The following is a 218959-nucleotide window of genomic DNA, read 5'->3' as shown; positions in this document are numbered from 1 at the left end:
AAAAGACTTGGTGAAGAATTGCGCAGTCACATCCTTTGGACTGACGAATCTATTATTGAACTAGGGTCAGTGCGGGTTAGTGTGGACACTTTTCAGCGAAGTAATATGGACTTCCAAATTAAAAATAGTTATATGTTAAAATTAATTATTTTGAAAAAACTGTATAATGGATTAACCATCACACCATATTTTACGAAAAGAAAATTATGAAAAATGTAATTAGAATGAATAGCTATTAATTTTTGAAAATAAAAAACAGGTGTCCACACTAACCCCACCGAATGGGGTTAGTGTGGACACTCTAACCTAATAACATGGAGAATCAACTGTCCACACTAACCCCATTTGAGAAAAAACTTTTTAAATTACTTTTTTTTAATTTATAAAATATGAGATGAAGGCGATTTTTGGATTTCTTCAAACTTATAACTTAGAAGCAGTATGGCTTGTAGTATGAGGTGATATTTTAATTTTTGGAAATATATGATGTTTACACATAAAAATATCCAGTGTCCACAATTGCCTCGTGTCCACACTAACCCCACCCTACCCTATATCCAAAATTGAACCAACAAAATGTTCGTTACAGGACAGAAAACAAATCGGATGTACCATCAAGAGCGATCCCAAAATTCGGGCTTAAAGTTATGGTAGCGGGTGGATTTTGTGCACGTTGCGTGACCCCTCTACATATCATACCAAAAGGCAAATCAGTCAATGCAAAGCATTATATGGAAAAAATATTACCTATCTATTTCGATAGCATGGGGAACAAGGAAATATTTCCGAATGAAAGAAAAATAGTTTTCATGCAGGATGGTGCTATAGCCCATACAGCAAAAGCGAGTTTGAGTCTCATCAAGACGCAAGTTTCAACGGTCTGGAGCAAGGGGGTGTGGGCCGCTAACGGCCCAGATTTGAATCCCCTGAAGAACCAGTGGTCCATACTTAAGGAAAATGTATACAAAGAGCCACAACCCCGGACGAGGGAAGAGCTAGTAAAAAAAAGTTCAAGATGTATGGAATTCGATTTCCAGAGGCACATTGGAAAAATTAGCACAGAGCCTTAAACAAAGAGTTGAGGGCATGGTTAAAGTAAATGGTAACAAGACCAAATACTAAGGTAAATATGTCGAACATTTTTTGTAAGTATCACGGGTAGTTTTTTTTTATACTAGCCTTCACTTTTTTACAGGAAAAATGGGATCGGACTTTATTAACACCCTGTATAATTACCATTAATGCGAATTGCGCCGCCAACTGGCACCAAGACCTTTTAGGTTTTTTATAAAAACTTATTATCTTTATCTCCCTGTATTAGACAAATGTATTGGTTATTTGCATATTTGTAATTTGGGAATGATCGCGTGCACTTAGAGCTTCGAAACTCTGCAAGCAGTTGTATAAACTAATTGGCGAATAGCCGCTCGTCGCCGATTTTTAAGGTCGCCCACAGGTCAAAGGTAAGAATTTTTTTTAGCATTTCAAAATGAGACCCCAAAAAACAAAAGTCAATGGATAATTTTTTTGACTTTTTTATATTTTTTATTGTAAACTGCAAGGTCTTACGAAGAAAATGAGCTATCGTACGACCTTGTACAATTTTTTTTGACGCCCACAGGAATTTTTCGCCAAAAAAGTTTTTGAGGCCTAAAATCGCGACCGCGGCGAAATTAAAAGAATTGAAATACACAAAAGCATATATGAACTTTCTATATGCTTTTGTATATTTCAATTCTTTTAATTTCGCTGCGGTCGCGATTTTAGGCCTCAAAAACTTTTTTGGCGAAAAATTCCTGTGGGCGTCAAAAAAATTGTACAAGGTCGTACGATAGCTCATTTTCTTCGTAAGACCTTGCAGTTTCCAATAAAAAATATAAAAAAGTAAAACAAATTATCCATGGACTTTTGTTTTTTGGGGTCTCATTTTGAAGTGCTAAAAAAATTCTGACCTTTGACCTGGGTGCGACGTTAAAAATCGGCGACGAGGGATTATTCGCCAATTAGTTTATACAACTGCGTGCAGAGTTTCGAAGCTCTAAGTGCACGCGATCATTCCCAAATTATAAATATGCAAATAACCAATACTTTTGTATACCGGGTGTATTTATCCATTTTATTATATTTTAGGAGAAGGAAGCCCACACAGTTGCAATGGGGGTCAAAAAACTTACAAGGCTAGCAGTGAAGAAAGCAACAAAGTTTTAGGGGGGTCATCTAGTAGCAGTAAGAGTGAATTCATCACGGATTCGAAACATGTCGCCAAAGGTACAGGAAGTACTAGTGCATCCGAGGCCCAAGTGTCAGGACGAGAGGAGGAATTAGACAGCGACGCCGACGACAATGACGACCATGCTGCAATGATGTTACAGCAATCTGGGGGAAGTGACTCTATGCATCAATCTGGAGGTAATCTCGGCGAATCTGCAGGCGGATCAGTTATTATGCAACAGCATGTTGGGGACGGTACCCTCTCTTCGTCCACCTCATCACAAGACGGTGGCAGTGAAACTATCGTTATGCAACAAGTAGTCATACAACCAGGGCAGAAGTACATTGTTCATAAAGAAACACGAGAAATCGAAATCGTTTCGCAGCAACCGAGACAAGGTGACGTCGACCAGGCTGGATCTGGGGTATCCTCGTCCCTAAATCAGGCAGGATCCACTGAAGGAGGATCAACGGCTGAGAAATCTGGCATGACGCAGGGGCAATATCAAAGCCGCTCCAACAATGGTGGAAAAGTAACTGGACGATCCAAACAAATTAATAAAAAATCGTCACGATTCAATGCAAGACATGGAGTGAGGTCAGAAGGTAAAGATAGCGGTGGGGTCAACGTTCCAAATAAACAAGGACCAGAAGTTAATATGGGACAACAACCCCAACAATCAAAAGTCATTACTTATCAAGGGAATAACTACGTGGCAGGGTACCCAGCCACTAATGAGCATACCATAATTATACCACCAGGATGGACGGTTGTGCAGCAATCTAGACCACAGGTTGCAACAGACCAACGCCAAGATCAAGGCCAGTCGGGTAGAGAAAGTTCGGTGACGTATGAACGGCACGGTGGAGGACAAGAAGGTGGAAATCAAGTACCTCAGGCACAACAATCATTAGTTACAGATATGCAACCCGGTCAGAAAATTACTATGCAACGGACCGACGCCATCGTGTTACAAGAAACCAAACAAGTTGTTCTACCACCAGGACAACGTGTCGAATTAAAACCTAGTGAAGAATTAGTCCAAGTTGTTCAAACCGGTGGAGAAGGTACAACACCATCATCACAATAATCGATTAGATAAAACTGGACACAAGTTTAATGCCAAACAATTAATTAGCTATTAATAAATATTTACTTAATCTCCCTGTTGAATATTTCCAATCCCAATTTTGACACATATCTATGTACATATTAAAAATACATATTACTGATGCTGACATCTGAGCAAAAATACATGACACAAAACCAACAAAATCTAATAATTCGCACCATGCATCGTAATCATAACATCATAATAATCATTAATTATGTCAGAAATAAAATCCCATGTAATCACATTTGCAGGAATCAGCATATCACATATACGTATGAAATGCTCCATCCAAATAATCCAAATTTAGGCATCCAAATAATTCTGCTCATTCTGCCCATGTTTTATTATTCAACTTCAGTTAAGAAACAATACAAAATGTTGATAATAGTATTACAGGCATGATATTAATCAATTTTTAGTTAACTACCTATGTAGCAGCACATTTTATTATCCTTCACTTCTTGATACAGTCACAATAAATATTTAAATGCATACACGCAGCCAACTTTCTCCTCACCTCTCCTCTTTCCCCCACTGACCCACCCACCAATTAATGGGATCTGCTACATACGTCCTAAGTTCATTACATCATTATACAATACAAAATGCACCTGGTTTAATTTCTGTCTGTTTGCGGTTAATTTACTGATCATGCTCTAATCTAAATAAGTGAGTCTAAATTAAATAACTATCCAACTATAATAATTTAATTATAATGACATGCACATAGTATCGTATAAAATTATTTAATAGCAAACAACTACTTATCGCCGAAATAGGTAGTTACTAGACGTTATGTTTTATATTAATTTATACTTAATATGCCACTGTCTGACTACTCTTGGTTTGGTTGAGGTGTGATGTGATGTATTAAATATTTATTACATTGCGGTGTGTGATTCTTAAAAATAACAAGACTAATAAAACAATTCACATGCAAATATGTAATTAATCATTCAATTTGTTACCAACTAAAATAATAATAATGCATTGCTGACTTTGGCCTGAGAGTGGTTTATGTGATGATGTGAGGTATTACGATTTAAAATTATTCAACAAATATCAATCAATCAATACTGCTGCGACAAGTAGTAATAAGGTATGTGTGGTGGTGTGTTCAGTATTCCTATTGTTTAAAAGTATGTATGTATGTAAGTAGTATATAATAATAAGATAAGGCCGGTGTACATAATTAATACAACGCTGATGATGATAATACTTGAACAAACAGGTCGATGAATAGCAAAAATCCAATAATATGTAAATTATTGATTCACGCCTAGTGTTATGCCTTGGTGGTATTTTGTTGTATACAAAAAACAATCTCCTTGTTTTGCTACTACTGCTACTAGATTTCATCATATCCGTCGAGGAAGAACTATTGTATTTAGTCTACCTTTACATTTGGTATTTGCTGGTTAATACTTGCATGAACGACTCCCTTCTTTTCGTGATGTATTTATGTACTTGTGTAACTTGTTCATGTTCATTCATTGTTGTCAGCCTGACTCTCATAACTGGAAGATCCACCCATTCCGCCGTGAATGCCTCCTGGAGATGGGGGACTACTAAGGTTGGAACTGTTGTTGGAAGTCAGACTATGTCGTGGGGATGCATCACCTACCAGTTCCTAAAATTAAGACAAATAAATGTTACTAGTTGCATAAATCACAATGATATTGCATGATCACAATAACTAACCTCTAATCCATCATGACCACTTCCTCTGCTATTATTTCCTCCTCCATGTGGAGGGTGAGGTCGTAACGGGGGTGGGACTGTAGGTCGTCGTGGTGGAAGACCTGGGGGACTGATATGAGCCCCATTATTATAATGTCCTTGAACGACCCCACTGGGGATTGGTATACCAGAACCGGAACCATGGCTCAATGAGCGTCTCGGTGGTTCTGGGCCCGAAATGGACCCAATTGACGATCTTGGGGAAGACTGCATTTGTGTTGGATTTGGAGAGAATCGATGAGAACTTTGCAGCATGGAGCGGACACGTTGCATTCCTGTAACAAGAGTAACAAGAAGAATGCGTATAAATATAGTGGGATATTCCTCGGTATGTAACAAACATTTATCAAGGACTCGATTATACACCTTGCTGTTGTTGTGGAGTGACAGGTGTGCTATCGGCCGTTTCAAGTGTGGTTGGCAAATCCATTAGACGCTGAATCTGAATACCATCGCCAGGACCCTGAAAATAAAATATAAATTTAAGCATTATAATATTAAAGCAGGAAAATATAGATAGAGTGCTTACCATATGTGAGATGTGATTGAAATTCGATGGAGCTGAGATCATCCTCGAGCGACGATCCGTGTTCCTGCGTCCAAAATCCAAATTTATATAATTAATAATCAATAAATATGGTATCATTTCTCACACAGTTGATAGATAGAGAATGCAAGAAAACCAAGCCAATCATCATTTCTAAATAATTATAACTAAAAAATCAAATAAAGATTTAAAACTAACTTCCGTAAAATAGAAAACTAAAAAAATACCACAAAACCACAAATACATTTTGTACTCTATAAAATGCTAACCGAATAATTTGTTGATTTTCCAACAACAGCTTCAGCTTCCTGCTTTCACCACCACCATAGCAAGAGAAAAATGCAGTATAGAAAGACAATCACCACAAACTGTACATACTGACATCATAATACAATTAGACGCCTATTAATTTTTCACTTACGTCCTCGCAGCTTTTGCGTTTTCTCTGACACTAAACTTCCTTCTTGTCCGATGTCTCGCCAATTCTGGGACACGTACTCTATCTCCCCACATCACATTCGACAAATATACAATGTGTGAGAGTTCATTAGCAAACGTAATGTTGATGGCACCACTGCGACAAAGTGGCCTCGCTTTCATCAACCTGCAAGTGTAAAGTTTTAGGTCACTTAATAGTGTCTTTCCCAGGTTGGTATATAGCCGGGAACAATGAATGTGAGCCAGAAATTTGCACATCTTCATCAGGTTATCATCAATTCCGCACCCTACAAACATTCTACACTGCTAGCATTTTTTTTCGTATTCATACCTAATCGTCTGCATCCACTCCCCACTACAACAGTCAAATACGTCGAGATGTGTCTCTGAATAGAGGAGCAAATTTCCGTCCGAATATGCCACAGCCAACGGAATAGCAGGATACATAATCTCCTTGTCACGACTTTTTCTTCCCATGGAATCCACAAATACGGATAGTGTGTTGAAGACGAGAAGAAATTCTTCCTTTGGGAGTTCAATTGCAGCCAGAGCATCAACTGGGTTATACGCAAGGAAACCGAGCATTTGGTTATCAGGATGAACAAGAGCTACAAGAATAATAATAAACAGTAATATTAAATCTATCAGTTAATAATTAACTAATTAACAACCCACATTGCGGATGTTGATCTCCCATCAATGAATAGATCGTGAAACCTGACTGATACCCAATGCATAAGCGTCCTTCTGAAAAAATGTCTAGGCATTGTGCTTGCGCAGGTAAAAGGACTTCTCGTAATCGTTTATGTCGCGCTTTCATCCTCGTAATTTCATAAATGATGACCTAGAGAAACAAAAATAATAATTACATTATTTATCTGAAAAGCTTCAAATATAGGTATTCAGATTTTGATATAAATAGGATAGTGCATGAGACATTGATAAATCACATTGAGAACTGCGACTGAAATACTAAATTGGTATTCCTACCTGGCTTGTATTTTGTCTCTTGACGGCGACACAGAGACAAAATACGGTTGGTGGGCCGTGTCGCATTACTCCAGTTTCCTGAATTGCATATGTAATTATTTAGTTGCTTAAGTACAGTGAAGAGGGATTGCGCACTTACCAGAGTTATGCATCCTTTTGTCTCAGATACTTTAATCCATTCACACTCATCCCCGTCGAGTGCTCGGACGGGTATTAGACGAACGTGGCGTTGTTTTCCGGATATGACGACTATAATATAGCACATAAAGTGTAAATAAAACTATAAATATAAATAATATAAATTTAAATAATTTCTTTGCAATTCCCTCACCTAGAAGTTGTTCTTCACTGATGTATACAATTTCGTGTATCTTTTTCCCTTCTCCAACCCTCGCAATTTCTACAATAAAAAGAAACGCATGAATTAATGTATTTACTTACATGTTCATAAAAAATCAGACATTGATCACATCGTAACAGTAAGCGTACCATCTCTATCCAAGTCAACACAAAATAGTCCCTCATCTGTCCCAATGACTAGTCGGTCGGCATCAATGATAGCGCCACAGCTTGCTGTCCTGGTCTGTAAAGAATATTTCGTAAAGATAAGTATTAATGAATTATTTTACACTCTATTGATTTATCTTACCATGCTTGTGACGGTATTATCAACCAATTCTTTCGCTCTGTATACCGTTCTACACGGAAGATTGTTGCGTTTCAGGATGCGATGTAACTCATTCAGAGCTACCACCCATTTTGTCTTTTCGCTTTCCGTTTCCGCCAACATGAGGGTGTGATTTTTCAGCCCAGGTGGATTCATAAAAGAAGTAGATATCTAATAAACAAATAAATTAGCAATTGATAAATACTACTGATAATTTGAAGTTCATTTTCATGTTTGTGACTATATTTCATACCCGAAATATGCATGGAATATCCTTCTTATTGGCGTGTATAACATCACTCTCCCTGACGGATGAAACTTCAAACTCCTCATCCCTCATGTCCAACAACGCACTAACAAAGACGGCCGGACTCTGTAAAGAATTGCAGGCCTCATTATCTATGATTTATTGTATGATAATTTGTGTGTCGATTTTTGCTTTGTAACTCAAAGAACTGATCAGTCTGGAGAAGACGAAATGGATTTCCAGAAAAAAGTAGATTTATGCGGATGCTATAAATTAAATAGAGAGACAAACCGTTGTCAATTTCCCAGTAGTCCGGTCCGGTGAAATGTCATAGAGGAACAATTTAAAATCGCAGACAACGACATACTGTCGGATCCAACCCTTTTTCACTCCGCCTAAAAATTTTAAAATTAAATTACTTATACAGCCCCACATTGTAATAAAAAGACGTATAAACTCACCAGGTTTAGGAACACGAACATACCCCTCGTATGCTGTTCCAATACCACGAGTAGGGTCGATACCGAGGGGTCGTTTAGCTACAGTAATTGGTTGAAAAATATTCAGTTAGCCATTTAGCATAAGCATAAGTATATAAATTTATTTGGTATTTGACTCACTCTGCTCTGGTGGTACAGGACAAATAGGAACGACCTTGAAAACAACAAATAAATATGCCATTAATGCATTCAATATGAAATAATTAAGAAATAATTAAGAAATAAAATAGTTTGAGCATTTGAGTAATTGAGCTCACCTTGTCCCGACATCCCATATGACATGCGAAACCACATACTTCACATACGACCCCCTGCCTGGTTAACCCAACCCTGAAACACATAGACATTGTATTACCTGAAGCATTTTTACAGCACTGTAAAAATTATCACTTGATATTTAGTATATTTTTTGATAAACACTTATTTGACAAAGTCATATATAACCTGCTGAAATTATTCTTTATTTTTGACTGTAATATTAGTTGGTCCCTGACTGACATTACTCTCGTGTAATAAACTTGAGTGCTAAATTCTCATAAAACTTACATGAGCGAGGTACAATGGGCACACTTCAATGGAGACGAGAAAGTGCGGACTAGAAATTGGTGGTGGGATTTAGGAAGTTTGTTTGACGAAAGAGATGCCGAAGTCATTGGAGGCATAGACGCAAGGCCCGGGTGGTGTTGTTGCTGCATTTGCATCTGATGGTGATCACGTTCACGGTCACCACTTAGTTCGGACAAATTAGATTTAGATGAATTGTCTTCCACGTCGCCTTCTTCTGATTCGATGGAGCCACCGCCGCCACGCGCCACGAAGGACGACTCTTTGAGAAATTGTTCCAAAAAGGACATTTGGGATGGAGGGCGATCTAAAACTAGCAATGAAAATGTGCAAACCATTAGTACCTGGATAAGCCTTATCCGTAATTCATCTCTAGAGTTAAGTGAATCAAGACAAATTTTGGTAGTCACATCCTTAGTCAACGTCTACTGATACTGAATACCTTACCTACTCAACTTTTTAGTAGTCTAGTTAGGTTTCAAGCAAGTACACCGCAACCAAAAAAACAAATAAAGGTAGAAAGAGAAAGTTACCTATTTCATTTTTATCACAATATATATCCACTCCTACCCCCACATCTCAACCTCACCCTCATCCCACTACTACATATTTATTTTTTAAAAACTTTCGCTACACAAGATAATAAGAAGAACACAATAGTTTGAAAGGGCAGAACAGGCGCAAGGTTTAGAGAACAGAGATCAGATCACAGATAGCTTTTGATGAGAAGGAGAAAAAGACCCCACACGGCAGAGGTCACACCAATAAATACTGGAATCTTATCTGCATAATAGTAGAAATAAATGAATATAAGCAAAACTATAAAGTACGAAAAAAGCATCCCTTAAATAATTTCCTCAGTAAAAAAATAAACATTTTTTGAAGAGCTATTTGAAACTCATCGTTTCTCCAAATAATTTAGCTCATCGTCCCATACTTACATCCATCTGAAGATTCTATTCGTTGTTGGAGGTCTTTAATTTGTGCCTCTTTCTTAAAAGTTTCTCTCGACAGCAATTCCAGTCTTTGGCGATATTCTCGCAGTTCCCTGTAACAACACAACGGAGATTAATACAAAATATTCCTCCCACATCAAACGATAATGATACTCACTTTTGAGATGCCACCTGAACCAATTTAACAGCACATGAAATTTAAATGCCAGAACACATTAATAATTAGATTCTTGGAACAACTGCTGACTACCCAGTCCAATTAAATTTCTGACGTACCAAATCTGATCTAGTTTTTGTAAGTTCTTCGCTAATGGCTTGTTTTGCTTGGATTTCGGATTGAAGAGAGCTCTGAAGATTGAGTAACTCCATCTTATCCAACTTCTGGGACCGACGGTTCCGCCAGTTCTTTTCCTAAAGTGCAAGAGCATGTGTTTATATATGTGTTCTGGAAACGTTGGGAAAATGCTGTTATAATTTTGAAAACTTACAACAGTTGTGGTTGGCGGAAGTCCAGCATGCTTCAAGAATTCTAACTCTTCATTCATCTTGCTAGCCAGAGCTTGGAGGTAACTTCGAGCATCCTTTTCATCGCTTACCCTAAGAATAAATGTAAAGCTCTTATTTCGGAAACAACAATTCCTAAAGACAGAAGAACAGATAGAATAGGGACGTAAATCCTTATGCAGGTTCCATTCATTGTTTAAAGCCATTGTTTTTAATGAATATAGCTTTTAAACTGATCAATGGAGATTTCATAAATAATATTCATTGCAGTTTTGGAAAATATATTTTATATGATACTGTTCGAAATTGGTGCTCAAAAAATTAAGTCGTATTAGAGCAAATTAGAGTATTCTATTCTAGTAGATCTGTACCATTGAATAAGTTCTGTTATTTGGTTCTCCCAAAGTGAAATTGACTCCTTTTTGGCACGAATTTCATCATACTCGTCTTCAATTCCTCGACGCTCATTCTGCAATCTAGCAACCGTGTCGGAGATCTAGATATATGGAACATCTCATTAAATTACAAACCCTCCATACACATAAATGTAATGATGCACTTTAAAAATTCAATACCTTATCCAGCTCCACAATAAGCCTTTTATTTTCGTCTAGTAAATGCATCTTTTCTCTGTCGTGAAGTCGTTTAATTTCTCCTAGAGTTTCTTCACTCTCTGTCAAATTCTCGAGACGTAGGTGATCCATTTTCTCCCTCAGAAGAGACGCTTCTTTAACAACGGAATCTCGTGCAATTTCAGCTTCGGTAACGGCTTCTTTGAGGGAAGATATCTCATTCGTGAAACGCGATTGGGTTTGCATGAGGCTTTCTTTGTACTCCAATTCACACTTTTCCATCTCTGCCTTTAATCTGCGAGATCAAAAATAATTTGAATGTTTATACTTACATATTCAGGGGATGGATTGAGTTTAAATATGAAGCCAACCTCAGTAGTTCATTCGAAGCTTCAGTCTCTTGGAAATTCTGTGCATCAGAAACAAGTAATGGTCTCTGTTTGATGCGTTCCATCTCTTCCTCCATAGCCTTACAATATTCTTCTGACCGTTCCCTTAATTTACGCTCTTTTGATGCTTCTGCTTCCGCTTCGTCAATTCGTGTCTCCATTTCTCGCCTATGTTTAAATAAAAATTGTGTTTACGTGCACATACTGCATAAAATGATTAGATTAGTTTTATATTCTCTGCATACCTCAATTTCTCTGCGCGACGAATATCTTGTCTTAAAGCGTCAATTTTGCCCATCTGGAAAAATGAACCAAAACAGACATGTAGATAGAGAGGTATTTAGATCTTGTTATTTAGTTTATACACTTGTATTTATATATATATATTTATATACCGCTACTTCCAACTCTTCTTCCTTGTCGCGCACTTGACGACTTAATTTTTGTTTTTGTTGGCGAAGGTCAGATAATTTTTCACTGACTTCAGTATATTCAGACATTGCAACTTCTCTTTGACTCAAAGCGTCACGAAGTTCTTTTTCCTGTGCGGTTAATTTTTCACATGCATCACGGACTTCCTTTTGTAGCTCGTCCTTTTCCATACGTGCTTGACGCAATTTGTTACTGTCCACGCTAACTCCGTCGACAATATCTTTGGCAGATTTGGAGTCCTGTGGAAGAAATATAGACATATTGAAAGTCAGTCAAAATTGAAATGCTTTTAAAAAATGTACGCTTGTAGCAGTCACCTTATTTCGAATAAGCATTGCTTCTAGTTCCCCATTTTTCTTTGTAAGGGTGTTAACCTCATCTTGTAATTGTTGTAATCGGCGTATGTCACTCTTGTCTCCAACTACGACACCATTGTTGGTTGATATCAACTCGGGAGAGCGAGAGAATTCTAAAGAAAAAATGTGACAAAATTAATAGTGTAGACTTTTGACTTGTGGTAATTGTTTTCTTCAAACGCACCCGTCAATTTTCGAATCAGTTCTTGGTTCTCCATTTCTAATGTATGCATTCTGTTTTCATACGTGGCTAAATCGTCATAAAGTCCATTCGTTTCGTTAGCCCCAGAAAGGCAACCTAGTTCAAAATATTTTAGTATTTCAGTAATAGTTCTAATTACAATACTCTAATTTACAACACTTTTTATACTCAAACAAACTTGTATTCTTTCTTAGGTTTATTTTTAAACTACATGATAATGATTCACTGTGTATAAAAAATTCTCACCTAAGTCGGATATTTTGCTAGAAATAACAACAACAATTATCATTAGAATTTTAATTCCTAAAGTACCATTTATGAATAGAAATTTCTTAATTGAATACCTAAACTGCGTGAATGTGAACCCCACAAATGGCAAATGTAACGCAGAAAAGATGGCATTCGATGCCGGGGGAATCTAAAACCAAACAGGAATGTACATAATTTGATTTCTGGAATTATAATTTGTACCACCTTTCCTAACTTACTGCATCTGATTCGCGAATGTCGTTATCATCCACGTCAAAATTTGAGGTGTCAGTTGGGCTAGAGACTAATAATAAAGAGACCATGTAAACCTTATGACCTTTACTGTTAGATAGTCAAGTGTACTCACCTTCTGGAATGTATGGAGGAATTCCATTTCGTATATGCTCCCAATCGATCCCAGCAAACCACGCGTGTCGCTATATAAAACAGCACATTTTATTTTTAATACGATTGTCTAGTTGGGTGTAACCATTATAGGCATCTGTTTATGTCATTGCACGTATGCATCATATATATTGATCGCCCACCTTGAAATCATCCAACCCGTTCTGACCCAGTCTAAAATCTGCATCACAGATTAGCTTTCGTATCAAGTCCTTTGCATCGTCCGACACTTCTATCCCATTAGATTCTGGAGGAAAGACGAAGCAATTCTGAAGAAAAAGAGAGAACACAAACATAATCATTGCTTTTTATCCAGTTTGTCCTCAAACAAACAAACTGCATTTTCCCGTGCCAAAATTGGAGAGCATCGTTATTCATGCATCTCATCATCCTTAATTAGCAAAGATTCTTTTTCTGCTCTGCAGATTCCAAGACTGTACGTAAATACTTTTCTTGCTCTCCAAATCCGTCATTGCACTTTACGCTATAGGGTCACTTCATTCTCCTGCTCATTGTTATTCTTATGCAATCTGTACTCAAATGGATGGATTAACAAGGACATGGTGATGCCGTTCATTTCGAACACATTCTTAAGAAAATGCTCCGCTAAACACAAATACTAGACATGTCGGAGGATGCCGTAGCTGGTTGCATGCAAAAAATGGGATCATCTTCATGTTCATTTCATTTCTGCATCCGAGAAGAAGAGGAAACAAGCACAAGCTAAGTAAATGACGACGACCAAACCCACAAAATCCTCATCATCGCTTGTTCTTCTTGAATCTCTCTCGGTCTTCACTCTTTGCTCATTCACAACTTTGTACTTGTACGTATGTGTCTGCAACTATCTAAATAAACTGAAATCCGCAATATTCTCATGTATTTGTGCATACACGGTCCTCATCTATTTTTACTTTGGAAAAAGGACAATCTTATGAGAACAAGAGTAGTAAGAGAGACAGAAGGTGAAGATTCAACATGATTTTACTGCTCTCGTGTTGTAATAAACTCAGGTTTTTCAACATATTCATTTCACAATAAATGCTAGGAGGAAGGAGAGCACTATTTATGCATCTGCTTACAAGTAGAAATATGCAATGTCGGAACCATTAAACATGTGCAATTTTTTCGGATAAGATAAGAAAATGCAGTAACATCGCTAAATTATCACTCATCCCTAACTGCACAATATGCAATGTTCCTAACATATATATATGCACCTCATTGCATGCGCAATACTGAAACTACATACTTATCTGTACATGTGTGCGATAAGGTAAGACAAATAGTGTTGGCTAAAGCTAAAAAAACGAAATGCACATAAACTGGGGAAAGTGCGGAAGTACATCTTCTTTATAGGTCCTCATTAAGGATAAGTTAAACTCTATCTAAATTCTTGTTATTTTGTATACTAATTCACCTTTAAAGACAGTAGTAAAAACTGAACTCCATAATACTTGTGTACGCATTCTCATCATACACGACTAAAACCACAAATGTATACATGTAGGCTATTTGGGTTTAGGTTGAATATGTAATTTTTTTCCACCCACCCAGTGAGGCTAGAAAATGATGATGACCAACTAAAGGGTTTAATTGTTCACGTTTCTTTTGATGTTTTAGTACCGGATCAATTAACACAACCAACTACTAGCTAAATTAAGTAATCAAGAGCCTATTAATTATAAATAATGGGGACATCCTTCTTAATTGAGTGCAGCTGCATTTGATTAAAACAGAGGAAAGGAATTACTATTTTCAGATTAAAAAGACTACGCAGCAGCGACAGGAATGCATACAAATATGAGTACATGTGACAGTAAAAATAGGTCGTGGGTTCGTACCTCACTGCGGAGACCAAATTTTTAACCTATTAACGATTCCCTATTTAATTCAAAAACTAATACTTAAAACTTAAAAATTTCTATTTAATAAAAATGCATTCTCTGACCATGTCACTAGCAAACCTGAAGAATATGTATCGATCAATCACCTAAATACTACTATTCATCTTCGTGACTTGAACAAATCTCGCCACACCACACACTTCCACCCCTACCACAAGAAAAGAAACAGCAGCCATTATGCGGTTACGATTGTCATATTAATGCATAATTCGTCCCATTATGTATATCAATCATGTGGCATGTATATGATGATTTCACTTTTCTGTGGTTTTACCTTGTGGCTCAGGTTTTACCTTGTGGTTCATGGATAGAATAATGACTTTGAGTGGGAGGTTTACCACGATGGCTTAACATGACTGAAGAACAACATTTTTAAATTACGGGGAAATTTGCCGGTAGGAATTAATTTAAATATGTACATTAACATTAGTAAAATCAAATTGAAATAAATTTATTGACTTGCCGTTGATTTGCCGAATTCTAAAATTTTGCCGTACGTTTCCAGCAATGATTCTGCATAAAATGGCGTCTCTCCGTATAACATTTCGTACCTGTAATGAAAACGGTTATGTTATAGAAAAATAGAAAAAATTTGCTCAAGCGCTATAACACAAACTCGTACATGCAAACACCCAAAGACCACCAATCGCATTCCGGACCGTACCGACCCTGTCCGTCCTCCATTGCCTGCAAATCATAACATATTAAACATCGCATTAAAATGTCATCTAAATTCTGGTTTCTTCTTCACATTCTCCCATTAAAAAGCGATCATCTCTCTCCCTCCTTCCCACTTACTACTCACCCTTAATATTTCCGGTGAGATATAATCTGGCGTACCCACAGCCACGTTACTCTGCACAGTCCCATCTTCTTGAAGTCGGAGACAGGAGCCAAAATCGGCTAGTCTAATATGACCATTGGCATCCAACAAGACATTGTCGGGTTTAATGTCACGGTGTACATATTTCAATTTATGAATAGAATCGATAGCCAGCACCATTTCGGAAATATAGAAACGTGCCATGTCTTCGGGTAAACGGTCTTCAAATTTGGATAGTAGTGTGAGCAAATCGCCGCCACAGTAGTAATCCATGACGAGATACTACAATTAATTGGTTAACCAAATTTTAATCACTCAATTAATTAGTAATTGCGAAATTGAAAACATCAAATCAATTAATTCATACCAAATTGGTGTCATCTTGGAACGCGTAATGGAGATTTGTTATCCAGCGTCTGTCCCCGTACACCAAGACATCGCGTTCCTCCTTAAAACAAAATGAAACAAAAATGTTTAAATTTATGTAAAACTGGTCATAATGTCTGGATTTTTATAATTTAGTGATTATTTACTTATAGGGATATGTAATATTATGACGTTTTGATAATAATTGTTGAAGTAAGAATTCTTGACATACCTTAAAACATGCTGTTTCTGCACGCTTAAGCATTTCCCATTTGTTCAAAATTTTCATGGCAAAGACACGCTCGTTGGTTTTCATCTTGACAACCGCAACCTCACCAAATGCTCCACGACCAATGACTTTTAAGATTTCAAAATCTTCTGCCGTCAAACGAAACAATTTTACGCCTGTGACAACTGGTTTTACTGGAAAAGAAAACAATACCAACTTGTTACCATTATTTTTTCTTTGGTATATTGTCTAACATACGTACATAGATATAAAGCATCATAATGTCAACCTTAACCTTGACATTCAAAAATTGCACATTTAATGCGCATCTTGGAATTTGATCAAATTACTCATTTTCATGTTGCTCAATTTAAAAATTATCATTGAAAATTGTCACCCCGGTACCGTCCTAAAAATATGATTGCTCTCATAATAAACTAATCGAAAGCGTGCTTTTAGTTGTAAGCAAAGTTAATGCGATATGTCAATTCGAGGTACTATATCATTCCTTCCTGTTATTGTTATTTCTCATTTGACTCCACTCAGCCGGAATGAGTTATATTGCGATAAATCAACTTATCCGGTTAAATTATCAAATTAAATACGCAAATACACACCTCTGTCATAGAACGTGCACGAGACCACCTACATATGTATCGTTCCACTAATCTACCGTCTCACGCATTTTATGAGTCATGATGGCATAAAATGTCCTTTGGAGGATTTTCAATTTGTCGTCGCGTCGCCTGATGTGCGAGCAAATATAATTTAGCTCTGACTCCATTGTTTGTTGGCTAAAAAAGAGTTCGCCGTCGAAATGCAATGCGTTGTCCATATGTGCATAACATAGAATAAATTGTACGTATGATATGCTTCTCTATTTTCCTTCGACGGGATCAATTTACTGTACATTTGGGATGCCGATGTGTTAACTTTAACGTGCTTTAACAAACATGTGCAAGTCAAATCCATCCAAGTCGCAAAATTTCGCACATGCAAAACAAACATTGTTATCTATCTGTTTATATCGCCTTTTTAGAGTGTGTGCAATGTCTTAAACCTTAAACATTTACAACTAACTACAAACAGAATGAATGGGTCCAGAGATAGAGACTTTGTTTAACTTTTTTTCTTGTGCAAAAATACGGACAGGAAGTACAAGTGCGGCTTGGTTATTTTAGCTCAATTGTGTACATAATATTAGGCATAGTGTATATGGGGTCGTGATTAAAGTGAGGTTTCCTCCACCTCCTGGACTCTGGGGGTGTGGTAAATCGTCAAATATTCAATTTAACCTCTCAGTATCGAGTGGCATTTGAGCTATTCCATTAATTTGATGAATTTATTTAATAGATCTGCTGTGTGCAAATTAAGGTTTAATTCTCCTGTTGAATGACAAGCTTCTCTACTAGTTCTTATCCCAAAATGAAATTATGCAAACGAATGTATCATGATTTGGACCACTTCTCTTATTACATGTCAAAATCTTGAAAAGTACTTGTACGACATGATATGAAGTGAAATGAAACAGAACTACGAATGATATTAACATTAACTTCCACCTGGTACATACATACTTATGTACGTACATATCGATTCTTTAATCAGGGTTTCAAACATACACATATACCATTTTTATGCGTATGCCAATCTCCTCGTTACTTGGTGTTACAGAATTACACAATAAAGATGAGTCATGGACTTTATATGATATGTATCACTTTACGGAGATATACGATGCATTCCCTGTAGAATAAAATGACAATACAGGTAGGGTAGACTTGGAAAGAGCGCATTAGGAAGAAAATGGAGTGTTTGCTAAATAAAGTAAAATCCATACGACGAATGGAGGAAGTCATGCTTATAAATATGTTGTTATGGAGAAATAAACCATGCCAAAATATTTGCATTTTGATGTTACCCTCCTGTTCTACTGTTTGAGATTGAACAAATTGTGAATATTATATGTTGTACTATTATGCTCCTCTTCCGCTCCTAAAACAAACAATGCGAATTATATCATCTACATACAGCACATACGCCCTATGATCTGAACTACTGCACAAACTAGGAAAAATCGAGGCTTATTAGAATGCATCCCCCACAACACCTGGTCATAAAACCAAAATATTATAGTTTATAGTGCAAAGTCTGCAATGCAGCCATAGCCTTAACGACTCTTATGGACGCCAGGCAGTGTCATACATACGACCTCCAGGCAGTGTCATACATACGACCTCCAGGCAGTGTCATACATACTTTCATACGCCTTGCTTATAAGTCCTGCATGCAATGCATCAACTTTCTACGATTATCCGCAAAATGATCCACCCCCATGGACCATTCTGCACTGGACCACGGTCAAAACATAGAAACCCGTTCCTTAAAGGACGATGTGTACCAAACTTAAAACTATCAAATGCTATAAGTCTAATGAGAGTTATCTGACACATACACAAAAAGCTCAAAGGGGTTAAAAATGGTGTGTATACAATATGAAAAATTTTATCCTTTTACATAACATGATATGTATACTCACGTAATATTTAATTTAATGACATACTTATTCCGGGAACTCCACATTTTTGTAATTAAATATGAGCTCTATATCAGCAGGTACGCGTTTGGAATACTAATTCCCCTTAAATGAAACAAATGTGGTGACTAATTGTACGCACTTAAATGCTCCTGTATCATTTACATTCTGATCTTTAATGAAACCTTCAATTAAATTATACACATAAATCATATCTACATATGCATATATGCCATGATTCATGTCCTTTTAAACTTTAAGGGTGACAATTTTTTTTATTTTCTCATCCGTCTACAAAATCCACAAATTTCATTCAAACTACTCTCTCCAAAATGCAAATAAGTCCTCTCTTTGTGCTTACCGAAAGCTAGAAAGTCGTTGACAGTTTTCTCCCTTCTTAACGAAGAGTTGCAGCACTCGTCATAGAGGAGGAGCAGGACGTCAAGGAGTGTTTCGATGGAAAAGGCGCAGGGTCCATCGCCATCGACGAGCATGGGAGCCGCCGCCCTGGTAAGGGGCCCACTAAGAAAGAGGGACTCCAACTCCTTCACCCTGATGGAGGGGTCACGCTCCTCCCTCGTCACCATGCTCACCTCCATGTCTAAATCGACCCCACCACCACGACCACCACCTTTGACCCTCGTCGTCTCACCACCAAGTTCCTTATCCACTTTATAACCTTATTTTCCAACTTGCTTAATTATTCACAACAAAATATCACGACCACAACCACACGCACACTATTGACGACGACCACCCCTCGACACTCTCATAATGTCGACGAGAACAAGATGATGAGCATGAAGAAAACAAGGCATCCTCCTCCTCCATTATCTTGGTAAAAATTAGTGTGTCAAACGTATTATGACCACTTATTTCTATAAAATGGCAACTTATGTCGACAAGATTTCTTCTTTGGTCACATATTTGTTATGTTATCTGGTCGGAGTAGTGTATGCAGTTAAAAACGGTCCTTGAATTTGACCCTTCAAGGTAAGGTAACAAGTACAGAAGAAGTAGAAATGATTAAGTAGTTTAAAAAAAGTTCCTATTCTTGATAATGAAGAGTTTAATTTTGATTCAGAGACCAGACCAGTTCTGCTTGTGTATTAGAGCTGCTCCTGCTACTGCTGTTGAAATGAGATGAGAGTGAGTAAAGTAAAAAGTAAGTTGTAAAAGTTGAATATAGTAGTTTAGTACAATTCAGTCAGTTGTGTGCTCTTCTCTGTGCATTCATTTGGTGAAGATTGAAGGGAAAGTTGGAGATGTGTGTGTGTGTGTAGTGTGTATTGTGTATCCACCCGGCCAAAGCAAAGGCTTCCGCAAAGGACCGAGTCTCAATTGAGTTTTGAGATGAGCAAGAGCAACGCGACACGGTGGCATGGTCATGAATAATATTGCCAAATTCGCATCTTTTAAATATTTTACTCGTAAAATTTAAGGTAATAAACTGCCTAGTTATTTTATGTATGTCGTCTTACACCCCTTCGATGATCTCTCATCATTCTAAGAAAGTTAGTAGCACTGACAAAATTATTCATAAAACAGAAATACTTGGAAATAGTAATAGAGCATATGATTAGATTTAATTTGTAAATTTTGCAGGAAATCTGCCCGAAATTAGGAAGGACAAGGTGATAATATTCTATCTGCTAGGACATTCCTACTTTAATAGTTCAATTTCTATCTAAAATTCTGCATTTGAAAAGTTATCTGTCAAATCAAGACTGCGTTGCAAGCGTGCTCACTGGTCTTTTTGCTCAGCGTTCACCCTATTCTCATATTGTTTTGGTTTCTCCCTGGCCACCACCGTTATAAATTTCACACATGGCACGAGAATCAACTCCACAAAAACACAAATAAACCCATTTTTCACAATCATGGAGAAACATTGGAGAAATCAGCAACCAATTTGTTATAGTAATTACTTACTCTATACTAAATGGTGGTGGTGGTGGATGATGTGATGTTACGTACTCTGGACTGGACTACTTTACAGCCAGTCATCTGTTTGCCGTCATCAATTCATCATTCATGACCCAATCTTATCATATTAATTAATTATGAGCTCATCTCATAATCTCATCGTCCAACTTGAATTACAAGGTTCAACCAGCCAAGTAAAGGTACGCATTATTATGCAATTTCCAAGTCACTTGCAAGTGACCTGACTTGTCCATTTTTAGTACTGATTTCTGCTATTTTTTTACTACACTTTTAGAGGCCGTCCCAAATTCCAAAGTTGAAAATGCACTGATTCTAAACTATCTATCGTACTATAATTCCGATAGTGTGATTGTTGAAGTACCATTTTTTATATCGAAACCGCGCACGGTATGTCCATTTCTTAATTTATAATTCATATCATAACACTTCAATTTAATTGCAATAGTTTATCAAATTTAATTTCAGAAAATTCAATCCCATCCTACCTAACCATGGCAGGTTACATTTTAGGTCGGATGTTTGGAGTAGAATCATACAAAGACAAGACCACGGCGCTTGTCCTGACAGCACAAGAATCCGCCTACAAAGCCCTACTTGTGGTCACCACGTTCACGGCAGTGTTATGGATGAGCATATTTCTCTATGCTAGTTTCTATTATAGTTATATGCCAGCAATCTCACATATTAGACCAGTTCATCTCCAATATCAGTAAGCTAAAAATATATCCGTTCGTCTATCATTAATTTCTAAATAAAAAGAGCATCTTCTTAATCTTCTACATAGATCTTGCGGACGATCCCCCGGCCTGTGCTCATTCCCATCAGCCAATGTCACACTTACTCAGCGCCAACAATTACTCATGATTGGTCAACCCTATAAAGTTGTCGTGGAACTAGAACTTCCAGAATCACCTCATAATCAGGCGACTGGAATGTTTCTCGTGTGTGGTAAACTTAAAGGAGCCGATGGTTACGTCGTGGAAGAGTCGTGTCGTTCTGCAATTCTTCATTATAAAAGTTTTCTCCACAATATTATCGCGACCATGCTGTATACTCCATTTCTACTGGCTGGGTCGGCCGAAGAGAAGCAGTTGGTGGGAGTAGAATTATTTTCCGGATTTACAGAACATCCAGTACGTAAACAATTTCACTACCATGATTGTCTGATTCAATTCATAATTATTGGTTTGTGTTCATTAATAGGACAACCCAGTCATTGAAACTTATATTGAAATACAATCCCAACATGTTCACATTTACCAGACATATCTCAAAATTCATGCTCATTTTACGGGACTTCGCTACTTTATGTACCACTGGCCATTCTTAGCCGCTTCTTTAGGAGTCTCGATTAATTTCTTCTTTCTTACTATGATTGCTTTCTTGTCGTGGTAAATTAATAGCATTTTTTAAGATTTTATTATTATTCGTGTATGAGCTAATTGTTTGCTTTTACTTTTAGGTACAAATTATTCGTCCCCAAACAAACCATTCTGCATGTCGGGTATGATGCAAATGCTGCCCGATCTGTGGAAGAAAAGCGACGTATTCTTGCCAGAGAAAAGTCCATAAAAGAGCGTAAGCGAGGAACAACTTCATTTTCATGGAATGCATAATATTGATTCATTGATTAATTATCGTATTATTTATTACAAAATGACAGGTGACGAATTATTTGCCATGCAAAAAATGGAACAAGAAGAAGAGGATCAAGAACAATTTATTCCACAACCTAAAAAGCACCAAAAGAAAGTGAAAGACAACTCAGACGCCAGGTCAAAAATGGAGGAAGACGAACTACCAACGTTTCCCTCAAGCAAACCTGGATATGAGTCGTCAGAATTTTCCAAGAAAAAGGGTGATATTCCTACTAGAAAGAAAAGAGAAAGGTCCTCAGATGAATTTGAGGTTTTAGAGGATGCTAAAGGCGTCGAGGACTATTCTGAAGAAGAAGTTGAAGCAGAAGATGACAAGGAGAATAGAGGAGAAGGGCATTCTAAAGAACAGAAAAAGAAGCCCCTAAAATCGGACGAGTCGTCATCTGGCAGTGGGGGTGTGAGAAAAAGAAAAAACTAAATTATTCTTTTTGGGAATGGTTCAATTTTCCATTTCATCATCGAGAAAACATTGTGATGTATATTGTAGACTTCTTGCCAAAAATAGTGTTAATGACAACATATCCGACCAAAGTGTACTTAATTTAGTTATATATAAATGACGATACAATGTGACAAGTTACCAACCAGGAATTTATGGATTTACGTATGCATTTATAGTTGTAGTTATTACGATGCTCACAAGCTACTTAGCAAATATTACAATTTACTGTTCCTATCATATATGTACTCTAATATTGGAGTTCCATAAATCATTCTGTCAATTAACTATTCCACAACGAGTTGCATTTAATGTAATTGATATTATTAATTATTAACTTCAACTGAAATTAATTCAAATACATATTTAGATAATCAAAACCAGACTGATTAAGTAGTTTACGTATACTCATTTAAAAAGTTCACATGCAAGAGATTTTACTAATGTGAGTTTTGCCAAGCTTTCATTTCGCCTGTCTCGTCTACATATAATGTGTATTGTATCCTCATCATCGTCAGACTTTGACTACATCTGCAGGTTCTTTCGTCTCGTCTCTTTAAATTTCCAGATATGAATCAAGATCAAGATTTACTCATCTCCAATTCCTAGCATCATATGTATATCAAACAACTCCGTCATTCACTCCCCAGTTGACGATTCATAGATAACGGGTCAACTTTTTCGTAAAATAACTGTTTAATATCTGCACAAATAAAACGACAAACCGGTTTTTACTATGATGCAAGTTGAATAAACCCAGCAAGAGAAGAATGCGGATGGATATGTATTCGGGATTAGTTTCTCGTCAACTTTGCCAAGATGCAGTTGTCCCTGTCCTTCCTCGTCTTGACCGCCGTCGTCGTCCTTGGCGTGACCATTAGTGGGGGTCAGGGCGCCTCGATCTCCAAAAAGGCGAGACAAGAGGTTCCAGGTGGGAACTTAGCGAGCAAGTGTATTTCATAACCTATTTACAAATACCATATTTTTTCAGCCGTGGCGAGCTCACCAACCGTGGTCACCATTGCGAAAGAGTCCACACCCTCTGTAATTACCAATGTCCCGGAACTCGTCCCAGCCGTAGTGGATCCAAATCCTACCACAGTTGCACCACTAGTTGTAGCTAACGTGACAACAACGCCAAAACCTGACGATGAAGATGATTCAAGCGAAGGTAAAAATGGAAGCTATGCATTTAGATAAAAAATCGATATGAAAATAATTCCTAATTTTGCATAGAAGAAGAGGAAGACGCCGACGAAGATGACCAAGATCAGGATGACGATGCTGAAGAAGAGGAAGAACATGACGAGGAAGGAGCGCCGGGTGCCAAACAGATTTACCTTCCTGGTTACCTGACTGCCCATGGTGAACTATTGGTCCCGATTGATGCCGTTCAACGCTCAACAGGGGATAGGGTGCCCTACGAAGTCATTGAAGGTGTGATGATGATGATGACTTTAAAAGACTTAGAAAAAAATAAACCGGTTGTGTAAACATAAATCTTTTCAGATCCTACATATCCTGCCTACGCCCAATTCGCCAACGCTGCAAACAATGAGGATTCTTCCGTATCCGTTGGTGTGAGTGGGGGAAGCAGTGCGGGTGGAATTAGTGGTGGTGATGGTGAAACCGTATTGGGTAGGATACTTTACTATGCATAAGTATTTAGGATAATTAACTATATATATACAATCCTTGCTTATGTATGCCATTAAAAAATGCATAAACTTCAGAAATTCTTCAACAACCCGGCGTCGGTGGTCCACCATCTGTCGCTGTGGCCGTTCCATCGCACGAAAGCTCGGAACCTTCGGAAGAGGATCAACAGGGTCAAGAACCAGCCGCTCCGGAACAAGTCAATGTAGTTCAAGAACAGCAAAGACATCTTTGGTTGGGTGGAAGCAACCCGACTGATTTTGGATTTCATTTTTAATTTCAATTCCAAATTTTTCGACGAGGTTGTTGCCAAAGTATAATAAAATATTTATTGCTGATCATCACAAGTATTATTTTTTGCTGTAACCACTTTTACCGTAATTAAAAATGATTGAGTATAAATTTGTAATTCATTTCGTACTTCATCACTGTGAAGCTTTGTGGGCTTCTTTCTCTGTGAACAAAAAATCCAAGTATTTACACAAATATATAACATGCAAGATTCAATTTATGGAATGGCAATAATAGCCTTAAATAGATACCGTCTAAAAGTCGCGTGCGGTCAGGAAGTGTATTCCTTGGTATTCGAACGGGTAAAAAGGCGTCGGCAATGGAGGCTTCGACGCATCGTTCAATGTTTAGCAAATGAGTGTCATAATGATCCCCGAGTAACCGCACCCAGAACGGATGCCCAGCGTGTTGGTTGCTCCTAATAAGACATCATATTTCAATATGGTAAATTTGTATTATCGTAATTTGTGTTTTCATAATTTACGTACCACCGAACTCTAATTTCTGAACTCCACAAATCAATGATTGCCCTGCCATATTGGTGGTACATACGGTAGCTTTCTATCCAAAAAATTCAAAATATTTAGGTGATGGCGTGAGAACCATAAAATAATTTATCATAGTGTTGAGCAAACAAAAATTGTGTGTGCCTCGCCTTCGAAAAAAGGAAAACAGTGAGTGTGAGCCATCTCAAAAGATTTCCAAATGATATCCACCAACGGGTCCGTCCGACTAATCTTGGTCTCCGAATTCGGATTTGTACAAATATACTCGGTGCAATTGTCGACTGCGATCATCTGTAAGCCAAAGTTTCTGTAGACACTTATTCATACATGTAAAGTATCTATTTCTTATTTATTGTACCTTGTCGCCACAATTGTCTGTAAGAACGGGAAATGGTTTCACGCTGTTTGCACATTTCTCCAGTAATTTTAGAATCCATTTATAGTCGGACATTTTTAACACTTCCGTTCGACCTTGAGACGTCATCCAATGGACTTCATGAAATAGTTGATACGCAGATTGAATTAATTCTGGGGGTATAATTGGACACATTTTTGTCAAAATGTCCGTAGATATTTCCAACAATTTGAATCCATAATTTGGTGAGTGGTCCGGAACCTTATACCCGAGGACGCCATTTTTAATCGCGATATCGAGGATCCTTTTATTTTGTGAATTTATTTTGTATTTAATGTCATATGTTGAATTTGTCGTCGTTATATTCTGTCTAAGATCTGAACCCCTAAAAGCTGAACCCTCACACGAGGCGTTATACTCTGCCTCAAAATCAGGAATGATGGGACATCGATCTCGATTTAAATTGACAAAGTTATGTAATAGTTCTTCCTCAGTTGGGAAAGATAAGCTTTTGTTGTAAAGTTCTATGTCATCCACAGGTAGTTGAATACGTGCTCCAGGTTTTTTCGGAGAAATATTCTTTTTTGAACAAATCACATAGTTTTTGTTCAAGCAATTGGCCGTGTGAACAAAGAATCCTTTTGGTGGAATGTACCCCAGCTGACCACAGACTGGATGGATGTTGTCATGAATTTTTATTGGATTCATGACCTCACTTTTGACTGTTTTATCATCCGACCATTTCAATTCTGAGTGAGCAGGTCCATTTAGATTAGACGCAGACACCCAGTAAATTTTTCTAGGGTCCCACCCTCGATCCCCGGCTGTGGCATCCTCTTTATTAAATATTATTTCAATAAGTACAAACTTTCAATGTGCACATATCACAAAAATAGGGTCTTCCTTACCAAACATTATTCGATCCATTGCAGACTTCATGTCACGGTTCTTAAGCGATAGCCCCTCCATTCCATGGTCTTAAAATAAATAAGTTGCAATAAAATTTGGAGTATAAAATACTTGGCGTTATTTATGTATGCACCTTTACAACATTTCATTGATGCAGCCCAAGACATCTGTGGAACAGTATTATGTAGTTGAATTATTTTTTGAAAAAATTGTACCAATAAATTATGCTGCTCAAAAAATTACTTTCTGATCTCCAGCATGAATTGTGTGGTCCAAGTTGTTGAGGTTTTTGTTACCTTCCTTAACCTTCATGAGCTTAAAATTTGCAGACTTGCAGCTTGCCAAATCTAGATATATTTAAGTATTCTTAAACATAAAAAAAATGAATCACACAATTAGTAAGAGATTAATAAATAGCATACCCTCTTGAAAAGTATCCAACATATCGTAGGTCCTAGGTTCTAATGTGCAAATAGAACTTGTGTGAAATATTCTATAATCTAATTTCAATATTTGCACCTTTAGTTCCCATTGAATATTGCTCTTCGACTGGACACTTCGGGAATGTGTCACACATTATCGACCCCGTTTTAAAGTCACAGTCGTAATCTTCCCCACTGAATCCTTTTTCAGAATTTTTATCCGTATAAACCAAACAGTTTTCGTTTCCCATCTTATTATCCGGGCTGGTAACATTGGTTGACTCGTCCATGTACCAATCTAGATCTTCGGCTTGGTCGCCACACCCCCATTTCCAGTTTCGAAATTCTTGAAAATCATTACCGCTTGTCCAATAAAAGAGCTCTTTTGTTAAACCAGGTCCCCATGGATGATTGGCTGGAATAACGTGATTTTTAAGACTCATCCCAATATGCACATCATGTGTATGCATACAATAAAACCACATATGTATTATCAGATTATGTACATATATACATACAACGTATACAATGTTTTCAAAATATACCAATTGTCTCATAAAACTTTTTTCCTTTGTTTGCAATGTTATCTACTAGACTCCATCCTTTTGCCTGGCAGCACATACTCGCAGTTCTCCAAGTCCCCTAAATTTTAACAAAATGCAAAAATATCATATTACTCGATGCAAATAAACATTTCATGTATCAATAATAATGAATTACAAGGGATTCGAATATTTTTAAGGAAGGATATCCCGGGACATCTGTAAAGTTCGATCCCATGCAGTTCATCAGTTCTATATGAATCACGAAAAAGTTTTTAAATCTTTCAAACATTGGTTCATATTGTTAAATTTTTGTACCGGTAACAGTGAGATCTTTTCCACCAACTTTCGCCTCCACTAGAAAAATACATTGGTTACAATTATCATGCACACTCATTAATTTATTATCATCATTCAAGAATTTACATATGTAGATTACTTTCACATATGAAGGGATGCGTTTCTTTGTCACATCGTGCACTTTTCATAAGAATTCGTTCATCCTCAGCCTTAATCACGACACATCGTCCTTTGCCAGGCTCTCCTTCTGACCACGAGTGATTGTCCCATTTATACGATCGCAAATCTCCCTCGTCCACCCCCTTCCCACCCTCCCACACGAATTTGCCTTTCTCGACGAAACTGTTGGCGGACACCCAGTACAGCAAGCCTGCAGAGTAATTTTATGCATAAAATAATGCAATCTTGAAATTGTAGTAAAGCAAGTGGACGCAATACTTTCATCAAGTTTTTCTTGCATCTGTTTAGAAAAAGTTTGAGGTTCGTCCATCTTTTCTGCCGTGTAGAGGGTCATGCCTCGTATTCTGCAGCAAGAGTCCGCAGACCTTCTTGTCATCTTGAGTAATACACAAAATCATGCAAAAACATGCAAGGATACGTGCATATACAATGTATGGTTTACAGAATTCTAACTTTTTCAGTCGACGCTCGACGATTGGTTGACACCTTGGTGAACTTCATCCTCTTGCATATTTCCCTATCTTTTATAAGACAAGGTTAAACTAGAAATTTACTGCTGAACAATGACAATTTCATACATACCCTTCAGATCGGTAAAGTGGTAAATTTCGGCATTTATTGTGAGACCTAAAACAGAAATTATCTCTATATGTAGATATTTACATATACAAACCTTTTTGATTAGTCTTACTTTGATATAGTCCAAAAATTCCAAGAAATATATACTTTATCAACATTTTTGGCAGTTGGATAAATTATTCGATTGAGAAAATGTCAATTAAATTTGTTCGCCAGGTTTTGTATACAATTGAAAAATACTTTCTCCTTTGTAAACACTCCGTTGCAATAATAACAAGTCATTTCAAATTGTCTGACTTCTTTTTGCACTAATTGTTTATATTAAATTTATAATACCAATTGATTCATTCATCGTGGAATATAAATATGGATATGAAATACATAAGTACGCATACATTTATAGGTAATATGTGTACATCTTACTAATATATTGAGATCCGAAGATGGGAAGTATGCAATAGGACCTTCATTATTAGCGATATTCATGTATTTTATTTATTACATATTTAATAGACAAGTTAAAACTCAATATTTTTTATATACATACATAAGCCATAAAGTTACATACATGCGGAGCGTCAATTTTTTCAGCTAGCACTAATTACGCTCGACTTCACGTCGCCGTCAGATTTCTTCATCGGCTCGAATCTTCTGCACGGCTATAATATTCTAAAATTCATAACACCCGTCACACAATAGGTTCCATGTTTTTGTACCATTATAGTTTGCAAGTCGCATCACGTCTGTCCATCGGAATAATTAAGTAGTTAAAAAATACACAACAATTAGCACTATTTTTTAGTTGACGTATTTCCAGCATAGAAATCACCTTAATATACGAATTATGTATTTGTTTGGCTTCACATTCTACATGAAAAATACTCCATTTCACTGAACGTCCAATATGACTTCTAAGAATTGTGTAATTACATTATTCCAAATGGTTTCCATTGTACCCCATAACCATAACCCTTCTCTTATAAATGTTGAAACCTTGCACTTGAAACCACATTATATTATTCCATTTCAAACCTTCTCCCGAAATCATGTCGAAACCAGCTCATATTTTAATTATTTTTGCATTCTTGCCCTTCTTCACATTTTCGCAATCATCACTCCTTCCGAAACCTACGACTGAAACTTTTTACAAATATATTTTAGCAAATTCGCTGAAATATAATGATCCTTGCACCTGGGAGAATGAACAGTTCCGTCAAGAAGGTTCGAAAGAATTGAAGAAATACCCGAAAGACAGTACACAACAAGACCAAGTATTTTACAAAATTGTAACAAGCTCAGTCAATGGAGGGAGGACCTTTTGTAATGCTGCGGACATGTTAATGTGCAGTAAGAGTGCTGGCAAATGCGTCTGCGGAGAACCTTCAGCGCAAGTAAATATTTAAAAAAAAATAAGAATTTATCGTTTGAGTTTATCTCAAAGTATTTTTACATGTTTATACAATTAAATACAACAACATCCCAAATTTGCATCAAATTTGTAAATTATTTGGATTATTTTATTTGCATTTAGATCAGCCTCGGAGACAGGTACAAGTCTTCTAGTTATGACATGGAGCAGGATCCCACGACACATAAATCGATCTGTCGGTGGGCTCGTGGTGCAGCCTGCTCACCTCCTCCAACGACGCCACAGTCGTCAAGCTTGGCCACGCAGGTGGCACAATGCGCCAAAGGATCGGAGTGCGTCTCCACCACGGACGGAACCACGTGCACGGGGACAACGGTATCGAAATTTTTAACAGCCTCCATAATGAGGCAAGAAACATTTGATACCTTCATGGATGGCATGCTCATGGGCAAAACGTGCGTCTGCTCGGATGGGAAGAAATCTGCGAAGAGGACGAAACGCAGCAGTTTGGAAATACATGAAGAAGACGCGAGAAGAATTTCAGCTTTGTTGTAAACGGTTTTAAGTTAACAAGATTACTAAAAAAAAAAAAATAATAATAATAATAATAATAATAATATATACTTAATGATAATAATAATAATAATAATAATAATAATAATAATAATAATAATATATACTTAATGATAATAATAATAATAATAATAATAATAATAATAATAATATATACTTAATGATAATAATAATAATAATAATAATAATAATAATAATAATAATAATAATATATACTTAATGATAATAATAATAATAATAATAATAATAATAATAATATATACTTAAGGGCCCGGGGGAAGATTTACTTTCGAAAATTGATTTTATGTTAGCAACAATAATTGCTAGGAATCTAAGATTATTTATCACTCCATAAAGTTACGACCACGATTAATTGACACGGTTTCTATGGTACACTCACGTCCAAAAGCTTTTGTTTGATCACTTTTCCCTCAAGTTTTTGAAAAAAGTTGTTTTCTTTTGTTCCATGGATACTCAAAATGCAATTCATGCCATCAGTTTTGCAATTCTAAGCCAATTTGTGCTTACTTTATGACCAGATATCTCCACTGCGCAAGAGGGCACATTGTCAAAAAAAAAGTTAGTAAAACCTAAAGATATAACTAACAAATTAAACATAATTTGAAAAATGTGCCCTCTTGCGCATTGCTGAATTTTATGATCAAAGTTGACATGATTTCTAAGCAACTTCCCCCGGGCCCTTAATGATAATACATGCATTTACATATAAACCCATCAAATGGTACATGGATAAAAGATGTTCTACGAAACTCAAATAGTGACAAGTGGTACCCGATAAGGCTAAATACATACTTACAGACGGATCATAAATAATGCTCAAATTTATTCCTTGATTAACAGTGAATGTAATGTAAATATGTAAATAGATACCCACGTAAGCATGATAACCATAGTTGCATTTTAAAATTCGGTTATTTTTACACCGTATCTATTGGAAAGTTGCTTTATGTTTCTTATGAAGTGAACCAACTACATAAGAACAGTAATATCAATGTTAAACCGCAAATCATTGATGAATGACGTAAATTCCGATGTAAGTATGTATACATACATATGCATGTACATAAATACATCTTACACATGTACGAGTATGAGTAAAATTATAAAGACTAAATTGGCGGACCGGACGCCCACATCCTTTTCTCTACATATCTCTGTTGCTTTTTCGCTGAAAATGACCTCAAATTTACGCATTATCTAATTCAATGCCATGTTCAAGTAAGATAAGTGCATTGAATTTATTAATACAATACTAAATAAAATTTAAACGTTGATCAAAACAGTAGAATTTAAAGTGTTGTCGGTGTATTTTCATAGCTCCACACATTTTACACTCGTTGCATAAATAAGTATTTGCAATGTTTATAAAATACTTGACATTTGCGACACTTTCTTTTGTAGTTGTGTCCCCCAGCCCAGAGACAATGTACGTAAATAAATCATCCATCAAGCTGGTTGACGTCGGTCCGTGGAATTGCAGCACGGTCTGTCCATCTCAAACGTGTTGTATAATCGAAGAATCTTTAGATGACATCACTATTGGCTGCTGCGGCGAAATCAATGCTGTCTGTTGTTCTTGTGGGATGGCATGTTGTCCTGGAGGATTTACGTGTGGCCTTGGACATTTATGTGTCCCTGCAGAACGATCTCTTGGGACATCTCTTTCAAGACGGGAGAAAATCACCTTTCATCTCTATCTCCTAATTTCCGTGTTTGTAAATCTGGATAGTTTGAAGTACTAACTCTAAAAAATACAGCCCACTGTTAAAGAACTTTTTTTATTTAATGCGTGTAAAACAAATCTTTGCTAAAATAAACATGTACTGATTTTATTATTCACCTAACTTGTACACGGTTTGGCTATTTCATGGCAACGTTAATTAACAAATTTTGACAATTTAATTAACAAGCAAATTACTAGAATGATGTCATCGTGTTCCACATCATCTGTCTAACAATAAGAGCATATAGTGCCTGCATTTTTAAACGGAGAAGTGAATATTTTTTTAAGCTCATTTCACCTTACTTGTTAGATAAGTGAGGTACATATATTTATGTTTAGTATGTATATGCATGTGGTGATTAATTTTTACACATTGCTCATATTGGTTCAAATATTTTTACAGTAAAAAATTGTATACAAATAGACTCTTTCTTATTCCGGACAACTACACATGCAGAAAATGTATGATATCAAGACAGAAATTTATATATTGAATTTCTGCTTCGTTATTTTCTGGAAACCTCTACAAATATTTTTTATATTTGCATTATTTACATTAATTTAAAACAATAATTTCTTGCAACAGGTCATTTATAAAAAATATGCAGTTTATTGAATCAAATTATTCGAATAAAATACAACATACATATGAATTGATTGTCCAATGTCTGTCCACCACATAAAAACTCATTGAACGAATTGGATTTATCTAAATTTTTCGTAAATGTGTCACAATTTTAGTGCTTATAATGGCACTTACATATTTATGTACCCGTCTCAAGTCTTACACCATAATATTGTATCTTACATAATTCACCAAGCTGTAGTAAATTTAAGTCATCTACAGCTATGTCCAATTTCTGCGTCAAACCTCGGATAGTCCACATTAGGAAATATTTTCGAGATCCTTTTAACAAGAGAATCAAACTGACCTCTGCTCCCCCAATTTGGCAATTCCATGAAAAACATTTCAATCTGCGGAATCTCCACATTTTTGCGAATATTTGAAAAGAAAATGTCATGAAACCGATTATAACCACCACACAATTTCAATTCCAGATGCGTCAGACTTGGAAACTTCTTCGAAAAGGCGACTTGACCTCCCTTAAAAAAGGAATCTTGTTTAGCACCCATCCTATAATAAAATTGACTAGTAACGGTAAAAAGTATATTATAAGTACCTCAATTATCTGCGAAATATTCATATAATCCAAAAACGACAAGTCTTCTAGTATGGCCAAAGCCTCGTAATGCTTCGTCATCCCAGATCCACACCACCGCGATCCACTCAATAAATGAACAGGCACTGCAAAAAACATTTTTTAGATAATTATATAGATACCCAACCAGTTTCCAAATTTCTAAACTATTTAAATATGTATATTTCCATATAAATTGGTTCAAATAAAAATTTTTGTCTCACATTTCCCAACAGCATACACCAATTTCCTCAGGCGAGGAAGAGTCGGTATATCAAACGTGGAGGGTTTCGTACAACGCGTATTTGGCGACAGGGTGGTTTTTGTGCTAACTTCGACTTCAAGAACGCTTAAAGTCCCGGAATGCTTTGCCAGAGCGGTTCGTAACAGGGCCAAATCCGACCAAGAAACGACCCCTACTTTTAAAATTGTGAGTGAACTATGGCTCAAGGTTAACTGTTTTAGGGAACTTGTTCCGCTGTACATGAGCTGGACGTTGGTTAGCGTTTTCACCTTCCATCGATTAATTCTATTCATAACGTTCCCCCCAATCACCGAATTTTTTGATTTGTCGAGTATCTCAACTTTCTCAAGTTTCCAGGGGGTCGAATCGTTCGGAAAAAATGTGTCAAACACGGGGCCAATTACTTGTTCTGCTTGTTTATTTGCAACATTTGCAAACATGAAGGCAATCGTTTTTAACGACGAGGTTTTAAGTTTCGTTAGGTCGCTGTCACAATTTTTTATTTCCTCATCACCATTTTCTTCTACTTTTGCATTTGAACCCACAATTATCTCCAAAGTGTTCAAGTGTGGCATCAAGCATAGCACACGGCGAAGAAATGCCAGGTCTGAGTTGCCCATAATTATACGCAGGAATCGTACATTACCTAAACGTCGTTCGTTAAGTATTTTAAACAATCTTAAAATCGTCTCTTTTCGTTGAGCTGAATCAGCATAATTTGTATCGTGACAAATAGTGAAGTTTGAGTGTACAAATATTTCATTGTCTGCTTCCATTAATTTCATATAAGGGATAAGCGTCACCAAATTTGTTTTCATAAATGACACTTTTCGCAAAGATGGGAGCCCTTGATGCGACCATGATTTCGACACGAGGCGGAAATTTTTTATGTCCGATAATGAAAGAAAAGACAAAATTTTAGTGGTGATCTGAAAAAAATATATGCAAACTGCATTATCATTAACCATTCTTAAATTTAAATTGTGTATGTAACACGTACCAATGAATTGCCAAAAATAGATTGAGAATACAAGTTCGGGGCAATATTTCCATCCATGTTATTAGAACTTTTTCAGCGTATGTATGATTTTACGAATATGTATGAAAACCTGGTACACAAGTACTGATCCGAAGAGTGGAGGTAACAACAACACTCTTCTCCTTTTACGGCAGTGTGATAAAGCTTATCTTGACTTATGAAACGCGTGCTTAACTATATTGGCAGTTTATGTATACAATCATCTATTGACAGTTTTATGCAATTAATTATACATAATCAAGCAGGTTAAAGTACGAGGCTATTATTCGCTGACAGTTATAATTGGCCATTAACAAATCAACTGTCAACGTTGAACAAAATATAGTACAATGCGCATATATGGAAATTGAGTAATTGAAAATCCAATTATTTGATAAGAGTGTTTAATCAGCCACATTTAAGACGGTAGTGAACGATGTGTGACATTTGTTATCGAAATTTTCAATGCTTTCTCCAGTAAGCAGTGTGACATGGTACACAAGTGCTTACTAAGCACTTGTGTACCATGTCACATGTACTTACTGGAGATATGTATGTGTGTGCGTACATTTGTAAATATGCATGTGGAGTTTGCATGGTGCTTCGTGCTAAAATCTATGTTGATGCTGCTGGTTGGATTGACCTTCTTCATGTGGCATGGCTTTCCCTTTCCCATGGCTTTCCCTTCCGGTTAAGTTAAGTGAATGCAACGGTTCAGTCCAAAATAAGAATATACGCGAATTAATTCAGGGGATATTTTTTGCTCTAGGCGTACGTATTTAAGCGACACTGTAATAAAATGAAGCATAAAGAATAATAGCATTTAATTACAGGTTCATTTGCAAAATAAATAGATAAGATAATAAAGATATGGCCAGATGCGTCATGAGAGCAGATGCGTGTACATGCATGTGTACGTATATAAGCTATAGATATGTACATACATAGATTTAATTTAAATTGTTTAGTGCCTTCTCTCCTCCAACCGATGTATTCAAGACATCTCCGTAAAATTCCTAGCTGACACAGAATCATTTTAAACTAAATCATAATTCCATAATTTGGGAACAGTGAAAAACAAAATTAAAGTACGAACAAAAAGAAGTATGCTGTTGTTACCCAGAACTATTCTTCTTTTGGTTGTGAGCATATTCGTATCAGGTAAAAACGAGTCAAATATATTTACAAACGTATGGTTTCGAAATATGAAACTCAATTAATTCTTACATGCGTACATCTTTTAATACTAATCGTAAGTTGGAGCACAATCACCTCAACCGTCCATTCCAGTTTTACCTTATGGGGAAGACCCTGAACAAATCATGGACATTTACCTTCCATCTTCTGAGACTGAAAGGGTCACTAAAATAGCTATTCTTGTACACGGGGGTGCATGGGGACGTGGGAATAGGACGGAAATGGAGGAATTTATCCCATTCCTTCAAAGAGACTTTCCGAACATTTGTATCGCGAACATGGAGTACAGATTAGGTACAGGAAACTGAATACTCTTTATATGGACTGGTCACTGATTGAAAGTGTCAACCTATTTTGACCTGCAGAAAATGAATGCATGAATCAAATGTTATGAAACTTTTGTGCAATACTAACGGTGACCAGACCGAAGTTTTCTTATCCTTCAATGGTCAAAATATCCCTTCCCTGCCGGTGGAGAGAAGGCTTTGTCGCATGCCTCTCATGAGCGGTTTGCCACTCATTTTACCAACTTCTACCCAGTACCCGCAAAAGAACTGTTATAAGAAAAACGCATTGTAGCATTGCCCAGTTTATTGAATTTCGAAAAAATAAGTACATAAGTGAAAAGCCAATGAAATTTCGTATAAGAAACACTATTCACTTTTCAAAATGTCAATCTTTTAAGGCGACATGAGCGAGGAGTCTTGGTATCCACCACTCGATCGGAGTACGCAGGCGTTCCAGGGGAGATTGGGCTCATTTTTAGACCGTTGAATTTTTTATGGATTCCAAACTTGTGTGGGGTTTAGCACACATATCTAGCTCCAGTTTGGAAAATATTTCATAGTTCAGAAGCCCAAGCTTCTGCGACAGTGAATTTTTTCTTGATCCGAAATGGAGTCAGGAATTTGGGATTTCAACTACCCAATTACCATCTTGACCACTTGAGCAGGACCTAAGCCCTGCTTGAATGTCACTTCGCTCTTTTTTAACAGGTTATGGTTCACGGGTGTCACAATTCACTTGAAAACGGAGAAAAATTATTTTTGATACCAAATTTCACCCCCAGAGTAAGAAAATTCACTTTTTCGACCCAGTCCAACTTATGTCCAATAAAAAAATCGTAAAACCGGAATGGTAAGTACGATGAACATTTTTGAAATTTTTACGAATAGTCTAGACTGGTGGGGTGTAAAAACGGTATTTTTGCTATTTTATTTGGCATCACCCATAAAGTTTGGCTCATTTGTTGTTCCATTTTTCAAACGCGTACAGCATGATCAGCGCCCGGGTTCTGTCGGGCCTGTTTTTCCTTGTCGTGTAGTTAGGGAGTATTTCTCCTCATGTCTTGATGGGATAAGTCCAAGGTCCAGTTTATGGGCCCGGGAAATGGTTTTACTTGATCCATTCATTTGCGAGGGAAATTTTCCTAGGGCTCGGCATTGATTTTGGCGAATCCAGTTTTTTCGCGCCTTGATGAATTTTGGTGACCTTTTTGGCTATTCCACTCCTTTTGCGGTCGTCGACGCTGCCAGTGTCACTGCATCATTTTATGGTACGGTCGACCATCTTGCAATCAATTCCGATTTTTATTGAACAATTTAAAATTGTCAATTTTTTATGTTCACTAAAATGTTGCTGAAAAATTGAAACAGGTCATGTTCGCTGCTCTATCATTTTGGCACCTTAGATCACAAAAATTTTTGAAACATGGTGTCTGGCGGACAATTGCATGGAGATTTCAATAAAAAATAGTACAACTTTCTAAAAAATTGGTCTACCTGCTTAATTTACCCGGGAAATCTTATAACAGAACTTTAGCGGGTACTAGGTATAACCACTTTCTTCATAACCCGTAGAAATTTTTTGAAATTTGTTGGTGTCCTTTTTTTCTAAGCATATTGTTTCTCTGTGAGTGACCAGAATCATGCAATTGACCGACACTGAGGTACGTTTGGAGCAATGTCTTTTTTCTCGACGAAATCAGTTTTTTTCACTCGATGGTACCCTGTCACTATTTTGGCATTTTAGCACGTACCCATGTCAGACCAAAATAGAACGCGTGTGATATTGATAGAGGGGGTCACTCTTTTGATGATACACTCTTTAAAATAAAGTTCAAAGTTCACATTCTTCGTGGAAACGAATGAATTTGAGACGTTCCCATTTTCGTCCTTCGCCAGCCATTTTATTTATTTCATTGGAAATTTTGCTTGGCTTTGAGTTTACAAATCAAACGAACGTCATTTTTACTTCAACATGAGCAGAACATTACCCGATTGACGCCTCGAGGTCAACGGGGCAGTAGTTTTCATCATCCACGACGAGAAACTTATGGGAGTCAATTTTGACATTTTCTCAACAAGTTGTTCACAAATTCTTTTGGCTCCTCATTTTTTGTCTTCATTGTATTTTGGCGCGGTTTTTGGTTTGTAAGTTTTGAAGCCCATCTTATTGGCTTTGATCTTGCGAAGATAGGTTTTTGAAATTTTTAGTTGTCTGGGTGCAACCCTCACGGATATATTGGGGTTGCCTCCAAAAGATTTTTTTACGTTTCGCGTGAGTATATTGGTCTCCTGGCGGACAGGTTGACAAGGCCAAATTTTATATTTTACATTTTCACGATCCTTAGATATGTCTAGTGTATGACTAATTTTGTCCGGGCCATCCTTTGAAGAATGAAGTGGTCACGAGCCCTTTTCCGATTCCAGAAAAATACTTTTTTGACCGAGTGGCAAACTAACTTTTCCACTTCCTCTAAACTTTGTGCTGTCATTTATTAACGAAAAGAGATAATCAAATTCTGTTTTCAGTTTCAGAAAGCTTATCAAATTTGCCACTTTTTATGCTTTTTCACATGTCCGAAATTAATTTTTAAGTGGTCGAAATAATAGGGGGAACCTTGACACTTTCAATCAGTGACCAGTCCATAATGTACACAAATTCATGTAGTTTTAATTATTTTCAGGAACCCATGACAATCCTGGATTTCCAAAACAATTGGATGACATTGGGCTGGCAATTTCCTATTTGATAGGAACATTCACACAAAATGTTACATTTGTTTTAATGGGAGGCAGTGCTGGGGCACATCTTTCAATGCTGTACGGATATGGGTGGGATCGTATAGAAGAAAATATCAAAGCCATTGTCAACATAGTGGGTCCCGTTGACCTCAATGATCCATCCTATTCTCAAAATCCACTCTATTCTGAGCTATTTTACGACCTTGTTGGTCCCTGTGCCTATTCAGAATGCCCTGACCTACACAATGCTTCAAGCCCAGTTATCTATGTCACACAAAATTCTACAAAGACAATCGGGTTTTATGGAAGCCTGGACTTTCTCGTTCCGAGTACTCAGATGCCGATAATTAGGGATAAACTTGACGAATTTGGTGTCACGAATAAATTTTTTGTCTATGAAGGGGGACATCATTGGAATTGGTCGGATGAAGATAGGGAGGATATGCGGGTACAGATTACGGAATTTTTAAATGCTCATTGGTGAATTCGTGAATTATTCAGAAGGACCACGCGTGATTTCGGGTGCTGTCGGGCCACGGGTGTTTATTTTTTTAAGATTATTATAGAGTAATAATAAATAAATAAGGATTTCATTAATTGATTATATACATACACAAGTTAAGCTCGAGCAATTATGTAATTGGTTAATAAATATATGTTCAAATTTTCATAACATGTACATTCTCCATAATTTGACAAATTCCATATAGGTAGTACATGTTTATAAATTCTTGTAACTCTCTCAAATTATTTAGTCCACTTAAATAGTACTTACAACTTACCTATATTTAGTGCACCATGTACATCTATGTATAAAATTTCTATTCAAACCTGACATTAATTTTGTTACTTCCTATACTGTTTATATGTATTCTTTGTCATAGTTGCCTATTCTAATTAATTGGTTAATAATCAAATACTACACGCACAACAATGACTTTTAGAATTATGAATTTCGCACAACCCGTACATATAGATTTATTAGTACATATCGTATGTGCATATGTATATGTATGTAATTCATGAGCCCAATTCCATAATATAGGTTTGCATGACATTGCGAGTAGTTGAGTTACATACGACAAAATATGTCTTGGAACATGGAAAATATGTCTAACAAAGCTACATTTCTTATCGTGTGGTTGAGTTAGATGTTCATATAGGTAAACTAGGTATGCATATTACATAATACCAATGAAAGCACTTCTACCCGACGAACTTTGTGTCCAGCAATCGTATCCAGTATTACGTGTTTCCAGTAACAATAGTCATATGTGATGCATAACACAAACTTTTTCTTCGGAGCTCAAAGTTAACTAGATAAATATTATCTCTTCCACGGTCATTTTTTACAACACATCCATTAAAGGTTGGTCAAAACACACACTCGTGAATACTCGTGATCATCATCATCGTTTTCAGAGTTGCTTAAATATCCATTCATTTGACATAAGTGGATTTATAATCGTTTTCACTCTACGACTGTCCATAGTTAGCCAGCAAGACTGTGAATTTGCCCTTCACAATCGGTTTCTGATTGTATTGAGTCCTCCTAGAATTTATTATTTAGGAAAATTTTGAAATTTCCGACAATGGTTTGTTCTTCGTGCACAGCGGTTTGGTTAGGAGCGCTAGCAGTTGCGGTTTACTTCATTTATAAATTCATCCAGGGTCGGCTCGCACAAAATAAATTGTAATTTTTTTTTACACATTGTCAATTATCAAAATTTCGATCATAAAAATCATAACGTATTTAATTACAGGGATCGATGGAACAACACACCAAAAGATTTAGTTATTCTGCATGGATTTGAAGCAGCAAAAACAATGCCAAATGCATCTCCATTTGTTTTAAAAGTTCAAACATATCTTCGCATGGCAAACATTCCACACAAGGTTATTTATTTTTCCTGACATCATTGAAACATGTTATAAATGCGGTATACAGGTAATTCAATAATTTAGATGGACTACGCCGATGCAATGGGGCCTAAAGGGAAGGCCCCCTGGATATCAATCAATTCGCAACACATTGCAGATTCTGAACTGATAATCGATTTCTTACGAAAGTAATTTGTGATTCACTATTTCAAATCCTAAGAGATTTTTCATTTATTTACAAATACTAACACTTGTAGGAAATTTGAGAAAAATCTTAATGGAAAATACACAGAGAAGGAAATTGCTATCGCATCCACGGTTAATGTCATGCTAAACGAACACTTCCTTTGGTACGTGAATTATTCACAGCGGAATTTTTTAAAGATATTTGTCCCTACTTGTTTCTCCATTGGCAGGGGAGTCGCATTGGAACGATGGGTTTATGGTCCTTCCAGTCGACTCGCCAAAGTTTTCGACATTCCATTTCCAATCCGAGTCATGATCGGACGCACGGTGAACAAGAGGGCAAAGGGACAAGGAATGGGTCTTCACACGGAATCCGAAGCCGTCCACTTGGCATCAAAGGATTTACGATACGTCTCCACCATTCTGGGAAGTAACAAATTTATTTGTGGTGACGAACCTTGCGAGTTGGATGCTGGAATTTTCTCACAACTTGCCATGGCTTTGTGGGGCGTGCCAGACTCTCCTTATGAGAAACTGATGAATGGTACATATTTATTTATCATTCAAGTTATACGATTTTTCTGATTGTTTGATCAATAAATTTTAAAATAATTTGAATTAGGGGAACTGAAAAATTTGAAGGAATATTGTCTCCGAATGAAGGAACGCTACTGGTCAGACTGGGATCAGATTTTGGCCAAAAAATAAAATAATTCAGATTTTTAATTGCAATGTTTGAAGATTTAAGACAAGTATGAGCTAAAAAATGATTGACATTTAGAATATAGATGGAAAATAAATAACAACTAAATTTCCTGTCAATGTTAATTAGATATCTAATGCATATGTCATATATATGTGTACACATACACACTTAGGATTAGTAAATATCTGTCAGTAAATATTTGTCACCAAATGACTTGAGAAAAAATATTCCATAATAATAATAGGAACATAAATGATATACCCGTATTTCTCTCAGAAGTTCAAAACCTATTTTCCATACATACTTATATCCACGTTTTCCAGACTTTCAGTTCAGATTCAGAATTGATGCATGATTTGTAAAATATCAGACTGACAATTTTTGCAAGAAATATGAAATTGTTAAAAATAAAAATTTTCATATATACATATGCCATAATCACCTTTACTACAAACATATAATAGTGCAAATAAGAACAAAATTAACGTCAAATCAGCAAATAATTTTTAATATGCAATAAATTCATCAGGTAGTTCGTTATTCTAATATGTAGCACATATATTTGTGCAATCAAATTAGAGAAGACAAGAGTAAATATAATCGGAATGTAGATTGTAGTTCTTCAGAATGAAAGACATTTTAGTTTCCTCAACCAAAGGGCAGACCTCCCTTCGAAATGAAGTTTCGTCATATGAGTCCGTATACTCGACAGCGAATACCGGTTTGCCACTGGATATAAACCCGTCAAAGTAGAAGCACTCATCATATGCCGCACATTGCTGTAAATATTACGATACGACATAAATTAATGGTTCACAATTTTCTATTAATCGAATGGCAAAATTTTTTATGCAAACCTCCAACACAGCGAAATCCACCGCGTCAATGAGATCCGATGCCTGCTCGTTGTCATTCTTCAGCCCAGCCAACATTCCCAAAACTCTGGCTTCCGCAGAGACGTATCGATTATACACGAGCTGATTTTCATACGAAATAGGAAATCCGGTATCAACCGACCAGCCGTTCATGTTATCGGGATCAATTCCTTGACATCCTTTCGCTGCCGCAATTCTGTATCGGTTTCTCATGAGGGGAAGAATCACGTCGGTGTTTCGAATGTCCAACCACCTCTCGCCTGGCCAACCATCGTAATCATTTCCGAGCACAGACTCTGGAAATAATTCCGCATCTGATCGCCAATCTTCCCATGCACCCTAATAAATACATATTTAGATCCGGATTATACCATCTTAACATTTGTAGGAGTTCATCGGGTGTATGTAAAGCTTACCACATTTACATAACAAATTACGACTTTTCCTGCACCTAGGAATCTGCGGATGTCACTTTCTTCCATGTCATAGTCAACAAAGACAACATCGGCTGCTGTATTGTAAAAGCTGTTGGCTCCGAGTACGTAGTCGAATGAGTGAGGTCCGGGACCTGTCCATGACTGGCGTTTGCCCAGCAAGGTTCGGTTAACGTGTTGAGCCGTCGAGGGTACAGATTTCCTTGCTCGATGGCCTTTTTTCAACCCATCACAACTCGGGAGCAGTACATTCGCTTCACAAATAGTTTGAGCACTTAAAATTACTAAAAATAATATCTTTATTACGTAATTATAATTGGTCAGTACCTCCTACGAGGATGCAACACGTAATCGTTAGTAGACTCGCGGGATGTCGACTTACTAACATCATCTTTATTTATTTTATTAAAGCTATGCCTGAACTAAATGCAACTATTGAAAAAATAACTAAATTTAAGTTGAAGGTTTTATTTCTCGCCAATAAATATGTACCGATCAGAATGACAAGTGTTTTTATTGCAGAACTTTTTTTTACCACAAAATTTGGAATTCTGTGAGGATTCGACATAATCGGATCAATATATATGCAACTTATGAATAATAAACTTTACGACCCGTGCCAGCCACAAAAGACATAAATCATTGATGAAAGGTATCAATTGATCTGTTTTAAATAACAAAGATCTCAACATATTGATATTGGTGTGTTGCAACTGTTCAAATAAAGTTCACCAGGTACATACATATGTATCCACTACATCAATTTAAATCTGCGATTTAATGTATTCTCCCACTGAATAATTGTCAACTATTTATCGTAGTAGATAAATGTATCACTACTTATCAATGTCATTTTTAATTCCCTAATAATATTTATGCTAACTATTATTACCTGAATTACACGGAAGTTTTGGTTTAAAACGAGGAAAATTTTTATTTTATTTGACAATATTTCGAATGCTATCTGCCATTTATTATCAAGACAAACGTAGAAAAATAATATGAAATATGAAATATTCTTTCACAAGACCCGACCCTTCATTTCTGTATTGCATGTACACCTATTGTATGGAAATAGCTTTACTACAGATATATCCTGGTTAAAATTTGTGTTTACAATAAACATGGACATTCAAGTCTATGCACATATGCATAAATAAATATAGTATTTTATTCAATGGAATATATGTAAATTATATTCGCAGAGTAAGCATTATTATCATTTTACATCATCATTCAGAAAAAGCTAAGCGACCAGCGCCGAGGGAATAGATTAATATGTATGTACATATGTCGTACATAATACATTGTCAACTGTTCATGCATTTATTTTCTCAAATGATGTGACCACTCTCAACACCAGTAATGTCCTTGCGTTTCTATGCATCATAATTCCCCATAAAAAAGTTATTAATGGATATTCCAACTATTCCAAATTAATATATTAGCTTATTTAATGGCGAGGTCGGAGGTAAGGATACAGAGAAGCTCTTCAATTATATAGGCTGGAAAAACGAAGATTCGAAGTCTACCTCGCATGTTTGGATAATAGTTTATGTTTAAGTTTTAAATTAGACTATTATAACATTTAATTTAGTTGGAAATGTATGATTTTTGTAAAATTCTGGACTGTTTGAGTTCAGAAGAATTAAGTTTATGCGTTAAGTCAAATATCATTCACACTCTTGAGTTTCTGTGTTCCGACGTGAAGTATTTCCAACAAGCTTCTTCTTATTCGGTGTTCGTCATCGTTGTCCCAATAAATAATTCTAACAATCCTCCAGTTGTCCCTTCATCCGTCGTAACTTCAACCTGGGCAAAAATCCGATAAAAATATTGGGCATTGCACATCGTAATATATTTTGATTTTCCTCACCTTAATATTATGGATGATCAGCAACCCACCGATTGTCAAATCTTTGTACGATGGGTGATCCCTTTTACTTGTAAATACTCCTTTTACACAAACGTTATTGTTTCCCTCATTGAAATAATCTTTATTAGTAATGAAACTGTCCAACTCTTCCACTTCTGTCGAGTAATTTGCAATTACTGTCTTTAACAGAGACACTTTGACGCATTTAGCCAGAACCTGGGAGACATTTGTGCCGTCTTTCTCAATTTGAACATGAAATGCAATTTCTTCCTGTTTCAAGTAATTAGTTTTTGGAATTTGTAATGCACCCGATATCCCACATCCGGAGAAAGGTTGAACAACTGGATTTTCCCATAACATCGAGGATAATGGTTGTACTGTTTGAAGTGGATTGAAACCGTGGAAATTGATCAACTTTTTAAACCTATCGCCCATAGGTTTGTAACCGTTCTCTTGGGTTCTCTTGTACAAAATAATGTTGTAAGTCACCTCCACATATTTTCCACTCATGGAAGGTGGTAAAGGACGATTTTTAGGGAGAATTAACTGAAATTCGATAATATGAGATCCGGGGAGGACAACGCTCTTCAATTTTGAGGGTAGTGTTCCTTTCTCAAGTGCTGGATAAAATATTATTAACCAAATGGATATATAAATAACATTGTACAAATAATTGAAAGCATGACCTTGGTTAAATAGCAAATTACCTTCGGCACATCCAAGAATCTGACAGTAAACTTGAGATTTTAACACTGTACTTGAATTCTTGTCAACTCCAAAGATATGTTCAATGTTCCTCGGTCCAGTGGTGAATTTTACTAAACCACACAATTCGATAACTAATCCTAAATTAAAATATATGCATTTATTTTTCTTATCGTACTTCAAGTAAACTAGTAAATGACATAATAAATTTAAAAGCGTCGTTACCATAATAATTTTCAATCGGGTAGGTATTTTGAATTTGAACTTTTCCTCGTATTTGATTAGGTTCCTGAGTTGATGCCAAATGTATGAAGGACGATGTTTCAGGAACAGAAAGGTTCACTTCCCGAACATAACGGTAATGTAGAACGGATGTCATCTTAAAAAGAAGATTTAGTGAATTATGTGAATTTAAGTTTCATAACGTCGAGAGACATATGGTGGGTAGGCACCGAATGAAGGAAAGTAAGTCCATAGTGTTTTGTAAAATAAATCGGTGAAAGCTAAATACTTGTTCCCTATGCCAAACTCCGGGAAAGTATTGCTACATATGTACATCGGTTGGAGAAAGCCAGCGCCGCCGATTGAGCCAGATAGCACCTCTAGAGATACATAAATACATAAATATGCGTATACGCATTTATGTAACGCTTTTTATTTTTATTTTTTCATTTCTATCTCGATTGTGTATTTATGTACATACATATAAATATACAACTTCTAAGACGTGTATGTATAATTCTTTTGCATGTTTTACAAAAGAATTTATGTATTTTCCTGCGCGTATGACGTATAAAGAGGCTGGAAATTGGTATATGCACGCTTAATTTTGAGACATATGTAAGCAGAATTACGATCGAAAAACATAAATCTATGCATAAATGTGTACTTATAAATAGTAGTGTGTACGTGCCAGCATTACACTGTACAATTTTTAAATGACCCCAAATTGGCAAGGTTGAATTGGCAACGAGTTCATGATAGCATCCATGAACGTGCTCATTGACACGAGTAATGTGCCTGCGTACTATTTTGCTCAGATGTAGCGGCACATGCTTTTTTAAACGATTAAATAAGTATATGTGCTTATTCGCACATTGTTCAAATTCTTTTAATTGTATTTAGAATTGAGTGTACACTGGTACACGCTCAATTCAATTAGAACAATAAGAATGAACGCTCATTATAATTGTTCTCCAATTCTTGATAAGTAAAACTACCATATAAGCAATAAAAAATTATCGCCCATATCACTGCAGCAAGTCCCAATACTGATATCGTAAAAACTCTTTCTTCCAAACCGTTTATCGATCACTCGTCATCTACTCGAATCATGTCATTTCTAATAAATCATAATGGAACGTAGTACATACCATGAAGAAATGCACTAAATTTTAAGAACATATCTATATGAATAAATGTAATTTTCATGTCACAAAATTTAAGCACAGCGATTACGTCTTTTCGAACGACATCCAAAACCTATAGATGCGTGATGTAAACCCAAACGTTTGGTTTGCAAACCAAAAAGTTACGTAGGGTCCAATAACTTGGAATTATTTAATTAAGCATTATATTTACGAGTTTCTCGTAAATCAAGGTCTATTTTCCAGAGACACGTTTCCTGCGTATACATTCTTCCAAGCCCTTTATAACCTCCCATTGTTTTTAATTTATGACGTTTTCAATTATTCAAAGTGTTTCGTTATTTGCAAAATATGTATATATGTACATAGGCTCTGATTGATTGCCTTGTCACTTCTTACACTCGTATTGGACCTGAAACAACTTTTCCAGCAACATGTTGTCCATGAGGAGAGTTTCCATTTTTTTCTTTGTGGTGCTATCCATTGTTCAAAATTCCGTAAATATCTACAATCTCAATACTATCATTTTATCCTATTCGCCAATATAGAGCACTAATAAAATTATTTTTTGTTAATTATTACTTAGGAATGTGGCAAGAAGAAGAAGAAGTTCGATGTCAACAAATTTATTGAAGAACACTCGACCTGCAATGGAGAAACCCCTGCCCTCCCCATTGACTGGATTCCCAACGCCATTGCTGCTGCCACAAAATGCTTGGATATCACCGATGAATATGTACGAGCAGATATAACTTTCTGGTTTTAAGTAATTTCAATATGAGGTCTGCTCATCTTATATGTATTTTCTATCCCATGCAGTGTGCCAAACTTTGTTTGGCCTACAATTATGACGGATTTATTGTGAACAATAAACTTGACACGAAATGGCTGAAGGGTAAAGCCAAAGAGTTAAGCGTTAGTAAAGCCAATGAAAACGCAAAGCAATCCATCGTTGTAGCTGTAGACGGTTGTGCGAAGCCTAGTAAGTTATGTTTCGCAAGCCATCAACCTGAAAATTGATTGCAAATTTCTCACTTTTTCTCATTTAGATCCTGCATATACAAGGCCAACAGAAAATACTGAGGAATGCCCAGAATGGCAAAAATTTGATGATTGCATGGACGACGCGTTCAAAGTTGCTTGCAAAGGGAAAAAACCAAAAGTCAGCGATGATTTCTTGGACTAGAGTACACACCTAATAATAAATATATCCACAAAATTAGTTATATCTTTATAGTGCAATTCATATACGGGTTTCCACTTATTTGACTTGATTAACCTTTAGAAATTAATAGTGGCATTACACTTATGTAACTAGACAGCCGTATTTGTTTGTGAACTAATTTGAATAAAGGAAGAGAGCATTGGTTATTTTCTGGTGAAGATTCATAGTTTTTAGCATTTTATAAGAGGAACCACGGCTTACTAATTAAGCACTTCCAAACATATTTATCAACATAACATGTAATTCCCAGCTTAATTTCAAACTAATAAAGCTAAGCAGTGACGAAACCTGAAATTGTTATATGTAAGTACCTCTTGTTAATCAATATGTATATTCCAATCAATTCTCCACATCGTCCAACCCTGTTTTAAAACATCCTGATAACGTGGCCGCAATCGTTTGCGTTGCCGGTTGGCACTTATTTTGTTTTAAGAGGTGATTTAACAATTTGAACTTCAGCTTTTAGTTTCCAGTTTACGATATGCAATCGTCTGTATTTATGACTCTGTCGAATCCTTATCTCTACCCATGACATTCATATATCTACATAAGTAAATATGTACATGCGTGTTAATTTTTGCGTTAAATTTAGTGTCATCTTAGCTTACACAAACCCAATCCAATTTTTAGGATGATACAATTCGACTTCCATTCACACGCCCAATTGCCAGGTAAATTAAGTCTACTACTAACGATGGAAGTGTTTGAGGTTATTTGTATTATATTTGGCATTATTACACTTTTCCTAGTTGGCTACAATGTGAGTTCATCAAATCAGATCTAACTCGTAATAACTTGTGTCTATCATTAATTATGTTCAATTTTTTCAGTTCTTTGTCTGGATTAGACACACAATTTCAAAATGCAGGCAAACCGATCCGCCACCACCACCCCCACCAGATGAGGATCCAAACAATATCAGAACATGTAGAACATCCAGCCAGACCTCGATTCGAACCGACCATTCCATTTGGATGGTCCCCGATTACGAATCTGTCGTCAGCGATAACTACTCAACTAATGTCAGCCTGGATTTCGACGACAGCGATTTCAGCGACACACCTCCCCCTTCTTATGCAGAATCTTTAATATTAGAAGGGACGGATGACGTCTGGAATTAGTTTGTGCATATTTTATTTTTGGTCAGGAACAAGATTCCTGACCATGATTCCTTCTTTTTTAGTAAAGGATCTAGGAATCTTGGGTCAGGAATCATTCATTCATTTGAATCTCACTTCGATTTCAAGAAATTTTTGCACTGAACTTGATTTAAATGCAAAATTGATAACAACGCAGTAATTAGCCGAAGTGTATTTAACCTTTTAAAAACGGATTCCACCAATAAGGTGGAGGGCGATTTCGATCTCTTGGCGACGGACTACACCAATAAGGTGTAGGCCAACTTTTTCTCGTTGGCGACGGATTCCACCAATAAGGTGTATGGTTACAGAATTCCGTTGAGACCGGGCTACATCAATAAGGTGTAGGAAAAAATAAAAATAAAATGACCGAGAAAATTTTCTCAGTTCCATTCTTTCCTCCTTATTTGTCGTTGGTTTTTCTTCAAGCCTGAACTAATTTTTTTAGAGTTTAGAGTTGTAGTTGTAGTGGGGGGAGGAACTCGGAGGAAGTGCATCAGAGGTCACGCCGCGCCCCCGAAAAATTATCCAACATTGGCGCCGCTAATAAATTGGTCGGCGTTGACCTCTGACCTGTATCATGTTGTAAATATGATACAGTTCATATTTTTTTAAAATTATCACAACGTTCTCTTTAGCTAATATATTCGCAATAGTGTCACCACCGATCGGAACAAGTCACAGAACACTGAAGGACAAAATTATAGCTAATAACTTGTTTAAAATATAAAATGCATCCCAAAATCAGTGTCATCAAATTGATGACATGAATGATGACGATTTATTCGTTTAGTTTATTTTTGTAGTACTATCAAAATCAAATCCGATCTTTTTATCAAAATTAATATCGTGTGTTCATTTGGTTCAGTTGCAATTTCATGTTAAAAATGTATTATGTTCTAATTTTTGTTGTCGAATCAGTTCCAGGTCTCTAATAAATCATAACTGCATCAGTAGAATATTCAAAATCGGTTTGCATTAATTCAGTCCCCAACTGATTTTATCACCGCCCCACAAGTCGGTCTCAATGGTATTCTGCCCCCCAGTAAATCCGCCCCCAAATGCAATAGAAACTATTTTTAACCATTTAAAGAGGACAAGTAAAAGTCAAGATGTCCATAATTCGTGTCACCAGGCGACAGTAGAGTTACCTTAATTCGTGAGGGAGCTTTATTTCTAAGGGATCATTATTCGTAACCAAAAATGCCAGTCAAATATGTTACTCCGTGACAACATTTTCATAAAAAATTTTAATTTTTAGCCCGACCCAAGGCTTATGTACCCGTGTTGTCCATCTGTACAATGATAACTCTTTTTAAAATTATCCGATCGACTTGATATTTTCCACACATATAGACCATCCAAATACACAACTCGAGTTCGAAGACTGGTTCGATCGGTCAAGTGGTTGGCCGGTAGGGGTCATATGGGTGTTGGGGGTCAAGGGTAACGAAAATTAAAAATTTGCGTGAAAGTTTATAATGACTAGCAATGGAGGAATATAACGTAGAATTAAATAGATTTTTATCTTGAGGTACTCTATAGGGTAAATGTTAATCCTAAGTTATTTCTCGACTCCATACTAAATTATTTCAGCTGATTATATCAATTTTAAGAAATCGGTGTGGACCACCCCCTAGTGTCCCTCTGCAAATTTGTGTTCATATTTAACTTCCTATTATTTCATGAGAAGGCAGTAAAGATCTCTGGTCCTAATTTCAGCTTTCCATGTTAATCCCTGAAAATTGGTGGGGGTCACCCCATAGGGTCCTTCCAGATGAAAATTTTCCAGATTCCAATGTATATTCTTCCATGAAGAGCGATAAGAAAACTAAATGCCAAATTTCAGAACGATATGACGATTTTGAAAAATCAGTATGGGTTAGTGGGTCACCCACCCTTCCAGATGAAAATTCTACCAATTTCATTTCATATTCTTCCTTTAGGCCCCATAAGCAACCTATCCACCAAATTTAAGTTAGATATGACGACTTTGAAAAATCGGTAGGGGTCACCCCATAGGGTCCCTCAAGATAAATTTTTCGAATTTGAGTTCATATCCTTCCTTTAGGACCCATTTACTCCTCTGCACCAAATTTGAGCTTTCTACGACAATTTCGAAATTTTGGTGCATAATTCCCAACCACCCAGATGACCCCTACGGGTCAACCAGTGGACCGATTTTGCCCATCTTCGAACTCGGTTCCTAACTTTGTCCAATATGCATCTGGTAAAAATTTCAAGTCAATCGGCCAACTCGTTCCAGAGTTGTCGAAAGAAAGACAGACGGACGGACGGACATGACAATTACATAAGCCCTGGTTCGGGCTAAAAACAAATGTCAACGTCACGAATTATGGCGAATTTGCCAGGGAACGACAAACGTCTACGTCACGAATTAAGGTAAGGTTTTCTGTGGCAACATATGTCGTCGTCACGGGTTATGGAGCGGATTTTGACGATGACATATGCCTTTGTCACGAATTATGGACAAGTCGCCAAAGCGACATATGCCACTTTCACAGATTAAATGGTTAATTCCGTTTTTAAATGGTATCCAGGTCAAAATTAATTAGTTTTTATAAGGTTAATTAAAAAGTATTCATGAAATACGTACGCAATAAATATCTTGGCAACCCATGTTTGCATCTTGTTGTCAACTTTTATTTGACTTTCTATGAAAAAGAAAACACAGTTGACTGTGACAAAAACAAAGTTTCTCAATTTGTCCGGGAAGTGAAGTGCGGCTGGAGAAGTCGAGCGATTTTCGTTGCATTGCAATAATTGACAATCCACACGATCAGTCGTGGAAAACTTGTAAATTGTTTTATACTACGTTGTCTGAGATAGTTTTATGAATTGACAAGACAATCTGATAGGACTCATCTTCTTTTCCAGTCATCCTCTCGGCCATCAACAAAGCGACGGCATTCATACAGGTTGCATCAGTTTAATGGACGAAGATACAAATTGCATATTAATTTATTTCGGTGTTTTGTTAATTTAGTGTGGCGCATTGCGCATATATTGAAGATATTCATTTGCGCCACGTTTGGATTGATCCATCACCACGATGGACGCCGTGCTTCAGCCTGGGACATCGGCGAACAAGAATCTGGAGACTGATGGGCGAAGTAGATTAAAAGTAGGGGATGAAGTTTGTCGTTTAGTTGAAGACGAACTAGTATTCGGTACTATTCAATATAAAAAGGACAAACAATCTGCTTCCGAGGATAAGTCCTCAAACAAGGATGATGAAACGTGGGTAGTTAAATGGATTCATGATCCAAGCATGTCTGTCGATGCAGAGGCGAGTGGCAGGGACGTAAGTCTTTGTATAGTTCTATTTAAATATATGCACACTATTTAATTTTAGTGTGACGAATATTTAAAGCCAAGATAAGATTTCATTTCTACTCTGCTTTTTCAGTTGATTCCAACTGACCGTGCAATTTACAAAGGGTCTCGAGTACGAATGGGGGAAAAGCGTGGAATGTGTCGCGCTGTCTTGCATAAGGCAGATGTGCGCATTCTTGGAACAAATTCGGTCCTACAGGCTGTAAATATTGAAGAATTTTCACACTTGAAAGTAAGGGTTGGCAGAAGTGATACAATAAGTTCATCAAAGCTTGACTACTTTCATTTTCATAAGTATTTTTTATTTATTTATTTTTTATTTTATTTTTAATTTAGGAGTTTACACAAAAGTCTGTGGTCCACTATAATGGATGGCTTGGAATCGTCCAATTATGCGAGAGGAAAGTTTCTATTCGTCTTAGTGATGGCTCTCTTTCATTGTATGATCTCAACACTGTCCTTCCAACTGGTCAGTTCCGTCTCGAGACACACTGGATAAATGAAACAGTAGCCAACTTTTGTTTGAATGGAGGAATACTTATTAAACGTAAACCACAAGAAGCTTCAGACTCGCTTTCAGTGATCTCCCCCCCACAAGAAACAGACACCGAGGGAGAACCATTTGCCAAGAAGGCAAAAGGAATAGGGTTTATCCGAGATCTTCAAGTGGAAAGCGTCAAAGTTCAATGGCTTCATCAAATCGATCCAAGTTTTCCCGATAAGCCAAGACAAGAATTCAAAGAAGGGCGTCAGTTACAACTTGTTAAAGAAAATGTTTCAGTTGATGATGCATCCTTTTCATTTGAAGTTGGAAACTTGGGTCGGATTCGAGCAAGAAAGTTTTCAGACGAATATCTCCGATGGGACGCTTGGCAGAAGAAGTTTGCAGCACAGAACATTTCTACCAAGATGGCGACGCAGCTAAGGTCTGGATTGGAGTATGAGAAATCTGTGCGTAGCAAATATTGGAGAGCATATAATAGGAATGCTGGGGATGAACTAATCGGCGTTGGTGCTTCTGGTGGTGGGGACGATAATAAAGAGAACGTACAAGGATGCATTGACAATGAAAGAAAAGAGGGAGGCAGTGGTGACGAGGTTGAGCAGTTTGTTTTAGTTGAGATTGCACATATTTCAACAATTCCAGATATTGTGTGGGAGGTTAGCCAACCTTTGCAGGACATTGAAATTAAATTAATTAGTAATTTATTATTATTATTATTATTATTCGTCGCAGGACAATACATCAGAGCTTCCATCTTCCTCCCTCGATCTTGAAATAACTGACGACACAATATTCAATGATGCCGAGCCATGTCCTGGCGATTTTATAACTTCTCGACACCTACCGTATCCAGTCGACAAGACTTATTGCGTGGTCCTCCGCCAAGAATTTACAAGTACTGGGGTGAAAAGCTTGGTCGTCAGAGTTCTCGATACTGAGGTACGCTAAGACGCCAAATGCCAGAAATAAATTATTTGAATTTTTTTATCGCTTTAACTGACGAATACTCCAACACCTTGTGATTAAAATAACATTTTGTAGTTGCATTATTTTAATATTAATAGGTAATATTATTAACAGATTCCAGGAAAAGTTGTAGCGGACCAGGCCTCCATCGTTGCAGCGGATCTCCGTCTTTCAGCTTCAGTAAAATTTGTGGAACGGCACCCTGTTTTTCAGTATTTCAACGAAAGCAACACTATTGTTGTCGTAAATGAGGAAAGCCCTGGTGGTAATAAGATACGAATTGGGAATGTTATGAGGACAAACCTCTTGGGTAAAGTTAACGTGAGGTGGGTAACGAGTATTTACATACAACATACTTAATTAACAGAGTCCCAATACCCTTTATTAATTAATTTTTATTGATTTTTACTTTAGGTTCTTGGAAGGAGGTTCTAATTACAAGGAGGAGTGGATATGGCCTCAAATTTGTGCTATCTACTCGGCAAAAGGATTTGACCTGGAGTGTGTCAAAAGTCACGGTGAGGTTTTTACTTATTGCATTTAATAATATTGAAGATTTCAGTTTTTAAATGTTTTTCAAGTGACGCTCATATTTTGGTGTGTTCTGTTTGATTTTAGTGGTGGACAGTGATTCAAGTATCGAGTTTGAAATGAAGGTTCGTAGCGTGTTGGAAATGCTGGATAACAAAGTGGATCTAGTCTGGAAAAATGCGTCAAAGTCAGAAAAAGATTTTGCAGTTTCGTTGAAAGAATTCGATTTTATTTTCAACCAATACAAGTGAGTGAAGTAAAAATATTGCAATTCAACTCATCGGTTAAATACCCAAGTCCACTCGTTGCACAATTACAGGGCTATCTGCGTCCGCGCATCTCAACCCTTCACTCACACTGCTTATAACGCGCTCACTGCGCACCTTTCCCACCCGATTGGTGTTGATGGCCGTCTATCCTATCTGAAAGGCAACGATGTTCTAATTCAGCTTGTCAGTTCTGCCGTCAAAGAAATCGTTGCAAACGCACATGCTGTACTCGGAATTAATAATGACGCTCAATCTTCCGAGGTGGAAATGATTGATTTAACTAAAACTGAGGGTAATATTGGTGTCACCGACCCATTAGAGAAAATTTTTGCCGAGACCATTGCCCTCCTCGAACATCATCCCGTTTCTCATCATTATTCCCGATCGACTGAATTTAAACCGGATCACGGGGCAAGTTTCAAAAAATCCGTAGCGGAAGAATTTGACCGGCTCAAGAGAATTTGCTCCACTGAGACAAAAGCGGAAATGGGCATATTGTCAAGATGTTTTGAAGACAGAATGGACCTACTTTCCTTTGTTATTCGTGGTCCAGAGGAGACGCCCTATGAAAATAGCCTGTATCTTTTTGACGCTTATCTGCCGTCCAATTATCCAAATGTTCCGCCAAAGTTTCACTTTCATGCTTTCAGAGCAGGTAGACTTAATCCGAACCTTTATGCCGAAGGAAAGGTTTGTGTATCTTTACTTGGGACATGGGAAGGAAGAGATGAGCGTGAAAAGTGGACAAAGGATTCTAACATTGTTCAAATCTTGATATCAATTCAGGGTAAGCACTAAATTATCTTATTATAACAATATGCTTTGTTTCTGCTATTTACGATTAATTTTTTGCAAATGATATCCAGGACTTATACTGGTTAAGGAACCTTTCCATAATGAACCAGGATATGAGGTCAACCAGTTCAATGCCGACAGCTCAAACGTACAACGTCGGAACTATAACACTGTGCTGATGCCACTGATCGTTAAAATGATGATAAATCAGATTACCTTCGGAATGGAGCCATTTACTGAACAGATCAATGATTTCTATCGTCTGCAAGTGCCCATGTAAGTTTGACATTTAAGAATACCACCTTGTTAAAAAAACTATAACAAAATCTAGACTTGTGACCAATTTTATCCACAGTTTCCTTGCTCGCTGGCGCAGATGGTTAAAAGTTACTAAGAAATCTGAGTTGGAGAATGGGAGTAAACCACCTGCTTTTGAATTGTATCCTATCGATTCCAACTTCAAACGTGTTATGACAGAAGAGCTGGATAGTTTGGAGAAACTATGGAAAGACAAATTGTCCAAGTCAAGCACGTGAAGATAATCAATCAGTCTAATTCTATTCCATTGATTGGACGCTCAAATTCTTATATTTTGTAATATTTGAAGTAGGAAAGTTTAGCCTGAATCTGAAATATTTTTTTCATATTCATATTTAAATTCACAGTGACCAATGAAATTGTATGCATTCAAGTTTTGTACCTTAAAGTATAATCATAAAAACTGAAAAATGAGACTTTAGTACATATGCAATTAGACAATATATATACTTAGAATAAATAGCTTTGCAACAAATTTGATAGAAGAAAGCTGTGTTATGTATGTACCCTTGATTATGAAAAGCGCCAGTAAATTTTATGAGGCCTTTATTCATATTGCAAGATTGAATTATCACTTTGCAGGTTTCAAAGTCCTGTACATAATTAATTTATAGTAACAAAATATATGAACCAGATAAATCTAAGCTCATTCGTTAGATTTGATACATTTTAGCACCGACTACTGTGATAGCTTTGGAATTAAACTCATCGTTAGTACAAAATTTGTGAAAAATACTTTTTACATAAATTAGTTTTAACGATTTCATGAAAAACTAGTTGTCTTATTTAAATAATTTACGTCTTAGGCAATCTTGTTGCATACAGTATTTCAGACTTTTAGTTACTACTAATGATAATCAGTCTTAATTGACCATGAATTAATTGGATGTAATAATACAAAAATAATACTCAATATTGAGATTGACAAAAAATATAATTTGTAATGACTTAACCGGCAGTTGAGGAACGCCTAATAATAATCGAACACACATATTTACTGACTTGAATAAAGAAATGTGACAATAATTATAATAATAGTTAAATAACAATAATTGAAAGCTCTTGAAAGTTTGGTTTAGCACAGCTAAGTATGTTTGACCAGATTGATTATCAATCTTTTTTGCTATTTGGACGGGTTTCCTATATACGAGATAAGACTTATTGCTTACAATATTTGGATTGTAGTTTTCACTAGTTTTCAGTACATTTCAGTCAGGATATAAATATTATTTCGTTCGACTTGGCCCCTGACCAAGACCTTTCGTTTCAATTTAAATTTCCATAACTTAATGTTCCTTTGGTTTTTCTTCAGTATTAATCTTTTTGGACTTTCCTACTCCACTTGTAATAGTGGTGATAGTGGTGGTTGTAGAAGTAATAGCTTCATTTTTTTCGGTTTGTGGTTGAGACTCTCCTTGATGCTCTTTTTCTGCTGGAACAAAAGTACTACTACTAGGTTTTGTAGCAGTAGGATCCACAAATGGCTTTCCTGCATTGATGACGACGGCGTCAGGAGGGAGAGGATAGAAGACAGTGTCCCCTTCATCGGATGGATAGTATGTGCCAGTCAATCCGAAAAGACGACCATTGTACATTTCATCATCAATCATATTTTCAAAGTACATCTGTAATGTGCAGATAGTTCTAATAAGTGAATATTTAATCTTCAAATACAATATATCGGACCTTACTCGAAATATGTATATGTACATACCTCACGCATTTTGAAATAAGCCAGACCAGTCAAGAGCGAGTCACTGCCAGCTTGGTGGGACGGACCAAGACGAGTCACTCCAAGCTCATCGGCCAATTCTTGCAATCCACCTTTCAAGGATCGACAGCTTTTCATGAGGTACTGTTAAAAAAATAACATATTTCAAACTTCTGTCATCATCTCAGTATTAATGGTATTTACAACAAAGTCTCGCCTTAACGTCGTAAAGAAATGGGAAGAACAATTTTAAAATGTCGAAAAAATCGCCCACTTCAGGTGGAACTGGCTGATCTCTTAAAAGACGATACATGTATCCAAAATCGTATCCACTGCAATACGAGTATGTTAATTTTAATTTTGACATGATAATATTAATATGTAACAAAACACCAGGTTTTGGGATAGCTCAATAATATCCATCCACACGCGTACCTATGAAAGGATATCCATCGTACACCGTCATTCAACACTAGATCAGAACTGTATAACAATTCTGAAAACGTGAAAGGATCGATTCCGTCAGATTCCATCCGATGAAACTGAATCCCAGATGACTGCAAGAGTTCAATACTGTCATTCGCATACATGTCGTCACTACGTATAGGTTGGTAAAATTAAATTTAAGAATAGTTTGGTCATCTATTCAAAATTCATTACATCATAATTCCATACTCACGACAAACTAAATTTAAAGTTGAACTGCCAAGTGCAAACGCCTGGTGGAAGATTGCCACACTCGTCGAGCAGAGTGAAGCCAAGCTGAATTAGTCGTAGAGAGTTGCAATTTACACGAATAGTTTGATATTGGTATTCTGAGGGCGACTCGAATGTCCCAACTGGTCGAACAGGAGCTCCTGGAAACTCCGTATCCTAATTCAACACGAGAACCTTGTTAGTATGAATAAAATATGCAATCTGACAAAAATTATAAATACTCACGACCGCTACATAGTTGTAACCATTCCTTGAAAGTGAACGAATTTGGCGAAATTCTTCCCTTAAATTGAAACTCCACACGTCTCTAATTCCTGTACTTGACTACAGTAGAATAATAAACAAAATAGTTTTTCCTTCCATTTTTTTTCTTACGTTAATTATCCATGCAAATTTTTCTAACCTCAGTAGAAATCTGAATGCAATTATTGCTCACGTTCACATTTTGTACTGACTGAACTCCATTGAGCAACATTTGTGCCGCTGATAAGACTCCCGAGGAACCGCTCATCCTCTCACCCCCAGCACCGAGAAGTCCATTATCTCCAGAACCAAGCAGACCAGACCCAGACCCACGCATCGCCGCAAATCGTCCCCCTGGAGCATTACTGCTACTGCTGGTGGTTGGATTGTTGTTAAATGTATTCGAATTATTGCTGTTGGCATACTGTTGCTGGTATGGGGCATATGCTGCCGCGACGACGGAATGTTGTTGTTGCTGCTGATGAAGAAAAGTTGCATTTCCAATAGAATTATTAAGCTGTTGTTGTTGTTGTGCTAAAGAAAGCAAAAAGATCAATATGGCATCGACAACAAGAGAAGTAATTTCAATTTCGAAACTTACAATGCTGCTGCTGATTATACAGCATGCCAGGAGTTAAACAAATGCCAGGCTGTCCAGGACTATGCGTGGGATGTATGGGCCGAAGAAAATTTCTATTTCCGCCACTACCAGTGTAGACTTGCTCAATATCTACAAGACAATTAAATATTTAATTTATATTAGTTAACTGAAATACTATTGCAATACTAACCACCAGTGCCACTGGGAATATGTGAATTGTTAGAAGTCATCTCGTCGATGACCCACTAGAAAATTAGCACCAAAAACCGCAGTACCACCTAAAAAATAAACACCTCCTCAAACAAGCCTACATCTACCTACTCTACTAATTAAATGCTACGGAAGATGGAAAAGAAGAAAGACAGAACTAAAATATGCATACAAACCTAAACCGAATGAAAACTAAGAAGGCAGGAAGCATGGACAGATCAGAGCAGACAACAGACTATGAATTTGGCAGAGTTGAGAAATCTCATGTTCTTCATTCTCAATAATAACGAACTTTCTATTGTACTTACTTAAATTTTATTTCCACATATACCATACCCCAATATTTTATAATTTACAATAGTAGTGTGAGAAAAATAACTAGTATTATTACTTTTATTATTGTTAAAGTCTTAAATTATAATGACCAACGTCGTCCAACAATGTCCAAGAAAAAAATAACAAGGACTAATGTAATGTATTGAACGGTCATTTATACTGGAATTATCAAAAATTAATATTAAATGGAGAAATTGAGACCAATCAAGTTTCCTATAGTCAGTTCAAGAAGTGCTTCCTCCTCCTGTGGTCGCACCAACAGCCACAGTAGCTCCACCACCAACTCCCCCCACTTGTGGTTGACTTTGACTGGCCAGCGTCTTGGCTGCCTCAAGTCTCGCTTGTCGCTCGGCTGTGGCTGAGAAATGCAATAAGATTATCAGATAAGCACTTGGATAGAAGTAAATGATAATCAAGTTGACTATATAGATACCCTTTTCTCTAGCCTTTCGCTTCTTCTTGCGTTCCTTTCTCTCCCTCACTTGAATCCTTCCCTTCACTTTCATCCACTCTTCACGAATGTCTTGCATAGATTTTACAACCAAAGCGATCCGGTCTTCGGGATCAGTGACACCATCTTTATAAGCATACGAAACCGAAAAAAACGTTAATGGTACATGTAATATGCGTAACAGCACAATAAGCAATGCCGACTCACCAAAATTTGCATACAAGTGATTAAATTTCTCTGAATGTGGTTTCTTTGCCAAATTCACAGGAGGTGGAGGAGGACCACGAATGGCTTCATGGACATCAATTGCTGCACAAGAGGACAAAAGGACAGTCACATTAAAAAATCAAACACAATATTACCCGTTGCTGGCTTACAAGACTGAATTTTTCTCCCACTACTCGATCGTATTCCTCTGTATCCAAATTGTCTGGCGTAATCATCTGTAGGACTCTTTTTCCTTATCATTCTCCTTTTCTTTCCAAGCGGACTGGACATTGGGAGATGTGGCCGACTATTTCGAGAAGACATTTTAGATGACGTGGGTGTATCTGTTTTACTCGTTTTGCGCGATGGGACACCTGGACCTAGAAAGAATAAAAACGTCATGATTGGATGAGTTGCGTTGGATCAAGATTTTTGTAAGGGGGTTAATTTGGAGATGATCATTAATCATTCCCCAAAGCAACACCCAATTACAAAAACCTCGTCGTTGTTGGATAAATGATAGATATAGATAGATTAGTTCATACTTCCACTGTAATAACTTTTGGAATTGACACTATCATTATCGCTGCTTTCTTTTGACTTGTCTTCCTCTTCCATTTCGCCGAGCGGCCTTAAGAACAGATCATAATTAGTTAATTAGTTAGATGCGTGGGTTTTTGTGTCATAATAAATTTGCAATTTTGTCATGTCTAATGTTCATTTTTTAATTACACATGTGGGGATCCCGTCTCTGTTGAGAACGAAGCCGAATCGGGCGATGATGGGGGCGAATCATGCATTACGACCAAACTCTCACTTCGTTCCACAACCAGTCTTGGCTTATTATTATTGTCCATTTGTGATCCTTTCTTTGGAAGCAGAGTTGGTCTAGATGAAGCGACACGTTTCTTTTTCTTATCTTGCTCTTCGTCCTCTTCTTCGTCTTCATCCTCCTCGTCCTCCTCGTCATCTTCATCATCTTCGTCATCATCATCGTCACGCTTGCCAAGTCCACGAGAAAAGTCAAACTTGCTACTAGCGTCGCGATCAGGGGCTGGACTGGTGACAAGGAAAATACAAAGTATTAATTATACATACCATACGCAAGACTCTATATTGTGAGACTTATTCAATCAATTGAAATAACAGGAAAGTTTAAGTAGATAGTACGATCATAATTATTTTGCAATGTAGCGTATACACTATATATGTACCAACCTTCCTGGAATTTCCTCCTCACACAAGAGTGAACTGCACGATTCTTCCGCAGAATCTTTAATGCTGACCGGAAGCAGGACTGCTTTGGCGGAGAGGGTGTATGAAATCTGCGAACTGTTCCTACTTATGTTTCCACCACCGCCCGTGGTGGTAACTTTCTCTGATTCATCGTCCTCTTCTGGTTCAAGTACTTCTTGTGATTGGAGAAACGATGGGGTGAGTGGTCGAGAAGATTGCTGGTGAGTGTCAACCACGTCTTTCACCAACTTGGAACCAACCTTTCGTTCTGGTTTGATTGGTTTCTCTTTAGCTTTCTCTGGTGCTGGTGCTAGTGGTGGCGGTGGTGGTTGTTGTAGAGCGACAGTTATTGTAGGTTTGGTCACGTCATGAATTTGCCTAGGCTGGGGAGATGGTTTAATTTTACCGTGTTCGACAGGAAGGTGTTGCTGTTGCGTCACGGTGGAAGGAATAGTTGGTATGCTAACAGAAGGGACGGCTGCAGGCTTTTGTGATGGAATAACGGCCGCAACATGTGGTTGAGAAGAAGATAGTGGTGGTTTTTGATCACCTTTCTGCACTGGACCCGTTGCTCCAGCTCCTTTTACACCACTAGATGAAATTTTGTCCTGCTGAGTTGTTGACGGAATGACCAGTTCAACGTGTTGAGGTTTTCCTTTGATCTGTGGTGCTGGTGGCAGAACAGCTTCTTTCTTGTGTGCGGTAGGAATTGAAATCACAGGGGGCATAACAGAGGAAGTAGGAGCTGGCGCAACTGTTGAACCTGTTGATACTGGTACTTGAATTGGACCAGTTTTATGCATTAGAGTAGAAATGGTTTCGTTGATTTTTGTGATGGCAACGTGACCGGGGGCTGGTAGAATTGTTTGTGCTTGTTGTGGTTTGGGAATTGTTTCCTTGTTTATTCTAGGAGTAGTGCTACTGCTACGTTCCAATATTTGAGTAGTAGTAGTAGTAATGGTAGTAATAGGAGTAGCAGTAGTAGTAGCTTGGTGGTATTGGTTGTGTTGTTGCTGCTGCTGTGGACCAGGAGTAGAGGCAATTTTTTGCATCTTTGATGGTGGTGGGCCAGTTATGCTTGGAATAGTTCGAGGTGGACCTTTCGGAGGAGATTCTCCACGTCTCTTTTTTGGTTTTGGTGGCGTAGCTTCCTTCTCTTTCGGCGTAGCAGCAGGTTTCCGTTTTTGCTCTGGTGAGTCAACAGAAGGCGGTTGTCTCGGTTTCGACGGGGTGCGTGGTTGCGGTCGCTTTTTCTTAGCATCAGGGGTTGCAGGAATGGGATGTTGTTGAGATGTCACTGCGATTGTTGGAGTTGAGTGGTGTGGATCACCTAAAAGGATTAAAATTAATAATCTCATGCGCCACTAATCCTCAGTTCAACAAGGTAAGTTTAATAAGATACCGTGCATGTCCCGTGCTACGACCGGTTTCTGTTGCTGTCCCATTTGGGAGAACCCTTCCTGCTTAAGAGGATACTGTCCTGGTTGGCTTGGATGTATTACTGGCTTTGACGTCGTCAGTGTCGAAGTAATAGGCGTCATTCCTCCGGGAGTTAAAGAGGAACTTGATACAGTTGGGGCTACTACAACAGATGACTGTCGCGTACCTGACGACGTGACCGGAGTTCTCGTCATGCTTACATATGGCGATAGTAACGTTCCAACTCCCGGGCGTGGAACCACAATGGGTGAGTGCTAAAGAATACCACATGATTAATTAGCACGAATTTAGCAAAACTTGTGGATAGTTCGTTATAAACTCTTACTATCGGAACTGAACCGGATCCACTGGTCACTGTAAGGGCAGAATAAATCGGTGCCACATGTGGTGTCGTGGTCGAGGTTGGGGGCCCAACTAATCTTGGCATTGGCCCAACGCCCATCACCACTGGTGGGGCTGGTCCTCTTCGCCTGTGTTGTTGTTGTTGCTGAGGAGTAGGATGAGGTGGTGTTTGTACAGCCCTCCCACCACTCGCTCTGGGTGGACTCCTCCCAACCGTCAAGGGTGGTGGGTGCGACGTAATAATGGGAATGTGGAGAGGTTGTGGAGGGACGACTCCAGAAACGGTAGGTTGCTTCGAAATTGCAATCTGAGAAGGAATAGCTGCTCCAACCGAACTGGTTGTTGTAATTGTCTGCGGTGTTGTTGATGCAGTAGTGGCAATAAGATTAAGAGCCGCCTTCCCTTTTGATGCACCGGTAACTGGAGTAAGCATGACACCAACTGATGATGTTGGTGGTGTAGTCGTAACGACCGCCTTCTCCTTTTCTTTCTCGTCCTTATTGTCATCCTTTTTGTCTGGACTGCGTGGTGAAAACATTTTCAGTTTTGGTGCTGTTTCACTTGTATCTTCCTCAAATTCGTAAATATCCAATTTTTGTTCTCCACTCGTAGTACCCCCTCCCGTAACCAGATTCGGTGGAGATATAGAAACTTTGGGAGCCGTATTTCCTGTTGTTCCTGGAGTGGACGACGATAATGTTTTTGCTTGAGTAGCCACCCCAGTCTTCAAAAGCTTATCAGAGCTCTTTGACTCTGGCCTGGTGGATGAGGAAGTATCTGGTGTGGTGGCGTGTTGCTCCTTTCTTGGAGCACCTCGTGCAGGAACATCACCCGAGGGTTTGATATTCTCTGGTGTTGGTGGAAGGAGAGTCGGTGGTAAGGGTGCCTGTTTCTTATCCTTATTCGCCTTTGACCGGGTCGGAGTTGGGGTTCGTATTGGGGGTGGTGGAGGTGGAGGGACGGCAACTTTCTCTTGTTCTGACTCCGAATCGGATGTAGCATCTGTAACAAAAACATAATATTGACATACCAAAAATACTCTTGACTACTTAAATTTTGTAAACTTACCAGATTTCTCGCCCTTTTTATAACTTCGTTTAGTCTTCTTTTTTCCAACAGCAGTAGCTGTGACCGGTTCATCACTCGCAGTACTTCTTTCTGAAGTGGAGAGGCGTTTCCTTTTAACACTGCTACTATTCGATGGAGTAGGACTTGGTGCATTGGCTGCTGCGGATGCAGTCTTACTTCGCGTCCCTGTTGATGACGAAGTAGGAGGTGGAGTTGGTGCGGATGGGGTCACACTTCGTCCGCGTTTCTTGCCTTTTCCTCCTTTATCCTCATCTCCCATGTGAGAAGACGGTGGTGCACCAGGACCTTTTCCTTGAGCTTTGCTTTGATAGTTTTCCCTCAAACTCAGATTTTCAGCAATTCTTTCACGTGAAATCCATTCTAAATAGTTATATAGTAGATTATCAAACGACTTATGGGCAATGTTAAGATAACGATTTACATCAGTTAGAAGAGAACTCAACTCATGAAATGGGTTCAGAGCGTGAGCGTGGCTTTGGGACGCCACAAACAAATATAAGTAAGGATCGCATTTTGTTCATCGCAACCAGTTCGCATTTGGAGTTTGGGGAGAACGTTACTACACTTGCTTAGCACGTTCATCCATCATCATGTCGGAAAATTTAAGCGAACCAAATGCACAGCCTCCTGTCACAGTAACACGACGGAAAAGTGGACGACAATCGACATTGCTGGCAAAAACTCCAAATTTGTCACACGATCAGATAGCAGTCAAGTTTAACAACCAACAACTTATTTTTATTGCCCCTGACGATTTGAAAACGAAGGATCCATCAGAATACGAATTCCAACTTTTTCTTAGTGAGGCAAATACCTAACAACGAAAAAAATTTACTAAGTATGCATTTACCCCACCCAAAAAAGTGAAATAATTCTATTTCTCGGCCATTTCTGAACCGATTTCGATGAAATTTGGGGCCAGATCATTGTTACGGAATTTAGAAACGATGTGCAAGTCGACTTAGCGATTTTTTGATTTTGACCCGAGTTATGCCCCAAAATGTGCAAAAATTTTCACTCGTAGGCACGTTTCTATCCATTATTCCATTTTGGAGCATAATATAATCCTAAGCAATTGCAAAAAGGTTACACCAACTCGTTCTGAACATTTTAAGACCAAGTTGACCGAAATCGGTTAAAAAATGACCACGATATTCAATTTTGAAAACTAAAAATTTACTAAAATTACTCTGATGTAAATGTAATGGCGGTGGTGTAGTGCAAAAATGTCGTTGACAACCAATTACAAGTTCTAAATAAACAAGGTCCCAAAAAATGGGAAATCTTAGTGAGGCAGTGCAATCACAACTAAAATTAGATTGAAGAATTTTTGCATCACCGCTCTCGGTACCATTTTTGCTGGAATAATTGTGAATTTTCTTTGCATCCGCATGAATTCTTAAATCTTAACTGGAGAATTCAGGGCAGTTTCATACTACACATGACGTACATAGACATATTTAATGGACGAGAAGTGTGCTAAATTAACTGAGATCAAATATAGGTATAATGGATTAACAATTGTGACCTATAAAATTGCTTAAAAAATTGCAAATCTATAATTTCATATATATGTATATTCTGTATTTCTCAAATCACCTTTGAGGGGGACGAAGTATTCTAACAATGGAGGTCTCCCAACGTATGCGCACAGATTTGGACCAAACTGGCGTCAATCTATCACAAATATAATTAGGATGAAATTTTCAAATAGAACTATCTGCCAATGCGCAGGTTTGGCGGAGATATTTGCATAAAAAGAGGAGAAAACCACGAAAAAGCCCTGCAAATTTTTAATTTTCCAAATTTGCTGCACATTTTTCCCGCTTTGGATGCAAATATCTCTGCCAAACCTGCGTATTGGCAGATAGTTCTATTTGCGAATTTCATACTAATTATATTTGTGATCGATTTACGCTAGTTTGGTCCAAATCTGTGAGCATACGTTGGGAGACCTCCATTGTAAGTGATTAATGCTTCCAGTATAAAATGTTACCAAGAGCGGTGATGCAAAAATTCTGCAAATCTAATTTTTGTTGTGATTGCACTGCCTCACTAAGATTTCCCATTTTTTGGGACCTTGTTTATTTACAAAGCAAAGGACAGTGATGACGTCATTCGGTTGGAACAGCAACAAGGTAAACATTTCAAATATTATGATAAAATTGTTTTCGTTTAGCAAAGTACATACTTGTAAGAATGTTTTGTTTATAATTTGACCATTTATTGCTAATTTCTCAAAAGTTTCACCAGAGTGGAAAGAACGACCGGAAGGAGTTCCGAAGTCAATCTTTGACGCTATAAAAGCACATTTACGGTGGGGTCAAAATCCAGGAGAGACCGACGAGACGATGGATTCAAGTCCGCAATTTTTATCGTTGATGGAGGAAGTCGGAGACAGATTGACTCCGCTATTTTGCAGCTTCACTCACCAAGACGGGACAATTACGCCTATTCAACACAACGGGAAAGACGTCTGCATTAGATGGTACAAGGAAAGAAACATCCTCTACAAAGTTAAAGACGACCGGAATTTTGGATGGAGGGGAGGATCAAATCAAATTTGTTGTATTAGTTCGTGCTGGACAATTTCAAAGGTAATCAAAGCATAGTTAAAAAAATCATCTATTGAATTTATTAGAGAGTTGGAGATTTTTTGTACTTTTACTTGTACTGTACTGTGACTACAGTACAATACAAAAATTAGTACAAAAATCAAAAGACCTGGAGAATTTCATTATTTTGTACTCTGAAAAAATTGTATTGTAAAACTCCGCGAAATAGATGAGTCAAAAATTGAGACAAATCAACTCATGATATACAAAATGAGAATCCCTCCAACATGTGCGTTTAAAACGATCAAACCAAAAAGTCGAAATTTTTTACCCTTGACCTCGATTAAAACGGTCACCAGGCTGATATAAGCCGAAATGATAGTAATTTCTGAAATCCTCGCTTCAAAGTGAACTACGTCTGCAACGGTTGAAATAAAATATTAACATTTTTGACCTTTGACCTCGTGAACATGGTCACGGGGTCTTCATACGTTAAAGCTATGCAGATTTCTTAAATTCTCGCCTTAATACACGTCTAAAACAGTCGACACTTAAATTGTGACCTTTGACCTCGTCCTTTCGGTCATTGGTTGGTCGTAGGTCAAAAGTATTGACGACTATAAATTCTTGGTGAAATTTCCTTTAAAATGATACCGCATATGAAAATTAAGGTACAATTTTGCGTTTACTTCACGCCAGGGTGACCTTGACCTTGACCACAGGGAGCCCATCTTCGAACTCGACCTAGGGTCAAAAATTAGAAGCAAAATGGCGAAAACGGCGTCTGATTACATTGAGGCGTTCTAGAGATATCCTAGTTGCCAACCCTTGATTTTTCCACAGTAGTACAAATTGAGCCCGTGTTTCAATTTGTCTACTGTAGACTGTAGAATTAGTACAAAAAGCTGATGACGTCATCATCTAGAGTCCACAGTACAGTCTACAGTCAGAGTACAAGGAATCTCCAACTCTCTATTATTAATCTATAAATTATTTATACAGGACCGAACAGTGGGCAAATGCAGACTCCATTCGGAAAAGTCACAAGAAGTGATGCTATTGCGGGACGCAAATAATTACGATAACCCCACCATTATTATTAGTTGCCCACAATTAAAAATGACCCCATATTCAGAGGATGACATAAATAACATTGTATCAGCATCCTGGTTTCGAGAAGTGTACTCTACTATCGACCGTTATATGACACAGCGAGGAGGTTTATCAGCCCTCCTTGTTGCCCCTTGTGAGCCGCCCTTGTTCGTGATTGATCGGTCAATTCCTGTTCCAACAACTTTATCAACACGTCAATACAATATTATAGGGGTAAGTCATAAATATTTATAGTACAAAAAAAGCTTTTTATACACATATTGTAATTATTAAGGGAAAATAATTTTTGTGCATTTCTTTATAATGTAGGTTGGTACATCTCTTCTGGTTTTCTTCCACAATTACGTATACAAAGACTACAACGACCCGATAGTCCTACTTATGGAGCAAGTTAGTTTCATGGGAACAGATCTTGATTTTTGGGATGAAGTTCACACTTTCCTCAACAACAATGGACTTGATTTCAAAACTTCACCCGTTTCATCATCACATGAAATTCAACCAGCTAAATTTTTCCCCCCACATATTGACATGAATAAGCCATACAGCTATATTGGACACAATCGTCAAGGAGGTTTATACGACGGTGCGTCTACATCTCTAAAAATCAGAAGTATTTGTTCCGGAAGCAGCACTCACTCCACAATGGAAACATCAATGACCCCATACCAGGACACAATTATTCCCTTGTTCCAACAAATTTTGCAAGATGAGACGGAGATGACCAAGTTGGCGTTGCAAGCAGAGTATTTGGGGACCTGTGCCACAATCATTGCGACTCTTTTGCATTTGGAAACTAATGGAAGAAGGATCTATCCATTCACCCAACAAATCGATCATCATTTCGACAGTGTAGTACATCCGGAGCTACATTTCTCACTGTTTTCAATTAAGACAGGTTTACAATTAGAGGTAGACATGAGTCAACTAAATTTTGACAATGGAAAGCCCGAAATTCTATTCTAAACTAGTTTTTCTGAATTAATTTGATTTTGTATGGGCACTTTTTTATGTTCAAACTACGCTATAAACGACGATGAATTGTAATAATTGCTCCCGTTAGTTAAAATATGTATTGACTGATTTATGAATTACTGACTACCTACTAAATATAATTATTTCTTGATACATACTTCTCGTGTTTGGAGATTCTCTTGATTTATAATACTTAAGTTTAATAGCAGTTGCACTATCATAATGCATTTATAGAATAAACTTACCATCGTAGCGAGTATTCCAGCCCAAATAGTGGACAAAATAGGTACCTGTAACCTCCTTGACGTCGACGACCTGAAGTAAAGTATATGTATAGTAATTAGTACACTATTAATTTCAGTTACACATTTACACTCTCAATTTCACCTTTGCATCGTATGTCACATTATGATCTCCCTTGGGATAAATAACAGAAAGTTTGTCGCCCGTCTGAATATTGACCTCGTTCCCAATCAAACCTGGCAGAACTTGTTCGTCCACTTTGTGCTCGACTGTAGATGATTTAACGACAGGGACTTCAACACTAGCTGCTTCTTTACTTGATGCAGCAGCGGCAGCAATTTCTTTTTTGCTCTTTCGCTGACTTGGTCCCCGCCCTCCAGTACTTGGAGTCGGTTGCTGTTGCTTGCTTTTAGAGGAACCTTGAGAAGAAGGTGCTGGTGAAGGGGGTCCGTCTTCTGGTTCAATAGGAGCACGGTCACGTTGCTGTTTAATTGAAACAGATGACGTTAATTCTTTCTCTTTGGTATCCTTGTCTCGTGCGGATGATTTGCCACGTTTCTTTAGCTCTGAAAGAAAATAGTAGATAATGTCAATACAAAATGATTTGAGTGATCAGCCTGACTCTAAATAAAGTTTATTTGTTCACCTTTCTCTTCCTCGACTTCCTTCTCTGTATTTTTGGTTGTAGCTGGCTCCTTTCTCGAACGCGAAGAATCTTGACGACTTCGAGACCTTCTCGGTTCAATGTCGTCTCTCTTCTGAGGAGGTTCGTTGTCAACAACTTTTTCAGCAGATCTCTTCTCTTCCTGAGCAGCTGTATCTACTTGAGCATCTTTCGACGCAGCCGCCGCCGCCGTTGCTGCTGCTTCTTGTTGGTCTTTCTCCTTTTTGGTAAGAGAAGAACTGCTCCCTGCAGCTGATGACGAGCCTGAAGGTGGGACAGGAGTACCCGTTTGTCGGTAAACCGTTCGAGAATTTCGTGGTTTCGAGACAGCCGCAGTGTGAATGTTGTATCCTAATTTTTTATTAATTTCTTCAAAGTGTAGGAGATATCTAAACCACGAATATAATAATTCATCAATGTAGAGAACATTCAACAATTTAAAACAAAACAATCTCACTTACTTTTTATACGCTTGTTTAACCAAATTGATGGTACTAGTGGATGGAATCGCACCAAAGCCCAATCTTCCCGTGATATTCTTCCACTGCCCACCATTTGTCACTTTGGAGTAGCCACCTTGATCGACAACGACAGAGTATAGTTTATGCAGGTCTAGATCTTTGTTACAAACGGTAGGTGCCTTGTTAATTGGGGTTGCGCGTTCTTCCATAAATTTATATAATTGTGCAACAAAATTGTCCTTCTTTTCTCGGACGGCTTCGCCGGGTCCCTAAAAACATTTTTCACCATCATAATTTAAATAATGAAGAAAGCTGGTTGATTCATTGGTTATTAATTTTTTCTTCGTACCTCAGAATCGGAATCGTCGTCATCGTCATCACCCATCCCATTAGATCCGAATAATGCATCTCTATCCCAATGTGGGGGAAGTTCATCCTTCTCCAAATACGACACAGCTTTGTCAACCGCTAATCGTATCAGTATCAAAATAATCAAAAACATTACGTCGCGATTCGATAAATTATATAAATAAAAAAGAAAAACTTTAGATTTTTACCAGATTTCAACCCTGACGAACTAGGCTCCCCTTTTCCATGTTGTTGATCCTTGGTAAATTCAGTAATTTCCTTTTTGGGTACCGTGTAGCTGTGAGATTAATTAGAATAGTAAAGTTACTGATGCTACACTGGTTATTATTTAGAATCACGTACTATCTCCCATCCTTAAAAGATCTCACAAGACATTCATCTTTTACTCTTATTTTGACCGTTTCCTGCGCCGCTGGTGAAACTACAAGTGCCGGGAACCAAGAATCTCTGGAGCCCTTCTTTTTATCAGAGATTTCTACCGTGACAACTCTTCCAAAATCTATTTCGTGGGGTTCTATTTTTTTCCTTCCTCCGCGACTAGGAGATGTGGATACTACTTCTTCGTCAGAAGAGTCATCCTTATCATCCGCACTGCAACAACAAGAAAACGAAATGTCAATATCACATTGCCATCGAAGCAACATTAAACCCCATTAATAATTTTAGATCTTACTTTGCCACCCTCCTCCTCACCCCTCTTCTTCCTCCCACAACTGGATTAGAGAAATGCTCGGGATGTGTTAGTGGAAGTTGGTCCAAGGTCTCACTCTCGTTAAAATGACGACCTGACTTGAGACAAAGTGCGGACCGGCGCAAGGTCGTGATATCACCGTCATCAAAGACGACTGTGTATTGAGAACAGTCTTGAATTTTAGAGATTGTTGCTTCACTATAAGATCCACGATCAGGGTGCTTTGCCTCCACCGTAGCGCCGACTCGTAGCGTTCCTTTCATAAGGTCGTCAGAGATAAGGAACGAACCTAGGCCGGATTTAAAAAGGACCTGATCCCGAAAGATTCCAACAATTAAAGTAAACCAAAATTCACTATAATAATTAATTAAGGTAGTTATTATAGTAAGTACCCTGCATTTCACTACTCGAACAACCTTCCTTATCTTTGCCTCACAAAATGCCCCCTTATATTTGGCAGAGACCTCCGTCCCCACGGTGAGGTAGGGTGGGTCATCCTATAAGCAAAGAGTGTCACAATTTAGTTAATGATTAAATAATTATTTAATTGAGCTCACCATTGTCGTGTGTTGTGTTGGGTTTGTTGTTTACGAAATACCGATGCACCGTTGTAGAGGGGAAATGTTTTTGTGTAAACCGGTGATTGTGGCGGAAGTCTAATTTCGCCCCTTTCAGAAATGAACTCATTTTTCATAATTATTTTGTATCATTTTCTATGCATTTTGAAAATTAATTTGAAGTCTATTTAAAGCTATATGCTATATATAATTTTCATGAAATGCTGGGCATTTAAAAACATAAACAAAATGAGATTTTTATTTAGGTTTCAAAAGCTTTTATTTATTTATTAGTATATTTGCTTTATTATCGTCCTGTCACCCTTGCCCAAAATTCTTTCGGTGCCACTGTGAACCCTTCGACCGGTGTCAAATCAGGCTTTTCTCTACCGGAGTCCAATTCCAACCTAAAGTTTTGAAGGATTACCGTGAAAAAGTCGAATGAGCTCATTCTCGCGAGAAGTTCCCCAAGACAAACACGTTTGCCTAATCAATTGCAAAGAATGTTTTTAAAAGTATAAAGTACAGGGTGGTTAAAATGTCACGCTACAATGGGAAATTTTTTGATGGGAAAAACCCCTAAATCTCCATTAGTTACAAGATTTTAGATTGAGATTTTAATAATTATTATCAAAACTGATGGAGCATTGATGACGAAATTCTTAAAATGTTGAATTTTAGCGATAAAATTTCGGTAACTAATGGAAATTTACGAATTTTCCCCATCGAAAAATTTTCCATTGTAGCGTGACATTTTAACCACCCTGTACAAAAACTGTGTGCATATTTCCAACCATGTCCAAAACCCATCAGTCTCTCTGTCTTGATAACTTTCCCATCATCTCCAAGGAATCTCTCCGGTCGAAAAACTTCAGGATCTCTCCAGTAATCCTTGTCCATGTGGACTGAGGCGAGTGAAATGAGACAGAATGTGTCCTATGAATTGCAAATTATTAGCCCCAAAAAGAATAAATGTATGTATGGACATGAATTTAAATAACCTTGGGCACCGTCCATCCCCTAATCTCTACATCCTGCAACGTAGAATGTGGTACAGTTATTGGAGCAATGCTTGAAATCCGCATCAATTCGCATAGCACTGCTTCACAATATGGCAAGTGGATGCGATCTTCGTACACTGGGAGTCTTGCTTTCCCGACGACTTTATCCAACTCTGCTTGAACCTTACATTGGACTTCGGGGTATATAATCATGTATAAGAGGGAAAAAGCGATTGTATTTGTCGTAGATTCTGCACCCGCTGCGAAAAGGTCGTGCAAGATGACGAGGAGTTGCTCTTCTAAAATATGATATTACATGTTAATAAGCATCAATTTCCAACCTCAGAGACAACAATAAGTCACACCAGTGAAATCGCTGTCCAAATTGCCTGCCAACTTGATTGCATTAATCTCTTTAAGGTATAAATCTATAAAGTCTCTTGGTTGGTCGTCCTCGTTATCATTTAATGCAGTCGAGTGGGCACGTACTTCTCCCTTCAAAAATTAGTTAATCAAGTGCTTAACTGACGTGCCTAATATGTTTACAATAGCATTGCTTATATTGAGTAATTACACACCGCTAACATTCCCATCAATGCATCCCTTCCATCCTTCATCTTCTTAAACTGCTTTGACCAAGGTGGGAAAAACCTTAGAAAAGGCCAATCTTGCAACGCACCCCCATCCGCATTCCCACTCCGAAAGACTTCGTACAGAAGGTGCAGAAGACGCAGGAAATCTGGGTCATCGTGGGGCGATCTACAGATATTTGCATATAATGAGAATGACTACGTATGTATTTTTTACTTGTACCAAATCTAAATAAATGTTGCATATGAATATTTATAGCACATTAATTAGTAGTAGTTAGTATTTTAGCTAACCTCTTTCCCGATAAAATAACCCACAGCACATTGATAACTGGAGGTCCGAAAGCATTGTCCAAACGTACAGGATTGGGGCCAGATTTTAATCGCATAATAAGTTCAGATATCTCCTCATGAATCACAGTTTCCATCGAACTTTTTCCAAACCCAAAGCCACGAAGGTGTCGCAGTGTGAAGCGACGTTGATTTTTCCAGCTCTCCCCCTCACCAAATATTAGCCCTAAAAAATTGTTGAATGAATGCTTTATATACGTATTACTGAACAATTTACCAAGCAAATAGGTTATTAAAAACTTAGCATACCCAGCTTTCTCCCTTCGCCATAAGTCAATTTATTCAGAAAAATCTCGGGTCGTCCTTGAAATTCGTCCCGGGACAAAACCTCCTTCACCGCGTCATAACCTGTGACCACAATCGAACGCATTTGACCCAGGTGTATTCCTGTAATGGGGCCATATTTGTGACCTAGTTCTATTAATGCACGCGTAAAATTGGAGTTCAAACGGGAGAAGATATATGCACCACCAGCCAGAGGGTAGTTTGCAGGACCTACATACATACGTATGATTAGAATCAGCGACTCATCAAGTTATTTATATATATACGCGTATTATATTAGTTCCTTACCTGGTGGGAAGTTTGGTGGGGTAATGGGTGTGGTGAGCCGGTAGATTAGATATATAAGTAGGGGGAGAAGGAGAGGAAGAAGGATGAACATTTTTGCGTTTACCTATTAGTTTATGTCCATCAATTAAATATACTTTATGTTTGGTGGGATGAACAATCATATGAAATGAGTGGCCTCGAAAAGAGTCATTTCAGCAGCGAGTGGTTAATTATGTTTGTGTTATATAAGTGTTAGGTAAAAAAATCTGAGAATGATGTAATATTTGCCTACAATTCTGAATCATGACTGGATGTTATTCAATGCAACGTCAATTTAACATCAAACGACTTAACATTATTAAGTAACAAAATACTTTGTTCATTTCTATACTGTCCCTGATGATAACGGTGAAAAGGAAAATAATTTCAAACTTGCAATGAACTACAGTAGTAATTATACACTATGTAAAATGTTGATTGTGAAGAAAAATTGAATTGTGTGAAATTTTTATCAAGCAGAGTTGGTGAAACTATGAAATATCGCTTTCTAATAAAATAAATCAGTCGAGGTAACTGTATGCATGCATTTGAAAAAAACCATACACTGTACAAGGTTACGACTTGTATGAAAAGTTGGTACAAAATTTCATGAATACTTATTTGTATAACATCCTGTACATAAATGTAAATTATTTTTTATTCGTAAATATATCCAAATGTAACAGAATTAAAAAAATCATGAACCTAATCCTTAGTCTAAGGAGGCTATCCACAAATACTTTATATGACTCCATTCTGCTCCTTTTTTATCCCGTAGAATAGCAAATCCTCTTGAGAAAGATCGCAACATTGAACTCGTATGTTATTGAGGGAGGTGTCATCAACAGCTACAAGAAGGTCACAAATTCAGCTATTTTCAAAATGGCTAATATATTTACTTGACTGTCTTACTTATTCCTTGTCCATCTTGCACTTGTGTCTGCAACCCGCAGATGTACTCGTGACTATCGCAAATCCTAGGATTCGTCCATTCTCCCCAACGCTCACCTTCCAATTCAATAAATCCATTGGGACTGCCAGAACATAAAATGCGCAGATTATTCGTAGCCGTTTCATCAATTATTGCACCTCCTTCTTCCTCGACTCTGAGCATAAATCCGGTCATGAATCCATTTCCGTTACAGGAGTGGACTGTAGGTTTGTAAGATCCGAACTGGCCAACTTTGGAAGTAATGTTTCTCGTGACACCCCCACCAACCTGCCCACAAATGAGTTTTATCCCATTGAGACAAGTATCATCAATCAATCCACCACTCCATAGTTCTACTTTGATTTGGGCTGCAATCACTGCATTTTAGACATCAAATTTAGCGAATTAATGCGTTCTAGTAAATATTTATGTATATTTACATACCTATATTGACAAAAATTTATACTTACCTTTTGACCCTTCTGGGCAATACTCAAATTCGCCCCAGGTTCCCCAATTAGTTAGCTGTGGAGAAAGCAGGACTTGAGCAGCCCATGATTCTCGCAAGTAACATAGTAAAATTGTGTACAATAAAATTTTCATGACTTTTTGTAACACGTTGAAATTTATGATCAAATGTTCAATTTTCAATCTCTTGCTAGAATGGGATTCGCACAGCATGTGTAGTTTCACCTTTCATTCACCCTGATTTTATTTACATATGTAAATATATATCTGGAAATTCCATCCGTTGATAATTGTTTTGATAACCTGAGATTAAATCATTTATTAATTTGTGGCCATATTTTGATGAGTTGTCAACTTGAGGTGTGTCAGGCCATGATGGGTTTTAATAGTTATTGCGTAATTCGTATTATTATTCATTTATGTATGTAAATAATTAAATATGTATGTATATGAACGTATGTATGTATGTATGCATGTACTATACATATGTATTTATCATCGGCAAGACATTTATACATACAGCTAAAATTGAGATTACAATTAAAACTTGAAATATACTTTGGCTTGCTTTAAACCTACAATTCACTCTAAAGAGTCTACGAAAGTAGGAATCTTGCCTCCATCCTCACGCCAAGTTTGAGGTTTCTACGCCAATTTATAAAATTACTCATCCTTGCTTATTTATAAACATCGTTACATAATGTAGATGCATGAATGGAATCAGAGTACTTCTGCACACATATGTATGTGTAACAACAAAAGTATCGTAGAACTGTAATGCGATTTAACTCTAGCTTCTGCTACCTTACCAAAGAAAATCTATTGAGCAGAAATTTATTTCCTAAACTTTGACAACCTGATTATTTATTAAGATTTACAATCCATTGCATATAAACTGAAGTACATACATATATAATTCTATAGTGTACATTCCTAAATGTTTCATACATATGAAAATTTATAGGAAATTTAGTGTTAGCCAACAACCATTCGTGCATTTAATAAACGATAAAAGAAAATGATACGCACGGAACTCCCTCATTAATTTGTAACAAAGTAAAAGTTCTCAATGAATATCTGGTGTCCATGAATATTGATTTTTCTGCAGTTTTACATATAAGTGATTATTTATGTAATGTCCAACTTATTTTCTCCAGCATAAGACCAAATTCCATTTCTGCCCTTCTTAACCAATGTCGTCCAAGAATAGCTTGGGATTTCCAATAGTTTCCAAATTGAATCCAACATCGGTTTATGAACTTCCTTATTAAACCCTGGATTGGTCCATGGTCCAACGAAAATTGCATTTAAGCTGTTGTGGCGCAACAAAATGTCAAAATCTTTACCATGAATCCCTTTCACAGGTCCAAAAACACACCCAGATATTTCAAGATACTCAATGTTTTCGAAATATCTCTGAAACTCTGCAATAAAATCCTCTTCCACTTGACACATCCATATTTTTAATACTTTAACGGTTTTAAACGCGCTTGGAATTCTCCCGTCTAGGAAAATATTGACATATTTGAACGTAATGCTTTGAAGGGAGGAATCTTGTGGCAAATCCAAATCTATAATGCTGAATCCGGCCTTTGGCATTTCAGCAAGAAATTTAAAAACTTGCAGGCCATGAATGTTTCTTAGTAATTTTCGAAGGGTAGTTTGTTCAATGTTGACAGAGTACAATATCAGCTCACGGACCCATGTGCAATCACTGAAAGGATTTTCTACAATTTTCTGGTCGTGCAGGATGATTTGCTTATTGTAAACTGAGGCAGCGTTGGAAGTGGAATCCTCAACATTATGGATTTGATTATCACCCCGCTATAAACTTAGGAATAAATATTCGATTAAAGTTTTTGTAGAAATTTTTGTAATCAGGTTCATATTTTTTTACCAGTTTAATCAAATTCTTCTTTAATTCATCTATAAGTGGAAGGATTCCTGACAAGTTCATAACTTGAGTTTGTCCCCGAACATCTTGTATTTGAATATTTTCAATAGTCTCCGTAACTGCAGTCAGATCAGACTTAATAATTTCGAGAACAGAGATTTTGGAACTCGTGTCAGCTCTTGCTTCAAATTTAGGATAACTTAACGAAATACTGTTGGCAGGAGGGTCCACATCCGGAGCATTAAAGTCTCGGTTGATTAATTTTATAGCTGTTTCTGCATCTATTCTCTCATTTGCATCAAAAGCTATCATTTGTGCCACAATTTCTCTCTCTTCGATAAATGGGAGGAGTTGTAAATGCTTAATATCCCCTTGCTGAATATGCATCTCAAAAATGTCAAGTTTTTCCATATCATTTCTAAACGGGTGTAATAGTTCCAAGTAAATTAAGCCGACTGAGAAAATATCCGTTTTTGAAGTGTACGTTTCTATCGCATCTTCGTCTGAATTCCGCTTCATCATTTCTGGGCTCCTGTAGTACAAGCACCCTACTGGAACAGAAGTCAGAGACACGGGGTCGTCAATTGACGCTTTATTGAAGAGATGCTGACGTGATAGCCCGAAATCTCCAATCTTAACTTGTAGTTCTGTCCCGGTAGATAGAAAAATATTGCTCGGTTTTAAATCTCGGTGAATTATATTTTGTGCATGGATAAAGGCAAGCCCGCTTAAAATTTGTAATATTATTCGGTTTGCATCAATTACAGAAACTTGGTGGAGGTCACCGTAACCTTTATGATTGCGATTTTTAATCCATTCGCTTAATGTTGTATCACAGTATCCCATTTTTACGTACAGGTGTGTGTTCATTTCAGCCGAAGTGATTTCTGGATTTCCAGACGAGTCCATGGAGTACAAAATTTGCCTGCTAACGGTTGGATTTTCTTCATCTTTATTGTTGGAAAGTAACAAGGTTTCAAAGTAGTTTTTGAGAGGTCCCTCAATCCAGAAATCGTAGTATCGGACGACATATGGACTATCTCCAAGTTTGATTAGGATTTGAACTTCTCTAAGGATTTTTCTTATCGCTTCTTCCGCTGATTTAGGAGTTGGACGAGTTTTGGAAATGAAGCTACCAATGGAAATTCGTTTAATGGCGTAGCGAACTTTGTCGTATTTTCCTTGTGCTAAATAAACCTCACCAAACGAACCTTTATTTATAAATTCAATGCAACTTAAGTCCGTCCTGATGGACCAAGGTGATTCCATTATAAATGTACGTTAATTTTTGAAACAATTATTTAAGAATTACATATATGTATACTTGCAATTCTAAAATATTCCTGGTGGTGATCAGGCTTGACTTGTTTTTGTATTATTAATTGGCATACCCACTACTTATAATATTGCTAGTGCATATGTACATCGTGCATAGCCAGATCGTATGAATATGCATGGGTTGGACTTATACATACACATACGGGTTTTAATCTCACCTTATCTGGGAATAATTATCACTCGATATTTTGCTCAAGTTTTTGAGTAACAAGGCGCTTAGTGATGTTCACATGAATTAATTGAACAGAGGGTTAACTGCTACATAAATATTATATGTCAGATATAATTACAGGATTGTGTGTGTATAAAATCTATGCAATGTGTTTGGTTATATGTCCATTAATGAAATACATGTTCAAGAATTTTTAAGCTGCATTCAAAGCCCCCCAAAGCCTATTTAATTTGGTAGCACGTGTTGGTAGCATTTTCTTAGGTTAAGGTACCACAAGAGGTTGAATATTTCAATTTTTTATGGACTTAGCAACATGATTTTTTAGAGAACTTGAGTCAAGACATGAAGTACAGCTCCGCATAGAAACAAGGGCATTGGGGTATTTTTAAGAGCTCCCCGAGATGGAGGGGGAGGACTTTGAGGTCATAATGGTTGTTATTTGGAGTCGTTATATATTTCTGCAGGGTGTATAATCGGTTTGTGGGCTCATTTGTGTCGGGTAATGAGATGTGAACCATTTTTGTCCTCAGAAACATAAAATAATAGGGAGGGGCAAGTGTAGAAATACTATTTCGAAAAGTATGGAGGACAATATGGAAATGAGACCCATTATGCTCCCCATATACAACTATTTCGCACGATATGGGAATCGTCGCACATTTGTGCTCCGGATGGTTTTGACGCTAGGACGTTTTAAAAAAAATCATCACGTTCGACTATTTTGGCTATAAATACTTAAGTATAAGCAACAGCAGAAGGGGACATTTACCAAAATTTAGAGCAGTATATTTTTTACAAAATTTGTATTTGAACCAAATTTCTACCTACTATAATTTCTGAGAAAATTACAATCAAAGTGAGTGGTATAATTCCTTGCCAACTCTCTTGTGGTACCTTAAGGCCAAAGAAAATTGGTAGGAAATTTCGTGTTAGCTAACAGCCGTGTGGGCATTATTAGCTAGTAAACAATAAAAAAATAACACGCATGGAACTTGCTCGTTAATTTGTAACAAAGTAAAAGTTCTCCATGAATATCTAGTTTTGCACACTCTGCTTGGACAAGCGATCAATTTAAAAAAAGTTGTAAGTACATTCTGCATTGTTCGAAGAGTATTATGTACATAGTTTGAACTGCATTCATGTTTTATTCCGCATTTTATGAAAGATTTCAAAAATCGGATAAATGCATATATAGTGTGCTCGTCTCACGGAATTCATGGGTCACGTAGTCCACAATCTGGCGTAACTTCAGAATGCGCATCGAAACATCATCATTATTCGTCTTCATATTCTTATGTTTCAGGCCAATTTTTGTGTATTGTTACATCTTAAAATTGTATTCTAGCCTGTTTGAAGGATGTGTCCTTAATATTTTAAGCAACTTTGAAAACAAATATATTAATAATTTGCATGTTGTGAGTGCATCACTTTTACTTATTTCGATAAATTCTTCCACGTTTATTACTAAATTTCCTCTAAGTGGTTCACCGAAGAGGAAGAAAATCACGACCAAAATTGGGTGTCCGTGTTCCGTCGTGTTCATCGACACGTTCGTCCTTCCTGGATATTCTGACTTGGACATTTTACTGGACGGCATTACCTACAATAATTTGGACCCAAGCTTCGTAATTTTATTGACAAAATCTGATGTGACAAAGTTTCAAACGCTGTATAATCGCCACTCGTATTGCTTGACATCAAAATTCTTGTTGTTACACCCTGTCACAGGATTCTACCACCTTTGCAGACACTGTTCTCTTCAAGTCCCACTAATTTCTAGAACCGAAATAACGATACTAAAATTCTACGAAACTCAAAAAAGGGTCGAGTCAAAGCTGAAACAAAGCGCAAGCTGGATTTATCACACTTTTTCGCACATAGTACCCAAAAATCCAAAATATTTGTCGTGCTCTTACTATTACTACGGCTTAGATACCTCAGTATTCGAGTGCGTCGCCTACGTCCTCAGTTCTCATCTCAACTACTCACTCGCACCAAGATATCCAGGACATCGCCCCCTTTCCCAAGTCGTTTTTGGAGAGCCTTCAGGCAAATCATTCAATCGAGCTAGGTTTCTAGATCCTTCAGTCCAGAAACATGTGTGGTTCAACTACGCCTGTTCATATAATCAATATGTCCTCGTCATGTATTCGGCGAAAGGTCAATTTAACTTTTTAAAGTTATTTCAACCCATGGATTCCTGGCTGTGGATCGGACTGGTTGTTTCGTACCCTTTGGTGGGGGTATTAATATGGGCTGTCGGATGCAACACGTGTGACATAAAATATACCACTACCTCCATATTCAACTCGTTATTCCTCACATTCGCCATCCTTATGGAACAGTCCCTTATTTTCAGCAAAACGTTACGAAACAACAAAACCACGATGGTTCTTTTATCCTCGTGGATTTTATCCTCCTTCATAATTTCCACTTGCTACAAAGGCGACCTTTTCTCACACCTCACGATGGAAACACCACCCCCAACTCCGAACAGTTTTGAAGCAGTTGCCAACAGCAGTATCATGATTGCGACAAGCACAAAGCATTTCTACATGGGACAACCTTACTCAACTTTAAAAGATTATGTGCTTGCTGATTTAACCTATGGAGAAAGTTACTCTCAGTTTTATGCAAAATTTCGGCATTACGCGAAATTATTGAAGGGAAAAATCCATACAGTTGTGCAAAATATGAGCACCAATAAACCAGTGGACACGGATTGGGGGTTGATTCATATGCCTCAAGTTTTTGCAACGGCGAGCACAAAGAGAGATTCGGACTTGATGAAAGTGCTGGTTAGTAGACATACAGATTATTTCATTCAGGAGAAAAAAATTGGGCCGAATCCTTACTTGAGTAGGATGCCGTGGTATGGGATTAAGAATGAGTATACGGAAATGTTGGTGACAACATTGGGACAACTTTACGAGTCTGGCATTTACTCGAGATGGCTTGCAAATTATGATAAGAAAATGATGATTGATGCACTGCGGAAGGGGGACAAAGTTATGAACGTAAGCAGTCTGAATTACTATTTGTTGCTTGTGATGAAAGGAGAGGGTGTTATTAAGCAAGCTGATGGTGCAGGATTTGTGAAAGTGGAAAGCGTGCAGATTTGTTTTGCATTGTATGCAGTGGGTGTTGTTGTGGGGGTTGTTTTCATCCTAGTGGAAGCACTACGTGGCTATAAACGTTCGTCGGATGAGGTGTCAATATGGGAAATTTAAATTTGACAAAGGCAACGGAATAAATAAATGCACAATTAAAATCCTTCACTGGTACATTTTTGACTTTCTTAAGCATCAATAAATTTGGCAATGTTTTGATTAATACACAATTGCTGTAACTAAGTATGTTTAAGGCTTTCTGATGGAATTGTATGTTCGGTTTATAAATAAAATTACAAGTGAATATCGACTGAAAATATTTTTTATATAAGATATTTTAATTAATACTTAATAAAACTTCACACGAACGTCATGCATATACTAAATAATAAGTAATAGTTTTGGGTTTATACTGTATGCTTTAATGGAAAAGGGTCAACCCTGTGAGCAATTACCTGCATAATTACCATGTATTACTTATATCATACTTTATCATAGAAATTCGGAATTAAAAATTTCACTGCATAATCTTAGAATCATGTCTTTCATTAATCCACTGGCAACTTTCCTTCGTGTAGATTTCAGTTATGATTTCTCGGATTGAATCTCAACTCCAAATCGGCAATCGGCCGATTTAATCCCACTTTGGTATCAATTTGGACTGGGATCGGTGTTTTTTCAGTAGGCTCAATTTGGAAATAGTATGCAAAATAGGCGATTGCGACCTTTGCTTCAATTAGGGCGAATCTCATTCCTAAAGGAACATTTAGGTACATATAAATAAATTTCCTTTATTCACAATTTTTATTTATTTTACCAATGCAATTTCGTGGCCCCATCCCAAACGGCAGATAAGAATAAGGGTGCCGTTTCGCCTTATTCTCTGGAGTGAACCGTTCCGGGTCAAATTTCTCTGGCTCTGGGTAGATCCTTGGATCCATATGAATCCCTTGGACAGAGACGGAAACGATCATATCTTGCGGGACGATAACATCAGATCCTGGTATTTTATACTCTTTCACACATCTCCGTTCCAATCGGTTGGCTGGTGGATATCGACGTAAGATTTCTAAATGTTCCAAAGACAAGATTTGTATAAAAAAGTTGAAAGGATCTGGGCATACGAATTCTGAATAACTACCTGAAATGAACATGTCCATGTACTCCAATCTGCTCACCGTCTCATAGTCAATTTCCCCGTCACTTTCCTCCATCGAAGCTTTCACTTCATTGTAAAGCTTCTCCTGAACATCTGGATGGGCAGCCATGAGATATGCGGCGAAATTAAGGAGAGCTCCCACGGTGTCGAAACCAGCAACGAAAAAGATAAAACTTTGCGCGAGGGTGAGATTGTCAGTAAAAATTTGTTTGCTGTTGACCGTTTTTCTGGAACCATCGTCCTTGAGGATGGCTTCTTTCTCAAACGTGTCCAACTCTTCGTCCCCTGTCTCCGATTTCAATTCTCCTGCTCTGGCTTCGACCATGAGTTGGAGAAAGTCGTTGCGTTTCTCTCCAGTCGTTTCTCTGTGCAGCATTTAAACAATGACAGTCATGGAATTAATTACATGCATATACGAATACATATATCTTAAATTCTCACCTGTTCTTTAAAGCACCGTGCAAAATACTGGAAAAGAAATCCGTCACGTCCTTATCGAAAATTCTCAGCCCAATTACATTGCAAATTTTGGGGACAACTATGAATGCCATATTTTTAACAAATCTCCACACCGTAATGTTCGAGATACGATTTGCCATTTTGAGGAAGTCAGAGTTACTATCTTTAAGCGCATTCGTATCCATTCCGAAGGCCGTGGCTCCTATGACATCGACCGTGAAGCGGTTAACGACCTCTTGAATATTAACGCGATGACCATTACTCGCGTCTAGTGGGTAATCTTGAACACATTTCACAAAACCTTGCCCACATTTGTTAAATTGTTCAAACATTCGCTTCATCTTTCCCGTGGTGAAACTAGGACTTAACACGGATCGGACATCTTTCCATTTTTGACCTTCGAGAATGACCAACATTTCTGTGAAGATGGGCTCATTGCCAAACTTTACTCTGCGACGGTCCACAAAATAATCGAAATCTTTGACGAGGATTTGTTTAATGAGGTCCAGATCTACGATCATTAAGGATGGCGTACGAAATTCCATAAGGCCTCCATATCTGCAGTTTGGATCGGCTGAGATTTTTTCATGGTAGGCTTGGTCCATGCCAAATACTGTTTTCTTTTTGGTGATAAGATCCCATAACGAGCCCACTTCGGAAGGAAGGACAACTTTGACGCCACGCTTCGGCCAGTATGAGTTGTTCCCTTGGGGATAAATTTTGAAAAGATAGTAGAGCAAGGCGACGGTCGCTATGATCAGACCGAGAATGTCCCACATTTTGAAATATTAATTAGTGACAATTTTATACTATGTCTATTTTTAGTTTACATTGAAAGTGTATTATTTCATAAAACTGAAAACTATTCACGGTCTCAACAGACTGATATGGACTATGGAGTTAGAACTACAAAACATTGCTTTTATTTATTTTAGAGGGATGTATGTATAACAAGTTGAGTATGTAGATTACTGCACAAATAGCATGTTATGCATATGTGCATATTACAGAATGATGAGGTTATTTGGCACATCTCGCATCTCTAGCCAGGGATTGGATGAATGCAACGTTTTATAAAGTGTTTTTTGTTCAAAATTTATTAGTGAAGGTTACGTGTACTATACAATAAGGCAGAATGCCATGACATTGGCTGTTGACCATACGTATTTGTACGTATTTGCGTACATTAATACTTTGGCCATGAAACGATGAAGGACTGGACAACTCCAATGCAATGCATGTATTATCTATTTTAACTTTAACATAAGTATTCAACAATATGTTTATGTAGCTTACCAAGCGTAAACGCAGATTTATCCTGTCTATATGTGCATATAAACCGAAGTTACGAAAGAAATCGTTAGCAATCGTTATTTTGTACACATTTTATGTACACAAAACTAATTTAATTCCCCTTCACACATATGTATGTTGTATGTATGTATCTGACATATCTATGAAACTCTGAAATTTGCAAGTAAACCATTGATACTGTTGAATAAAACTTTGCCTAAATTTATTAACCGATTTATAGAAATTATGAATTTAATTATCATTATGAAAGCAATACCATATGTATATGATGACATTATTACATTTATTCAACAACCTTGTTTTACATATTTACAATAGCTAACCATTCATTTAAGCAATAATGCACTAAAAGCAAATGTTACTTAATAGTTAATACCATCAATTACCACTACATTAAAAAATTATTTTGTTCGTCAAGATTTCATGCCTCACTCTGTCTTCCGCTTTAAAAATTGATTGTACAACATTACTTCCGCGCACGCCAAAGTCGCCAGCCCAATCCCGACACTGGCTGCGGGTAAAACTCCACCAAACGGTTTCCTGAGCAAAAATCCTGCAAGCAGTGCGCCTACACAATACAAAAATTACAGTTAATCATCATTATCTTAATTTGCATATGCATTAAAATAAATGTAAGTATCCCACCATCCAATGCAATATAGTCCCACTTGGTTTGTCCCCAATTATAGGAAATTCTGTACGCTCTGTCCTCAATCCCCACCTTCTCCAAGGAGTAATGCCTCTCCGCGGCTGTCAACCCCATCAAAACCCCACCCACAGCGGCGCCACGAAATGCAATTTTGCCCACGGATGCCAAAATTCGCCCCCTCCTTCTCGCTATGGCGAATGGAACCGCGCCCACGAGGGCGAGCGTCGCACCGGCGAAGACACCGCGGAGCGTGATGTGTTGGGCTAATCGCCATGGGTGCGATTCTGGATAAAGCCAAAATGACTCGTATTTCTGTTGGAGCTACAAAAATTAATAATGGGGACCGAGTTAAGTAATTTTAAATCATGAGAAATAGTGAACCATATTTCAATTAAATTAACAAAACAATTATGTATATTTTACAAAAGACTTATTCTTATCCACGAATGGCTTTTCTTCTGCTGACTCTGGTACAGTTTGAGTCTCCTTTGATGATGGTGAGAGTGCCATGTTATTATTATGTGTTTTAATTTTTTAATAAGGTTGATTTTAAGTTATAAATGTGAAATGTAAGCTCGAAACAATGGACAAAAACTGGTGATTGTGATGCTTTTTATTGCATCTTTTATTCACATATGTAGTATCGTAACAAGAGGTTTACTGGTGCATATGTTTGCTTTACTTAATTATATATTTCAGGACAAATATTATACGAATTGACTGCCCAATATCTTGCTAAGTTTCATCATATATCCTCCACTTCATGTCATGTGGCATTTGAAGGACAACACACATTTACCTTGTTTCACTATATGTAGCTAACCCGGGTTTTTGCCCAACTTTTGTTGTGTTTGTGTGTCATGTTGAATGTAATGTTGAATGATCATAAAAAACTGATATGATCTCTGGCAGAGATTCTTTGCTCAATTCTCAAAAAAACATTTTTCATATCTAAAGCTGCGTTTATACTTCATGATTGAACGATAACTTTCTTATTTTTCAATGTTATAGAAATAAGAAAATTATCTTGAAATCATGAAGTATAAATAATTCATGAAAAATATTGTCAAACAACAGTCGAAATAAATTTGAGTGCATTTTCATGAAAACTTATTGACGTCCTCGATATCTTGGAAATCGAAATACTCGATTCTCCGCACTTAAAATGACCATGAATGTATGTACATATATGTTCCGTTTCATCATTTAATGAATTTGTCGGTATCGAAATAATGATTTATTCAAAATCAATTTATAAATATTACACTGTCAAATTAAGGTTTCCACCATTACTTACTGCTATCAAATGCTGTATGAAATATCCAATCTGATTCATGCGTCAGGCTCATAAGTTTAAGATGAAGAGCAATAGAGCGAACATTCTCCTTAGCAGCCGAGCTTATCAAATATAGTCCCCTCCTTAACATTTCTTTTACCAGAAATTGGGCGCATTTGGTTCCGTACCCTTTCCTTCGGTGTGGCAGTGATGTGACTAAGGGTCCCAACATACCATGACTTGAAAGCATCCCAGCAGTTACAAGCTCTCCTTGGTGATAAACGCCGGCAGAAATATTGTTTGAAATCATTTTCCTTAATCCAGCCTCACTCCGGGCGTAGGTCCAATTCTTCATCATGAATGAGGTGCCCTGGTCAATGTCAAGATTTCTTACGCATATACCGTCTTCCTCCCCATCGGCATCCTCTTGATTTCTGAGTGAAAGTTACAAAACTTAGAAATATGGATACCAAATATTTTATCAGGATATTTTTAATCGTATTTTCAAGTATTTACAGTAGTTCCTTAAATTCGAGGCTAGCTACTATCTTCGGATCCACCCAGTAAGAATTGGTTGGCGCTAATTGTACTGTGTTCCCAAAGGTGAAAGATCCGATGTCCAAAATGGTGCTGGATAATGATCGTTCAATACCCACGAACATGTAGGATCCCTTCCAATTTATTATTTTCGTAGATCTCAACGCCTCTTTTATTTTTGAGTCAGCTACAAATCCGTCCGGTATCGACGTACTAATATTCTGACCGAAATCCTGTAGTAGATTTATTTGGATATATGCAATTACTTATTAATTTATAATGCGTATCATAATGCGTGTTCATAATTTTGAAATTATTACCAATGTCTCAATTATAATTAAAAGTAATGCATTTGAAGTCAAGTCCCCGTTCAATGTGAAACATTTCGTACTTTGTTCTGCTTCAAGGTTGTCTAGTGTGCGAACTATGTTATACATCTGTAAAAATGAGGTCAAAATGTGCTGATTTACTTTCTTGTTTCATATAAAACTAATTGATCTTATGCCTTATTTACATATTTGCTACACTTACACCTCCAGATTGGGGAATTCTGTGTTTCAAAATGTCAGTCAAAATGGAATAATCTTGTGGCATAACTAGTTTAAATGGTTCTGATAATTCTTCGGCAGTGTCCATTCTTCCGATCAATTAATATAAATGAAGAATATCTTGCTTTATTCTGAAATGTTATCTTAATGTACTTATGTAATTATGATGGAATGAATTTCCAGACTCCTGACTGTTTTACTCGTATGAATTATTTGATCCAATTTCGGCAACTGAATTATCATTGTCTTATTTACAAGACATATATAGATAACTTATCCTCAGGCATGAAATGAGCAGCAGATCAAAATTTATCAGTTTCAGCTACAAACATTAAAGGTTGTTGACACACATTGTGTGTGGGAACGAAGCTTGTGTAGATAATTTTCAAGAGAAAATATTTAAACAAAAAACTGCAACCTGCATCGAAATTTGCATAACAAATTGAACGTTACATGCTACATTTGCCGTATCTTTAATTAATCAAATAAATATTCCACATATGCATTTTTACCAATAATCGATGTACAGAATAAATTACTGACGCCATCATACACATTCATCATAATTATTTTATAAGCGTTATAAATTGTAAATACAATGATTCAACCTTTGTTATGTATACATAGGTAAATATGTAAATTCATGTATACACCAAACTATTTACATACTTGTTCTATCCGGATCTCAATTATTATTAACCAAGGTATCTAAGGGGTTCATCAAAAGTTGCGGCATTCTTCGCATAAAGGCTTTTTCGACGCCGATATGCGGTCCAGATGAAAAGTACTTTGGTTTAATTATGGTTTCACCAGTAATATTGGCAAACGACCGGATCAGTTGAAAAATGGAAGAACTTTCTGCCTCTTCCGGACTTGGAGTCCCTTCATCAAAATACGATTTTCTCTCAGGTGGGGATTTGATGGCTGGGTTTGTAGCTGGTGGAATTGGTGTTGGTGAGGTGTCTGAATTCTGCTTTCTCCTTTCAGAAGATGAAATGACATCCTCATTTTTAGACTGATTTGACTTTGTTGTATTTTGCAATTTCCAAAGATGTTGATGCATTTTATCGACTTGAGCCTCGGTCAGATTCAATGGAAGTCCTTGATGGAGCTGCCCCACAAGGCAAAGTTCTGCGAGCTGAGAGATGAGCTGGACGAAAGTCAATAAATTAGGTTAATGTTGCATTGCTCACAAATTTTGTGTTTATTTATAAAATTCTCACCCTCGGAAAAATTTGTCTCCCCCTTGCTATACCATACTTTGATATTAAATATTTTTGCAACAATTCTGCATATACTTCTTGAGCAGAGTTAATTTTTTGTCGATCATCAAACACTGACTCCTCAGATCCACCAGAGTCTGAAAATATGACTAGTGGAATAAGTAGCATTATACTATTCTCGTCAGGAGCTATGTTTTTAATTCTCGAGTAAAGTTGTATGTGCATTTCAAACAAGTCTGATGGGAAGAGATGTGCTACTTCGTCCAACTGGAAATGTCACAAAATAATAATTTATTCAATTTATGCAAATAAATACACAAATTATATACAAATTTCCACATTATAAATAATTTGTGACATACCCCTAGTTCTGGGTAATTTTCTGGGTAATTTTCATCCAAACGAAATAGTGTATTACTTTCTATATGATATGTGGCCGCACTTCTTAAAAGTATTATTTGAAGGACTGAATTCTTCAACAAATTTGTTTGATCGATTAATGAAAGATTATTAAATTCAGAAATCATCCTCGCAAAGTAGACGAATCTATGTCAATATTTTTAAAATATTGCAATAGTGTCACCAAACAAGTATTTAAAATAAAATGGATTTAATTAAATGACCTCACCTCCTAATTGCCGTCGATAATATTCCAATAATTAAAATCCTAGATTTTGTATTGGTTAAAACCTCGTTTTGACCACGACATGGAAAATTGTAGGGAATTGCTTCACACGATTTTTCATAAATCCTTGAAAGATTTTCAATTTTCATCAAATCTTCATCAGATATTCTAAACTGAGGGGAAATTGCTTTTTCTGTCCGTGGCTCAGGAGTACATGAACGGGTCAATTTGTCATCTTTTTTGTCTGGTTTATTGGTTTTCTTGGCATGATCTGACACCACCCACCGGACATCCATCCCAATTTGTAGACATTTGTAGAATCGACAGGTTTTGCATTTCTTTCTCGAAACTTTGTCGATTGAACAGTTTCCTTTGTATTTACACGAGCTGATTTTTGAGTTGGGCTTTAACCTTTGAAGTACGAAATGCCTGCAGATTGATATTAATTAATTTTAATTTAATCATTAATGAAATTAATGAAATCTTGAAATGCCTGAAAAAAGATTTGCAACAATGACAAGACATTCCACCGTAGTTACAGGATTTTGCTTGCTCTCCACAAACATGACAAGACTGCAAAATTGTAAATAATCCTCGTGAATAATCAAATTTCTAAGTCAAAATTCGAAATCAAAATACCTTTTGTCCTCCAACTGCTCTTCTTCCATATTTTGGTTTATTTTCAGGCACAGAATATCGATTTTCTGGTGTCACCATCATTTCTATTCGTGTCGCCATTATTTCCTAGCTTTTTTGCAGCATGCAGCCTAGGAACTTGCACAAGTTTGTTTTCTCTTGTCAATTTGTAATATTAACGACAAAATTAAGCAGAAAGAATAAAATCTAAACCAGATTTTGTTAAATCTTCATAATAACCTTAGAAATGTAATGCGAAAAGAATAAGACTATCCCATATGAAATGAAAGCCATGACCAAGGTCTGCAAGAAGAAAACTTATGGTAACAAAAAGCTGGTTGACCTTCTCATACATAATTTGCAACTAACTTTGTTAAAGAAGCCAAAAAACTACAGACTCGTGTAACTACATACGTACGTATACGCATATACATAACAATGTTTTGCTGGTTTATCGCATAAGTAATATTTTGTGGTCACTGAAGCAAACCTCAAAAATGGGAAATGATTTAAATACGCATAATGCCAAATTTTAGACTTTCGTTTCAAATTTTTTACAATATTACCTAGTAATTAATCCAATCGTTTAAATGATTAATTACTTAACACCTTTGATAACATTAAAATTTGACTAACGCTGATTATGCTAATTTATAAATATGTAAATAATGGAGAAAATGTGCTGCATATCTTTAAAAAATGTGTGAAATACCACTTTCTTGCAAAACATGCAAATAATTCATAGTCGAAAATAGCTGACCCCTCTGCCCAATCTTCACAATAACCTCACGCTGTAGAGTGGGTGAGATCAGTCTGACTTTTACGTAAGGTGAGAAAAGCAACTCAACAAAAATTGAGGAGAACCGGTTTTATTTTTTTGGTTGAAGTGACCAAAGAAGCATCGCATAAATGACGTACGTGTACATATATTTGTTATTAATAACATCATATTGAGCAGACAAACACAAGTACAAAGTCAAACCTATGCATTTTTCTGTGTGTCATGCATGCTTGAAACCTATTGGTACTTTCCTCCTCTTTTGCATGCAATCTGATCTAAACCAGGTAAAATCATATCTGACTCATCTTCCTGCAAAACCTATATAATGTGCAATCTCTTCAAGCAAATCACTCATTGCTTCACAAGCACCAGTCCGACAGAATTATCAAAATCTTCCTGTAACTAAACTCACTCAAAATGACAAGTTGTCTCAAGTTTTCTCTGCTCTTGGTCTTTGCAACTGTTGCAATTTCGGTAATTATTTTCACTATCTGTTACTAATAAAGAATATATTTATACGTGTTTAAACCGTCCAATCAGAATATACTAAATAATTACAAATTTTCATAGATTGTCTACACTGCGCCACCTCCGGAACGAAAATGCCGCACAGTTTGGACCGATCTGAATAAAGAGGAGTTGAAAAAAATTGGAATTTGTACAAAGGAACTAGGATGGAAAAGTGGGAGAGAAAAGTCTCAAAAGTCAACCGTGAGTAAAATTATCTTTGTCTCAAAATTCGTTCCCTTCAATTTAATTCAAGCAGCTATATAAATAAAACGAAAATCTGTATTATTCCAGTGCACAATGAAATGTGTTTTGATCAAGGAAGGTTTGGTAAGCTTTTTCATTTTTGAAGAGAATTTAGTACGATTATGTGTACAGAAAAGAATTATGCAATTATTTTTATCAATAGATCCAGGAAGATGGTCTAATTTCAATTGCGAACTACAACACTTACATCGTTGATCACTTTCCACCATCCCTCCTTGAGCGGTCAAATTCGACGTTTTATCCATGCTTTAAACTCTTTGAAGGTAGATGCTCGTCTTAAATATATATTTATTAAGTGATTATGTAGTAATTTGGTCTAAATTAAATGTTCATTTATTTTCAGGAACAAATATTGAAGTAGATCCAGACTGCAAGGAATACGAGCCCTTTACTAAATGTCTTACTAAACGATTTGCTGATTTATGCAAAGGCCTTCCATGAGCGATTTGGACTGTTGGATACATTTATTCCTACATTTCATATCTTATATAAACAATTATATTATAAATACGTACTGATACACAATTTTATTAAATAATTACTATAGATTAATGAAATAAAATTCTTGTAAACTGCAATTCCTTTCATGGCATTCAAATACTTTTCTTATTTTCCAACAAAATTCAACACAATCTTGCACATCTTCATACATACAGACATGCATACATGGATGCGATGGTATACACACAATCATAGACGGCGGATAATTGCATATAAGATGCACATTTGTTAAATTAATTTAATCCGATTTATTAAAGAAATCAACACTTATTTTCCCATAAAACAATAATTTAAAAATAAAATGTTAGTAATTCAGGAATCTTTCAAAGCATCGAATGGTTTTCTTTTCATCATTCATCCATCTACGTCAATTTATGTACATATCTGGAGACTGATGGATTACATAATTTGAATGATCAGTATTACAGCATCATAATCCAGATTATATTATTTTCCTATGTAATTCATTGATTTGAAAGCATACGAGTTATGTAAACGTATGCACACCGAATAACGCAAAGATTACTCATTCATCTATAAAAAGACCGAACGTGTTGGATTTCATGACCTATAAATTTGCAGGAAAGGGTTAAATTTGATATGTACATATGTATGTATCTATGTATATAAATAAATTTGCATTTTTCTTAAGGCGGAATAGCATGCTGGCTGATGCGGGGTTTTTTGTTTGAATTGTTGTGTCTCAACTTTCCCTTCCTCCATGTATTCAAATGGCGATTTTGAAAAATGTTCACCGCCTTTCGTTTTTAACAATATGAAGATATAAATGCACCTAAAAATCGGTAATTTTTAGGCTTACATAGTTAGGAGATAAAAATTTTGATTTTTTTCTTCAACAAGAAGATAAATATAAAATAGATGAAAAATAATCAATAAAATTTAAATATTTCCTCATTGAAGAAAAAAATCAAAGTTTTTATCTCCTAACTATGTAAGCCTAAAAATTACCGATTTTTAGGTGCATTAATATCTTCATATTGTTAAAAACGAAAGGCGATGAACATTTTTCAAAATCGCCATTTGAATACATGGAGGAAGGGAAAGTTGAGACACAACAATTCAAACAAAAAACACGTGATACAATGCCACGTTAATACATCAAACGCCTGTAGTTTTTATTATTAGACCATCAATTCAGGAACTGAATTCATTTATTTGGAAATAAAATAAATTAATCCAGGAAATATGTACTTATTGTTATGTCAAGCTATAAAAATTATTAAGAACTGAAAACCATAGGCATCAAACCACACTAAATTTTGTAGAAATATCCGCAAAAAATATCTATTATTATTTTTTTATTATTTTGTCTCATGTAAAAATTTCTTCGCAATAACCCCAAAAATCGCGTCATAATGGAAGAAGAGGACAACTACTTTCCACAAATCTTCATGTTAACCTTAACCAAGCCTAAATTGTCTGCCAAGTGTTGCTTTATAACCGGTATTTCAACCAACTACATAACTTCTTGTGTAAAATGGGTAAAGAAAACAAATATATCAGACGCATGCAACATTTTTTCAACTCATTTTTAACATGGTCAGAAGCAGACTCAATGTTTTCCTCGTTGTTCTCCCTTTACTACTTTTCTACGATTCCATAAATTGCTCAACTTTCGCATGCAACACGGCTCATAATAATGAGCTAAATATGCACTAACTCCAGTCCATAGTTCAAGTTCATGGATCTATATAAATCCAAACTTTGCTAGCGTTCTGGTCATTCTTGTCGTGAAAGTAAATCTGACACAATCACAGGTGACACTCATCCTCAGTACATAAATCCAAGGAAAGTAATTAAATTAAGTCGACACAAATAGTAAGAGGAAAAACATGGACAATAAAATTGTGTAAGTAAAAATCTGATTTTTTTAAAAAGTGGCACATGATACTAAACTTATACAGAACGATGTTTCTGTTGGAGAGGAATTTTTTTAAGATTAAATTTATTTCGTGGGTTAAAAATAGTAATTATTTATATGTAACACTTTTCAGCACTCCATGGAAAAATCATGGAAGTTACAACATCCCTGCGGCTCATGACAACCCGGGCTATGAAATGGACACAAATTCATACTCTGCAAGCCACAATGGGAACGGAAATAGTGAAAGAAGAAAGAGCAGCAGCGTCTCTGCCGCCGTGAGAATTCAGCATGCCTCCAAAAGTTATGGATCTGGCCCGAAAGTCCTCAACGATTTAAACATGACCATTGAAAAGGGAACAATGTAAGTTGTTTTTACTGTTTATGAGATTCATGCACTGATTTGTATGTCAAAGGGTCTTTATTACAATGGAATGTTCCATTATGCTTATTCCAGTTATTCTCTTCTGGGCTCATCCGGCTGTGGGAAGACGACCCTGTTGTCGTGTATTGTAGGAATTCGCAACTTAAATTCGGGAGAAATTTTCGTCTTTGGTGGAAAACCGGGTTCTCGCGAAAGTGGAATTCCAGGCAAGCGTGTAGGATACATGCCCCAAGATCTTGCATTGTACAATGACTTCTCGATTAATGAATCAATGCAATACTTTGCTGCTCTGTATGACATGAGTGGTCGGGACTTGAGAGAAAGTCGCGATTTTCTTATCAAATTCTTAGACTTGCCTGACGCTGATAGACGCATAGGAACGTTGAGGTTTGTATATTTGCATGATACGAATGTAAAATTTGCATCCATGAATTAAAGTAAGGTTTCATTTCGTATTTTAGTGGTGGTCAAAAAAGAAGAGTTTCTCTAGCACTTTCTGTAAGTAGAAATATTTCAGAACCAGCTTTTATTAGTACTAATAATTTTTTTATTGCACAGTTGATTCATTCTCCTGAATTGCTTATCTTGGAGTAAGTTTCTAATTTTTATGTTTAATTTAAATTTTCAAGTCAAATTTAATTTATGTGTTTTCGTTTATTTCAGTGAACCGACCGTAGGGGTCGACCCGTTACTCAGGGAAAAGTGAGACTAATTTTATTTTAATTCGAAACGTTTGGTTTAGTTATACCATACGCCTTTATTACTTTGTCATAGCATTTGGAACCATCTCTTAAGTCTCGTTGCAACAAAGAACACGACTGTTATCATTACCACTCATTATACGGAGGAAGCACGTCCATCAAATAAGGTACGTATGTAACATTGCAACGCATAAGTTAAAAAATTATCTAATACAAAAATTTGCTTCTCCACGTAGATCGGACTAATGCGAGGTGGACGCCTCATCACAGAGTCCAGTCCGCAAGAATTGCTGGACAAACATGAAACCAACTCATTGGAAGATATTGTGTTAAAATTGTGTCGAAACGATGATATGAACATGAACACTCCAAATTTCCAGGATAGAGGAAGCTGTACGTTTAAAATATCTCGACTTAATTTATTAATTTAATTCACTTTCCTTGTATTACAGCCATTCGCTCTTCACTTAAATCTGTCTCAAACATGTTTGATTATCGCAAATCTTCCTCCATCGCGTCAATCCAGGACCAACCAAGTTCTCCGTACGAATCAACTACGTCTTTCCAACGGATTAAGGCTTTAGTGGCCAAAAACTACGTGGTCATGACGAGGAATATAATCCTCCTCTTGTTCATGATGATCGTCCCTGCAACACAAGTTCTCGTCATTTGTCTGGCCATAGGAAATGATCCAAAGTATGTGGTTTGGTTCTCAACTCAATGGATTTAAATTAAATATGTATGTACATCAAATTCAACTAAACTTTACACCTCTAATTTCAGACCGATGTGGATGGGGGTTGTGAACCATGAAATGAATCACACGGCTTGTCCGCCAGTATCATTAATGGATCGTGTTACGAAAGAAGGATGCGACGTGGAGAACTTGAGTTGCAAATTTCTTGCGGAAATACCATCGGATACGATTTACCTGGTGTGCATATAACGTTAAAAATGTAGCATTCAGACAACAAATCAAATTCCTAATTCGTGTTTCTGCTCTTAATTCCAGAGAGATTACGCAACGGACGAGTTAGCCAGAGATGCAGTGAAAGCTGGAAAAGTGTGGGGATTCTTTTCATTCCCAGAAAAATTCTCGGATAACGTGTACGAACGCGCTGCAGGGGCCAATACGATTGAAAATGAAACCTTGCAAGGATCCTATGTCAATGTGGAGATGGACTACTCAAGTACTTAATTCTGAACTTTTTCAAATTATGCAGCATTAAAAATATCCGCTAAGCAAACTCATGTTTCTCATGTTTAGATAAGCAAATCGCTTCTGCCATCAAAAAAGAAGTATACGACGCGTTTGAAATATTTCTGAAGGATATGTTAGTCAACTGTGGATTTTACAAGGAATTGGCAGAGTCACCGATTCGGGTGCGTATTAAATCTCAATGTTATCATTTTTATCCTATGGATCCTTACAAGTTTTGCTTCATACTGCAGTACTTGGACCCCGTATATGGCACAGATGACACAGATTTTAAGGAATTTATCGCACCAGGCGTGCTATTGGCGTGAGTTGGAAATTGAATTTTGTCAAAAAATATTGATAGTTTGTTTACAAAATTTCATTTACAACTTTTCAGTATGGTTTTCTTCTTTCCCTTGTGCTCAAGTGGAGTGTCATACATCTGGGACAAAAAGCAGGGAACGTATGTGCACAAAATTGCTGAATGTTGTACAGCATTTTAGTATAAAATCATTTTATTAAAATGTATTTATTTTAGGCTGGAGAGGAGTATGGTCGCCGGAGTGTAAGTAAAATTCACTAAACATTCATTACAAACTCACTTTATATTCTAAGATTTGAGCAAACATTAAGAGCTATTTCTTACTTGATACAGGCAAAGTTGGGAAGTCATGGCATCATTTTTTGTAACCGAAGGAATCGTCCTCGTGATCCAGTGCATTTTCTCCTTTTCCATAATTATCTATTTGTTCAATATCGAGATCTTGGGAAGTACGAGTTTAGCCATTGGAATCACGTTTATGATGGGATTGGGTGGAGTCTCAATGGGTAAGTTTAATTATTATCAAGATTTTAAAGTAGTTTTGGCAGATTGCTTAACTAAAGTTAAATATTTTACAGGGTTTTTAATTGCTTCGTTCTGCGATGAGGAAATTGAGGCAGTGATGATTGCGATAGCCTCATTTTTCCCAAATATCATTCTGTCAGGTTGGAATTACTACTAAATCCGCACAATTAAAAGTAAGCAATTGAGGTCTAATTTTAACTCGAAATTTTAAATTTCCAGGAATTATCTGGCCCACTGAAGGAATGCCGATTGTCATGCAATACATTACTTATCTACTCCCATGTAAACTGGCGTCTGAATCGATCCGTTCAATTGTTAGTAGAGGCTGGGAATTCACCCATATTGGAGTTTGGCCTGGATTTGCTACAACGGCGGCGTGGATTGCCTTGTATTGGTTGTTGACTTTGTTGATTCACAGATATAGGTTTTCAAAGAGGTAGTTCTTAGCCCTAACAATTTTCTGAGCTTAATAATAAATATATGTACATACAGAAGTAGTCAATATAAATCAAATTATCTTTGTAAATAAATATTGAAAGAATAAATAAACCAAGTGCTTTATAACTTTTGCACACATAAAATTCCACTCATTTGCAAATGCAGTTATTTCAAGTTCATAATAACGACATAAATTTATTTAGTATTTTAAAATTTACAATGGAAAGGATCAAATGTTGCATAAAAAACCCAAAATATTTTAGACGACGACATTTCCAAACGGTACTGAGGAAAATTAAACAAGGTCAAGTTACTTGTACAGATTCACAAATTCACGTACTTACTTAGCCCCCGAATTGTTGCAAGTATGGACTAGAATCCTCCCGTCGGTGATGGAGCTGTAGCCATCGACATGAATTGGTCCACCCAGCACCACGGCGTGTTGCATCCTGACGAGTCCCCAAAAAAGTTCATCATCGACATCGGTGGCATCATCATGTTGTTGGGCGTGGCTCCATTGTACATGTCGGTGAATCCATACACCGGTTTACCGTTTACTACAGCACCTCCAGTCGATATCCCAGAAAATACTCCATTACCAAAGTATGGGTACGGCGGATACATCATTTGTCCTGTAAGACGCTCAAAATTGAGTTTTTGAACCGTTTGAATTGTTTACCTATTAAATTTGCGTCGAAAGCTTACCGTTAATCACGCCGAGTTTAATGAAACACATTAAGAAAATTAAGAACTTCATTTTTTTAATTTTCAAATTTCTCGCGATACACTTTTGCATGAAGTAAGCTTTAGCTTTCGTCTGTTGGTTGAAGTTTGACTAAGAAAAGGAACTGGAAATTGTGTGCTAATAACATTTTACAAAAAAGTAGTTAAAGATATTATTTACGACGCATTCAAGGCATTATGCGAATAAATCAAATTGATACTTGTCATTGTTGTGCATATATGTGTTAATACATAAATGTGTAAATGATTGCATAACACATTTTTACCAATTACAAATATTCTTGAATGCTTCAAGAAGTTTCTTATTAGGTCATTATTTTCCATTCGTTTTTATTATTTTCAATTATTAGTACGTACATAGCTTGCCAATTGAATATACACATGTACATATGCAAGCCACCAAAAGTAAATGCATATGTAAATAAATATGTTCAAGTATAGATTTTGTCGCATGAAATGAAAACATGAACCATAGTATAAAATCATTTTATGCTAAATAAATTCTATCAAATGTGGGGAAGAAGACATACATATACACGTATGCTTATTTATTGTACTTATCTGACTAATCCTAAATGACTGACTGTACTAAGGATAAGTACATATCTACATACATTCCTATCATGTTAAACTATGGAGTTTTCTTTTCCTATTTCGTCAAATTGATTCGCCTTGGCAAGCCTAAAATTCAACCAATGAATTGTACAGACGTATTTTGTTCGAAGTTTGTAACGTCATAGAAAGGAACAAATTATTCATGCTTATCATACCCATTATCAGAATCAGCATTACAAGAGATTGGACTACACTCTTCATTTGCACTTCTTAATCTCGAGTGCCTGGTCGGAAAAGTAATGCCGTCTCCTAGACTAGAAAATATGGGGAAAGCCCACTTTCTTTTATCACGCCCAAAAACTTCCTCTATGTTGTCAAAGATGCCAAGATAAAATCCCTTCTTGTCCGGACCATGGGTAAATATTGCAGGGTGAAAGAACTCGACAGTGCTCCGGTTCATGGGAAGAAGGTACAAATGCGTGGAAAATAACGGGGTCACTAGGATCTAGAATTTCAAAAATAGTATTTACTACAATTTGCAATGCATGTACTTACTCATGTAGACTAGATTTCTAACCAGCCACATAAATACGACAGCGAAACCAGACATGATGTTATAATGACCAAGAGTGCGGATCTCTTCATTCCATGCCTGAATAAAGTACGGTAGTGCTAAACATGTGACCAGGAAACAGTAGGTGAAAGCATAGTTGACAAACAAGACGAAAAATTTGTAATTGTCAAAGGCTATGCAGTTGTTCACCCAGGCTGGAAAATTAAACAATTATCTATAACTTTACCATTTTTTAATGCAAATAAAGCGTTACATATACACATGTTCTTACGGCAATGATGATCACTTTTCAGAAAGCAACGCCCACAAACGTTGCAATGATGACATCGATCGGGTTTAATAATCCAACATATTTCACAATAACGTATTTGATTTTTAATAGATCTCGTTTCTAATGTCAACTCCTTAATGCGCAATATTCAGTTAGTTTTCGTCTGTATTTTGGACAAATTCGATGTTTTTTAAAACATTTACCCGGCTTTGTGTAAATTTTTGTAGAATCTCTGAAATCTCTTCGTCACTTTCTATAGTTTTGATCTTATGCACTACATCTATTCGCACAAAACAAGGTTATCAGATCACATGGAACTTGATGGATCCCATTTTGGCTTTTGTAACGAATAGATTTGCTGACCTTGAGGAATTTTGAATTGGGGAGGAACAGGTTTGGAGCACGTTATCATAGTTTTAAAGTAGGCCCAGAAGAAAAATATAAATGACAAGTGATAGACGATCAGTGTGAAGCTCTTTAATAATCATACATATTAAATTAGCAATCAAATTAGTAAAATATTTTTATATCGTCAATGATTTTGATTAAAAATACCTTTTCCCAAATGCTATCCATTTCAAATAAACAAATTTCAACTACAAACACATAGTAGCCCCATGACATCACCACGACAATAAATATCACTGGAACCCATCTTAACACACGAAATAAGGGAGTCCCCCAAATTCCGTTGTTCCTCTCCTCTCCCATTGTCTCTAGTGGCCTGAAACATATGCACACATGGATATCGATAAGATTACTTGTAACTTACAATGATGGGTTGGCTGAAATAATTCGAAACGATTATTACGTTTGGATACTATGCAAATATCCGACGTAATTTTTGTATTAAATTCTTAGCACAGGTATTGAAAATTTGAGTGTTATACTCAAAAATAATAATATTTTCTAAATGTGTGAAATTCAAAACACAAACACTCCAGCATCTAAAGTTGTTTAGTCTGTAGTAAATTAAACTCCAACATTATTCTCATATACAGAATTTTACATACATATGGAAGTATAAGAGTGCGAATTACACAACACAGACTTTGCGTATGACATATGCAAATATGTCTTGCTTAGGCTCAAAAACCGGTTTAGATTTCCTTATTTCGCTGAATGTATCATGGCGTATTTCCACGTGCTAATCTTAACAAAAGTACGTAAACAATGAATAAATGGCTATGGCTTCACAAAGATTCCTGGCTGTGTAACTAGCCAATTTTATTGCTCTTGTTCCTAAATTTCTGGTTAATAAAATGTGAAGAACAATCTGCTAATGGCATTTATTTTTTCAATTGATACTTCCAATTTATTTAATCTGGTTAATGGTACGTCATACCTATGTATTTACTTGTGCACATCATTAAATTGTCTGAATCAGGAATACTTGAGCAGGTGCATATATGTACTAAATTTAGATATTTGAAGCGGTCATAAGTACATAAATAATTTTTATAAGAGGAATCAAATATAACGAGGGCGGCATTAATGCAACTAATTGCAATTCCTGATCGATGCAAATTGAAGTAGTTTTTCTCAGTTCCTTATCAATTTCAACCGTTCCCTTGAAACTGGATAAGTACAATTATGTACGTTGTGACAGTTCCAACAATCTGTAAAGAAAGAAAATGCATACAAGGTTTATAAAAGTGTAAATTGAACAATTCACGTCAATGCTTTCACTTGATTGATAAAGAAGTCTCACCGGTGTTACAAGCCTGAGATTTAGTTTAAAGAAATCAGTCTGTACATATAAAGGGCAAGGTTTCTTAAACACTGGTACTTTCTAAAATTAGCAACAGTGGAATGAATCATAATATAATAAATACACTATATGTTGCACATATTTATTTATACAAATATTACTCACCTTAATATTCATTAGCATTTTTAAATCCCGGACAATACCTTTACTTTCACTTTCTAACTCTGATCCCCTCTTACAAACCAAATATATAATGTAAAAGTAGAGTCCAATCGTCATTAAGTCATGCATAACAGCCACACGGCTTGGAGAATTGGCACTAGAAGTAGAAACGAAATAGGCCGAAAAAACAACTCGCGAAAGACTATGAATCATATCAAGGGTGATCCAAAATTTAAAAACTCGATTAAAATTTTGAACCTGAGACTCCAATGAGGCATATATATTTAATATTAATTCAGGATTTTCATCATTTTCATGCCCTTCAACCTTCCCGACACTTGGGAAATTCCTGTATTTTTCCGTAACAGCGAACTTTAATTGCAGTAGCAACTCCAAATACCAGTTAAGATAGTAAACCACGACAAAACTAAATATAGAATGCAAGTACCCCAGAGCGACAGGTGTGCAATAGATATAAATAAATCCAATGCTGGCTGCAGGGTCGAGAATCAGGTTATAATGGACTTCTATGATTCCGAGCGCAATTAAAATCATGAATATGGCAACTTCAAAGACAAACGATTTACTATGACGGTTCGTCATCGGTGCTCTGATACCGTCGTCACCACCAACGACATCATTCCGAATGAAATTCCATAATGAAACGGACAGCGCGTGAATGTCGGAGTGCAATTGTGCCAAAGACTTTCTTTCAAGAAACATTCCAACTTTGATAACGACAGCACATACGAGATGAAGACTGGACTTGAGTAGGACTGACATGTACAATGTGTTGGATTGGCTTTGTCTCTTACGAACATGCAAAGGTTGGGATTTTACTTCGCCGAGGAAGAAAACTGCAATTACGGACACGGCCACAGATGAATAAAATACAACGGGAAAAATGGAAGCCCAGAAGGAAGATTGAGATGGCTTCTCGTGTAAATCGGGCAAAGGTATAATAGCTGAAACTGAATTTCTTGGTTTGGTGTTTATGTGAATTGGAATTGGAAAGTATCCTAAAAATTTAAAAACCATCTTTGGAAATGTGTCCATGATTTTGATTTATTATAAATATCTGAAATGCGTGTATTTTTTAAGCCTGTTAGTCCTTCTATTCGCTTCTGAAATAGTTGGTGCAGTATTAATATAGAGTCAAGTTTCTTTCTGATGACCAAATGAAAAATAGGAGTAGATTAACTAGTAATCAATTTAATGGGAATGGGACAAGTTATGTATTAGTGGGTAACCATATTTTATAGAACCAATTTCATTTCATGTGTCAACAATATCAGTGATCAAATTAATTTAGGTAATACATAACTCCATTTATGTACTTGGTATACTACCAATGAAAATAGAACGGAAAATCGTTAATTTCTAAATCATGTTCAACCAGGAGTGCATCCGAATTTAAATATATATCCTGTATTTTTTTCAAAGTACTTAACTCAATATAATTCATAACTTTACACTTTGCATGTTAATGAGAATGTGTATTAATAAACATCAGAGGAACTGACAATGAGAATAATATTCTGTTCCTTCAATATATGTGTGTATGCATATTTATTTATGTAGTACGTCCTTATTTATGGACCCTTTATTACATAAGTTCAAAATAGTGTACAAAGTTGATTTACATCTGTGTGTACATAAGTTTTAGTACAAATGACTCATTTTGTTTGTGCATCAACCTCCCGTACTCATACGAAACATGTATAACTTCTAACGGTCTGAAATTGAATGCAATCTCAAATAATTATTTACACTTACAAAATATGGATTGACGAGAATACTGGCTGCTTTAACTTAATCTACATACATATAGTTTGCTTAGTGTAATCTCGTAATACATAAATAAGTTTATTATCTTGGTACGTATTTTTTACTGTAACCATTAGCCTCCACTTACATACATCCATGCATACATTTATCTATACTGCCAATGCAAAATTGTTGTTTGCTTACTTCCACACATGGTAAATTGCTTAAATGAACACATCCAAGCATCATTACATAACGACAGTATTACCACCGTCGCCTTCCTCAACATTTCAGCAAAATAATGTCGCATCCAATGCAACCCCCATCCCCTTCCGGAAACAGTGCTTTTCCATATTTCCCCCCAATTCAGCCAGGCCGTGATCCCATTTCCGAACTTAAGGAACTTGTTGAGCGAGAAAATAAGGAGCGTCCACTTGATAAACGCATCGTCTTTACAACTCCCGATGCCGACTTCATCAATAACGAGTGGGTGTCGGTGTTAGAGTACACGAGCTCGAAAACTGGGAAAACTTATCGTGGTAAGAAATTCATTAAAAAATTACGATAATTCACTACCAGACACGAAATACAGTTTAAACATTTTACAATCGAAATGACAGAGATTGGTCGATCAATTGGGAAAAAGAAATTGGCAGCCAGTGAAGCATGTCGACTAGTCCTCTCAAAATATCAGGAAGACACCCAACTGAATCCATCATTTTCCAGGATGGCAATTTTGGAAACGCGAACTCCAGTCACAACAACCCCAAGTCCCACATTAGTGTCTAGTAATTCTGCACCAGAAGTATCCCAAGCACTTGACACATCCTTATATTCGCCAGTATCGTCATCAAGGTCCCTTCCTTTAAGTAACCAGTTGGTCTCGTCAATTAGTCCAGACTTCAATAGGAGTAATTCCTCTCGTAATTCCACAATTGTACACATCTCCATAAAATTCATCGCTATCCTTAACTAATTTAAGTCTTTGCATGCCTATACATAGTAGATGAACAACAACACTCAACCCCACAATTGTCTAACCATAAAGGAAATGCGACACAAGTAGGACATTCAATATGGATATACCCAGACATTATCCTTGGTAAAGGAGGAATGGGCCGTGTATACGAGGGTTATCATGAGGACCCCTCTAAACGGGCTGCCGTGAAGAAGGTGAATCTGTCCCAAAGCAGCAAAAGCAATCTTGAAATTATTATACATAGAGGTTTAGATCATGCCAATATTGTCCGCTATTTCGCATCCAATCCAACTCAACTAAATGGAGACACATTTATCGCAATGGAACTTGGAGACGATACTTTACAAGATGTAATTCGCTACGAGAAATACAAATCTCGCTATGACTTGCGAAAATACATGACACAAGTTGCACAAGGACTTTCCTTCCTTCACGAAGCAAAAATTATTCATCGGGATTTGAAACCAAGGAATATTTTAATTTTCAAGGGAACGATTGCGAAGATTGCTGATTTCGGGATTAGTCGAGAAGTAGAGAGTATTGATGAAGGAGGGGTGACAATGCACGTTGCTGGATCACATGGGTGGATGGCACCTGAAACTTCCAATAAGTATTCTGGACACGGGGACATATTTTCATTCGGGTTGATAATTTTTTACACAATGAGCTACAACCATCGACACGCTTTCGAGGAAAAGGGGTACAAAAGTGAGACTGCTTGGACGAGTAGCTTAAACCAAAAGATATCCACAAATGACAGTCCGCACTGGCACTATTTGGAGGAAATTGAGGACGCCGTCTCCCTTCGTAACTTGCTCACCCCGTTGTTATCTAAAGAACCAAACTCCAGGCCAAAAATTGACCTGGTTCTCGAACATCCATTCTTCTGGGATGGTTTGAAATTCATCAAATTCATCACGGACACCGCGAATGAACTGAAAAAAGTTAAGAAAGAACTCCGCAGTGAGCTTGATGAAAAGTATGACGCTTTTTGCATGACCCTGTTCAAGACGCATGTAAATTGGAAGATGCGACTCTGTGATCTCGTGAGGTTGAATCTGCTGGTTAAATCCAATCATAGCAAGACTTACGATGCTGGGTCGGTATTATCGCTCATTGAATTTATTCGAGATAAGGAGCAGCACGCTGTAGAGTGGAGGCAAAGTCAAGATTTGGTCGAGTTAAGGGATGTTCTGGGAACAACGGATGAAGCTTATGGAGAATATTTCACTCAACATTTTCCTGAATTGGCCACTTTTCTTTATACGCACATGCAAGAGATAGAGTTTCAAAATGTGTTTGTTAAAGTGAAGCAAGAATTTTATAAGCTGAATTGCAAATCTATATTTGATAAGTTGTAATATCTTGAGTAAGGGTTTTTACGCATTTACATAATTATCTACACATTTAACAATATTACAATTCATGACTTTGGGAGGACTTAGTTGTTAAAATTCATAAGATAATCACATATAATGCACGTTTTGCCACATGTTTTTATTGATGTATGAAATAAATATACGAAATGCATAAATGTAGGTCATAAAACATATTTATCTATGTACATACATGCAGCTACATATTTTAATCTTTATGCAAATTCACCGAAAGACTCTAAATGTATTGGTAGATGTTGGCTGTTTCCTTTCAGTAGAGTTATTTCACAGAATTTGTTAAAATAAATTCACAATACTTCTCTTATCAGAAATTAATTAAATGATAATCGATTACGTGCATCAATACATTTTTGGTGATAACTTATTGGCCGATAAATAGGCCAGTCTTTTCACTCATGCAAATACATAAAATATGTGGACTTAATTTTCCTTGTTCATTACTCAGCATATATTTGATGAATGTAGTCTGGACTTTAAATAAAACGTCGTGCACTCTTGACTAAAGCCATTGATCAATAAATTCATTATTGACGTAAAACTATTCTGGGCGACATGGATCCTAAGATATTAGTGTCTGCGATATTGCTACTTTTAGCAACGCCGTCTTTGACAAGAAGGGCGCAGGTATGAATACATTTTAAATATTGCAACAATTTACAAAATATTGATCCGATATAATTATTTTTGACATGACGTTTTTTGTAATTATGCAGAGTGGTCGCGGTCAGGAGATAATTGGACCGATCGATTTCGATTGCCCACAAAACGGCGTCTACCCCAATCCAGACGACTGTTCTCAATATATCGAGTGCTGGATGCAAGATGCTAATCTTTGGCAGTGCACAGATCTTATGCTCTTTGACTTAACTTACAATGGATGCAACTACGCTCAGTATGTCCACTGCCAAGGTAAATTTATTTCAAGGGAGTTTACCTAAAGATAGTTCAGAACAGTTAGTAAAGTATTTCATAAGCTCAATATTTTTATTTCAAGAACGACCTAGGCCAACAAATGTACCGTCCCCAAACACCACACCCTCCACAATCCCAACGACAACATCCAACGTCACAACAACTACTACGCCAAGGCCACCAGAAGATTTCGATTGTCCGTCGGACGGCACTTTTGCACATGAGGAACGCTGCGAATATTATTGGACTTGCTGGGCCGGTGTGGCAGAATTGATCCACTGTCAGTTAGACTACTTGTTCGATAGGGTTTACATGGGCTGCAATTTTCCAGAATTAACAGGTAATCAAGCTCTTTATTGAATCTGCATGCTAAATATAAGTATAAGAAAATGCACTAGAATTTACGCATCTCACTTAAAATTGTGTAGATTGTGACCACCGGTTGAGACCAAATGGGAGTGCTACAACTACGGCAAGAACGACGACGACACGTGTCACGACAGTGCCAACGACACGCGAGACGACGCCATTTGATCCGACCGCAACGACGGTTCCTACGACGACCAGGACTCCCGGTGGCGAATTCGAGTGTCCCCCAGGAGTAGAGGGAGATTTTCCTGATCCGGAAGATTGTGGGGCATTTTATACTTGCGTGGGTGGAATTCCGTATCACAATTTTTGTCCCGACGGACTTCATTTTAATCCGATTACAGACTCGTGTGACTATCCGGACAATGTGGATTGTATGGATAGACCGTCAAAGTAATATTTAGGATGCCGATGTATCAAGTGCATTTATCATACATAAAAATTTTGCAAATTTAATATAAACACATCTGAATCTGTGGTTCTGTATAATGTTATTAAAACTTAGAAATAATAATTTGGTAATGCTCTGGTCAGCAATCAACCAGAAAATTGACATGTGTAAAGGTTTATGTCATTTGAAGAGAAGAAATGAGAACGTGACGTGTTTTTCATACTTGAATTGCGAATATTTGCACTGATTACATATGCACAAATCAAGTGGGTTCAAAAATTTGTCGTTGTCCACATGCATGTGGAATTATTATGACGCATTCATAATATGTAACGCATTGTTAAAATATGATAAGATTGCAATATCAACAAATTAACTTGATTGACATTATTCTCGATACACGAGTTGCTCGTCATTTCCAAAAACTGGAAAGGGTTTGTATGTACATAACGTTCATTCGTCTATGCATGCATCTATTCGCCTACGTATCCATGAGATAATCAATATTTTTATCGTATGCACAATTAATGTAATTTGCTCAATTATCAGGAAATAACTTCGATACCAATTTGGTCAAAATTGTCAACCCATAGACGAATTTTCATTAATTTGTCACAAAATTCGACAACCTACATAAATGTAAATCGAGTTTGACATTCTTGAATTGTAAATATTTATATGCATCGGTAAATTACTTGAGGTATGTAATGCCGCAATAATTATTGGTGTAATAATGGATAACCTAAAATATTCTATCGTCCAATTTAAGTAATATGTTACTCGTATTTATCTAGCTGCAAAGTTATTGCTGAGATAAATACGGTGATGTGTAACTCCATAATTGAAGGGTAGCTAAATCAGGAAATTGGAAATATGACACGGTGATGACAATTTAATAGATCTATTTGAACAACGGACTTTCAGGCGAATCTAATACATACCTAGTAAATACAGATACTTACTCAATATTAGCTACAATTACTACTGATATATACATAGTTCGTACACCATGGTATTTATTTCGTGTGTACAAATTTTCGTCAACGACTAAATAATTTCTTTGAATGGATGATGACAATATTATACATTTATTTTATTTAGTAACTACAACCTTGGACAAAATGTTCATGCTGTGAATTCAAAATTACGATTAAAATGATTTTGTCCCCGCGTGCATTGAAAAATTTTCAAAATTCAGTAACTTTCCTAAATTTTGGCTTCGTTCCATTTCATTATAATGTGAAAACCAATAAATTCGTGTCCATCAGATCAATAGCTTTTAGAACTGCAAATTTGTTAAATATATTTTTACACTTCGGCAAAGTCTTCTACCTTATTTTTCATCTTCACCATTCGCATAATCAGAAAAACGTTGATTGTGTTGAGAAGTTTTGGTTATTCATTTTTCTTATCGCTACACTTTGGACTTTAGGTGAGACTTTTAGCAAATGGTTTTATCAAGAAGAAGTGTTATCTTCCTGGAACAAAATTCTTTACCTTGATGCTCAATCTATGCAAGGTGAATACATCAATTTTTTGATAGCGTCGTTGTCAGTGCAGAGCAGACGTTGTCGGATAAGAAATCAGTTGGACATCAAAGTTGTCGAATGTTATTTTTGGAGATGTAATATACCAGCCATTACTACCTTTATGTATAACACGTATTTGTAGTCACGTCCCCTACAGTTTCATCCGACAAGTTCTTTCTCCAAATGATTTCTTATCCTACAGCTACACGAAATCGAATTTGATATGAAACCTTTGAAAATTTAATTGCAGATTTCCCACGCACACTTAGCGAAAAAAATGCAATCGACATATTTTATTGGGACATTCTCTTCTTCAGACTTGTCACATATTCTACAGCAATTTTAATATCACTATTTTATTTGGCCAAACCTGCTTATAAACAATTTTTATGCAGCGTTCTGATTGTAGAACGACCTCCGCAAATATTTTCTGTCATTAAATGTTATCCCTTCGAATTATACTGTCAGCTCGCCCTCACATTTCCGTTAGGTGTTGGACAAATCCTACATTTCTCGGTCCTACTTGGATTCATACTGAAGGTGCTTTCAATACTGCGGTAATTTAAAATAATAGGTCAAGTTAAATTGTTGATTTATTTGCTAACTAATATTGCAAAAATGTAGGAAATGCAAACCTGGAACTAAAATACACGTGAAATACATTAATCTACTTCACATTCTGATAAAGGATTACACGAATTGTGGTTATATGGATGTGCCTTTGGTTCTCTGGAGCATGGGGCTAATTTTAATGTTCGGTGTAACGGCTTCTATCAGGTTCTACGGAAGAATTTATCTCATCGATTATCTTGTAATTTGTAAGGCATATCATACCTCGTACATGTCATTTGGGTATCTTCATTTTATTGGGAAAGTGGCGAAACGGAGTGAAGATATATTATCTGCAGTTAAAAGTGATGAAAGGAGAAAGTTCTGGAGGAAGAAGCTCAAGAGCATGAAAATCTTAGGCCTTCGGAATGGCCCTATTTCAATTTTGAGGTACAATGCTATCCACTATTTTTATTCGGTATTGATCAATGGAATCGTTACCATCTTGTCAGTGGTTCATCATTCTTAGAAACAACTAGTGCTTAATTGTCGACGACAATTTGTCGTTTCATGGTAAAAAGATCTTAAGAAACTGAAATGACTAAATGTAATTACCTAAATCGGAAGACATTTATCGTAATTATTAGGTATCTAAATAAAAATTTTATAAATGAGTAAGGTGATCAAGTCATGTGCATATTCATGCACTTATAAAATCAGATATATAAATAAATCCTGGTTACGTACACAATTATTATATTGCAACTGCACTTTTGTCTTACAACTAAATAATAAACCATTACAATAAATACATATAATCATAGGATGTGAGTGAGTCGTACATACGTCACAATGGATACCATATTGCTGTTGTCCGTTGAAAATGTTAAAATTTACCACATGCTTCAACCATGTCAAACTTTGTGTAATTTCTTTGTAATGAAGAGTACAGTAAATTGAATCACAGTTTAAAGCTGAATCCATACTTCATTGTCTTGTGCTGCTCCTAACCCGCTTTTTTGTTTGATGTTTTACTCAAAAATATCACAACGACAATTACAAATTTTGACCAATAAAAAGTCGGATTAGGAGCAGCATATGATAATAACGGAAGAATGTATGAAGCTTAAAGCTGGACTTCCGGTTTCTGTTTTATTAACGCAAACATAACTTTAAATTATGAAATTTTATTCAGAATATATTATATACAATCATAAGATTTTATTATTCAATTAAAGAGTCCCAGGTTCCGACATTTCCACAACGAATCCCAGCGACAATTTGACATATTCGTTAACCTGGGTGAATCCCACGGATGCAAAGTTATCACCAACCTGATAATAAATTAATTTCAGCACCATGAGTAAAGTAATGTGTTCATCTTAATCATACAAACATAGTAATATGAGAAAAGGGTAAACGACCAGCGCCGTAAAACCCACCGAATGCATCCTGGGGTGGAAGACGACCTCTGCAGGGAACCCTGCTGGGAATCCGTAACTGGTCCATGACGCGTGATCCGAGCACCCATATCCGCAAGTCTTATTGACCCAGGTGTAAGTGCAGTAGCCATCAACTAAAAGTCGGAGGAATGCAGTCACTTGAGCGTTGACGTTGTCAGTGTAGATTCCAATTTCGTCCCTCCCTGAGACATAGTATCCCGGGACGTCAAAGTTCACCATCCCCACGACGTTGACCCTGTTGGTGCTGTAACTCGAGGCAATAGCTGCAGATCCACGGAGACCAACCTCTTCCGCGGCATACCAATGAAACTCAATCGTCCTCTTTGGAATATATCCGCTTTCAACAAGAACGCGAAGGGTTTCCAGCACGACAACAGAACCACTCGCGTTATCATCGGCACCTAAGTACATTCGGAATGCAATTAGGACCTCGTGACAAATTCCACGTACAAACCTCTATTTTTTAAGGCCTACCTGGGGCACCGAGCGAGGAACCAGCAATATTTATTGAGTCTTGATGAGCTCCAATGATGACAATTTCGCTCCTAAGAGTGGGGTCGGAGCCAGTAAGCCGGGCAACGATACTGCTTTGGGGTCCGAATGTGTGCGTCACCTCATTGACGGTGGCAGATCCCGCGTAGTTTGCAATGCTTTCCTGAACTTGGGCGAAAAGCCATCGCTGGGAATCAATTCCGGTTTGGGCTTGGTAGTACCTGTTATGGTAGCTGCTGAAGGTCCTGATAAAATCTTGCATCCGGGTAATGCTAGTTCTTCCAAGAAGGCCGTTTACGGTAGATTGGAATCGAAGAGTGGTTGGAATTGCTGTGGAGAAATTTCCAAATCATATTTACACACATACAGATATAAATTGAGTTCGTATTTATACTAATCTGCATTTCTATAAATCTTACCTTGGACATTGACATCTCCCTCTTTAATATCTGGGAAATTGTGGTCCGTGATATCCATAAAGTTTTGATGCTTCGAAATCAACCCCCAAATTTCGTCCTCGTCCATCCACTGACCGGGACCTTCGAAGGTCGTTTTAATGAGACGCTTCCCAGCTTTGGCTTCTTCATCTCCGTGTGGGCATGAAGCTACCAAAGCAACGCCCAAGGCTACAACTAGCACGAACTTCATGTTAATGAAATTGCAGTGAAATTTGTCAATCGATGAGGAAAAAGTGACCAAGTAAAGTTTTGAGCTTTGTTTTATAGTGCATGAAATATCTGGGGAAATAATGACGATACAAATGTCAAGTACTTGAAATTGTTGATAAGATTTGTGCATATGGATTCCCCATCAATGAAATACATACTGGTAATAACTGATCATGGTACTTTCTAATTTATGGATGTAGATATGTAGGATTAAGAACTAATGCAAAATATGTAAACGCAATGTTTCATTGCGTTAAAGGATGCCGTAATTTCAAAAATTTGGGATGCCTATGCAATGGGAACAAAGCTGAGATAAGCTTCGAAAGTTCGCACATAAAGTTCCGTATTTTGATTGGAATTTCCTATACATAGAAAATTCCCATTTCCAGGTTTAAAGATGTTCCAATACGTGGTTGTCGCATTAGGCAATTTGTAATTCGTTAAGTCCAATTAAGAAATTTGACAGCTCGGATAATTGATTAAGTGACTGGACAATACATTATAATATCTGAGGATTGATCGATCTGTTGTTGGGTTGATGACATTGCAATATTGACAATTTTGCACACGGAACTAACAACAAGTAACTGGAATTACAGATATTCGCGTTTCGCATCACCTGATGTAAATCATATAAAATAAAGACACAAACTTTCCATATTGCATAAATCCGTACGTTCGGTTAATCACTTCAAAGTCATTGCCAATGTCACATAAGGCCATATTATGCAGCTTATATACGTGCAATCGGTACATTAATCCTGATTGATTTGTTACAATAAGCAGAAAATAATTAATGACCCCAAAACAACGTACAATACGTGGTTTTCCTTATTAGCCGAGTAAGGGCAATAACATCAACGGAGTGTCGGATCGCCAAAATTGTTTTTTTTTCAAGCACCAACAACCTTCAATAATTTTTGTAAATTTCATATCTTATTTATTATTACTTAACTAAATTCATTTACATATGCATAAAATTGTGAATAAGCATATTCCTTAAAACAACCAATATTTTTAATGCTCAATAAATAAACTATGTGGATTAATGTGTAATTCCTAATTCCATAAATAATACATATAAGTATGTGCATATAGGTACAAATACATGAGTTCATTCATGAGTCATGACATGAGTTCATTCAGCATATCGCCCTGTTTTCCCTGCAAACTTGCCATCGATAAAGTAGTTGTGCTCCATGGCGCAGTTGACCAGCAGTCCCCTCGGTGGTCTATATTCTTCTAAACGCTCAGATCTCAGGAAACTCGCCTCCATGCACCGCTCCGCCCAAGGCTCCGCTTCCCCATTGTAAAATTCGCCAATAATCCATTGAAATATCAAGTTATCCTTTGGATTGATCCTAATTTAATTAGTCAACAGTCAAGAATCGCATATAAGCGTATGATCCAAACGAAACGATCCTCTCCACCCATTTTTCTTCTCTAGCTCTCAAAAAATGTCAACATTTTCTGACAACACTTTCTGGGGAATTTAATAAGATGTGTGAATTTAAAAATCTAATTGACATTTCTCTAGATACATATTCGTTCCAAAATAAGAAGACAAAAGCAGATAAGTTATGAATCGGGTTCATCGGGCTTAGAAATCATTTGGATCACACGCATGCGTACATATATGCATTCATAATCCCGATCTACTTATAGAATTATGCATACCAAGTTTCTCTCAAAGGGATGAGAAAGTCTTCAGTGAACAGTGAATGGAATTTTGATGCGACGTGCGGGATCCGATCTTCCCTGTCGACAACGCAAATTCCAAGAACTGTGGCGAAAATGCGCCATGACATGTCAACCACCCAGTTGAAGACAAATTCATTGTCGGCCTAATTAATAAATTATTTATTGATTCGCTTTGTATAATTTTTAGTTCAATATCTTTGCACTTGGCGGTTGCTCTGGGGATGAATTTGATGTCGTAGCATCGAATTCATCTCCAAAGCATCCCCCAAAGACCTTTTAGTCACATGATCATCATCATCCGAACTCACCTGCTCCTTGTGTGGTTTGATCAAAATCTCAGTCAAGGTTCCATTCTTTTCCTTTTTCACCCAGACCCATTCCCCCCGCTTCTTGTTCTTCATTTTGGCCGTGAGGTCTCTGAATACGAGGCTGTTTCCCTTCCCAAGCCGACACTCTTTCAGAATTTCCATAATCTGATCCCAAAACTGTCTTCGCTCTGTGCCCTGTTCGGGAGAAGGTTTCGGATTTGGAGGATTAGGGGGCGGTGGCAATTCTGCGTACTGAACGCACGTTAAAGATGTTGTCCCAGGTGCTGCAAGTCCAATTCCGAAAAATAATTTATGTAAGTAAATAGCTCATATGTAATTCACTTTAATCTATGAATAGGTATTTGGGTATGCCCTAAATTGGTTACCTGGCTGCCTTAAATTGTAATACTCGTCCGATGTCAAGTAAAAGCTCAAAATCCTGTGGACCATAGTTACGAATCGAATCCTGTCTGGCAAGTAGGGACATGCTTGGCTAAAAATTGCTCCGATTTCATGTAACACGTCCCCCTTCCAGGAAGCGTCTGCATCGGTCTGCCACGTAATCTGGTCTATACCGAGGCTCGTCTTGAAGAGAGTGCAGGCGTGGTCGTACGTCGGTTTGCCCTCAGCACAGACCACGCTTCTGAGTGGAAGAGCATCACACTCAGAAATCTCGTACGTTTGAGGGGAGCTCATCCTCTTTTTGGGGTAGGTAACTCCCTTCTTGCGTTTTGCTTTCTTCTTCCTCCCCAATTTAGTTGGGGTGTAGGAAGTAAACTTATCCTGCAACTCTGCCACTATGACAGAGGCGACGGAAACAGCGTGTCTCCAAGTGGAAAGTGATTTCCATGCGGTAACCGTAGATGCAACAGCAGTCTGTTTCACCTTGGCCAATTCTTCCTGTCAAACGCAGACATCATATTATTTTCCTACTCTCAAATGGAATTAGGTGCGTATCACTACTAAATTCTACCTTTGCCTTCTTGACGTCACCTTCTAAACTCAAACTATCCCACGCTTCTAAATCTTCCAGCTCCTTTTTTGCCTTTACAACAGCTTCGACATCGCTTTTGGCTTGCGTCTCGAACCCATCTGATGGTTTGACCACGGACGACATCGCAGTCCCCGCGGCTGCCCACAACTTGCCAAAGGCTGCATCTTTCTCTCCCTCCGTCTTGATAGCGGCCGTCAACTGGGTCTCTTGCTCCAACAGCTTTTTTAGCACGGCCGGCTTTGGTGGGGGTGTGGCTGCTATTTTTCCCTGCACAGACTTCAGTTCAGCATCAAACCCGTCCGTGGTTGCCTTAACTTTCGCAGAATAAGCTGTGTTCCATGCATCTTTCGTTGCCTCTTGGAAAATGGTGTCCGCGTCTTTGAAAATTTCTTCAGTTGCAGTTATGTTATCTTGCAGGGTGGCATCGTCGAGGAGTTCAGCCCCACAAGTTCCCTTCTCCCTACATAATTAGGAATTCAGATGAGGCTGATTACATATTTCTGTCATAACTTAGCTTAGTTTTTTCTGAATACCAACCCAATCGGTTCATCCCTCACCAAACCCCGCATTCTCCCATTCTCCACCGTCCCATCAGGGTCTGTATTACCCACTGATGCTGCGACTGCCGCCCTGAGCACGTTAGAAAATGGCTGCTTGCAAACGTAGCCTAGTGTCTCTCCTGGAGTAGGATTTGAACCGTTTCTTTGAATGTTAGGCTTAAAGGTCAAGTCCATCTTGACCTCTCCATCTGACCCGTTCCCCTTCTCCACGACGCACTCAGTCTCTCCAATCAGGGCGATGGACGTTGCATTTTGGAAATGCGCTGGGAATCCCATCATATATTCGTCTTGACCAAAAAAGTATGGAGCGGAGAAGGGTTGGACGAACGGGCGGCGATAATCCGTGGGGTCGCCGTATAGCAAAATACCCATCAGCTGAAAACAGCAGAATAAGCTTCTACGAAATTGGACAAAATTTTAAAAAAAATTGAAACGCTCGGATGTAAAACAGCCTTCGCGACAATTAAAAAAAATTCAACCTAGTTACATTTAAATACCGTTTTGTAAAAATAACTAAAAATAATTTAATTTCAATTTTAGCCCGAGTCAGGCTTATTTTGAAAAATCAGTAATAATCACTTTGATTGCACTTTGCTCACTTTTAACTTCATATTCTTTAATGAGAAGCCATTAAGTATCATTGTGCCGGATTTCATCTTTTTAAACAATTTCTAAAAATCGGTATGGGTCACCCCATCGGGTCACTCCAGATAAAAATTTAGACCCCCACTGGTCAACCACTTGACCGATTTCGCCCATATTCGAATTCGTTTCCGAACTTTTCCCATTATGCATATGGTAAAAATTTCAAGTCAATCGGTTCAGCCGTTTTGGCTCTATCGTGCCGGACAGACAGACGGACGGACGGACGGACGGACGGACATGACGGTTCCATAAGCCTTGACTCGGGCTAAATAATTTTCAAAAACGGTATTTAAATGTAACTAGGTTGAATTTTACAAAAAATTGTCGCGAAGGCTGTTTTACATCCGAGAGTTTCAATTATCAAATCAATTTGTCAATTAGGTACGTGGAAAACGAGAGTATTATACGACGCTCCTTTGCGTGGAATGACGTTGTGTGTTTCGCAAGTGTGCACAAAAATCTGCGACGAGGGTGACTCGTACACTGTGCCGAGACTCGTGTTCTTCGAGTAGTAAAGGTAAACCCTGCCAAAATATTTTAAACAATTCCCGGAAATAATGACCAATAAACAATATCCAATATTACACGGAAGACTCACGGTCCATTAATACACACCCACAAGTTTGACATGGAACCCGTGGGATAAAATCCTGGACCCCACTCCTGGAGCAAGGCGCCTTTCCTCCCTTCATAAATTCTTATGTACGGTTTGTAAAGTTCGACGTCTTCGCAAATGTACTCAAATATGCAGGACGCTGGAATGATGCTCAATGCAAGGATATAAAGTCGGAGTAAAAATTGCAATCTCGAACTTTGTTTTTGGAGGAATTGAAAAGGGCGAGAATTCTGCGGCATAGTGGTAAAACAACGAGTCAAAATTGGTCAGCATGTTGCAACAAAAACAAAATCTTAATGGCGATACGTATGTATTTATGTAGCTACATACAACATATGGATGGTACAAGATGAAAATGAGGTATGCCAATATTTATAAACATACAGAAACAATACAAGTAGTCGGACAATTACAACGTGCATCTAGATAATTTACATACATATATGCAAAGTGTGGGTGGACGCATGATTAAGTAATTATTATAACAATTCAAGCTGCTATAAATTCAGAGTGATGACTATTTACAAATTTTGAAAAATTTACAAATCAATGAATAATTTTTCATAGGATTTATTTTAGATTTGCAATAGTTTCAATCAGATAAATTATTAATAAATTATTAACATGTAACGCTAATTTAGATCAATAATGTGTTTTTTCTAAGGTGAGGTAAAAAACTATGGTTACATTTACACCTTAGTATGCATTCACCCCCCCTTCGAAAACCTTGACCGCCGCCTACAGCCAAGGGGGTGCGTTTTAGAGAAAAAAATAAAGAGACCGAAAAATCAATTACGGACATAATCTAGTGCTATTGAAAGGGATTTTTCGATATGACCTCCCAGAAAAAAGTTTTGATGGTGGTGAATGGTTGCGTTTCTCAATTTAAGTATGAAGGAGACTACCTACATAGCTGGGTATCTAAATTTATGAAAGATCGCCCCCACTTTACTATAAGGGGAAACAAGAATTGGGTCAATTGGTTGAGAAACCAGCGACTTTTCCTTATAACGAAAATTTCCGAGTGGTTGCTATATAGTAACTATATAGTTACACCCTCGCTATGGAGTAATTTATACTCTTAGCCCGTGTCCGGGCTTATGGGACCGTCATGTCTGTCCGTGAATACGATTGCCTTGCAATTTTGCCATATTCATATTGGACAAAGTTAGGAAACGAGTTCGAAGGTGGGCGAAATTGGTCAAATGGTTGACCCGTGGGGGTGCTAAGTGGGTGGGGTGCTATGCACCAGATTTCAAAATTGTAATAGAAAGCTGAAATTTGGCAAACAGATTGTTAGTGGCTCCTAATGGAAGAATATGAATTCAGATTGGAAAAATTTTAATCTGGAGGGACCCTATGGGGTCCCCCATACTGATTTCTCAAAATCATCAAATCGAGCTGTAATTTGGTAGAGCGTTTTCTACTCGCACCTAATGGAAGAATATGAACTGGAATTGGGAAAATTATTATGTGGAGGGCGAGGGACCCTTTGAAGTCACCCAAACCTTCTTAGAAATTATCAATAATGGTCTTATATATAGCTTTATACATATGTCGAAGCGCAAATTTGACTGCGTTAGGCATATCGGAACTTGACACCTTCAACTGGCACTTTTACAACGTGAATTTCAACTAACTAAATAAATTGGCTCCGATATTCGCAAGACTAACAGTGTAAATGTTTCTTTGCAAATAGTGTGTAATAGTGGTTACGTTCTATATTTGCTTTTAAAATTCAAACCTTAAAAGAATTAAATAAAATATAGCTTGAAAAAGTAAAAAGTTCTAAGGTGAGGAAGTGCACTTAAAAGTATTAAACAAGCTCCCTCCGCCACCCAGATAATTTTACTTCGCCTGGGCTGTCTATTCCATGCAAAATATCGACAATAATGTTTCGGCGTCATGTAAGAAAAGAAGGATTAGAATTAATTTCTTGATCCAAAGTTAACTTTTGAATTGGTTAATATCCAGCCAGATTAACATTGCTGTATGTATGTATGTATGTACTTTGATGGATTAGGTATAAAACCCAGCAGGTCAGACCAGAGATCTATTTAACATTGCTGAGTTGTAAGGGTATTAGCAATTATCATCATTTGGTGGTAATTATTACATATTGTTCACCCGTCCTAAAGATTTATTAATTATTCGTATAACTAGTTCGACATCGTGCTCGTTGTGCATTCAAGTCAGAATGCATGTACTGATAAACCGATATATTTTAAACCTATAGGATTGTTCTTAGATTTGTTGGGTGACTCTTTGAGCGACTTATTTACAACCTATTTTTATTTTGCATGGAATAGACAGCCCAGGCGAAGTAAAATTATCTGGGTGGCGGAGGGAGCTTGTTTAATACTTTTAAGTGCACTTCCTCACCTTAGAACTTTTTACTTTTTCAAGCTATATTTTATCTAAATACATGTTATAATGATATGTATAATAATGTACATATGTACATACATCCATTGTTAGGTTACCTACGGTAATATTCAATTTTATTAGAAACACGGAATTTTGTTAATAACTCGTCACCTTGTTAGATTCCTACCGTTGCAATTTGTGAGATCACAACCGCATAAGTTAGCACTACCCCAAGAAACTATATAAAAAATGTATTAGCAGAAATCAGAGATCAGCGACTTTTGATCACATACCGGAATGGCATATTCTAAATACACATTTTAGATTTACCGTTCCCAGAAAACCAAAGTCGACACGAAAAAGACCAAATGGTTGGAGTGAAATTTTTGAATTTGTCAAGTCATACAACAAAATCTGCAGGTTCGCTGAATTCAATTTGAGATGTGATTCATTCTTACGAACCCACTTTTCCAAGTCTTGCTGTATCTATGCACATAAAAAATCTTAATTTGTAATGTTTCAAAATTATTAATTTATTAATTCTTACTTTACTCGTGGCAAACCCAGCGACACAAATGGCCATAAATTTTACCCCGATATGCAAAACAAGAGACAGAGTATGGATTCGTGAAACATTTGCAGGCTGCTTGCTACTGAACATTGCAGAAACGGTCCAACTAATTATTGGAATCGATCCCATCGTGCTCTGAAACGAGATTGCACTTGTGGCTTGATTAATAGCTTCTGTAATTTCCTTAAGCCATTTGAACTGCTCAAGTATCTGAATCACAACACAAATTTAAGGAATTTTAATTACATACAAACATGCTTAAATATTTTGGGAAATTTGACGTATAAATTTCTAACCTCGTCTGGCCTTGCACGTGTATTGAGTAAAATGAGACAGAATTTTAAGACGAGATCATACAAAAGCGTCGCACTGAGGAGAAAGTATAAATCTATAAAATGGTAAATATACCACGAATAAAGGAAAACCGGAAGTAGAATAATGTTCAAGAAGTAAAACATAAACCCAGAAATATTATTCGTGTCAGGTATCAAATAACACGATGAATTGTCATTTTCTCCACAAAACGAATCTCGGACCGCCGTGATAATATTCCAATTATAGAATTTTAGCCCCCTCATAATTTTTATGGACAAGGATGTGAAAACCATTCCAGTTCCAATGATACAAATCGCAATGGCCTACACAAATGCATTTATTTAAAACGTCTTACCGGTATTCGTTACATACGCACAAACCTTTCTGCTGGATTTTTGGCTTCGACCGAATTTCCTAAAATACAGTAAGTCATGAATGTCAAAAAATGATTTCTGCTCTCCCCAACAATTCCAAAGTATGGCGAAAAGAAGTGACAGGTTGAGTGACATTTTTAAAACCATGTTCACACTTGGGGGTTTGTCATTTAAAACAATTGCATATATTTCTGGAATCGCGATGTATGGAACGAGAATGAACTGCATCATAATGACAGCACTCTATCAAAAAAGGGAATATATTGTGAAGGTTTTGATTTAGCACAAAAAATGAGATCAGCTCAAAATTATGTAAAATGGATGACATTATGTACAAAATACATATCGAATACCTTTTGAAAACTTGATGACTTCCACGCATATGAATTTGTCACAGTTTCTCTCACAGAATGAAATGGTATCATCAAAGTGTAGTAAGACAGTGAGAGAAATAAACTCCAAAAGTGTAATGGTACTGAGTAATTAGTCATTTGGATATTTGGCGACGTGACTACCTTGAAGATATCACTGTTGGAACCCATGTTTTCAAATACTCTGAAAAATTTCAGGTCTGACTAAATAGGTAAAACCTGTTTAAAATTAATAGGTGAAATAAGTTTGTTTTAAATAAATACACATCGAAGTAGCTGTCAAATGCGAAATTTTCTGAAGCAATGATCAACAAAAACACATTACAGATATGCTAATATTTGATCCGTGCAAACAGTTCCTGAATACCTCAATAATTAATTTAGGCATGCTTTTAGTAGAATTAGCTCAATTTATACGTATCATCATAATAGTTATATATGCCTAGGTAGTACCTACCTATTATACATTTGTATGTACATAATGCCAATATAGGCATATTGCTACATATATGCGTATATATATGTTTATATTAGTGTGTAGATTAACATGGACAAATTAAGTACGCCAACAGTATTTGGAATATGAATAAATGCACATGCATAGTATATACATGAATAATCCAAACATACTTATTCCCAAAAATGTTACAGCTTTTGAATTGGACGTAATTCGACACTTCAGATCGAAAATTCGGTGCACTCATAATTATGCACATGATACACATGATATCTATGCACATGATATCTCGACAATCAGCTATGATAAATACGATACGTACATACATACGATTATACAGTTCTATGCAAAAATATATGTAAGTACATATCTTTACTTTGATTTATGTTTTAATAAAGATGGATCAACTTAATTTCATTCTTTGCTTCTTGTTGTGCAATAATTTACTTAGAGCATACAATATTTTGAGAAAGTTCTGACATTTTTATTCAGCCATTGCATTATGCAAAAGTTTCAAATTTTCAACAGACACCAACCAATATTTACAAGGTTCCAGGTTCCGAAAGTTCCACTGCGAATCCCAGCGATAATTTGACAAATTCATTAACCTGGGTCCAACTAACCAAGTCAATTGTGTCACCAACTCTATGCATTTGCGGATTGTCGACCAGCTATTTAAATATTTTTTAAAGTATTAAAATTAAAATTGAAATTTAATTTAAATGTAACTTAAAATGTTCTCTATTTCCCAACCTCAGCAGGAAAACTGGATGGAAATCCATAATTTGTCCAACTAGCGTGATCCGAACATCCATACCCACAGACTCTGTTCCTCCAGGTAAAAGTGCAATAGTTGTCGATTAAAAGTCGGAGGAATGTATTCACTTCCGCGCTCACGTAATCAGTATAAATTGCAATCTCATCCCTTCCTTGTGTATAATAACCAGGAATGTCAAAGTTCACCATTCCCACGACGTTGACCCTGTTGGTGTTGTAAGTCGAGGCAATATCTGCAGACCCGCGGAGTCCAACCTCTTCCGCAGCATACCAATGGAACTCAATCGTCCTCTTTGGAATGTATCCACCCTCAATAAGAACGCGAAGGGTTTCCAGTACGACCACAGAACCACTTGCGTTATCATCGGCACCTATTTATAAAGCATACAAAATATCTGGGATGATGCTTTGAGGCACGCTGCGACGCATGACTAACCTGGAGCAGTGCGCGTTGAACCAGCCATATTGATGGAGTCAAGATGAGCTCCAATAATGACTATTTCACTTCGGAGAGTGGGATCAGAACCAACAATTCTGGCGATGACGCTACTTTGTGGCGAGAATGAATGGGCAACTTCGGAAACAGTGATTTCTCCGACGTAATCTACAGCAGTCTGTTGGACTTGACTGAGCAGCCACTTCTGAGAATCTATACCTGTCTGCGATTGATGGTATCGATTAAAGAAATTACTAAAGGTCTGGACAAAGTCTAGCATTCTGGGGATGCTTGTCCTCTCAAGGAGTGCATTGACGACCGATGGGAATCTAATTCCGGTTGGGATAGCTGGAAAACAAATTAAAATCATATTGCATATTCTTTATATATAAAATATCTAAGGGACATGCCTTTAACGTTGACATCTCCTTCCTTGACATCGGGAAAGTTGTGATCCGTGATATCGATAAAGTTTGCATGTTTTGCAATCAGGCCCCAAATTTCGTCCTCGTCCATCCACTGACCGGCTCCCTCTTGACTCGTTTTAATAAGACGTTTTCCCGATGTAAATTCATTTCTTTCAAATGGCGACGAGGACACGAGGGCAACACTGAGGGCAAAGAGAATTAAAAGCTTCATTTTAAGGGCATTCTCTTGAACAATGACCGAAACAAAAATAACGCCATGCAAATTAAACTGAAGCATTTTATTCTACGTGAGTGTGGAATGCTCTTGGGCAATCGTCAACTATCTACTTGAGTTGGAGATTAGATTTATTCACTGAAGCATCGCAATACTAATTATATGCCTTTATACACAAAAAATACGTGCACATTGATCATTGTTACTCTTCAAAATGTCAATCCTAACTTTGACAAAGTTACAAGCTTTTTTTATTCTAGTGAAAACTGGATTTCAAAATATATATGTATATGTATATATGTATATGTATCTGTATATGTACATTATTCAATATATACCTATTAACTTTCATATAAAGCATAACATCAAGACATTGGATTATTTATGGATACGTCGATTAAGAAATGTATATAAAGGTGCAAATTTTTTTTAAATTCCACAAGATATCCAACATTACATTAAAAGATTATGCCAAATAATCGAATCATGATGGAATTTCCAATCAGTAAACTTTAATCAATCGTTATTTAGTGTTGGAACATTCTACACTCATCCAGGTTATTATCGTGACTGTTTGATCATAAGTTTTAAATAGGAAAAGTCTGACACGATGAATATTTATATAATTGATGGATTACTTAAACTCGGGATCGATGACTGTGCGGACATATTTATGTGCACGGACTCTGTACAATAAGAAAATTTCGGTGAATATAGGTTGAATATAAATACTTATTAAAATACCTACATGTTTAATAAAAAAATATAGAAATCTCGTAAAATTTTATAGTATAAAACAAGTATGTACAAATGCAAGTGTGCCTGTCTACGTAAGCAATTGCATACATATGTAGCTCAGAACAGTTTCAAAATAATCAGAAGTATCAAACAAAAAATACGAAAAATAAATGCACGGTTATGTTTATGCATGTACTGGATATATGTACATGCATACAGGAGAAAGTCAACATTTTCTTTTTCCACTTTACATTTTGGGTACGCAGATCAAGTACAAACATTATTATCCGGTTCTTCAAGTAACTGATTCATAAGCTTGCCATAAATGTTCATAAAACCATTTGACAATTTACACAAGTTAGACACATACTCGGAGTAGCGTGTTGAACATAATTATTGCAAATGTTCCGTGTTATCAAAGTACTTAGAAACAAATGCAAATTTACAATTGTTTCTATTTATACATACATGGTCTTGTCAAGATACTATAAGGTAAGTATCTAACTAATGCAAAATTATAATCCAAGTCCTGTCCGCATTTTTCCTTACTGTAATCAACAAAGTATGGCTTCCAGAATTTTTGTAATATGCAGAATTGCTTATATCTTTTGTATTTATTTATACATATAGATTCCTCCTATTTAGTCATCTAGCAGGTCGTAAAACATAAGCTTAACATGTTTACATAACACTTTTCTTTCCCCGTTCGCTGAAATTCGTACACTATGATTGTGCAGACATATTGTCCGAAAGTTTACATGATAAATATACCGTTTTACGGTTACCCAGAACTTTGTTAAAAGATTATTATATCTTTGTCATGCTATACATACATATGTCGGACTTGAGTATGTTTTACATTATTAATGCATACACTGGCTATTCATTCGGGTTCCATCTTACACAATATACAGATAGTTAACTCACCTCAAAATCCGGACTCCTGGCTAAAAAAATTATTCTGATTTTCGGTCTAGCTACATACGTATGTGTGTAGTTGTTGTATACATTGTCCCGATTGTACTAAAATATCATCTTTGCCAATTTATAATAGCAACTATTTAGTTTGCATTTTCGTGTAGAAGAAATCATGAATTGTTGCGGACAAGACTTACAAACTATAGTGAAAACTATGCAAATCCTCCAAATGGTGAGTTACTTGAAATATTTAGGGAATTATCTGTAATACGTATTACAGGTTTTTATATAATAATCTTTGCTTGGTACACTTATTTAGCTTGGCTATTTCGTCGCAGCTTCATTTTGTTTTGACGTTGGAGTCAATTTTGGTCTCGAACATAGAAGTAATGATCGTATGAACTTGAATTTATAAAAAATAAGATACAAAAATGCCAATTTTAAACGTTACTATTATCTTTGTTTTCAATTTTTCACAGTTATCTTGAATACGGTTGTACTGCTTATGGCGATAAGTTCTACAGTGGGACTCATCACCGCAATTATTTTGTTTATAGGCATGAATCTGGTATGACATTAATCTTTTATGTAGAAATACCATCTCTTGATCAATTTATTTATTTTATAGGAAAAACCTTCCAAATGGAAAACACGGCTAATTTACAATTCAGTCTGGATGGCGTTAATAATTCCCAGTAATGTATTTATTTTAATTGGTAATCCAGATCCATTGGTGCGACTCTACGCGAGTTTGGATTTGGGAATTTTCACGTATTGCATATGCCTTCTTTACGCTTATGCCAAAGAAGTAAGAAAATTGAAAGCAAAAGGAGTGGATATATGTACTGTTCTCGATAAGGCTTAAATAAACAAGGTTGATGCAGATATTTCTTGTCAAGAAAATAAAGTATTAGTTGCAAGATAGTCATGCAACATATACATACATATTTAGCGAACAGTTAGTAGCAAATATAATTCACCAAAAATATTTTTCATATAAATTCTATATTTTGCTAAGAAAATAATTCAAATTTGATTTAGATAAAATTAATTATATACAGAATTTGAAGAGACTAGATATGCTCAAAAACAAGCACAAATTACGCTATTATTTACAATTTATGTAGTTGTTTTTAATATTTATTGAGCATATAATTTTTAGTAGCACACAGATTTTACACAGATTTCTAAATACTTTCTATTTATGTATGTATGAAATTGTGAATGTACAGAACGTATAATTATTACAGTCTAGAGAAGCGTCGTATGCACTTGCATGATCTTAAATTCTAAAAAGTTGAATTATAAGCTACAGGACATATTGCAATCAAACTAAACACCATATTTCCATATCGGGTTTCTCATGTATTTGCATGTGTCTATCATGGACTTATTTCGATGATCAAAATTCTATTTGATGCTCTATAAAATATATCTCCTACTTTTTTTAATTCAAAAATTACTCCATGCTAAGTATTTCAAAAATGTCGCATAATTTTCGTTTTTTAATTATAAGTCTTCGGCATGATAGTATTTCTATTATGGATGAAATGATTAGTTCATTGGTAGGTTTTTGTACACTTCATTTATTTTTAGTATTTCAGTTACTTATTCCCAACTCCCAGAGGAACAAGGAACACAAGGGTTTACTGGCGTTGGAGCTGTTGGACAAAAACATAATTTTTTAAAACTTTTTAAATGAAATTATGACATTTTATTAAATATGTTTGCATTGTTCTATAATTTTACCAGTCCATCCAGCTCTGCTATAATTTCTACCCAATCTTTGATCCCCTCCAGCGTTTGTTCAGTCTGCTCCTTTCGTAATAACGTCAATGATCTTTCAGCGCACGCTTTCAACGCCACAATTCTAAATCTTTCCACCCCTTCGACATTCACTTTCACCCAATTCAGCAAAATTCCACGTACATTTTTATAATCGTCAATAAAATTTGGCCAGTCTGACGTATTGTTTAATCGTTGAGCCATCGAGATTCCGGTAGAATTAATCAAAATCGAGAAATCTTCATCGCTCGTCCGATTATCGCTGACGCAATCGAGCAGCAAATGAATAAAGTTTATCTCTTCACGTGGTTTGTTGTCCTCTAAATTAATTGCTATGAAACCGGGGATGTCTTTTGTGGCGGAGGTGATAAGCGTGGCAGACCCGGCGATTAAAAACTTATTTTTGAGAGGGATGGAAAAACTCTTGACTTTGAAAATGCTCTTCCCCCTCCATAACCCAAAAGGCTTATAAAATATGGCAAATAGTGTATTAAATTTGAATCTTTGTTGCGACTGGCTGAACTGATTATAAAATTTTCCAAAAATTGGAAAGGTTTTGAAAATGTGTGAACCCATTTCGTCTTAAATATTTCTAAGGATTTAGTTGAGAATATAAATTTCACTGTAATTGTCGAGATTAATGCAGAGATTTTCAATACAATGAAGTGAAGTTACATAAACTCTTGTAACGATAACGCTGCTGATAACGTAAAATAATTTACACAAGGTGATGGCATAGAAGACTGTCCACATTAAAGTGATAAACCAGTAGTGAGTACAACATACATAGAAATACATTGGTCTGATCTGCAAAAATCCTGTAATGCATTATTTAAATGTCAACTTCAATAAGTGTGTATCTATCTATTACCAAGGAAAACGTTGAAGCTAATGAAGGTGAATGGGTTATTGGCTTCACGGCAAAAGTTGTCAATATGCAGGGGAGTAATTTGATGCCGCTAAATGTAGCTATTTGGCCATAACTTCATTACATAAACTATTGGTTAAAATTACTGTTATATAATGTATTGGTCTACCTAAATCCACAGATGGAGAGATTTTGTAGTCTTACAAATACATATGCAAAATAAACGGATGAGTACTTAATTTAGTAATCTGGTAGCATTTGATGACTTTATTAATAGTAATACAAATATCATACTCGGATTTTACAAGTATCTACATATGACTTCTTAAATACACTTATGCACATGCTTTATCTAATCACTTTCAGTCAGACTAGAGTTGATCAAAACCATTATTAGCAAGCTAAAGTCTTGTGAATATCACAATTTCTATTTCTCAAATACTTTTTCATCTTGTAAAAAGACGTCTAAAAAATCTTTGTATAAAAATCCCACATCATATGCAAGATGACACAAAGTACTAGAATAAACACAACAATTGTTTTAATACTGCTTTCACTATTACCGACTAATTCATAGTATATTCATTTCGACTCCTTCCTAGCTTCATTTAACCAAGGCTCATGCACATTCGGAAACATCTTCCCCACTTTTTCTCCCTTAATATGGGGGATGTGCAAATATCTTAGCGATTTACACACGGTTTCCCTTCCCTGCAACGCTCCTGGTGTGTCCAACGGTACAAAAGACTGAAAGAACCACTTGTCTTCCTCCCAATCTTGCACTTCTTTTCCCCCACGTAAATTTTGAGTCCAGACCGTTAGCGATACCAATGAGGGAAAGTGGGTCTCGTAATTAATTCCATTTTCAATCCCATTCTCGCTGTGAAATACGAAAGTGAAAGTGGGCATTGGTTCCCGGTTCTGTTGATCGGCTAGGCCTCCTCCAATCCCAATTCTCGACACGGCCACTAAATTGCCAATGCTTCCCCTCCGATAAGCCATGTACTCCCCGACGAGACCAATGCTCAGCTTTTTCAAGCGTGGAAGAGGTGGAAGTCTTATCCGGGCGTGTTTCTTGGGTCGATGCAATCTCAACACGAGAACTTCCAACCGTGTCAAGTGTTTCTTTAATAGTTCATCAATCCCATTGTTTAACACGATCTCCTGCTCGATCGAGGTATTGGTGTGGAGTTCTAATTTCCTCAATTTAAACCCCAACGGCATTGAGAGGACGAGGCAGTAGCAAGGAAGCGATGGATGGTGAAGAGTGAGCGAGTCCAACTTGGATAAATTGAGCCATTCATTTTTCACCTCTTCCATAAATAACTGATCCACTCTTTGTCCCCCGTTCAGATTGAGGCATTTCAGATTTTTCATCCCAAGAACAAATGGTGGGATCCATTCCCTCATGAAAGTTGACGTCGCTTGTTCCGTGTCCTTTTCGTAGTTTATTGTCACCGTAAGCGTGTGCAGGGCAGGGAATGACATCTTCATGTCTGGCGGTGTTGATATGTTTCCCCTCGGTTGGAATTTGCGGATAAAATCGGAACCCAGACTGATTTTTATTTCAAGTTCCTCCAGCCCGGGTTGAGAGGTGGACACTTTGATTAAGACGTTCATGAAGAGGGCGAATGTTGAGGAATAATTGAATGGTCCGAACAAGGTTAGTTTCTTGAGATGGTTGTCGTACTGGGGACACAGGAAGAGATTAATGTCGTGCCAAATGAAAGCGATTCTTGATCCGGTCTGAATAGGAAATAATTCCGGAGCTGCTGGTTTACATGGAAGATTTGCATCCTGGCCAAACATTGATTTCATTTCTTCCTCCACATCGAAAATTGATTCTCCGTCGGAAGTAATAATATCATCTAACCGTTCAAGATTTGGAATGTAGCGATCATGAAACCGAAGCAGTTTAATTTCAACGTTGGGATGGAAGAAATTTTTAAATGAGTTGATTTTTGAAATGGAAGTCAGGCGTGAATTTTTTCTGCAGATCGAATAGTCTGTAAAGTCCAGTTTTAACTTGGATTTCTTCAAAAGGAGGGGAATAGCTTCATAGTTCCAAAATTTGGAGACGAGTCGAACATTCTTTAAATCAGAGGATGGCGACAAGTAATCGAATATCTTGGACAGGATGAGTGGAATTTGGAGTGGAAGGTTAGACGAGATAGACTCGTTGAGAGAAAGTTTGTCCATAATCTGTCAGACAAGTGAAATAAATAACATGTTAGTCATGTATATATGTACATATGTATATAAATCAAGTTGTTGTCAAATGAATGCTTAATGTACATAATCGGACAATCGTATCAATTTTTTTTTACAAATATTACATTTACATAAATATATATTTACGTAAATGTAACATTCTAATTTTAGAATTCCGAGAGCAAGAAGAAACTGTCTCAATTTTTGATACAATGTTTAATTCAATAATACTTGATTTCTTACTTGAATATCTTCACAGTTAGGAGCAGTTTTGTGTAACTGAATGTTTCTCAGAATGGCTACTTATGTATGTAAAAGTTTAATACTTGTTGGGTTAAACTCGAATTTGGTTTTACTACAAGTGACCTTATAATAAATAAATATTGTGTAATTTGACCCGATCTTGACGAACCAGCAATTCACATTTCTTTAATAAATACTTCAAGGGTGGTATTTATATAGTTCAAATTACTCGTTGAATTGTATTGGTGTTAATGTGCTTATGTACATATCAGCTTTTAATTTAAAATATATGAACATAAAATGTGTAGTATATTTAATGCTTCTATTGTTAAAGTTTTATTGATTGATTTTATTTTAACATGTGGCAGTGAATCCTGCTTATAGCCTAGCCTAAAAAGGACTTGAAGTGACTCGGATTTCGCTTGATTTAGATGTGTGTAGGAACCATGTAGGTACAGTATCTAGGAAGGAAGGAAGTATCGTACAAGGTAGGCGGTAGAAAGCACATCAGTACATATTAGTTCACACACCACTGTTTTTTACTTTCTCCATGATATAGGCTTTCTTAGGATTAGTACTATTGCATAATCTTTTCTTCACTTAAAAGCAAAAGCTAAATAAGATATAAATGATATGAATAACAGGGGTTTTCGTAGCCAAACAAGTTAATTGTGATTCCGAGCGGATAAATCTGCATTTACATTCATATGTACATAATTCTTCTATGCTAGCTAAAACGATGAACACGTATTTTTTACCCTGTGGCATGAAAAACATGATATCATCATTTATTGCATGACATGGCATACGAAGGCATCTTTTTAGGAAGATTACTTTTAGTTTGGTACAATTCGATTTTATTTCTCCTTAGATTAGACCCTTTTATTTCTAGATTAAATATCCATATATCAAAATATATACATTGAAAAGGAGATTATTTACAAATCATGCGATAATTTATGTATAGAAGAGCGTGGTTGACATTTCCAAGTAAATGAAAACACTGGAACCATTAAATAATTCGTGTGATTTTTATTAGACGTAAATTTCTTGATAAAGAGATAATCTCGTCGGTACAATCGTTAATAAATACTTCGCTTTTCTAATAATTTGATTGTGACGGAATAAAGCAGTTGATTGATGCATGAATTGCATTAGTTAGGATAAAATTATGTAAAAAAAACACTAAAGAAGCTGGAATAAATACAGTACTTTGCTTTCATTCTCGAGATAAAATTAAACTGCCGTTATTTATTGACCTTGTATAGGCCTTGACACTATTGATACGTTTATGCTCCATTGTAAATAAATATTTTTTACATCAATTAAGTATGTAATCAGGAAAATTAAATCCTCCGCAAATTTTCAGAAACATAAAAACATAGTGATTAGGTACACTACAAATTCAAAAAGGGGTTTGGAAGATTTTATGATATGTCATCAACAGAAGGTCATATAAATATTAGTAGACCACAGGCACCAAATTAGATAAATTTACATCATATTTAAGGATTATGCCAAGCTAACCCATGTACATATATGTATGCATATACAAATATTAAGTCATTTGTCGATACGATATCATATCTTACTTTCCGGTAATATATATCTTATTGGATTAATGCCTTCAAATTTGCGGACTATAAATTGAAATTTCCGAGGACGCAGAATCACTTGATCAGAATACTGAGCTAATTGACAAGTACTAAAGGCCAGCGTTTATGATAAATTCAAAATGAGGAAACTTTTATCATTTTCCCTATGTTTCCTAATTCCGTTTCAATTCCTCGCAGCCAAAAAGACAGTGGCCGCTCCTTCCCTTCTGATATTGATACGTCTTCTAATCTGGAAGTCAAGGTTACTGAAAATAGTTGTATATGGTAACAAATCTCTCATATCTGTATCTTAAATTTTAGCCACTTTCATCAGCCTCGTATGAAGGAGGCGTTAACAGAAGGCGTCCGCACTGGAATTCTGGTATTCTGCGTAAACACATTGTTAATGAAACTAATTATTAAGAACATTTTTGTTTCAGTGATTACACGAAATTGTGCCGAAGTTCTTGTGTATTTTCCTCAAGCTCCCAGTGGAATTTACACAATTCATCCAATTCCAGGAACGCCAGTCGAAGTAATAAATTTAAATAAAATAAGAAGGATGTGATCTACTAAAATTTAGTAGATTAGTAAATTTAGTAAAATTGGTGCAATTTTGTGGGAACATAATATTACTTGCATATGCACATACATATATAATTCTAGTATTTAAATGAGCCGTTGTCGTGAAGGTTTATTGCGACATGGATTATGATGGAGGTGGGTGGACAGTTATTCAGAGGCGTGGTGCACCTTTGGAACGTGGAGTCGTACGACAAGATTTTGCTCAAGGCTGGTCGGCATACGAGAAAGGGTTCGGAAGTGCAGAACAAGATTACTGGATTGGTAAATGGTCCTATTTCTTAGATGGGACAGTTGCACGAAAAAAAACGGTCTTTTGGTGCAATATTATACATTGCAGGCTTAACAAATATTGCTGCTATGACTCGGATGGAAGACTCTGAATTGGTATTCGATTTGGTTGACTGGGACGATGAGGTTAGATTTGCCAGCTACAAAGTGTTCCAGGTATCAAACAGTGCAGATGACTATAGGCTGACCACGGGTGGTTATGTTGGCAATGCTGGTAATGAAATGACTTATGAAAAATATATAAGAAAAGTTAAGAGGTCTTCCATCGGTCAAATTTATATTTTTCCCTCATATGACATGACAGGAGATGGCTTTTTCGCACAGAATAACGCCACATTTAGCACCAAGGATAACGACAAAACTCTCAATGTCGGCAATTGTGCTTCGTTATATCCTGGTGGTTGGTGGTTCACAAAGTGTCATTCGGTAAATATTTTTTTAATCATGATTAAATAATGTAAAATATTTATGTGAAAGTCGCGTACTGAGTTAATCAGCCCTATACTTGGTGGTGATATCCATGAAAATTCACACGTATTTAGAATAAAAATGGATATGTATATATTTTTTAGTCGAACATTAATGGAAACTATGCTGCTGAAGGGTCAAATGGCGTCGCAGAATATGCCCAAGGGATTACGTGGTCTAGATGGAAGGGCTACTATCACTCTCTAAAGCAGGCACAAATGCAAATTCGAAGCAAATCTTACAAACCATTTTGGTAAAATAAAGTACTGTATGCATAATAAATTAAAGCATATGATGTATTTTAATTAGAATTAATTATAATTCCTTTGAAAAATGTACTTATATTTTCAAAAGTTAAAAGTTTCATGGTATTTAGATTTAGTAATCTATTTAAACGAATAAACGGGCGTGAAAAATATATTGTCGCATGATGATATTTGAATGGATTGTCAATCTGCATATTTAAGTGTATGGTCAATGGTCACATTTTCTTACTAAAAAATTGCCATAGTCTGGACTGTGCAATTTAGTATTTAATGTACAGGGTGGTTAAAATGTCACGCTACAATGGAAAATTTTTCGATGGGAAAAATTTATAAATTTCCATTAGTTACCGAAATTTTGTCTCTAAAATTCAATGTTTTAAGAATTTTGTCATCAGTTTTCCATCAGTTTTAATAATAATTATAAAAATCTTAATCCAAAATCTTGTAACTAATGGGGATTTAGAGATTTTTCCCATTGAAAAATTTTCCATTGTTGCGTGACATTTAAACCACCCTGTATTTCATATGTATGTGTCTACATATTCCCAACAAAGAAAGTTTTGACTACAAATGACGTTAATTTAGTTCCATTGATGTGAAAGCATGTTCAGCAGATTTTATTGTACCACACGTGGCCTTTGACCTTCTTTACACTATGCTACTGAACAACTTAACTTACTTTTATGCTACAAATATCTTACTCAAAAGTATTTGGAATAATTGTAAAGCCACAGTTGACAAAATAAGCATGTAAACCACAATGAATTAGCGATACAATACAAATATACAATAAAATTTCTTGTGAAAAATACATGAGTTATATAACAAAGGCCTTTTGTACTTCAATAATAAAATAGTTCAAAAAGCAAATTTGTCTTGGGGACTCTGTCTCGACCGAAACTTCGCAAGGACCGATTTACTTAAATACTTATTTCCATATAACACATTTTTCACTACCATTCAAGTAAATTTTATGTAGAAAAATATATCATGGACAACAATGTAAACTATTCATTCTAACACCATGAAATACACAGAACAATACATATATATATGTACATATGTATATATTACTATATACATTTATTATTCTTTCATGAAAATTGTACCTCCTTCATTTTATATCTTTGTGTATATATATATCAGTGTATTTACATATGTACATAGAAATGCAGAGATGTATATGTATCGCATTTGTTTTAAATTTCAATGAACAGTTCCATCCATACTTCAAGAAATTTCAATATCACCTACATACACCCTATGGATTATAATTTTATACGCATTTGACTACAAAACGATTTTCCACAAAATGAACTTAACGTCGTCCCCCACACCCACTGATAACTGTTTTCTTGTTCCAAAATTAATTTTTGGAAATACAGTCATGCAACACCCTTCAGTAGACGTGTATCTGCACCAAACTAAAAGCATTATTCTCGATTTCTACAATATGTTTGAGAATGACGTCGAACGCGTCGTGAATGTGAAAAATCGACACGAAATGATCGTTAAAGTGCTAATAGAACATTTAAATCTGAGCTTGACGGTCTGCGGAGATTCTCAGTATCCGCCTCCACCACTTCGACACATTGATTTTGCCCTCACAAGATATGATCAGCAAAAGGAAAAACTGGGCAACGCTACCCTCTTTCACTCGAGAGAATTTTATCAAGTTACGTTCGCCGCAGTGAAAACTATCGATGTTTCAGTATTATTCGCCTCCTTGATACGTCCAATAGGATGGAGCGTGTTCTTATCCAGTATCGGTCTCCTATTAGTGCTATCTTTGTTTATTTCCGTCTATTACAAATTACGGGGCTCAAAAATCATCACCCAATTTCTTACCGTGACATATTTTCTGCTGCGGGCACACATTGACCAATGCGCCAACCGCAGGAGGACCACTACGCTGTTGAATCATCATTTTGACCTAAAATTGATTTATGGAACTTATCTGTTCTATTGCATTCTCATAATTGCAACATACAAGAGTAATCTTGTTCAGGAATTGATGCAACCAAGTGCAACTATTAGTGCAAACACATTTGAAGAACTTGTGTTAGATAATAAACCTTTAATAAGCTTAGGATTTGACAGGGGTGGACAGGCAACAGATTTAAAAGAATTTATGACCATGGAAGCTACACGAAATCCAGTGTTTGTCAAACTCGTAAAAAAACGTACACGAGGAGCTGAACATTTGGACCCAGTGTTCATAATTAAAGGAAAAGTAAATATAATCGATGATGGCACCGTGCTAACTGCGTTAATAACCATGTTGGAAAGAAAGTTTCAAATCACACATTTCCGAATGGGGAAAAGTGTAGTGGTAAATCCTGAATTTTGGGGAATAAAAAGAAGTCGGCATGAAGACGGAGTTGTGAAAACCTTGAGGCAATTGGCAAGTTCTGGAGTTCTGGATCATTTTAAGTACGTATTTAATATTTATTTACAGATACATAATTAAATGATAATGCCACACTAAGTATTAGACGATTAAATCTGCATTGCTTGATTGTTATGTTGACAGAGCGCAACAAGCCCAAATTGATCAAGTCGTCGCCCACAAGATGGTACGAGTTTACCTCTCCGGATTATTTCAGAAGGACGATGATGCCGAGGAAGACACTGATTCTGATGAAAGCAAAACGCAAAGTTTTATTGAAGTGTATAACACAATGTTGGATAAGTTGAAATCTATTGGATTGGAAACGTCAAAAGGAGCAGAACCAATTCGACTCAACAATTTTCTCGTCCTTTGGATTCTACTTGGCGTTGGTTTCATATCTGCGTGGACTTCGTTTGCAGTAGAGATTTTAGTCAAAGCCAGAGGAAAATGTACATTTTGTAAATTTTGTAGAAAAAACATGAAACATGGTAGAACTGCATATATAATTGTGCAAAGTAAACAGAATGACGAGGGTTAGCGAGAGAATGTGCAAAGTGCTGGATTGGCATGCAAGCGTATAAAGTATAGCGTTTTGTTACTAATTTTTTATAAGAGAATTATCATTATGGCCAAAGCATTGAGTTTTGTAAAGGTCGGAAAGTTGTAAATACAAAATGCAGCTGGAAACCGAACGTTTAATTTGTATTCTGTACATATATGCAAAAAGAGTCAGACACTGTCAGACATACATACTCAGACGCGATAAAAAATTGATTCAGTTGCAGTACAAGCGTTGGACGCAAAGCATATTATGTGCAACATTTTTATTTGGAAACACATTCATTTCCACGATGACTTTCTTGATTGTAATTTCAACCTTAGTTGTGGTTTTGGCAATAATAATTTATCGCAAGTGGCTCTATAACAAAATCGGGTCGGATAATCGGAAGAGGTACAGAACAGTTTTATACATATTTCAAAAATCATGCTTTTTATTGATAAAACACTGTATTTGGTATCATTTCATTTATATTTTAGAAAATTTTACGTAAATGTGAAATATTAAATTATCAATTTCAGATATTTTGCAGAAATTTTTAAAGAATTCCCCGAATTTTACAATTCCAAGACGGGACATATGAAGCAAAAACTTTTTGAATCTTTGATAAACACAAACAAGGACATTAACATTTTGGAAATTGGAATTGCCTCAGGTAAATTTTTTAAACGTCATAATATGTATAAGTGAGGAATTGATTTACGTGATCCACTTTCTGAATGTGTGATTATTAATAGGTGGAAACTTTGACTTTTACCCAAAATCAAAATGCCACCTTTTCGCAAATGAACCGAACCAATATTTCCATCAAATTTTGTCGGACAATGTCGCCAAAGTAAGTTTTCTAGCTTATTACATAAGTAGTAAAAATACTATACTTATAACATTTTTCCAGTATCCACAAATAACCCTGAGCCGAATTTCATCCTCCTCTGCCGAAAATTTACAAGACATCGAAGATGCTACGGTGGACGTTGTCATAAGCACAATTGTTTTATGTAGCGTTCCCAACGTTGCAAAAACATTGGACGCAATTCTTCGTGTTTTGAAGCCGGGTGGAAAATTCTACTATATGGAGCATGAACTGGACCCTAAATTTACTTGGTGGAGAACGCTTCAACAATTAATTGACCTTTCCGGGATTTGGCCCTTTCTGGTTGATGGTTGTCACGCCTCACGAACTACGGGAAATCTGATAAACAATTCCGGCTTGTTATCCGTGAACCAGGACAGGTTTGACCTTGATCCGGTGGGGTTTTGGGGACTATATATAATTAAGCCGCACGTTTATGGGGTGGCTATGAAGCGGGCGACGAGCAGTGGCCAATCTTAATTGTTTTGGCTATGCACTTTACAATCCAGTTGAACAAAATGTGATTGCCTAACGACAGATGTATTATTAACGGACTGCACAAATATCATAAATATCAATTTTTGTCATTTTTCGGGATTTTCGTTTTTGATTCCTAAATATCATAAACTTCTAGATTGCATAAAACTTTTGTGATTATTCGTACATATGTAATGTACTTCGTAAAATAGCTTTAACTTTGTCATTAACCAATCCATATAAATTGACCAACTTTAGTAAACACACTATCTTTATTTCAACCACTTTCCGGGGACTGAAAAGGTAAAATTGACTTATCATTATGATTAAGAATATACCAATGCGAATGGAAAAACTTGTGATCTTTTCTCCCGTTAACTTTTGCCTCTTAAAACTAGTTTAACGGTTTACTAATTTAAATCGGATTTAATAAATTATCATATTATCATGCATTTTATATTAGTGGCTGATGAATACTGTATCAACACATCTAATAAACTTAAAAACATCTCTAATCCTAAAACTAAAAATAATACTGGAAATAAATCTATTGCCTTTCACACAAAGTTACGAATTTCAAAAAGTTTGTTGAGAACTGCAGTTATTTTCTGAGCTTCAGAAATTTTTGAAAAACACAAATTCTGCATAAAATTAATAGTGTTCGAGTCTTGTACGGTATTTACCTACTCTAAAATTGTTACAATTTCTGAGATTGTATGCAACTTCCACTTTTTAAATTTTTTATATGGCGTCATACTACATGGATGGGATCCGGACAAAATGAATATAAAATGAATGTGGATAGGACGAAATGTGGGTGGAAAAATGTGGATGACCATAAATATGGAAAGGTCAAAACGTGGATGCCTTGAATGTGGAAAACTGGTTATAGGGATTATGATATTCTTGTACTGGCCCTTCTAATCCTAATTTAATTTGTCCCTATGCACAGTGCAAACTATAAAAATTTCAGGACCACGCCCCCTGAGGGCTAACTCCTCAAACAGGGGGTGTCATCGGTAAAAATTTTTGACGTATTTGTTGAGTCCCCCTGATTATAAATATGCATATACTGTTCAGGTTACACCCCCATGGACTTTTGGGACGTGCCCTGGTATTATATTATACTGTTTCATGTCTGTTCTAGAACCTTGGAAGTTCTCATTACAATTTGAGACCTAAACCCGCACACATTGTCCAAAAATGTCGCAAAGTGTCTCAGTTTCGGTGTTACACCGAAAAATAAGCCTCGTCTTCCGTATAAAAATTACGCATAAAGATTATGTAATTCCTATTTAAAATCTGCTGCGGAGTATGTAAGCAACTTTCTACATAAACTATACTTCTAGACTACCATTTACAGTGTAAATTTTACACCGAATTTTAGGACGGAGATGGGAAATTTTGGGTCCGATTGAAGTCGGTAATCCGGCTCTCAGAAATCTCAGAAATCTAATGATAGCTCCATGTAAAACTGTTGCACCAGTCAAAGCTATATTTTTAATTTATCTAAAGAATTAAATTTTCCACGTTTTTTTTCATCCACATTATATTGCTATCCATATTTCTGTCATCCACATATTTTTCAGCCATATTTCAGAGGTGATATTCCGTCCTCTCCACATTTCGTCCCTAACCCTACATGGATATGCATATATGTATGACACTTGCATGAACTCCTTTTAATCTCATTGCAATGCATTGCTGATTTGGCCATACACTTCATTTTATTAGAGATTTTAATCAAAGCCAGAAAAAATATAAATTTTGCAGAAAAAGCATTAAACTGCATTTGTACATAATTCTGCAACCTAAAATTAGTAACGAGAATATCACGGGAATAAAGTGCATACTTAATTGGCATGCATGCATAAAGTACCTATTTTGGCACTAATTTTTTCATGAGCATGGTCATTATCACCAAAAAGCATTGAGTTTTGCATTCGTATGTAAAGATCTCAAAGTTACAAATACAAAATTCAGCTGGACTTGTGACCTTGAAAATATTTGATCTTATCCTTTGCATACATCCAAATGTGAATATACTCATTCACGATATATACTTCTCTAGTATCGGTTGGAAACATAATTAAATTGATACATGTCACTTTTCATTTTGAAACTCAATCATTTCCACGATGTCTGTGTTGTTAGTAGTTTCAGCTCTAATTGTGGTATTGGCTATAGTTTATCAGAAATGGCTCTACAAATATATCGGGTCGGATAATCGGAAGAAGTACAATTTCATTGATTTTCACTACGTATTTCATAGATTATACTAATAATAAGAGCTCATATGTATGTAGTATATGTAGATATTATATTAAACACTGTTGGATATTTTACCTCTCCAATTACAGATATTTTGCAGAACTTTTGAAAGACTTTCCCAAACTTTACAACCCAAAAACTAAACCTATGAAGCAAAAACTTTTTGAATCTTTGATAAAGACAAAGGAGGAAATTTGCGTATTAGAAATTGGAATTGGCTCGGGTAAATTGTTTAAACGTTATAATTTAGTAATTAAATAATATTATTCATTTTTTGTCTTTCCTTAGGTGGAAACTTTGATTTTTACCCAGAATCAAAATGTCGCCTAATCGCAAATGAACCGAACCAATATTTCCATCAAATTTTGTCGGACAATGTCGCTAAAGTAACCTTTCTAGTTTATTACATGTAATCAGAGACTGGCGGATTAAAGATATCGGGATTAAGGATTGAGATTGAGGATTAAATTTTAAAATCTTGGGATTGAGATTGAGGATTAAGGATTAATTTTAAAATTGTGGGATTAAGGATTGGGATTAGGGATTGAATTCAATCTGGGATTGGGATTAATTCGGGATTAAATTTTGGCTATTTTTCTGGGATTGGGAATAAATTTAGTCCTCGATTAATTGTTTGCATTAAATTTCATTATGCCAGATTTTTAAATTAATTAAATGAATCTGAACTTCGGAACAAGAAATATTTTGAACATTTCACATGCAAAATTAGATCGTTTAGGAATAAAATTTTTAAATGGCAATTGAATATTTTTTGCACTAAAAATTATATACGGGAAAAATGCTAAATTTACTCTAGGTACTATTTTTAACGGAAAACTTTGACCAGAATTTGAGCAGAGCACTCACATTGCTCACACCAATGTTGAAAATTGTTCATTGAGGACACCACGTTATGAGTAGTTTTGCAAAATGATGTGCAGTATTTTTAAATATGTGATAAAAATGAACGAAATGCAATCAATTCTTGAAAAGGGAGCGATCTTAAGAGAAGTTAGCTTTTAGATTTTTCATTCATTGCAAATTTAATCCCATTTTAATCCCATTCTAATCCCACTTTAGGATTAAACTTGGCATAGAGGGATTGGGGATTAGGGATTAAGGATTAAAATTCTAGAACTTGGGATTAAAGATTGAGATTGAGGATTAATTAATCCCCAATCCTAATCTCAATCCCCAATCCTTAATCCGGGATTGACCAGTCTCTGCATGTAATAAATGTGCTGTACTTGTAACATTTTTCCAGTATCCACAAATAATCCTGAGCCGAATTTCATCCTCGTCTGCCGATAATTTACAAGACATAGGAGACGCTACGATAGACGCTGTAATTAGTACAGTTGTTTTATGTAGCGTTCCCAACGTTGCAAATACATTGGACGCAATCCTCCGTGTTTTGAAGCCGGGTGGGAAATTCTACTATATGGAACACGAATTGGACCCTAAATTTACTTGGTGGAGAAAGCTTCAAGAAATGATTGACTTTTTCGGGATTTGGACGTTTTTGTTCGATGGTTGTCACGCCTCCCGCACTACAGGAAATCTGATCAAGGATTCCGGCTTGTTGTCTGTGGACCAGGATAGATTTTACCTTAACCCCGTTGGGTTTTGGGGGCTTTATATAATTAAACCGCACGTTTATGGGGTAGCTATGAAGACAGCGATAAAGAGTGAAAAAAGCTTGGACTTGTAGTCAGTCAGTAATGCATTACTGACTGTTATAATGGTATTGTAATATTATACACATCTTACTTTTATGTACATATGTACAGTGCCGTTGGAAAGCAAAATGTGATTCTAACGAAAGTACATTATACCTATTTAAACAATATTATATTATTAATGGATTGGAAAAATAAAATTGTCAATAAAAGCTTCACAAACACAATATCAATTTTCATTCACTTTCAAGGTGTAAGAAAGAAAGTCTCAATACGTCTCAATTTGCCTAAATGAAAGGCTCGTCTCATTTACGTGCACATGTGTGTACTCATTTACTCATTTAGTTTTATCGCATTTCATTCATTCACATGCAACAAGCATGCTGTCAAATCAACTGTTTCATGTTTATATTGACAACGTATTTAACAAACTTGGATTTAAAATTTTCTGGGTAATGGCACACCAGCAAAGGAAAACCTCCATTAATTAAGCATTCTAAAGTTCAAGGTTTGACAAGTATATTTTGCATTTTACGTTTAATGTCTACTAATGAATTTCACTGTTTAAAGTTTAAACAGTTTAAACTTTAAACTATTATTATTATAGAAATACTCAAAATGGAGTGCTGCCTTATATGTGGGGTTGATCAAACTGCCACACCCACCACGATTTCGGGAGAGACGCTTGGATATCTCTGTGACAAATTGAAGTTATCTTATCCGCTGGGTTGTCAAACGCCAAATCTCTGTGCACAGTGTGCCCATTTGTGGGAGGATTTATGCCCCCTATACTCTCACATGCAAGGTCTTATCAGCTTGGTGGATAAGAAAGTTGAGCAATTCCGTGAGCGCAACGATATCAGGAAACAAAATGGTAGGTCTTACTTGTTCTCATATTAAATGATCAGAACACAGGATAAAAATAATCAGAAATTCGAAATAAACTGTTTGTCCACTTGCACTAATTTAAAATTATTTCAGATCAGTTAAGGAAGAAACTGAAAGAGTCAGAATCTACTTTACGTGATTTTGTTCGAGTGAAGATTCTGAAAGAAGAACCAATCGAAATTGTGGGTACAGATGAAGAGACGGATGAAACTTTTGCTCAAGTTAAGTCGGATGACAATGCTTGTTGTATTATTGATGGTTCCGAATCCGAAGGCGACGATGGGGACCAAGATACTAGTCCAGATTTTTTTCAATCAATCTTATCACCAACTGAAAATGAGTAAGTATGAAAACTTTTAAAAACAAACCTTGCACTTCAAAAACGGTTTAGTTTTTATGTCGATTTTTACAGGATTTCAAGCCCCTCGCCTTCCCCCATTGAACAAAGTAAGGAACAAGAACAAAAGGCAAACGACTCTATTCGTAGGACTAAAAGGAAGGTTAATAATAGCGACGCTAGGGGATGCTTAGCTCCATCCAACAAGCGACAGCGTCGTGAAGATTTCAAACTTCCAGTGGGAGAAACATTTCCAAGTATACATGTTGCACAAGCCTTTATTTCATTGACAAAAGGGTGGAGGTAACAAATTGAAATTAAATTATCGTATGTAATAACAAATAAGTGTATTATCAATTAATCAAACTGTGATTATGTCAGTCCGAACAAGGGTTGGACGGATGCAGAGGGAAAGAAGTTTGACTATTGTTGCAAATATTACTGGTGTGGTGCTTGCTTGCAAATTGTTGCCCCCGTCAACTCAAAAAAGTGTCATCTGGAACATATAGGAACGGATCATGACCATTCTGCTAATGTTAAGAGACCAACCTACGGAATCCCTTCCGTAATCAAGGAGCAAATTATTAAACTGGTTGAACAAGGAATAAAAGAACACAAAGTAATTATTGAAATACTTTCAAATACTGGATATCAACCTCCACCTCAAACGATTTTGGTCAGCTATCTCGGTATTCTTTGGAAGCAAACATGGGGAAAGGAAAAAGAGTCACGACGAAAGTTGAGCAAATCGACATTACCAGCAGTTTAGGGTTGACCTGAATTTTTGAATAAGTCTGATATGAACTTACTTTTAGGCTTTCCCACGGGACGGGACGGTACGGGATTTCGATGTCCCGTCCCGTCCCGAAGATTAACCGGGACGAGACTTTCGGGACGGGACGGGATGGAGGTCATCCCGTCCCGAGTCCCGTCCCGACGGGACGGGACGGGATATCCCGAGGTTTTTTTATTTAAATTGAAATTCAGCTCTTTATAAATGTGAACAAGCTTGGCTGTAAGTATGGGTTGCTGCTTTATTTTCTAACTACATAAATCACACAAGATATGTTGGCACTCCCACCGACCGGTCAAATCTCAATAATTTCAGTGTTAGTTTTGATTATTAAGTAGCAATAGCTACTTATTGTGATCACTTTGTATTGTGCTTCGAATTTTTAGTTCTCGGTCGAGTTCGATAATGGAGTCAATCGGACCACCCCCCACAGCGCCAAGGGGTGTGGTCCAAAATTAAATTCACGTTAATTTTCATATGTGGTGTCATTTTAAAGGAAATTTGACCCCGATTTCAATAACGTTAATATTTTTGACGTTATGACCAAGAGGAGGAGGTCAGAGGTCAAAAATATATCATTTTCAGATATGATGTAATTTTTAAGGAAATTTCGATCGTTCTGACGCTATTTTTTATATTCGTTTGTAAGGGTTTATTTATAGTTTAAAGTTGAGAAATCGTCTTCATTTCGACCTATATAATATTACATATAACCTGCGTATCAAAATACATAACTATTGTTTGTTTAATCTTAAAATGTAAATTTGTTGATTTTTTGTGGTGAAAATAATTTTTAGGTGATATGTAAATACGAATTACTTATTAAGAAATATAAAAACAACAAACACCAAAATTCAACTAACCGTGTCAAATTTTTAAACTGTTGGGCATGATATGAAAAACTGGCTCAAGGTAAAATGTCAGACATGTGTATGTAACTATATGCATATGCATATGCTTAAAATACAAAATTATAGTATGTAGGGTCAAAGCATGCGAAAGATTTCCATACGATATGGTTAGTTTTGTCAATAAAGGGAGTGAATTTTGAGAAAAACATTGAAGTTCACGTCCCGTCCCGACCGGGATTGACCGGGGCGGGATGACCTCGTCCCGTCCCGAAGCCTGTCCCGTCCCGAGATTCTTCGGGACGAAAAATCTTGTCCCGTCCCGAGTCCCGTCCCGTGTCCCGACGGGACGGGACGGGATTATCCCGTCCCGTGGGAAAGCCTACTTACTTTGTAATACTTATTAGTTTTTAAATTCAAGCTATTTTTAAACTTAATGTCTTTCCATGTCGAAATTGGTCGTGTCGTAAATTACGATTCATAATATTGAATATTACTTTATTATTAGGTGGATAGTTTTACTGGGTAAAAAGGCAAATGTGTGGCTATTATAATATTACTGACAAACAACTTGTTAATAATTTCGGCATATACATAAATATGTATGTCATTTAAAAACAATGATAAATGTTTTCATACAAATAACTCCGCGATATTATTACTAATCTGAAGTACATGCATGCATTTCTCTAAATCCCCATTCACTTCCGTGGTGATTTAACCGGCTGACAAAAACCCGCAGCAAACACCGAATTGACACGCTAAAATATAAAGCATCATAAATAAACACAGAATTTGTGTATAAAAATAATTAAGTTCTTTATTTTTTAGCTACCACATTCGTTGATCATGGGTATTGACTCGAAATCGAGGGAAGACCGCAGTTCGTCCGAAGAACGTGTGGGGATGAGAATGGTCGATGGAATATGTCGCAAATTCCGCGTATCCAAAGTATTTCGAGAAAATACTGACCGCATCAACTCAATGTGTTTCGCCCCCGGTGGTGACCTACTAATCAGTTCCGCGGAGGATGACCAAATCGTTATTTACGATTGTGAAAAGGGAACGTGAGTTGTGACATTTTAAAGAATACATTTAAATCGTTTATTTTATTAATATTTACATAATTTATTTCTAGGCAAAAACGTGTCCTCAACTCAAAAAAGTATGGCGTTGACCTCATTCACTTTACTCACGCCAAGAACACGGCGATCCATTCGTCGACAAAGATTGACGACACGATTCGATACCTATCCCTACATGATAACAAATATCTACGCTACTTTCCTGGACATACCAAAAAAGTTACAACATTATGCATGTCGCCCATGGACGACACATTTTTGAGTGGATCTCTCGACAAGACGTTGCGACTTTGGGATCTACGATCACCCAATTGCCAAGGATTGATGCATCTGTTGGGGAAACCGGTGGCCGCATTTGACCCTGAAGGACTCATCTTTGCTGCCGGAGTTAACAACGAGAGTGTCAAATTGTATGACTTACGTTCATTTGAAAAGGTACTAACATAATTATATGGGTCGATTAATTAATTCTCATCACATAATTATGTCATAATGATTGTATCAGGGTCCATTTTCAACATTCAAATTCGCCTATGAAAAAGATAACGAGTGGGCATCGCTTAAATTCTCACCGGATGGAAAGACGATAATGATTTGCAGTTATGGATCTATAATACGATTAGGTAAGAGGAACTGTTATCAATTAATTATTGACATTTTATTCCGAATCAAATTATTCCGAATTCCTTTATGGATCTAGTTGACTCATTTCATGGAACACCCCTCCAAACGTTTACTGGATTCGTAAATAACAAGAATTTACATATTGAAGCCACATTCAGTCCAGATTCACAGTTCGTCTTTTCTGGAAGTTCGGATGGGTTGATTCATGTATGGAATGCAGAACATGGACATAAGGTAACATTGAAAAAATAATACAAGTAACACATGTTTAAGCAAATGAGATGGAGACTGTTGGAGTAGTTCTGTAAGATAAGAGAATAATGAAGAGGAGATAAGAGCGTTGAGATAGTTGAGATTGAGACGGGACAAAGAATGCAAGAATTGATAAAATTATCATTGAATTGATAATGACAAGAAATGAATATCGGACACAACAAAACTTGTTTCTATTCTTTATTCATCCACTTTTTCCCAGTCGCTTAGCAGAAGTACTTCACAAAGGTGCGAGTGAATTGTTGTCGCCCTAACGATGACGGCTCTAATTCCGTCTAATCTTACCCAAGTATTAAGTTTTCCGACCTCCCACTCTTACAATAATTTCTGCTGGCTTTGTCACACCCCTTTTGGAGTCGTTGGGTTGAAATTCAAACACCACCTGTTAACCGCTACTCCGGGCCTATTCGAATTCTCCTGTTATCTACAATCACTTCGTTCTCCAAACACGATCCCTTTTGTTGACCGAAATGAGACTGTGTGTGGACCTTGTCACAAATCTCTGCTGAAGTCCTTGAATGAACGTGGAATCCCACGCCGTGTGCAAAGCCAAATCAGAATGAATAAACAATCCGTTCAAATCGCACAGCAAAATGTTTCGAAAGAGGAGAACATGACAAGGATGAATTTTCATTCTGGTTTCATTTTTAATCAGGTAAGCAAGTCGTGATTCTTGACCGACTTCCATTAGATTTCAAATGCAATAATTTGTCACGTATAATGTATTAAAAATCTTTCTAGGATCATATCATGAGGATGACGAATCACATTCCATTTCTACCACCACCACCACTGTTTGAAAGCTTTCCTCAACCAGTACAACCACCCAAACTTTCCTACTACACCCCCACAAATTCTGTCTCCTCGCGTAATGCCATGTCGTCCCTATTACCTCCTGATACTGTCATCTCGATTGGAAATGTGGGACGCGCATCGCTGGAAGCTGTCAGAAATCATATTCCGCCCGAGAAATTCTCACATATTTTTTCATCCATGCGGGTCCCTCAAGCTGTGCCTAATCTGAAGCAAAATCAAGCTAGACCAGCACCACCCAGAGTATTCAATATGTCTGCCGATTGCGTTCCAGCAATCTCCCCTAGCATTTCTATATCCCAGCTTCAGTCACCCGATCTCCCAGACTACTCTTCAAATTTCCACCCTAACCAAAACTTCAACATTTACGACACCTTCTCATTCTAACCTAGACAATATATACATATGTACAATATAGTGTGTTATTCAATTTTCATATTTAGCTCAATTAATTTGATTTTAATGTCTCCAAGTAATTTATAAAACTAAATTAATTTGATTTCTTTATTTCCAGGTATGCGTTCTCAACGGCGATCATACCGGTCCTGTACAGTGTGTTCAATTCAACCCTAAATATATGATGATGGCGACGGCCTGTACAAACATGGTGAGTCGTGTTTCCCATTGCTACAATTATAAATGAATTCAATATGCTCATCATAATTTTTTCTTTCAAAACAGTCCTTTTGGATCCCCCTCATTGAGGAATGATCAAAGTCAACCCAGTCATACTATCATCATCATCTCATAAATATTAGAGTGACGAAATTCTGGACCTATATCTGATTCTAACCACTTTTCGACACACTGACAGAATTATAATTACAGTTTACATATTACCTAGATAAAGTTTAATTTGACTAATTTATCATTGATTAAATAATTACTAGTTTTATACATATTGCCTACATAAATATATACACACATTACAGTAGCTTGTCATACACATAATTTGATCCATATATGTCTATTTTCTGTTATATTTAATAAATTGTCAAATGATTTCAGAATGTCTACTCTGCTACCAGTGGCGGCGGAAGCAGGGGTGCATTGTCCCCCCAGAAATTCACGAAAATCCTATCTTCCTATTTCACAATGCTAATGTTCCCATATTCCCCCACCTTCCGCCGCCACTGTCTGCTACATATTTATATTTATTTGATATAGTGAAAGTTTTTCTTTCATTATTTGAGATTTACTAAAATATGTTACTAATTAGTAATTGGCATATACTTCTAAACACTGGACATCAGAAAGTAGTTGTACCCGTCTTTCAGTGGGTATTCAATATTCATATGAAATTTTCTGTGTCGGTAAGTATGTACAGGTCAACGAGATAGATATATTATTAAGTACAGATCCATGCATGGAACGTTCAACGTTAGGTTAATATTAGCTAATATTAGCAATACCACTTTTTACCCAGCAGCCACACTGTATATAGCAAATTGCATCAGGTTCTGATATGCTAAAAGTTACTCATCCTCATCTCAAGCACATGCTTGTACATACATATTTATTTATATTTCCATGATTCAGCTGTCCTGTGCTTCAAATTACACAAAACATTTAGATTACAAAGTGATATTCCTGTTCTTTATTTTATCTTTGCGGTTGTAATGTTAAGCTTGAGACTAATAAGATTACATAGAAAACAAATACCAAGGAATTGCATAGGCATATTAACACAAACAACGATAGATATCGAGATATTATTTCCAATCAGAAGGTCATATTTCCGATGGATTCCCACATCAGACAAAGAATTTGCAGAATCAGAGAGGAAGCTGCTAACATGTAAAAACATAATTGCATGCAAAATTTGAATACTTTGTGCTTTGAATATAGCTAAGTAATTTCTATGATTATACACAATATGCACATAGAGCGGGTCTTATATATACCCGATCACTTGCAACTTCGGCCTGAAAATTGTCAAAAATGAGTTCTGAAATCTCAAATTTCTGTAGAATACTAAAAATATATCTAGCCCAACATATCCAGGAACAAATAGGGCTTTAATCCATTATCCACTTTGCATTTAACTTTTTTCTTCACACCCGCCGTTATTGATTTTTTGGAAGACTTTGGAACTTCATTGTCAATTTTCTGCAACCGGAACCAAAATTTTCTAAAAGTATCGACTGTTTCCCAAAGCTGGAAGTATTCCTTCTGACACATAGGTCAAATTTTTTTATTGAGCAAAGATGAGGGATGTATGTAGGGTTTCCATTTTTCGACGTCAAACTGAATTTTTTTTCGAATTCTTGCTTGATGGTTGTTGGAATGTGGAATGGTCCAAGGTCGATCCAAAAATTGCATTTTCTATTTTATAATACTCCTTGATGAAAGGAATCAGACGGTCTATCCCCCATTCCCGAAATCAAACTTGTGCTTCCTCACAGCCCTTTTGAACTGAAGGGTCCGCAACGTGCCCAAATTGCCCGAACGCCAACCAAACCTGAAGTTTTTTGAGAAATTTCGAAAAACATTTGAATTTCTCTACGGGTTTCAGCTGAGAGATATATTTCCCATGAAAAAATTATCTTCCCGGAGTTTCTGTTACGTTTTTAAGAAAGTAGGACTCGTCGTCAGTGACCAACTTTTTTGGTGAGATTTTGTTGTAAAGTTTGGGAGGTCGTGCGATTACTATTTTTTCTTCAGTCCCCCTTTGTTTTGCTGGACATTTCTTTGCATACACTTTGACACCCATTTTATAGGCCTTAATATGATACAAGTGGTTTGTATTAATATTTGACTTCATGGCCGCATCAGGCACCGACGTGGATGGAGAATTTTCTTAAACAAATTTTTCGTTTTTCATTCTCTGAAGAGTCGAAATGATGGTTTTTTCTTATCCTGCGTATTTGGGGTTGACATTTTCGGATTCTCCATACTTTTTTATGTATGTCTTAATTTTTGCACGGCCACATCCCTCTCAGTTAAAATGTAGTCAGGCCTTCAACGAGTCAACGTCGAGCAAAGTTTGGGACTTACAAAAACTTATTTCCCGACTTAGTAGTTTTGAAATGGTATAGGAAATTTTTCTTTCGAGGAAAACTTATGAAATTTTAGGGACACGTAGCCAGATATATTTACCTTATTCCACAATAATTTCAGATTTCAAAACTTGTTTTTGACCATTTTGATACCGAAATTGCAAGTGATCGGGTATATATAAGACCCGCTCTATTTACATAGGTTTGAAGTCACCATACGAAACTTGCTTCGTGGACGCTGGAGAAGTTTCGGAATTTCAAAACCTAACCAAACTGACGAATATAAAGATTCAGACCCTGGCAGTAAACAAATTGCGACAAGGAACTCCACTCGTACTCTTGCATGGAATGGGTCTAGGACTTGGCTCGTTGTTATCTATGATTAACGCCGTCTCAAGTCAGTATCAAGGACCAATTTATGCCTTAGATTTGCCTGGTAAACGTTTATAACCGTTTCTGATCAAACTATTTTGTAATCATGCACTATATTTGTTTCTTCGTATGAAACGCTCGTATTACTATGTCTTCATACATATGTGAAAAAATATTTGTGCTAAGGTTTTGGCCGCAGTACACGCTTAAACTTTCCAACCGATCCTAAACAAGCAGAGGAGACGTATATTAAATTGTTGGAGGGGTGGCGACGTGCCCTTCATCTGACAAGAGTATCTATTGTGGGGTACAGTTTAGGGGGCTTCTTAGCTACATCATATGCTCTCAAATATTCTGACAGGTACCCGTATGCAATTTTATTACATAAATAGTTTGTGTTTGAATGCAATAGTTTTTATTATTCACTGTCCTATATTTCAGAGTTCGAGAACTGGTTTTGTTAGACCCGTGGGGATTTCCAAATAAACCAAAGAAATTAACGTCACTTGTAGGAAGTCGAAACCCTGTCGCAATATTTGCTACAATATCAGTTACAAAACTAATAAACGTTTTCGCCACATTAAGACTGCTCGGACCCTTGGGTAAATCTTAGACTTCAAACTGAATATAAATTAATCAATCTGATCTAAACTTTATTCAGGTCCTCTTGTTCATCGTGGCAAAAAAGAAAGTAAACTTTTCTGCAGAAACTTTGAAATTCATGCTCGAGTATCAGGGTCAGGAAAAAACCTGAGTGAATATTTGTATCATTGCATGGCTGCGAATCCAAGGCAAGTTAACTTGTATGCAATTTGTATTAGGATACATACATTCTAATATCTATTTTATTATAACATGTATAATATAATTCTAATACATATGTAGTGGGGAGGCTGCCTTTCGCTCATTAATGGATTCAATTGTGTTCGCCAAAAATCCAATGTGCCAACGACTTTATGATCTAAGGGTACCTATGACCATGGTTTATCCGCAATATGACTGGTTCATCCCTGGAATTCCGAGCAAAGAATTGCAACAACTAGCCGGACGAAAATGTCCCCTTCGGATTCATGTAAATTTATACAACTTGTTATCAAGATACATATTTACCTATGTACATGTTTATCTTAAATCTAACACAATTTCCAGACAATTCCTTCGACGAATCATGAGACAATACTTTTCGCGAAAGAAGTTGAACAATTACTTTGTGACATGAATGCAAAAACTGAAGACTGCAGTAGTTAATATTTTGGAACAATGTAGTTATAATATTGGTAATTCATAAAAGTCTGACCACCCAGTGGCATATTTTGTTATACATGAATGAACGTACTCAAGGCGACATAAGCTATTGTAGTTATAGAGAGAAGTACACGCGCTCGTATATACCGTATTCATTTTATAAATGTATTTATTTTTTTAATTTGTCACCTCCTGATATAATTTTTTCCATAACTACAATCTGTATGTCCCCTTGGCACGTGTCAAGTACTTTAATCAATTGAAGTCTTGGTTATTTTAGCCAATTTCAATTTATTACTTTCTCGTAATATCTTATTCATTTGAATACCGATGTGTTATATATATGTACATCATGTACACCACATTGCGTTATTTCTTGCCTGATTTTGCTGTTGTTATTTGTATAATGATAATGTTTTGTGTGAAGATGCAAATTACTATGGATTCTTAATTAGATGTTGACCTAGCAGAATCCGAAATTATTGACACCTTTGTGTTTAGTTTTTACGTTAAAAAAAATCCAATAAAAGAGTTCATTTTGCCAAGAAGATTGATAAACCAAAGTTCACACGTACATTTTTCATTTACATATGTATGCACATAAGTATAAACAAATAGTTCATAAGTTCAGATGCATAATAAAATATAGCTTGAAAAAGTAAAAAGTTCTAAGGTGAGGAAGTGCACTTAAAAGTATTAAACAAGCTCCCTCCGCCACCCAAATAATTTTACTTCGCCTGGGCTGCCTATTGCATGCAAAAATATCTGTTGCAAATAAAACCAGGTTGTAAATAAGTCGCTCAAAGAGTCACCAAACAAATCTAAAAACAACGGTTGTGTTGTATTCTATACTATAGGTTTAAAATATATCGGTTTATCCGTACATATATTCTGACTTGAATGTACAACTAGCAAGATGTCGAGCTAGTTATATAAATAACTAATAAATATTTGGGGACGGATGAACCATATGTAATAATTACCACCAAATGATAATAATTGCTAATACCTTTACCACCCATCAATATTATCTGGATATTAACCAACTGAAAAGTTAACTTTAGACTAAGAAATTAAGTCTAATCTTTATTTTCCTACGTGACGCCGAAACATTATTGTCGATATTTTGCATGGAATAGACAGCCCAGGCGAAGTAAAATTATCTGGGTGGCGGAGGGAGCTTGTTTAATACTTTTAAGTGCACTTCCTCACCTTAGAACTTTTTACTTTTTCAAGCTATATTTTATTTAATTCTTTTTTAGGGTTGACTTTTAAAAGCAAATATAGAACGTAACCATTATTGTACGCTATGAAGCAACATTTACACCGTTAGTCTTGCGCATATCCTAGCCAATTGAATTCGCTCAAATTTACATACATTTTAGAAGTGTCAGTTGAAAGATCAAGTATCAAGTATCAAGTTTTGATATTCCTAACCACTCTCAAATTTGTGCTTCGACTTATGTGTAAAGCTATATATAAGACCAATGGTGACAATTTCTAAAAGGTGTGGGTGACTTCAAAGGGTCCCTCCACGTACAAATTTTCCCAATTCCAGTTCATATTCTTCCATTAGGTGCGACTGGAAACCGTTGTACCAAATTACAACTCTATTTAACGATGTTAAGAAATCAGTATGGGTGACCCCATCGGGTCCCTCCGGATGAAAATTTTTCCAATCTGAATTCATTTTTTACCATTAGGAGCCACTAACTATCTGTATGCCAAATTTCAGCTTTCTATGACAATTTTTAAATCTGGTGCATAGCACCCCACCCACTTGGATGACACCCGCATTTGACCGATTTCACCCACCTTCGAACTCGTTTCATAACTTTGTCCAATATGCATATGGTAAAATTGCAAGTCTAACGTGTTTGCGGACGGACGACGGTCCCATAAGCCCGGACACGGGCTAAGACTCCATAGCGAGGGTGTAACTATATAGTTACTATATAGCAACCACTCGGAAATTTTCGTTATAGGGAAAAGTCACTGGTTTCTCAACCAATCGACAAAATTATTGTTTCCGCTTATAGTAAAGTGGGGGCGATCTTTCATAAATTTAAATACCCAGCTATGTAGGTAGTCCCCTTCATACTTAAATTGCGATATGCAACCATTCACCACCATCAAAACTTTTTTCTGGGAGGTCATATCGAAAAATCCCTTAGGATAGCACTAGATTAGGTCCGTAATTGATTTTTCGGTCTCTTTATTTTTTTCTCTAAAACGCACCCCCTTGGCTGTAGGGCGCGGTCAAGGTTTTCGAAGGGGGGGTGAATGCATACTAAGGTGTAACTGTAACTATAGTTTTTTACCTCACCTTAGAAATATATATGCATTTATTAATTGAATATAATGAATGCATACATAAATATTTGCATTCATTCCAATTCCTTCACATTTAATTGCATAATTGTTTCCTCGTACATTTATGTACGCATTTCGCTCAGCTTATTTAAGCACAGTTAGTCGTAATCAAAGAATTCATATTCCTAAGTAACTAAATGTTTATAGAGCGGATAACGGCGTCATGATGTGCCAAGGGCTGGAGTGTTACCAATTTGGTATACAAATTTTGTTTGTATAAACCAGTTCTGCAATAGATCGTCAGGAATTCAAGGTGACACATTTATCCACATGTTATAAATAATCTATACTATTAATTTATCAACAAATTCCAATTATAAGCGTATAATATAAATCATATACAGGATCTTGTTGCAAAATATAGTTGTCAATTATTTTACACCAAAGATGTCTGGAAATAATCAAAATTACAATACTATTGTGGGCCCAAATAACATTGAAGAAATTAGAGCACACAGCTCCAGACGAAGGTATGGATAGTATGTATATATTTATTTATGCATATATAAATTATAAATATGCACATATTATAAGTTGCGAAATTATGAGAAACAAGCCTTGGTTAAACAATTTTTAATACTTAAAAAACATGTACAACGATGCCATCTCAGATTTGGTCTAAGATGGATACCAACTTCTGCACAGGAATTCGAAGACTCAGAAATCAAGTTACTTAATTGTGAGCAATTTGTAGTAAGAAAACACGTGCATACATTTATATACAGAAATATTTTGTGAGAATGATTTTCATACAGGCTTAAACGTTCCTTATGAAATTGGTTTCGTCAACGCCGGACAAGTTCTTCAACCTGGATTTTGTTGTGGAGTAGCTAAGCTGATAAATGTGAAAATTCGGACCCTGGTCGTTAACAAAACCAGACCTGGGACACCACTCCTTCTTCTGCACGGTCTTGGTTTAGGGATCGGTTGTTTCGTTCCAGTAATTCGTGCAGTGGGACAGCAATTTCGAGGTCCCATTTATGCACTGGATTTACCAGGTACTCATGTATGCGTTCAATTATTCGTATGTATTATGACGTTACTTGCCAAATTGGAGTTTGGTTCAACCAGACTCTCGTTTATGTAGGTTTTGGTCTTAGCACACGCTTCAACTTCCCAACTGATCCAAAAGAAACAGAAGAGACGTACATTAAATTATTGGAAGGGTGGCGACACACCCTTAATCTACAGAGGGTTTTTATTGGGGGCCATAGTTTTGGGGGTTTTCTGGCTACATCATATGCCCTCAAATATCAGGATAGGTCCTGTGATTTCGGATTTCAAAACATTCCTATGCATACAAATTATATACATACATACGGACATACGTATGCATCTTAAAAATATCATTGATATTAACTCATTAAATTTTCAGAGTTCAAGAATTAGTCCTCTTTGACCCTTGGGGATTTCCAGAGAAGCCAGAGAAAGTCTCTTATTTTGCAGGATTTCAAAACCCATTCGTAATCCATTTCATCACATTAGTCACAGAACGAGTCAATGTCAATGCCCATTTTCGACTACTTGGACCTTGGGGTGAACTTTGCATTGCTATATAATTTCAATTTTTTAGTACTTCAGTATTCAAACTGGATACTTTGACAAATACGCCAATTTCAGGTCCCAAGTCATTTGCCAGTGCTATCGAGACAACTTGGTCAGGTTGTAGTGCATCCAAATTGTTTGAAATCCAATCCGGCTTAGAAGGCTCGGACAGGCTTCTTAGCGAATACATGTATCATTGCATTGCAGGAAATCCAAGGTTTAAATACTCATCGTAGTTGTGCAATTTAAAAGTTAGCTATACATACATATTTGCAAATATGTCCTTCAGCGGAGAAGCAGCATTCCGTTCCATGATGAACTGGTTAGTTTACACCAAGGAACCAATGGCTCGACGCCTCCATCGGCTAAACACACCTGTGACAATGCTGTACCCGGAGGATCACTCCTTCGTACCTAGCATTCCCGATGACGAATTGGAATGCCTAATCGGTCCTCTGTGTCGTCTGAAAATTATTGTGAGAGCTACATACATAAATAATTTCTATTATTTATCAAGTGAACTTCAGATTCAACCGCAATTAGAAAAATGTTTAAATCTTAAGAATACAAATTACGGTGCAATTTTTCATTTTTTTGCAGATAATTCCATCAAGACATCATGAAAATATGCTTGTCTCCAAAACAGTTGAGGATGTCCTCCTCAATCTAACGTAATATTTCATAAAAACGATTTCTTATAAGACGTTAGACATTATTTAAATTTCAAAAGTAAAGTAGGGCTTAGTGTATTCTTATTACAAATGTACGTACAATACTGAAGTTTATCAAGTGTCCCTAACACATACATACTTAATATGTAATCTGAATTATAAAATATGAATCAATACATGAATCCGTGGTAAGATTGGCATGTGCAAAATCTAATTTCATATTTTAGCATCTAAACCACTTTCAAGGGAACCTTAAGTACTGTCCCATCTCGATTGCCTTTCATATATTAAATAGTCTTAATTGATAGATAATTTAGCGTACTTAACTTAAACTTTGTCATAGAACATATGTAGAACATACATACGATACTACATTACCCTATCGCGAAATATTTATTTGGCGAAAGCTGCACCGACACGTGGAATCTTCCAATGATTTTAATATAGATAACAAGCTTCACAATGATGAAACGAAGTTTTTAAATTACATGCCTGTCCGTAATTTCATGCTGATCACCAATATTCAAAAAAACGATGCAAAGATTTGTCATTTTTTTAAACTGCGAAAATCTGAAAAATTATCTGAATTCCGTCGTTTCTTTGAATTTGCAACAAAATTTAAATGTTAAACTTCTTTTAACCATTACCAAAAAGTTTTAACAAACTAATTTTTATATTAACGTATTTAATAGTATCGTAACGGGCGAAAATTAATAAATTCAAATTAAAAATTTTTCATGAAAAAAGGTGACATGACAAATGCTAGTCTGTTTTACTTATTTTTCAAATTGTTAGCTATAGCTAACAATTTGAAAAATAAGTATAGATATTTATTTTTGAAAGTTGCAAAAATTTTTGGACATTTGTATCGCCAATTATTAAAGTGTTCAACAAAATAACTTTTCGAGACCTCGTTCGAGCTTTTAAGCTTTTGGAAAACTGGAAAAAAATTCATCTGGGAGGGACCCTATGGCATATATACAGAGTGGCTGCCACTCGTCTTTTCGTCAGAATATACATCCGTATTCATACATATATAAAAATTTTTGCTCATGTCTGCTCTTATGAAAATAACTCCATTCTCTTCGTAAAATTTCTTATTTCACTTTTTAGTATAAAATTGGTATGACTAATCCTAAGTTTGTAATCCGGGTTTCGACATCTGGCATCTGCACATTCAGTGCCAATAATCTTAGAATTCTTTTGACGCACACTACGGTTTCTGTAAACCATTTGTCCTTGGTGACATCAAGACAAAAGTTAATGAAATATAGAGGCCATTAGTCCACGGGAATGGCGATTTCGCAGGTGTGTCCTGTACCAATAAATTACACCATTCCACGCAATTTCACCCCTTTCCTCGACTTTAATCACTTTATCTGCGGTTTGTCCCATCTGTACACACCCATATAAATCCTGCCACCCTATACACTCCATGGTCACTCACTCACCAGCTACCAATCCACACCTTGCCTTGTCCGCCAACAATATGAAACTCTCTTCAGTAGTCGCGACCTTCGTGGTCGCCACCCTTATTGGCGTCTCCTACGCTCAAGTTCAAGTCCTCGACGTTGACGAAATTCTCGGCGCCCAAGGCGTATTTAACGGTCTGAAAGTACCATTCGTTTCTTTCGGTGCGTTTGACGCCGCGGTGTCACAAGCAGTCTCCAAATTCAGCTCCGTTCTCCAACTCGGCGCCTTGGATGCTGCTTATGCAAATTTTGCCTCAAAATTCGGCAAAAGTGGGGGCGAAGGGACCAAGAATATTTTCAAGACGAACATCCTTGAGATTTTCGGGCACAACTTGAATGCAAAGGAAGGTCGAAAAACTTTCACGATGGGAGTCAATAAATTTTCCGATTTGGTATGATTTTTAGTAGATCTTCGTGAAATAGTTTTTCATATCGTTGTCTTAAATTTTAATTTCCAAATATTCCAGACTCTTGACCAAGTGAAGGCCAAATTCACTGGTGCCCAAGTCCCAAACATCACTAGGCGAGATCTTTTTGAAGAGGCCACCCCAGTAAAATTGCCCTTAATGATGAACCGCCGACAAACCCGTGCCGCACCTGCTAGTAAAGATTGGCGTGATTATGGAATTGTGACCAAAGTTAAAAATCAAGGTGGATGTGGTTCATGTACAGATTTCGCAAACTCTGGTAAAAAATGGTCACAGATTATTATTCAAGTCTATCAATGTATATAATCCTTTTGTTAAAAAATTATAACAGGTGCTCTCGAATCTGCCATGGCTCTTTACAAGGGAACAAACAATCTCGACCTCTCCGAGCAAGAACTTGTCGACTGTCCTGCCAATGTGGGCCGCTGCAACGGAAACAATCCCGACCAGATCTTTGAGTATCAGAAAGCTGAAGGTCAAGTTTCTGAGGCGTCATACCCATATGAGGCTAAAGTTGGGTCTTGTCGAAACGGAGGAAAAACTAAGCTCGCAAAGGTCTCCAACTTTTACAGGATGGGACAAAAGGATGAGAACACGATGAAAGAATGGCTCGCAACCTATGGTCCACTTACGGCCATAATTGAGGTGAACAATGACTTTTACAAGTACAAGAGTGGTGTCTTCACCTCTCCCTGCAGCAAAAATAGCTATGACCACGCAGTTATGATTGTCGGGTATGGTTCCGAAGGCGGAAATGACTATTGGATCGTCAAAAATAGGTGAGCAAAAGAACGTTTTGTCTGTAATTGTATTATTAATTTTGGTTTAAATTAATCTTTACTTACGACGTAGTTGGGCCGATAATTGGGGAGACAAAGGATACATCAAGATGCTAAGAAATAAAAGTTTCTGCATGATTGACATGTACCCGATTTTAGCTCAGGCATAATAAGCATGCGAAAGGGAATATTAACTAATAAAACTGGTCTGGAAATGATTAATTAAGAAATTATACATATGTTTGTGTTGAAAAATTAATTCACCCCGATCGGATTTCATGAATCGAAACATATTTTATATAGTATGTACTATGTAATACATACTATGTATGTAGTCGTCTATGCATATTTATGCATGTGTACATAGTGTACATAATTCATACGTTCAAATTTATCGGTAGACACGATCGATGATGTAATGAAATGACAGTCGAAATTCTTGGGAGACAAATAGATATCTATGTACATAATTGCATGCGTATTTACATACTTTGTACATACATGTTACCAGCAGAAATTAACCAATTTCACCATGATAGTAGCAACATCACTTACATCACCCAGCCTCTAACTACAACTAAATTCACAAGTTTTCAGTCAAATTTTTTACAAATGTAAGATAATACTAGCATGTACAAATAAATCAATCAATTAATTTTTGTCAATATACCAAATCACGCTGCTTAATTTTAAATATGTAATTACCAATGTAAGTAATGTTACAAACACAGTATAATAATTCATTCTACAAATCGCATCTTTTCTCTATTAAAATGTTGTTTATTACTTAATTTCATTTCATTGTTGAATCAAATAACAAAAAAACAGGCCGAGAATGACAAACAAAGTGATAACCAAATAATGGTTTATAAATTATTGCAGGTATTTCATAAGTAAACAGTACAATTTCAGAAATTGAAGTCAAACCCCACACTTTCAAGTCTTATCTTCTTATTCATTCTTGTTCATAAATCAAAAAACAGTTCTTCATAATACCAAAGTTATAAATACAATTTTAAGAAGTGACAGTCATTCTTGTTGCAATTATGACTTGAATCAATTACGATCTGTTGCTCGTAAAATTTCCTCGACAGCTTCCATCGCTGCTTCTGATGCATCGGTAGCCTGTGAGATAAATTGAACCAATTATTAAATTGCTTCATATAAATCATTTTGTAAGGCATCAGTCCTGTGATTTTCTTACTTGAATGTACTTTTGTACGCCGACTAAGGCCTTCTTCAAGGCATCAAAACTGGACGAGTACAACATTTTCTTCTTTATCTTTGCAGCATCGGGACACCACAACATGAGGAACAGTTTTTGTTTCTTGGAAGCCTGCAAAGACGATCAATAATTAGTCAAAAATTCGTAAATTTTCGCAATTTTTATTCTAAATTTAGTTTTAGCTCAACATTAAAAATACATGACAATACATGCGATAAATGCTAATGCAACTTGGATAATTTAAAAAATCATAGAAATTAAGCTCACCTCCGTGGTTCCTTGACACTGATGTGTGTACTCAAAGTCAAACAATCCATATCGGCAATCCCCACTGCCCCCTTTCTGAAGATCTTCCAAAAATTGGTCGTATGCAGCATCTCGGGAGCCTGGGATATAAAAATATGTTAGAACTGCCTCGACCAAGTCAAAGGGTGTAAAACTGTATTATTAATAATTCATTGAGTTTGTAACTTACCTATGGTTTCCACATCAATCTGCTTCTCATCCTTAATTTCGAAAACAACATATCGGTGTTTTTTATCCTTCTTAATCTCCTCGTAGGTTGTTTTGCAAGTGTCGGACACGGTAACGCCTGAAGCCTTTAGTAGAAATATAAAAGTATATTTTTTTTGCATAACCCTTATGACATGACATAACGCTCAACAGTCTAGTCACGTAGTCAAATCATACGAAATTTTTCTGTCTGGATGTTCATCATAAATGCATTTATAGTTATGATTATATCTAACAGAAATCGTAATTTAAGACACTTCCCATCAAGGCAATGCCATTTAAAAAATTCCAACCAGTTATAAACAACTGTCAAATTTATATCGCCAATTTTTTTATCCGGCAACTTTCTACTAATTTCCTCACTTAATTACCGCATAATTAATACCCTTCCCATCAAGCATACTACAGCTTAAATTGATAAAAATTACAATATCAAAACTAACAACTCCATTAATTAACAAACTATTTTAATTTAAGTCATTAAAACTTTAATATAATCAAAATTCTTTACCATTTTAGTTCAACTTGACTCTTTCCTTCCACACAAGAAATAATCGTCCAACCGACTAGATACGCAGGAAATTTCCTCCTTTAGTGACAACAATATAAAAATTGTTTCCAATTTATACCACAAAAATTGTTGGGCACAAAAGCTACGGACCAAGTTGAAGTGAAGACTGAGTCACAAATCCAAACTGTGAATGCAATGCAATCCAATCCAGTCACAATACAGGCAAAAAGGGAACGACCAACGGAGAGCGTTAAAAACGAGGCAGAGAGAGATAGGCAGCAGCCGTAATGAAATCATGACTTGCACTCATATACCGGTATTCTGTTATTCTGTTAGTTGAATCCATCCCACCATTTCTGTCAAACGTTTCAAATACTTCGTAAAACAATTCCAGACATAAACCCCCCTCCAAATAAATTTCTGGGAAAAATTTCCCCTCAATGGGACTCAGTTTGTGGCACGAAATTGCATGGATGATCCATCTTCCTTGCATCTTTTACTTTGCTTTTGGTTGCACGAAAATATTACAGAATATCGAGGGGATGTAGGGGGGAGCGAAATATTACCTTATATGGCAATGGCGGCAGGGGGCCAAGCGACCATAATGCATCGTAACCAAGGCGTGATAAGACATGGGGAATATGTCGTATTTCGAAATTTTGCGAAAATGTGCGAAAAGTGTGATATTGAATAAAGTAACCCCGCCGCCCGCATCAAGTTATCCTACACCCCGCGGGGCCCATGGTATCAATATCAAATGTATTAGGCATAATATCGGCTACTTCATCTTTCAGCAAGATAAAGCTCTACTTTTAAAATGCATGCTATAGTCTGTGTAACTATCAAAAAAATTTATCACCGTTAACAAAGCAAATAACTCGACAAACAGTAGATTTTCTTAAATTTATGTGTCAGTACATACAAGCGAAGGTCTCATTTTGCTAAGAAGTCTCACTTTCCCCTTCCCCTTGGGATTTTTGAAAAATTTGAGATTTGCAGCACTACATATCAGCGAAAATCGCATTTTACCCTAAAATCTCACATTCCCCGTGACCACACCCCTTTTGGGATAAATTTTTGAGGGTGACGCGGTAGATTTAGTATGGTGCGTGGTAGCGTGGTATCTTTATGCGGAGTTGTTTGACGGACGAGCGGAGTGGAGGATAGCTTGATGCGGGCTGCGGGGTAAGTTTACTCACATGTGCAAATGACATCCGCAGTGCATGATCCGACCTTTGTCTTTGTTGGGTTTGGTTAGTTGTTTGACAAAAAGGTTGAAATCCAAGTCTTACATTGCATTACATTATTATTTTGAACCCATTTCCTTTCTGATGCTGAGTCTCTGCCTTTTTGCTATAGTATTTATTTAGTTGTTGGATCAAGTAATGTCATGATCATCATCGTAAAATAACATAACTAAAAGTTTGAGCTAGCAGGATTGCCTTATTTGGTAAGATAGTTTGAAAAGGGAAATTTTTTCTCGAGTCCGGTATGAAATAGGAACAAATTTCATGCAGGAGTGACCGTAATCATTGCATATATCAGATGCCAATTCATTCACGTAATACATCCTGAAGGTGAATTATGAGTCAGTATAAGGTGAGTGTGGTAATCAGTAATCAGCCAGCTTTATGAATGAATATATATGTATATTAAGTGTAATATTAACGTTTAACACGATCGGTTTAGGTCAGGATTTGCAAACCTTTAACGTGACGCCAAGCATGTTTTTCTCTTTTTATGGTATTGAGTTGAATCCTCCTTTCTTAACTAGACGTGTATTGGTCTCCGTTTATATTGACTTGTGACTTGTGTGGTTGGTTGGTTCGTTCGTTGGTCAACATTGCATTTCATTGTGGATGTGGTTTTTTAATAGGGTGCTACAAATTAGGAAATAAATAACGTATGTACATAAATATGTACAGCATATACTCATTATGTAAAGGGTGGCCCAAATGTATCTCCCGAGCCATTTTTTCGCAAAAGTCAAAGATAAAATCGGCTGTAATTCCTGAACCAGTTAATGTTTTATTTTGAAAATTTTACCATAAGTAGTCCAATATGGAAGGTCGATCGTGACTATCGTAGAATTCAAACAAAAATTTCGGTTGCGCAGCAATAAAAAATAAATCAAAATTTGGAGAAATTGTTATATGGCGGGAAAATGGTAAGGCTACGCAGCAGCAGACATTTTGTCAAATACAAAAAGCGGCCTGACCAATGTGGAAAGATGTCACCTACCCGAAAAACAACAATTAAGCTCAAGATTTACCCGAAACCCGAAGTTCGGTACTTACTTATTCAAAAGAACGAAGTGACTCAAAATCCTTGAAAATTATTAACAAGTAAATTTACGATACTACAATGTTAAACTTTGCAAAATCAACGAATTCTAGTCAGACAACTTACAAACTAATCAGGAAAACTTTACTATCTCCATAGAACATTAATTACAGTCTTAAATTTGGAGAAATACTTCAAAAAAGTGGCGATTTTGGTGAAAAAATACAAGGTCAAGAACCATGGCGTCATTTCCTCTGGACCATTGAATCCCGAATTAAGCTGTACGTAAAATTCAACCTACACAGTATGAGATACAAAACCGCAAAAAAATCGGATGTACCACCCATACGTGTGTTACAATTGGTATCGAAAATTATGGTTGCGGGTGTTTTTTTGCGCGTGGCTTAAAAACCTTTCATATTATACATGTATGGCACATATCAAGGTAAAAAATTTTATAGTGAAAATACAACCTAAACACTTAGATAGCATGAGAAACAAGGAATTTTTTCCAAATGTTAGTCAGTACTTTTCCTGCAAGATGGTGCTGCAAGTGACGCTTCAAAAATCACCATGGCGCTAAATGAAGGGCAGGGTAAAATGGTTTGGGGCAAGGGGGTGTGGTCTACTAAAAATCTTGATGTGGGTGTTTTGGATAACCAATAGGCAGTACTTAACTAAGATATGTATATGGATCAGAACCATGCTCGACAGCAGAAATAACAACGAAAGTTCAAGAACAGTGTAATTTCACACCAAAAATCACTTTGGAAAGATCATCATAGAGTTTCAACAAAAGCGACGAGGACATTGTTAAGGTGAATTGTTGAAAGACCAAATACTAAGGTATGTGCGGAAATGAACTTGGGTTCGCCAAGTCACATGGTTTTGAAAAATAGGGTCTAATTCTTTTGAAAGAAAAAGTCGGGAGATACATTTGGGCCACCCTTTACATAGGACCAAACAACAGGATATGAACAGAGTTAGCGTGTATGGTTTTTCTGATAAGGAAAAAGCAGTATAGTCACCAAATTCTGGGAGAGATAAGCAGCACCATTTAATAAGTCTTATCATATTAACGAGAAGGAATGTTTGAGTAAAAATGATTGTTCAAATCGTGATTAAAATGAATTTTATACAAACTTGTAGCATTTACAGATACATAAACGGAATATATATTCAATTATCTCACCAAATATTACACATTTGTCAATACGTAAATGTATCTGCAAAACACTACGTCACCTCTCCTGCTCATTATCCAGATTTGATACGAAATGGAAGAGACAATGACTTTACCGATACGAGAAATGACAATGACACCACAAACAAATCATAATACAAATTTCGCATCACCAAATAAATTTAACTGCAGTAAACGTTTATTACTCTGGTAATTGCAAATAGATAGAAATTTGTGGTTGAGAAGCATCACATCACAATTCTAAATATCGTAAATTCTAAGTGTATGTATAATAGGCTTTGATTATTTTTATTACTATCTATCTAATAGACATATTTATTACTGACGACTTATTTTAAGCGGGGTGAACATGTGAATTTAAGTATTTCTTCCTGAATTACTTAGCATAATAATGATGATGATCGCGAACTAAAAATAGTGCTGCCAGGTTCACGGACTATCTAGTCTGTCAAAATTAATGTGATGATGACAAATTAATGTTACTGCATATGAACATAAATACATAACTGAGGACAAGTCATGTCCACGTACCCAAATCTAGAGATGACACAAGTGAAATACTACTCGGTGACTCAAAACTTCAAGATTAGCAGATACTGGGTGGAATATTTTTCTGACCAAATAATCACTCCTCTAAATAACTATTTTATGTAATAATTCCTTCCGCTATAAATGCAAACAAGGCTAGAACAAGTATCCCTTTGTTCCCATTCACCAAAAGAGACGCAGCATCTCCGTCGCCCGTCCTCGCATTTGCGGAAAGGCAGCACGTCCTCTTTGTATACGTGACGTGAGGTTCCGTCGGGCAGCCCCACTTCTCCCCCGTCCCCATGTCCGCATCTTCGTACCTTTTCCGCATACAATTATGCATTACATTATTTTACTTTACCATAATTTTTACCATCCACATACCCTTTCGGACACGGATCTCCCTTCCCAGAGGAGCACGACGTGTTAAAACAAGGCGGCTGATAACCCTCATTGCAACAGAGGAGCGTGGTCATTCTTGGAGCCAAACCTCCACAAATAACGACGTCCCTGCTCAACTCGGCCCGACCTGCGGGACAATCGACCCGATGGGGTTTGCATTCCGTATCCTCACATCCAGCAATGTGATGACAGCACAAATTTCTTTGCTGACCGAGTGGACAAGCTACATGAATTAGAAACACAAAATATTTTTTAAACGCATTTTACAAAAAAGTATACCGACTCACCGTTCTTGTCCACCAGAATTGCATGATGGCCGGGTTTACAAAAGGCATACGTTTGACATTTCGTCATGTAACAGCCACCTTCTTTTAATCCTGTGAAATTTTTGATGAATTGGTGTTCGTCCCGAGTACTCGTGCCAGTGGCGGATGTTGAGGCAATAATAATTGCTATGATGAAGGCAATCAGCATTTCTCTAATCTGAAATTACCAATATAAATTTCATGACATTTAAGATGACTTTCTATTTATGTAATCTACACATAACTTTAATACAAACCTCGTTCATAGTACTCCTGTTCCGTCCAAATTGCTTATCAAGCAACACAATATGTTAAGTGTTTTCAGGCTTTTTCCTGATTTTTATGGTATTGAAAGAACTGAGTTGAGGTGCACCACTTTTCTATGAAGTGAAAGTTGGTGTGGGTGAAAGCAGTTGCGTTGGGTCAGCACACTCTGCTCAACTCGACGCTCCCATAATGTCTGTCAGTCAATTCGTTTATTAGGCCAAAGTAAAAGAGCAAAAGCAGCGTGTTACGTATTTGCTTGCTTTCCTTCTTTCTTTTACCTTTCTATTTCTTAAAAGCGTCATTCGTTTCGCATACTTCTACCGAATTTTGCTATAGGAACTGCAGTGACCACTGTAATCAAAAGTTGCCCGGATTCTGGAGATTTGTTCGATTCAACGTCACGTTTCATAACGTAATATAATATATGCGTACTATGTCCAGCGTAATGTTGACCAGGAGTCGTATTGCACGGAATATGATATGATGCCATGTCGTTCATTCCGCCCGGAAACATGAACACCTTCCGTGTGTTAGTCCAAGTACAAAGTGTTCAGGTGTTTGTGGATGAAAATAACGAGCAGTACAATAACCTTGTTTTAGGGACATGTTGCATGCAAAAATAACAAGGACTGGACAGGTTCAATCGCCATACATAGGTTTTCTTCAAGGCAAAAATGAAGAGTATTACCTACTTTTTCCTTTGGTAAAGTGTAATTAATTTGATCGACTAAATGCAAAAATGAGAAATTCCACGACCAAGTGTTGAATTGCATGTATTTTTCATCCGTAACAACATATAATTATAACATTCGTTTGAATCACTTGTAAATGTATGTACAACTATGTACACACTTGCGCATATATACGTATGTATGTACATACATAAATGTACATATATTTTTGTATGTATAACCTATGTATACCATATATAGCATTTTGATTGAATGCCAGTGTAAATACATATGTACAACGCCCCACGGTGAAGAAATCGGTTCAAACTGCATATGTAGTGTTTAATTAATTAATTAATTAATGCGAAGTCACTTGTTTGTTGAATTATTTAGATGAATGACTATTAAATATTTATAATATGCACCAATAATATTAGTGTTTTCCCCTTTTTACTCAGTCTCACCTAAGCATTTGTCATAAATTATTTTATTAACCGTTATTGCGGCATATGACTTTACTTACATACGTATTTAGACTAGGTCAATGGCAACAAATTTATTACTGTACATATGTATATTAGTGATTGCCTTGAATTTGTAACCAAATATTTTGTACTGTCATATGTGGTAATTTGAAGCAACTACAGACTTTATTTTGGGACATGTACATATATAATTGGCAGCAAATATGACAAATGATGCTTGTAACTAACATTATGGCAAGGTTTGCTGCAAATAAAATTATGGTCTAAATAAACCAAGATGCTATGATTTTCCTTAAACAAATATTTTCAACGTAAGGATCCTCTTTTGACTACATTGCTTAAAGTACACACTTTTTCCCATATTGCTCATAACCCTCTACTTTCTAGAAATGTTGCAAGCTTAATTATACAAGTGATTACCAATTGGTCCGATAAATAGTTCGATAAATAGGACATGGTTTTTGTCATATTTTTTTGCAAAACCAATAGTATGGCTGAACACAAATAACTTAATACCTGTGTACCCACATTTATGTATGTATGCACATACATACATCCTTGGGCCTCGGCCAGACTTCTCCGCAAAAATGAAAATATAATATTATCTAAATTGGTAAACATTTCTCCGATATCAGCGTAGCGTAGCACTGCTGCAGGTTGCAAGTTAAGGCCAGCTCAAATAAGTTTATTAAATCACTTTGCCCTAAAGTCAAGGTAAAGAATATCGATATATGCAAATTCTTTCGTCCCTTTCTGTTGGATTTGACTTTCTCCCAACGATTAATACTCGATTCCTACTCTCTACAAACATAAGTAAATACATTCAAGATCTAACTCTCTCCCTCTCTTTCTTGCAAAATGCCTAATAAATGCATGCTCGCAGCATTTGACACCTACGCCAGATTAATGCAAAGGTTCTCCGATCCAGTGATAGAATGGGACATATCAAAGCAAAGTTGGATTTATCACAGGCACCTTAAAACCACGATTGTCTGGTATTATAATATCCTGATTGTCAATGGAATTTGGATTGCTGGTGCAGTCCTACTTTTGATATCTAGACTTTATGGAAACGCCGACCCAATTCCTCTCCCAGTAATTTTACTTAACGTCATGATAATGTGCTTCTGTTCGATGGGTGTTGCAACTTGCTTAGCAGCTACTGCATACGGAGACAGGTTTATATCTGGCTGGACGGCGTTACTCAAGTTTAATAGAAAATTACAGTCTCAGGGAAATAAAGGTATCAGTACAAACACATATGTAAATGTAAATTTATACTTACAATGAAGGTCATCCAGCGTATTCTCTCCGATTTTGACCAAATTAGTGTTAATCGGTCACAAATTGAAGTAGTACGAAATTTGCAAAAGACACTATCTGCCAATGCGCATACGCTGGGAGACTTCATTATCAGATAGGTTAAAATAAATTTGTAAATTTTTCAGGAGGAACTAGCACATGCACTCAAAATAGCTGGGACAACTTTTGGAAAGTCATGCCATGTTTGGTATACCTATTTGCAGGGTATCAAGTACTCGCAGTCCCTGCGATCTACATATTTAACTTGGACCCCTTGGATCACATACTGGGAAGGATTAAAATGTCTTATAACAGTTTGAATATTTGCACCACAGCATTTCGAGTTTTCATTGGAACCGTTTCAATTTTCGAATGCAGTCGGCTATTCCCATTCACTTTCCTCCTTGCATTCTCATTTATGAGGATGTTTAGCACAATTTTTGAAAGCTTGGGGAAACCGCATAGAAGTTTCATGCTGAGGATATCCGTGTTCGAATATTTGCAAACTCTAATTATTTACTCAGAGTTAAATTTGCTTGCAGAATATGGCGTGGTGTGCATGATGAGTGTGGCCTTGTTTTCTAATCCCGTCATTGCTTTTGTATCTATTCGAATGCATCATACCTTTCCTTTCTGGTTCTACATCATCTTTCCAATTTTCAATATTTTTATCTTCATTTTTGTCAGCATTTCTTTCTACATTTCTATCGATGTTCGAAATAAGTCTAAGGCGTTGCTGAGAATTTGGAAAACTCGAGCCACCACGAGATTTAGAAATATAGATCGTGTGATACTGCAGAAAAAATTAAAGTCGATGAGAATCCTGCAATTGAGTGGGGGGATTAATGACGTGAGGTTTTTTAGTTTAGATAATAAAATTAAAGTTAAATACTTTGACAAGATTGTGCTGTATACGATTAATTTATTGCTTCTTGTTAGCATTTAACGTAAATATGTAAATACACGAGTTTAAATATGTGGTTTTAATAATACTTACAATGTAATACTATATCAGATCCCCAAAATGGATTTGAAAATACATGCTTACATATTTATGTATTTACTGGAAACTTAAATAAATTAACGATAAATTCAGTGTCAGTATAGTAGGCATTACATTACTCTAAAAATATATATGACATACATACATAGCTTGGGGATTACATTTGTTTCATAGAAGGGAGATTATTATATAAATTTAATTCTGTACAATACTATGGCTTGATTAGGATAAGCAATTTCGTAAGGTTATAAATACCTAATACTTATTAGTCTTCTGAACTCGAACATTTCCTCCGTAACTTTAACATTACACCATTTTAACGGCCGGAAGTAAAAATATTTCTGAATGAATGAAATAATAATGTCGTAACTACCAATTGAATTCTGAATGGGCAATACCTACCACGATTGAATTGACAATGTAACCAAGGTGAAAGTGAACTTGGCTTAAGAATAACAGGGACAATGAGCGTGCGTTTTATGATGTTAATAGGTAATGTACATATGACATATGCAATTGTGTACTTGATTGTGTAGTGGATTAAATTACAGTCGGTTCAGTTCTGGATTTAATGAATATTAGCACATGTTTATCTGTTTAAATAGTAAATTCCTCCATGATATTTTGGTGCATATTAAGTAGTTTTATCTGCTGTGGTTAATACGAAGTCCTTCACAATGCAGTTTCCCAAAGTTTCATCTTTCTACAGTAACAGTGGTCCCCTCGGGATCCATGTATTTGAAGGTTTCCTGTTCTCAGAAAAGTATCGAACGACGTCAACCTACTTCAATTCATGGCAAAATGAATGGAAACTTATTTGGCTGCGACCTTCCATAAAAACATGTTATTTAAACATTAGTAAACTTCGAGGAGAAAATGTTGCGGAAAATAACAAGCCAAAACAATGCCGGTACAGCCGTTTGTATGACATTGAAGGAAAAGAAAATCTCATAATTCTGGAGGAACAACGGGTGCTTGAATCCTTTTCTAACATCGGGGACTTGATGGACTTCATGTAAGACTTTTCGTAATTGGAAATATATATTACATTAATTTTACAGTCACTTTGTTCGTTCAGTCCGTATCATGTTACTAAACACTAGGAAAAGTACCACCACTAGCAAATTGGATATGCAAGTTAAGCTCCATGTGGATAAATTGAATACTTTGATGAACAAAGGGTTACCGGAATTAATATATTTTGACAATCATCTCACATCATCGAGTGATTGTTTTCTGGATAACTTTGATAGTCCACTTTCCCTCATGGACAACCGTATGCACAGATTACTACTTGCTGTTAGTAGTGATGTAACTACTCGAATTTTTGTTTAATCCAGTATTTATTCAAATTCTAGTTGATCAAGAAATCAAGGAATCAGTTGTGCAAATTGGACCAGCAGGACTTCTCACTCCCCTCCAGCACGGATATCATGATTTACCGAATATTCATCTTTGTCATGTTGGGTGCAAATTATGGTTTGCTCATATTGAAATTAATTTGAACTTAAATAATGAGGGGTACTCTTAATCTTGTCGCAAAATAACTTGCGACATTTGCGAAGATTGTGAATACCCTTATTTTTTCAAATTGAGCATGTACAGATTGTAAAATATAATGCAGGATAATTATTCACCCATCTTCACGCATGCAGTTATTGCAACGGGTGTCTGACTGTTTTCATCGCAGCAAGAAAGGACCACAGGCAACAGTCGATGTCCACTGCATTCTTCGAGATGGGGCTTTTAGCGTTACTTTTGATCAATTGGATTCCTGGGAAATTTTATACACTGTGGTGAGTGGTGTATTTGAAGCAAGAACTTTTAAAATTTATATACGCTTTTAATGACTAAATTCTGCCAATGTCCAGTTATTACAAGAGGACGGCGATATCCTAATGCTTTTACCTGGAGTCATCCGTTTCACTTATAATCCGACTTTTTGTGTGACAACTTGTAAGTGTAAATTTGGACTTAATGATTTACAAGGCTTGTCAATTAAGAAGCCAATTTTCTTTAGCCATGAACTATCTCACCCTCTCTCAAGAAGATGCTCAAGTTGTACAAAACCACAAAAAATGTACATGTTTTAGATCAAAAATGGATCACCAGGCTGAGGCTAGGTAAACATGTCTGGATTAATTAAACGTCAGACTCAAACCTAACTTTTAGAATGCCTCCTTAGACATGGGTACTGGAATCCTTCAATTCCTTCCAGCATCAACTCGGTCATTTCCACCTGGATGTATTCCACCTTGTTAGAAATGCACCCCGTTATACCACAAGACCAAAATGTATACCAAATATCCTGATTAGTTTTAGTTGTAATGCTTTAAATAAAAATTGTTAAGCCTTCTGTTGCAGATAACGACACAGCTTGAACCTCATGGGAAGCAGAAGGAGCTTTGCAGCATTGGAGGTGTAGAAACATCGCCCAATCCCACCAACGACGATACTTCAGATCTCGGTAAACCAGTTAACCAAACTCTTCTTCAGTCCTCGGACCAAAATGATGTCATCATTAAACAACAAACCACGACTTCGGGTTGCATTTCCACTCAGGACTTCATACTCTCAGAAAACATGCTGATCTCAAAATCAGCGTACGACATGACTGATAACGACGTAATCCTATGCATATCAGACGCAGCTCATAACGAGAAAGAAAATGCCCACGAAGGTTATTCCAACCTTTATATGGATTATCGCCAAATTTGCTCCGATTTGGAACAATTCTTTGAAAATTATCCTAGTCCAGGGGTACACATAATGGAGTCATGCCTTTCAGAAGTTGTGGGGTCAGATGAGATCAGTAGTAGTAGTAGTAGTAGCATCTGGGAGATAAGTTCGAGTGAATCAGACAGCGGAATATCTTCAATAATGCATCACGATTTACCCGAACTTGTCACAACAATGGGTCCAGTATCACCAATTGTTCCTAATAATATATCATCTCCATATAAAGAAACATCTCGACAAAAATCATCAACGACCACCAGGAAACAAAAGAAAAGCTTTCCGTGTTCAGAATGTCGTCAAGTCTTAAGTACCAAAGCGCACTTAAATCGTCACACATATCTGAAACACTCGACTGCAGATATTTCCGTCCAATGTCCCATCTGTCTCAAGAAGTTTGCTAACGAGATGAACCTTCAACGCCATAGACGACTTCTTCCTCCATCTGAGGAGGGTTCGCTCTGGTCGACAAAAAGGAAGAAAAATCTGTGCCGAGGAAGAGATGAGAGTTTTGCTGCAGAGGATAGCAGATTTCGATGTGAAATTTGTGGACAACGGTTCATCCTCAAGAGTGGGTATAATCGGCATTTGAGGAGAAAACACAGCTAAATTAAAAAGAAGTCTATTTATATTTACGAGTATGTAATTATCAGTTTCAATGAAGGCACCGTGCCATCAATTCATCCCACATAAAACGTAAATACTAGAATAATGCAAGTAAATAATTTGTAAACCAATTAAGTGTTATTTACTCTTATGTGCACACAAATACATCGTTGCTCCCAATCTCGGTTAAGCTTGAAATTATTGCATTGTCAATTGTAATAAAATTTGACACGTGCCACTAGCTGTCAATATTAATTTGATTACCCTTTGTCTCAAATTTATTTCTTAATTGCCACCGAATGGAATTAAACAGCTTATTAATTCAGAATTCATAATTCTTACGAGAACGCCTCTAAACTATTTTAAAATTAAATCCGGAAAGATATACATAAATTACTGCATTAAAAATGGAATCCGCTACATCCATCCTACTGTTATTAGCAGTCATTTCAATTTTCATCCTCCTGATAAAATTTGCAGCCCAAAAGAAAAAGACAACAATGAACCACAAAGTTCCTCCCACAGTTTCCTATTCGTTGCCAATATTTGGACACGGCATTTACATTTGCTTCTATCCCCGACAATTCCTCAAACACTGCTATTCAAAACATGGCGACGTGTTTCAAGTAAAAATATTCTCCAGACTTGTCACCATTGTCTGCAATCGGGACCTAGTTTCAGAAATTTGTAGTTCAAGTGAAACCGAACTCTCATTTTATAATCATTTGGAACGAACATTCGTCGGGATGGCAAACGGATTAAAGATATCAACACGTGCCTCCATCATTCGAAAAGCTACCGTCAAAATTGGCAGCCGCCAAATGGGGTATTCAATCCTGCCCGATGCTTATGAATTTGTCGACAGACTTAAATTCCAATCACAAAATGCAAAGGACAAGATCGATCTGAAACTGGAGATTTCTCGCTTTGTTATCAAAGCAACGGCATCCGCTCTCCTCGGGATCGAGTTCACTGACGCAATGGTGGAAGAATTCAAAACTTATGCGTCCCTACAAAACATTTCGGCAATGGCGACAAGAGCACTGCCCATCCAGTTAGCGAGACTGTTGTTTAGTACAAGATTAAATATGAGGATGAATCATATTTGGACAGCGTTGGAAAAGCAGATTGCACTCTATCGAGAAGATTCGAGTCTCAGGGAGTCGCAAGTTTTGAGGTACTCAAGACTTTTCTATGGTAAAACTTGGGGCACCGTCAACTGGTTTAATTTGACGTTGAATCTTTTTTAACTAGAGCTGCTGTCGACGCTGTCAATGACCGAACCCAGTCTCCCTTGACGGATCATGAGATCACCTGTGTCCTAATGGGGCTGTTATTCGCAAGTACTGGGAACACGTCGCTGTGCATTTTGCATACTATTCTCGAAATTTCAAAGAATCCTGAATGTCTAAAAAGAGTTTTAAAACTGGTCGATCTGTCCTTTGATTCCGGAGATGTGACAGATATCCTAAATTCGGATTATTTGCACTACTGCATCCTTGAAGCAGCACGATTGAATACGAATATTATTCTGGTGGAGAGGATGCCTGAGCAGAAGTAAGTAATGCGTTGAATTATAGCTGCGTACTTAAGTGAAACTATTATTAAAATCTGCATGCATTTTATTATTTGACAGAAAATACATTGGAAACTACTACGTCGGGCATTGTGACCTCGTCGCAATTGCAGGAACACTAAATCATGTTGATGGCTCTGCGCAACAATCGTTCCTCCACCCACACGATTTTAATCCCGACCGTTATGTGGAAAATCAGCAACTTCAATCTCAAGTTATGAGTTGGGGAGCTGGAGGACACGCATGCAGTGGACGACTTTTTGCAATAGTCATGACAAAACTGCTGGTGGCAAATTTTCTGAAGAACTTTTCACTGAATTTGAGGAGTACGAGCGTGTCTAAACCTAATTTTAGATATCCAACAGCATTTGTGGATTTAAAAGTATTGGCAAAACTTGATGAGAGGAATATAGAGTAGATTACATATTACATACAAAAATAAAAAAGCTTATTACTATAAAAATTTATTTACACGTATGCTTAAATCATCATTCAAGAAAATGAGTTTTTTAATGTTTTCTAAAATTTCGCAATTTTCTTAGACCTAGGAGTTCGTCGAAAAAATCGTAAAAGTATCTCAAAATTTATTTATTTATTTATTTTAATTTTTACTTAAATTTTCGACTTTTATGATTATTTTAAGCACGAAAATGCAACATAAACTGCAAAAGTTATAGAGCTGGTCGAAAATGAAGATTTTTAAATTTGGCGTCACACCACTGCGCAAATATAAATTTTACACGGAAATATGAATGGATCCTTCACGAAGGGTCCTAGTAGATTTTAAGAAAACATGGTGGCTACCCTCGACTCAAACGACACCTCGTGAGTGTCCCTTGTGAGTATTTATTAAAATGAATATATACTTATAGCCAATGACTTCTGGACAAAAGTGCAATTTTTTTTACATTTATGTGTATTACGCAAACCAATAGCTTGCGGTATTGTACCTCCGTGCATGTGGTACCCAAATATGACGCTTATACACAGACATGCGTGCAATTTTGTGCGATAATTAATTATTTGTAATGTGCTGATTTTCATGCATAATTGTACTCTATCAAATTATAATAATTTTCAATATGCAAAGTTTCAATCCCAAAGCACACCCCATTTTAATTAGTCCTTCTTACTTGCACATGTAACCATATCATCGCCAAAATCGCGATAAGTACCCCCAATTCTGTCCCAAAATGTAAAATATTGACCATAATTATAATTGTAGTACAAATGATGAGCTGTGTGTTGATGTGGTCCATTAAATACACGTCTGAACCATTTAGGCATGCGATAATTCCCTTCATGGAGAAAGACGGCGAAACAACTTCCAAAAATGAGCATGACCAGAAAGACATCTTTGTTGAGTGGGAAGAGGAATCCGTATAAGTGAAATGGTGCACTTTGTAGGAACCCATCTCTGCAAACATAATTCATGTAATTTATGAAAAGTGCGTGAAAATATCTCTTACAAATTGTCTCAAAAGTTAATCTTACACTGGATGGAATAGCAAGCTTGCAAACGGCGTCGGTATTTTTGACATGTGGTGAATCTTGTGTAGCTTCTTATACAACAATTTACAATGTGTCAAACGATGAATCCAATAGGCCATAAAATCCGTAAAGAATGCCAATTGTACTGCTTCCAGAAGAAAATCAGCAGCTGCCAAGTCGTGTTTGGTGTATAGTTTGGAGAATCCATTTATTTGCAAGAGGAAAAGGGGAACTTGCATAAGAGATACGATCGGTAGGAGCAGGATACATGTTTTTATCTCGGTTTTAACTTGGTTCTGAAAATATTTATTAAATTTTGATGACAATTCGTAAGATTAAGATTTAAGGGTAAAATTTTAATAGATAATGTCACCTTGAGAAACAGAGGATGTTTGCATAACTCTTTGTCAAAGAAAAGAATGTATGCTATCCCAGATGTGATTAAGTAGATTCCATATCCTCCAAAAATTTCTATGATGGACAGACTTAAAATTTGACGACCAATCGAACCCTGCTCGAGGCAAAAGTCCTCCGGGTAGATGTACTTATTAAAAAACACTTCTTCACAGTAAAATAATACCTCATCCATGACTGAGAGACGATTTGAAGCTGTGGGCTATCTCAGACAAACGGTTGTTTATGCCTTTACCTTCATTGTCCCATATTTTCCAAACATATTCATTTGTATTACTGCCATTTTAATGTGGTAATTCATAAACTGAAACTCGACAAATACATGGATGCAGAAGTACGTTTACCATCCTGTGGCACAATATTTCGTCACATCAGCATTCAATAAAGTAATACGTGAAAATCACACGGTTAATAAAAATTGGTGAATATTTACTTATTTATTGTTTCCAAGATGGATTTCATACTAGCAGCTTTTGTCATTGTGATATTACTCCTTTTCATACTTAATTTGACAAGCAAATTTGGCAATACCAGAAACCAGGGAAAACTGCCACCGGGTAAATTATCTATTAACCAAACTCAGATCAGCATGCAAAAATATTTGAGTCATACATAAATAATTACACATCCTCCACAGGTCCAAAGGGTTACCCAATTATTGGCAATGCTGCCCAAATTGGTAAACTACCCCATCACACGTTTGCAAAATGGGCGAAACAATATGGAAAAATTTACCGTGTGAAGCTCGGAAGCAGAAAGTGGGCAACATTTGGTTTTCACATTTTTCTAGAATCAATAGCCAACTTTGTAATTTCGTACGTTCTTATTAGCGTCATCGTGATAAGTGAACCGAATTTGCTACGGGAAGTATTTTCACAGAGTCCAGATTTTACTGGGAGGATGAATTCTGTCTGTATTCATGACGCTTACGACGACTCTGATAAACCTCATGGTAACTAAGAATTTACTAAACTATTCACGTTTATGAGTTTCAAACTTTCTTACATCTTCGCTCCGTTTTACGTTTAAGGACTTATAAACACTGAAGGCGATGAATGGGAAGGGCTGAGGCGTTTCACAATGAAAACCCTACGAGATTTCGGAGTGGGAAAGCGGAGCATGGAATTCTATATTCGAGACGAGGTGGACGCCACGATTAAAAAACTTCAAAGTTTCCAGGGTGAACCTGTAAGAGACCTGCATACAGTTTTCAGACTCCCCGTTATTGGCTCCTTGTGGACAATTGTCTGCGGGGAAAGAATTCAGGCAGAGGATGAAGAAAATTACCACAATTTAGGGAAGATCATTGACCGGTGCGTATAATAAACTAATGAAATTTTTTTCACATTTTTTGCTAAAATAATAAAGTTTTTTTTATCTCGCAGAGCATTTCGACAAATGGCTGAGAAAGGTGGAATCCTGTATCTGGCTCCTTGGTTAAGACACATCGCTCCTGAATGGAGTGGTTTCAATGGATTTCGATCAATGATGAGAAATTTGAGAACGGTTTTTAACAATTTGGTGACACATCATCAAGAAAATGATGCATCACCGAGACATCGGTAGATATTTTAGCTTACATATTTTTGTCCGTGTTAAAATAAGTTACTAATTGAGTTTCAATATTTTCAGAAATTACATTGATATATTTCTACAAGAAATTTCTAAAACTTTAAATATCGATTCCCCATTTTTTGGAAATAATGGAGGTATTTAATTGGCATGATAATCGTCGTGTTTATCACATGTAAATAATGTTTAAATTAAAGAGTTATTGATATTTTCATGCAGAAAAACACCTGATAGCAACTCTGATAGATTTCTTCATGGCTGGGACGGACACTACGACATCTTTTTTCCTCTGGACGATATTTCTTTTGGGGAAGCATCGCAAAGTGCAGGCGAGATTGCAAGCAGAAATTGATGCCTTTGCTGATCAAGAAATGGATGCTAGAATTACTCTGGAACATGCGAAAAAGTTAGTAAATACACAAATGGCTATAAAACCCGATAGAAATTAAATTAAATTATATCCTGTGCCCATATTAGGATGCCATACACTGAGGCAGTAATCTCCGAAGTTCAGCGTTTTGGTTCAGTTCTTCCTCTCGGCGTGCCCCACCGGGCAAGGGTAAATTCCACCATTGGAGAGTACATGATCCCCAAAGGCTCCATAATTTTTGCAAATCTGCACTACATCCACCATGAAGAAATTTGGGGGGATCCCGGCAACTTCAGACCTGAACGATTCTTTAGTGACGACCACACCTGCAAAGCCCATCCCGCTCTGGTACCTTACTCCTCTGGGAGAAGGCAGTGTCTGGGCGAGGGTTTAGCGAAAGCATCAATTTTTCTCTTTATCACGACCATCTTTCAAAACTTTGACGTGCATGCGGAAGGAGACTTGGAAGATGTTTCTGAAGGCATTGTCGGGGTGACGTTGCAACCAAAAGCGTTTTTGTCGACATTTACCAGACGAAGGGGTTCATGATATAAGAAATCAAATCCAGTTGTTGTACCGTACGCAAAATAACTCGCAAAAAAACAAAATTACAAACACACAATAGAGTTCAATAAATGAAAGTACAATGGTTCCAAATAAATAACACATTTTTAATTGTCTAACATGGTAGAGAACAGTGCAATCCTGGACTATATGTAAATATGCATGTATGCGCATATTTGCACACACGTCTTCTTCTCCTTTAATTTCCTTGCCAACGACTCTGAAACTTTCTACCCAAATCATCATGGGTTTTTTCAAAACAGTGCTAACTTTCATACTTAAATGCTTAATTTTTGACTCAATTTTCCTCCTGTACTTAATTAACAGCGTGATCCGGGCTTTTACTACAATCGCTTCAAACATATTTCGGCCTGACCTGTTACAAATTGTTGACAAGCATTTCACCCATTTAGCTTGTCAGGTTTATTCAGAAGCAAATGTTGCCATCCTAGTGAGTGGGAAGTTCAGGGGAGAGCTTAACAAGCAAAATGTAGCAAATAACGTTAAAAGAATTTTAGAAAAACCAGAGTATCATCGATTAAAAGAGTGTATCGTGCCATGGTGGGGACACTTATTTTGGAAATTGGATAAGAATTTTAACATCAAGGAACATATTTTAAAATGCAAACTGGGTAAAAGTTTTCAAGTTACAGATTAAGTCCTATATTATCCAATGCATAAATACTTTATGTTACTTTTCACCTTGCAGACCCCACATCACCCACTGCCCTGAAAAAATTACAGCAATCCGTCCTCTCAAAACCATTCCCCACTGGCAAGAGCCCCTGGTTCATCTACATAGTCACAAACTCCACAAAACAGGAAAATGAAGACATTTTTATGCTAAAAATCCACCATTCACTCGCTGACGGTCATAGCATTTTGAAACTTCTGATTAATGAAATATTCGACGAACCATCAACCTCAGTACTAAAACCGGTAGCAGCAAGATTGCCAAAATTAGTGGAAATTTGGCTGGGATTCACTTTTGTATTAAAAGCAATAAATTGGTTGTCGAATAAAATTATTTCGGGCGAAGATCCTGCTTTGACACCATCTGGAGGGTTAGCCTCACCAATGAAAACTCTTGGATCTGGGGGGAGAAAGTATTATTCCGTGGAAAGTCGCGAGATTTCTGTGGATTCGATCAAGTTGGCGAGAAGACGTTTAAATGTTCCCTTCATGGGAATAATTCTGTCTGCGTTGTCGCAAGTCTTGAGAAATGTTGCGATTCGTAAAGTTTCGAGGATGAAGATTCCATCACATGTGACTTGTGTATCTCCATTTCCAATAAAAAATCATCCTGGAGGGTTGGAGAATCATTGGCAAGTGATTTTAACGAGTTCATAGTAAACGAGACGATTAATCACGTAATTAGTTTTTACAGGTCGGTTCGTCTATTTCCATTGCCAATCGGAGAACAAGATGAATTAAAAGTAGTTAAAGATGTCAGAGCTAATCTAACCAAGAACGTAGTTTCAAATGTCATGATGATGCGTGCCCTCACAGGAGTTGTGGGTACTATGCCGTACTCGTGGGTTCAAAAGTCTGGGTTCACAGATATCATCGGCATTCCGCTCGTGGTCTCCGAATTTCCTGGACCAACAAAGCAAATCTCGGGATTTGGACTTCCTTTAGTAGAAATCTCATTTCAGGTTGGATTTCATAAAGGCAATTGTGGTGAGTGTGGTTGAACATTAATTGGTTCATTTCCAACCAAATTTTGAAAATCGCCTTTACTTATTAATTAATAATTATGTATATAGGTTTAATGTTCTTTGGAACAAGTTACAAAGGAATGTGGAGGATGAAATTAAATGCAGACATCGATGTGATTTCGACAGAGGAGGAAGCACAATCAATTGTCAACGGTGTCGTGAATAACATTATTTCATATTCTAAGGCCCAATGAGTACTTGAATTTGAATGCTATTTAATAAAATAAATAGCTACCTTAATATATACAATGACTAATTAAAATAATGTGATCTAATAATAAAATAACCAGATTAACAAAAATATTCCAATCAATGTGACATGACCATTTAATTAGTCATGTATATAAAAGTAAATTGAATACGTAAATATGTTGGCTGTTCTCAGATAGTTTTCACATTTTTTCCCAATAGTTGTTCAGCAATTTAGGATAATCTGTTATAATTCCATCCGCTCTTAGTTTTTCACATTCTAAAAATTCTGGCCTTGAATTAGCTACCCAAATGTAAACCTGGAGAACCATAAATCATTATCAATCACCTGAAATTTAATCACTGGTTTAGTTAATTACCTTAATTCCTCTTGCTTGCAAATGCTTAAAAAGCATTTTGTTGGCAGCAAGTGAAGCAATTATCCGATGCGAAATTATCCTCTGCCACTGACTTATTCCCCAACTTTCCGATAACCTGACAAGATACAAAAACTCTGCCAAGTTAAGATCAACCCATCTCCTCACCCATACATACAAATAAAATCTAACTTATAAACTGCACTTGGGAGCCAAATGGAATAATGTGTTTCATTGATGTGTAAGTAAGGAAGAAATCCAGTTAGAAAGTAAATCATGAGAAGAAATACTTTTCGCAAACCCATGAATTGGTTGGGGGCCTTTGTATTCACATTCATCAAATTAAAAAAGGTCTTTATTTTGCATAAAATAAAATTATTTACATCTCGTCGACACTCTCCACACAAGATGAACTCTGTACTTCCGAGAATTACGTAATCTTCCAATCTTCCTGAGTCTTTCAGTAATTTGGTCACTTTACAGCAAAACTTCCCACAAACATCGACATGAAGTGGGATGCGTCGTGGAAGCTGTGACAGCACTGTGGACAACAGCGGAATATTTCGTTCATCCTCCGAACATGTCGTGTCCTCCACCAACGTATCTGAAACACTTGGATATTTTATTTGCACATAGATTGGATTGGAAAACGTTCATGTTTAGCTTGCATTATTCACTAACTTGGTTCGGAATCCATAGGTACAATTCTTTTAAGCTTTGGCAATTGTGAGAAATTTGTATCGCTGACATTGATATCTACGCCACATAATCGTGTCAAATTCTCATCATGAACAACAACCAGAGAACCATCTTTGGTGGATCGAATGTCCATTTCTAGCATGTCCGTCCCAACATTGATTGCCCTACATATAACTTTTTAATTGGATTTCGTCTACTCTGCTTATCCTATTTAGTAAGTACATTTCCGTTTATTTTATTACTTTCGAAATGCGGATATCGTATTCTCATATGCTTCTCCACCCCCTGGAAGAAGACGTAATAAATTAAACATTCTTTATGCCAGTACGTACATACAGCGATAAATAAATAAATATACCTCCACGATGACTAATAGAAATACATCGTCTCGTAGACGAATAGATAACATTTTTTCTTTTCTTGAAATTATGAATAAGATTCGGATAACACCAAAAATAGTACGAAAATGACACGTGAAGTAATACCACAAGAAAAAACCAGTCCCACATTTTCAGTCTGATCAATGCATATGTAATTTATCCAATTGAGCATGCACAGTATAAATATTGTGTAATTAGACCCAGCTCTTGGCACAGGAAGAACCTTCTTCGTCATATAAAACTTTGGTCCACTATCGAATTCAGCTGCATACTATCCTCGTATTTAGGCGTGTCACCTCATTTGCATAAATCTTAATTTTCGGCAATACGGGCTTTCCATGTTGAATACATTTTATGTCTCTCGCGAAATGCGTCAAAATATGTAAATGAGGTGACCGCATATAAAAATTCGACAGTAGTGATCAATATTATTGTCCGGCGTTTCGTAATGCGTGCCATAGTTTTCGGTGGGTCCGGAGCCGTGGGAATTTCCATCCTAACCGCAATAGCCGAACGCAGGGACAAATTCCAGAACGTAACTCTTGTCCTACGACGAAAAATTGATAACTTGGAAACACTTTTCTTCCCGTCCGCACCAGGAGACGGTTCTTATTTTATTCAAGTTATTGTTGATAACTTCGACTCGCAAGATTGGATGACGGCAAAACAATTACAGACGGATTTTGATGTTGCATTTTACGCACTTGGGGGTAAACGGAGAGAGGTTAGAAAATTATAGTCTCCACAACTGTACATAAATTGCACTATTATGCATGAAATTAACAATTAAACATATTTTCACCTAGGTGGATTACGATACTTACAGAAAGATCGAGTTGGAGTACCCCAGAAGCATTATGGCTTTCCTGAAGCGTCGCAATGTGCAGGAAGTGCATTACATCTCGTCTTTTGGGTCATCCCCAACGTCGTTTATGTCCGTGCTGAGGTACAAATACGAGGCGGAGGGGATCATATCCAGGGCAGGAATCAAGTGCACGTTCATCTATCGAGTTGGTGGAGTGCTGACCCCAGACAAGAGAGGAATGCATGCTTTTCTCCAAGTATTGGCCAGATTCACGGATCCATGGCACAGTTGGAGTATTCCATCGGAAGTGTTGGGGAAAGCAATTGTTAATAATTGTTGTTCTGGGGCAGATTCCAGAGAGGAAATTGAGCTTCGAATTATTGAACATGATCAAATCATAAAGTTGGGAAGTGCAAATTAATAAAATGTTTTATTTTCAATATCATAAAAATTAGAAAAATTAATAATTATTCTGAAGCATTAAGTACTTAATAATTAAGTTGAAACAATTACATTATGCAAAATACTAAAAAAATAAATCCTAATGACGTCTCACAATCTCACAATTCAATTCAATTCAACGATTTACGTAACTTAAAAGGCTTATTATTGTGTAAATAATATTTATCAAAAATATACCTCACTGCTAAAATGTATGTATTCGTCTAATTCTCCACCAAACGAAGCTTACACGTTATCTTTTTCTCTGAAAATGCTTTCGGAGCAAAGTAATCTACAATAATTTCATTTGGATTTTCTATGATCAAGTCGAAATTCATAATAAAAAATATACATGCCGTCTTAATTTCGTTCAAGGCAAATAGTTTGCCTGGACATCCGTGGACCATATTTCCCCACCTAAAATTATTAGTAAAAAACTCATATATTCTCAAAATAACCCTTTCGTTAAAAGTTCCCATGTAAATAATGTTTTTGATTAATAATTACGCATTTATTGCTGGTGGACCCTGTGGCTCCTTCTTTTCCTTGTCAAAAAAACGCAGCGGGTCGAACACCTCAGGATTTTGAAAAATTTCTCCAGCAGAGCCATAAACCTGCATCAGAGAGCCGCACAAAATAACCGAATCCACGTTATCAACATAGTAGTCTCCTAGCACAATTCTGTAAAATCAAGATGTTTACTTAAATGCACACAAAAAAATGAAATTATCAAAATAATGGTTCCATCAACTCACGGAGATTTTGGTGTTCTTCCAATCGTAAAAATTTGTGGATTGATTCTAATCGATTCCATAATGCAACTCGTCAATAATTTGTTTCTCAAAAGATCAGTCCACTCCCCGGCAATTAAAGTTCCACGAATTTCGTCCCGTGCCCTCGCATACAACTCGGGATGGAGGGCGAGGTCAATAATTGCATTCGATAACGCTAACGCCGTGTTTTCCGAACTTGTGTAGAGCAAACAGACGAAGAGATCTCGAATATCGTCGTCACTCATGGATGACCCATCGTCACGTCGTATGTCGATGGCGTACCTATTTTTAAAAAATAATTATGTATTACACTTCTGGCAAATTATGAATATTTAAATTGTGAACATTAAAAAATCACCTTAAAAATGGGGACTCGTTCAACCCTTCGTCTTTTCTATATTTTGCAATTTCTGGCATAACGACTTTGCCCACTTGAGCCTTAAGTTTCTTTAGCGTCCTTCCATACGCAGTGAGAGAAGCCATGTCGGAACAAAATATGACGAAAGCATTATCTTATTAACGATCTGGCTAAAATCGTGTAAATCATCGAGATGATTTTGATTAATCTTAATCCCAGCGATACACCAAGCACTCGTTCCTGCCATGAAGTGGCCCAACTCTTTCACCAGGTCAAGTTTTTCCCCCAGCGACACCTGCAAAATGTTGGATTATTTTCATTCTTCCAGTAATTTTTGGTCTGTATAACAAACCTTTCCTCGCAACGATACAATTAATCGGGCAGCCTGTTCATGTATTTTTGGAAGAAATGTGTCAAATTTGTTCCCTAGTGAATTTTTGATAATGTTCGTAAAGTATTTGATGTCTGCGCGGTTTGGGAAGAAGGCATCGATGAAACCAAGCCTCTCCAAATTGTCGTACATGGACATTGTGCTCTCCGGTGTCTAAAAAATACTGAGTCAGTTATGTTATGCAGTATGCAGATATTTCGTAATTATAAATTAATAATTGCCGCACCTTATAAAACTCTGAGGCATAACCCCTGTCGCAAATAACGACCATGGAAAATCGAAATATCTTAATTTTGAAAATCTTCCCATATTTTTCATAACACTGTCGCACAAATCCAATGATGTCTTTGCTAAATGTTAGTCCATGACCGACATAAAAATAATTTCCAGAAACTGTTGGGACTGCTTGACATCCGGCAGGAATGCTTTTCCGAAACCACCTCTTCATTAAGACTACAAAGATCATGAGCAGAATTATGAAGGGTAAGTAGAGCAAGGGTTGCGCGAATCTGTGAAAGAAAGACTGCTTATAAATTAGTAAAAATTTGGTCATCATCAAAAATCTTACTTTGGTTCAATTATTTTCAAACTTTCCATCGTTTTAGTATCAAAGGTGTGTATGCTTTTTGGCAAATCTAATGTTTGTGAAGATGGTAAACTCATCGCTCAAGCGGAGTGGTGACCTTTTTGGAGGTTTAATGATCTTCTCGTCCAATACTTTAAAACACGTTCTCCTATTCTCGTTTACTATTTTTTGTTGAATACACAAAATTATAAGCTCCTATTTATTCATGCGATATAGAATTAAGGAGAATTGATTCTCGTCGATTTTTATCAACAATGACGTTCATTTTTGCATTTACTAATGAAAGCATGACCAAAAGCACATCGATTTAGCAAGGTTAAATCTCAGGAAGTTGCACGCTTTATTTATCAAAGTGAGGGAAAATACCATTACAAATTAATTACAATGTAAATGTAAACGACTTTTATCCGTCCGGTTTGATTTTTAATATGAACGAACGTCGGTCTTTGTAATATAAATATGTACGTGGGCTGGTCAAAATGCATGTTCATAAACAGTGATAACCATTAACATAAAATGTAACGTGTTTCACATTGACAGTAGTAACAATAGGTCATTGTAATCCGAATTGAAATATTAATTGCATTCCCTCTCATTCAAAAATATTAGGAGTTGTGACCCGTGTCAATTACGAAGAATAAATGGGAAATGCAAAATCACTCGTCTGCAGAAAAAGAACAATTGATTGAAAATCACGAAAAACGTTGCCAACTTTTTTGGCACTTTCACTCTTAGAATTGCAGAGTGAAAAAGAACGAGTAAAATTGCATGCTAATTCAATACTAAATATTCACGTTAGGATGATACTTTATTTTTAAATATTTAGTGCATTTCAGTATTACTTGCTGAAGATATACATATTTATACATTTTCATTTCGCGTGCTGCTTAACTCGCAAAATATGTGCATATTAATGGCTGGCACGTGGCACAATTAAATTTCCATCAAATGGAACATTTTGTCATATCCGTCCAAATCACACATAAGCGACACCAGAGTAAAGTTTCAGGGGCCAGCAGATAGCACAATAATGCCAGCACATGGCACCCCAATGAATACGTAGAGGCATTGATGGCTGGCACGTAGAACAATTAAATTTCCATCAAATGAGGATAACAGATTTCGATGTGAAATTTGTGGACAACGATTCATCCTAAAGAGTGGGTATAATCGGCATTTGAGGAGAAAACACGGCTAAATTAAAAGAAGTGTAGTGATACAAATACATAATTATCAGTTTTAATGAAGGCACTGTGCCATCAATTTATCCCACATAAAACGAAAATACAAGAATAAGGTACCGCCTCCATTGTAATAAAATTTGGCACGTGCCACTAGCTGTCAATATTAATTTGATTAGCACTTGTCTCAAATTTAGTTCGTGGTTGCCACCGAATTGAATTGAAACAGCTTCTTAATTCAGAATTAATAATTCCTATGCGAAAATATCTAAACTTTTCTAATTAAATCTGGAAATATATAAATATATAAATTGCAGCACTAAAAATGGAGTCCGCTACACTCATCCTCCTGCTACTAGCATTAATTTCAATTTTCATCTTCCTCATAAAATTTGCAGCCCCAAAGAAAAAGACTACAATGAACCACAAGGTTCCTCCCACTGTTTCCTACTCGTTGCCAATATTTGGACACGGCATTTACATTTGCTTCTATTCCCGACAATTCTTCAAACACTGCTATTCAAAATATGGCGACGTGTTTCAAATAAAAATATTCTCCAAACTTGTCACCGTCGTCTGCAATCGGGACCTCGTTTCAGAAATTTGTAGCTCAAGTGAAACCCAACTCTCATTATATAACCATTGGCAACGAACATTCGTCGGGATGACGAACGGACTAAATGTAAAAACAAGTACCCCCATCATTCGAAAAGCTACCGTCAAAATTGGCACCCGCCAAATGGGGTATTCAGTCCTGCCCGATGCTTATGAATTTATGGACAGAATTGAATTCCAATCACAAAATTCAAAGGATAAGATTGATCTGAATCTGGAGATTTCTCGCTTTGTTATCAAAGCAACGGCATCCGCTCTCTTCGGGATGGAATTCATATTTATAATTTATCACAATCGGAGTGCAAATTGCTTTTATAGAAGATCATTTTTAGTCCCAGAAGGAAGTGAAAATGAGCCTGTGGACGCAGCCACGTTGCAAAAACTGTTTCTCGACCTCCTACAGAAACCCTTTGAGCAGAACAAACCACTTTGGGATCTCAGCATCGTCAATCACGTACAAAATACGGCCATATTCCTCCGAATGCATCATATTTTAGCGGATGGATATTCCATAATGAATATGCTACAAAATGGGCTACTAGAATTTGAGGAAGGGATTCAAAACGTGGCTAAGCCATCGGCGGAAACGACTAATCGCAACATATTTCAAAAAGGTCTGGTCTGGATTCTCTACCCGTTTCACTACATGTACGAAAGCATAGGGACGAACGAGGCGTATTTAGATACTGCCAGTGCCAACACGGAAACTCGGAGGCAGCCTGATAATCCCGATAAATTAGGTAATCATATAACCAAGTATATACCGATAATACAATTTTCATTTTATTATTGAGATGCAGACCGCAAGCGGCGTCTCCTCGTCCAAGTTTCCGATTCGGTGCCTATAAGCTACCTAAAAGCGATTAAAAACCATTACGGCGTAACATTCACCAGTGTCTTGCTCTCCACATTTGCCAGATCTTTTAAAAAAATCTTGCCAAAATCTTATACCGCGTCGTACGTCGCAACATACGTCGTCATGCCTTCCCCCAACCATGGAGACGATCTCAGCAACGAAATGTACATGCATAATTATTTACTAGATTGTTATTACTCTCATAAAGTGCTCTACACATATTCCCATTGAAATACATATGCATTCCAGGTCTTCTGGCACAGCTTATCTCACCTTGACTGAGAATAGCGATGAGAAACACCTCAAGCTTTGTCACCAAGAATATGAATCGATTAAAAGTTCTACGGTACCGCTCGGGAATTCCATCATGATAAAACTGATGGGCGGATTGCCTCTCCCACTTTACGAGGGCCAAGCAGGAACACAAACGGTGATCAAGGCTGCAATTGGCAACTTTCCTGGACCGAATGCGTGTGGCAATATGAAGGGGAGAAGACTTGTAGATTGTTTCTTCTCTGGTGGGCTTTACCCTGGACTAGGTAACCTTCGCAATTGCAGCAATTTATCAAAAATGCGAGCATACATATAATCTTGCAAAATTGCATTCAGAATTAAAAAATAACTTGTTTAATTTATGGATTTCCGAAATTTCCATTACATAAAACCGTACCGATAATGAGTCATCTTTCAACTTATCTAGATTTGGACGTGAGCGTGCTAAGTTACAATGATTCCATTCGATTTTGTATCCTGGGTGATGGAGAAGCTGTCTCACAACTACAAATGCAGATATTAACAAGTGGCATGGTTTTGCACTGTAAAACATTATATGAAATGTCCAAAAATATTTAACTTTTAGTGGGAAGTAAATTTGTGCAATTGCATAAAATACAGTAAAAGTCAAATATGATTTTATTCCAATTACTTACAACTAAATAAACATTTATCTAAACTGTAATATGTTTTATAGTTAGTTCTTTGTGGCCATTAAAATTTGACTACCTGTAAAATAATCTGTACAAGATGAAGGCTAAAAAGTTAGTTCCAAACACGAAACCCAGTCCGCCAAGAATTACATTATCCTGATCTCGACAAACTAGTACCCCATCGCTTAACTTTTCACACCTTTGTCCCACCCCACAATCGTAATCCTTCCCACAAATGCAGTAATCATGCAAAGCACACCTCTCCATTTCCGGGTCGACGTCAGCCTCACCAATCTCCCCAGTCAGTCTCCTACCAAACTTGTTAAGAAAGACGCCGTCCGGATCAAAGTTTTTCATCTCCGCAATAAAATTGTCTCTATTTTTCTTGAGCACATTTTCCCCCAAGAAATGCAGCCCATTTTTCCCCCAGTGAGGAATCCCGTCAAAGTCTCGCACCATCCTTTGCAAAATAGCTTGAAATGTCCCCAGTCCCACGACGGCATCCAAGTGCCTCCTTGTCCTCAACGGGTTCACCCATTCCACGCTGAACGTCTCTCTCCCACTCGACAAGGACAGGTATGCTTCAGACTTGGGCATAAATCTGATCAGGATTCCGGACATGTAGAAACACGTGGGCATTTCCCGTAGCGTGTCTTGAATCATGGTCATCACTCCTTTGAAATGCTTGGTGTCAAACGCGATGGCAGATTCCGTCCCGCCCACGGTCGCCCAGGGATTGTCCCACCAGCACGTTCCAGGTCTGCATTGGCTTGACAGGAGACGCCAACCTATTCCCACGGCGGGATTTTTAAACGTGCCCCCCTCTTCGTAAAGTGGTCTTGCTGTGGGGATACTTTTAAGTAAGAAATCTCTCATGTATCCCTCCAAGATGGTCAATCCTATCTGAGCCCAGTTACAAAATTCGTAGAGGACCGCAGCAAATCGGGCAGTGTATTGGGTGACTTCGGTAATCAGGTTGTTAGTAGCGTTACCTTCGAAAGTGGTATTTTTGAGAAATGGTAAATAATTTCCCTTGGCGACCACGACTTCCTGCAGGGATGGGAACCACCAGAGTTGGAAATGATCATATTCTCGCGCCCATTCTAGGGCCTTCCCACTCGTTAATATATCTATTTCTTCCACACTGTTTTGAATAGACATTTTGAAAATGGGGACAATTTTTAACGTGACTTTGACCACGATTCCAAGAAGTCCCAAGTTAACTCGGAATGCTTTCAGTGTTTTTGTATCGTTTATGTTGACCAGTTCACCAGTTCCGGTAACAACTTGAAGCCCGATTATTTGATCTGAAATTGATGCTGGGTGTTTGAGAGATGATCCATGTGCGCCCGTTGCTATTGCACCGGCGAGAGTGATCCCTCCTTGCATAATTTGTAAAAAAAATATTGTGAGTAGAATATTCTGTTGGAAAAATTGTATGAATTTCTTACTGTAAATCGGGATATTAATCAAAGTACGATTCCTTTCTTGTAAGAATAATAAAACTTGGTCCAATTTTATGCCAGCCTCAAAAGTTGCAGTGTTATCTTCGTGGTAGTACTTTTTGGTCAAAAGTTTCAGTGATATTGGAGTACCGTCCGTACAGATGATATCCGTTATGGAATGTCGTGACCCTATCGCTTTGATAGGTACGCCATCCTTCCTCGCGTTTTTTACTAGGCGAACGACATTGGATATGCTTGAGGGATATTGTATTGCGGTTTTAGGGTAGCAGATAACCGAGCTTTGATACGAGTGGTACGCATATTTCGGATCATTATTGCGTGTATTTCTGTAAATTAAAGATGTACACATTTACTTACTTATTACAAAATGAATTAAGCATCGACTTAAATATCTTAATGTTTTTGACTTACATGGCAATTTGATCACAGGAGGTCCACATATTTTTTGGAATTAGAACGAAAAATGTGAAGATCAATTTACAATTTATATTTTTAGCACCCATGCTTTAATTGATCAGTTATAGAAATCAAATTTACAATAAACAATTTAGTCTATTTAGAATATAATGCATACTTTCAAGTTTTATATATTTTGGTAAAGAAAACAAATATGTACTTAAAAAATGTATGTAAGCATCAACTCAGGATCAGCTTATACATTCATTTTACTGGGTTAAAAATATGCACATAGGAACAATTAAATATATTTAATGTGCTTTTGACTGGAAGTCTATGGGGTTAAATTTAATGCACCACCGAATAAGATGAAATTTGCCAAAAATTTTAGTTGAATTCACCACCGGATGAATTTTTTCCAACTTTAGCCTTTTTAGCCACCGATTTAGATGGTGGTTACCACAAATTTAGATGAGCTGCCATCACCATATTTCATGACGATAAAACATGGGTATACATATTTGTATTTATAAAAAAATATATAATCACCATAATGTCAAGAAATCATGCTGATTTCCTTTTGCATGTAATTATGTGTGTATATATTTGTATATCATTGACTAGACTGGGTAGGAGAAGTGACGTATGTATTTATTACCTTTCACCTTACCTTTCTTGACACTGAATCCTCTCTTTCTGAGGAAAATTCTGCCAAATTTTAGAAACGCAAGCCCATTTGCGTCTAATATTCCATTAGAGATTAAAAAGGATATCCGACTTAACCGGATTAATCCAATCCGAATCCGACAGGGTAGGATCGGATCGGATTTTTTATGACCCGACCAAGTCGAATCGGATCAGATTGGATTTTTAAAAACATCGATCCGACTACATTATAGAGAGCAGTACTTAGGATATAGAATGTAACCCGATTAATCCAATCCGAATCCGCCATGTTCGGATTGGGTCGGATTATTTTAGGATCCGACCAGGTCGGATTGGATTTTTTAAGGATCCGAGACAAGTCGGATAGGATCGGATTGGATTTTTAAAAACATCGATCCGACTACACCCTGGTTTCCTGTGCTAGTAGTGGGGGTCTCTTAAAAAACCGAACTTTTCACCCAACCAGTATTGCCGTAACGGCTGGATAGATATCTATTGTAGGGATTGGATATCCCCCACCCGACGATCCTACTACTCGGCACACGGAAGCCACCGTGGCCGAGTTCGACTGTAAAAAGGAAGAACCTCTCTCCAGCTCAGACAGACCGACCCGAGGATTCCGAGTGTGAACACCTCCACAACTCTTCTCTCCATATTTTCTTGCACCACGCCTTCTGCGTGGCTGCCATTTTGGAAATACATTATTATAAAAAATTAAGTTCCTAAAATTCATTTATTGTACACGTTATGATCGTTTAATGTAAGGAGTAAAGATTTCTTAAAACCTTGTCAAGTGAAACTTATTGTGTGCACCGATATTGAACAGTTTATTCGGGTCATTGTTCATAAAAAATCGTACATTGAGTCGTGCTAGGTGCAGTTTAGTATAGAAACGGTGCATAAGTGGAAATCGGAGTAAAAAAAAACAATACAGTATTTCTAATTGCCAAGCGAGAGACAATTCATCCTCCTCCCCGTGCGTCGTAGCTCCCATCCGGCTACCCCCCTGTGGCCAGTGAAGGTGTCCCGTGATCAGAAGCGTGTCGCATCCGTCCCCCAAGGACCCTGACGTCCGGTACTCGATGACTCGCGCCCATATTCCCCTACCGAGCCCACGGCGACATCATCTTCTCCGCCCACACTATAATAGATATCTAGCAATTTTAAATTTCTGTTGGAAGGTCTGAAAAAGGGGACGAAAGAAAATAATTGGATAAAAAATTCAGAATCCGATTTATGATGTTAGACCGGAAGCGTAAGAATTGTAAGGTTGCGAAAGCTAAAAAAGCGCTCATTGTTATTTAATTTCACGTGTATTGTTAAAAAAGACGTGTATATAGATGTATTATACTATAAATAAATCATATTATTGTAAATTATATTGTTTTTATATTCCTATAGTCATAAAATATGGTAATGACAGCTCATCTAAATTTGTGGTAACCACCATCTAAATCGGTGGCTAAAAAGGCTAAAGTTGGAAAAAATTCATCCGGTGGCGAATTCAGCTAAAATTTGTGGTAAATTTCATCTTACTCGGTGGTGCATTAAATTTAACCCAAGTCTATGGTGCGATTGGCTGGTAATGTTAAAGGTACATATTTATGTTTCTCTCAATCTGGTCTAACGTTTAACCCAAATTCTGAAATAATTTTTTCATATAAATCTTGTCATTCTGTATCTGCCAAAAAACTATTGGTCGCATTCACTGCGTTGTATATACCTACATAATGAATAAAAAATGTGTTGATTTGGTTATAATTTATAAACATGGAAAGATTTATTCATATCTGTTATTTATAAGTAAAATTTCTGAATCGAATTGCTTATTTCACACGTTATTTCCAAGCATTTTAATTTCCGAGTGACACAGCTCATAGTTTCCCTTTCGTCTTGGAAGTAATGAATTTACAACCACCGCTCTTCCCACAACATCCGCATCGATATTTAGAAGACGCCAAAAATCAAAATACTTTGCAAATCGTTGTTGAACTGGGTGCATCATCCCTCGATATCCGGGCGCAATCACACCACCCATTTTGTAGATGAACGTGCAATCAAATCCCTTCTTTTCCAGGTATTCCTCAGTCTCGTACTTCATCCTTTTATGGATCAACCACGAGTTCTTATGGACAAACATGCATGAAATTAAATGCACCGAAGGTGTTGTTCCGCCGTTTGATAACATGTCCAGAATTTCGGATGACAGTTCAACCTCAACTTGATGATAGTATTTTGCGTCAACCTGGGTGAATGAGCACTTTATAAATTTTTTGATAATATGTTTGCAAATTAGATTTGAATTTTAATAAATATGTGGGCTTACTTTCCTTGAACTGACCCCGATTGCGTAGAAAGCGGTATCAAACCGTTGCTCGATTACGTGCCTAAAGTCTTGAATTCGTTCGAAATTAATAATGTGGGTCTCAAATTTGGAAGGGTTGAGCAGTTCCAGCTGGAGTCTTCTTCTAACCACGAGCGTTGCATGAGTGTAGGCCTTGGCGTCGTCTAACGCCCGGATTATTGCAGTCCCCACAGCACCGGTGCCACCAAATACGATTGCACGCATTTAGTTATTAACTTTTGATGGGCCTGTAATTGATTGAATTTGCGAAGAGTTCAAAATATATTCTGACTAAAAAATTATTTTCTGTTGGACTATTTAAGGGAATGAAATGGCGAGTTGAACAATCAGTTAAATAAGCACGAGTCAAACACTGCCACATGAGCATTGAATAATATAAGCTTTACTTGTATAGTGTAACGTTGTGGCCTATTATTATGTGTACATAGCTGCTTTTCTTAAGGTGAAAAGATTTGCCAGTCAACAGCACTTTTTTCAGGCAAGGCTCTACACATTTGTTTGTATAATGCTGTTATCTATAAATGATTTATTAAATTAATTGGGCAACAATGCCCTTTGGCTGTAGATTGTAAAAACTGCCTTCAAATGTGATATTCGTTTATGTTCATCACATATCTAATATGCAAATTTTGTATGAAAGATTACATGATTCATGATATGTCTACAGTACGAAGTCAATGATCACAAAGTTATTTAAGCCTAATTTTTCGAAAAGCGAAGCTAATTGGATGCATTAAATTTATCGTAAATATTTCATGAATCGGTCAAACATAACAGTACATATTTTTATTAGTACATTAATCGTATCTGTGAATGATCAAAAACTTCCAGCCTTTTTTCCTTCATTTCTTTTCCTTTCATGGTCAAAATATTGGACACAATTGCCCTTCCCAATCGTTCCGTTTCAATATTTCCAAACCGAAAAATGTCCAAATATCGGAAAACAATCTGCCAAAAGACGTGCATCCCACGCGAATCCCAGCTCAGGACGCCTCCCGGTTGATAAATTGAAACCGATCTGAATCCTGCGTCCTTCGCGACCTGTTCATAGGAATGGGTTCGGATCGGATCGGATCGGATTTTGGGGTCTTCGGATCAATCCGACTCGGATTATACCGGGTATCGGATTGATCCGAGGCGGATTGACCGACCAATCCGATCCGATTCGGATCAATCCGACGGATTTCGGATCGGATTGGATTACTAAACCGGTTATATCGATATAAATCCAATACTTACAATAATTACATATGTACATATGTAATACATATTATGTATACCTACTTAAGAGAGGATAATAATACTCACCAATATGCCTTACATATATACAAGGTTCAATAATTAATTATTAGTATATGGTTACTAAAAACCGACAAAGAAATCTAAATTTCACCCTACATATTAAACAGGCAATAGTTAATAGTTGGGGCAAATTAAATTGCATGATGGATAAACTTTTCTATCTCACACAATGGCCACGATAACAGCCTGAAAATTTGCAGGGTAGTAGCCCAGAAATATTGGGGTTGGATGCAATTGTCACAATTTTTGACCCAAAAGGTCAAGTTTCATGACGATATGTTTCTTTAGAGGCTTTACATATTTTTATCGATAGCGCAGCGAAATGTGAACACTTTTGATATCTTGTACTATACACTTCCGTGCGATTTTTTAAACAAAATTTGTTAGCGAATTTGTTAATAAGGCGAGTTTTGACAAATTTTTAAAATTCGCCTAATTAAAAAATTCACTACTTCAAAAAATCGTCCGGAAATGTAAAAGATATCAATATGTTCAGATCCAGTTGAGCTATATATTTGTCAAGAAATAAAGGCCCAAAGCAAAGCAAGTCACAGCGAGAAGAAGCGCGCTTCTTAGTCAAAAATAGTGACCTTTACTGTTTTTGAAACTTTTCAAAAGTAGGGACGTGATCCAATCACATTATTTCTGGGATTGCACCCTGCAAATTTTCAAGCTATGATCGTGGCCATCGTTTGAGATAAAACAGTTTATCCATCCTACACTTTAATTTTCTTCAGTAATTAATAACTAGTTACCGGTCACCAAATATTATAAGCTTGAAAAAATCTAAAATGCTTCATGACAGATTATTTCGTAGTGTTTTCGAACGACCAAATAACCTCTTAGAAAATTTATCATGGAATTGCGACTATTAATATTAGCTGAACAAGAATTTTTGACTTTGCCCAATCAATTTTAGGCGCATGTGTTGACAAATTATGTTACAGGTAGGAGAGAGAGAGATGGTTTTTGAAATCTGTCGTAATTTTTCAACTATTTGGGTGAAAAACTGTGGGGTGAATAGAGGAAGCAAGCCGGATTGATCCAAATAATATAATCCGAAATCCGATCCGAAATCCGATGGAAAGCCTCGGATTGATCCGATCGGATTTTTTAACCAATCCGATCCGACCGGATCGGCCTCGGATCAAAAAAATCCTTAATCCGATCCGACATAATCCGACGGATTAGGATCGGATCGGATTACCCATTCCTACCTGTTCAGCTTCTGATTTTATCCGCAAATACGGAAATATTGATGTCGAGGAAGCATACCGGGCCGAAACGTAGTGCAATTCTTCAATCCCACATTCCGTCAAGAGGAGCAATAATTTTATCAAGCAAGTTTTATCTCCGTATATTTGTACGTCTCCAAACTATCCTGAAATTTGAAATTTCACTCTGTAATTGCATTTAGCAGCTAACCCAATTAAAAATTAAGCATACAACTCACCCTTCGATAACTCGCACTCAAGGAATACACGGCGCAATCAAAGTTTCCTGACTTAATAAACCCACGGTAGCTGTCAACATCTTCCACGTTGACAACTTTTTGTGTAATTTTTTCAAAGTTTTCCGCATCATTCGATTTCGGGAGTAAAATCTGTCTACGCTGAATGAGGCAAACTTTCCTGATTTCTTTGCGCTCTGCCAACGCTTGGACCACGCCCGCCCCAACCACGCCTGAGCCACCGAAGACGACAACGCTTTTTCCTACCATTTAGTTGGAGTTGCTCTCAGATTTTTATATATCGAATTGCAGAAAATTTGTATAAATATGATCAGTAAAACTATGAGTTGCAATTTGTCATATGAATGGGAATCATAACACAATGCAATATTTCGTGCAGGAAATTTACTATCCTCACAATGGCACCAAAACCCAATAATGCCAATACTCGTACATACGTAGGCAAATCACAATCAGCTCCTGGCACATTCTTCTATTTTCCACTTTTGGGCACTTCCTTTCTCCATTTCTCAAAGTCGTTTGTCAAGAAACGTCTCAAAATCATTTATTAATTTCCCAAAAATGGAGCTTTTAACACTTACCTGTATTTTTATAGTGTGCTTTGCTATATCTAAAATTTACTTGAAATATGTTTCCACCTCTGCATATTTTGAGACTCGTGGCATTCCATTACATGGGTTTGAGCCTATTCGTGTACTTAGAAACACATATCATGGAATTGGTCTGAGTGAAGATACTTTAGAGAAATATAGGCAAGTTAAGGCCAAGGGTGCAAAAATAGGCGCTAGGTATGCAAATAATAATAATAATTTTAGTATATGTGTGTACATATATAAATTTATTGCATATTGATTTTATTGCATGAACTAGTGTGGATTTTAGCCAGAAAGCGTACCTAGTCTGTGATCCCGTCATTTTGAAACACATCATGGTTAAGGACTTCAACCACTTTATGGATCGCCAGCTTTTTGAGGTGCACAAAGAGGACTTTCTCTTACAAAAAATGTTGTTGGTATTGACAGGTAGGTAGAAAAAATATGCTAACGTGTCATTTTATAAATGTATGTATGTACCAACTTCATTATACCCTTGCCTGCTTTTTATCAATAGGTCGACCATGGAAATATGTGAGAACAAAATTAAACCCTGCATTTTCTTCTAGAAGCATACGTCGACTTTTCCAAGCTTTTGATGACTCTGGCAAAAAATTTGTCGAATTTCTTGAGAAAACCCCGAAAAATGGGGGAGAGCTGGATTTAACAATCGCTATCGACAAATTTTTAACGCATGTATTTGGAAGCGCTACTTATGGCATTGACAGCAAAGCCTTTGACCAAGAAGGACCATCAGAATTTCAACACCACGGAAAAGACGCCTACATACATTTCCACGGACTAAAGGGTATTAAAATCTTCCTTCTTGCTGCCCTTCCAAAACTGGGGTATAAATTAGGCTTGACCTTTCTCGGCCGGGATAACCAAACATATTTCAACAACGTATTTCAATCAGCCGTAAAAGATCGTTTGCAATCCAACACTAGCGGAGAAGATTTCGTGCAACTCATTCTCGAAGGTAAGGAGGCCACAAATTTGGAAAAAAGTGAGGACGAAGACGACGAAGAGTCCAATACGTCGTACAAGAAACAGCTTGCACTCGAAAATCACGAGGTTTTTGACGACGAAGGCATCGCCACAAATTGCCTACAATTTATGCTTGCAGGATTTGAAGGAAGTCAGAGCTTACTGCTATTTTCCGTCTATGCGTTAGCCCTCAACCAAGACATTCAGACAAAGTTAAGGCAAGAAGTACTGGCTGGACTTGAGCAGGACGGAGGCGAATTTACATTTCAAACCGTTAATGGGATGGAATATTTGGAAATGTTTGTAAAGGGTGGGACAAATAAAATGCGACAATTTTATGCATTACAGAACAATATGTAAATACATCCAATGTATTTTCTCGTTTAGAAGCGATGCGTTACTATTCAAGCGCTGGTGTCACGGCTCGTTCATGCGTTATGGACTACACTTTCCCTGGGACCAATATTACAATTAAGAAGGGCGAAGGAATATTAATCCCAATAATTGGATTGCATCACGACCCAGGCAAGAACTTTGCAACCTTGTAAAATTAGGCAGATTTATTCATGGACATGATTGATCTTGTTAATTTCACACAATTTCAGAGTACTTTCCAAACCCGGAAAAGTTTTCGCCAGAGCGTTTTTCCAAAGAGAATAAGCCTAACCTCGTTCCAAACACTTTTATGCCTTTTGGTGGAGGGCCGAGAGATTGCATCGGTATAGATGCGTGTAAAATTACTTGATCAGATTCCAGTTAACGCATGTTTTACTAACTATATTTTTGAAAACCTTCAGGTCGACGATTTGCCGTTATCGAAGTGAAAGTCGCTCTCTGTCACTTGGTGAAGAACTTTGAACTCGTCCCATCAAAGCGAACTCTGATTCCGCTCCAGTTTTCAGACGGACTTCAGAGAAAGCCGAAGGGAGGCATGTTTCTCGCTCTGAATAAAATAAACTAAAGAGGAATTAAATAAAATTAATTTGCTTTTGAATTTCTTCTGTAAATTCGTAAATTCTGTAATTCAAGAAAATAGTTCTCGGGAAGCATTAATAAAGATATTTGCAATAACATTTTATTCTTTGAGATTAGTTAATTGTAATACTTTTGATAATTGGAATGAAAATCTAAATCTAAATGAATTATGCTGTTAAGCTGTAGATTTATAAATATTATATGTATGTACATAATTTTCTGGGATTAGACAACGTGCAAAATATAATAGGTAGATAAATACATATGAAAATAAATTAAATTTGATCCCAATTCCCAATTTTTCATTTACTACTTCATAAGCAAGAAGTCCATAGTTTCAACGGTGCAAAATTCCTGAATTACAAGAGGAGTAAGACAATCTACGAAATTTTCTCCAAACCAGATCTTCAAGGGTTCCATGGATCTCAGAATTTTTCTTTTGACCTTTCCGTTACAATCATTCTTCTCCACGTTCCTCTTGACCGCCGTCAACCAAGCTTTGCTCTTTCCATAAACCATTCCTGAACAAGTAAAGTACACAATCATCGTATCCACCATTATAATTACAGCAAACACAAAATGTGCCATGCTCATCGAATCGGAATGTCTCAAAACAATGAAGGATGTCACAACTTGCATAATTGGAGCGATTGACAAATGCTACAGTTGCAAAAATCCTGTTTCGCACGCATGAATTTAGCAATGCTCCAAGCACCTGCAATTTGCGATAATCTGTTGTGAAATTTATCTTTCGAAAAATTAGCACAGATTCTTCCATCAGATATATTATGCCTGAAAGAAGAATGTAAATTCCGTAGAAGAAAGAAATCAGTATTATGCAGAGATTGAGGATTGATTCCACAGCAGCCAGAAGAACCCTGATTATGATTATTGATATAATTGTAAGAACTTCGTCGTTCAAATTGACATGACACGTGGGGAGGATTAGAGATCCCAAGAATGGCAGTTGACATGGTCGAATTAGCAGAAGTACTCCTATGATACATGGAATTATGACCAAGGTTGACTCTGCCAGTTTGTACCCCAGTCGGATAATTCTTGCAAGTAGTAGTTCAGAGACAGTCGGAGCTTCTGAAATCATAATCAGTATAGTTTTAAAAGTTTTTTTGTATTTTTTAGAAAAAAAATTATTTACTTGTTCCATTTGATTGATCTGTTTTACAAATTGTTCTCAAGAGGAGTATGCAACTTTGGTCTGGAGTCCACTCAAATCGTACTACGAGTACAGCAATGTATGGGAATGTTATCAGGTTGATTGAATTCTTGCCATGGATGTTGATGCCGATCCAAAGATTGAAATCAGTTGAAGAAATATGTGTATCAAATTCAACAAGGTTGTAAACCGGACAAAGTTTTGGACATTGTTTGAAGAAGGAGTTACTCGTTGTTTCGAATAGTCCCATGTATAGTGAAGGCATCGAAATTTGTTGGCATACAAAATATGGCGTTTTAAATGCGGGGTAAGAATTTCGGAAATCATCTGGCCAGTTTTAAACCAGGGCAAAATTTTGCATGGGAGGATGTCCTCTTTTAGCTTTGAATTTCTAAGAGAAGTAGTGATTCGCAGTTCTCTACTTGCATTCCAAACCGACGATTCCACTGGGTTCATCATATTTAGCATTCATTATTCACAGCCACGTGCAAAGTACATATTGACTTATTCTATAAAACCATTTCAATCATGCAGTAAACTGTCAAAATTGTAGTTATACATAAAATGAAAACCGTGATCTTGGATATCACACTTAGGATTAGGATAAATTTGAAGAATATACATACATAAGGTATATACATAACTAAATAAATATTTGGCGTTCACATAAGTAAATAAGATAACTTTGTTCATGGGACACAGCGATATTGTAGAATACTGAGAGTAGTTTCGGTAGTTGAACATGTTTACTTTGTCGCATCCTGTTTCTAAGGGATACGGGTTACTTGTCGAATCCTATGTCGTCGAAATCAACTTGTCGAATGAAAAACTCGTCAGAAAGGCAAGTCGTCGAATTTAGGTGGCATGAAACTCGTCGAATTTAGGTGGCATGAAACTCGTCGAATTTCATGTAACATTTTTACTGATTTTACACTCCGACCGGGCTCATTCCATCTGAACCCACACAATCTTCGTCGCACCCACATGTGATATCTTGTCCACAATCTTATAATAGATGCATAATATAAAATAAAACATATCATAAAAATCAAAATTTGAAAATTAATTTTCCCCGCAAAGAAACAGCAGTTGAAACAAAATTTGGAAATGCATTCATAATGGTTTCGTCGCGAAAGTGTAGATTCAACGGGGTAGGTTACATTTACGGATTTTATTCATTTTTTATTCTTTGATAGAAAAAATTTTCAAAAATTCCAAAATTCGAAAAAATCCGAAATTTGAAATGTATTGAAAAACTCATTTATCAAGAAGACGGACAAAAATCGCTTATAGGGAGATAAGCCAATCGATGCCTTTGGGCCTGAGGAACCAAAAACGTTTAAAACCTCACGCGATTTTTGTCCGTCTTGGAGTTTTGCCGATTTTTCGAAAAGATAAAATTAACATGGGCTGCTTGTGTAGACAGCAGTAAATAATTCTGTGTTCCTACGTGGCCGGGAACATTGACAAAGCAGAAGTTGTGTGGTGTTCTCTTACAAAAGAGAGGAAAATACATGGCCAAACCCAGCGAGCAGGGTTTAGCACCTCTATTTTCTGGTACTCGATCAAACGTGTTGCTTACAAATGGAATGAGCCACCGGTAAAACCAGGCCACCTAATATTTTTCCTAATTTCTCAACGGCCCTTCAATATATTTAGCTGTTTCTTTCGCCATTAAGTACTACAGTGCCTAGTAGTCTTGTCGTAAATTTTCCTTAAAATTAGTGCAAGGGCGGAGGAATTATCTAATAATATGTTGAAATCAGGTGGCCAGTAAAACAAGGACACTTTTGGAATTATTTCCACTTTAATTAGTAATGTTGTGCTTTGTCAATTATCTTTTACCTCAGTATTCGGTATAATTACCCCCTTTATTGATAACAGAACAAAATCGATTCTTCATTTACCCCACGTGCTTATCTACAACAATGATTGGCATTGAATCGCATGCAACAGGGATTGCTTGTTTCCGTTCCAAAACTATTGAATACGGTCGACTATTAGCATAACCCTGATGCAATAAATATCCCCACATAGTTTCAATCAGATTTAGATCCAAACATCTCAATGGCCAAGGCAGAATGTTGATATCCTTGTCTTGGAACCATTTCTTTGATCACCGAGGTGCATAATATAAGGTATTATCTTGTTGAAACAGCCGTTTTTCTTCCAAATTTTGGTTTCCGAGGAACATCCGAGGTCCATGGACCATCTGAAAATTGGTCCATGGTCCATGATGGACCATTTTGGTCCAGTGGACCATGGTCCATTGCGAGTTATGGTACAGTGTACGATCCATCAATGTTTCCAATACTCTTCTGAAATGTGCACCAAAGTGTATTAGATAATATTTCCAGAACCAATAATGCAGTGGAGGCCTGGAACAGGCGGTTTGGCATTCTTTCTGAGAGTTATTTTGAGAGAGAATGTTATTTTATAAAACTATAATTTATATTTAGAATCGTACTTTATTTAAAAAAAATACTTTCGACAAGTATTATTTTCGACCACTTGCCCAAGCGACGAGTTACCCTTCAGACGACTCGTCCTCGACGAGTTACTCTTTCGACGACCATGTTTTCGACGAGCTACCCTAGACCCGTTTCTAACGAGACAATTTAACTAAATGAATAGCGTCCTTAGCATATAATCATTATGAGCATTTACATATTAAATAAATAAGGTTAAAAAGAGGCTTAAAGAGCCTCCTTTACAAAATTATTAAATTTGATTACGAACATGTCACAGTGTGATCATTTTTGTCTCAACTACGACTTGAATTTAATAATGTAAGAAGAATGAATGTACTGCGGATGAATGTCGACAAGTCTAAAAATTCAAAAGATTGGGTCTACAAAACTTACTTAAATAAGTACGTAGAGTATCCGATCTGCTTCGTTAGCAAAAAAAGTCAAATAACGAATCTCGTTGGGTGACTATTTTGGTAGTTCCTGGAACGAAATAACAAGCTACCTTCAATACACATCCGTCTTAATTTACAGAGTTTCCATGTAATGGTTCTACATACATAGGCCCAGAGCCAAAAGTTTGCTTTCTCTCGCAATATTCGCGACGAGAAGAGAAAGTCAGCCAGCCATAAAAGCGAATTGTGCTCTACAAAAGAACTTTCCCTGCTTGCCAACTTCCTCCATTCTCGTCTCCCATGTAATGATAGGCTTTGAATTCAACACTCGGAGAAGATCGATATAATACCGTCACATAAGCTGTCTTATCTCATTTATTTCGTACTCGTCCTCCCAACCCACTTTCTCGAAGATCTTCCTTTGTGAATCTTTCAACTCGTCACTTCGTTTCAAGTTACTTGACAATCAACATGTCCTGATTCTCCAGCCCATCAAAGCAACCAAGCAGAAGCACCTTTTGTGAAGCCCAGGTAAATATCCTAAAACCTAAATACACGAGTTGAATAATGGAAGACGTTCTGAATAATGAACTGGTAAGATGAACTGCAAATTAGTACTATTCAAAAATTTTAAATTGCTCAATTTAATTTGCACATTTATTTACTTTTCAGTACATCAAAAAAATCCTGTCGTTCTCTTCACTTAACGAGCTAAAGATTTGCTCCTTGCTAAATTCCAAGTGGAATAAGGAGGCCGTTGAGAGACTTCATGAAATATCCACTACTCATCTGAATCTTGATTATTCCAATAATCACGCCAGACTTCGGGCATACTTACGAATGGTGGAATGTGCCGGTGGTCGAATTGTAACTCAACATCCCAATCTGTCAGCTCGACTAAAGTTTGAACCCAGGTCGAGAGAGGAACAGGACGACACGATTTTATTCCTGGTCGACGCATTTCTGAAATTCGGGCAAAATGTGAGAACCCTTTTGATCAGTGTGGATTTTAATAAAGGGTAATGAACAAAATTATCTTTGAACTATTTATACATTTATATGTACGTACTTTTATAAATGTTTAATTGTTACTGTTGTTATTATTGTTAGCTTACCAACTCGAGCACAATATATGGAATTGTTCTCCACCCTGCAAAACATAGAACGACTTCGGGTTTCTTTACAAAATGAGACGTGTCTCCAGATTTCATCATATTATCCGTTCTACTGGAATCTGCCCTCCTTGAAAGAGTTCTGGTTTGAGTTTTCTGGCCAAATTGAGGGAAGCGAAGTGTTATCCCGTGTTATTGTAAATCCATTAATCTCATCTGCCAAACAACTGACAACCCTAATTTGTGAGAGGTACGATGTCATGAGACCAATTCTGCGCGAAGTCAAGAAGCTCGGTAGGCTGGGGCAAATTGAAGAGATTGTGACGGGGTCACCTCCACCAGGCGTTGAACTAACGGATTCTATCCTTCTTAATGTTCCTCACTTGAGCCATATCGAGCTAATTATCAGGACGAGTAAAGATGTTTCTTCGACCAACGTGATTTTGACCGAATACGCAGATAGGCTGACAAGCTTGTGCTTAACATTGGAAGGAAGTTCTAATGACGAAAATGTCCTGATTTTTCCAAGCATGCAGAAACTCAGGATTTTAGGTAAATGTAGTTTTTATTTATTTATATCATAGTTTTTTTAACGATTGCTAAATTAGATAATAGAATTTAATTTTCAGGAATTAAGCTGCGTACACCAACACTGCTCCAATTACCTTTGACAATAAAAGCATGGACCGGAAGCTTACCCAAACTCCAGATTTTTAAGCTTTATGCAAACAATCGACAAATATGTCATGATTTTTGCTCCAAGATATTTTCTTCTTTGGGAGCCGAAACAGAATATCAACTTTGTCAGGTGGCAAAGGTCATATTTTCATTGGAAGATGCGAACGAAGAAAATGAAATTGATACCGAGTTTATTAATCAAATGCAGAATTATTTTCCAAATGCTCAAATCATTACTGGTTCCAAAAACCCATAATACAAAAGGCGTTAGGACATGGTTTTGACGAATTCGCGGTTGAATATCTCTGGCGGGGAGTTGAATTTTGAACTGATTTTTGGTCAGTTGCAAGATAATACTCTCAAAAAGATATATTTAAAATTTTGGGCCGATAGCTTTATAAATGCCCCCTCCAGTGCCCCCAGAGTTTGAAGGAGCCAAAAAAACACTTTCCAAACTGAATTACTCATATAGCATGATAACCTAAGAGGTCAGAGGTGAATGATTGTTAATATTACAACCCTAGATAATCATTGCATGTAATAATAAAAGAATCCACAATGAATTACATAACGTTGGGCCTCCATCGTCGCTGATACGTTTTCATGAAAAATGATCAATCGGACCGTGCACAGGAAAATTGACCTGCTGACCTTTAAAGCGGACCCACTAGGTCAAATGAAGATTGAGGGCAAAGCTCTAAGTGTCTCAAGTAATATTAAATTAAACAGTGAAGATTTTGTGTAAACAGTTTTGGAGAAGGACCCTAGCTAATCAGCTGACGGGGAATAGTAAAAAACTCGTGAACTAATTTAGGAAAATAATGGTCAAATTTTGTTGAAAACAAATTTTAATAACTTTTTTGTGTTCCCTGCTGCAGAACTATTTTACCTACAAGGTACAAGTGACAAAATAATAAAATTACTGCGTTTTGATTAGTTAAAAAAATTTAAAGTTCCGCTTCAATTTCGAGAACTTTTGTAAAAATTTTATAGGGTTTGATGGAAACTCATTTCCTGGGGTGTAACCACTTATCAAAATTTTATCAAAAGTACTTACAATGCAACATACAATTTCTACCTTGGATAAAAACCACGTTAGGGATTTTTAGCATCAAAGTCCTAAAATGTGGGGGCCTTTAAAGTCGAGGAGTTGCGTTCAAGAGAGCATTCCATTAAGACAAGTATGAAGCTAGACTACAAAAGGGACTTAAAAGATAAGCATGATACAAAAGTGGTTTTATATAGTGAAAAGCATGCTAAGTCCCTTGATAATAGTCGCAAAGACGATTTTTGCACCAGGACCTCAGAAAAAAATATTTTGTTCAACGCCATTTTATAAGAACACTGGTTTGGAAAACTAAAAAAGGACACCTCTCCAAATTTGACCTTTCCTCATTTCGCAGAGTACATAAAATCGGAAGCCAGATATGCTTACCTATAGTTTGAGACATGGGCTTTCAAATAAAAAAAGTTAGAAATCTTTACGACTAAAAACCATCCCGCAATTAAGGTATGAATTCGTCAAAACCATGTCCTAACGCCTTTTGTATAATGATGAGCTTATCACATTGTAACAACTCAGAAATTTATAATTATCTATCTATTTATTTAATTGAAAGGTAAATAATTTTAGCAGGATGGCTATTTTTTATACAATATAACCTTTTTTTTGTTTTCAAAATTTGTCTCAACTTGTTAAAAATAGTCCTACATATGGGTCATTCATATTATTAGAAATTTTAATTTTTTTTACATGCAGCCAAAACTTGGTACGAGAACAACGGGTATTGACAATTTTCATGGAAATGCAAAAATGTGGTTTTGGTAGATGATTAGCATTTTTTAAACTGAATTTAGTCCCAATTTTAGATTATTGGTGACCAAATATTTGGGCGAGAAATAACGTACAGAATTTGGGTTATATTTTACTCAATGTAATTAAGGATGTGGCGAGGCGATTCTAGCCTTGTAAAGGAGAGGAATACAAGTTTTTGCTCTTGAAAAAGTAATATAAGCACATATAAATGTTTAATTCGTTTTTCAAATTCATTCAAGTATAGTTAAATATTGATATTAGTTCAGAATAGTTATCTATAAATTACATTACTTGAATAATATTCTGAATGTAAAAATTGTATTATATATTATACTACATATAAATGCATTGCGAGCATTACTACGTATTTAGCTACATACATAATGACTGCGTAGCTCATGCATATACGCATGTCACTTTTCGGGCAAGTACATGCAAATTAAATTTAAAATACACTAATTTAAAACTATCCCGTCACCCATACATAAATATATATGCACTTTGTGTTTGCTAATTACTGATTTCCTTGCTACAGATGAAATGAAATTCATAAATGCGATATTTAAAGCCTACAGAGCTATGTAAGGACGAAATTTTCAATACTGGTCAATTTATCGAAGAACAATTTCAGCTACCTACAGTCATTTTGGCATTTTTTCAGATTTTATTTCTCGCTATAAGAGTAAGAAATAATACACCAAGTCAAAGATTAACAAGCACCTAGTCATGGAAAATTGTGTGATAAACTGTGAAAGCAAACATATATATAAAAACCTTCACCAATAAATACATTGTGCATAGAAAAGATGTATGTGTATATACAGGTAATTTCGTATTGTGACTCATTCGTGTTGAATCGATAAACCTAAATTAGAAATAAGTATGAGTATTTTGATAAATTTTCGATTTAAATATTTTATTTAATCTCATTTTTTAAGCATGTTAAAATTCACTCAAATTATGTGACTTAAACATTTTAGCGTATTGCGATCTGATAACATTTCAAATTTATGCAGGTTAACAATAAAGATTTTTTGAATTAAAATTCCAATCTCATTTCCTAAACATCACTAGAAGTCTCGTTAAAAGCGGATGCGCACCAACCTCCCCCTCCAGCCGTGATATCGACATAAACCGCAGAAACGTAGCCAGGTCCAACCAAGAACCAGTTCGGGTTTCCATTGACAACGGTGCCAGTCACCCTTTCGAAGATATCCAGAGTGGCTCCATTCGCATACGACGCCACAACGAAGGCCGAAGTGTTGGGGTCCTTCCTGCAGTTGAGCGTGTCAGCGTTGACCCTCCCTCTGCAGGTCGTAGGACAACCGCCGGACTGGCAAAAGAGGACACGTTCCGACTCCCTCCTCCTCGCCAAACCGAGAAGCGGGCTGCCTCCAGCGTTGATCCACTTCCTGAACTCTAACGAGGCCCCCAAGGTGTTCCCAGCGTTTAACAATGTTCTTAAAGTCGAGCTCTGGAAACTTCCGCACCCAAGATTGAATGTGAAGGATACAAGTGCGGAGAATTGGTCTGATTGGAAAAATTCGTAATTTCCAAAATTGTATACCTTGACAAACTAATCAAAATTCTGAATAATCCAAACCTGCATTTAGTCCAGTGTACGTGTTGTAATTTCTGATGCAGCTCTCATAATTTCCATTGACCAGATCATCGGCGAGTAGATTTTGTCCATTGGCCAGAGTGAGTGGAACGCTGTATCGGCCGTTGAGGGGGACGCTGCAGTCCCAAACGTGACAAGCATGACCGTATCCGATGGTGCGAATACCCTAAGTTTTAGTTAGAGGGTACTTAATTTAAAAGTAAGGATACCATAAAAGTTTGGCTTTGTCGTTTGGTTACCACGGGGTCCGTGTAGAAGTTTGGGTACCATCCTTCGTAATACTTGATTAGTTCTAGGCCTGCAGGATTCGTTGGTCCGTTGTAGCCAGCTAAGCATAAAAATTTCCAACGTTACATAAATAGGTTTTCTTGGGAAAGTGTAAAATCTGTTGACTTATGTACCTCCATTGGCTAGCCCAACCACGGCCAAAACTACTGGCAGAAGAATCAATTTCATTTTTATGGTATGTGAACTTGTAGAGACTCGGCAGGAACTAAGGCATTGACAGGAATTTTGTGAAGCTTTATGGATATTCCAAAGTTGAATAACGAATGTACATTTCATTAAAAATATCGGATGGTTGATAAGAACAAAATGATAAGTACACAATTATTGATCCCAAACCTGATGGAATTTCAAGTAGGCCACAAGTTTGAAGTGAGCAGATGTTTCTAATTTGTTATATTTGTACGAGCTTATATAAGTATATACGAATAATATAAATCCTCATTTGCAATAATAATTGTCACATTATCGATAACCATTTTTTTTATCTGGGCGTGTTTAGTATACAGGATGCTTTATGAGGCTTGTGGTGCATTTGAGTATTTGTTGGACACGTGAAAATAAAAGCCCAACATTTCTCCCAATTTTTTGCTTGGTATTTTTTTCCTTTTAATGGAGTCTTGCATAACCGATTGTACATTATCGATTATAATACTGTCGGATAACCAAACTAAAAATAAACCAGGTAAATCTGGTCTAGGCGTTTCGACGTGCATATGTACAAACATACAGTCGATAATGGGATGGAGTATGATTGAAAGTGGCGTGTTCGGATATCTTCAAATGACTTGATTAATCAGCAAAACAAGATAAAAGTTGAATAATAATACGATAATATGAGTGTAATACTCATGTTATTGGTACAGCTTGATTTATAATGTGCAGCTTTTTGGACTTGGGAACGAGAAACTGAGAACAATAGTTAATTGCTTGACAGCTTAAATACAACATTCCATATTTCAAATACAATTTTTTTCCAAACCCTGACGAAAAAGAGTAAAATTTTTATACTTTATCGATAATTTATAAATTTATAATAATGAGTAATGATATGTAGGTTAAATATGTAGGTGGATGTGTCGAATATATTGTGAATTGTGCATAAGGTGCGCAGGTATGCATTTAAGTATGTGCATTGTACATGTACTTCGACTTCAATCAAGTGACTGATTTATGTGTCGATTATCTCCCATTCGAAAAAAACTCATTATATGTAGTTTGTCATAAATATATAATAGTATACATACAATTTATTCTTTTAGTATATTTATGAATGCATAAATCGTTCAAACAATAGAAGAAGGATTATCAACAGAGGGCTTATTTATTTCCTAAATAATCTAAGACAGCAATACCAAAGACACTGTTTGCGTCAGACAAAAGTTGAGATAAACCAATGGTGTCATTTTATCAATGTAATTTGTCGACCCAAATCGAATTTTTATAACCTTTGTAGCCTTCATAATTTTAGTAATAAATTCTCCCCTCCCCAAAGTTTTCCCCCACTTTGGAGCGTCCCTTACAAAAATGTGTGACCTCGTATACACATCAGCTGCACTTTGTGAAATTAAAATCATGGACAATTCGTCCAACGCCAAGAGAGGGAAGAAAGCTAATCCTGGCATTGGGATTTCTGAGTGAAGCTTTATGCAGGTGTAAAGCCCGATAATGATGACGAGACACGCCGCCGTCATCTGCGTCGGGATAAAGACAGATTGTAGACAAAAATTGTACAATTTCGCGAGCAATTGTATATGATGGTAAACTCGGAAGGAGGAAAGAATTGTGCTGCTTCCAGACTTTTTATTCCCATCCTTGCAAATTCTATGCAAATCACAACAACATTTAGATAACATATACATATCCTAAACTTGATGTTATCTGTTTCTCACCCAATCACCAACTTGATGTAACTTGCTAAGCATTTAATCCCAAGATAGTAAACTTGGAAAGCAAAAAAGCAAGCGGGTGGGATGCAATTTGACCACATCCAAGTGTCAAAGACCAATATGACCATTCTCACGGACCATCCCGGCACAGCACAGATATTTCCCGTCTTCCAAAATAGTATAAATCCAAGGTGCGGTGGTTTGCATGGGGTCACGAGAAGCATGGTGCACATCAAACCTGGCAGTCCTGCAGAAGTGAGGAGGCCAAGGGTCATCAAAATTTGGGAAATTTTATCCCCTCTATTCCACCCAGATGGCACGGGTGCTTGAAATTATGGTGTAACAATTATTGTAAATTTTCTCTTGTATTTAATGATTTTTCTTTGTACATAAATCTCACCAGGAAGAAATCTTGTCTCAAATTGTACATAATCATTCACTAATTGTACTACTTCGTGTCTATTATTCCAGAATGTGAGTCTGGTCAGCATGGTAGTCCAGAAACAGACGAGAAAAGCCAAGCCCACCATTCTCGTCGAACTAGAAATCTTGTCTTGGTTTAGAGGATTGAAAAAATTTGCCGTCATGAGCAGCGTGTACCCGATCTGCATCCCCATTTGTAGCTGGCAAATCTTCAGGCGGCTATTTGACCGAAGTAGTCGCATTTTGCAGTGTGAGGTGTCCCACTCGAAGGGAATCGTGGCCATGAGATTACACAATTTCAACTGCTGTATAATGGAAGGGATGAAGGATTTGAAAATTGGTGGGCTTGGGAGACAGATTTGAACGTCTTTTTGTATGGATCCAAGATTAATCCAGGCAGATTTTTTCGTAACTTTCTCCATGATGATTTTAATTTTTACCTTTTTATCAATTAAACCTGGTAATGCCGATATGACATGTTGAAATGGTTGATGTGTGCCTAATTTCTAAACTAGGCAATAACAAAGGCATTTCTTGCTTCATATCAAGGAAGCGAAGCCAACGTGCGTTGAGGAGGTGATGTCACGAATTATTCATGTCATGCTGGATGTTTGACTTCAAAATGAACTTATGATTAAGCGTATGCTAAAGTCATACAGGTTAAAGTGAGCCAAAGTAACTACCCTCAGACACAGGAACAACATTAATGCGGAGAGAAAATCTAATGATAAACAGATAATTGGAGTGGGTACCAAACTTCGGACCCCACGCAGCTCCGTATTGAGCAATAAACAATACATATTGCTATATCTCTATGTACATACTTGTATAAGCTATTTATTCCTCCCTGTTTTGCTCCCACGCGGACATGTTGACCTCATTGCGACGATGGGGTTTCGAATGTTTCGAATTATTTGAGTATGAATCGATAATTCTGTCTTGTTCCGGGCGGTCCACCAACATTCACGATCAAGGTACCAATATTACGCTTATCTTTAGATTTCACGATCTGCTTGCCTTTGACATTTATGCAGAAGAGTAAATAACCATAGGAGGCACCAGTTCGAGCAATCCATAATTTAATGATTTCCGCTGACTTCACCACAAATGCATGTAAGTACTTCTGTACGTTATAAGCAAGAATGTATTTTGTTGCCAACCTCAATTGTGTTAACAGCATTATCTTGTATCAAGTTTCCTTATTCGTGTTTGCTTTCACGAGCACTTAAATTTTGTATGTATCCTTACAAGTTTTTGTGTATAGCCACAAAATTGCTTTAGTGAATATCAATGCAACCTTCTGAGCAGATTATTGGACAGTGAACTTTGCAGTTAGTACATATATTTCTGCCATACTTAAAGTTAAGGTTTCAGGGTGCATGAATCTACAAATTAGCATCCATATTTAGATATTTTTCTTGTGCATACCAACAATGAGGTATTGAATAGCATCAAATCCATTACACACTTTTTCACTACATAAATAATTTAGCATATTCATGCAATGATCAACTTTCGAACTATTTGTTAACAACATCTATTTCTACACAAAAATACTTTATGCATATGTAACATGTCCAGGTAGTCATTAAGTACTTGTGCGGAAGTCTGTTTTACGACCACATTGAACCCGTGGTCACGAGAATCGAACCCAATTGCTATGGCTATACATATGAATGCATTCATAAAATTACCTTTATTCAATGAGCATGGCCACTCGCCGTATTTTTACCCCAATCTTATTATATCTCGTTAACTTTGAAATTTTTTCCTCTCAAACAAACAATCACGAAATACATCTTCCACTATCTTTCGATCGGTGTACATTTGCCATTTTAAGCAATTTTTATAAAGACGACAGACCATTTTTCAAAATAGTTCCACAAGTTGGTCCCAATCCGAAGTCTCAGGCCGTTTTAATTGACCATGTTTTCGTAGCAGATAACTCAACTCAGGGCTCTCCTAAAATATCAAAACTACCTGGCGTGCTTGGGCTGAGAATTCCTTCGTCAAAATATAGCACGTGTAATGCTCTTGTTTTATACACTTTTTGGAATTTTCGCACACCACCGATATCGATCACTGCTAAATTACTCTTAAGGGCACAACAATCCTCAAATCCACAGCTTGTCGTTATCCAGTATGAAGCAAATATTTTACCCCTGATTCACCTTATCCAACTTTCATCAGTCTTCCTAATTTTTTGTTCAATATCGAACACTTTTATTTTGCCATGCTTAGCATGTAAGTGGAGAACGCCTCTGTCTACCCAGCCACTGATTAAATTTACAAATCAAATGTCAATTATGGACATTAAACGACAATGGTTTCTCGCTAATAAAGATTTAAGTCGAAATTCCATCAATACAAACTTTGGTGGAAATATGAATGTCGACGGCAAAGATTTGGGACTTTGTTCTTTGCGAAATAATCCTAAATTTGCAAACACAAATGCGGACAATTGTGTTGAAATGCAACTTTCTGAAACCTATAATTACACAGTTAAGCAAACTGCTCAATTTGGATTAAGTCGTAAAACATACGGTCACATTTTAAGTGGAATTCCTTCAGTGTCAGAGGTCAATAAACTACTACTAACATTTTCTGGAACGGGTGGACCTGTGTGGATAATCCATGGCGTAAAAATCGAGCCTTATCATTTCGCTATTATAACCGATCCATACGTAATGAATTTATCCACAATATTCATGCCATTTGATGGTATAACATGGATTCTTTTAGGCACGATTTTGACACTGTTCTCAATTTTGTTGGGTGTAAGTCATACCAAATTTGAACTAACGAGAGTATTAAAAGTTCACCTGTTTTGGGCATCATCCGCCTTTTTAGAACAATCAAATCCTAAACCATTTCAACAAACAGCACGTCAAAACAGGATGCCCGTACTAATACTCCTTTGGCTAATACTGTCCTTCTTTTGTGGCGTGTTTTACAAAGGATCTTTATATTCCTTCGTCACAGCTAGACAGTCGCCCACGGTACCACTAAGTTTGGAAAAAATCGTCAAGGAAGATCTTGCAATCATGATGAGCACCACAATCGGACATTACCCTGAGCTTATATGTCCGCTAGGAATAATACTTCAAGACCTTCTCTCGAGCCACGTCGACTCTTCAAGCGATTCTTTTTCGCTTCTTTTAACCAAAATTTTCAGCAAAACGGAATGGTTGATAGGTGACGAGTCTGAACTGGCGAAAAATATCTCGCTAGGAAGAAACGTACAAGTTCATCCTAATTCAACTTTACGTTTACCACCAACGTTCGTCATGTTGAATGGCGCTACGGATCTTACTTCTTTTATCCAGTCGATGAAATATTTCTCAAAATCATTAGTAATCAAAAGCCAGGAAGAGACCCCGTTCGTATTCAGAGTCCCGTGGTTGGTGACCAGAAATTTCTTCTATGACCTCTTCTCCCACGGATTGGGGGCACTAGTCGAGTCTGGAGTTTATCAGAGGTGGAGATAATTGTCAGATATTGGAATACAATTGTTAGCATTGTCTCGAACGGATAGCAAAAGTATTAACCATTATGCGAGATTAATGTTGTCTGTGAATCAACACACTGCAGATTTAACTGAAGCACAACAGGTAACTTTGGCCCTGATGAAGATGCCGTTTGCATTCTGTGGGGTTTTTTGCATTCTTCCGATTTTAATATTTTTCTCAGAAATAGAAATATGTAGAGGCGAGAATTTAAAGGTTTGGAGATGGGGACAAATAAATAAGGTTATTAGTTTACAGGATTACGCTTCAGTTGGTTTATTTCCTTGGATAAGTTAAGTTACGTATACTACTAATTTTAGTGAAATTTACTAGCATAATTGTTTTCAACTCTTGGAAGAATATTTTATCGTGAAATTTGTCCATAAGAAATACAATTGCAAATCTATCTCTACATTTAAAATAGTTATGATGGTAATAACATATTTTCAATTTTGAAAAGTAAAAATGACATTTATTTTATTGTGAGTTCCTATTATGTAGCATGTTAAGTAAATATGTAGTTACCCAGCTATTATTGTAGTGAATGAGAACTTTTCTTAAATAAATTCCAAATTGTCCACTGCACACAAAAATGTATTTATTTAACACAAAGAGAATTTATAAACTACACCAGCCATCCATCCATATTTTCGTGAAGCTCAGTTGTATACGATTTTATTTTATTTAAGCTGCTGCTTTTTAAATCATGGGTAAAATAACTAATGTAATCCTGCAATTAATAATTTTTGTTACAGTGTTTTCAAATTATCAATTAAGCCACATACTCGGTCAGCATGTAATCAACCTTCCATTGTGTTTCGACGGATGCACATTTGCAATTGTGAGCGATTTCAACAAAGATCATCGCCCGTTTCTGTCATCCGTTATGCCACAGGTTGGACCATCACTACTCGGACAAGCAGTACTAATTGATCAAATTTTTAATAAAAATCAGTCGCGACCATCAACACGAGTCACCAGTAAACCAAAGCAAACAGCATTATCCAAATTACTTGGAGTTAATGGGCTACGAAATATCCCATCAAAATACAAATCCTGCAACGTGCTCGTGCTTTACACATTTTGGTTGCAATCTGACCGTTATTTGGTAGCGTACCGGGTACTTTTGGCATCACCCCAAAGGACAACGCTTCAATTTATCCTCCTTCAATATAATTACGATTTACTCCCACCATTGCATCTCGTAAGGATGACCGCAACTCTCCTACTTTTCGTATCCTCCCAAACTCTTGGTCAACTATGTTTCTTACCATGCGTTGCATGTGAATTTGGTCACCCTGCGCTAGACATAGTAAACTTTGGAAGAAAAACGTCCCTTTCAGACATCCGGAAAAAATGGTTTCAGAAAAACAATAATCTCCAGACGAACTACGTCAAAATAGAACTGGACGGAAGTGCAACTTCACGATATGAACACGGCATGCAAACTTGTTCGTTGCTGAATAATCCAAAACTTGTAAAACTCCACTCTGACAATTGTGTAAAAATATTACTCGCAAAAAAATTCAACTTTACTATGAAAACCTTCACCACAAGTTTACTTTATAGATATGGAAACGTTTTAAGTAACATTGTGGCAGGATCGAGAATAAATAATTTAATAACGGGAGAAGGTGCTGGAGTATTTTCTTGGATCGTCCCAGGCGTAAAAATAGAGCCGTTTCGTTTCGCCGTTGTTGCCGATCCAACCGATATGAATCTCACAGCGATCTTTATGCCGTTTGATAAAATCACTTGGTTGGTTGCGTTCTGCATATTAACCTTGGTGGCAATTTTGTTGGGGTCATTTTCCAAACACACGAATATAGTGGTGGCATACAGGACATACTGGTTTTGGGCTGCGTCCGCATTTTTGGAACAATCGGACGCTAAACCACTGTACATGGTAGCAAGAAAGAACAAAATCCCTTTGCTGCTTCCCCTTTGGTTGATTATGTCCTTTTTTTGCGGAGTATTCTACAAGGGGGCCTTGTACTCATACGTTACCGCCTCGCCAACCCCTTCAGTCCCATTAACATTGGACGAAATTGTTAAAGAAGACTTAGAAATTTTGACCAGCACAAAACAAGTAATTGGAAATCAAACAGGGTTTCCCCTTATCAGCACCATGAGAGACTTACTTCCAGCGAACTTAAGTTTCGTGTCAACCGATCCTTACTTGAATAGACTCAGAATAATTTACATAAAGTTTGAAATGTTGTTAGGTGACGAGTCCGAACTGGCAAAAAATATTTCAATGGGAAAACCTGTGAGCGTTTCTCCTAATAGGAGTGTCACGTTGCCACGAAAATTCGTAATTTTAAACAGTGCTACAGATCTCACGGCATTTGTTCAGTCGATGAAATACTTTTCGAAATCTGTAGTTGTACAGAGTAGGGAAGAGACACCATTCGTCGCCAGAATTCCATGGCTTGTGGGCAGCAATTTCTTTTATGATCTGTTTTCTTACGGATTAGCGGCATTAGTTGAGTCGGGATTGTATCAAAGATGGATAACGTTGTCCGATATTGGGGCGCAACTGGAGGCATTATCTGGAATTGATGCTGACATGAAAACCGACAAGCTTAACAGTGTTAATCATTATGCTCGTTTATTACTTGCTTCCAACAGTTATAAACCAGTGTGGGCGGAAGCACAACAAGTCACCCTGAATGTAATGAAAATGCCGTTTGCATTTTGTGGGATTTTTGCAACGTTACCTATTCTAGTTTTTTTCTTGGAGAAAGCAATGTTTTCCATGTCAGGGTTTGCCATTCACGTTCCCAGTTTTTTTAGCAGACAAACACAAGTTGTTA

At 36.8% G+C, this 218959-nt stretch overlaps 47 protein-coding genes and 1 long non-coding RNA gene across 61 annotated transcripts; 23 read left to right on the top strand and 25 right to left on the bottom strand.

Moving 5' to 3' along the window:
- Positions 1-3642: 3642 nt before the first annotated feature.
- LOC110843002 (serine/threonine-protein kinase Genghis Khan) lies at positions 3643-20154 on the bottom strand. 2 transcript variants are annotated; one of them, XM_035848558.1, is made up of 41 exons: positions 19307-20154; positions 16413-16603; positions 16182-16262; positions 15797-16096; positions 15614-15678; positions 15455-15542; positions 13228-13353; positions 13047-13116; positions 12919-12983; positions 12775-12848; positions 12677-12693; positions 12413-12526; positions 12190-12341; positions 11836-12111; positions 11686-11738; positions 11423-11608; positions 11055-11346; positions 10851-10975; positions 10464-10572; positions 10252-10386; positions 10133-10146; positions 9961-10067; positions 9002-9332; positions 8713-8785; positions 8576-8609; positions 8417-8494; positions 8247-8350; positions 7962-8081; positions 7691-7879; positions 7531-7624; positions 7373-7441; positions 7181-7290; positions 7042-7119; positions 6727-6895; positions 6383-6659; positions 6035-6217; positions 5883-5921; positions 5596-5659; positions 5433-5529; positions 5028-5341; positions 3643-4956 (listed from the first exon to the last, which is right to left on the bottom strand). In XM_035848558.1, the coding sequence occupies exons 1-41, from the start codon at positions 19542-19544 to the stop codon at positions 4813-4815; spliced, it is 5445 nt and encodes a 1814-aa protein (XP_035704451.1). In that variant the 5' UTR covers positions 19545-20154; the 3' UTR covers positions 3643-4812. The 2 variants fall into 2 exon arrangements, with proteins under 2 accessions (XP_035704451.1, XP_035704452.1); XM_035848559.1 differs by lacking the exon at positions 5883-5921.
- Positions 20155-20633: 479 nt separating this feature from the next.
- Positions 20634-23374, top strand: LOC110843103 (seipin). The gene is made up of 7 exons (XM_022089026.2): positions 20634-21071; positions 21167-21279; positions 21358-21601; positions 21677-22025; positions 22096-22283; positions 22355-22470; positions 22556-23374. The coding sequence occupies exons 3-7, from the start codon at positions 21384-21386 to the stop codon at positions 22966-22968; spliced, it is 1284 nt and encodes a 427-aa protein (XP_021944718.1). The 5' UTR covers positions 20634-21071; positions 21167-21279; positions 21358-21383; the 3' UTR covers positions 22969-23374.
- A 385-nt stretch (positions 23375-23759) lies between these two features.
- Positions 23760-24992, top strand: LOC110844360 (pheromone receptor transcription factor). 2 transcript variants are annotated; one of them, XM_022090544.2, is made up of 5 exons: positions 23760-23920; positions 23981-24160; positions 24229-24426; positions 24499-24627; positions 24723-24992. In XM_022090544.2, the coding sequence occupies exons 1-5, from the start codon at positions 23809-23811 to the stop codon at positions 24920-24922; spliced, it is 819 nt and encodes a 272-aa protein (XP_021946236.1). In that variant the 5' UTR covers positions 23760-23808; the 3' UTR covers positions 24923-24992. The 2 variants fall into 2 exon arrangements, with proteins under 2 accessions (XP_021946236.1, XP_021946235.1); XM_022090543.2 differs by having other exon boundaries at positions 24226-24426.
- A 561-nt stretch (positions 24993-25553) lies between these two features.
- LOC118434214 lies at positions 25554-26711 on the bottom strand. The gene is made up of 2 exons (XM_035847120.1): positions 25801-26711; positions 25554-25733 (listed from the first exon to the last, which is right to left on the bottom strand). Exons 1-2 carry the CDS (start codon positions 26503-26505, stop codon positions 25554-25556), a joined length of 885 nt encoding a protein of 294 aa, XP_035703013.1. The 5' UTR covers positions 26506-26711.
- LOC118434627 lies at positions 26706-27064 on the bottom strand. Its single transcript, XR_004834148.1, has 3 exons — positions 26950-27064; positions 26840-26873; positions 26706-26774 (listed from the first exon to the last, which is right to left on the bottom strand). It is a non-coding gene; the product is annotated as an uncharacterized LOC118434627 (long non-coding RNA).
- A 2671-nt stretch (positions 27065-29735) lies between these two features.
- LOC110844898 lies at positions 29736-30721 on the top strand. Its single transcript, XM_022091224.2, has 2 exons — positions 29736-30120; positions 30261-30721. Exons 1-2 carry the CDS (start codon positions 29776-29778, stop codon positions 30651-30653), a joined length of 738 nt encoding a protein of 245 aa, XP_021946916.1. The 5' UTR covers positions 29736-29775; the 3' UTR covers positions 30654-30721.
- A 2284-nt stretch (positions 30722-33005) lies between these two features.
- On the bottom strand, positions 33006-35016 carry LOC110844247. The gene is made up of 4 exons (XM_022090400.2): positions 34859-35016; positions 33839-34787; positions 33597-33721; positions 33006-33519 (listed from the first exon to the last, which is right to left on the bottom strand). Exons 1-4 carry the CDS (start codon positions 34913-34915, stop codon positions 33253-33255), a joined length of 1398 nt encoding a protein of 465 aa, XP_021946092.1. The 5' UTR covers positions 34916-35016; the 3' UTR covers positions 33006-33252.
- Positions 35017-35817: 801 nt separating this feature from the next.
- LOC110843985 (esterase LipQ) lies at positions 35818-40030 on the top strand. The gene is made up of 3 exons (XM_022090063.2): positions 35818-36037; positions 36134-36367; positions 39042-40030. Exons 1-3 carry the CDS (start codon positions 35983-35985, stop codon positions 39581-39583), a joined length of 831 nt encoding a protein of 276 aa, XP_021945755.1. The 5' UTR covers positions 35818-35982; the 3' UTR covers positions 39584-40030.
- Positions 40031-40342: 312 nt separating this feature from the next.
- On the top strand, positions 40343-41994 carry LOC110844007 (failed axon connections homolog). 2 transcript variants are annotated; one of them, XM_035848015.1, is made up of 6 exons: positions 40343-40468; positions 40863-40995; positions 41065-41168; positions 41238-41330; positions 41397-41710; positions 41789-41994. In XM_035848015.1, the coding sequence occupies exons 2-6, from the start codon at positions 40927-40929 to the stop codon at positions 41872-41874; spliced, it is 666 nt and encodes a 221-aa protein (XP_035703908.1). In that variant the 5' UTR covers positions 40343-40468; positions 40863-40926; the 3' UTR covers positions 41875-41994. The 2 variants fall into 2 exon arrangements, with proteins under 2 accessions (XP_035703908.1, XP_021945780.1); XM_022090088.2 differs by having other exon boundaries at positions 40358-40792.
- A 359-nt stretch (positions 41995-42353) lies between these two features.
- Positions 42354-46340, bottom strand: LOC110844223. Of its 2 annotated transcripts, XR_004834027.1 has the most exons (7): positions 45988-46340; positions 45765-45902; positions 45058-45677; positions 43509-44993; positions 43164-43435; positions 42730-43086; positions 42354-42651 (listed from the first exon to the last, which is right to left on the bottom strand). XR_004834027.1 is itself a non-coding variant. In XM_022090374.2 (4 exons), exons 1-4 carry the CDS (start codon positions 43570-43572, stop codon positions 42448-42450), a joined length of 897 nt encoding a protein of 298 aa, XP_021946066.1. In that variant the 5' UTR covers positions 43573-43745; the 3' UTR covers positions 42354-42447. The 2 variants fall into 2 exon arrangements, 1 of the variants encoding a protein (XP_021946066.1); XM_022090374.2 differs by lacking the exons at positions 45058-45677; positions 45765-45902; positions 45988-46340 and having other exon boundaries at positions 43509-43745.
- Positions 46341-46860: 520 nt separating this feature from the next.
- On the top strand, positions 46861-48573 carry LOC118434573. The gene is made up of 4 exons (XM_035848371.1): positions 46861-47626; positions 47716-47865; positions 47949-48111; positions 48179-48573. The coding sequence occupies exons 1-4, from the start codon at positions 47564-47566 to the stop codon at positions 48313-48315; spliced, it is 513 nt and encodes a 170-aa protein (XP_035704264.1). The 5' UTR covers positions 46861-47563; the 3' UTR covers positions 48316-48573.
- A 3665-nt stretch (positions 48574-52238) lies between these two features.
- LOC110843239 lies at positions 52239-57137 on the top strand. Its single transcript, XM_022089200.2, has 11 exons — positions 52239-52432; positions 52501-52818; positions 52924-53082; positions 53187-54011; positions 54088-54294; positions 54436-54647; positions 54736-54839; positions 54940-55099; positions 55172-55908; positions 55988-56192; positions 56272-57137. Exons 2-11 carry the CDS (start codon positions 52567-52569, stop codon positions 56450-56452), a joined length of 3042 nt encoding a protein of 1013 aa, XP_021944892.2. The 5' UTR covers positions 52239-52432; positions 52501-52566; the 3' UTR covers positions 56453-57137.
- Positions 56748-59894, bottom strand: LOC110843238 (CCR4-NOT transcription complex subunit 8). Its single transcript, XM_022089199.2, has 9 exons — positions 59697-59894; positions 59507-59635; positions 59066-59439; positions 58888-58986; positions 58625-58818; positions 58381-58542; positions 58163-58277; positions 57949-58089; positions 56748-57859 (listed from the first exon to the last, which is right to left on the bottom strand). Exons 1-9 carry the CDS (start codon positions 59734-59736, stop codon positions 57521-57523), a joined length of 1593 nt encoding a protein of 530 aa, XP_021944891.1. The 5' UTR covers positions 59737-59894; the 3' UTR covers positions 56748-57520.
- A 123-nt stretch (positions 59895-60017) lies between these two features.
- On the bottom strand, positions 60018-72516 carry LOC110845117 (nascent polypeptide-associated complex subunit alpha, muscle-specific form). The gene is made up of 20 exons (XM_022091479.2): positions 72446-72516; positions 72281-72385; positions 71871-72199; positions 71540-71788; positions 71386-71474; positions 71178-71296; positions 70829-71097; positions 70350-70756; positions 69848-70269; positions 69706-69775; positions 64797-65177; positions 63712-64730; positions 63349-63640; positions 61929-63276; positions 61443-61769; positions 61256-61341; positions 60881-61090; positions 60711-60812; positions 60486-60629; positions 60018-60410 (listed from the first exon to the last, which is right to left on the bottom strand). The coding sequence occupies exons 1-20, from the start codon at positions 72446-72448 to the stop codon at positions 60277-60279; spliced, it is 6105 nt and encodes a 2034-aa protein (XP_021947171.1). The 5' UTR covers positions 72449-72516; the 3' UTR covers positions 60018-60276.
- On the top strand, positions 66848-69617 carry LOC118434688. The gene is made up of 4 exons (XM_035848756.1): positions 66848-66955; positions 67062-67414; positions 68375-68698; positions 68795-69617. The coding sequence occupies exons 2-4, from the start codon at positions 67169-67171 to the stop codon at positions 69449-69451; spliced, it is 1227 nt and encodes a 408-aa protein (XP_035704649.1). The 5' UTR covers positions 66848-66955; positions 67062-67168; the 3' UTR covers positions 69452-69617.
- Positions 72517-72700: 184 nt separating the features above from the next.
- Positions 72701-75153, bottom strand: LOC110843631 (methyl farnesoate epoxidase). 3 transcript variants are annotated; one of them, XM_022089616.2, is made up of 8 exons: positions 74961-75153; positions 74637-74882; positions 74331-74553; positions 74025-74205; positions 73812-73941; positions 73447-73745; positions 73209-73381; positions 72701-72852 (listed from the first exon to the last, which is right to left on the bottom strand). In XM_022089616.2, exons 1-8 carry the CDS (start codon positions 75049-75051, stop codon positions 72753-72755), a joined length of 1443 nt encoding a protein of 480 aa, XP_021945308.1. In that variant the 5' UTR covers positions 75052-75153; the 3' UTR covers positions 72701-72752. The 3 variants fall into 3 exon arrangements, with proteins under 3 accessions (XP_021945308.1, XP_021945309.1, XP_021945307.1); XM_022089617.2 differs by having other exon boundaries at positions 73240-73381; positions 74961-75152; XM_022089615.2 differs by having other exon boundaries at positions 72701-72931; positions 73240-73381; positions 74961-75150.
- A 461-nt stretch (positions 75154-75614) lies between these two features.
- LOC118434601 (calcium-dependent protein kinase 4-like) lies at positions 75615-79652 on the bottom strand. The gene is made up of 4 exons (XM_035848446.1): positions 78275-79652; positions 76380-78201; positions 75891-76286; positions 75615-75826 (listed from the first exon to the last, which is right to left on the bottom strand). Exons 1-2 carry the CDS (start codon positions 79538-79540, stop codon positions 77506-77508), a joined length of 1962 nt encoding a protein of 653 aa, XP_035704339.1. The 5' UTR covers positions 79541-79652; the 3' UTR covers positions 75615-75826; positions 75891-76286; positions 76380-77505.
- On the bottom strand, positions 75720-76512 carry LOC110844842 (vitelline membrane outer layer protein 1 homolog). The gene is made up of 3 exons (XM_022091143.2): positions 76380-76512; positions 75891-76286; positions 75720-75826 (listed from the first exon to the last, which is right to left on the bottom strand). The coding sequence occupies exons 1-3, from the start codon at positions 76510-76512 to the stop codon at positions 75720-75722; spliced, it is 636 nt and encodes a 211-aa protein (XP_021946835.1).
- A 3411-nt stretch (positions 79653-83063) lies between the features above and the next one.
- Positions 83064-85481, bottom strand: LOC110842849 (cytochrome P450 9e2). Its single transcript, XM_022088686.2, has 4 exons — positions 84492-85481; positions 84033-84415; positions 83709-83960; positions 83064-83645 (listed from the first exon to the last, which is right to left on the bottom strand). The coding sequence occupies exons 1-4, from the start codon at positions 85286-85288 to the stop codon at positions 83473-83475; spliced, it is 1605 nt and encodes a 534-aa protein (XP_021944378.1). The 5' UTR covers positions 85289-85481; the 3' UTR covers positions 83064-83472.
- A 602-nt stretch (positions 85482-86083) lies between these two features.
- On the bottom strand, positions 86084-87241 carry LOC110842852. Its single transcript, XM_022088688.2, has 3 exons — positions 86896-87241; positions 86469-86793; positions 86084-86391 (listed from the first exon to the last, which is right to left on the bottom strand). Exons 1-3 carry the CDS (start codon positions 86980-86982, stop codon positions 86252-86254), a joined length of 552 nt encoding a protein of 183 aa, XP_021944380.1. The 5' UTR covers positions 86983-87241; the 3' UTR covers positions 86084-86251.
- A 453-nt stretch (positions 87242-87694) lies between these two features.
- On the bottom strand, positions 87695-91910 carry LOC110843237 (thyroid hormone receptor beta-A). The gene is made up of 9 exons (XM_022089198.2): positions 91321-91910; positions 91175-91254; positions 90685-91110; positions 90419-90602; positions 90057-90323; positions 88817-89983; positions 88606-88722; positions 88265-88518; positions 87695-88182 (listed from the first exon to the last, which is right to left on the bottom strand). Exons 1-6 carry the CDS (start codon positions 91417-91419, stop codon positions 89519-89521), a joined length of 1521 nt encoding a protein of 506 aa, XP_021944890.2. The 5' UTR covers positions 91420-91910; the 3' UTR covers positions 87695-88182; positions 88265-88518; positions 88606-88722; positions 88817-89518.
- Positions 91911-92427: 517 nt separating this feature from the next.
- LOC110844786 lies at positions 92428-93450 on the top strand. The gene is made up of 5 exons (XM_022091074.2): positions 92428-92572; positions 92669-92809; positions 92900-92935; positions 93015-93135; positions 93216-93450. The coding sequence occupies exons 1-5, from the start codon at positions 92516-92518 to the stop codon at positions 93311-93313; spliced, it is 453 nt and encodes a 150-aa protein (XP_021946766.1). The 5' UTR covers positions 92428-92515; the 3' UTR covers positions 93314-93450.
- Positions 93451-95006: 1556 nt separating this feature from the next.
- On the top strand, positions 95007-98971 carry LOC110843993 (ABC transporter G family member 20). 2 transcript variants are annotated; one of them, XM_022090074.2, is made up of 18 exons: positions 95008-95243; positions 95389-95619; positions 95713-96027; positions 96102-96138; positions 96199-96230; positions 96304-96342; positions 96415-96508; positions 96578-96734; positions 96794-97037; positions 97125-97275; positions 97354-97531; positions 97609-97724; positions 97794-97864; positions 97937-98002; positions 98078-98104; positions 98195-98367; positions 98440-98526; positions 98606-98869. In XM_022090074.2, exons 1-18 carry the CDS (start codon positions 95227-95229, stop codon positions 98824-98826), a joined length of 2256 nt encoding a protein of 751 aa, XP_021945766.1. In that variant the 5' UTR covers positions 95008-95226; the 3' UTR covers positions 98827-98869. The 2 variants fall into 2 exon arrangements, with proteins under 2 accessions (XP_035704023.1, XP_021945766.1); XM_035848130.1 differs by having other exon boundaries at positions 95007-95243; positions 96102-96230; positions 98606-98971.
- A 1110-nt stretch (positions 98972-100081) lies between these two features.
- LOC110844432 (palmitoyltransferase ZDHHC15) lies at positions 100082-101976 on the bottom strand. The gene is made up of 8 exons (XM_022090632.2): positions 101780-101976; positions 101524-101692; positions 101332-101443; positions 101172-101248; positions 100969-101101; positions 100701-100891; positions 100339-100628; positions 100082-100249 (listed from the first exon to the last, which is right to left on the bottom strand). Exons 2-8 carry the CDS (start codon positions 101677-101679, stop codon positions 100195-100197), a joined length of 1014 nt encoding a protein of 337 aa, XP_021946324.1. The 5' UTR covers positions 101680-101692; positions 101780-101976; the 3' UTR covers positions 100082-100194.
- A 280-nt stretch (positions 101977-102256) lies between these two features.
- LOC110845212 lies at positions 102257-104268 on the bottom strand. The gene is made up of 3 exons (XM_035848275.1): positions 102845-104268; positions 102680-102760; positions 102257-102587 (listed from the first exon to the last, which is right to left on the bottom strand). The coding sequence occupies exons 1-3, from the start codon at positions 103895-103897 to the stop codon at positions 102528-102530; spliced, it is 1194 nt and encodes a 397-aa protein (XP_035704168.1). The 5' UTR covers positions 103898-104268; the 3' UTR covers positions 102257-102527.
- Positions 104269-104833: 565 nt separating this feature from the next.
- Positions 104834-107122, top strand: LOC110844426 (serine/threonine-protein kinase ppk4-like). 3 transcript variants are annotated; one of them, XM_035848127.1, is made up of 3 exons: positions 104834-105147; positions 105229-105531; positions 105615-107122. In XM_035848127.1, the coding sequence occupies exons 1-3, from the start codon at positions 104910-104912 to the stop codon at positions 106946-106948; spliced, it is 1875 nt and encodes a 624-aa protein (XP_035704020.1). In that variant the 5' UTR covers positions 104834-104909; the 3' UTR covers positions 106949-107122. The 3 variants fall into 3 exon arrangements, with proteins under 3 accessions (XP_035704020.1, XP_035704021.1, XP_021946319.1); XM_035848128.1 differs by having other exon boundaries at positions 104835-105147; positions 105229-105519; positions 105612-107122; XM_022090627.2 differs by having other exon boundaries at positions 104835-105147; positions 105612-107122.
- Positions 107123-107394: 272 nt separating this feature from the next.
- LOC110844427 (probable endochitinase) lies at positions 107395-108818 on the top strand. Its single transcript, XM_022090628.2, has 4 exons — positions 107395-107608; positions 107698-107893; positions 107979-108236; positions 108325-108818. Exons 1-4 carry the CDS (start codon positions 107537-107539, stop codon positions 108660-108662), a joined length of 864 nt encoding a protein of 287 aa, XP_021946320.1. The 5' UTR covers positions 107395-107536; the 3' UTR covers positions 108663-108818.
- A 3042-nt stretch (positions 108819-111860) lies between these two features.
- Positions 111861-113397, bottom strand: LOC110843735 (leucine aminopeptidase 1). The gene is made up of 4 exons (XM_022089763.2): positions 113109-113397; positions 112672-113019; positions 112177-112598; positions 111861-112068 (listed from the first exon to the last, which is right to left on the bottom strand). The coding sequence occupies exons 1-4, from the start codon at positions 113335-113337 to the stop codon at positions 111967-111969; spliced, it is 1101 nt and encodes a 366-aa protein (XP_021945455.1). The 5' UTR covers positions 113338-113397; the 3' UTR covers positions 111861-111966.
- Positions 113398-123098: 9701 nt separating this feature from the next.
- LOC110844912 (probable leucine aminopeptidase 1) lies at positions 123099-124521 on the bottom strand. Its single transcript, XM_022091240.2, has 4 exons — positions 124260-124521; positions 123850-124197; positions 123390-123784; positions 123099-123307 (listed from the first exon to the last, which is right to left on the bottom strand). The coding sequence occupies exons 1-4, from the start codon at positions 124486-124488 to the stop codon at positions 123179-123181; spliced, it is 1101 nt and encodes a 366-aa protein (XP_021946932.2). The 5' UTR covers positions 124489-124521; the 3' UTR covers positions 123099-123178.
- A 1461-nt stretch (positions 124522-125982) lies between these two features.
- Positions 125983-127012, top strand: LOC110843236. Its single transcript, XM_022089196.2, has 4 exons — positions 125983-126379; positions 126467-126533; positions 126627-126715; positions 126776-127012. The coding sequence occupies exons 1-4, from the start codon at positions 126320-126322 to the stop codon at positions 127010-127012; spliced, it is 453 nt and encodes a 150-aa protein (XP_021944888.1). The 5' UTR covers positions 125983-126319.
- Positions 127013-127258: 246 nt separating this feature from the next.
- On the bottom strand, positions 127259-128872 carry LOC110844265. Its single transcript, XM_022090422.2, has 2 exons — positions 127897-128872; positions 127259-127808 (listed from the first exon to the last, which is right to left on the bottom strand). Exons 1-2 carry the CDS (start codon positions 128506-128508, stop codon positions 127794-127796), a joined length of 627 nt encoding a protein of 208 aa, XP_021946114.1. The 5' UTR covers positions 128509-128872; the 3' UTR covers positions 127259-127793.
- A 175-nt stretch (positions 128873-129047) lies between these two features.
- LOC118434462 lies at positions 129048-131683 on the bottom strand. Its single transcript, XM_035848056.1, has 2 exons — positions 131255-131683; positions 129048-131002 (listed from the first exon to the last, which is right to left on the bottom strand). Exon 2 carries the CDS (start codon positions 130997-130999, stop codon positions 129383-129385), a length of 1617 nt encoding a protein of 538 aa, XP_035703949.1. The 5' UTR covers positions 131000-131002; positions 131255-131683; the 3' UTR covers positions 129048-129382.
- A 964-nt stretch (positions 131684-132647) lies between these two features.
- On the top strand, positions 132648-134593 carry LOC110843235 (ficolin-2). 2 transcript variants are annotated; one of them, XM_035848330.1, is made up of 7 exons: positions 132648-133111; positions 133171-133231; positions 133290-133384; positions 133542-133695; positions 133772-133936; positions 134027-134148; positions 134295-134593. In XM_035848330.1, exons 1-7 carry the CDS (start codon positions 133016-133018, stop codon positions 134445-134447), a joined length of 846 nt encoding a protein of 281 aa, XP_035704223.1. In that variant the 5' UTR covers positions 132648-133015; the 3' UTR covers positions 134448-134593. The 2 variants fall into 2 exon arrangements, with proteins under 2 accessions (XP_035704223.1, XP_021944887.2); XM_022089195.2 differs by having other exon boundaries at positions 133171-133384.
- Positions 134594-136464: 1871 nt separating this feature from the next.
- Positions 136465-139320, top strand: LOC110843956 (methyltransferase-like protein 7A). Of its 2 annotated transcripts, XM_022090027.2 has the most exons (4): positions 137526-137800; positions 137929-138062; positions 138145-138242; positions 138303-139320. In XM_022090027.2, exons 1-4 carry the CDS (start codon positions 137700-137702, stop codon positions 138738-138740), a joined length of 771 nt encoding a protein of 256 aa, XP_021945719.1. In that variant the 5' UTR covers positions 137526-137699; the 3' UTR covers positions 138741-139320. The 2 variants fall into 2 exon arrangements, 1 of the variants encoding a protein (XP_021945719.1); XR_004834094.1 differs by lacking the exons at positions 138145-138242; positions 138303-139320 and adding an exon at positions 136465-136889 and having other exon boundaries at positions 136990-137800; positions 137929-138053.
- A 1361-nt stretch (positions 139321-140681) lies between these two features.
- On the top strand, positions 140682-142914 carry LOC110844510 (methyltransferase-like protein 7A). Its single transcript, XM_022090725.2, has 4 exons — positions 140682-140973; positions 141098-141231; positions 141297-141394; positions 142273-142914. Exons 1-4 carry the CDS (start codon positions 140876-140878, stop codon positions 142717-142719), a joined length of 777 nt encoding a protein of 258 aa, XP_021946417.1. The 5' UTR covers positions 140682-140875; the 3' UTR covers positions 142720-142914.
- A 126-nt stretch (positions 142915-143040) lies between these two features.
- Positions 143041-149358, top strand: LOC110843878. 2 transcript variants are annotated; one of them, XM_022089929.2, is made up of 11 exons: positions 143041-143195; positions 143295-143561; positions 143669-143915; positions 143988-144215; positions 144294-144531; positions 146385-146620; positions 146692-147073; positions 147144-147261; positions 147339-147496; positions 148863-148955; positions 149030-149358. In XM_022089929.2, the coding sequence occupies exons 2-11, from the start codon at positions 143306-143308 to the stop codon at positions 149057-149059; spliced, it is 1986 nt and encodes a 661-aa protein (XP_021945621.1). In that variant the 5' UTR covers positions 143041-143195; positions 143295-143305; the 3' UTR covers positions 149060-149358. The 2 variants fall into 2 exon arrangements, with proteins under 2 accessions (XP_021945621.1, XP_021945622.1); XM_022089930.2 differs by having other exon boundaries at positions 143052-143195; positions 143258-143561.
- Positions 149359-149508: 150 nt separating this feature from the next.
- On the top strand, positions 149509-153518 carry LOC110844297 ((Lyso)-N-acylphosphatidylethanolamine lipase). 2 transcript variants are annotated; one of them, XM_035848386.1, is made up of 7 exons: positions 149509-149661; positions 151550-151783; positions 151906-152080; positions 152161-152321; positions 152381-152510; positions 152605-152791; positions 152869-153518. In XM_035848386.1, exons 2-7 carry the CDS (start codon positions 151696-151698, stop codon positions 152965-152967), a joined length of 840 nt encoding a protein of 279 aa, XP_035704279.1. In that variant the 5' UTR covers positions 149509-149661; positions 151550-151695; the 3' UTR covers positions 152968-153518. The 2 variants fall into 2 exon arrangements, with proteins under 2 accessions (XP_035704279.1, XP_021946162.1); XM_022090470.2 differs by lacking the exon at positions 149509-149661 and adding an exon at positions 149728-150145.
- A 1984-nt stretch (positions 153519-155502) lies between these two features.
- On the top strand, positions 155503-157735 carry LOC110843234 ((Lyso)-N-acylphosphatidylethanolamine lipase). The gene is made up of 9 exons (XM_035848706.1): positions 155503-155590; positions 155702-155807; positions 155949-156016; positions 156093-156335; positions 156425-156599; positions 156713-156873; positions 156958-157099; positions 157172-157358; positions 157483-157735. Exons 2-9 carry the CDS (start codon positions 155725-155727, stop codon positions 157555-157557), a joined length of 1134 nt encoding a protein of 377 aa, XP_035704599.1. The 5' UTR covers positions 155503-155590; positions 155702-155724; the 3' UTR covers positions 157558-157735.
- Positions 157736-158994: 1259 nt separating this feature from the next.
- Positions 158995-160467, top strand: LOC110843084 (cathepsin L1). Its single transcript, XM_022088999.1, has 4 exons — positions 158995-159417; positions 159493-159712; positions 159785-160232; positions 160306-160467. The coding sequence occupies exons 1-4, from the start codon at positions 159043-159045 to the stop codon at positions 160400-160402; spliced, it is 1140 nt and encodes a 379-aa protein (XP_021944691.1). The 5' UTR covers positions 158995-159042; the 3' UTR covers positions 160403-160467.
- Positions 160468-160991: 524 nt separating this feature from the next.
- LOC110843170 (cofilin/actin-depolymerizing factor homolog) lies at positions 160992-162683 on the bottom strand. The gene is made up of 5 exons (XM_022089119.2): positions 162482-162683; positions 161933-162056; positions 161725-161843; positions 161437-161568; positions 160992-161357 (listed from the first exon to the last, which is right to left on the bottom strand). Exons 1-5 carry the CDS (start codon positions 162482-162484, stop codon positions 161289-161291), a joined length of 447 nt encoding a protein of 148 aa, XP_021944811.1. The 5' UTR covers positions 162485-162683; the 3' UTR covers positions 160992-161288.
- Positions 162684-166124: 3441 nt separating this feature from the next.
- On the bottom strand, positions 166125-167767 carry LOC110844915. Its single transcript, XM_022091245.2, has 4 exons — positions 167461-167767; positions 167186-167381; positions 166881-167121; positions 166125-166816 (listed from the first exon to the last, which is right to left on the bottom strand). Exons 1-4 carry the CDS (start codon positions 167467-167469, stop codon positions 166615-166617), a joined length of 648 nt encoding a protein of 215 aa, XP_021946937.1. The 5' UTR covers positions 167470-167767; the 3' UTR covers positions 166125-166614.
- Positions 167768-174680: 6913 nt separating this feature from the next.
- Positions 174681-176267, top strand: LOC110843232 (lanosterol 14-alpha demethylase). Its single transcript, XM_022089193.1, has 3 exons — positions 174681-175450; positions 175528-175830; positions 175910-176267. The coding sequence occupies exons 1-3, from the start codon at positions 174681-174683 to the stop codon at positions 176265-176267; spliced, it is 1431 nt and encodes a 476-aa protein (XP_021944885.1).
- Positions 176268-184928: 8661 nt separating this feature from the next.
- Positions 184929-193726, bottom strand: LOC110843231 (cytochrome P450 4F4). The gene is made up of 7 exons (XM_022089192.2): positions 193088-193726; positions 186618-186900; positions 186353-186544; positions 186001-186295; positions 185625-185924; positions 185377-185550; positions 184929-185286 (listed from the first exon to the last, which is right to left on the bottom strand). The coding sequence occupies exons 4-7, from the start codon at positions 186123-186125 to the stop codon at positions 185094-185096; spliced, it is 792 nt and encodes a 263-aa protein (XP_021944884.1). The 5' UTR covers positions 186126-186295; positions 186353-186544; positions 186618-186900; positions 193088-193726; the 3' UTR covers positions 184929-185093.
- On the bottom strand, positions 190529-193100 carry LOC110843230 (L-gulonolactone oxidase 5). Its single transcript, XM_022089191.2, has 3 exons — positions 192433-193100; positions 192007-192347; positions 190529-191937 (listed from the first exon to the last, which is right to left on the bottom strand). Exons 1-3 carry the CDS (start codon positions 192522-192524, stop codon positions 190628-190630), a joined length of 1743 nt encoding a protein of 580 aa, XP_021944883.2. The 5' UTR covers positions 192525-193100; the 3' UTR covers positions 190529-190627.
- Positions 193727-194914: 1188 nt separating the features above from the next.
- On the bottom strand, positions 194915-195926 carry LOC110843229. Its single transcript, XM_022089190.2, has 2 exons — positions 195410-195926; positions 194915-195328 (listed from the first exon to the last, which is right to left on the bottom strand). Exons 1-2 carry the CDS (start codon positions 195650-195652, stop codon positions 194915-194917), a joined length of 657 nt encoding a protein of 218 aa, XP_021944882.1. The 5' UTR covers positions 195653-195926.
- Positions 195927-198619: 2693 nt separating this feature from the next.
- Positions 198620-200904, top strand: LOC110843228 (cytochrome P450 9e2). Its single transcript, XM_022089189.2, has 7 exons — positions 198620-198650; positions 198817-199009; positions 199092-199243; positions 199332-200111; positions 200189-200326; positions 200407-200520; positions 200599-200904. The coding sequence occupies exons 1-7, from the start codon at positions 198620-198622 to the stop codon at positions 200760-200762; spliced, it is 1572 nt and encodes a 523-aa protein (XP_021944881.1). The 3' UTR covers positions 200763-200904.
- Positions 200905-205016: 4112 nt separating this feature from the next.
- On the top strand, positions 205017-206950 carry LOC118434520. The gene is made up of 4 exons (XM_035848261.1): positions 205017-205407; positions 205486-205832; positions 205924-206477; positions 206555-206950. Exons 1-4 carry the CDS (start codon positions 205381-205383, stop codon positions 206857-206859), a joined length of 1233 nt encoding a protein of 410 aa, XP_035704154.1. The 5' UTR covers positions 205017-205380; the 3' UTR covers positions 206860-206950.
- Positions 206951-209318: 2368 nt separating this feature from the next.
- On the bottom strand, positions 209319-210602 carry LOC110844275. The gene is made up of 4 exons (XM_022090444.2): positions 210442-210602; positions 210280-210368; positions 210023-210206; positions 209319-209949 (listed from the first exon to the last, which is right to left on the bottom strand). Exons 1-4 carry the CDS (start codon positions 210494-210496, stop codon positions 209480-209482), a joined length of 798 nt encoding a protein of 265 aa, XP_021946136.1. The 5' UTR covers positions 210497-210602; the 3' UTR covers positions 209319-209479.
- Positions 210603-218959: the final 8357 nt, after the last annotated feature.

Source organism: Folsomia candida, unplaced genomic scaffold (genome assembly GCF_002217175.1).
Source record: "Folsomia candida strain VU population unplaced genomic scaffold, ASM221717v1 Fcan01_Sc002, whole genome shotgun sequence".
Taxonomy (NCBI): Eukaryota; Metazoa; Arthropoda; class Collembola; order Entomobryomorpha; family Isotomidae; genus Folsomia; species Folsomia candida.
This window is presented reverse-complemented; position numbering and strand designations above follow the sequence as displayed.

What these genes read in the sequence shown, in the direction of transcription:
- LOC110844360 (XM_022090543.2), top strand. Translation starts at nt 23,809, where the DNA reads ATGCAGTTGTCCCTGTCCTTCCTCGTCTTGACCGCCGTCGTCGTCCTT. An exon ending in TGAAGATGATTCAAGCGAAG is followed by an intron (nt 24,161 to 24,225) that starts GTAAAAATGGAA and finishes AATTTTGCATAG; the next exon opens with AAGAAGAGGAAGACGCCGAC. An exon ending in TGATGGTGAAACCGTATTGG is followed by an intron (nt 24,628 to 24,722) that starts GTAGGATACTTT and finishes CATAAACTTCAG; the next exon opens with AAATTCTTCAACAACCCGGC.
- LOC110844912 (XM_022091240.2), bottom strand. Translation starts at nt 124,488, where the DNA reads ATGAAGCTTTTAATTCTCTTTGCCCTCAGTGTTGCCCTCGTGTCCTCG. An exon ending in TTCAACGCGCACTGCTCCAG is followed by an intron (nt 123,785 to 123,849) that starts GTTAGTCATGCG and finishes CTTTATAAATAG; the next exon opens with GTGCCGATGATAACGCAAGT. An exon ending in CATCCAGTTTTCCTGCTGAG is followed by an intron (nt 123,308 to 123,389) that starts GTTGGGAAATAG and finishes ATATTTAAATAG; the next exon opens with CTGGTCGACAATCCGCAAAT.
- LOC110843103 (XM_022089026.2), top strand. Translation starts at nt 21,384, where the DNA reads ATGGCAGGTTACATTTTAGGTCGGATGTTTGGAGTAGAATCATACAAA. An exon ending in ATGATTGCTTTCTTGTCGTG is followed by an intron (nt 22,284 to 22,354) that starts GTAAATTAATAG and finishes TTTTACTTTTAG; the next exon opens with GTACAAATTATTCGTCCCCA. An exon ending in AGAAAAGTCCATAAAAGAGC is followed by an intron (nt 22,471 to 22,555) that starts GTAAGCGAGGAA and finishes ACAAAATGACAG; the next exon opens with GTGACGAATTATTTGCCATG.
- LOC110843236 (XM_022089196.2), top strand. Translation starts at nt 126,320, where the DNA reads ATGAATTGTTGCGGACAAGACTTACAAACTATAGTGAAAACTATGCAA. An exon ending in TTTTGGTCTCGAACATAGAA is followed by an intron (nt 126,534 to 126,626) that starts GTAATGATCGTA and finishes AATTTTTCACAG; the next exon opens with TTATCTTGAATACGGTTGTA. An exon ending in TGTTTATAGGCATGAATCTG is followed by an intron (nt 126,716 to 126,775) that starts GTATGACATTAA and finishes TTTATTTTATAG; the next exon opens with GAAAAACCTTCCAAATGGAA.
- LOC110843735 (XM_022089763.2), bottom strand. Translation starts at nt 113,337, where the DNA reads ATGAAGTTCGTGCTAGTTGTAGCCTTGGGCGTTGCTTTGGTAGCTTCA. An exon ending in TTCCTCGCTCGGTGCCCCAG is followed by an intron (nt 112,599 to 112,671) that starts GTAGGCCTTAAA and finishes GAATGTACTTAG; the next exon opens with GTGCCGATGATAACGCGAGT. An exon ending in TCCACCCCAGGATGCATTCG is followed by an intron (nt 112,069 to 112,176) that starts GTGGGTTTTACG and finishes ATTTATTATCAG; the next exon opens with GTTGGTGATAACTTTGCATC.
- LOC110843234 (XM_035848706.1), top strand. Translation starts at nt 155,725, where the DNA reads ATGTCTGGAAATAATCAAAATTACAATACTATTGTGGGCCCAAATAAC. An exon ending in GCACACAGCTCCAGACGAAG is followed by an intron (nt 155,808 to 155,948) that starts GTATGGATAGTA and finishes ATGCCATCTCAG; the next exon opens with ATTTGGTCTAAGATGGATAC. An exon ending in GCCCTCAAATATCAGGATAG is followed by an intron (nt 156,600 to 156,712) that starts GTCCTGTGATTT and finishes TTAAATTTTCAG; the next exon opens with AGTTCAAGAATTAGTCCTCT.
- LOC110844297 (XM_022090470.2), top strand. Translation starts at nt 149,968, where the DNA reads ATGTTAAGCTTGAGACTAATAAGATTACATAGAAAACAAATACCAAGG. An exon ending in AGAGAGGAAGCTGCTAACAT is followed by an intron (nt 150,146 to 151,549) that starts GTAAAAACATAA and finishes CTATTTACATAG; the next exon opens with GTTTGAAGTCACCATACGAA. An exon ending in GCTCTCAAATATTCTGACAG is followed by an intron (nt 152,081 to 152,160) that starts GTACCCGTATGC and finishes CCTATATTTCAG; the next exon opens with AGTTCGAGAACTGGTTTTGT.
- LOC110844223 (XM_022090374.2), bottom strand. Translation starts at nt 43,572, where the DNA reads ATGATGTTAGTAAGTCGACATCCCGCGAGTCTACTAACGATTACGTGT. An exon ending in TAATTTGTTATGTAAATGTG is followed by an intron (nt 43,087 to 43,163) that starts GTAAGCTTTACA and finishes TGTATTTATTAG; the next exon opens with GGTGCATGGGAAGATTGGCG. An exon ending in TGGATTTCGCTGTGTTGGAG is followed by an intron (nt 42,652 to 42,729) that starts GTTTGCATAAAA and finishes TAATATTTACAG; the next exon opens with CAATGTGCGGCATATGATGA.
- LOC110844786 (XM_022091074.2), top strand. Translation starts at nt 92,516, where the DNA reads ATGACAAGTTGTCTCAAGTTTTCTCTGCTCTTGGTCTTTGCAACTGTT. An exon ending in TTGCAACTGTTGCAATTTCG is followed by an intron (nt 92,573 to 92,668) that starts GTAATTATTTTC and finishes AAATTTTCATAG; the next exon opens with ATTGTCTACACTGCGCCACC. An exon ending in AAAAGTCTCAAAAGTCAACC is followed by an intron (nt 92,810 to 92,899) that starts GTGAGTAAAATT and finishes GTATTATTCCAG; the next exon opens with TGCACAATGAAATGTGTTTT.
- LOC110844265 (XM_022090422.2), bottom strand. Translation starts at nt 128,508, where the DNA reads ATGGGTTCACACATTTTCAAAACCTTTCCAATTTTTGGAAAATTTTAT.
- LOC110843228 (XM_022089189.2), top strand. Translation starts at nt 198,620, where the DNA reads ATGGCACCAAAACCCAATAATGCCAATACTC. An exon ending in ACCCAATAATGCCAATACTC is followed by an intron (nt 198,651 to 198,816) that starts GTACATACGTAG and finishes GTATTTTTATAG; the next exon opens with TGTGCTTTGCTATATCTAAA. An exon ending in GGTGCAAAAATAGGCGCTAG is followed by an intron (nt 199,010 to 199,091) that starts GTATGCAAATAA and finishes TGCATGAACTAG; the next exon opens with TGTGGATTTTAGCCAGAAAG.
- LOC110842852 (XM_022088688.2), bottom strand. Translation starts at nt 86,982, where the DNA reads ATGGCACTCTCACCATCATCAAAGGAGACTCAAACTGTACCAGAGTCA. An exon ending in TGGATAAGAATAAGTCTTTT is followed by an intron (nt 86,794 to 86,895) that starts GTAAAATATACA and finishes TAATTTTTGTAG; the next exon opens with CTCCAACAGAAATACGAGTC. An exon ending in GGACTATATTGCATTGGATG is followed by an intron (nt 86,392 to 86,468) that starts GTGGGATACTTA and finishes TGTATTGTGTAG; the next exon opens with GCGCACTGCTTGCAGGATTT.
- LOC110844915 (XM_022091245.2), bottom strand. An exon ending in AATTCTGGTGGACAAGAACG is followed by an intron (nt 167,122 to 167,185) that starts GTGAGTCGGTAT and finishes TAATTCATGTAG; the next exon opens with CTTGTCCACTCGGTCAGCAA. An exon ending in GGAGATCCGTGTCCGAAAGG is followed by an intron (nt 166,817 to 166,880) that starts GTATGTGGATGG and finishes TATGCGGAAAAG; the next exon opens with GTACGAAGATGCGGACATGG.
- LOC118434688 (XM_035848756.1), top strand. Translation starts at nt 67,169, where the DNA reads ATGGATTCAAGTCCGCAATTTTTATCGTTGATGGAGGAAGTCGGAGAC. An exon ending in CGTGCTGGACAATTTCAAAG is followed by an intron (nt 67,415 to 68,374) that starts GTAATCAAAGCA and finishes TTATTTATACAG; the next exon opens with GACCGAACAGTGGGCAAATG. An exon ending in GTCAATACAATATTATAGGG is followed by an intron (nt 68,699 to 68,794) that starts GTAAGTCATAAA and finishes TTTATAATGTAG; the next exon opens with GTTGGTACATCTCTTCTGGT.
- LOC110843993 (XM_035848130.1), top strand. An exon ending in AAGCACGTCCATCAAATAAG is followed by an intron (nt 96,509 to 96,577) that starts GTACGTATGTAA and finishes TTCTCCACGTAG; the next exon opens with ATCGGACTAATGCGAGGTGG. An exon ending in TTTCCAGGATAGAGGAAGCT is followed by an intron (nt 96,735 to 96,793) that starts GTACGTTTAAAA and finishes CTTGTATTACAG; the next exon opens with CCATTCGCTCTTCACTTAAA.
- LOC110844842 (XM_022091143.2), bottom strand. Translation starts at nt 76,512, where the DNA reads ATGAAAATTTTATTGTACACAATTTTACTATGTTACTTGCGAGAATCA. An exon ending in TTGCCCAGAAGGGTCAAAAG is followed by an intron (nt 76,287 to 76,379) that starts GTAAGTATAAAT and finishes TCTAAAATGCAG; the next exon opens with TGATTGCAGCCCAAATCAAA. An exon ending in GCAAGATGGACAAGGAATAA is followed by an intron (nt 75,827 to 75,890) that starts GTAAGACAGTCA and finishes ACCTTCTTGTAG; the next exon opens with CTGTTGATGACACCTCCCTC.
- LOC118434601 (XM_035848446.1), bottom strand. Translation starts at nt 79,540, where the DNA reads ATGGAATCACCTTGGTCCATCAGGACGGACTTAAGTTGCATTGAATTT. An exon ending in AGAAGAATTTGATTAAACTG is followed by an intron (nt 78,202 to 78,274) that starts GTAAAAAAATAT and finishes CTAAGTTTATAG; the next exon opens with CGGGGTGATAATCAAATCCA.
- LOC110845212 (XM_035848275.1), bottom strand. Translation starts at nt 103,897, where the DNA reads ATGGACACATTTCCAAAGATGGTTTTTAAATTTTTAGGATACTTTCCA. An exon ending in AAATGCTAATGAATATTAAG is followed by an intron (nt 102,761 to 102,844) that starts GTGAGTAATATT and finishes TGCTAATTTTAG; the next exon opens with AAAGTACCAGTGTTTAAGAA. An exon ending in ATCTCAGGCTTGTAACACCG is followed by an intron (nt 102,588 to 102,679) that starts GTGAGACTTCTT and finishes CTTTCTTTACAG; the next exon opens with ATTGTTGGAACTGTCACAAC.
- LOC110843170 (XM_022089119.2), bottom strand. An exon ending in GATTGATGTGGAAACCATAG is followed by an intron (nt 161,844 to 161,932) that starts GTAAGTTACAAA and finishes TTTATATCCCAG; the next exon opens with GCTCCCGAGATGCTGCATAC. An exon ending in AGTGTCAAGGAACCACGGAG is followed by an intron (nt 161,569 to 161,724) that starts GTGAGCTTAATT and finishes TCGTCTTTGCAG; the next exon opens with GCTTCCAAGAAACAAAAACT.
- LOC110843985 (XM_022090063.2), top strand. Translation starts at nt 35,983, where the DNA reads ATGCTGTTGTTACCCAGAACTATTCTTCTTTTGGTTGTGAGCATATTC. An exon ending in TGTGAGCATATTCGTATCAG is followed by an intron (nt 36,038 to 36,133) that starts GTAAAAACGAGT and finishes ACTAATCGTAAG; the next exon opens with TTGGAGCACAATCACCTCAA. An exon ending in GAACATGGAGTACAGATTAG is followed by an intron (nt 36,368 to 39,041) that starts GTACAGGAAACT and finishes AATTATTTTCAG; the next exon opens with GAACCCATGACAATCCTGGA.
- LOC110845117 (XM_022091479.2), bottom strand. An exon ending in ATGTGACATACGATGCAAAG is followed by an intron (nt 69,776 to 69,847) that starts GTGAAATTGAGA and finishes ACTTTACTTCAG; the next exon opens with GTCGTCGACGTCAAGGAGGT. An exon ending in GAGACGGGATCCCCACATGT is followed by an intron (nt 61,342 to 61,442) that starts GTAATTAAAAAA and finishes TCTGTTCTTAAG; the next exon opens with GCCGCTCGGCGAAATGGAAG.
- LOC110843956 (XM_022090027.2), top strand. Translation starts at nt 137,700, where the DNA reads ATGACTTTCTTGATTGTAATTTCAACCTTAGTTGTGGTTTTGGCAATA. An exon ending in GGAAATTGGAATTGCCTCAG is followed by an intron (nt 138,063 to 138,144) that starts GTAAATTTTTTA and finishes GATTATTAATAG; the next exon opens with GTGGAAACTTTGACTTTTAC. An exon ending in TGTCGGACAATGTCGCCAAA is followed by an intron (nt 138,243 to 138,302) that starts GTAAGTTTTCTA and finishes ACATTTTTCCAG; the next exon opens with TATCCACAAATAACCCTGAG.
- LOC118434573 (XM_035848371.1), top strand. Translation starts at nt 47,564, where the DNA reads ATGTTGTCCATGAGGAGAGTTTCCATTTTTTTCTTTGTGGTGCTATCC. An exon ending in TGGATATCACCGATGAATAT is followed by an intron (nt 47,866 to 47,948) that starts GTACGAGCAGAT and finishes TATCCCATGCAG; the next exon opens with TGTGCCAAACTTTGTTTGGC. An exon ending in AGACGGTTGTGCGAAGCCTA is followed by an intron (nt 48,112 to 48,178) that starts GTAAGTTATGTT and finishes TTTCTCATTTAG; the next exon opens with ATCCTGCATATACAAGGCCA.
- LOC110842849 (XM_022088686.2), bottom strand. Translation starts at nt 85,288, where the DNA reads ATGTGGGACATTCTCGGTCTGATCATAGCGACCGTCGCCTTGCTCTAC. An exon ending in CACGGTGCTTTAAAGAACAG is followed by an intron (nt 84,416 to 84,491) that starts GTGAGAATTTAA and finishes AATGCTGCACAG; the next exon opens with AGAAACGACTGGAGAGAAAC. An exon ending in CATGGACATGTTCATTTCAG is followed by an intron (nt 83,961 to 84,032) that starts GTAGTTATTCAG and finishes TGGAACATTTAG; the next exon opens with AAATCTTACGTCGATATCCA.
- LOC110844426 (XM_022090627.2), top strand. Translation starts at nt 104,910, where the DNA reads ATGTCGCATCCAATGCAACCCCCATCCCCTTCCGGAAACAGTGCTTTT. An exon ending in AACTGGGAAAACTTATCGTG is followed by an intron (nt 105,148 to 105,228) that starts GTAAGAAATTCA and finishes TCGAAATGACAG; the next exon opens with AGATTGGTCGATCAATTGGG. An exon ending in CAATAGGAGTAATTCCTCTC is followed by an intron (nt 105,532 to 105,611) that starts GTAATTCCACAA and finishes GCCTATACATAG; the next exon opens with TAGATGAACAACAACACTCA.
- LOC110844007 (XM_022090088.2), top strand. Translation starts at nt 40,692, where the DNA reads ATGGTTTGTTCTTCGTGCACAGCGGTTTGGTTAGGAGCGCTAGCAGTT. An exon ending in ATAATCGATTTCTTACGAAA is followed by an intron (nt 41,169 to 41,237) that starts GTAATTTGTGAT and finishes TAACACTTGTAG; the next exon opens with GAAATTTGAGAAAAATCTTA. An exon ending in CTAAACGAACACTTCCTTTG is followed by an intron (nt 41,331 to 41,396) that starts GTACGTGAATTA and finishes CTCCATTGGCAG; the next exon opens with GGGAGTCGCATTGGAACGAT.
- LOC110843231 (XM_022089192.2), bottom strand. Translation starts at nt 186,125, where the DNA reads ATGGCTTCTCTCACTGCGTATGGAAGGACGCTAAAGAAACTTAAGGCT. An exon ending in AACGAGTCCCCATTTTTAAG is followed by an intron (nt 185,925 to 186,000) that starts GTGATTTTTTAA and finishes TTTTAAAAATAG; the next exon opens with GTACGCCATCGACATACGAC. An exon ending in GGAAGAACACCAAAATCTCC is followed by an intron (nt 185,551 to 185,624) that starts GTGAGTTGATGG and finishes TTGATTTTACAG; the next exon opens with AATTGTGCTAGGAGACTACT.
- LOC118434520 (XM_035848261.1), top strand. Translation starts at nt 205,381, where the DNA reads ATGGAAGACGTTCTGAATAATGAACTG. An exon ending in AGTGTGGATTTTAATAAAGG is followed by an intron (nt 205,833 to 205,923) that starts GTAATGAACAAA and finishes TATTATTGTTAG; the next exon opens with CTTACCAACTCGAGCACAAT. An exon ending in GCAGAAACTCAGGATTTTAG is followed by an intron (nt 206,478 to 206,554) that starts GTAAATGTAGTT and finishes TTTAATTTTCAG; the next exon opens with GAATTAAGCTGCGTACACCA.
- LOC110844247 (XM_022090400.2), bottom strand. Translation starts at nt 34,915, where the DNA reads ATGGATGGAAATATTGCCCCGAACTTGTATTCTCAATCTATTTTTGGC. An exon ending in GGTGTATGCTGTTGGGAAAT is followed by an intron (nt 33,722 to 33,838) that starts GTGAGACAAAAA and finishes TGTTTTTTGCAG; the next exon opens with TGCCTGTTCATTTATTGAGT. An exon ending in ATATTTCGCAGATAATTGAG is followed by an intron (nt 33,520 to 33,596) that starts GTACTTATAATA and finishes TCCTTTTTTAAG; the next exon opens with GGAGGTCAAGTCGCCTTTTC.
- LOC110843631 (XM_022089615.2), bottom strand. Translation starts at nt 75,051, where the DNA reads ATGTTCATCCTTCTTCCTCTCCTTCTCCCCCTACTTATATATCTAATC. An exon ending in CCCACCAAACTTCCCACCAG is followed by an intron (nt 74,883 to 74,960) that starts GTAAGGAACTAA and finishes GTATGTATGTAG; the next exon opens with GTCCTGCAAACTACCCTCTG. An exon ending in CATTGATGGGAATGTTAGCG is followed by an intron (nt 73,942 to 74,024) that starts GTGTGTAATTAC and finishes TAATTTTTGAAG; the next exon opens with GGAGAAGTACGTGCCCACTC.
- LOC110844898 (XM_022091224.2), top strand. Translation starts at nt 29,776, where the DNA reads ATGTCGAAACCAGCTCATATTTTAATTATTTTTGCATTCTTGCCCTTC. An exon ending in GCGGAGAACCTTCAGCGCAA is followed by an intron (nt 30,121 to 30,260) that starts GTAAATATTTAA and finishes ATTTGCATTTAG; the next exon opens with ATCAGCCTCGGAGACAGGTA.
- LOC110843239 (XM_022089200.2), top strand. Translation starts at nt 52,567, where the DNA reads ATGGACGCCGTGCTTCAGCCTGGGACATCGGCGAACAAGAATCTGGAG. An exon ending in TTGGGTAAAGTTAACGTGAG is followed by an intron (nt 54,648 to 54,735) that starts GTGGGTAACGAG and finishes TTTTTACTTTAG; the next exon opens with GTTCTTGGAAGGAGGTTCTA. An exon ending in GGAGTGTGTCAAAAGTCACG is followed by an intron (nt 54,840 to 54,939) that starts GTGAGGTTTTTA and finishes GTTTGATTTTAG; the next exon opens with TGGTGGACAGTGATTCAAGT.
- LOC110844432 (XM_022090632.2), bottom strand. Translation starts at nt 101,679, where the DNA reads ATGGGAGAGGAGAGGAACAACGGAATTTGGGGGACTCCCTTATTTCGT. An exon ending in CTGTCGTATTTATGTGGCTG is followed by an intron (nt 100,629 to 100,700) that starts GTTAGAAATCTA and finishes TTGAAATTCTAG; the next exon opens with ATCCTAGTGACCCCGTTATT. An exon ending in AATGCTGATTCTGATAATGG is followed by an intron (nt 100,250 to 100,338) that starts GTATGATAAGCA and finishes GTTGAATTTTAG; the next exon opens with GCTTGCCAAGGCGAATCAAT.
- LOC118434214 (XM_035847120.1), bottom strand. Translation starts at nt 26,505, where the DNA reads ATGAATCCAATAAAAATTCATGACAACATCCATCCAGTCTGTGGTCAG. An exon ending in CAGACAATTGTGGCGACAAG is followed by an intron (nt 25,734 to 25,800) that starts GTACAATAAATA and finishes TTTGGCTTACAG; the next exon opens with ATGATCGCAGTCGACAATTG.
- LOC110843230 (XM_022089191.2), bottom strand. Translation starts at nt 192,524, where the DNA reads ATGGGTGCTAAAAATATAAATTGTAAATTGATCTTCACATTTTTCGTT. An exon ending in TCCTGTGATCAAATTGCCAT is followed by an intron (nt 192,348 to 192,432) that starts GTAAGTCAAAAA and finishes TTTAATTTACAG; the next exon opens with AAATACACGCAATAATGATC. An exon ending in GATTAATATCCCGATTTACA is followed by an intron (nt 191,938 to 192,006) that starts GTAAGAAATTCA and finishes AAATTATGCAAG; the next exon opens with GAGGGATCACTCTCGCCGGT.
- LOC110843002 (XM_035848558.1), bottom strand. Translation starts at nt 19,544, where the DNA reads ATGGAGGTGAGCATGGTGACGAGGGAGGAGCGTGACCCCTCCATCAGG. An exon ending in TCCTGTACCACCAGAGCAGA is followed by an intron (nt 8,495 to 8,575) that starts GTGAGTCAAATA and finishes CAATTACTGTAG; the next exon opens with CTAAACGACCCCTCGGTATC. An exon ending in GGGAGATCAACATCCGCAAT is followed by an intron (nt 6,660 to 6,726) that starts GTGGGTTGTTAA and finishes TTATTCTTGTAG; the next exon opens with CTCTTGTTCATCCTGATAAC.
- LOC118434462 (XM_035848056.1), bottom strand. Translation starts at nt 130,999, where the DNA reads ATGGACAAACTTTCTCTCAACGAGTCTATCTCGTCTAACCTTCCACTC.
- LOC110843878 (XM_022089929.2), top strand. Translation starts at nt 143,306, where the DNA reads ATGGAGTGCTGCCTTATATGTGGGGTTGATCAAACTGCCACACCCACC. An exon ending in TTATCACCAACTGAAAATGA is followed by an intron (nt 143,916 to 143,987) that starts GTAAGTATGAAA and finishes CGATTTTTACAG; the next exon opens with GATTTCAAGCCCCTCGCCTT. An exon ending in TACGATTGTGAAAAGGGAAC is followed by an intron (nt 146,621 to 146,691) that starts GTGAGTTGTGAC and finishes ATTTATTTCTAG; the next exon opens with GCAAAAACGTGTCCTCAACT.
- LOC110843084 (XM_022088999.1), top strand. Translation starts at nt 159,043, where the DNA reads ATGAAACTCTCTTCAGTAGTCGCGACCTTCGTGGTCGCCACCCTTATT. An exon ending in TCAATAAATTTTCCGATTTG is followed by an intron (nt 159,418 to 159,492) that starts GTATGATTTTTA and finishes CAAATATTCCAG; the next exon opens with ACTCTTGACCAAGTGAAGGC. An exon ending in TATTGGATCGTCAAAAATAG is followed by an intron (nt 160,233 to 160,305) that starts GTGAGCAAAAGA and finishes CTTACGACGTAG; the next exon opens with TTGGGCCGATAATTGGGGAG.
- LOC110844275 (XM_022090444.2), bottom strand. Translation starts at nt 210,496, where the DNA reads ATGAAATTGATTCTTCTGCCAGTAGTTTTGGCCGTGGTTGGGCTAGCC. An exon ending in ACTTCTACACGGACCCCGTG is followed by an intron (nt 210,207 to 210,279) that starts GTAACCAAACGA and finishes ACTAAAACTTAG; the next exon opens with GGTATTCGCACCATCGGATA. An exon ending in GTACACTGGACTAAATGCAG is followed by an intron (nt 209,950 to 210,022) that starts GTTTGGATTATT and finishes TTTTCCAATCAG; the next exon opens with ACCAATTCTCCGCACTTGTA.
- LOC110844510 (XM_022090725.2), top strand. Translation starts at nt 140,876, where the DNA reads ATGTCTGTGTTGTTAGTAGTTTCAGCTCTAATTGTGGTATTGGCTATA. An exon ending in AGAAATTGGAATTGGCTCGG is followed by an intron (nt 141,232 to 141,296) that starts GTAAATTGTTTA and finishes GTCTTTCCTTAG; the next exon opens with GTGGAAACTTTGATTTTTAC. An exon ending in TGTCGGACAATGTCGCTAAA is followed by an intron (nt 141,395 to 142,272) that starts GTAACCTTTCTA and finishes ACATTTTTCCAG; the next exon opens with TATCCACAAATAATCCTGAG.
- LOC110843237 (XM_022089198.2), bottom strand. Translation starts at nt 91,419, where the DNA reads ATGGCGACACGAATAGAAATGATGGTGACACCAGAAAATCGATATTCT. An exon ending in GAGCAGTTGGAGGACAAAAG is followed by an intron (nt 91,255 to 91,320) that starts GTATTTTGATTT and finishes ACAATTTTGCAG; the next exon opens with TCTTGTCATGTTTGTGGAGA. An exon ending in TTATCGACGGCAATTAGGAG is followed by an intron (nt 90,603 to 90,684) that starts GTGAGGTCATTT and finishes ATATTGACATAG; the next exon opens with ATTCGTCTACTTTGCGAGGA.
- LOC110843238 (XM_022089199.2), bottom strand. Translation starts at nt 59,736, where the DNA reads ATGACTTCTAACAATTCACATATTCCCAGTGGCACTGGTG. An exon ending in GTTACAACTATGTAGCGGTC is followed by an intron (nt 58,819 to 58,887) that starts GTGAGTATTTAT and finishes GTGTTGAATTAG; the next exon opens with GATACGGAGTTTCCAGGAGC. An exon ending in CATTTCTTTACGACGTTAAG is followed by an intron (nt 58,090 to 58,162) that starts GCGAGACTTTGT and finishes TTTTTTTAACAG; the next exon opens with TACCTCATGAAAAGCTGTCG.
- LOC110843229 (XM_022089190.2), bottom strand. Translation starts at nt 195,652, where the DNA reads ATGCGTGCAATCGTATTTGGTGGCACCGGTGCTGTGGGGACTGCAATA. An exon ending in TCGGGGTCAGTTCAAGGAAA is followed by an intron (nt 195,329 to 195,409) that starts GTAAGCCCACAT and finishes TCATTCACCCAG; the next exon opens with GTTGACGCAAAATACTATCA.
- LOC110844427 (XM_022090628.2), top strand. Translation starts at nt 107,537, where the DNA reads ATGGATCCTAAGATATTAGTGTCTGCGATATTGCTACTTTTAGCAACG. An exon ending in CTTTGACAAGAAGGGCGCAG is followed by an intron (nt 107,609 to 107,697) that starts GTATGAATACAT and finishes GTAATTATGCAG; the next exon opens with AGTGGTCGCGGTCAGGAGAT. An exon ending in TCAGTATGTCCACTGCCAAG is followed by an intron (nt 107,894 to 107,978) that starts GTAAATTTATTT and finishes TTTTATTTCAAG; the next exon opens with AACGACCTAGGCCAACAAAT.
- LOC110843232 (XM_022089193.1), top strand. Translation starts at nt 174,681, where the DNA reads ATGGAATCCGCTACATCCATCCTACTGTTATTAGCAGTCATTTCAATT. An exon ending in AGGGAGTCGCAAGTTTTGAG is followed by an intron (nt 175,451 to 175,527) that starts GTACTCAAGACT and finishes TTTTTTAACTAG; the next exon opens with AGCTGCTGTCGACGCTGTCA. An exon ending in GAGAGGATGCCTGAGCAGAA is followed by an intron (nt 175,831 to 175,909) that starts GTAAGTAATGCG and finishes ATTATTTGACAG; the next exon opens with AAAATACATTGGAAACTACT.
- LOC110843235 (XM_022089195.2), top strand. Translation starts at nt 132,990, where the DNA reads ATGAGGAAACTTTTATCATTTTCCCTATGTTTCCTAATTCCGTTTCAA. An exon ending in CTTCTAATCTGGAAGTCAAG is followed by an intron (nt 133,112 to 133,170) that starts GTTACTGAAAAT and finishes CTTAAATTTTAG; the next exon opens with CCACTTTCATCAGCCTCGTA. An exon ending in TGGTTATGTTGGCAATGCTG is followed by an intron (nt 133,937 to 134,026) that starts GTAATGAAATGA and finishes ATGACATGACAG; the next exon opens with GAGATGGCTTTTTCGCACAG.